The following is a 286,745-nucleotide window of genomic DNA, read 5'->3' as shown; positions in this document are numbered from 1 at the left end:
TTCTCGCTCCTAAATTTGGTTCGGAGGTTCGGGTGGAGCCGCGGGGTCTCCTCACTCACCAGGCCGCCGAAATCAGCGGGGGTACCCCCCTGGATCGCAGGTCCCCGCAGCTTCCTCCGAATCCGAGTCACGGCACCAAATCTGTTATAAATGCAAAGGCAAATTTCAGGTTAATAAATGACAATTTATTAATAACAGAATATCGAGCACCTGAAAAAGAGAAAAACCACAATAATAGGAAATTGTCAGCGCGCGCTGGGTGGATAGAGGTCTGCACCGATGTACCAGACGCCCTAGTCCACGCCAGTGCAGCTCTCAGTCCACCGTTTTATAGGAATTTTCTGCCCTTAGGCAGTCCAGGTGTCCAAGGTGGGTTGAATAGTCCGGATTTCTTTTCGATGGCCCTCCCGGACCTCATTAAGTCTAGTTGTCTCATTCCGGGAAGGCTCCTTTCTTATGTCAATTCCAAAAGTCCGTCTTATGTTGATTTCATTCCGCTTGTGGCACCAGAAGGTTGGTGAAATTGGCATCGTCGTCAGGAAGGAATTTCTCCTTGCCTTGGTGAGGAAGTGATTCTTATCAGGGTTGGCCAGTGTCTTTTGTCTAAGTTGATGACCTTCGTCCTGTCTTTTCAACTGAGATTAGCAGACTGAGAGAGAACAGTTACCCTTCTATTGGATTTTACAATTTTACTTTAGCTTTGTTTCATTATACATCGAATTATTATTTTATACACGAATTTTTACCCTATTTTTATCACACTAAATCATTTATCAACTCATTTTAAGAGTTATAGAAAACTGCGGTTAATTCACTTAACTATTAGATAACACAAGTGCGTGGAATCACATAAAGCAGTAACAGTGCCTTTGCAGAGCAAAACCATTCTGTAAGTAAATGCCATTCAAAAATAATTCAGCAGTTAAGAAAGTAAAGTTATTAAACTATGATTTCTGCCTGTCACTAAATAAAATTAGTATTCTATTCAAGAACAACCCAACAGATTGGGTCCCCCATTGGTAAGCTATCAATATGCTACTTCTTTAGTTATTAGAAGATGGAAAAAATCTTTAAAACTGAAAAATAGAAAATTTAAAAAAAAAAAAAAAAAAAAAAAAAAAAAAAAAGAAAGAAAACTGGAAGTATTCAGAGTCTTTATAAAGCCATCTTAATGTACCACTTATTCCCCGAAAAACAACCATAATGCTCATCTGAAAAAGGGCATTCTCCTACTAGAGTATGTGATCATTCACACACTACTTAAGCACTTCAGAGAGCAGCTCAGGAAACCTGCACGTCATTCACCAGTCCTCAAATCAGACAACTTCAGTATTCACTCCTTACACACCATTGTTTGTTCATATATGAGCTACTACCCTGCCCAGCATTCAGTGTAATGCACAACTGACCACAGGAAATTTATGTGATAATCTGTAAAGCTGCCTAAGTTTCAAGTAACAGTGGCTTTATTTTTACTTTAAAGCCCTTCTCTATTCTTTACATTACTTCAGCAGAAATTTATTGCATAAACTTTCCTCAAACATAAGTCACATCTGACTCAAGGCGAGCAAGGCAAAGAATGAAATTGTGGCCTGATCTGCAAACTTTTTCAAAGAAGAAATAAGGGCACTTTTCTTCCACTATAAAAAGCATAATGCCATCATTTCTTATAAGCAGGTTCCACACCAGTAAATCTCTCTTTTTAAGAACAGTCAGGCACAAGAAGTACATTGACTGTTTCTCAAGATGTAGAAGGACTTAAACTAACACTATAAAAGTGGCTAAGTCCTAACTCATCCAACAGAAAATGGTAAAGTAGGAGTAAGAGTCATTTTCCAAACTACTGTCTTCTTTCGCAAATTTTCCTACAGGCAGGAAAACATACCATGTCTAAATACCTTCAATATGGACATGACAAAGTCAAGGCACAGGTGAGAGTTTATTCTGTAGATTGTAGGGACAAAATTAAGGTAACTTCAGCACCAATTATCTAAACATCATGTTAGGAAAAGGCAATAAAATTTAATTATGAAGTAATATGAATTCAATTGCACTGAGTCAAAAATGAGTTTTGCTTCATGCCCATTCCCTGCAAATCTTTTACTGCGCCAATATGCAAATTAATGAGATTCTTAAGCAGCTGATAATTATCTAAACTAATATCTGTGGGATTATGCATCTATAATTGTTTTAATATTTTTACATGAAGATGGTTTACTACTACTATTCCATACAACTGATGTCAACAATGGTAAATTGATTAACCCAAAATTCTGCACAGATAGAACAGACCCAATTCATCACTATTTTAATTAAAATAATTAGACCTACATGATTTTGGTGTAACCATAAAAAAAACAAAACATAGGAATGATATAAAATTATGACCAAATTATATTAATCATAAAATGTAACAATACTGGCTCAAAATCCAACCATTACCTTGCTACCAGAAAAAAAAAATCTTCTCACTGTTTTTCGATTAACATTGTTTTAACTTTATTAAGACTAAACAATATATAGGAATATTGCTTAATAAGACTTGACTATTTCTACATTAATACCAGATTTATGCCTTAGAAACTGAACCAGAGGCACACTGGGTGATGAAGAAGAAAAGAACTCTCGACTAAAATACCACATCCAGTTCACTTGCTTCACTCCATTCCTATCTTTAACAATGGAAAACACACAACGTATTTATCAGAAGCTTCCAATCAGCAGTGACTTTCAACCAGCAAAAAAAAATTTCCATTACTTAGGGTTTACCAGCAAAATACAACATTTTAAATTACTTATGGAGACAAACTTTTAGAAGAGCATGTTGTTATAGGACAAAGGGTAAAGGTTTTAATAAAAAGGAGTTGATTTGGATTAGACATAAGGAGGTTGGTAAAACACTGGAACAGATTGTGCACTAAGGCAATGGATGCACCATCCCTGGAAATATTCAGGATCAGACTGGACAGGTCTCAAAGCAACTTGGTCTAGTTGATGATGTCACTGCTCAGTGCACAGACCCACTAGGTCAGGTTGCTCAAGGGGCCCATCCAAACTAGCCTTCAAAAATCCCAGGGATGGGACACCTCTCTTTTAGTATAAAACCATGTCTTATTGCTATCTGCCCTTGTAAAAAGTCACACTCCCTCTACTCTGTAAGCGCCTTTTAAATACTGTAAAACCCCAACAACGTCTCCCTAGAGCCTTTCCTCCAGCCTGAAAAATCCCAGTTGTCTCAGAGATATTTGAAGAAGAGATGTTCCATCCCTCTGATGTTTTTTGCGGACCTTCTCTGGACCTGTCCCAACAGTTCCATGTCTTTTCTGTGATGAGGACTCCAGAACTACAAGCAGCACTCAGGTGGGGTCTCACAAGGGAGACAATCACCATCCTCACCCTAATGGTCACGCTGCTTTTGATGCAGACAAGGACACACTTGACCTTCAAGTCTGTGAGTGCAAACTACTGCCTCACATCCAGGTTTTCATCCATGAGAACACCCAAGTTCTTCTCCATAGGGCTGTTCTCAATGAGTTCATCTCCCCATCAGTACTCATGTCTGGGATTGTCCAGACACAGGTGCAGCACCTTGCACTTGGACTTGCTGAACTTTGTCAGGTTCCCATGGGCCCACTTCTCAAGCTTGTCCAGGTGCCACTGGACAGCATCCCATCCTTCAGGTGCATCAACCACACCACACAGCTTGGTGTCATCTGCAAACTTGCTAAAGGTGCACTCATTCCCACTGTCCCCCTTGACAAAGACACCTAAGAGCACTGATAGCAAGACAGAGCCCCTAAGACACACCACTTGTCATCAGCCTCCCCCTGGAGATAGAGCCATTGACCACAACTCTCTTTCCGCATCCATCCAGCCAATTCCTTATCCACCAAATAGTCCATCCAGCAAATCCACATCTCTCCAGTTTGGAGTTAAGGATGCCACGTGGGCCCACATCAAACACCTTAGTGAAGCCTAGGTAGATGATATTCATTCATTGTCCTTTGTCGAACATTTGGAGCAGTAATTCCATCACAGAAAGCCACCAGATTGGTCAGATATGATTTGCCCTTAGTGAAGCCATGCCTTAACATTGCTTCCAGGATGATGTGCTCCATAATTTTCCCAGGAACAGAAGAAAGGCTCACTAGTCTGTAGTTCCCCAGATCTTCCTTTCTCCTCTTATTAAAAATAGGAAAGGTATTTCCCTTTTTCAAGTTACCAGGACTTTGCCTACTGCCATGACTTTTCAAATATAATGGAGAGTGGCTTTGCAACATCAGTCAGTTCCCACATCCACCCTGGGATGGATGTCATCAGGCCCCACAGACACTTGCGGCTATTCAGTTTCATCAAGTAGTCCCAAACGTGCTCTTTGCTTACAGCAGGAGGGACTTGGCCCTCTCAACTCCCACTCGATGTTCAGGGACTTGAGAGATGTAGGAAACTTGACTGTCATAGAAGACTGAAGCAAAAAATTCATTGAGTACCTCAGTCTTCTCTATATCTGTTGTTACTGGTTCTCTCTTGTCATTTACTAGGGAGTACATCCTCCTTGGCCTTTTTTTTTCTGGCATTGTATACTTAAAGAATAGCTTTGTGTTATTTTTCACATCCTTCACCAAGTCCTGTTCCATCAGTGCTTTGACTTTCTTGATCTCATCCCTACACATGTGAACAATACCCCTGTACTTTCCCCAGGTCACCTGCCTTCTGTTTCCACTGGTTGTGTATTCCTTTCTTACTTCTCAGTTTGAGGATGAGATGCTTGCTCACTTATGCCAGTGTCTGCCCTACCTTGCTTGATTTCTCACACATTGCAATGGAGAGCTTTGTGCTCTAAGAAAAGTGACAGCTCTGGTCCGCTACTTTGTCCCTAAGGACAGTTTTTCAGGGCATCTCATTCACCAACTCCTTAGGCATCTGGAAGTTCACTCTTCCAAAGCTGAGGGTCCTAACTTTGCTTCTTACCAAGACCATGCTCCTTGAGATCACAAATTCAACCAGGCCAGGGTTGCCACAGCCCAAGCTGCCTCCAAACTTAACCTCTCTAATGAGCTCATCATCTTAAGGTATGAGCTTGAGCCAAATACCAGGTCATTGGTATTTGACTCATAAAGACTTAGAACAAACTACAGATGTGAAAATAGAAAATATTTTCCAAGCCAATGTAAACTATAAGCAAACATCACTTCATCTAATGACAGTTGAATTCTTAGCACAGAAGTCTCTGGTGGAGTAATTGCATGATGCCATAATAGTACAACCTGACCTTATAAAACTTATGTGATGAATGGGTTTATAAAAAGTAAAATTTTTGTAAAGCTGAGTCCTCACCATAAGTAAGGATGCAACATAAATCATAAAGACACATGTATCTTCACCTTCATTTTCTTTAAAAAAAAAAAAAAGACAGCTTAAGGTAGAGTACCCTCAAGGTCTTTAAATTTTATATCTGAAGTAAACCATGAAGTTTACAATCTGTTCATTACTTAAGAGCTGTGACATTTTGTGGCTAGGCTAAGAGTTCACTTGGTTGAAAACCAGGGTTCAGCATAATTGACTCATGATTTTATCATGAGTCATCCTTTCTGAAATGACCCATATGCTAGAATTGGAGCACTGGAGCACAAACTCAACTTATAGCTCTAAGACCATGAGGAAGAGTTCAGAAAAATAAAAAGGAGACATGCATTCTAAACAATGAAGGTAGTGTTTTAAAGTTAAGTTCAACTTTTCAAAGTCTGGGCTAACAATACTGATTTTTTTTAATATAAAATCAATAGCTGATCTTTCTATGTATGACCCTTCTTGATAGTTTCTTGTTTTCATTTTAGCACCAGTGTTCAGAGGCAGGAACAAATGTGTAGCTAAAGCACAAAAGAAATTTAAATATCCACATTATAATCCTTTGCCACAGATTTTAAAGTTCTAAGTCACAACCAACTCTGCCTACACTGTGCTTGACTTCTATATTTTCATCTTTGTAGGTGTTTTCCATTTACTATTTTTAAACATTTCCATTAGCTTTGTTTAGAATTCTAGCAAAACTTACAAGGGAATTCATAGTTATTTCTCACACCCCTGGGTCTTTAACAGTTCTGCTGAAAGTAAGAGTCAATTTCATTTCACCCTTTTGCTAAAGTTCTACAACCAACAGAATACATTTTGTTTCGATCAATAAAAGACTTTTAGCTGTAGAGGTTTTCAGAAAGTGCTTTTGTACTTTCTATACCTCACTAAGTGTTGCAGTAAATACACCTGTAGAATCAGCTCAAGAATAAACGTAGCTCTAGAAATGCTGACCGGTAACTGTTGTAAGAGGACCATCTAGTGGTGACAACCACAATTCACACTCTGCTATTTTTATGAAAAATGTACACTGTTAATCTGTGCAAGACACTGGTCAGCTTCTCAGACTTTAGGGTTTTTATTCCACAGCTTTAGTAGTTTCTTTTATTTAGGTTTCAACCTTCTATGATGAGAATAAATTTTGTTTAAATCTGTTGTTTTTTCATCTGTTCCTCTTAGGAGAACATCTGTCTCAATTCTTCCACATGTGAAAATTGCTCATAGATCAAATCATTAATCTGAAGACAGTAGTAAGAATGAAATTTAGAAACTAGACTACAAAACAGGTTTCTTTACTTCACAATACTCCCCACAGAGAAATCACTAATAGCTTTTTTCTTAATACAAGAGATAAAAACAACAGTTGAGAAGTGACAGTTGTACACTGTATGTTTTACATCTCCATCAGATTTCAGCAAAAGAGATGTGCTGCCAAAATATTTCAACAGTGTAAGCTTGCCATAAACTAACATGGACAGAACATCAAAAACTTCAATTGAAGATGCTGAATGAGAACACAATACACATGGTGGTGTATGTTTCTGTTGTAAAACAATTCCAGAGACATTAAAATCATCCTGAGCTCTTGCATTCTGTGAAAGGTACCCTTGAAGATCTGCCATTTTCTGACTTCTGGTCCCTGAGGGCCATTTCATAAGGGGTCCAACTAACTCATTGAAGAGTGGGAAGTTTGCTTGCCCAAAGTTCGTGGTCCTGACTTTACTTTTCACCTGTCCCATACCCCTCAGGACTGCAAACTCTTTTTTTTTCTTTTTCTTTTGTCAGTGTTAAATAATATGGCTGAGTAGAATGCACTGCTTTACCACTGAAAGTATAGGATTAAGACCTCCATTAAAAAAAAAAAGGCATAACCTTCAGCAAGAGGAATCTGAGCAAGACTGAGCAACTTCATAGATCAAGCTCTCTATGTCAACTCCTACAGCATTCTTTGCTTACTCAGATGAAAACTCCTGTTCCTGGGGGACTGACATTCACCCTCCTCCCCAGCCCTCCCATGGTGTGCTTTCCCTGTGTGCACACTTTCCTCCTTCTGTTCAACTGCCATTCTCCTGCGTCTGCTTCAGTAGCTCTGTGAACATGACCTGTGAAGGGCCTCTTTAACCCTCACATTGTTTCAAACATGCTTGAGTATAACAGTAAGACACATATTAGTCATAGTAGTAACAGATGGCAATAAATGCAAAAACTCTCCCTGGTATTTTCTTATTCTACTTCCAGACTGTGATGCAGAAGACAGACTGTTAGCAGAGCAAGCTCATTGCTGCAGGCTTACAGCACCACCATGAACCTCTACTGAAGGTGAGAGACACACTTAGCAGAAGCCTGAAAAGAATTCCAGAGAAGCCTGTGGAAGGCTGATGGCAAAAAAAAAAAAAACCAAAAAAGTTTGTTTATTTATTTACAGACTCTCAATGGCACACCAGAACATCTGCCAAACACAGATATACACAGATAGCATGGCAGGCTAGATCAGGACAGGCATTTGTTTACTAAAATTAACAGCACTTGATAGACCTCCCTTTTGGTTCATTCCGGCTGGTCTTGCAAGATGGAAATAAAACCACAGTACCATCCTTCATAAGCCTCAAAGACAGAACAAGATATTAAAAACAGTACTTAAAAAAAACTGAAATAGATTCACTGCAAAAGGCTTGGAGGAAGATTAAAAGCATGTCCTTGATAAGAAATCTACTCAGATAGTCCAGGAAAGCCACATAAAAAGAACATTCAGTCCAGAAATTTACCAAAAAAAGAATATTCCTTCATTTCCCAAAAAGAACTTTCCCCAGTGACCTTTTTGCCAATTTCTCTGATGCTTCAACACATGCCTTACCTAGCCTCCTATCAAGTACCTGAACATTCACTATAATTTTCCTAGATTTAGGTCTTAAACAGAAAGCATCTTGATCTTACAACATGAACATCTATTATTCATTACATAACATAAATCCCTGTCTTCTTTGTTTATTTATGACTTGAGATCATTTTTTGTCCAACAGTAATAAACACACATATGTGAACTGGAACATGGTGAAGAAAAAAGGAAAAGGTAGTTAGCACAACATGCTAACACAGGAAACTCAGAAAAGTTTACAGAACTTACCAGAGTTCCTTCTACTGTTCTTGCTGCTTTGTCAGGATTGGCCCTCATTTTAACCATCCTAGGTGTTGAAAACTGTTTGGCTTGCTGAATAGGTTCTAGGGTAAACATTACCTCCTGTCTCCCTAGTTTGCAAAGACACACCTTCTTCATCAGATTACTTACATCCACTACAGCTCATGAGATCAGTCTGGCATCAAGACTGAGCTGGTAGCCAGAACTCCACAGTAAACAAACATGCATGTTAAAAATCCAGAGACTTTCTTCTGCAGAACTGCGTGGTGGTACATGTTTGTTTTATTCTTTCTGAACCATTCCAGACACTCAAAACACTTAGTTTACTATCCCCTATCCATTTGTTACTGCAACTCCACTGTAGAATGTCAGAGAACATTATTCCCTCTTCTCAGATTTAGGAACCTCTGTATTGTCTTTGTGTATTCTGCTTTTAACAGGAACATGCCCATACCACATACACTCACTCCTCAAGATGCTCATAGCCCTTATACCTTCTCACCCCACATGAGTTGCCCATTTTCCCCAAGGCAGCTGTAAGAAATTAGTAGGTGAAAAATCTCTTCAGTCAGTAAGGATTTTGGTCAGCTGAATTTAAGCCCAGGGACAAGCCTGAGTTTAGGGTAAGGCATTGTAGCATTATTACTGGAAGGTTATTACAGGCACAGAATTGAGGGACTGTCTGCATATATTTGCCATATTGATGGAGGAGACTTTCTGCCTTGGAAAGTGACTTATCACTCTGCCAACAGTTTAGTGACACTACTTTTGCTGATGACTGCCACCCCCCAAATATTTTTGGGCAATCTTTACTTCTGAAGAAAAAGAGATGTTATGCAAAACAAATCTAAATGATTCCACATCAGAACACAAAAACAAGTTCAAAAAAAGCCTGATATCTATTAAACTTGTTCAAATCTACAAATACACCATAAATATTATTGCCCACTGTTCTGTTTTCCCAATCTAAGTTAAAGTAGTTTTCTTAGAAGTCTGCATTACGTATGTTTCAAGACACTTGATACCTTAGGTTCAGCAAAAGATGTTAACTTTTTAACTTGTCCACAATAAGCAAGCGCAGAAAAGTAAGACAGAATTAAAGTACAGAAGAAAACATTTTTAGATGTTGAAATATTTTACAAGAGAAGAGCCAGGAATTTTGTCACATTTTTTTAAAATCAATATTATCCTTGTAAACTCATATCCAGTTCAAAATGTGAGAAAAAAAACTACTCTGCATTTAATATTCTTCACTTATTTTTAATATGCATCAGATAAAAAGTACCATCATGCATAGAATGATGTTTTGCTCTAGACAGCAGCATCATGCTGCCTTTCAAAATTCAGTTAAACAACTAATTATAAAGAATATACAATGAGCTTACCTTTTACACCACCAAATGGGCCATAAGTCATATTACAAGCAGTTCTCTGAAGATTGTGCTCATACATCAGTTTAATCTGATATTGGTTCCCATGCTCCACATTCCCCTGAGTTCCTACAAAAAAAAAAAACAAAGGGTAAATATTTATTAATTTGAACCACACAAGGAGTATCAGTGTAAACAATCTGAAAAAAATGTAACTTAATTTCTAGTGACTTTTAAGATATATAGGCTCACACTGCTGCTATCTGAGAAAAAAAATCACCAAGCTACAAAATTCCTAAATGCCAGAACCAGAAATAAGGTCTTATTATATTAAACATGGTATAAAGCCTCACAAAAGGCTGAGATTTTATTACTTAAATGTATTTTTCACATTGGGCACACCTCTAAGATCAGAAAAAAAGCTTTGACTCCCCCTGCTCAAAGGGGAATTCTTATGATTCTCTAGCTATTTGGTAAATATACTACATCTAACAGCCAGCTTCAGCTGCAATAGTCTTTGTCTCAAATTAAGATGTAGCTAGTCATTAGCTACAATTTGACAAAGCTGTGTTTAGGGCACACTCATCACCTGCCTTTACTTTGCCTGAAATTGAATGGACTGATCAGCAATGCAAAGATAAAGACAAACATATGGTAAAAACATAATTCTGTGATATACATCACATTCTCTGAAAAGGTCTGCATGAATTTTAACTTCCTGACTCCTTCAAGGAACTAGCACAAAATAGAAGTCTTTCTAAAGTTCCTCTTTCAAGATTCAAGTTTTTTCCTGAACCCCATGAAGAAAGTAATTCATTACATAAAGTTATGCTTAAGGACTAATATTAGCAAACAAAAAAAAGTAAACCAAAACCTTTGAGAACAATCACATCAGCTGGAAAAAAGGTGTTTTGCGCTAAATCCTACCACAGCTTTAATTATACAAAGATTATTCCAACAACAACTTCAACAACATCCTATGAAAGATTTGTAGCTTATGGTAACCTTTTAGGCAATTTCTCCAATCAAATCAAACAGTTTTAAACAATTAGCCCTAAAGCTTTTCCACATGAGAGAAAAAACTGGAATAGACATGAGGGGAAAAGCCCTGCTGAGTAGTAACTAGATAATAAGCAATATTTCAGGATAAACAAGTCAGAAAGTAGTCAGTCTCTGTACATTGACTGTAATACAATATGAAGGCCGTACTTTAGTCAGCCCTGAAGGATGCTTTCATTTGTCAAAAGAAGCAGCATAGTGTTTTTTTATTATGAATAACAGGTATGCTAACATGTATAAAGCAAGTAAAGATTCCACTTTATGAATGTGTAATTTGCCTTAAAAGCATAAAGAAGTAATGATAGTTATTTCTCAAAGGAGTTCGTTTGAGAGTACCCACTCAGATGACAGAAATTACCATTAAAGCATGAATGCTTACCGACTAGTATGAAAAGTCTATTAAAAGATAACAAAATTTTACTTTTATTATTACTTAATTGCTTAAGCCATGCAGACCAAACAGCAAATTATAACAACTAAAAAATTCTAGACCTACTATAATAGGCTCTCAATGCAAATTTTAAAATAAATTGTTTTAATAAAAATTGTACTGGTAGGCTACAATCCTAAGGCATAAACACTACTACAGCCAAGAGAAAGCAAGAAAACTGCAGTACATCTAAGAATCCCTCCTCAGCAAAAACCACTTTCACAGGTGTCTCCAGATAGGCAGAGAGCACATTTTTGTAACCTAACTACAAGGCTGTAAATAGGAAACAAGCTACAAGAAAACCATGCTCTTGTAATGAAAGGAATCACAGAGTGTGTCCCTGCATGGAGAAAATGAACACCATGTTGTCTATTGAATTTTGAAGATGGGTGTACCATTACTAAACCTCCTAAATCTGTGCTTTGCTCTGAGCATATAGAAGAAACAAAATCAAAGCTCAGAATACATATTTCATTACTAGACTCATCACATACATAACATAGAATTCATATATAGAATTTCCAGCCAAAGGCAGTAGAAGAAAGAGGATTTAATACAAAACACTGTGGTTTTACCTTCTTACTAGTATTAACCTCCTAACTTCTCATGGGCTACCTCACCAATGTTCTGGCTTTCTAAAAAATTATCTGGACTTCTGAGTTCAGAAAGAATAGTAATTGTTTATTTTTAAAGAGCTAAGTAGTTTGGCATTATACAGCCATTTGTTCATTAGCATGTCAAACAATAACACTGCTTCATAAAACCATAATGAGAACTACTTGCCCACAATCACTGCTAACCACAGACCATCACACACATCACAGCATCTCCAGGCATGGAGCAGATCAGCAAACCTCTGCTAAACCTAATTACTAATGTCTCCTCTTCATACATGGGCTTGAGTGAAAGAACATGACTGCAGATCTTCATTCAGTGATGATGAGCAAATACTGTATATACCAAGTTTAACATTAACCCAATCCAAATTTTAGAATACACTTAAAAATCACTGGAAAGCTTGGATCTGTAAACTAACCTGAAACAGCATACACACAGAGTTTTCGGCAATGCAACACAGCCAGATGAAGTCCTTCAGTACCACTGTAAAGAAGGGTATAAAGAACACATATTTTCAGATAAATGCAAATAGAATCCATACAGGATAAAATTCAAGTAACATTGAAATTGCTCTTATGCGTAAGCCAAATGCAAAGGTTTGGGTGTTAAACGCTAGCACAAAAACTCAGAAGTACCGATCTTCCTCAATTCCTGCTGAAGCATTTGGAGTTAATTCCAAAATCAAAATTAATCCTTTAAGAACATATTTTGAGATTCAAATATGAAGAGAAATCCAACTATTTTCCCAATTTAGTTTGAAATTCATTTGAGATAAGGTGCTGTTAATCCTTGATAGAGGGACTATAGGTGGATCATCCCTCCAAACAAGCATTATTCAGCAATATCAGACACTACTTTTTTTAAAGTTCACTTTTGAACTAGCTACATGGAACCTTCCAATCCTCATGTTCTTCTTCCTCCAAATACAAATAGTATTGCAAGGAATGTGTTTCTGCTGTAAATACAAAGAATGCTCTAGCTCATTTCACAGAGTAAAACATTATCATTTCTGCAAAGGGTCACTCTGTGAGTACTTGACCCTTTGGTCTCAGAGCATGAATCTTTCCCATGGTTAGTACAGGTTTTACTTTCTTTTTTTAAATTAAGTTCATGCTACAGCATTAGAAGTTCAAAATTAAAATGAAACCTTCAAGAACTAATTACTAAACTAAAGTTTTCCTAAGTAGATTCTCTTACAACCAATTAACGATAAGGTGTTTTCCTTAGAGTCACAGTATCTCTCCTCTACCTGGCCACTTGTTTCCACTAAATTCATTGGAATTAGGAATCTTCTATCCTCTAACAAACAGGAAACAATCGGCCAGTATTACATCCTAGACCATAACAAGTTAGTCAAATATTCTTAATGCTTTAAAAGAGAACCTTCAATGTTAAGTTTTTCCTGTTCTATATACTTCTAAAAAAATTGTATAACTATCTGGAAGAGTATCCTCTACATATACCTTAAGTAAAAATTCTCTCATATGATGATTCAAGAAGCAGATCAAATGCGTATTCTAGGATTCACAGATGTGATAATTGTGACAGAGGAGGTACAACTGACACCAAAGAAGGCTTCAAGCATCAGCACCTCGTTATCTAAAAGCTTCTCACACTTTTTCTATGTAGTCTCCTATGGGCATCTCCACACAGCTTGGCTCTTTCTCTCCTTCTCTCTCCCTTCTGCAGTTCCAGCTCACTCCTTCCTGTCCCTAGCACAGCCATTTAACCCTGTCTGTCCCTCATACAACATCTTACCATTTCCATCCCTTGCACAACCTCCTGTCCCTCTCTCCTCACAGCATGGCCAGCAGACTCCAACCGATTCCCCACCAGCTAACTCACTCTTCTATCACACCCATAGCTGTGAGGGCAAGGCTGTTCCCACCCTTTAGTAACTAACACAGCTGCAATATATCGGGGACAAGGCTGTTCCCACCCTTTAGTAACTAACACAGCTGCAATATATCCGGGACAAGATTGCCTTCACACTATCTCTGTCTTCCCACATAGTTTTCCATCTAGAAACTGAAAACTCACCCCCAAAGCAAAGGAAGAAAATCACATTTAAGACTTAAATAAACAGCACCATAGCCTGCCGTTTACTTACGAAACAAATTTTCCTACTTCCAACTGCAATATTGGTTCTCGCAACTGCACTTCCAAGAGCAAGTCTTCTGGTTGTACTTCATCTCCAGGTTTCACAGGATGTGGATTAAAGATTCGGAGATATCCGTTATAACTGCCCACAATAACTTTATCTAAAATACAAACAAACACACAAACAAAAACAAGACATAGGACACTACACAATACAATAGCATATGTGGAATTCAATTTGCTGCAGAGTGCTTCAAATAATACCCAAAAAAGACAGAATATTGACATGATTCAATTAATGTTCATTATGCTCTGTCTTCTAGTTTAACTTTAGCAATTACATTTTTTGCAGGTTTGTGACTATCTGTCAGCACCAGTGATGGCAGCAATAGGGTTGAGTGTTTATGGGTAAGAATCAGGGAAAAGGCCAGTGAGGCAGATGTTGCGGTGGGAGTCTGTAAAAGATCACCCAATGAGGACAAAAAGGCAATGAAATAGTCTTCAAGCAGCTTGAAGAAGACTCATAATCACTAGTATTCCTTACTCTTGTGGAAAACTTCAACTTACCAGATGTCTGTTGAAAATACAACACAGCAGAGGGGAACTGCAGGAGATTCCTGGAGTGTATGAAAGATAACTGCCTTACACAACTGGTAAAGGACCCAACTAGGGAAGGTGCCCCAATGGATTTGCTGTTTGTGAACAGAGAAGAATTTGTAGGTGATGTGATGGTTGGAGGCTGCAGTGGGCAAATCGATCACAAAATTTTGTTTTCAATTCTTAGAGAAGGAAGGAAGGAAAACAGCAAAAGGGCTGTCATGGACTTCTTGAGGGCAGACTTTCACCCATTTAGAAGACTGGTTGACAGAGTCCTTTGGAAGGCAGTCCTGAAGGGCAAAGGGGCCCAGGAAGGCTGAACATTTGTAACAAAAGAAGTCTTAAAGGGTACAGGGCCAGGCCGTCCCCTGTTTGCAGGGAAGAACACCATCTTGGCTGCACAGAGCTTTGGCTAGAACTCAGGAAAAAGAGAAGATATGACTTTTGGAAGAAGGGGCAGCTGAATCAGGGGGGCTGAATCAGCTGAATCGTAAGGTTATGCAGGAAGAAAATTACAAGGACCAAAACCCAACTAGAACTTAATCCAGCTACTCCCATAAAAGACAATAAAAATGTTTCTGTCAATACATTAGCAACTAAATGATGGCCAAGGAGAATCTCCATTTTTTTTTTTTTTATATGGGAGGAAACAGAGTGACAAAGGAAGAGGAAAAGACTGAGGTACTTAAGAGCTGCCTTCACCTCAGTCTTCAGCAGAGTAACAGTTGTTCTCTGGGTACCCAGCCCCTGAGCTGGAAGACAGGACCAGGGAGCAGAATGAGGCCCCCATAATGCAAGGGGAAATGGTCAGCACTCTGCATTGTGTCATTTAGACACAAACATAAGTCTATGGGAGCAGATGCGATCCACCCGGGAACACTCAGAGTGTGGAAGTGCTCACCAAGCCACTCTTCATCATTTATCATCAGTCCTGGCTGACCAGGGAGCTCCCAGTTGACTGGAAGTTAGCAAATGTGATGCCCATCTACAGGAAGGGTCAAAAGGAGTCCAGGGAACTACAGGCCAGTCAGCCTGACCTCAGTACCAGAGAAAGTCATGGAACATATATCATCTTTAGTGCCATCATGCAGCTTGTATGGGACAACCAGGGGATCAGACCCAGCCAGCAGGGGTTTGTGAAGGGCAAGTTCTGTTTGACCAACCTGATCTCCCTCTATGACAAGGTGACCAGCTTAACGGAAAAGAGACAGACTGTGGATGTTGTTTATCACAACTTAAGCATAGCTTTGACAGCATTTCCCACAGCATTCTCCTGGAGAAACTGGATAGTCACAGATAGAAACTGACTTAGGTGCATTGCTTGTTGGGTAGAAAAGTGGCTGGGTGGCTGAGCCCAGAGAATGGTGATGAATTGAGTTACATCCAGGTGGTGACCAGTCACAAGTGACATTTCCCAGGGCTCAGTACTGGGGCCAGTCCTGTTTAATATCTTTATCAATAACCTGGATGTGGGGATCAAGTGCACCCTCAGTAAGTTTGCTGATGACACCCAGCTGGGTGGGAGGGTTGATCTGCTGGAGGGTAGGATGGCTGTATAGCAAAATCTGGACAGGCTGGAACAATGGGTTGAGGCCAACCCTACGAGGTCCAACAAGGCCAAGTGCCAGGTCATTCACTTCAGTCACAACAACCCCATGCAACACAACAGGTTTGGGGAAGAGTGGCTGGAAAGCTGCCCAAGAGAAAAGTACTTAGGGTGAAGGTTGACAGCAGCTGGAACATGAGCCAGCATGTGCCCAGGTGGCCAAGAAGGCCACTTGCATCCTGGCTTGTATCCGTGTGGCCAGAGAAGTATTGCACCCCTGTATTCAGCACTGGTGAGGTTGCACCTCAAATACTGTATTTAGTTTTGGGCCCCTCACTACAAGAAAGTCATTGAGGTGGTGGAGCATGACCAGAGAACAGCAGCAAAGCCAGTGAAGGGCTTAGAGGTGCACCAGGGGCTGTAAAACCTAGATGGGCTATTAGGAAAAATTTCACCAAAAGGGTTGTGAAGCATTGGAAGAGACTGCCAAGGGAAATGTGAATCACCAACCTTGGTGGTATTTAAAAGATGTGTAGACATGGTGCTCAAGGACATGGTTTAGTAGCAAACACAGAGTGTTTGACTCAATGATCTTAAAGGTCTTTTCCAACCTAAATGACTAATGAATTTCTACTGAAAAAGTTTGTACACCAAATGATTAACATCTCAACTTTATTCAAATTGTCCTGAAAAGGGAAAATCTTACATTAAAATAATTTTAGAAGAGTATGGCAGCAAGGAATCAAACTCAAGGACCCCTACTGGGCAAAAATGAAGTACCAAGGTGAACATGATATCATAAAGACACCAAGAATTTATTAATTTTTTTTTAAATACACACACAAAAACTCTCCCTGACAGCAAAGATCATTTCACATTATTAATGACTACACAGAAACACAGGATTTACTCAAGCAGAGTCAGTTACTTCAACCATTTTCCAGATCAAAAGGTTTGTTTATTTGTTTTTCTAACTTCTTAACTTTTTAACTCTCACCTTCCTTCCTTTCTTCTCCCCTTGGGTTTTTACAAGTCACAATGTGTTTGCTTCCAAGACTAACTGAAAATTCATTATTGTAAAGATATCTACCAGTGGGGGAACAAGGCATGAGAGAAGTTACTAGTGAACACAAGCAAGAATTAACATATTTAGCAGCTTACAAATATAAAAAGACAGAGAGCACTGAATTTGTCTTCTTAAGCCTACAAGAACACAACAAAGACAGCACAACTAAAACTAACTAGCCAAATACCCTGGCTAACAAGCTTTCAGCATGCATTGGTCAAAGCAAACCTACAGCTGTGTGGCTTAAAAGCCAGCATTTTTAAGTCTGAATTTACCTTGTCCACTGCCACTATTATCAACATCAGCAACACACAGACAGCCTTGGTCAAATTCTTCCTTTTTTCCAAGTATGGTGGACCACCAGTCTCTAGCTTTAAACAAGGACATTCTTCTTTACTGAAAAGGAAACAAACCATTGTTAAAGTTTATACTAATACATGTAAATGTTTATTAAAAAAACTTTTTGTTTGTTAGCAACAGGTTTCCTTAATTATATTATACCTGTCATTTTCACATTGCACTACTGTGAGTTAAATAAATGTTAATTCCAGGTGTTTGGACTTTCTGGTTCAGAAAACAACCCCAGGAATCTTACAGTCACTAGTTAAATTAGTGGTGATAGACACTACCAGTTATAAGAAGAAAATGCAGCAAAATAAGAGGCTTCTGAGAACTATTAAACGCTAAATGCTAAATGCCTTCTGTTACAAGCACTAAGTAATAAAAAAGTTTTCAAAGTCACAAAACTGAGGTCTCTTCTCTTACCAAGGAGTACCAGTAAAAATAAATAAATAAACAAATTCTGATGCAAGTCTTCTGCAAGAGAAATTATTTTTAGACAAGTAAATGGAGACATAAACAGAAGACATCAAAACTTCCACCGCATAATCGCCTTGCAGATGCTCCAGTGACACGACTAAAGAACTCGGTCACACAGGGCACAAATCAGCTTTTCTGCTCCCTACCTGATGTTATTTTAAGAAGGGGGGAGGGAAGGAGCGAGGAGAGTAATCCCTGTGCGGGCAGCCTGACAATAACATTATCCCGGTTCAGAACTCCCACCCCTGTGGGTGCCTGTGGACCCGGGAGCCCAGGGGGGCCAGCCACCGGCTGCTCCAGCGGAAAAAGGGCAAAAGGTGGGGGTCCTCTTTCAAGGAAACCAAGTCAGGCAAACAAAACCACTTATTTTCCACCTTTTTTCCCGTCGCTATGTCCGCTAGGCAACCTGCTGCTGCCAGGCGTGGGCTGGCACAGCACAGCACAGCACAGCCCTCCACACACACACACCCTCACTCCCCCTCACAGAGCCCCTGAGCAGCGCACACAGCACTGCACCCAGCCCGGGACACGGAGGGACACACACACAGAGAGGCGGACACGCACAGAGATCCCCGTGCAGCGTGAGGAGGCAGCCGGAGCCCGGCGGTGGCTCACCTGGGCGGGAGGCGGCAGCTCCCTTGGCACGGCGCAGTCCCAGCCGCCCCCCCGGGCCGGCAGCCGCGCTTCCTCACAGGAGCTCCTCGCTCAGGCGCGGCCCGAGGCGAGGCACGGAGCAGCAGCAGGGCTGCAGGGCTACAGGCGCGTTCCCACCGCCGCCGCCATCTCCGGCACCCAGCCCTCCCCGCCGCCCGCACCAACCACTCACCGCCCCACGCCCCGCCCCGGGGGGAGCTTGGGAAATGTAGTTTGGGGAGCGCCGCCATGGGCCGTTGGGCTCTCTCACTTCGTCCTGGACTTGGGGGGGAAGAGCAAAGAAGAGAAACATTTCTTTTATATTTTCTGAGAGGAAAAAAAAAACCAAACAACCCTAAATACTCGACTACATGTGCTTTTTCTTCTTCAAACCTCTCACAGAACCCTCTTGCTCTCGAGGCGCCCGGCTCTACCCGCGCGTCCACCCTTTCCCTCCCCCTTTTCCCTGTGCCGTGGTAGGGCCGGCAGGGGGCCGGGCCGGCGGGGCGCGTGCGGCGCCGTCGTTGCGGACCGGGCGGTCGGTGAGGTCGGTGAGGGGGACCCGGCGGGATCCCGCTCCTCCGCCCGCTCCGAGCCACAGCCGCGCTTCCCCACAGCGGCTCCCGGCGCCCCGGGAACTGCTACTACCATGGACAGGACCGCCGTGGCCAAGATGGGAGCGGTGGCGAGCGCCAGCGTGTGCGCGCTGGTGGGCGGGGTGGTGCTGGCGCAGTACATCTTCACCATGAAGAAGAAGACGGGTAAGAAGACCAAGATCATCGAGATGGTACGTGGTAAAGAGGCCGAGAGTCCCTCGGGCCCCGCACGCACGGCCTTCTCCTTGTCCTTCTCCCTACGCCGCGCCCGTGGAGCCAGGCGGATATCCATGGGACAGCTCACAGAGGGGGGACCTTGAGCTGGGTTTGGGGTTTCTGTAGAGACAGGCGCTGCAGGCAGGAGCAGCTGCTCCCCCTCAGCCTGACCCACTAGCGCGGAAAAAAAGGGTCTGCGCCGTCCTGCCCTGTCCCGCCCGGCCCATACCGACCTGTAGGATACATATGTGCCCGTGGGTCTTGGTGGTGATTTACAAGCCTGCTCGCAATTTGATTAAAAGCAAAATGGACACGCGCACACACGTGTTCAGCCATCTGTTGAAATTGGGAAGCACAGTCTGTGCAGGGTTACTATAAAAGGAAGATGGAGCTCGCTCTCTCTTGCTGCCCTTTTGTACTTGTTGTTTAGAAAGTTGTCTAAATATCTGCTTATAAATAACTGGGTCTTAAAAGATCTTCGTTTGGACAACGTGCTGAATATGTGGAAGTCCTTCAAATTTTGTGATTTGGACACCACCCTACTGAAGAACTGAACTGAAATCATCAAGGCACTTGTTAGCCAGGGGGTGTTTTGTGATCTCCCCTGCTGAATTTTACTGAAAGCTCTGGTGTTTTTTTTATAATTGCACGTGGAAACAGATTTTAGTAAGAGCTGGGACTCTGTATGTAAAATGCGAGCTGCCTAAATGCTCCCTTGGCCACGCATTGCCAAATTCATGCAGTGCAGTTCGTGATAACCTGGGTCCAAAGAAGAATCCCACTTTGAGTTTTTGCTAATTGTGGAGATATCACTTACTTATGAAAAAATACTGTTTCTAGTTATCAGTCATGTCGTCTGACACTTTGGAGGGGGACACCTTGCTTTCTAGTTTCTCCAAGCCCTCTTCCAACAGCTTGTGGGAAAGCAGAAAGTTTGGATTGCCACTTTAGAGAGGTTTTAGATCTATTGCTGTGAAAAGGCTTTGGACTCTATAGTAGGATTTTACAAAACTCGTTTGAAAACTTACAGTGGCATAACACTGCTTAACCATAAATTTTATTTTATTTTTTTTTTTAGTTCTAGTACTATAATACCAGAACTTACTTATAAGTTATATGGACAATAAAATAACAGCATCTAAAAGCTTGATCATATGAGTGCTCAAAAGGCAAATGCAATAGTTTCACTAACTCATGTTTGTAATACCTGATTTGAGCTGTAGTTTGGAAAGCACCTAATAATTGCTAAAATATATTTATATTAACTTTATGCCCAATGTTTAAGTGGTGTTTTGTCTGGGAAGACTTGAATTTTGCCAAGATTTTCCATTTGGTAAGGGAAAAAAAACCCCATCATGCCAGTGCTAAATCAATTTATGGTAAGTGATTTTCTTAAGTATGTACTTCAGATAACATTTTCAGAGCTATGCCTTTGGATACAAACCTGTGATCCTAAGTAAATATTTCCAAAATTCCACTTCTAGAGTTAGGGCTTTTCTCAGCTTTAAATTGCAAGTGGAAAAGTAAGTTTGTTGAAAGCATGTCCGATTTCTCCTGCAGAAACATTTTATCAGTTGGATGCAACACATTCACACTCAGAGAGTGAACATTTCAACTGATATTCAGATTAGCAGCTTTCTCAGCTAGGGAACATCCTTAGTTCTAAAGATGCAAGTCTTCTTTCTTGAGTAGTATTTTCAGTGGACATGTATTCTGGCTTTTCTTTGAAATAAGTGAAGTGGTTGTGCTCAAGGAGTTGAGTTTGTCAAGTATGGGCAAAAATGTGTACGTGCATTTTACTTGAATATGCTGCATTCTGAAGAACTTTCTTTTATCCACCAATGCAGATTTGATTCAATGTTTGCCATTTACAAGACACTGTATCAGTTTTATTTTATGACAAGAGAGACCTTACTTTGAGCTGTGGAGGAGAAGATGCTGTTTTCCAGTCTGTACTTGGTGTAATTTAGGATGGTGGTAAGGAACAATACTGCCTTATTGAAATGTATTTTCTTCCAATACCAGACTAGTCTTCTGTATTAGATTAAAATTATGGGATCATTCTTGTATTTTCAGCAGACTTTTTTTCAGATTTTCAGCAGATTTTCAAATTTTCTTTGGGGAACATTACACTTTAGTTTTATATCCACATTAGACTCAGAATTACCTTGATGTGTAACTTCTATCAAAAACAGTAGGGAGCAGGCCTATTTATACCTTAGTTACGTGAATTAAATATTATTTCATTCTAATTAACTACAGCAAATTTTTAAGAGTCAAATTTTCTGAGTCAGGATAAAGGTAGATGAATATAACACTCAAGTGTAAGTTAAAAAAAATAAAGCTGTCTTTAAGTGCTAAAAAGACAGGGACTTTTACAAATCAAATAGAACATCTATAAGACAAGTTAATATCAAGGATTGTGATGCCAAGAATGTTTATCCTGAAGAAAAGTGAAAAGGATTCACAAGCACTGTAGGAAAGGGTAACCCTCTCTCCTTGCTGAATACTGAAATCAAGTAATTCTTAAATACCTAGCTCACGTTTCAGTAGATGAATTCCTAAGCACACCAATTAGCCTGGTACAGATATTCAAGCATAATGGAGACATCTGAAAATTACTTCATCTTATTTGAGAAAGAAGGTTGAAATTTATAAGTGAAATGTCAATATTGTGTCTTCATCCAAGGTGTGTAGCTTGCAAACAGGGAGTTTCCCTTCGGCACTCATGAATGTGGACAGAGTTACTTCAGCTCCACTTCTGAAGTAACAGAGGCATTAATAGTAATGGTCACATGGGCTCACTCTGTGTGGTAAGAAACAACCGTCTCTCCAAACCTTCTGTTATTTGTGCAACTGTATAAGTGTTTCCAAAGCCAGTGAAAGCAAAAGTTAGCCGCAAGGTTGCTAACTTTAATTTAAAGGAATGGTTAACTATTAATTAGCTTTTCAGAGTAACTTTTTAGAAAATGTTTTCCAGCTGTTTTAGAAAGAGATTAAACCTCACCGTGACATTAAATCTTTTGGATTTTTCAAGCCACAGACAAGTTTGCAATTAAGTTGTGGATTCCTATACAGCAAATAGTTGTACTGCCAATATACTTCAATTTTTGATTGCTCTTCACCGAGCCTTTTATCAGCTCAGCAGAAAACAGGTGTTCACAAACTAGAGCCAAAAATATTGCCTAAACCTTTCAAAAACATTCCCCTGTAAGCAGTAGTACAAATTAATTAAAATATGGAGGTAACATAAGAAAAAACACTTCTTAGAGGAGTGACAGTATTTCTTGTTGTCTGTTTCATAAACAAAGTTGTTAAAATCTTGGGGGTTTTTTCAGCAGCTTCTTCCTCATTCTTTGGTTTTGAAGCTTTTTATTTTATTTTTTTTTTAATTAGAATAAGAAACATAATAGAGCTTGTTGAAAACTAGAATAACAGAATACCTTAAATTGAAACTTCTTCTCTCAGGTTTGTTGTCCAAAAAACTGGGCAAATATGTAGTTACATTTGTCTATTTCTCCAATCTGTGCCTGAAGGGAGCAGCGTAATTACATTAAAAAGAGACTTTGTATCAAAGTTCAGCAACAACAAAATCAACTTCAAAGCAATTTCTCAGTTTACAGGAAACATTTCAACCCCTCAACTCTCTCTGGACAGTGCACTTTTTGTTTTAAAGAAGGAAAGAAAAGCAGAGATTTTTGCAGTGTTAGAGTTTACCTTGAGGGAAATAAGGAAATTAATAAGAAGCAAGGAATTAAAAAATAAACCAGTTATTTATAAGCAGATATTTAATTAATAACTGCTATTTATCTACTTGCCTAAGAAATAAAGGACCATTATCTGTCAGTATGACTGCTAGAGGGGTTGGGGGGAAGGGTTTTTTTTTTTTTTAATTATTATTCTTTTACCTGGCAGTCTCTGGTGAGACTGTGTTCTTGTTTCATAGGGCATAAGAGCATTTGTGCCACAGATGAAGATACAACTGGCAGCAATCACACAGCACTTCTTTTTTCTTGTCTTGTTGCTGGTAACTAGTTGTTATAGTAACTGTGACGTTACTCTGACAAGTTGACCTCCCAGTAGAGTAAAAAGCAGAAGAGTATGTAATGTGTAACATACATATTCAGGAATCCAAGTGGTTGGTATTTGCAACTCCCTCATGTGTATTTTATTTGTATACAGAGCTGAAGAAGGGTTTGAGTCTGAGTAAACTGGAATTGCTAAAAGGGGAATGGAAGGAAGATGGACTCCCTCTAATGATGCCTTTGCAGGCCATTGTCACTGTCTGGATTCACTTGAGAGCCATGCAGTGATATGATCCATTTGGGAATAATATTGTTCAAAAAGAACGGCGCTGTGATATGTGAAGCTAAGTAGTGAAAAGTGAAAGAACTGCTGAGGCCCAATACCACTGCTGCCTACTGACATGTGACTGAGAGCCCTTACATTACTAGAGTGTTAGAATTGTTTTTAGATTATTGCTAACATTTTAAAACCAAGTTAAATTTGACATGGGTACTGGAGATGCTATGTAACTATTTCTATAAACCTTGGGGTTTGTTTAGACTGTTCCTCAGTAGAGAAATCAATTGATGGTGGTGGACACCAATTACTAAAACAAGTTTGTTTTGCCCACATGCTGTTTGCAGGGATAATCATAACATGTGCCACCTAGATAATGCACGATATCAGGTTGCCTAATGTAAGCCACTGTGCATCATATAGGTCACCTAACATGTAGCTTGTAAAGCAAATTTTCACAGGGCATGAAAAACCCTAAGGACAATGCATGTTGATACCACTTGGATAGTAGTAACAGTTTTCCTTTCTCACTGTAAAATAATTATGTTGAAAATTTAAGAAATTTGTATTCCAGGAGAATAAAAATTGACTGAATTCCATTGTTTACTCTTCTCACTGTCAAAATTAAGTACATACTAATATTTTACTTAATTTAGTGTAGTAAGCTGATCCTGCAATGCAGCTATCTGTTTCAGAAGTAGGTTTTAATTTTCTGAAATTACTGCCTGTGTTGGGGTTTTTTTGTTGGTGGTGGTTTTTTTGGGTTTTTTTGGTTGGTTTTTTTTTTTGTTGTTGTTTTTTTGGGTTTTTTTGTTTGTTTTTAATTCAGTAGGTCTTGAAACCTACATTCTTACAAGGGATGGATATGGAAAGATTAATTAAATCTATATTTCTGCAATATTTTCTTTAGAACTCATTTAAGCAAGTTATAGCAGTTATCAAAAATGTAGTCATGATCTGTACCTGAAAGCCAAGTTCCAAGTAGTCAGTGTAGACATGTCAGAATACAAAATGGATTGTAGGTATAGGCTCAGAAGAACTTGTTTGCTGCTTTCTTTTATCGTTTGTATAGTCTTTCTCCGAGACAACAATCTTTCATTTACTCATTCTGCTCTGAAATATATTTACCTTTTAATAAATGCTTGGTACGTGTTAAGTCGGATTTTTAAGTGATTTTTCTCCTGTTTGTGATAATTTGTTTTTACCAGTTGAGCTATGATGGCATCTGTCCTGTTAAACTCTTTTTACAGCTTAAAATCAATAGCAAATACTGCAAGTTACCATGTTACCTTTAGCTGTCAAACAATTACCTTAAACATGTTACCTTTAACTGTCAAACAATATATGCAGTAATATGGGATTTTTTAGTTTTTAGTCTGAATACACATATCATTGTGAATCTGTTCATATTATGAATAAAAGTTGCATAGCATTCCAATCATACCTTTCAGTCTTGAGTTAACAAACTCAAGAACTACCAGCTTTTATAGAAAGTATCTAAACTGATCAATATAAGCATTGAAGAGACCCAGGGTATGGATCCATGTATTTATAAATAAGAGAACACTAGTGGCAAATTCAATAGCAATGTACCTGTAAACATAAAAACATCACAGTTTGTGTAAGTCTGGACTGGAAACTTGCAAAATGCCTGAACTTTTGAAGTTCTTTCTTTAAAAAAATACACCAAACAAACAAAAATCATACAAAGAACTCCACCACAGCTGCCTTTTACCTGTTATTTTCACTTGCATGAATTACATTATACATGCAAAGTACAAACTCTTCTCTCTGTTGGCCAGCTCCAATTTGCAGTAATAGCCTTCAAACCATCAGCCACCACTCCTCCCTCCCTGTGTTCATACACAAGTGGATTTTGTACAAGTGAACTACAGCGTACTCTTCACCTCCTACGAAGGGTTAATATTGGAGAGAGCTTAAGGAAAAAATCCTAGAAGAGAAGCAGACTGTTAGCTTTTATTACTGTGTTTTGGTGCGTTTGTCAGAGAGGAATTAACTTTCCCGCTGGAAGTCGGGGCTGGTTGAGCTGCAGCAGGCGGCTCCGGGCAGCAGGGGGCGCTGGCGCCAGCCGAACGCGTCCCTTGGGAATCCTGGCCCACGGCGATGGCTTTTCCCGGCCACTGCCCCACTGCGCTCAGACACGTCCAGCTGAACTGCTCCTGCTGCACCGGGCCCACTGCAGCAGCCCCGTCTCTGCTGCCTGCCAGGTGCTCAGCGCTGAAATCAGGCCAAGCACAGCTGAGAGACAGGAACACCTCACGGCTATACTTCCTGGCTTCCTTTCCTAACCGCTGTGCAGGGATAGAAGGCCAGATAAGACTTGGTGAGAGAGTCGATTATATTGTCATGAAGGGTGTGTAAAACAAAGGGTGTGAAGTCTGACCGGCGTTCTTGCGGTCACCGCACTGTGCAGCAGTTGATCTGCAGCCGCTGCCTCTTCCTGGGGCACAGGCTTCCTCCAGCTCTTATCTTGACCAGTTGCTGGATGTCAGTCTCTTTCTCCCGTCCAAAAGTCATCAATCACCAGGGGTCAGCTGCTGTAAAACATCAGAGAATTTATGATTGCAGTAGGCAAAATTTTAGTCCAATGTCTATCATGCAGCAGCTCGACAGGCAGTGTACCATTAAATTGGAATCTCTGGCTATTTTGTTACTCTTTCTTAGTTTTTTTTGTGTGGAGCTTCTGATGGTTCAAGAAAAATAAAATCAGTATCCATTAAAAGTCCACAGAATTGTTTTAATTTGGCTGATCATCAAGAGTGCTTTATATGAATGCTAAAAAAAAAGAGAAGGCATTTTTTTGTACAAGTGGACATATGTTTAAGTTTGCAGACACACAGGTCAAAGAAGACACCATGTTTAATAACTAAAAGTAACTATATTATTTTCATTCACTAATACCTCAAAAGAGTAGAGAATTGCACTGACTTACTTCAGAAAATAATTACAAAAATAAGTTTAAATAACATTTCTCTAAATTATAGCAGTAATACCTATTGCTAAAAGGAAATGGGGCTTCCACTTTCACATATCTCAATCTTTTAAAAAATAATTAATTTATTTAATTTGTTATTTTATTTTATTTTTAAAAGGCTGAGGCAAAGCTCAGGCTTGGACACTGAAGATTCATTAAGTGTCTGAATACAGACTTTCAGGCTTCCTGAGCTGTGTTTGCCACCAAGAAAATTCCTGTTCGAATGTGCTTGTTACTTGTTTCCCACTCGATAACTTGCCTCCTTTCTGCACATATAAAGATTTGTTTGTCTGCTCTACAAATGGGATCACTGAATAATCCAAGTTTATTTGTGGTTTAGTTTTTTTTACCTAGGAGTTGTTTTGCTCCACCTTAATCTAACAGAATGAATACCACTGAAATGTTCCATTAATCTTGTTCCCTTAAAGCTTTCCCTCTTTGTTAGAAACTTACTAGTTATGAGACCAAAATTGGGATTTTTTCACTCAGCAGCTATTATCGCAACACTTACTATTATCAGCTGCATCTGCCTTTGCAGTGATGGGTGAGCCTCAGTTTGGTCTGCACGTTGCCATGGAAAAATCGTACGTGAAACTGAAGGGTAGGAATTAGCACAAAGTAGTAGTAGTATTGCTACTTTAGCAGTAGTAAAATGCAAAGAATAGTAGTGGTAGTATTATTACCTGTTGGTTTTGAACACTGCCAGAAGACAAGTACACAGAGACGCAAGAAATAAGGCATCCAAGTGCATCTTTGAATGGATTCAGCAGTGAGAAACACTCATAAAACGAAACATGGAGTCAAAACAATCCTTCATGCCTCAAGTCATGATGCTTCTGCCTGTTACCATTAAAAGGAGTTTTTGGTAGCTGTATTTCATCTTTATATTTATGGATTTTTTTCCCAAGGACTTTAAAAAAGGGTTTGTAATCAAAGAGAATCTAACAGTTAAAAACTTTATTAGTCTCAATGTGTAATTTAATTGAAATATTATATTAGCACTACATTCTTACATGTAGTGTCTGGTAAGGTATTGTAGATTAAACTTTGTCCTGCTGACTTTGCTTTCAAACTGAGTCCCACAACTCCACTATTCAAGGGTCAGAGTTTATTTGGTCTAGATACAGCATTCTTAGGCTTAGTAAAAAATCTAAGCAGATTTTTTTTTTTCTTAGAAGCAGATAAGAGAATAAGAGAATCAGCAGCAACTGCTTCAGTCCAAGCCTTGGCCTTAATGCAAATTCCATTCTAGATAGTGTTACATGGGAAGCTTCTAAGGAAACAAGCATTTGTTTAAGTTCTTTCAATGCACGTCCATGTGGATATAGACAGGATATTTAATCATAGAAGGTATACATGCGAATGTACAGTTTGGGGGGAAAATAGTATAGCTCATCAAAATTACCTTATTCTGCAAGGTGAGCTTTTGCATATCTGGTAGCTAATTAAGCAATAAGAATTTGCAAATGTACCACAATGTATTTACATACTGCCAGTTCTTAGAATTCTACACTGTTTGCCTAGGTATTTTGAAGAACGATTATTTGTATCAGCAGCCTCACCTGTAAGCATTCTTTAAGAAAGCATTAGATTCTGTGTAATGTGAGAGGGAAATGGATCTTTCAGGCAGGCAGACTCTAACATACTCCACAGCAGTATTTAAAGAAAAGGAAAGTACCACTCAAATTTAAAAGAATCTTATTTGTCAAAAATGAAATTTCTATATCTGTGTTCTCAGAAAAAGAACTGGCAAGAAAAAGGAAGGATGGAGTTAAATCTAAGATACTTGTGATCAAACTGAAGCATTATCATGAAAAGCAAATTATTCTCCTTGTCATTGCATGTTACCACCAGAGAGTGCTGACTTGCCTTCCATGAAGTCTTATTTCATACTGATAGAATGATCTGTCTCATAATGGTCTGTAACAGAGGCCCAAAAAAAGCATAGGAAAGGGGTGATTTGTCATGAATGTTTTTTTCTAGTGATTTCTCTCCTCCAGCAGCTTGTATTTCAGAGACAGTGTCTGTAACTTAGGATGAGCTTTTTTTTGTGTTATTACCTATTACCATTTTAAGGCTGTGTAAATTCGCAGTATCAACAAAAAGGAATTTCACATTTTACTACTTTAGCTGATTGTGTGACTTGTAGCTGAGTTCTTTGTTTTGAGCCTGCCTCCTCTTAATTTTAGTTGATGACCTCTACCTCTTATACTGGAGGAAGTATTCACAGATAGTGAACAATCTTTCCCTATTAACCCTTTCTAAGCCACCCTGTAATTTCCAGGTTAAGGAATTCTAGCAATATTCAATTGTTCATTGCATGAATCTTTTCTCATGGCTCATACTTACTGTTCCTCTCAGTGCCTTTTCCAGTTCTAGTCTGTTCACTGTAAGGTAGAGAAACCAGAACTGGTTTTGGTATTTAAGCTCCTAGTTCATAATGGAGTTAAAAGATTTCATCCAGAAAGTCCTGGTCAGCACAGGCATCAGTGAAATATATGTATGAAGGCCAAGAAAAAAACCTCTATTTTCTTCTGCCAAGCAACGAAAGGGTGTCACAGCCTTGAGTTCTTCTTTCAATCCTGGTGCTTTAGAAGCTATTTTTAAAATTTAAGTGTAGTGTGATAAATTGTATTGATCTGAATTTGATTACATTTAAAATATTTTTATATTCCTTTTTTTTTTTTTTTTTTTTTAACAAGAGCAGGAGAGAAACAATGAAGATAAAAACCCCATCAGTTTAAATTTGGCTAGGTAGGTGTGGTATTTCCTAGATACTCATTAGAAATGAGTATCTATCCATATACTCAGTTTCCAGGTACTCACTGATAACTAAATAGTACATACCTTTTCTTTTTGCCTACCAGTTATAAAGGTTAATTCTCTCCACAGTGAGAGAATGGGAACTAAGCACAGAGACGAGGTGATTCCCCTAACACACAATCGGATTAAAAAATGCCTATTCTGAGCTGTGTTCATTCACCCCAGGATGTACAGAACTGTTCTGTATGTTTTGTACCTCCTATGTTCTCTCAGACTAAATTCTTGCCCGAACTAGTAATTGACAGGATCACATTAAATACTGGGAATGTAGACCCTAGTTACTATTAATTCTTCATTTTCTTCTAAGATTCAAAATGTCTGTTGATCTATCACCAGCAGAAATCTCTTCTTTTAGAATGATTTTGTAAGCACAAGAAGAAGCTGCCTAAGGGACAATTCTGCTGCAATATCTTTTCTTCTCTCATCTGAAAGATGTATTAAACATAAGAAGAAAAAATGCTTAAAGAGTTGTTTTAGTGTGTGTGTTGGCATTAAGCTTTATGTTCAGTACAGCCATGAATGATCAGACCATTAGATGATCACCAGTTTTCTCATGAACTGTAAAGAAAGCTGGATCTCTGATCAGATCAAGAAACTCTCTGTTAAAAAAGGTGTTGAATTTGTCTTGTGATACCATTCAGTTTAAGATCCTCACCTTCTTAGCATGTGTCATCTCTGGATTTATCACAATCTGTTGAATTCAGTCTTTGATATGTTCTTAGCACTTTTTCATTAAAAGTGCTGTTCAAGCTCTTTGTTTTTAAAATTGCTTACACTCCCCACAAGTGACCTCTGTAACCGACACACACATTCATATACAAATCATAGTTCTGTATCACATCATAGCAACTGTAAATATGGCCAGCATGGGTTTTTGCACCAAACCTGTACTGCAAAGATAAGTGGTATCCAGGATTCCTGCAAAGCAACCTTCTAAACCTTTATGTACCCTAGCTTCATCAAACTGACCATTGATCTTACTTTCCTTGTAATTGTCACAGATATAAAAAGCTATTCCTGGAACCATTATGCTGTTCATTAACTCAGTTCACTAGGGCATGAATAATAATCCTGTTTGAGTACAGTTGGGTTGTATTGATTCCTTTCTTCTGCTTGGTCTTGGTACTTGAGTCCCAAGGTTCAGGTACCTTTCCCTGTCTCATGAGGTTATATCAAGTAGGCTGTTTTGGAAAATATGTACAAAGTAAACTTATTACAGAAGCAAAATTAGACAACAAATACAGTTCTTTAAGATTGATCCCTACAGTAAAGCAAGTTATTGCTCAAGTAAAGTCAAGCAACATACTGAATACGTGGGGATATATTCAAAAGTTGTTCGGTTGTGGTAGGGTCACTAAACAGGAATAAAAGCTAGTAAGCTCATGAAAAGATACTAGCTAATGTTTACACTGCAGATAGGATTCAATCACCTCTAAATTTTGTAGGAAATAGTCTAAAATTTTAATGATCTTTAAAAGTTCTTTAAAAGAAAAAGTGCAGCTTACTTGCTTAGGCAATATACCTGTGCTAATTCTTTCCACAGATGGATTCAGCTCAGGTCACAGGTGAGGAAGGACTGGTAGAACCAGCTTTTATTTGCTTTAGACTTAAACTTGCAGTGCTTCATATTCAAGAGCATCCTCTAAAAACCAAGTTCACCTAATACGTGAGCATATAAAGTTGAACCTTTTCCCAGTCTTACATAAATTATAAATCATCTTGTGTTTTCAATATTGTTCTTTTTTTCTCTCTCTCTTTCTGTGTAGAATATTCTGTAGTCAAGATATGGCCCTCAGCCAAAGAGAAAGTGTTAAAATAGATTCTATGTGTTGAAATAAATACACCTCTCCAGTTTGTGGTTCTTAAAATATATTTAAATGACCTTCCATATTTCAAGAGTAGAAATGTCATGCTGGAGTTTATTTCTCTCTCTTTAGAAAAATCAGTGTTCATTTTAATTCCTCTTTTACCAGCCATTAAACACTGTAAACAAAATGCTCAACAGTCTCAAATCAGCAGTAATAGAATGTGGTTAGTAGGAGCTGTTGTAATTAAAATGTGTATACAAAGATTTCTTGGAGTTGCAAAGATAGTCTTGTTTTTTAGATGAGAAGTTTCATGTACAGCATTTTCATTAAAGTGAAAGTACACTGTTGATAAAGATAGGGTAGATGTTTTTCTAAGAATTAGGTGTTGGCTGTATTAATGTTTACAGAAACTTTGCTCACAACATTTTTTAGGGCTTTCACTAAGACTGTAATCATTCATTTAGAATGCTTTCCAATTAGTCTGGTGTACCAAAAAACAGTGTGTAAGAGTTGGACCTAATTTCTGTAATGTTTTTTTTTTTAATCTTAAAAAAAATTAATAAAATAATTTTTTTAAAATCTTGTTTTTGTTTCCCCAGCTTTCTAAAAGGGAAACTAACTTTCTTTAGATTCTTGACAGCACTGGAGTCAATTTTCTCACTGAATCGTAGCTGAGAAGTACCAGAATAGCAACAGGCCAGCTTGCTGACCCACCAAATCCCAGCCTCATCTGTGGGGTTCACAAGACTCATTTATGTATCAGTACCACTGTCATCTTTGAAATACATAAAAGCTCAAACGCAGGTTCTTTGCAAACTGAATGTATCAAGTGATGATTCATTTAGCAAGTGTATTTTAGTTCATTGTTCAGAAGATTTTTTTTAATATTGCAAATCTAGCAGGGACACAAGTTGCAGCTTTTTGTTGTGCAAATAATTCATATTTATTCAGGACACTGTGCTATACTTATGTTTTCCAAACATTATTATAAAAATATTAATGAAAAGCATGCTGCCTATATTAAAATACCATAAAAGGTAAAATTCTCTGAATGTTACCTTTTACAGCTCTAACAAGTATTTTAGTGGTAGCTATGAATCCTGGCAATACCAATGCCAGGTAAGTTCAATTTACTGTATACAGTCTTTGCAGGGATTATGTTATATTTTGAACATATCTTTCAAACTCTTGTTACTTCAGGATACAGCAGACCTTAACATACATTTAGGGGGATCTTGGTCAATTCTAAGAGGATAAGTGTTGATTAAAGTTGCATGATTTGTATTAGCTGAAGTGTTCACTTCAGTTGTTTTGTTGGCCCAAAACAGAGAACACCTCTGAAAACAAAATGAAAGTGCACATGTAGGTCAGATACACCAAGGAATCCTGATAGACTGCATGGTAGCCTACAGTTGGAATGTAGACACAAACATATGGATCTACTGGACCATTCAGAAAGTCTGTTGGGGGTCTTTCTGATGTAGAAAGCACACCCTCATTTGAAGGAAATTTTCAGAACTAATGAATTTCTAGAGTCCTCCTATTGTGGGGGGTTTTGTAGCGTTACAGATTTTCTGCATGCTACACTTGTAACCTGCCCTTGCTTCAGCTCTGAGGATTGCACTGGTCACATTGCTGGCCATGCATGAATTGGCCTGATGTTGGTGGGTAGTCCTGGCATCCTGAAACAGGGATCATAAACCTGAGGTTGAACATGAGTTATGGGATAGTATAGAGGAGCTTGCACTGCTGCTATAGCAATAGTCAGCTTTGCATGACACTTACAAGCATTTACACAACTTCAAAATGTAATATACGATTAGACAATAGTTCCTTCATCGCCTCACTCTAAAAAATATTTTTAATCCATCTTCTATGTCACCTAGTTATGGTCTTTGATCAGGCAGTATGCCTAATGACAAACTTCTAAAACTATGTGGGGTTGCTTCGTCTCTCAAAAATCCTGACAAACAAGACTCCTTCATTTCCTGTTTCAGTATCACACAGATAATTACAGCCAAAACAAAGATTAATTCATTTGCTCCTTCTACATGAATAAATGTGTGCTGCCTAGTAAACATTAATGAAACCATGTCAGTGAAGCTCTAAGAAATTTGTGGCACTATGCAACAGGAAATCCTAAAATATTTGGAAAGATTTTATAAAAAGGCTAAAAAATAACAAAGTAGTAAACCTCTACTTTGAAAAACAAGTGCCTTCCTTTGTTAGAGGAGCCCAAATTTGCCCGCTGCATCCATGAAAGCTGTTCATTCAGTGAAGGTCAAAGGTTTTGTTGTTGGTGAACCAGCTGATGATCTGCAAGCCTGTCGGGCTGTACTGCTGAGCATAACAAACTGCTGTGCATTGCTGACGTGCGTCACAGGACCCTGGGGTTTTGCACGGGGATTAGTCAGGCTGTATTTGGAAACGCCCTCAACTGCACCCTGTGCTGCTATATTAGTGTGTCTCAAGCAAGAGGAATTTTCTTTTGCTTCTGCAGCTGCTCCTGCAAAACCCTCTGGTAAGTGTGCGCAGCTTCTGTCAGCGCTATAGACTCTGTCTTCTTGCCTGTGTTTTTAGGCCAAGGTTATGAGATGAGGGCTCACTTAAAATTGTTAATTGTGACTGTGGAAAAACTTTAAAATGCATAATTTTTTCTTTTTAAAACCCTGTATTTTTAAATTAAAAATTTGACAGCATAGAATGAGTAACGGCATCAAAGGAATAAGTATATTTAGTGGTTTTCATTGGATAGGTTAATTCAACTTAAATGTTCCTCTACTTTTAAGACTATTCTGAAGTGTTGGTATTTTCACAGTGATGTCGCTATGTACCGTGCATGTTGGCTTTTATTTTATACAGCAGGAATAGAAAGATCACATAATATAGCAGACCAATTCTTAAAAGGATTTGGTTGGTTTTTGTTGGCAGCCTGCATGCAAGCCCTGCATCTCTGGACTCTGCTTGCCATCTATGCTGTTGCAGTAGGACAAAATCAAGGACAGAAGAATCAGGAGTGCCCTAAGCTCAACGCACAGGTACTCTCCTTTAAAAACACAAGAGGAAACGCTGTTGTCATGTTTTCTGTGAAAGCGCTCTCTCCAGATTTTTGTCAGGGTTTTTTTGGTTGTTTGTTTTTTTTTTTTTCCCCCAAGTATCAGAACCAAGCACATCAAGTATAAAAAGATGTAAATAAATACACAAAGTAAACCAGGAAAAATTATTTTTAGTGTGCATCCTAGTCCATGTCTTAAAATAGCTTAGACAGTGAACCCATTTTCAGTTATTTCATATAACCTGTGCTGGGTATCTAGTTTTACAGCATGTTATCAAGCTACTATGAAGATACTTAGTGTTCTGTTGTTTCATTCCTGTAATAACTGCTTTTTAGCTAAGTAGTCCTAGGGCTATTTCTTGGCAGAACTACTAAAATAGTAATTTGGTAATTACTAGTTACTAAGGATTTCTTACCATATTTGAGCTTGCATCATCTGAATATAAAATGTATTATCATTTGGGAATTATAAATTAGTGAGTCTCTGTCCTGAGCTCAGCTTATGCTAGCAGAGTGCCCAATAACTAGTGAAGTTCTCCTGACAACCTGCACATAATGGAGTGACTGATGGGATTACACTCATGTCCAGTACCTTTTGATGTTCCTGTCTAAAATATAAGCCTACTAACAGCTGGGGCAGCTAAGAGAAACCTCTGCTGCCCTCATGGGCCAGAATTCAAATTGTCTGAATTATAGGCAGTCTTGCTTTATACATATATGAACATAAACATGGAGGAAAAGATCCTGACAGTGTCTCTGGATTTTGTTATGACTTCCCCGCTTCTTGCAACTCAGATGTTACAAGTAGCAGAAGTTACATGGAGAAGCTTGTATGCTTTTCAAAAGCTTTTTGTAAGCCTTGTTTTCTAGAGCAAGTAATATTCTGTAATAATGGAAAAAAAATTGGAAAGTAACATGTAAATTAAGGAATGTGTCCGATTTTGTCCCATTTCTTTATATTTTCACCAAACTTTTACTTTCTTCCACCAAGAACACCAAAACCAGTTTTCTGTAGCTTCTGGATATTAACTTTCGCAGCTGTCACTGTTACCATGCCCTGCCTTTTTTGGTACATGTCCATAAGTGAATATATGTGATAGCTAGTCTAAGACCTTGAAATTGGGCATCTGCAGTTCCCAAAATAAATGTCATTTAGTCTTGGTTTGTACTCTCTTACCTGGAAGCTGTCACCATAGATTAGAATAAAATTTACAAATAATATGCCCCTATCCAATTTATTCACTTTGATTTCCATTTGCCTTGCTCAGAAGTAACATGGATAATGCTCTCTCCCTGCCAGCCCACCCTTATGTTTTCTCTCTATCAAAAGATAACAGGTTTGAAACCTAGTCTAATCTAAAGCAGGTTTACCAACAAAGTAGGAAAATAGAAAATGTGTTATACTTGAAATTCACATACCGTGAATAGCATTACAACTAGATCTTTATTTAGTTTTTATGTATTGCCCTATTCCTTTTATGACATGGTAATCTGACATTTTGTGGATTATTTTTAATACATTTACAAGTGTGAGAACAGTTATGTGATTCAGAATTGCTGACATTTAACAAATGTTAATCTGTCAATCATTGACATTTATAGAGAAACTCTTGTAAAATTTTGTCTGCCCATAATCCAGGGTGTTTTCTTAGCAATGATTTGGTTTTTGGGAGGCTTCCATGCTAGATGAGTCTTTATAAAATAAGAAAACTTGGTATTTGCCAAGTAGTGTAGGCTTACAGGGTATCAGTATAAAAATACTCTGCACCAGTTTTTTTATGTCCTTCATCAAAGCATTGCTTAGCAGACTTATGATGACAGCCTCCTACAGTTTGGGTTATTAGTAATATTTCAGGCTCTGTGTTTAGAGTTGATTGTGAAATAAGACATATCTCTTTGTAGTTAAGATAGCAAGTAATTCATCAACTCATCCTTCCCTACTTAAAATTACTGACAGTGAAAACAAAAGGTCACTCAGTTGTTCTTTATATGGAGTTTTTTATTTGACTTTTTTTTTAATTTTTGTGTTAATCATCAGGACTTGTTTTACTGTGCAGGGGGAGAAAAGTAACTGCTCTACCTCTAACACTTAGTAGATTGAAAAATTCAGTATAATCCTAGCTCCAGAACATGACATTACTCCTTGTAGACACAATCAGTTATTAATTTCCTGGGATACCTAATTGGAAATGCCTACAATGGCAGCTGTAAATTCACTTAGATCACTAAAATGAATGACAGGTTTTATCACTAGCTCCTGTTTTATAATCAAATTGACACAGCATGCACTTAGATACACGCTGCCTCACATACTAAGAAGACAACTTATGTATTAAGCAACACCTGGATACATAAAAGCAGTTCTGTTTGCACTTGTTATCCAGTGGTATATAAGAAACTCCATTTCAAAATTAGAATTCAGTACTGTCCTTATGGCAAATACTTCTCTTTATTTAACCCAGCTACACAGATGCATGTCTTATGTACTAAATAGATTTGTAATTTTCAGAACTATCCTTGTTGTAAATGACCCATTCTGTGGTTTGTAGGACTGGGGGATTTCCAAACCTGCGTGAATCCATTACTGTTCATTCCTCAAGGTATGACCATAACATTCTTAGTTACAAAATAATTTCCTACATCCTTATTCCGGGTACCTGCTATCACAAACAAGCAGATTTTTTTTTTTCCTTTTTATAAATCCAATTAAGCTCAGCCTTTAAAATAATCTTTTTCAGTTTTGTTCTTCCTTCTCTCAAAGGCTCCTTAAAAATGTCAGAGACTGCAAACTAAAATGTATTTGTGGCCAGTGTATATGCCAACCACAAATTACCTTTGGGAGTTGTCATAATGTTTTCAGACACACCAGCCTCTGAGCTATTCAGTAGCATATAGATACTCTTGGTAAGAAAGCAAAACTCTTCTCACACTTTTATAATATGACAGAATAAATAGGGGCATTTAAGTGATTTAACATTATGTGCTTTCAGATGTCACAATGAATTATGAGTTTCTTTTCCTGTGCTTATATAGTTTTAGTTCTGTATGTAGAAGCTCCTGGTTCTGAAAGGCTTTCTTGACTTGGTTAAGTGCTGTGGAGATTTTTGTTTGGCTGCTTCTCTATCTGTGCTCATCCCAGTCAACTGGTGGATCAGAATTTTGGGAGGTTTATGTGCACACTGAGTTGACTGCTAGAATTTTCTTAAACGGTAAATAGAAACATAAATTTTATCAAATTGCCTGAACTTTTAATCCTTTGCTCTCTCATCTGTCTTATCAGTTATTTCCAACTAGAATCTGCTTTTCTCTTCCAACTGTGAAGAATGACAAATATTCAACAATGAAACAACGGCTAAACTGGGCAGAAGTGTAAAGCATTAGAGATAGTTTCCCAGAAAATTGTTGGCTGCAGTTTCAGTTTCATTTACACATTACTTAGACAGTTTCATTTACTTCTACTATGATAATGATAAAGTCTAAATAAAAGAATTGCTACTTAATTTTCAGTTGCAAATATTGATACAAGGAACCCACCATGGGAAAAGTGGCTATTTTGTCTAACTGCATTTGTCTGAGGTTTTATCGGCTGTCACACCCATAATGTAGACTTGTTTTTTCCTCTGAAAGTGCCTGTGAGACTGAAAATGTTTGGGTTATACTTGCTGCAGAAGACTTTCCCCCACCTCTATATTAAAATACTCTTCAACCAATTCATGTGCAAAAATGAAAAGTGTGTTAGAAATAAATTAATCTTATAAACTGATCTTGAGTAGGAGTTTACAACATCAAAGCAGGAAGCTTTCATCATACTTAAAATCTTAAGCAATGTCTTGTTTAACATGATCTACTAAAGTGTTTACCAAGATCTATTCCTCAGGTTGTTTCAGAAACTTACGAAAGGGCTCAGTCTGAATTCAAACAGTACCAAACAATCCAGTTTTCCTCATCTACTCCCTTCCTCTAATCTCTCTATCTACCCCAAGATCTGTTTAAATTAGTTATATTAGGAAATCTGTTGCTTAGTATCTAAGTAAACCAAATAATGCTTGAACTACTTCTTAGAAAAGCATGCACTTAGATTTCACTGTTTAATTTTTGCATTCCTAATCTAAAAATACATATATAGTTTGCTGAATGTTAAAGGAATCAGATTAGTCAATTTACAGTAAAAAAAGCACCAAACCGAGTCAAAGTGCTTTGGTAAATGTCCAAAGTCAAAGTGCCTTGTGTTTCATTATAAAGACTATTGTATATGCAGAAAAAAGTGGCAAGCTTATTTTTCTTACTAGCATCATATAACATACAAAAGAAATATCATAAAGCCCCTTTAAAGAGTTACAGATCATTACTATTTTGTTTTGTTTAGCAGCTAGACGTGCTGCTAAATGTGAATAAAGAAATACTTTGTAAAGGTATATCTCAAAAGATTAGTGAATTCTTTAATGGATATTTTTCAGGAATTCTATTTCTTGTCAACACATTAGCTTTTTCAATGACTCCCAACCTGGGAATTAACTGAGAGCTGGAAGTCAATACTAATGTACTTTTTGTGACTTTGCTGTGCTAAAAGTAGTAGCAAGGCACTGCAACAACACAAGGAACTCAGGGATATTGGCTTAGGAGATACCACTTGTACAGAAAATGTCTTTGCCAAAGGATTGGAAAGGAAAACCGAAGTGAAATTAATACAGTTTGTTTCTTTATAAGGTCTATAAAGGAAAGAAGTAGTGAATACTCTGTTCAGGACAGAATTTTTGACAAGATACTGTGGTATAGGCGAAACTTTTGAATGGTTAGAAAATCTTGGAAATTTATCAGAGACTCATGATTAGGGTTCTAGAAGGATTTCTGTTTTCAGCAGTCTCTTTGAGAATATCAGCCAGAAAGTAACAGTAAGCACAGTGGGGATTAGAATTATTTGTTATACTGAAAGGTAGGAGCACTGACATGGAAGAAAAGATACAATCCAGAAGATTAAATGTAAAAATTAACACTTTGCACAAATACCTGTTTCTTTCTAGGAGTAATTTTGAAGAATATTTGGTCATTACCAACTGAATTTGAATCATTCTCACCATACTATTTCTAAGACAGGGCATGTATTTTAATGCACACACAAGATGCCACCTGAAGACAAGGGCCAAAGTGGCCCTTCAGCCAAGGCCTTGTCAGAGCAGAGCAGAGCAGAAAGGTTTTACCCACAGCCATGGATGCTGTGTTGGAACAACAATATGGTTCAAAGGGGTGGGCCAAGACAACATCAAGAATTATCAGAGATTTAGAAAATTGTGTTCTGCCAAAGAAGATTGAAGAACATTGGGGTTTTACATTCAGACAGAAGGGAAAAATTTATCCAGTGATCATCTGAGAAAAAGAGCGCTTTTCTCCAAGTTGAATGACTTAAAATTACAGTAAGGAAGATTAGACATTAGGCAAATCTTTCTAAACATGAAGGTAATTGAGGAAAATGAGAAATATGTGAGTGAGCATTTTGAAGAATGAGTTAGATGAGCCTCTGCTCATCTGATAAGGATGTACCTGCAATGTTTTGCTCCCACCTGAGAGCAGAGTGGACTAGAGCTGATATTTCACGGTATGTCTGGATCCTTCTTGTGTCAAGTGTCTTTTCCCTTACAAAAACATATTTTTGCAATACTTTGAAATACCACCTTTTTCTTATGTGATAAGCAAATTGCAATTTGACTGCAAGTTGGCTGTTACTAATGAAGAAAAGGCTTACTAGCACCAAGAGCTGGAAGAAAGAGTTCTGCATGACTTACTGACAATTGGTGATACAAGAACTCTGGATCCAGGATCCAGAAATATCCTGAAAAAGAAGCTCCTCCCCCACCTTTTTTTTTTTTTTTAATATATATATTATTATTATTAGCTCACTGCAGCAAAGATTACATGTGAGCTATAAGAAAAGGAAGGTTGAAGGATCAGAATGTTAAAAATGTAATTCCTAACACTTTATCATCTCTGAAGTTTTAAAAACAGAAAATAAAGCTTACTACTCATAAATGCCTGTTTAGACAGATAGCAAATGTCTGATGCCTTTTTAATAGAATGCTTCCATACATGATTATAAAGGAAATAAGTACATGCTACATTGCAAAATTCCTGTAAATAAATAGTTCTTTTACCATTCTGCAAGTTTGAAGATAAACTCTTAGAGTAAACAAAGGCTTGGGGAATTCTTTGGGGGGAAATGGGGTTTTGTGGGTTTGGGTTTGTTGGGGTTTTTTTCTTGTTTTACACTAAATTCAGCATTTATCATAACATTCAAGAAATATACTTTATCCAAGAGGAATCTATATTGTGAGATCATGTGTTATTTCAAAAGTGTGCAGTGAAATAGGTAATGGTAGCAATTGATGGACTGGCTGGGGAGGTGGGATTACTGCACAGCCTTGTATTGAAATACTCAGTTGATACTCATTCAGCATTCTCAAGGAAACAATGGATGACTTCTTTATCTCTGCTGATACTTTAAGGGCATATTAATTGCAAAGAGAGTTGATTTTAAGATTTACCATCTCCTAGTGACATATCTGAATCACAAGATGATCCCATATGTCCTGTTCCTACATATCACCCTTTATTCCTACAACATATAATGACCTACAAAATATAATGACAGTTGACATCTGTGAGTGTCAGCTTATTGACTAATATGATGTTAGGAAAGGAAATGAAAACAGATGTTGTAAGCAAACAGAACAGTATACAGTCATTAATTAATACATCCAGAGTATTTCTTCTTACTCTTGTCTTTCTGTCCTGACCATGTCCTGATGTCACATGAAACTGTAGATGCAGAGCTTCCAATCTGATGGATAGCAGCTATTGCCTAGTTAGTTTTCCTTTGCAAGTGTATTTATGTCTTTGTTCTTACTCTTCATAGATGCCAGAATTTCAGAAGAAGACTGTCCATATTAAGGACCCAGCAAGAGTAGAGGAGATTATTTGTGGCCTCATCAAAGGTGGAGCTGCCAAACTTCAGGTAAAGGTGTAACCAGTTTGGAATAAAAGCAACTGTGGGATTGTTACTCTATTCCAAAAGAAATTTAAGCAGATCTATATATATATGTAATAGAATTCAACCTTCAAGAAATCTCCAAAACTTAAGCATGTTAACTCTTTTAATTGTCCTTTTTGATTCAGCTGTAACTCACCCAGACACTAGTTAAGTCTGGCTGACATAAGCATAGAAGCTTAGTAATTCCAGGAAATATTCTCAGCAAAGGAATGAGAAAAACAGTTTTGTTAGAAAAAATATTACTCTTCTGGGATATGCTGGCTTCCATGACAATGGCTCAATAGAATAGGGAGGCTTCTGTGCCACACATGCTACTGAGCTGCAGCTATTGTTGATAGTTCAGAATTTCTAGCCATTCTTTATTTTGTTCCTCCATGTTGTAAGACAGTTTTGCTTTTTCTTTCCTTAAATAGATTATTACAGATTTTGATATGACATTAAGTAGATTTTCCTACAATGGAAAAAGATGTCCAACTTGTCATAGTGAGTACTTTTTTTTTTTTAATATAGATTAATTTGTTCGCTCCTTTTAGTTTTTCCTATACTTTAATTTGCTATTCAATTTATTTCCTAATGAGATTTTTATATTGACTTGTTACCTAATTAGTACATGCTACTGACAAAGTATTCTAGTGATTGTGTTTTTATGTGTGTGTATATATATATTAATCAAAATATGTGTGAATTAAAACAGATAAGTTGCCATTCACAATTAAAGCATTAAGATTTGAACTCTCAGATGTTAGTGGCTAGATATAGTATGACTGACTTTTGCTTTTCAAGAGCCCATCATAGTTCTGACACCTGCAAGAACCAGAGAGTAAACTCCTTAGAATTCTTGGCAATTTTATCCTTATGCTGTAGTCTTTTGGAACAAACAAGAAGTGGGAAATCTAAAACAAATAGAATGCCTGGGGATGATTTTGGAGACAATTAAATCTCAAAAAACAGATTCAAAAGCTTGTAACTGACCTTGTAGTTCAGAGATGAAGGGAAGACTTCACTTATGAAGAAAAATGTGCTTTTTGCTGGTTTGTGGTAAGAAAAGTTCTGAGGAAGCATATTGGTATTTCACCAGACATTGTCATCTGTGCCATTTACAGTGTTGTAGAGCAAAGTAAAGAAATGTACCATCTTGATTAACTCTCTTTTTTTCACCCCTTTCCTAGACATCATTGATAACTCTAAGATCATCACAGATGAATGTCGGAAAAAGGTAAACAAAAAACCTACAAGCATTTGGTTTGTTGTACAGGTGTCTGTCATTATTCCCTGATAAGAATGTTATTTTGATTGCTTAGACCAAATACCAGTGTATTTCATTAAATACATTAAACATCTGATGGGTTTTTTTCCCTTCAGTTATTGCAGCTGAAAGAAACCTATTACGCCATTGAAATTGATCCAGCTCTCACCATTGAAGAGAAATACCCATATATGGTAGAATGGTAAGAGACACCTCCTGTTTTCAGATTGTATTAAGGTTAGATTTAACAAGTTTTTAAAAGCAAATTAATGGCAGTACTTAGCTCTTAGCTATCACATTAACTGAATTAATCTCTTAAAGCTTTGTACAACTGGTTTTGTTTTGCTCTTAACCTGAATAAGCAAGATTAACCACAGAGGATGCTTTTCAACATTAAATTTAATGAAAGGTGAACCTTAGTAAGCAACATTCAACCCATTTTTTATGTTCTAGGTACCATAAATCTCATGCATTACTCATTGAACAAGGCTTACAGAAGGACAAGTTCGCGGAAATTGTAAGGGAATCTGATGTTATGCTGAAGTAAGTTCTTTTTGATTTGAATCATATCAATCTGTTTCAGAGTATTTTCTGTAGATTCTTCCTAAGTGTTGGGGGAAGGAGAAAAAAAGAAAAGGGAAATTTAAAAAACCCACACACATTCCTGAGAATGTAACACCTTATCCTTGGACCACAATGAGCTCTCCATGCTCCCACTTAACTGGTGTTGTATCTAAATGCAGACAATAATCTCCCTGTATAAATCAGAAATCTGGAACTATTTTTAGTCCCTTATCTACAAGCTTAATTTTCTCTAGACTTTCATGCTCTTTAAATTCAACTGGTGATCCTTTTTTTTTTTTTTTTTTAAGAGTAATGTAAAGTTTAACTTAATTCCTTTGAAAAACACTTGAACATGTTTCAAATGTATTAAATATTGTTCTTCCTCTGTGGCTGAAGGCAAGTTTAAAAGACAGCAAAATCCGTGTTCAAAATGTGCTGTGGCTTCCATCTCTTTGAAAGCCCTCTAAAACTGCCTCTAAATTTTGGAATACTGAAACAGAATATTAGAAGTTAAATTGTGGAAGTATTTGTTTATAACACTGACTGAATCTTTATTTTTTGTATAACAGACAAGCACCCAATCTCTGCCTGTCTGAAAACCTAAGTCCATGTTGATTGAATCTTCATCCACAAGCTAAAATTCTTTCCATAACTTTCACAATACATTTTTAAAATGTAAAACTCTACCAATCTATGTCTGTATGGAGAAAGCATATAGAGATAATATTATTTGTTCCTGGAATACTATGCATAGGGTACTGAATACTTTCAGGAGAGAGCAACAATAAATGTTTTCAAGATTTAAAAACAATTTTTTTTTATAGTAATGACCCTATAGAAAGTCACATATTTAAGTGAGGAAGATTGAAAGGAGATGTACAGCCTGATAGTAACTAGAGTGAGTTCTGCTAGCTCCTTGCTTGTTCTGGGGTACTTAGAGAGGGGAAAGTGTTTTTTAAATCTTTAAAATATAATTAGATGTTTGGAGGGAAGAATTATACAGATCAAGACTAAACAGCTTAATGCAGCAGTTTCTTGCAAACATGCCTTGTGTTAGGTTGATGGTTCTTGCTGACCTGAAAAGATGAAGTAAAAGAAATGCAGTAAAGTGCACAGAAAATATTAATTATTTTCCAAAGAGATTTGTCTCCTAAAAACTCAGACTTTTCTTGGCTTTCTTTATTTGAGATTTGATTTGTATTTGCATTCTGTGTTGCAGAGAAGGGTATGAGAACTTCTTTGATAAGCTCAGTGAACATAATATTCCTGTGTTCATATTTTCTGCTGGGATTGGCGACATTCTTGAGGAAGTAATCCACCAGGCTGGGGTCTACCATTCTAATGTCAAAGTGGTTTCCAACTTCATGGATTTTGATGAAAATGTACGTATGAGATAACACATTCTTATCAAATACGTTTGATAGATACCACACTGTTTGTGGTATTTAGTAGCTTTTTTTATACACTACAAGATAGGTGTATATAGATATATACACTCCTCCAAGCAGGGAGAATCACTGCCTGCCTGCTCTTATCTGTGCTGTCACAACCATGACATTACTCTAAACTAATTTATCTTGTGTATCATCACAGATTATGTAGTTCCATCTTGGCTCAACAGTAACATCACCTCTTTCATTCTAGATTCTGTCCTGCCTGAATGGTACTGGAAATAACTTCAGTGTTGCTTTTTCCAATAGGGAATATTAAAAGGATTTAAAGGAGAATTGATTCACGTTTACAACAAACATGATGGTGCCTTGAAAAATACAGAGTACTTCAAACAGCTAAAAGACAACAGCAATATCATACTGCTGGGTGATTCTCAAGGAGACTTGAGCATGGCAGACGGAGTAGCAAATGTTGAGCACATTCTTAAGATTGGCTATCTCAATGATAAAGTAAGTAGCCTTACATAACCTTGTAAGTTTTAAATGGGAGTTAGAACACTGGGAGTAAGGAAAAGATTCATTATAATATGGTTCAGATATCAAACCAAGTGTTTAGCCCTATATCTGGGTTGAAATTTTGAATATTTTTCATGGATTTTTTTCTAACCCATAAGCTCAGAGCCACAAGTATATATTGCCTTGGGTTTTGTACAGAACTACTTCCAAAAAGGTTTCTTCTAGAGAAGTAAAATTCAGGGGCTATAAAAATCAATTCTCTTAAAATACTGTGGCTCCTCCTCCTTTCAGTACTGAATTGATAATTGAGAAAAATTATAATCTCACAAATATCAAATCCAGGCAGTCTCTCCTCTTTTCTTTTTAGTTTTTGGGGTCTTTAAGTGACACTTAACTGATAATTTGTTAAGTTATAATGAACATCCATTTGAATTGAGGAGGGAGAAAACTACAGTTTTATATTTTTCTCTGCCCTTCCAGAAGTAGTTCTTCTTTCAGTATCTCTATGTGTGAGATCCTGGAATAAACATGAGGTATTACATCCTGGAATGCACTTTAGGTCAGGCCACTCCTACTGTGTCCTCTTGTGGAATTCACTTGTAGGAGTGATACATTATTTGCATGGCTTAATCCCAGAATTTGGTGGAAAGATTGGGCAATATTTTAATGACAAAAAATGCTTTCCATAATTAATTCTATAACTAAGAGGGTCTTTCTCTTCATCCCTTCTGCAATTAGGTAGATGAGCTTTTGGAAAAATACATGGACTCTTATGATATTGTCTTGGTGAAAGATGAATCCCTGGAAGTTGCCAACTCCATTCTACAGAAAATCCTGTAAATTGCAGTCTCAAGTCACTCCATTCCTTCCAGGAGGCAACTGGACAGAAGAGCACACATGTGCTATCTTAGATGTGTTTATTACTCATTTACAGAACTGTTTGATTTAATTTAAAACTTTTATCTTCATTTTGGTATTATGGAATATGTATGGTATCAGTTGTCAACTACAAGTTCCTTTTACTGCTGTTACACTGTTCTTTATTGTCTCACACTCCTGTTATAACGAGATCTAAATTGGATTTATAGATGTGATAAACTGCTGCTGATGGGATACTGTGGTTCAGTCCTTTTTAATCAGGCATTTCAGAGGAGCATTTTATAAAACGTGGCTATTTTGTAAAACTGAAGATGTAAATGCTCTGTAAAGAGAGTGTGCATTTGTTGCCTTTTCAAGGACATTTCAGTCTCAGCTGTACTTTGAAGGATTTTACTCATATGCTACATAGTTTCACACAATTTTTTCATACATATATTTTTCCTCAGTAAAAATGCTTTTATTCACCCAATTCAGGCAAAGTATTTCTTCTTCATATTTTTGCACCATTGCAAAACTATGCTTACTGTTTCTTTATCCTCTGTGAAATGGGAAGAATGTTTTAAGTTAGTGTGTCTGAGATAAAATTTCTCATCTTTGTAATAATAGATAGTTTCACAAGCTGATAGTCCACAGCCTGCCTACAATGAGCAGGGGCATCCTCAACTAGACCAGGCTGCTCAGAGCCCTGTTCAACTTGACCTTGGATGTTTCCAGGGATGGGGAATCTACCACCTCTCTGGGCAACCTGTGCCAGTTTCACCACCCTCACCACAAAAAAATTCTTCAGAAAATATTTCCCCTGTACTGAGCATGACAGCACCTCTTGAGCATTTTTTACAAAGTGATACAGCTTAATATAGCCACAATTTCAGAAGCTTGCTCAGATATGTTGCAGCATAAGTTAAAGATGATGTTTTGACCCTGCTCCTGTGAGGTCTCAGCTGTACTAAATCTAGCCATTAATAAAAGAGAGGAAATCATACAACTGCCCTAATGTGCAATATAATCATTGTTCCCCTTTGCTTTCTTTTATACAGAGCAGAAACTGTGCCATCTTCCATTCCCTGAGGAACTGTAATGAAAATGTAGGAGAGCTTAGATCTGCATTCTCTTCCACCAGAATTAACACACGTCTCAAGAAACAGCCTCTTTCCTTACAGCCTGTGGTCTGTTATTAAAATTGTGACTTGTGACCAGACACATTTTTTCCAAATCAGCAGTTTTACATCTGTTTTTACAACCTGCTAGAACTTTTCCAAGAAAGGAAGAGAGAAGATAGTTTCCATACCCCACCTCTGCATCTTCTGCAGTAAAATGAAATTTATCATCCCTGTATTTTGAATACAGGGCAGAGGCTCAACACACAATCTGAGGTAGTGTGGGCATCCTTTCACAAATCACATGGCACATGCTGTGCCATCAGGGAACTACTGAGCACAGGGACCTTTTAGAAATTCCAGCCTGCATCTGAACAGGCAGAGTGTTTGAGGGATGATGTTCTCCATGTACAGAACCTACAGGCAGGCAATTCCCTTGGCCTAACACAGGGGCAGCCAGGAGGTCAGAGGTGGGAGCCTTGAGAAGAAAACCAGTAGAACAACCAAGGTGAGGATCTTGAGGATAATGCCTTGGCTGCCTTCCATTCCAGAGGCATGACTCAGGCGGCAGCAGCAAACTGGAAGAGCTGAAAGCACCCTGGCAGTACCAGGGACAGGAGGAGATGGGAGCAACAGCTGCTAAGAGTCTGTCAGCCAAAGCCAAAAGATGGGAAGAGCTTGAAGGCAGCAGTGACAGCTGCTGAGTCAGCGGTCACAGGGACTGGGTGTGAAGTTTGGCCCAGTCCCTGTGGTCTCTCCCTGTCTCCTGCATTTTCCTGGGTCAGGAAGGAGGGCAGGATGGTCATGGCAAAACCAAGAGAGAGGGACCAGCCTTCCTACAGCCTCCCTTGCGCCTGCACTGCAGCTTCAGCACCGTGAGCAGGACAAGCAGGGCCGTGCTACATGTGACTCCTCATGGGCATCAATCAGCATGAGCTGCCCACCCAGTGACTTGGTCTGCACCACCCAGGCACAGGAAGGATTTGGGGAATGCTGCAGCATTTCCGGGGGAGATCAGCAGACACAATTTCTTTAACAGTTTACATTTGGGGTTTTAGGCACCTTCAGAACTTACATGTTACGGTTTTGGGAGAGGGGGAGTAGGGTTAGTGAATCTTGAGTTTAGATCTTTTTTAAACATGAAATCATGCTGGCTCTTTTGTCATAGTTGCAAAAAAAAGTCCAAAAGGCAAAGGCCTTCTGAAAAACATCAAGGTATTTGGATGCACTTCTTACTCAACCAGCCTCTAGTTGCAAGAGTCTAATTACCAGGCATTACTCCCAAAGTTTACACTGGGACAAAGTTTTCCAGTTGCAGGCAGTTTATCTTTGGAATATAGATAACAGCTTAAATTTAGAGAATGTGAAGTGTAGCTGATAGTCACAGCTTCACAGTATGAGATGTGTCAGCAACACTGGCATTCTGACTACTAGTGTAATGGATGTCCCTGATTATCCCAGCACTGGTGAAAAGGAGGGTTCTGGTCTTTCTGTGCAATGTTTCTGAGAAGGGAAGAGTGTCCCATGTTTTCATCAAACTTGCCTCAGGATGCACATAAACCATTGATCCTCTCTTCAGAAGTTTTCCTCAGCCTCACTCAGCAGGTGAGCAAGCCACCTGGTTTCATGGTTAAGATCTTGTTCAACCCACAATTAAAAAAAACCCAACAAATAAATAAACATATAGAAGAGCACATGCAGAGCAATATAGAAAGGACAAGGAAGCATCTTTAAAAACAGTTACCAAAACAGATCTCCAACTACATCTTAATCTGAGTTACAGAAATAATTATTCAGCCTCCCTAGAACCCACCCATATCAGAAGGAAACGAGATGGTTTTCCAACTACATGTACAGTAGAACTGGTAGAGGATTTCAGACGAAACCACCTTCTTTTAAGCACTATGTAAGGAAGGTTTTCCAATCTCACCTCCAAGCAGGTGAACAATGAATGTTCAGTCACTAAATGTTCAGTCCACAGTGACAATCATTTTAAAGAAAAGGATTCTTGCCCTTCCACAAAGATGCAGGTAAGTTAAGATGTCCAGCGCACTTTTCTCCCATCATTAAATCCTGTTAGTTTCAGAAGCTCTGTTAAGGATCTGGTAGAGCAGTAAACCCTTGCTAGGACTTGAAAGCAATTAAGCCACGTTGCAGTTACTTGATAGAACCCCATTGCTGTACAAGGGATATCTCCATGCCAAATAATTTACTTCTTGAAATGCCATTCATACAACTTTATAAACAAAACAGATACTTATGCAATCAACCTGAACCAGAAGGTCAGATTTTAAAAATCTGCACTGTGCTGTATAGATTATCATTGTCTGTTCATTGTCTCACATCCCACTGTCAACCATAACTCTTGCTTATATAATACTTAAAGGAAAACACAAGATGCATTTTTAAATATCCTCCTCCACTTTATCAAAATCTCATTGTTTTATCACTAGACTGTTGGCTAGAAAATAGAATTTGTATTATCAGTCGCCTCTCCAAAACCACGAACAAAATTAACTGCAAAGAAATTTAACTCTACAACTACAGGTTAAGTCATCCTTCTCCAGCAAGCCTAATTCCTACACCTGCTATTGAGATTCTTCTTTCAGTTTTAAGAAAGAAATACTGTAAGTAGTATGTCTTTCTAAAGAAAATTTCTAACCAGAAACATTTTGCAACCCTAAAATTTTATTTCATTTATGATTTAGTTTGGAAAGAGAGATATGCATTTCCCAGACCATGTTCCCATAGCCAAACGATTATATCTAAAGTTAAAAGAAAGGAATGAACAAAATTAAGTGAATTTGTTACTCTTTTTTTCTTCCTCTACTCACAAGATCTGTTCTGTCTGTGGTACACGTCCCAGGTCAAGTATTTGGAACCTTTATTTAGCTGAAAATGAATCCTCCTCTTAGCGGGTGTTACAGCCAGCTCAAATGTCCTCTCACTGTCAAACGAACACTGATAGTGCTGAGTGAAAAAACTTGCACCCTGTACTAGCTAAATATGTAATTTTTAAGCTTAAAGGAAAATCCAAATTTTTTTTCACAAAGAAAAATATAATATTCAAGTTCAACAACTGCAAGTCCTGATTTAAGTATAATGTCTGTTATACTTGGACCAGATGGAGTTACACAGCAGAAAGTATTTTTATCAAATTAAGACACAAAAATCACACAGAAAAGAAAATATTAATAAATACCTGGGTTTTTCTGGGTGCACACCCATGTTCCTTTTCTTTTCCACTGAGCCCCTGACACTTCAGTCACCAATTGCCAGCCTTGGCTGCCAGCAACTTCTTTTCCTAAGAGCAGTCAGCTGCCAGCTCTGAGAATAGCAGCTGCCTGTTTCATTAGAGGAGTAGAAACAGCCTGAGTTCTGGAGAGCCCCTCGTTAGCTGAGCCCAGTTACATTTGGTTCTTAATGACCCTTGAGAGTTATCATCTGTTTTTATAAAGTAATCTCAGTTAAGTATAGTAAAAAAGCTATCTAGATACTAATTCTATAAATAAATAAATCCAGAATAGGGAGATTTTATAGATAATTCTAAATATGTAATTTCTAAATACCAGGAGATAGTAGACACTAAGAGATAAATTCTACATTCTAAGAATATGTAGATTCTAAATACTAACAATAAAATGTTAATAATAGGTGAATTCTAAATAGATAGTTAGATTAATTCTAAATAGCTACTTTCTCCTTAAAAAATTATTTTACATTTTGACATAGAAAGTATCTCCCTTATATCCATATTCCTCACAGGCCACCTTCTCTAACAGGATGGTGACTTAAAAGTATTTATCACTCTGTTGCCTTTGTCTGGGCAATACCCCGTATGAACACCATTATTTTATAGCAAGTTTTTCCATATAGTCTCTGATTTTCCCCAAAGCTGCATTCTTATTTCCAAAATGGTAACCAGCAGGCTTGGAGGGATGAGGTGAGGGGGCAACAAAAACTTCCTCTTGAAGGAAAAACATCATTAGATGGATCACGAGCTGTGTTTGCCAAGTCCTAAGGAGCAATGGCATGAGAATTTCAGATGAATTTACCCTAGCCAGAAGCACTGGTAAAGTCATCCCTGCTATCCCATCGCTGACAAGCACTTCCAAAAAAATCCAGCACAGCAATTTTTGTGATCACCAACTGATAGCAGTTCAGTGCTGCTCTTTCTACTGCATCTGCCTTGGAGGACAACTCTGTTATCCTGGTTTACCAGGAACTCTTCAGCCCACCTCCTGGGATCCATCTGGAATGTTCCTCCATGCAGAAACATTGGGTTCCTTCACTAAGGTTTTCTCAGACAAAACAATTCAGGATATCACAGAATGATTTGGGTTGGAAGGGACCTTAAAGATCATTGAGTTCCATTCCCCCAAAAGGAGTGGGGATATCCAAAGACAGACTTGGGTTTTTGGGGATACGTATGAGAACAGAGTAAGGAGCTGTTTCCACATTGAATTCTGCTTCTGGCAGTACTCCAATCACAACTTGCTTCCCACTCCTCTCAGCTTTGTCAGCACACAGAAGGGACTGCATCTGAACCACAACAAAAAGTGAGCAACCTGCTTCCAAGTAAAGTAAAAGGGAAAAACAGTCTGCTGAGAGAGCTGCTTTCACAAGACGGTAAGGAGCCATTCTGGACCCAAACTTTGGAATCAAAGTGCCTGTCCCTGATATTCACAACTTCTACATCAGGTATAAACTTAACCATTATCATAGTTGAAATTTTTTTTCCTGGACATTAATGGCAGTATTGAACATATTCAGGGGTAAGCCTACTGTGTATAAGAGAAGAGAGCTGCAGGAAAGGTATTTGCTTCAACTCCACCAAAACTCCAGGAAAAAAAAAAATAAGAAACTTTAAAAGTAATAGTCAATCAACATTTTATTTAACAAAAAGATCAGTTATCCAACATTTAATGGTATCAAAAAAATATTTCACTGCACTTTTTGTAAGAACTGCATTAAAAACCAATACAAAATGTTTTCATCCAACTGAAATACCAATTTTTAGAAAGAGCATCTCAGGGAGCTTACATCCCACATGTACAAATCAAGGAAAGCAAGAAACTAGACACAAAGCATATAATGGAAGCACAACTCCCTTCCCACTCCTCTTTGACAGTGCCTCACTCTATGTGTTTGTGCTCTTTGCATGCTGGTACTGAGGGGGATCCCACGGCCTTCCAGAAGACGGGTCTGTTCCGTGTATTTAGCGCTGAGCAGCTCTGCTGCCTTTGTCAAGCTAACGGGTGACTGTCTCAAGTCACAGAATCTGAGCAGCACTCCCAGGGCTGACTGTGTTGAGGGCTGGGCCAGAACGTTAGCACACACAAACAGATGGGCCTGTTTCTTGATTCTATCACTGTCTGTCTGTTTGTTTGCCACTGCAGACTGCTCCACTGCTTAAACTCTAAGTACTTACTCCTTAATCTATCAATTCCCAAAATAGGAGACAGAAGCCAAACGCAAAATCAACTGTGTCCAGTATTTATGACAGCACTTGGACCCTCTATGTTAATATTTAATGTCGAATAAAACTATAAATAAGGTTGCAGCTAGAAAGATTTTGGAATGGCCAGCAAGAGTCAAGGTTACTAATTCAGCACAACACAGATGGTAGGAAACTTTTATTCCGTGAGGTAAAAACCCAGTACATACACAGCATCAATTCTAGGTCTGTTTAATTGAAGTCACAGCTTATGTAAATTTTGCAATGGCACAGCCATGTTCTGCAATTTGCAAATCATATTTTCTGCTGGCAAAAATCCATGTAAGTTTGTTCAGTTACTGGGAAGCGTGCTCATGCCTTCTGAAAGGAACTCGGATCAACAGTTGACAACTTTTACAGGTTATTGTTACAGGGAATATTCTGGTTCATTTTCCTATACAAATATTTCTGATAAAGAAAGGTTTGTTTAAAACTCTTTTAAAAGCACTTGGTAGGTCTTCTCTGCACCATCCACCCAATTGACCATGTATTGTTCAATTAGAACTTTGGATCTTTAGCATGAAAGCAGACCCTACATACACATGTGGTTCACGGCACCACATACAGCAGGACACTCCTTACCTGTCTATACATCCCACCTTGAGGCACTTAACACTTTTTTCAGATATATCTAACAATTCCAACTGAAAATCTCATCCTATTTTAACAGCCTACCCACACCCAGGCAGAGGCAGACACAGGCTATCCAAGGGCAATCCTTCCAGAACCATGCTTGCCAAAACTCTTTCTGGTACACGTGTTTGAACAGTAGGTCAGCTCAGGATTCTTGGGTTTCTTTCTTATCTTTACAGTTCATCGTGCTCCTCTTTGGCCTCCTGATCTTTCAACTTGAATTCTTCAGCAGTAACTTTACCATTTCCATCCCGGTCTTGATTGGTGAACATATTTTTAACAATCTTTTCAAAATCAAAGCCAGGAGCTAATTTTCCTTTGCCAGTATCAACTTGAGTTTGGATGTACTCTGAAAACTAAGAGGGGGGGAAAGGAGAAGGAAACAGCTCACAGTGAAAAGGACATTTGAAAATTAAGAGAATCCAGCATTTTACTACTTATTAAGTGTACATAGGACACTGTTACTACTCTATAAAGTTTACCACCCAAACTGGACTAATTAGAACAGACAGGTGAAGTTAAATCACTCTTTGTGGAGCTCAGCAGGGATTTCCTCACTCATTCCAGTGGGTTTTGGACCCATTACAAGAAAAATTTCTTTTCATCATTTAGGAGAAAGATGGGTTGGACAGCTGGACATAGAAACAGCTCTGTACAGATGGAGGGCAGTGATTTTGCATGGTGATACATGAACCTCACACTGTGAAATAGAAACCAACCTGCATCTTAGAGGGAGCCCACACAAGAATGATTGCTGATGTGGACAGCAACAGCCTCACCCTACTTCTTTCTCTAAACCAGTAAAAGCTTTTTCTTTTCTGCAAGGGCAGACGTGGAGGTAAACAAAAGAGAGAAGATGGAGATGGAAGGAAAACAAAGAGGTGGAGGAGAGTGCTAGGAAAAGGGCAAACAAGAATTTGATTTTACCGTATTAGATTTTTTAATCCCCAAAGGCATTTCAGGCTGTTCCACAAGGCCACAGCCTGCCCTGTGAGCACTGAAGGGAGCACCACTCCAGGGAGAAAAGAAGGGACAAAGAAGAAGGGACAAAACAGAAGGATAGAGAAAGGTGACAAAGAAGACTTCAGAAGAGAATAAAAAATAGAATTTGAGTTAAAAGAAAAGAGAGAGGAAAATCTCACAGAGGTTTATGTCATCAGAGATGGTGGCAAAAGCAAGTGGCTTTCGACTAGGGCACCCAACGACATTCTCACTATGCAAATTTTAAAAGCAAGCAAGGGAAGGACTTGACTGCACAGCACACTATTCATACGTGTAAGGAGTGACCACTAGCATTACCAGGCCCCAGAAGGGATTAGACAATTCCTGGATGCACTGCTGCAGGCTCAGCTTTGGCTCAAGAATTCACCACAAACTGCCAATTAACACTGAGACACACACCAAGAAGGCTGATGCAGCAAAGAATGTTGGATACCAGCTCTGCCTCTTACACTTAAGTCCTAAGGATTTGTTGCTGACCAAGGAAACCACAACAGTAAATGATCTTATGCAGTATGACCATTGTTACAGTCCTTTTTTCTTTTTTTTTTAAACTTTAAAGCTGAATAGCCATGTTTTAGCTGGCACCCTGCCTTCCTATTCCCTTGATGGAAAACACTATTCCAGAAGAAGAGAAGAAAATGAGGAAAGACTCTATCCTTTAACATTGGCATTGATGGTGGTAGAAGAAAACCACTGCAGGTGTTTTCATCATCTCAGCTTACCTCTTCCAAAAGAACTTCTCCATCATGATTCTGGTCTATTTCTTCAAAAAGGTTGGGAGAGACTTCCCCATTCCATACAAACATGTATCCTTCAGGCAAGCCGGACACCAATTCCAGCAGTTCGATGTCGAAAACTAATACAGCACTACCAGGCACTTCTCCTTCTGTCACAACAAATGGCCAAGAGGGGTATTAATCCTCACTTACACAGAGGGTTTATCCATCACTTACATTTATCCTCACTTACACTGAAGGGCATATTTCCTTTTAATTTCCTTTTTTAATAAAAATTATCTTCCTGCTCCCTAAGGCACTTCTCTAGTGTGATCTCTAGCCCATAAAATCTTCCTGATCACTTCACCAAGGGTGATCACAAAAGGAACCTTTCATAATAAAACTTGAGGGACTGGAACAGATTGCCCATAGAAGCTGTGGATGCCCCAGGGATGTTCAAGGCAAGGTTGGGATGGGGCCCGGAACAACCTGTTCTGGTGGAAGGTGTCTCTGCTCATGGAACTAGCTGATCTTTAATTCCCTTCTAATCCAAACCATTCTATAATTCTGTGATTCTAACTGTATCCATTTTTTTTACTTTTAAAAACTGAACTTGTAGGAATAATCCATTTTCTTTTATCTCACCAATACGCTGTGTATCAGCAGATTTCCATGAGACTCAACAGTGTTGCAACAGCTTGAGATATTACCTCAGGGAAACCATGGAAGGAGCTTAATTTAGTCTTGAAAAAGAAAAATCAAGTTCACCTCTAATCTGTTTGCAAGAGACTGCAAACAAGCAATTTCTCCAGATAGCTGGATATATACCAACACACTAACAAATCATGCAATGTTTCAGAATATGTATCAAATGTAACCTGAACAATGGTGAATACTTATGACAGTTATTTTAAACAGCAGACCTTTCATGTTACAAAGAAATTTTCAATTTATTACGTAGAGCTATGCTATTACCTATAATGTATAATAGAGAAAATGTTGTATAAAACAATGCATATATATAATAATCCTAATTTTTCACAGGAGACAAGTACAAGTGGAAATGCATTCTAATCTCTTAAGGCAAATTAATTCTCCATTAAGCTCTGCATATGATGCCTGACAGTCTTTATAAACTACAGACTGTTCTGGAGCTATTCAAAGAACACAGCAACTTATGCAACTGTTTCCATACACATCAGAATTTGGTGATCTTGGTGATCTCGTGATAGACTCCTTTCCCCTTAAATCTTTTAACCAGGAAGACCAGAAACAACATACCTGGAAAGTTCTTGTCACTTCTGTCTGTATCATTCTTTTTATTACTGCTATCCATGTCATTAAAAATTGATAAGCCTTAATGCCCTAAAGCTGCCTTAAAATGTATTTGTGTTGGAGTTTTAACAGCACCAAGACACTGTTTCACATCTTACACTCAGTTTATGTATCTTCTGAATTTCCTACTGTATTAGTGCTGACCAGTCCCCTACAGCTCTGTTTCCTGAATAACACATCCCATGTCCAAACACAAGCACCCAACTCTCTGTCATGGAAAAGAGTGTTTGCATCTCTCTGCAACACCAGACTGCCTGGAGCTTTCTGTTCTGACAAAGCAACATTACTGGGGGCATGTGTTCTCTTTTGTACTGTGATGGTCTTTCTATTGGCCACAGCAACAGGAGGACTTGAAATGCAACACAGACAGACAGACAGACAGACAGCATGTTCATTCCACTGGGGAACAGAGAGGAGGGGGAGTGCTGAAAGAATGACACAAAAAACCTCTAAAAAATACATTCAGGCATCTCATAAAATATGCACGCCTGTGTTTCAGTCACTCTAGAGATGCTAAGTGGATGTGCACTCACCAACTCCATGTTCTCCATAACCAAGGTGAGGTGGGATAACAACTGTCCGTCGTTCCCCAACACACATGTCCTGAAGACCCATGTCCATCCCCAACACCACCTGACCAGATCCCAGAACTATGTTGTAGGTCTTGCCAAGGCTGTGTCTGCAAAGGAAGGGGAAAATGGGAAAAAAAAAAATCAACATGAAATGGAAAATTCCTATTCTTCAAAATGACTACAGAAGTAGCAGTTTCTAGTACTGTCCTGTCATTGCCAGAAATTAACTTAATACCCAATACTTCATTCTACCAAACAGTTACCTGAAGTTTTTCTCAAGTTACAGCCAGCACTAAACAGAAAAGTCTCTGCTGCTGACATGTCCTCTGGCACTAAAATTATAGGCTTCTTGAATGAAATCCAATTAAAATCATTAATCATGCCAATTACAACCCCAAGGTATTTTATCTTGAAATACGGGCTTTTGCCTTCCACATTTTTTAAACTGTTGTAATTGGACTTTTAAGCACATGTAAAAATTCCAGCTGTCCATTCATCCCAGGACCATCAACTCTATATAGGGATCTGAGTGCATTCTCATGGATCAGCCACCTCTTTAATGAAATCAGTCACTATAATGTAGTAATTATTAACATGAACAGTTACTATTACTACTGCTATTTAACCAAATTAAATTTTGAATTATACCTTGCTGCCCATGGCTCATTTCTAAAATTAGAAAATATCACCAGCTAAAAGCCTAAAAGTCAAAGATATACTGTGATTCTAAAGGCAGAGTGTGCAGCATTAAGGCTCTTTATTCTATTGGTTGCCTTTCTTTGGTTATTTGGCTTGGCTGTGCCTCTGCAGGACATGCTTGTACAACAGAGTAGTATTTGGAAGGAAAACAATTAAGTGGCTAAGAGGTCAGCCTAAAAATTGGGAGCACATGATTCATGCTCTTTGATTCTCTAAAAACTGCTTTGATTAAGATGGTCTCGGCATCTCTTGGTTCCTGCTACAAAAATGGAAATTGAGCATTCCTGACATATAAACAGTGTTTTAAATCCAAACATATTACTTGTATACATCCTTGCCTACAGCATTGCAACACATGCTCCAAATTAAGGCAGCTTTTCAGCTCTGCAAGCTATTGTGTACACTGTGAAACCTATGAGCTGCTTCCTGTGTTCATTACAACCTAGTTAAAAATAGCTTTTCCCAACTTCCCTTCCAAAAAATAAAATATTGTTTGGATGACTTGCACTATTCAAAAGATTAAGGCCAAAAAAAGAGGAAGCAAACAGAAATACTCTTGTAGCTGTGTGCCAGGCTCATTTCAGTGTTACAGGAGACAGACTGGAGCAATCTTTTGCTTCCCTCATAAATCTACTGCCAAGAGAGAGGAGGAAGAGGCCTGTTATCCTCACAGTCACAATCAAGCCCTCTGATAGTTTCTCCATGCTGACACTTAAAGCCACACTACAATACAGGAGCAGCACTGTGTGCTACAGACATGACAGGTGACCATTTACTATAAACCTCACTCCAGGTACCTTTAACAAGACCACAAAGAGTAGCCCTACCAGACCTCTCTCAGGAGCACTGAATCAGCACAGAACACAAATCCTATCCAAGAAACTGAATAAACCTGAACAGTTCATTCATGATGAGACCTGTGTAGTCATGGCATGAACCAGCCCATTTAAACAGAATGCCATGCAACAAGTTTCATCACTCCACACATACTGTTTACGTTCTTCTCCAACACACTCCTACATCCTTTTTGTTCTTGGTTCTCTCATTATGCTATGACAGACTGTCTTTAAATTCTCCTCCTCCTATGTACCTTTGGCAGCCAGCCATAAAGAGAAAAATACATTCTACATAAACACTCAGTTAAAAAAAAATAAAAAATTCTTTATTTCCTGCCACCTTGCTTTACAGGGAATTCATTCTGCCTTCACTGCTGCTGGGAGTATTTTCCTTACCAGGTCATTCAAATACCTACGTGGAGTCTAGCAGGGTTCCATCCAGGAGTGAAGCATTGTAGTGGTATTTCAGGTAATCTCCCTTCTTGCTGAGCACAGTGCAGTTGGAAGGTTTGTAGTGAACAGTAATGCTGACTGAATCTGAGGGGTTGTGGAAATCCACCACGTGGATGTCAAAGACCAGCACTGCAGATCCTGGAATCTTTCCTAAATAGGAAGCAAATTAGATAAATAGAGAAAGAAATGATACCCAAACAGGCAGATGATGTCCAGGTAGGAATTCCCTGCAGGAATATGTATTCCTGCTGTGTCTGATACTGAGTCATTTTGCTCTTCTCATTCAGAATTAAAGGATGTGACAGATGGAAGCTGCATCCAACGTAGGAAAGACAGCCAGTGGGAAAGCACTAAGCACTCAGTTCAATGGTGAAGGAAAAACTTTTGTCATCCTGAATTTTAAAATTATGCAGAAATGAAGCAATAACCATGTATTTCCTGTGAGTATCCTAAATAACTCATTTGGTTTGTATCAATTCAGTGTTGAGCATCAAAATTCTCAAGAACTTCTCATGACTCAAGGAATGTCATTAAACATAAAAGGTTGCAGTTCCTTAAATTATCCTAAAAGCAGGCAACGTCTTCTCCCTCTTCCCAGGATTATGTGCATTACCAGGACTAACAAGACACATTCAGGCCTAGGGTTGGGGTTTGTCAGTAAAGGAGTCTAATTCCAAATTAACAGCACAGAACTTGCATTCCTGGAAGAAAGGCTTTCAGCCACAACGCTGTGATCAGCTAGAAGCATTATCATATTTAGCCTCCCATAGCAATCTGTTTAGATGGCAATGAGTCTTCCCAAAGAAATGTTAATTGTATGTAACACATACAGGGTTACTTCACTGTTACATGCATCGCCATTTACAGAGGTGGCTTAGAAGTCCACAAAACCTGTGGCTGTGGAAGGAATGGGGAAGAAAACTTTGCATGATGAACTCCTTCAAGATAGAGAATTTAAGACACACAGAAAGGAAGATCTCACACTGCAGAGCTCCTGGCATCCAAGTACCAGTCTGCCTGAAACACCATTTACCCAAATGAAGTCAGGCTACCAGTTACATGTGAGATTGCTCTGTATTATACTGTCCTACCTATTTAGCTAATCAAAACAATCCTGCAAATTCTGGATGTGGAATTGTCACTTTGATGTCCACAAAATAATTAAATAATTCATAAACCCTTCAAATGCCAGAAAAATGAAAATACACACAGATTAACTAAACAATAAAGGTTTAACTACAGAAGACTTGAATGCAAAGCCAAGCTCACCTCTCCCTTCTTCTCCATATCCAAGATGAGGGGGGATAATTATTCTTCTTTTTTCACCAGTGCATACACCCAGCAAACCTTCATCCATTCCAGCAATCACATAACCTTTCCCAACATAGGTGTCATACGTATGGTTTCGCGAATAACTACGGAAAACATTTGCATTTTAGCAGTGTCAGGTGTACTCAAGCAAACAGGGGCTCTTGCAATAGCTCTGCAACACAATTCTTAAACCAGTTAAGGTCAAACACACAGTCATTAACCAGCACCAGGGAGGCACATAGGAACTCTGTGCCTTGAATCCAGGCCACCAGGTTCCATCAGCCAGTGACACACGAGCCACTGATTACCCAGCAGTGAGACATTGGCTAGTGAACAGCCAGCAAATCTGCAAATTCATTTCTACTGTATCTTGAAATCACACTTATTTATGCATTTTAAACTAAACAGATAACAGGTTTTGACAAGTAACTGAAAAAAAAAATTGTTTACTCCTTTAAAATTTCCTCTTCCCTGACACCACTTTAATGAGCACTTATCAACCAGCTATAGTTGATAAGTGCTTCATTTCCATGAGACACCCTGAAGACTATCTCATTTTGCAACCACAGCTATGTAGTTCAACTACTAGAAGGAGCAGGTGAGATAAATGGGTTCTCCTGGGATGCACAATATGAAAATGAGTCATGACAACAAAGCAGTATCAACACCATCCTTCCCTTCCAAACCAAGCCAACCACTTAGACACAGGTTGAAGGACCTGCTCATGATAGAATAAAACAAGGCTACAACAACAAATGATGTTTCTTACATGAACATAACTGTCTTCTGCCTTTCTTCAAGGCATGTTACACAAAAGCACAGCCCAAGAAAGAGAAGGCAGAAAGGTTCTAATTCATCTTTACAAGGTACCTCTGGGAAAGAACTAAACCAGTACAAGACCCTGATGTAATTCAGAGGTTTATTCAACTGCACTAAGTCCAGACAGCCTTGGCTCAGCTGCCCAGGACAGCTCTGCAGCTGAATATTTCAGAGTAAAAAGGCAAAGGAAAATATTATTAGAGCTCTCAACCCCAGCCATTCGCAGAGCTTTTGGCATGCTTCCTCTACTAGTGAGAAACTGTCCTGGATAGCTCCAGGGTTTTCAATCCCTATTGTTAGCTGCTCTATTTCTTCACTTATGAATTCTGCAGGAGGTCAGGATACCATGTTTTAATGAACAACCCCTCTAACAACTCTCAGCACTTAAGAATGATGTAGAGGCTGCTGTCTACAAAGCGTTTATTACTATTTCTTGACAGCAACCCACATATAAATACTAGAGTTATTTTCAAAAGTTGATTAATTACTACAGAAAATACTTATATCTCAATAAAGAGAAATAGGTACACTGTGGATGAGCTTTGAGTTCTTAACTTATAAGCTTTCACAAATTGTAAATCAAGATCTACAGAAATGGCTGCTGCAGTAGTATTAACGTTTTTTTCTCTGAGCTTATTTCGTAAAACATTTTACATTGGCTCATTTTCACCTCCTTTTAGCTACTTCTGCCAGCTGTTCCAAAAGCTGGAGTGGGACAGTAAATCATTGCTCCACTAAAAGTAACCAAAGTCACAGAAAGCTACAAGGGTATTATTCACCTGATCCTGTACACAAGGCTCATGTTCTCACAGAGCCTTGAATTTACTGCACAGTAATCCCTCTTCCTTTATCACAGAAAACCCCTCTTACTGAATTCTGCAATTCCATAATTCAGTCTTGAAAGACATTAGCCTTCAAAACGCAAACAGTTTTCAAGTATAAACATGAGTAACCTCACACTAGCCTCACACTATTCTCAGGACATAAAATGGAATCACATATCTATTTTCTCTCTCTCCAGTGGTATTACCTATTTGGCAGGTAACTATGGGAGAAAGAATCTTCAGGCTCGTGTGCCTAAAGCACTTGGCTTCACTGGGTGGGTCACTACCCCTAGATGGCGTCTGTGACAAACCCAAGGTACAAAACAGCTCTTTTCCTTCCCATATAGAAAAGTTTGCTATGAGCCTTTTAAAAAGATGCCAAGTCCGCTCAAAATTTTCAAAAATGAAGAAAAAGCAAAGAACTGTGTTTGAGCATATTATGGACATGAGAGAGTAATCAAACCGGAAATGGAATCTGTAGAGTTGAATGGTTTGGTTACCTGGAATCAAATAATGTTCCATCCAAAAGCGTGCCATTGTAATGGTACCGGATAAAGTCTCCTGTCTGGCTTCTCCGCTCACAAGATTCAGGCACGACCTGGTTCTCAATAGCAATACCATCCTTGGGGTTATGTAGATCCAGCAAAACCACATCAAAGACAAGGGAAGCTTGGCCAGGGATCTCTTTACCTACAAAAGTGTTGGAGCAGAAAATTGGTAAGACACAGCAGGTGTTCTAGCAGAAGCTTAAACACGTTTGTTGAAGAAAACTAATGTACTTCCCCTCCCAAAACAAATTAGAATCATAGATTATTTGAGTTGGAAGGGATTCACTTATGATCATCAGTCCAACTCCTGGTCCTGCACAGGGCACCTCAAGAGTCACACCATGTGCCTGAGAGCATTGTTCAAACACTTCTTGAATTCTGTCAGGCTCAGTGCTGTGACCACTTCCCTAGGAAGCCTGTTCCAGTACCCATCCACCCTCTGAGTGAGGAACCTCTTCCTAATATCCAGTCTAAACCTCCTCTGACACAACTTCAGAAATCCTCTCACTTGTCACCAGAGAAGAGATCAGTGCCTACCCCTCCTCATCCCCTCATGGGGAAGCTGCAGACTGCAGTGAGGTCTCCCCCTCAGTCTTCTCCAGGCTGAACAGACCAACTGACCTCAGCTGCTTCTCACATGGCTTGCCCTCAAGGCCCTTCACCATCTTCACTGCCCTCCTTTGGACACTTTCTAATAGCTTTCTTATACTGGGTACCCAAATCTGCCCCCAGCACTTGAGGTGAGACTGCCCCAGTGCAGAACAGGACAATCCCCTCCCTTGCCCACTTGCCCAGCTGGCAATGCTGTCCCTGATGCCCTCCAGGACAGGGGGTGCCCTCCTGGCTGCCAGGGCACTGCTGACTCATGTTCAACTTGCCACTGACCAGGACCCCCAGAGCCCTCTCCACAGCTCTGCGCTCCAGTCCCTCATTCCCCAGTCTGTGCACACCACCAGGGAGGCCCCACCCCAGGTGCAGAATCGAGTTTGTTTAACTTCATAGGGCTGGTGATTGTCCAGCCCTCTAATTTATTCCAGGTCTCTCTGCAAATTTGCTTCTAGTCAGTAATTTTTTGGTTCAGGGTTTTTCACTGAATTCTCCAGCTCAATAATTTCCTTCTATTCTCACAGTGATGGCACTGCTTCACTGAAAAAGGCCTCTTCAGCCTCACAGGTAATGGTGATGAAGCCACAGAAGGGGTATGAAATCTTGTACCACCACAGACACATCCTTAAACATCAGAGCAGAGAAAGAACGTAAGGAAAAGTCACAAGCTACACCTAACTGCCCCATTATTTAACATCGGGACTTCTGTGTATGATCTGCAGGCTGCATAGTCTCCCAAAACAATCCATTTTGTAGTTACCACTACAGCATTTGTGAAAAAAACCCAACAAAACCCATCTGGAATTAAAAATACATTTAACACATTTTTTTCTTAAAAGTTTTCTGCTTTCTGTGGCAGTCTGAAAGAATTATGTATTTACCTGTCTTCAAGTTTTTGGTGCCACTAGACAATAATCACAGATTATATTCCTTGATTGAAATAAAATTTCAGTATATAAATACTACAACTGTATCAACAATATGCCTGTTAAGCAGTGGCTCTCTGAACAGGGTAATAACACTGCCCATAAATTTAAAACACAGAAAGTTTGTTTTAAAACATGTATGACTTGAGATTGAAAAAAAAAAGAGGAGCAACTAAAGGAATAACTTTTACCATCTCCATCTTCTCCATATGCCAGGAAAGGCGGTATTGTGATAATGCGCTTCTCTCCTACGCACATTCCCAAGAGACCCTGGTCCATACCAGGAATCAGCCATCCAATTCCCACGTAAGTGTCATAAGTTCGCATCCGATTATGGCTAAACATGAGAAAGGAAAATCACAACCAAATGTCAGACTGGCACAGGAAAGAACAGTATTAACCTTTAAATCCACATACTGTGCACAGCATAACTCACAACTTGCTAGGCCAAAAGTCTCAGTCCTTCATTTACCAAGGGCTGGCTGGGAAGTTTTCCAGAGAGCTTAGCTAGGTCAGGAGCCTCACAGAGGCTTTGAAAAGCAGCTCTCAGGCAGCTGTTACTAAAGCATCATTTTCCACTGGGCTCTAATGAAGCACACATGCTTGTACACTTAAAATCTCAGTAAGAGAGTGTTAGGGGCTCACTTTCCTTAGAAACCCTGCTAAGTTTCCAAAACTTGTATCTAATCTGAATGGCTGTACTGGTTACAGAGACTTTTAACTGACTGCAATAAATAGTACTATAAATACCAGAAATGAAATTTAAAATTTAAAAAAGCATCTGGATTGGTAATGCCCATGAAGAAATAATGCACAGTTTTATTGGTTTGAGTGAGTACTGCCATCCTGTAATCCCTGAATAAATTACTAACACACATCTGATGCCAGATTTCACTTCCTGTGTTTCTGGGCAATTAGCATTAAGTGTTACACAGGTCAAAGGGAAGCAAATGCTGGTGAGATACCTATTAAATTCCACAAAGACACACAGCCCAGCTGCATACCTTGAATCAAAGAGGGTCCCATCTAAGAATGTTCCATTGTAATGGTACCGTACGAAGTCGGACACCTCGACTGTCCGAGGACACTTCTCAGGTTTGAAGTAAGTCTGAACCTGCACTTCGTCCTCAGAGTTCCACAGATCTATCAGGAGCACATCGAAATGGAGCACAGCATTGGGGGGGATCACACCAGCTGCAAAAGCAAAGCCACACACAGAGTTTTCTTTCTCTTTTTATTCAAGGTATCAGCAAAAAAAAAACAATCCATGCCTACCCTAAAAAAACTGCATAATGCACACCTTATTTCCTGTTGTGCTTACAACTCCTTGGCCCCTTGCCATTGCTGCAGCTATTTATGGGGGGAAATCCAGCAAGATGAACTCTTATCACAACTGTCCATCAGGCAAACCATCTTGAGTTGGCATTTATAGCCTCTCTGAGGCTGTAGAACAAAGATACTTTTGGAACTGACAAGACCTTGTGCAGCACTGCAATGCCAAACCACAATTCTGGTTTCATTTAGTATTTAACAGGGAGGTAGATTGTAGTAAAGCATCTCTTACACCCCCAGCAGGTGCTTCCAAACAGGGAAAGAGGTTCAGCTTACCTTCAGACATATTAGGAAGTTTACCTAGATTATTCCATACCCCCCTGACAAGGACTGGCTCATTGCCAGCATAGGGGCATGGATTGGGCTCTGAGAATGGAACTCAAAAATCCCTCGGTGATCTTATCAGCTGCAAGCCAGGTTACCCCTCCTAAAGCATTCAGTATTTAAGAAAGAGCACAAAAGGAAGTAAAGGCTTTTTGGGGTGTCTGTAGCAGGGTGTCTGAGATTTCTCAGACACCTGTGTGTGGCTTTTCATTTGTTTTCTGTAACATTTTTTATTTTGATATTTTTACTTATTAAACCTTTTGATTTACAAAACACCTTCGAGGAGCAGTCTCGCTCAAATTAATTATAGCCACTTTTCTGCCAGGCTGGCCCTCAGAAGTATGGGTCAAACCCATAGTAGATATAAATAAATAATTAACTTTCATAGCAAGGCTCACTTCCTGAAGGTCTTCTGCAGCGAACTGCTCTTCCTCCAGCATGCAGAGGGAGTCTGGAGAGATTACTTTATGCTATAGGCTTAACAAACACCTCTGAGGAACAGGGGATGACCTCCCCAAAATTCACTACGTGCAGTTTCTACCCTTCTCTTCTGTGACTCCATTTCCTATCTGCTCTGTTGAATCCCTCACACAAGCAGCTGGCCCTGTGCTGTACTTACGGACTCCTTCACTTCCATAGGCAAGCTTAGGGGGAATCTTCACGAAGCGACGCTCGTTCACACACATGCCCACCAGGGCTTGGTCCATCCCAGCAATAAGCTGGCCTTTGCCCACAAACACGTTGAATGTGGATCCTCTGTCATAGCTGAAGGGGGAAAAGCAGGAAAAACTGTTAGTGGTTCATTTACACCCCCTTCCACTGTTTTTGTTTTTTTTTTTTTTTTTTTTTTGAATGAGAGTTAACTGCACCTTGCCTCCCTCTTCCCTGTCAGCACAACTTTATCACAAGACAGGTCCTAAAGGAAGGGGCAAATCCAAGATGTTCCTGAGACTTCAACACAGTTCTCCTTCTGTTCACTGCTCATGAACAGAAGTGCAGAGTGCAATGTGTACTACAGGCACCTGAAGGCCAGAACTACAAACAGCTAATTGACACACTAATATTAAAAGCAGCATTGGAAAATTAAGGAAGAGAAGGAAAAATTAAACACTGTTATGAGCTTTGAAAGGATAACTGCTCCCACAGTAAGATCCTGGCATATTGATTTCAGTCAGTAACATCACAAAAGTATTATACAAGACCTGTAAGCTTTACAATGTGAGACATCACACTTCCAATCTCTGTGGGAAAAGGGGAAAGGGAAAAAGATGCCTTTTTAAGTAGTAGCTGTGAGGTTTGCCAACAGGTTATTTTCTCCTCCACTTCCATGGCTCTCATTTAAAGCACAGAGGCATGTTCTAAACAGCAAGTTTGCCAAACCAAGAATCAAGAAACAAATGATCCTACTCTGTGATAATACATGAATATTCAAAAGGTAAAATAAATAATGCTTAAATTACTCAGTTTTCCAGAGAGAATGGAGAAGAGCTGTGTTACCACAGCAGAACACTATCTTACATGTTTTGTTTGACCACCTTAAATCTGCACAATGACCCCACTTTGATGTGCCTGAATTACTGCTATTGGACTTTTTGAAGCAACATATAAACACATGTCAAGAAGCATCTCAAAAGCTTTATGCCTATTTTTAAGTTTTTACTGCTTCCATTTTCCCAAATCCCTTTTATAATTTCAAGGATAATTTTTTTACATAGATAGATAGATAGATAGATAGATAGATAGATAGAAAGAAAGAAAGAAAAGTCAGACCTGGGAAAAAAAAAAAAAAAAAGGCTTGTGCCTTTTGCATGCTAACATTCTGGAAAGCAGCCAGTAGCTGGACATCCCTAGGGAAATGATGTCAAACTTTCCTTCCAAGACTGTACACATCACTTCCACAACATACTGAGCCTCCTAACAGTCCCACAGCCTTGAGTCTCCCAAATATTTTACTGAGTGATCTCTGTTTGTTCCACCTTTTTTATTTTTTTCTTTCTGGCAAGCATTTCTCTTAAAGTAGACAACCCTCTATTACTGAGCATTCACTTTTGGTTGCAGTAATATTCCCACTCCCAGGAAAGGATGGAAAATATTTAAATTAGGACTGACAAATACTATTATACACACAAACCCATAATTAAAATGTTAAAACTAGTAACATAGTAAGTTCTAAAAACCCTCCAAAATGGTATTTTGTAGCAATTGACAAAGCTTGGAAATTCATCTGGGATGAACTTACAAGAGCTTTCTTTTTAGTAAAATAAAGGTACAATTAAGAGAACACTGATGCAAAGCAGAGAACTGAACAAAGCACTGATCAGACCATGCAGCTTTGCAGGACTGACTGCAGATTCCTTAAAACCAAGCCAAATTTGTTTCTATTAGTGGAATTGACTAAATTAATAGTGGATGACTAGGCAATTAAATTCAGACTTTCAAATGGAAATCATTTTTATGGGCATTGAAATAAAAAATGCAAATGCTGATGCAAAAATAACCCAGCTAATAATAATATGCTAATTGATGTGACACAGTCATGATTACTAAGATTTTGTCAACAGACTGATAACATGAGGAGCAGTATTGTTACCCACTACTTGGAAATACAGAAAATTAATTTTTAAACTCAAGAGCATTTCCAAGAGCTGAAGGAGGAACAAAGCAAAACTGCCCTTAGCTCAACAACTGAAGTATTTTCTAGACTGATTTCATAGTAGTGTTCAATTAAACTGATGCTGGTAAGCATGCTCACAAACTTGGGAAAAAAAAAGCAAACAAAAACCAGGTAAGAAGACGAGCTTATTTTTGTATAAATTGACTGAATTTCTAACTTGTTGGCAGGGAATACCAAAGATTTTAGAGCAAGCACTCCAAAATATTAACCTACAGAAGACAAAATCCTCCTATTTTTCCATGTCTTAACATGATTAAACACTGTCTTTAAAAAGATCATAATGAATAACAAAAGTGTAAATAAACATGAGCTGCCATCTAGAACAAAAACCCAAGCTGAACAAACCTGACATTTTGCACCCTTTTGAAATGAAAGCAGCCACAAAAATATTCAAGTTGGACTCAACTATCACCATCACTACTTATTTACTAATATTTAGAGGATCCAGAGAGATAAATGCTGTACAGTTCTGCACAGTCTGTTCCTGCCCCAAACAATTCAGAATGAAATGACGAGGAACCTGGAGCTGAAATCAGAGGCAGCGCCTGGGCAGCCCCTCCAGCTCCAGGTGCCCTGTCTCAATGCACAAGCAGCAATCAGAAACACACTTCTGAATTGTAACATATTTATAAAATAAGCCACGAGGATGCTGCCTGTATGTGTCTTCACATCCACAGCTAACACTTATGTTCCAAGCCCGTCAGTTGCCAATGGATTCGCTGCCTGAGCTGTGCCTTTTCACTGAAACTGCACCAGCACCAGCTGAAGTGCCTATTCAGGGACGTGCTGGTGATATGGCACTCCTGGCATAATAACTACAGTCAGCTCCAGAGGGAGAGCTGAGCTTTGGAGGACAGTTATTGCCCTAAGGCTGGAGATTTTCCTTGAAGCACAAGGGAGATTACCAGCATTACTGAAAATACATTTCGCTTTATCTTTCTAAACAATACTTTGATCAATGGCAATGAATGAAGTAAGAAAAAACAAATCAGCTGGCAGCAGCAGCATCCTTCACAATCTCCTGATCCCACTGTTTAGGCTTCCTGATCCCAAAATAACAGCAGGAAACCGGCCGGGCACTTCACTGTGCATAGGTCACATTTATGCAAGGATAAAGTATCCAAAAAATTCTAGTAAGTACAGCCTGATAATCCCTATGTTTTTGGCAAGGATAATGGTTCAGAAACAATCTCATTCGAGTAGGTTTGAGCCTGGAGGAGCCATAGGAAATGAAACGGGCAGGAAATCACTACTGTGATACACTCCTGTTTATGGGGCTAAGGCTAGCTAAATAACCTTATGGTCCTGGAGCACAAAACTCCCATTCAGCGCCTGGGAGGGAGAAGCAGCTGCAAGGAGGTGGTGGGATCCATGAGGGCAGCAAACCAGGGCAGGCTGGACACAGAGCTCTTGCCTCGTGTCCCCGGCGGTCACAGCCCAGCTCTCTGCCCTTCCTATTTCAAAGACATCTTCCCTTTGGGGATCTCTATGTCCCGCATGAACGACACCGCTCATCCTGCCGCTGTTTCCAACTGCTCACCCCAAAAGGCACTGCTGGGAAAAGCAGGGGGACAGAACCCGCACCCAGCGCCACAATCTGTGCACATCCACCAAAAAATCACCCTGGTGGGGGGACGGCACCTGTGGCTCCCCTCCTCTCCCCCTGACAGCGCCCACCCCCGCCTGTGCCAGACCTGGAGTCGAAGCGGGTGCCGTCGGGGAAGGCGCCCAGGTAGTGGTACCGCACGAAGTCGCCGGGGCGCACGGCCCGCGGGCAGCTCTCGGGCACGAAGCGCCGCTCCACGCCGAGCTCCGTGCCGTCCGCAGGGATCCCGGCGGGCACCGGCGGCGCCTGGCAGGCGGCCCAGCTCTCCAGCAGCGCCGGCAGCAGCAGCAGCAGCGACCCGCAGCCCGGGCCCCGCCGCCCCGCCATGGAGCGCAGCGAGCGGGGAGGGGAGGATGGAGGGAAGGGAGGGAATGAAGGGGAGAAGGGAAGGGAGGGAAAAGAGGGAAGGGAGAAAAGCCGCCCGCCCCGGCCCGCCCGCTCCTCCTCCTCCTCCTCCTCCTCCTCCTCCCAGCGCTGCAAACTTGCAAACGTGGATGAAGCGCTCCCAGCCGGGACGGGGGAGGAGCAGCCCCGGCTCCGGCTCCCCCCGCCCGCAGCGGTGCCGCTCCCGCCCCGGGCCCGAGGTGCGACGTGGCGCTGCCCCCGCCGCCCTCCCGGCTCTCCTCCGCTCCCCAGGGTGGCACGGGAGACGGGCCGACCCCGAGAGCCGTAAACATGTAGACACAACCCCGCCATTTCCCGCAGCTCTCGGGAGGGGAGCCGCTGGACGCCCTGGGAGGGCCCGAAAACACGGCAACTGAGCCCTCGTTTAAGGGGGTTTGTCACTCCACCTGCACACCTACTCCGGGCACGACTGCGAGTATTTGCAAGCCTAAAGTCCGATCGCAAATGTTCGTTTTAAATCAAACCCCGAAGGATCCGAGGCTTTGATGCACACCAGTGCTGTCACAGGAATTTGCAACTCCTGGCAGGAGACCTTTCCAAAATAACACAGAGAAAAGACAGAGTGATTAGGGTTGGAAGGGACGTTAAAGATCATCTAGTTTCATCCCGCAGACATGGGAGGGACATATTTCACTAAACCAGGCTGCTTTGAGCCCCATCAAACCTGGCCTTGAACATTTTCAGGGATGAGGCATCCACAACTTCTCTGGGCATCCTGTTCCAGTGCCTCATCACCTTCACAGTAAAGAATTCCTTCCTAATATCTAATCTAAACCTACTCTCTTTCAGTTTTAATCCATTCCCCCGTGTAAATATTTCCTCTCCATCTTTCTTGCAGGTTCCCTTCAGGTACTGGAAGGCTGCAATTAGGTCACCCTGAAGCCTTCTCTTTTCCAGGATGAATGAACCAAATTCTCTCAGCCTTTCCTTATAGAAGAGCTGCTCCATCCCTCCAGTTGTCTTGGTGGCCTCCTCTGGACTCGCTCCAACAGGTCCATGTCCTTCCTGTGCTGGGACCCCAGAGCTGGATCCTGCAGGTGGGATCTCACCAGAGCAGAGCAGAGGGGCACAATCCCTTCCCTCACCCTGCTGCCCACACTGCTTTGGATGCAGCCCAGGACAAATTTGGCTCTCTGGGCTTCAAATGCACATTCCTGGCTCATGTCCAGCCTCTCATCCACCAGCACCCCCATGATGAACTTCTCTACCAGTTCATCCCCCAGCCTGTGTTGATACTGAGAGTTGCCCCAATCCAAGTGTAGCACCTTGCACTTGGTCTTGTTAAACCTTATGAGATTCTCATGGCCCCACTTCTCCAGCCTGTCTAGGTTCCTCTGGATGGCATCCTGTCCTTCGAGTGTGTCATCCACACTACTCGGCTTGGTGTCATCTGCAAATTTGCTGAAGGTGCACTGGATCCAATGTCCTTAATGAAGACAATAAACAGCACTTGGTCCCAGTACAGGCCTCAGAGGGACATCACTTGTCACTGGTGTCCATCGAGACTCTGAGCCATTGACCAGATGGGACCATCCAACTACTTACTAATCTGTCTAACAGTCCACACATCAAATCCATCTCTGTCCAACTTGGAGAGAATGATGTTGTGAGGGACCTTGTCAAAGACTTTACAGAAGTCCAAATAAGCAACAGCCATAGCCCTTCCCTTCCCCACTCTTGCAGTCATTCCATCACAGGAGGCCACTGGGTTGGTCAGGCAGGATTTGCACTTGGTGAAGCAGTGCTGGCTGTCCTGAACCACCTTCCTGTCTTCTACATGTCCTAGTGCAGCTTCTAGGAGGATCTGTTCCATGTTCTTCCTAGGCACTGAGGTGGCTGACAGGTCTGTAGTTCTCAGAGTCTTCTATTCCATCCTTTTTTAAAGATGTCACTTCAGACTTCATGGGCTGCCATGACTTTTCAAATATCCTGGAGAGGGGTTTTACAACTCCATCAGGCAATTCTCTTAGGACTCTGGGATGCATGTCATCAGGCCTCACAGACTGATGGACATTCAGGTTCTTCATGTGGTCATAAGCCTGACCTGACAAGCACCCAGTAAGACACAGCATCTGAAAGGAATCACCATCCCAGTGTGCCAGCGATCCTCTTCCCCTCTGTCTTTAATCTTGAACACACTAATGAGGAGGAACTTAGTTTTTTCCTCTGTTATTCTAAGCAGTTTCAGTGAACAAGGATGGGAAAGCTAAGCATCTGCATGTGAAGCACCAACCTCAAGCAAGGATAAGTAAAATGATACATTATTTTTGAAAAGCAGAGAAATTTATGATAGCAGGATTGGGGCAACCAGTTGGAAATGTAGGCACTCAAGGAATATCGTGTAAGAAACACCAATGATAAGATTTTGTTATTGACAAATTATTAAACAAGCACAGTGTACTCTTGGGTGGTTGCAAATCCATGAAAACCAGGGAAGAGAGGGTGCCTGAGTATTGCAGCTGGGGAAATGACAGCTCACAGGCCCAGTTCCTCACTGTGCATCTGCCACCCAGCTGTACCAACCCAGCAACAGAAGGGATCCAGTCTAATCAAAGGTTTTTTAAGTGCATTCAAAAATGCTCTTGTATAATATTGGTGCATTGCTAAGAAATGGGTGCTGCTCGATGATCTAACCAGTCTAAAAAGTTAGCAAATTGGACAGTTATTTAAAGATAACAAGATTTGAGGTTACAAATCACATCCTCCTTCCAAAAACAGTCACACTGCACATTCCAAATCCATCTTTTAAACAAGCAATGTAAATTGTCTGGCAGTTGCCTAGAATTAAATAGCTTATTTTGATGTTGGTTTATGTGGACACAATTTATTTTTTCAAGGAGAACTCATAGTTCACCATTGGAGTATGTTGATACAACCAACATAAAGATAAAGCTTACCCTGAATTAGGTATTTCTTATTGCCAGGCAGTGACACAATCTTTATTTTTGCATGTTTATTTAAGAAGGTCTATGTTTTCAAAATAATTCCTTGGACTCTTAATATTTATGCAGATTTGTACTCATTACTCTTCACCTGTGTCAATAACAGTTCTCCACTTCTGATGTAATTACCATTGCCTCAACACTGCTCTAAGTGTTTCCAGTTTTATTGACTCCTAAAAGAGCCAAATGTCCGTTCTCTGCTACCAAACCTGCTCACTCCGTGCCTCAGTTCCATTTACCCACATGCCTCTCCACAAGCACACGCAGAGCTGTCAGCCAGGAAGGTGCATGCCCTTTTGTCCCCCCAGTTTTGTTCACAGAGGTAGCAAATGTGCCAATGGTATTTTCCTTAGAAATGTCAGTTTAATCATTTCACTGTCTTTTCAAAGCACATACACAGGCAAGCACACACAAATTCTTATTTATATGTCAGTTTGTTTGAACAGTAACCCAGCTTCCCTGGAAGCATTTTGGGGATGCTGATCTCTATCAGACCTGTTCTTCAGTCAGCCTGACACACAGCAATGGCTAACACAGTGTGAGAAGGGTGAGAGAAAAACACAGACAGGCCTGAACCTCCTAGAGAAGCTGGTCCTGGAAGGAGGATCATTCTTTCCAAACTTTAAAACACAGTACAGCTGAGGTAACTTTTCAGTCTCCCTCTCAAAAGTTAGCTTTCAGGAATGTCACAGGTCAGATATCAAATGAAGATTAAGGAGCTGGGATTCATGCCTGTGGAGTACACAATGTGCCTCATGTAATGTCCAAGGGGCTGCAGCTCTCCTAAGTTTGAGCTATGTTTTATCAATCTAAAATAGATTTGATGCTGTTCCCAAATCTTTTGGAAGGGAAAGGAAGTAAAATGTCAGCTCTCATTGTTTCTCCTTGTATCACACCAGCATTACCATTAAGTGCATCACACAGAGGAGAAATCCAAAAGCTCAAATTCCAAGAAGGTAGATAAGAAAATTCCTTCATACACTAATTGATTCAAATCATGTCTCAGAAAGACTGAAGAAAGCTGAGGAGCATGTTGATGAGTCGCTTCAATTAAAGATTAATTTATGGTAACTTGGGAAAAAGAAATAAAGCCTCAGCTTGAGTCTGAGGTAGGCAAGATCCCACTGGTTTGTAACTTGAGATGCTGCCCTACTTCTTGGAATGTGCTTGAAGCCAAGCACCAGGCAGTCATGAGATGGTGGGTCTAATGTAAATGAAAATGTTTGCAACACATTTGGTCACATAAACACAGGAGGAGTTGTGACTAGTGAAACGTTCTGCTGAGTAGCTTTTGGATTTGCTCACTACTTAACCACTGACTGTTGTCAATTACCCCTCTCACAGCTAAGATTACAGGCCCAAAGGTTCAGTCCCTGGATGCCCTCAAGTATGTATGCATTGTGCTTTGATCCAGAGGTTTTCTAAAAAGCATACTGAGACAGAAAACCACAGAGGATTTGCAACGTTTTCTAAATACTCTATCACTTATAGATCAAGGAAAACAGAGGTAATCCTTTTTTTCTTAGAAAGAGTATGTTGAATGCTGCAGCTTGCAAATACCTTGAAATTATGGCAGGTAGAGATAATTAAGATACTAGAAGTAAAAAAAGTGAGAACAATGAAATCACAGCTTAAACTGATATGAAGTCCAGTTTTAAAAAACATCTATCTGCTTTTAATAGGTAGGTAATATTCATAAAGATCAAGATATACTGCTAGTTTTGGCTGTATAATCTACTGGGGGATTGTGACAAAGGACTCTAAATTAATTATTTTTATCTTTTGCAGTTTTCCACAGCTGCTCACTTTAGTATGTACTCTCTTTCAAAATCCTAAGGAGCTTCTTGGAGAATAGTTTTGGGTTACAACTAATGTGAAAAAAACATTGTGCTCTCACTGCTGAACTGTATTTGAAGAAAGGAAAAAATGCTAATTGTAATTTAAAAGCTTCTGCTTCTAAAGATCTGTAAAGGTTGTAGAGTTCTTCAGATATTTTGAAACAACAATAGAAACACTGGTTTTAATGATGAAATATGGCTAAACTATAACTACAAAACATTCTCAGTAAGTACTGGTTTTAGTAAACAGGATTTTGAAGAAATACTATTTCTATTTTATACAGCTACATGATTATTCCAGAGCATCTGGAACCTGAAATACCTCTGCACCCAAAATATTGTAATATAAATTCAGTCCCAAATTATTTAATTGCATGTAATTTATGTCAGTGGTGTGAGTCACAAGAGACTGACATGACCCTAAATGCCTTTGGTGACCAACGTGATCCAGGTGACTTGGGCTTCTTTCTTCCTTGGTGAGTCATGAGAAATACTGTGACATGGAGCTTTTCACTCTTCACAGAGAGTCATGCTGGACAGTTCAACCACTCCACAGTCTATTTAACACTCAGCTTTCATCCTGATTTAATACTGGTAGTGGTTTAGCAGTGAACTTTCAGAGAAATGGATATACTTTAAATTTCTGATACCAAGATACACGTCACTCTCTCCAACCCATCTTCAGTTTCTCTCTACTCCACCTACTATGGATGTTCTAAGGAAAGTCAGACAGAGGGTAGCTCTGTGAACCAGTGCTCTCCCGCAGCCCCTGCCCTGCCAGGAGGGTCTCACTTATCGTAGGTACTCAGCAATTCCTTTGCTGGACGTCGCAGCATAATGAGATAAACCAACAGAGCTGTCTTAATTAGTGCTTATGAATAGCCTGTCATTCCACATGTGCCAAGCTAAATTAGTATCCAAGTGATTTAGCAAGCCTGGCTCTCTTTGGCGGAAACCAGTTAGACAGCCCTTACAAAAGGCTGCTGCCACCAGAGATGAGGCAGTGGCTCCCAACAGCCAAACACGAGGATAAATTACACTTGACTGTTGTCTTCCACCAGCACTGCTATTGTTTGTAAGGCAAACGGCTGTCCAAAGCATAGGCCCGGATCGCACACTTCCGAGGCATCAGTCACGCCTTCTTTTGTGTTTGCACTGCAACTGTTGTAGTTTGCGCTCTACTAGAAACAAACAAATAACTGTAGCATGCCAACTCTGGGCAAAACTATTTCCTAATTACCCTAGAGCACTGGTGTTGGCCTCAGTGTGGACGTACCAGTGTAAAACTGCAGAAAAACTAACCTATGCATCCGGCTTTTCCTACCATTTCTCACAACTGTATATATTTTAACGTTACCGATTTCCATTCAATGCTCATGCATTTATCAGGCAAGATATATATATATATATATATATATATATATGTGTATTTCCAACAAAATGCCTTCACCCTCATCTCACAAAAAAGGAAAGGGTGTTCAGAACTAAATACCCTTGAAAGTAGAGACCACAGAGGTTAAAACCCACCCTTTCAAAGTAAGTATGAAAATCAGTAACCAGATTTTCAGAAAACTTAATCAATGGAGGGGCTAAAATTTAAAAAATCTGGTTAGAAGGGACATACCAAATGTAACATGAGTAGCTGATGACAAAATGAGAAATATGTTGGATAACAAATTATTAAAACTCACCTAAACTAAGCACATTCTAAATATATTGCAGGTACCCACAAAGTCAGAGAATGGTTTAGAAACAATAGACTGCTTCTACTAAACTGCAGAAAGACTTGAATTTTCCTAACGGATACAACAGACTGCTATTCCTAAAGGATACGTGTAGTTAAACAACAGGGTTTTGGTCTGTGGATTGCTACAGTGCAGAAGTGGCAAGGAAGCCTGCTGTCCACTGGCCTAAATTCCCAATGAATGAGGGTTTGCATCTGCAATGGAAAGGATCTAGGAAACTGCACCAAAAAAAAAAAAAAAAAAAAAAAAAAAAAAAAAAAAAAAAAAGGCTTAACTGCAGCCTTCTGCTATACAAAATGCAAAACAGTGAGTCTCACTGAACCTTCATGTGCAGCATGAACAATCTCAGAATTGTGTTGCTCAAACTGTGCAGAAAGAGGTGGTTCCTGCAACAAGGGTCACGCTGGTTTCCTTAAATGCATTAAAAACAATTAAACAATCACTGATAGTTTGCCTATTATAAAGGGTCTTCACTCAGTCAAAAGGGAAGGCAGAAGCATTATGTACTTATTTGAAGACTAAAACACTTCTCAAGAAGCATGACAGACACTAAGGTCTGAAAAGCAAACGGTCACAATTGGATAATTAACTTATCATGCATAAGTTTTACCATGCCTGATCTGTACTCTGTCTGCTAGAACTGCTGTGGCTCTATAATTAAAAAATAATAATGTTTTGTTCCGACATTCTTTTAAACAAAGCTGCCTTAATAAAGTCGGTTTGCAGATTAGGTGTGGACTATGACTCCTGCTCAGAAAGACAGAACTCTTTTACCAAGCTCCAGTCTAACCTCCACCCCACCCCCACATCCACCCATCCCCTTCCTATAGAATTTTCCATATAAAATGCCTTCTGAAAGCTGCATGTGTTGGGAGGAGAAGAGAAAATGGTTCATCTGCAAGCAGCCTGGCACAAAACAAACTATGCAAACTTTCCTGAAATGTAAAGCTATCTGTTCCACCAGGGGTACAGCCTGCTTGTATTTTGAAATGAGCACACCACAAGGCACACTTTGCATGTCTTGGGTAAAAGGATTATTTGCAGAAGTGATTGGTAAAGAGGCAAGTAAGGTCAGTCTCTGCATACCAGGGCTGTAGCTGCTAGAGGCCATTGCTTAAGCAAACTGGAAACAGAACACCTTGTTATTTTTCCCCTCCTTCATTAATATTCATATGTGAATCCCCTGGGAATTGCCTGAAGTTCCTAGGTTTTACAAAATAGCGCTCACTGGTTCTTATTAGTGTGTGTGTGTAAGCATTAAGGCAGGTGCTTACCAGAAGTCCAGTGCAAGAATATTGCAGCAATCTTCTCTCCTAATTAGTAAGCATTTTGTGACTCTTGTGTGAATTTTATTAATATTCTGCATCTCAAGAGGGAAAGAATCATGTATTCAAACATCGACTCCTAACACTTCACTTTTACTAGAAATGTCAGCATTCTTTTGGAAGCAGATTCACACAGATTTATTGGACATTTACTGCATCTGTGAGTTTTTAACAGAAGAGTCCATCTCTAGAGCAACTTCAGAGTGGCATTCCAATAACTTTTCTAGCCATCTGATCTGTGTACTAAAGAACAGTTTTAGGCCCAGGCTCACAAAATTGGGAACTTTTACATTATGCAATGATCCTTAGGTGTTTGCATAGAGCTGGTAAGATCATTCTGAGTGCTGGGCACGTTCTGAACCCATTCTTGGTTTGCTGGGTTGTTGCAGCACAGGTCACAGGCTTTGTTGCCTCCCTTCTCCACTAATTATTCCAGCCAAGTTTTATCTGTATGTCCTTATGGTTCAGACCAAACATCCCATGCAATCTAAGTGGATTAAAGAAACACTCCATAAACATAAAGCCAAGAATTAAAATCTTACCAAATAAAAGAGTTGTTATTATTAGTCTGACTACAGTTATGCTAAGATTTATTGTCCAAATCAGCTAATAATTGAGGCTAATTCAATAATGATAATTAGAACTACTATGCACATATTACCTATGCCTTTCTCTGGTCTCATGTTTCCCTTTCCACTGGGTTTAAAAGTCAATAAAATCAGGCTTTAGGAAAAGCAGGGGCTGGCTGTAGTAAGTTGTCAGCATCCTGTTCTTTGCCTTGATTACAGTGCTAATATTTATGATTTCTTCTTCCTCTTTGCTAGGAAAATGATGTGCATTTTCACCTCCTTGCTCAAGGTCTGCTTGGGGTCATTTTTCATGTTTGCTACGAGTCTGTCAATTTTGCTCCTTTCTTGTTGGCTCTTATTGTTCAGTGTTACATCACACTTTACTGCAGGTTATAGGCCTTACCTATATTACAGGCAAACCACAAAATCTATCGACTCAACTTCTGAGGCTTCATTTCTTTAGTGATCTGTGGTCGACAGTCTGTGGGTGTGTTGTGGTTCTGAGGCCTCTATTACCATCCTCTGTTTGAATTTTCTTATCTTGTACTTGCATTTGGGAGACCCAAAACACCCTGTTTTTTTAATCTACAGCCTCCAAGCTGTGGTTTCCAGATAGCTTAACTAATGTTTTATGAACACAGCCTAACCACCTGTAGCCAACATCTACATGTTTTGGCAAGAACACTGGTATTTTATTAAAATTACTTTATAACTGGGCAGAACACCTCTCATTTCTTAGTTTATTCAAGCATGACCAAAAAAAGCATCGTGAAAGGCTGGCAGGAGAAAGCCCTGTTAGAGGATGCTAAATTAGTTGTGGGGTTTTTTTGTTTTTTTATTTTGCACACTCCACAAATGACAAATAGAAGCGCAGGCCATGCTGAAATCTGCCTAGATACAGAGTGGAGTAGGAAAGAATGTGTTTTTCTCTATCTATAATGATATATTTATCTATCCATTTCTATATCTATATAACTACAGATGGCAATAGCTTTCAAGCAAAAGTAACTACGAGGGAGTGTTCCTGGATGTCATTCATAGCAAAACTAGCATAATGGAATAGAAACATAGAGATTCCTAGCCCACCATTGGAAAACATTATTTTTGTGTGTTTGGCATGAGTTTCAACTGTCCCGTAGGAGAATTCTTTTCTCATTCCTGTCAGAGACACTACTAGGTGAACTTGCTTAATTAATCCTTCCTTCATTGCTGTGCCAGTGCTACACTACTCTTTCAATATTACCCTTGGGATGTGCAGGAAAAGAAGGAGCTCTAGAACTGTGAGTTTCTATTCCTTTCACTTCAGTTACCTAGAAAGGTGTTGGTGAATGGACATATGGGAAGTATGTTAAGCTAAAGAGCTGTGAATTTTGGATAGTTTTGAAAAAAAACTACTGTTAAGTGGGAACAGCTGCTTTGCATGGAACGAACAGATCAGCTACTGTAACAAGAGAAAGTCATCTTCCCATTTAATAGAGGTGGCAAGCAGAACCAAGAATCTTTGCCTTCAACTTTTTTTTAGATTGTATTTTTCATCACTTTATTTCTGCAGTTTCTGTAACCCATTAGTAAGCACTGGAGCATTTTTAGGTTCCACTGGAAAGTTGGCAGCTCAGAGGGGACATACCAAGGACAGATGCTGGCACTGAAGATGCCTATTTTACTTGATACACTGGGCATCGTTTAAACGGGAACTGTTTTATCAGTCACTATATTATAGAGACAAAATTCAGGAAAGGAATCTGCTTTTGCAAGGAAAAAGCTCTTGTAAACCAATCACTGATTTGAAAATATAGCCAAAGCTCAGAAGGAGGAATTTCCTGCAGCTGTGAAAAAAACCCAAACCCCAACTGGCTACTGGGTGAAGAATCTAGCCTTGATTCTTACTTAGTCAGTAGCAAAACTCCTGCCAATTTTGATGACAGTAAGACTGTAATTATTAGGGGTTAAAAAGCAGTGTATATATATATAAAATTATATATGTGTATATACATATATTTAATAAAAGAGAAACATTCAATCTGGAATAATTATCATCCCCCTAATAAGGGGTTCAAATTACAGCAATCCTGACTCAAACTCTCATCTGTTAAAAAAAAACAGATAAAGAAAGAATTATGGATTTCATTGCATTTGGCTGTTCCTTGTAAAACCAAAGTCCTGGCCACTCAGCTTGGGCACAAGTGATCCCACAAAGGATGGTATGTTTTGTAAGAAGTTGGGAGACTGTCCAAGGGTTGTCAGCCAAAATCTCCCTTCCCTACTGTTATATAACGTGCCATTTAGCATCTGAGTGCTCTGACTGCTCACACAGTTCCCAAATGGAATCAGTCCTTACTCAGATAAAGTCCCTTGAAGGTAAATAAAACTTTGCTTCTGTAATGATGTGCTTGGGGCTCTCCATTAGCAGAAGAGACAACATGTTGCTCTCTACATGTACCTGAAAGAAGGTTGTAACAAGGTGGTGATTGGTCTCTTCTCCCAGGCAACAAGTGATAGAATGAGAGAACACAGCAACAAGCTGTGGCAGGGGAGTTTCCACATGGACATCAGGAAGAATTTCTTGACTGGAAGGGAGGTCAGGCATTGGAATGGGCTGCCCAGGGAGGTAGTGGAGTCACCATGCCAGGAGATGTACAAGAAACAAGTGGACATGGCACTTAGTCCTCTGGTCTAGCTGACAAGGCTGTGATCAGTCTAAGGTTGGACTCAATAATCCTGGAGGTCTTTCCAACAGTAATGATTCCATGATTCAATGTCAGTGTACACACAGAAGTACAATGCTTTATCATGAATGTACCACACAAATATACACTTGTCAAATATGACAATTCTTTTCTTCCTGAAAAAAAAAAATAAAAATAATAATAATAATAAAAAAAAAAAAAAAAAAAAAAAAAAAAAAAATAAAAAAATAAAAAAGCAAATGGCACAAAGCAAAATGTCGGGACTACATATAATTATTTGTATTTATTTATAAAGACCAGGGGGAAAAAGGAAGAAACTAATGAAAAATACAAGTTATTCAACGATTCCATGTCTTTCATTAAAATTCCATGTCTTGAATTAAAATTGTGAAGAAAGATTAAAGAAAGGTTATTTTCATTATGTGGTGGCTTCAAAAGATGGTATGCATTACACTTCTGGTGTGCATTACACTTCTGATGGAACTGGTGACTTTACAAACTCCAAGTGATAAATAAGATGGTATCTCCACAGAAGGAGTTCATTGATACAATCACCTACCAAAGCTTTGGCGGACAGAATTTACAAAAAGAAAGACAAACATTCCTCTTTTAAGTTTCAGCTTATCAGACTTTGGGATAGATCCAATAAAAATACTTGAGTGATTAAAATGGGATGTATCTGCTCAAGGGACTTCAAACTAAAACAGCCGTTCAAATCACTTTGCTCAACTAATTTCCAGAGATGATTCCTTGCTTAACTATAAAACTTCCCTGCAAGAGCACATTTTTGAATAAACTACATAGTAAGCTAGTCTTTATAGAAAAAAACAATTCAATTCTTAGTTCACACCTGTGCTTTGTTTGAATCCAGCTTTGGTGGAAGCTTGATGTTCTTCTGCCCAATTTTCCTAAAAGGCTTATTATCCTTGTGGACTTGTACAGATAATACCAAATACCAACAGGATCAGGACTGTACAAAATGCAGCTGTGGCCATCATGTTCTCTCAGACATTTGCTGCCTGTAAGAGGCTTTGAGATCACAATTGCCTGTCTCAAACACTGTCAAGGCCTCAGAAGGAACTTGCTACAAGATAAACCACCACATCAAGAACTCAAGATAAGCACAGAAGAGAAGAATTTACAGCAGGAAGGTGCTAATTCCAAGCCTAATGGAGGCAAGGCTGGTTCCTACATTCTGGTGAGGCATCTCTCAATAACTGGATCATACCACTCACTCATTCCTTTTATGTGATGACATATGGCAGCAAACACCACAGTAAAGGTTCGGATGTGCAGGAACACTTCACTGCTGAGCAGTATCATTGTAAATATGAGACTAATTTGAGAAACAGCAACTAGGAGCACAACACTGTCACTTGGTGCAATGGTGTTAAACAGGGAAGAACAGGGCTTTGGTCCTTGCTTAGGGTATTGATTTTCTATCTCACAGAAAGAAGTTTTCATTGTTGGATGGGCACTCCTCTTAGTGTACTCACAGCTAAATTCAAATACACTTGTCTTTCTGGCCCCATGGATCTCAAATGTTTTTCTCTACTGTTCCAAAGAGTGCAATATAAAAGGTGGATGGCCCCCACTGAGGTAGCTGTTAGCATGACACTTAGGGGGTATTTTATCCCAGTGACACAGAACCTCCCAGCACTGAATACCCCGACCAAGGAGGGAACCAAATTTTCTAATTGCTAAACTAGTATCAAAAGAAACTCCCAGCATTTCCATTTCAGACAAAACTTTTCTCTGCAAGGAAGGATGTCAGCACCTCTCCTAATAGCTGAGGTTCCCAAGTGGTTAAAGGGCCACTGCTGTTCTGAGGCTGCCTTCCCTGTGGTCAGAAGTAGCCCAGAGCTTAGAGTCGCTCTGTTCTGAATGTCTCCATCTAGCTCCAGGCAGCCATGGGCTGGCCATGCTGGATTCAGACTGTGCTCTGCTCAGCCTGCTCAGATCTGCTTCTTCTGGATCCCATTAGGAGGTGCTTAACTTCCCATGAAGCCTAACACGGGTTCTGGATTCCTCTCTCATGCGTAATATCTTACACATAATCAGAAACAGATCCTGGCCCAAAGCTCTAGCCAGCCAAAAATGGAGAAAAAACAGACTGGCTGGCTGACATTCTGCCAGGGCTACACTCTCTCAGGAATACTGATGCCCATGGGATGATATAGATGTAAATTAATTTGGTGCCAGTATTATTGCTTCTAGCTGAAACATTATAAAGTTGTAGTGGGTACCATGAAAAATAATGGCTTTTCGGATATTTCACATTGCAACAGCAATTAATGTTTCTGCTTAGATGTTTGGATGAAGCTGGAATTACAGTGCCATGACACCAGTTGTAGGACAGCATTTCCCCAAAAAATTAACTTCTTGAAATGGCTGAAGCACTACATTCATATAAAGGAAAAAAAACTCACCCCACAATTTCAAATAAATACCCTTCTAATACCAGATCCTCAGTTAATATAAACTCTTTAAATAGAATGGATTTAAGCAATTTACAGATACTGAGAAACTTCAGAATAAATAGAAATGAAAGTAACAATTTTTTTCTACTCCCTCCCTTTCACAATTAATTTTGTTTTGATCCTTTCTAAGGACTGATATGAAAACAATTGCTTTCTTGGGTAAGTGTGCAACACAGGAATCCAGGGTTTCTTCTCAGCAAAGGAGGAAAAAAAGAAACTTCAGAGCTACCTGCGGCTTTATATAATCTCCTCTCACTAAAAAAGCCTCACCTTGGTTCTTCTAAGGTGAGTAATAAAGTGATAAAGTTCATTTCCAAGACAGATGAGAAAATGCACTGAAAATTATTTGTATCAAACTGAAGATCACATTTAAACCACTGTGTCTGGATGGATTTATGTACCTATCGAATTTTACCACCAATGTGCCCCGTTAAGTTATCGCAGTAAAAATGACATCCAAATGTCCTGATCTGATAAGAATTTATAGCCTGGGAGTCCAAGCCACTGGGATACAAAGAAAATAGCCAAGATCCCATTGACTTAACAGTAAGAAGGGGATTATATATACTATGATCTGTCCTTCTGCCTCCATTGGAACCCCACACTTCTGTTGAGACCATGCACTTAGTTCCTGAATTTGTGCCAATTATTCTGTGAAGGCTGAAGTCATTGAATCTGAGGTCATCTAAGCCAGGCCCTTACCTTCTCCAAACTGGCAGAAGTCTCCTTACTTCAGCCAAGTCAGGCCAGTCAAGAGTGTATGAAAGCGAGACTGGCAGTGTTTCTGGAGAACTCCTGTCTCTTTTGCTATTGCACACACCTCTCCCACAGAATACCATTCATGAACTGGAAACACTCCATCTTGGAATCATATTCGGTTTTCTGTCACTGTCCTGTCACGCTGGAAGGCTGTTTCAGAGTCTGACTACTCTGTTGGTTTGAAAAAGTGAAGTAAAAAAGGTACTTGAAAATAACAACACTGGCCTTAAAGGGGGGGGGGGCAAAAAACTCTATTATATCACTTCAGTTTGCTTCCAACATAAAGTCTCTATTTAGTAGGCATCAGTCCAGCTTGTCCTTAAGTATTGGTAAGAGTTAGTAACTATTGCCATTTCTCTAAATAGAGTGAAAAATTGATAATGTCTCTCATCTAAGTTCTTTCAGACATTTTAAATGCAATTGCAACACCTAAAAATATTTCTCCTACCTCACTTGTTGCTTGAAAATACATGACCATGTAAGGGAGTGATTGCAATTTAACATGTTCCCACATGCTAGGAGTGTCACAGCAGCAAATCTCTTAGCCTCCAGCAAGCATCAAGTCATCTGCTTCACAGTGGATTACATTAAACCACATCACCTTGCATTTGCCTCATACACAGATATTTAACTCAGATTAGCAAATAAACTGATTTTGCCTCTAAGCCTTTAGACAAGAAGTCTTAATGGAGTTTTGCACCTCAAGTCAGCTGCTGTGATCTGTTACCTCACGCCTTTAGAGGGGCAACACGTTGTGACGTGGGAGCGGAGTTTCACAGAGGACAGCAGGCAGCAGCTTGGTTAAACATGGAATGCTCTTTTTTATCTGACTCTAATATGCTTATATACATTTTGTACAGAGGGCCAAGATTGGCCCAAAGAGGTTACAACCTCCTGACTCCATTGGTCAATATGACCATCAGTCAAGTTCTCTCTTAGAGAACAAGAATGCAAAACATAGAGATAATTTCTAAGAATACAATATTGTTTACATGAAGCAGCGTGAGAAGCTGCTGCAAAGACTTAAACACTTGAAAGCAAGAAATTCAGAGACGACAGTGATCTGCCTTTTCAAGACATGCCAGCAATTCAGCCTGTTCTGAGTTTAGGCCCAAGGAAAGGCTACTCTCCAAAGGCCCACTGCTAAGGAAAATACACAAGCTGTCTACAAACCCAAGGAATTAATGAAAACGGTTTACTCACAACTTATGCACCATCTCATGACATCTGAGCCAGATGGATAGGTTGGAATTAGTTTATGTAGAGCAGGAGTTGGGTTCTTTTGATAAGTGTATCTGCAAGGTTATGTTGCTTTGCTGCTGAGTGTTGTTCTGTGGAAGAATGACAGCTGCATTCTTTCCAGGGCCAGTAAACCTAATAAATTTGGTGCATGAAATAGAAATCTTCATCAGTAGTGTATATTAGTGTCACGACATGCAAAAGCTAGATTATTTTGTTTAAATATTAAAATAAGCACCTTTTGCCATGGAAAGGACTGTGACAATTAATTGGACAAAAATAGTTTCCTGGGATCTGAAGTTACAATGGCAGCACTTAGCTGAATGCAAGTGAGAAACATGACATGTGAATGTTCATCCCAGATGAGAATAAAATCTAAAGTAATATTAAAGTAGTGCTTGATTAATAATATCACATTGTTTAATAATGTGTAAGATTGTTTTTTACCTTGTAAACGATAGGCATTCTCAGGACCATGTTTGTCTTACTGCATTTCAAAATCATAGATGCTGTAATGGCAATTACCATCCTTTGATATGCACTTTTGAAGCACCACAATGATCACAGTTAAAACCACCTTAAATTCCTGGACCTTTAAGATACATTTTCCATGTTTCACTCAGCTTTTAAGCAATTCCCAAAATCTCATGTGCCCTTGAATTTCAGCATGAAACAAAAGTAGAAATTTAAACTTTGCCTTCCCCGTACTAATCTACTGCTACTGCTCATCCTCCAATAGAGAAATCACAGCCAAGGCAGGAAACTGCAAAGGCTGGGGGTAGATTTGCCTCTCCAGTGGTGCTCATATACTGAAGAGGAGGCTGCCCTGGCTTGTCAGCTAGGTCCCACCACAGCAGCATGGCCCTAGCCAGACCTTGCCGGGTTTGCTTCCAAAATAAAGTCTCTATTTACACACTTTTTGGCGCTAGAACCTTGCCTCATAACCAACATGTACCAAGGCAGCAACCCACCCATTAAAAAAAAAATAAAAGGAAGAAAGACCAAACTCAACTCTGGGTTTTGGTTTGAATGCTGACATCTCCTCCCTCCAGGCACAGGTATTTTGGTCACTGGCAAGCACAGAACCATAGAATGGTTTTGGTTGGACAGGACCTTTAAGATCATCTAGTTCCAACTCCCTTGCCACTGGCAGTGACACTTTTCACCAGACCAGGTTGCTCAGTGCTCCATCCAGCCTGGCTTTGGGCACTCCTAGGAATGTCGCATCCACAATTTCCCTGGGCAACCTGTTCCAGTACCTTGCCACCCTCACAGTAAAGAATGCCCAGTGGGCACTATGATGGGGCCCTCCCTGCATACCCAGCCCCTTTCCCCAACCTCAGAGGCCTCTCAGCTGCATCCTCAACTTGGGGAGGGAAGCAGCTCCTGCAGCCTTCCCTCCACCCTGGGGACACCGGCTCCCTGACACTTCATGGCCAACCCACTGCCCTATTCCCCCATGTGTATCCATACACCTCTCAGTCCTGGTCTGTGAATCACAGAAGGCTTTGAGTTGGGAGAGACCTTAAAGACCACCTCGATCCACCCTCCTCACATGGGCAGGGGCACCTTCCACTAGGCAAGATTGCTCTGAACCCCATCAAACCCGGCCTTGAACACTGTCAGGAATGGGGCAGACACAATTTCTCTGTGCAACCTGTGCAAATGCTTCAGCACCCTCACAGTACAGAATTTCTTCTCATCATCTAATCTAAACCTACTCTCCTTCAGTTTTAATCCACTCCCCTTTGTCCTGTCACTACACACCCTTGTGTAAAGTCCCTCTCTACCTTTCTTGTAGCTCCCTTCAAGTACTGAAGGCCACAGTCAGGTCATACCAGAGCCTTCTCCAGGCTGAGCAACCCAAATCCCCTCAGCCTTTCCTCAAAGGAGAAGCGCTCCATCCTTATGATCAACTTGGGGGGCTCTTCTGAATTTGCTCCAACACTTCCATGTCTTTCTTGTGCTGGGGAACCCATTGCTGGAGGGAACCCATTCTGCCAGGGAGGAATGACTGGGACATTGGGTTTTTGTTTTTGTGGGGGTTTTTTTGTTGGTTTTTTTTTTGTTTGTTTGTTTTGTTTTGTTTGTTTGTTTGGGGTTTTTTTGGGGTTTTTGGGGGGGGGGTCTTTTTTCGTTGTTTTTTGTTGGGTTTTTGGGTTTTTTGGGGTTTTCTTTGGGTTTTTTTCTTGGGTTTTTGGGGGGTTTTGGGGGGTTTTTTTGTTGGGTTTTTTTTGGTTTTTTTGTGGTTTTTTTTGGTTGTTTGTTGTTGTTGTTTTTGGGGGGTTTTTTTGGGGTTTTTTGTTGCGGTTTTTTTGTTGGGTTTTTTTTTGTCGTTGTTGGTTTTTGGGGGGGCGTTTGTTTTTTTGTTGTTGTTGTTGCTTTGGGATTTTTTGGTTTTGTTGTTGTTGTTGTTGTTGTTGTTTTTTATTTGGTTGGTTGGGGGGGGGTGTTTGTTGTTGTTTGTTTGTTTCTAATTTTAACTATCAGTGTTCTGAAGGCACAAGGCCCCAGAGGTTACTCCCAAGCCCCGGTGAGGCGCCGGGCGCGCTGAGGCGGCGCTGAGGGCAGCGGGAAGGCGGCGGGCCCTGAGGGGCGGGAGCGGGGCCGCCTCAGGAAGTCGGGGCTCGGCCGGAAGCGGGAGGCGGAGGGCGGGGCGGGCCGGGCCGGGGGTGTCACCGGGGCCCCGCCGTCCGGGCCGGCTCCGGGCGCCGCGCCCATGGCCCAGCGGGCGCGCAGGGGGCAGGGGCAGGACGGGGAGGAGGCGGCGGAGGAGGAGGAGGCGGCGAGGGGCAGCCAGGCGCGGGCCAGGAGCCATGCGGAGCCCGCGGGCAGCGGCGGCAGGACCCAGGAGCGGCACGAGAGGAAGCGGAAGAGGCAGGAGGCGCAGCAGCTCCAGAAGATCCAGCACCTGGAGTCTTTGTAAGGAGGGGAGGCCGCCCGCGGCTCCCGCGCCGGCTCTGCCCTCAGCACACTCCGCCGGCCTTTGGGGCTCGCTCCCAGGGCGGGGTTTGGGGGTTTTGGGGGGTGGTGGTTGTTTTTCCCCTGTTTCCTTAAGGGCGAGTCGGCAGAAGGGCTTGGGGGCCACCTGCAGAGTTGCTTGGTGACTTATGAAGGGCTTTTGGGGCACAGAAGGGGCTCCCCCGGGTTCCCCCAAATCTGAGAGATGCAGCAGAGGTTGTTCCACTAGAATGGACTAAAAAAAAAGAAAGAAAGAAAACAAATTGGGATTAAAAGGTGCTGTAAAAGGTTTATGCTATTTCACTGAAAAGGAAATATTGTTTTGATGGAATAAAAAGGTCAGAAGGTACACAAGAACATGATTTTGGTTTTTTTTCTTTTCCGCGTGGAAGTGAAAATCAGTTTGTTATTAAATGCGCCAAACAGCACTCCGAGGTTGTAAAGATGGCGTGAACATACTTTAGCCACCTTTCCCCTGCTGTTCTTATTGTATTAGTATGATCGTGCTAGAAATCCTATAGGTATGGGGGGGAGGGTGTGTGCACAGCTAAGCAAATGAAATATCGTCTGTGCCATCAAACTTATGGCCTAAAATGATGCACAACCAGTACAGATGTTTGGTGTCCTGCTGAGTTAATATGTGGACAGTGTCTGGAAAGTCCTGTTGAAAAGAGTCTTCCATACAGCAGAAGGTTTCGGGACTCTGGGCTTGCACAGTGCTGTTCTTGTGCCATTGATAAACAAAACCAAAAAAATTCCCATTCTGTTCTAAGATCACTTTACACTTTCACTAAAGCGGCAGTTTACAGGAAACAGTGTATCTGTTTAAATACAGATGAGATTTGAGTGGGGCAAAACCCAATACAAATTCAATTATACAGACCTTTCTAGGTTACGTGTGTTCTTTACCTCCAGGACCATTTTGTATTGCTTTGGCATTTAACTCCTTAGCACATGCATTTTCTCAGTGGCTTTGTGCTCTGTGTAGTACCTGTTTGCTACTTGCATTTTCACAAATGTTTTATCTACTGCTAACCCCAAATAAATGCTGCAGAAAATATGGTACTTTGGTCAGTAGGGCTCTGTCTTTAGGTTTAGTATACAGAGGATAATAAAATTATTATGTATTAGGTTTCGCTGGCAAAGCTAGGTGTAAGGAACAGTCTGACTTGACATTTTGAGCTGACTGTGTCTGTGATTCAGCAGTGCTGGAGTAAAGAAGTTTGGAGACCTTGGGGAGGGGTGCAGCAGAAAAAGAGGAGAGAATTATGAATGTGTGGTAACTGAAGCTAAATGAAATATACCACATATTCCCAGGACATAGTTGTGCTCCCACAAGAATATGAATCTGAAGGATGTTGGGAAGAGACATGTACTAATATGATCAATGCTGTCTCTCAGCTTGCTGTATCCATGTTCTGCTTATTAGTTATAGGGTAAAATTTAAGAGAAAATGTGAACTCAATGCCACTGAAAAACTGTATTTTTTCAATTTAGTTGTCTGTGCTAAGCTGCAGAGTAACAATATTTCTATTGCTTTTCAGCTATGAGAAACCTCCCCCTGGGCTAATTAAGGTTGGTAATAGCAGTAATTTTTTAGGATTATGAGGGATTTTCACAAAACATGTTCTTTAAGTGTCTGTGTTACTTACATAAATTACAGAGAGAAGTAAGTGCTTCCCAGGAAACACTCAGAGAATCATTACAAGCTGACCACGTTGTCTTGGTGATCCAGAGTGAAATGCCCAGAATCAGATAGAAGGAGATCAGGTCTTTCATCATCTCCCTGCACACTTTGTGCAGCATTTAATAGTGTAGATAGAGGGGAGCCATTTATGGAAAACAGATTTTCAGTTTGAATGACATCTTTTCAGGATTCTTCACTATTGCTTAGGCCAAAATAATTCTTTCATCTTGATCATTATTTTTGCCAAATTTATATAGCTAAGCCATAATGCAATGCTTTTAGCCTGAAAAGTAACTGCTCTGTGTTGTTAAGGCTTTCCTGTAATTGTTATGTCTTACTAGCAGGAAGAAGATAACAAAGTCTCTGCTTTGTGTTAAGTTTTCATTTCTGTTATTTATTTAAATAAATTACTAAAATGGATGGGAAGGAATGAAATTCCCGGGCAGCAAAGTTCTGGCTGCAAAATTCAAGGGTGAGAAAAAAACAAAAGGTCAAGTATTCTAGATCTTTTGTGTGTTACAAGGTTAAAAGGTAATGGGGGAAATTTGTTTCCTGTTAAGTAAAGGTCTCTACACTTGAAGTATTAATTCTTGAAAAGTTAAAAAAAAGGAAGTTATTTTATTTTCCTTATCTTTCCTCTTGTTTTTTTAGGAGAATGAAACAAAACCAGAAGACTGCATACCTGATGTACCAGGCAATGAAAGCGCACGAGAATTCCTGGCACATGCCCCAACAAAAGGGCTGTGGATGCCTTTGGGAAAAGAAGTTAAAGTTATGCAGTGTAAGGCTGAAAATATTCCAGATGTCATTGGACCCTCATATATCCATCCATTTACGCTGGGGGAGGGCAGAATGTCTGGTGGACAGATGATGAAGTCCAGGTAGATTGACATCATATTGATAAAAAAGCAACCAGTATCTTGAAGGCTGTAAAGCCTTGTATTTTATGGACATTACATTCAGCAACATACTAGTTGTATTTCTCTGTTTTTTCCAACAGATTGAAAATATTTTGTAGAAATGTGGTTTTGGCTTTTTATGCTTCTCTCTGTCTCAGAGGTGCAATTCACTGCTTTTTTTTTTTTTTTTTTTTTTTTTTTTTTTTTTTAAGGTTGGAGGTGTAAACGTTATGGACACAGAACAGGAGATAAGGAATGCCCATTCTTTATTAAAGGCAATCAGAAATTGGAACAATTTAGAGTAGTGAGTACCAATATTGTAGTATTACTGTTTGTATTTTTTAGTACTGATAATGTATAATCCTGCAACTGAAGATAAGCCTGTTAGATGATGCTTTATTAAGGACTTTTCCTCTGTCTCTAGTATAATACAGATGCTGAAAATCTCCTAATAAAGAAAAAGCTACAGATGTGGTTGGATGTTTGACTACTTTGCAGAAAATCTACTCTTCAAGAGGAAAATTACTAATTTTTACATATAAATTTGAAATCTTCAAGAACCTGTTTCAACCATTGTATTTTTTTTTTGTGATTAAAATGTCAACATAACAAAAAATGTTTAGTCAAGCTTGAGCTGCCCACATTGCAGCTGCCTCAAGCCTTCTGCTGTTGCTGTGAACAACCACATCATGAATGCTGTTGTGTAGGTCTGTAATCCAGTCATTGTCTCCAAGTCTGATCTCTTGCTACATGTAGCTACATTTCAGTTCTGCGGATTCTTCCTGTGTGATCTCTCTAACTATTTCTGTTGCTGTACATCATTAACCTATATTTCAAGCTGTCATCACTTCATGTCTTATGTCCTCATTTCTGTCCTTGAAAAATGTAATCTTGGCTTAGTCTGTCCACATTCTGATTTGTACTGATTGTATGCAACTGCAAAAAGTATTTTTAGCCCTTTCCCATGACCAGAGTGTCTCTATTCTTCATTTTCCCTTGGGCTGCTTTGTTGCATCAAACTCCTGTTGTACGCCCAAGGCCCTTCATGGTGCATTCCCAACATCTTTTCTTTGCTCCTGGTATTTCAATTCCTGCCTCTGGTCAGCATCTGCTGTCTCTCCTCTTTGTTGGACTTGTTTGTTTAATCTTCCAAGAGAAACTAACACCCCACCTTTTTTCTGCATTCTTGCATGGCATGAACCTACCTTAAATGTCTGAAAGTTTATTTGCTGTCTTCCTTCACAGCTATCTTTTGCTGCAATGCCCATTTGATTTGATTTAAGAACCAGTAATGGTAGTGCATAACATAATAAGACCACTCCAACTTCATTATCCATGTGTCTTACATTTCTTGCTCCTGTATTCCTGTTTGTTCATATCCAAATTTTTTAAATGTACCATAAGGGTACAGCTCATTATTTTGAACTTGAGCATTCCATCTGCGTCTTGCTATTCCCACAGATTGTGTATGGGATTCTCATAGTTGGCTGTGACTGGAGTGGTAGGGGACATAAGGAGAGTCCCCTTCTTTGGAGGTGTAGCTAGATAACCTTTCTCCAAAGCAAATACACGAGCTTAGGTGAACAGTGCTGAGTCTGACAGTGAATTAAGAGCTTGCTAAGCATATTCCATCTTTTGATAAAAGCCTCTTGCATTTGGTTGCTTTGGTTTATTTTTTTAGGAAATAAAACCATTGGTGATAACATTGTATTTCCTGTTTTCAATTTTAAAGGCACATGAAGATCCAATGTATGATATAATAAGGGAAAATAAGCGTCATGAAAAAGAAAAGAGGTGAGTGTGTCTGTAGTAAACTGCACTTCCAATTTAGTTTTTATTTTGGTAATACAGCACTAATGTATAGGTGACCTTTTTATAGAAGCTTACTTTTAGCTCAGAACATTTTTAATGGCATTTCTTTATGTTGACAGACTAATGCATAATACTTAGTGCCTGTTTGCCAGTAATCCTTGAAAGTTCAAAGGAAGAGTGCCTTTCAAAAATACTTCTCCATCCAGAGTAGAGCCTACTCTATCAGCTTTGCTGACATCCTCTCTAGATCAGCAGGGCAGTGAATGTCATAATATCCTAATCCTCTGTAGGGATAAGCATAGAATTTATCACCAGGTGGGCTGATGATAGCTGTTGCCTTATTATTTGCACAGATAAATAAGCCAATAAGCTGGTCTATCTTTCCTATCCAATGGGATGGGAAGTCCCTGAAAGCAGAACGTCTGCTTGTCTCAAAGGAGTTGCTTTTATTGTCTGTAACAAGAGTGTAATTAAGCAAAAGAGGAAGTGTTCCCCTGCCCTTTGCCTGCAGCTTCCATTCCTCAAGGCAGGAAGGAAAGATGAAAGCTTGGATAAATTACTAGAGGTAGAAAAGAGCCAGAAAGGATTCTCATTCACATATTTTAAACTCAGGATACAGCAACTGAAGCAGCTCCTGGAGGACTCTACCTCAGAATCTGATAGCAGTGATGACAGCGATGAGGATGATGAAGATGGCAGCAGCTCCACTTCCTCAGAACATAAACACAAGAAGAAAAAGAGAAAAAAGGAAAAGAAAAAGAAAGAAAAGAAGAAGAAGAAAAAGAGGAAGCATAAATCATCCAAATCTAATGACAAGTCAGAATCTGACTGACAGCAGTACCTGCTACATGGTCATTGACCTCTCTACTTTTGAACTGCAAGGAAAGATCCAAAGAAGGAGGAGGAAAACACCAGAAAGGGCTTTATTAAACTCGGAACATACATGTGTATGCATACTGCATCCTACACTGGCATCCTCTTCTAGCCCTCTGCAGTCAGAAAGAAGAAAGCTGCATTAAATCATATCTTTGTGCTATAAAACCCATGCTGAGAGTCCTCCAGCTTGGTCAGATGGGGCCTCTGCGTTGCTGCCCGTGACCAGCAGCAGAAAGTGGCGACCACCAAGGGATCACCAACAAACCTGCAGCATTAGCAGACTCTCTTGAAGTGTCTTTACTCCATGAAGTTATTTTATTACATACAAAGCCTCATTGTAACAGGACTGCAGTTTGCACCATGCAGAGCACTGAGAGTTCCCTTACAGTGCTTATAATGAGCAGGTTGTACTGTATTTTCTTCTCCTCATGCGTGCTGAAATTGTGTACTTATCCTAATATTGGCAGCTAGGGAAATAAAGATTGCTGCAGGGGAAAAAAGGTAATCAAGGGGATTTACTTTAAGACAAAATTGCAGCATCAGCAAGACTTGATTTTTTTTTGTGTGTGTGTGTAACAAAATCTCAATATCGTCACCATTAATACACAGTTCTGAAACATCTAAAGTGAAACACCTACAGTGTCTAAACCACAGAAGTGGGAGCCAAGTGTATGGATGTTAGATATTTGACTTAACTGTAAAGAGGTAGTGGGGTTAGTTATTTAAAAAGGGGGAGTTTTGCATAACAAAAAAAATTAATTTCTGCATATTCCTTAATCTCAGTTGTTCTGATACAAGTTGAGGAAGGTTTCTTTTTTAAAAGGCTTGGGGGTAATAAATTTCCACTTACTTTTTATGTTTACTAGATTTGTTGAGGTAACATTTTTTGTTGAATCATCCCTCAAGAACATAAATGTGTAAGGCTCTCAAAATAGTTTTCAACTATATGCCTGAAGCCACAGAGCAATAGTAAAGAGCAGGAAGAAGAGAAAGTTCTGTGTATTTAGTAGATCTTACGTACTGACCACACTTTTCTTTTAAATAATCTTGTAGACTCGAGCAGGGAGACAGAAATAGCTATAAACAGCATTACAGTAACCAACTCTCTTTGAAACCTCAAGGTACATTAGTACAGAGCTGTGACTAGAGGAACTAGATGATGGATATTGATACTGTGCAAAAGAAAAGAGAAAAGTAGATTTGCTTTGAAAGAACTTTTATAGAATTTCATCTGTGGGTATGCTAAGATTGAAAAAAAACCCTCACATGATAAAGCTGTAATACAGTAGACTGAACGTTAACAGTAAAGTCAAGGAACCATAGACTAAAATGCATATAAGATTTTTTTTTTCTTCAAAACTTTGGAAGAGAGGACAAGGGAAAGTATAAATTAAAATGTTTTTTCTCCCTCCTAAATGTCTAAGAGTGATTAAGTAAAAATAATCCCCCATTTCTTGCCAGTCATTCACAATATGTTCTGAGAAAAAACAAGATAAGCAAGGCCTACTTACGAAAATTTTGTGTATCACATTCCCAGAGCTTGAAGGTGGAGTTGTATTTTCGCTTGTGTTTAGCAAATCTCCCTGTGATGGGATTTACTGGTGACTCGTGGTAGTTCCCTGTATCAGCAGCATCATAAAATTCTAAGGTCCTTTCTCTTTCACCAGAAAAGGATTTAACAGCTGAAATAGCATGGGGAGATCTATAATGGACTGGTTCACTTGGCCAGGTTGGACAGGGCACTAAGTAACCTGGGCTAGTGGGGTGTGGCCCTGTGTGTGGCAGGGGCTTGAAACTAGATGATCTTTACAGCCCCTTCCAACCCAAACCATTCTAGGATTCTTGTATTGCCACACTTGGTGCTGAGATGAATGCATTTACAGATTACTGAACAGATGCTGGAAGCCTGATACTCACCTGATGCACTTGAAGAGAACTCTCACTTGGGCTTGTCTAGAGCAGAGCTAACTGAAGATCTCTTCAGTTTCTTCAGCTTTTGTCATTTAAGATTGCTCTGAAGCTTAGTTTAATTTAAAAAAAAATCAGTTTTTCCTTTGCAATCCCCTTCCTTGTTAATGGAACTCTCTCTTTGTATCTATCAGGGTTTATTATTTCAACAATTAAGAAAAATACATTAGGAGACCATGTCTACTTGTATCAAATCTAATTTAAATGTTTGGGATGCCAAATCATTTTTTTATGCCTGACTAAAGGTCTGTTATATCAGTATCTTTCCAATCATGGTTAGAAGATGCTCCACAGCAGAGCAGTGCAAGTTCTGATCTTATTTCTGTTACTTCACTTAAATGCTTTCTCAGCCTCTACTGGTGAGAGTACCTGTGGTGCAAATACTTAGAATCATGGGTTAAATCTTAGTATTTAGTGGCCTTGGATACATATTTCCTTTTATAGCCACTCAGTGTTTATAGACCTTGCCATTTTCCTCAGCAATTAATTCTTCTTCATTATTTATTCATTAGCAATTGGCTTTCACGCTGCTTTGTACTAGTTTAATTTCACACACCTTTAATCTTACACTGGAAGGTATGTGAATAACTAATTCCTGTTTGTTCTCCCTATATAGTTTCCAGTTCTATAAGTCTCTGTCATATTCCATGTAGGTCTTCACTGCAACTCATAAAAGTAGCATTTCAAAATTTAACAGTTTCAACAGACTAAGATTTATAGGAGCACTTTTAGCAGCCAGGGCTAGAGTGCTGAGAAGCATGATTCAAGTCAGCATTTGGCATTTAAACAGTGCCAAAGCTGTCACTTAAGATAAGTCTTTTAAAAATGTGTAGACTAGAGATAAATACCAACACCCCTTTAGATTAATGAAAAACAATTCCATGTAGAAGTAAACCCAGAAAGGCAGGATAGAAGGTTATAGTCTTGAAAGACTGACTAGCCTTATTTTTTAAATCAAAACCATTTAATGTTTTAGTTCAAAAAAACTTTTTTTCTGGCCTTTGTTGTAGACATGTATTTCCATTTGAATGTTCTGTTGAAGCCCAAGTGATAGTAATAACATAATTATATAGTCCCATGAAACTAAATAAGTGTAAAATGCAGCTAAAACAAACTTCAAAGGTAATACAGCATCCCAGGTCTTTTATCTTAATACTCTGCACCATTTTTGTCAAAAGGTATTTCAGGTAAAATACAGATGTTTTCCTTATTTCTTTGACCATTCAAATAGTTGGGGTTTATAGTCTTTTTGAGCGAGACAGGCAGTGGCAGCAAGTCAGGGAAAGCTACAGACTCTAAAAAAAGAATTAATTTGTTTTTCCTTGGTATGCCTTCAGTTAGCATGCCATGAGTGTTATGGGCTTTTGGGTTTTTTTTTTTGCCATTGGCTCTAATCTTCCTTTGTTTGATTTTAATAGAAAGACCTGTAGTTAATATTTTCCAGTATAAGGCAGAACTCCAGACATTGTAAAAGGGAAAAAAAAATTATGCCAGCCAGGTGCTACCAAACTGAAAATTAAAATACAGAATTAATACCTGGCAAGCCAGCAGAACCCACAGCTCCGCATCAGTAGTAACACCACACCCACTTTGCAACAGAGGTTTCATTTAGCTACAAATAATGATTTAGAAATCCTGAGCCACAGACAGTAAGTCTGTCCAAACAATGCTCTCAGTATGGCAGTCCCAGAGGCCTCTAAGGTTTGTGGCTGGTGTGCCAAGCAGCAAATAGATTCTTCAGCTGCCTTTCAGGAGATGGTGCAGGAAGCATGTGAAGACTTCCAAGGCAATGCAGTACTGCGACAGTTACAAGCCTGCAGCACTGCCAGCTCTGCAGTGAGTCACTGGGCAGTCGGTCTGGCTGCAGTGGGAACAAAAGCTGACACGTATGTGCATCTGCAAAACTAAATATCACTGTGCCTTAGTTACCTGGCTGAATAAAAAGAGCCTGGGCTTGAACTCACAGCCTTTTAATGCAGTTTGTACTTCACAGCCTTTGTGAAGCATGACCATTTTATCCACTGGAACATTAGATTCAGCTGTAAGCCAGTTAAGATGCAATCCACAAATTGCCCATGCTGCTGAGTGGGAAAATAGCCAAGTAGAAGATTTAGTGTTAAGGTCTGCTGTTAGAGTAGAATACACTGCATCTAACCTTACCAAAGAATTATTTCTTGAACACTGAAGCATTCATGCATACTACTTTAAGTATTGGGCATAGCATGGGTATAGTACAAGATACAACCATTTTAAAATAGCATTTGTTTTCAGACCAAGAGCTGTCTAAACTCTCCTAACTGCTACTCCCTCAAGCCCTCTCAGGAGCATTCACCAGGGCCTAAATTGCTTCTTGCATCTGAGTAGAAACCACACTGAGTAGTGCAAAACCTGTAAAAGGATGACCAGCATGATCATTTGGAGTCCCTGTCAAGTATTAGCCATTCCTAAAAGTAAGAAATGCCATCTGATTCTGAGATCATGAATATTCCTTTATCAGGTAAGCAGCAAAAGATACAACTAAGGCTATCAGCAGAAATGGGTGTTAAAAGCTCCATGCTTGAATTCCTCATTTTATTCCATGAGGTTCTGATGCAGAGATTTTGTACAGCACAGAAGCCAAATAAGTATTTTTATTGCATTTATTGTCTTTCATTGCTTGAGGTAAAAAGGAATTGAAACCTTGTCATGACAATGACTTCTTTCCCCTAACAGCTTGTGGTAAAGGCTGTTGCTATAGCAGAGCTTTAACTATTAAGCAGGTGGTATTAAAAATAATCATTACTCCTCACTAAGAGGGAAAACAGCATAACTTCAGCTACAGGTCAAACTAGTAATAGGCACAAAACCTTAACACAGTCACAGGGAAATACTGCTTTTATCCATGTAGGTTACTCTAGGGCACAGACAGAATAAACATGAGAGAGGAGGCAAAAGATAAGTTCTGTCTGTCCATTCACCCCACCCTTTTTTAAGGAAAACCAGATGTTTGTTTTGTTTTTTTGTTTCCCTATCTTCTTCAGAAACACTATCACTTTATCTGGGAATCATTCAAGGCTGGCAATAGCATATTTATTCTTCTCACACAGTGATAATAGCCTTCATAAACATGGGAAAAATATTACATATCTTTGAGCCATCCACCTCATCTAGATCAGTCTGTTACCATTATTCATAAGACAGCTCAGCTCAGACCTAGTTTTATCATCTTAGTTCTATAAAAAGACTTCCAGAGACAGTATCAACTGTAAGTCATAGAAGTCATCAGTAAGAAATCAGAAAACAGGGCACACCACTAAAAACTTCTGGTTTACCTTTCAGATCCACCTCTCCAGCTCAGGGTCTCCATAAAGGACTCAAACTCCAGAGAAAAAGGGGAGGAGAGGAAAGCATCACAACTCCATGCTTTAGTTTTAGTCCTCAATCATGAGAGTAAGAGCTGAGGAACTGCCTTAAAACTTTAAAACAGCATTTAACTTCCTACAGCAGTAAATATATTCCTTTACATTTTGACAAAAACAAATCCAGCTGATAGAAAAGAATCTTGTACTTATGTGCACATCATATGACTATGAGATAACATGGCTCCACAATCCTGCAGAGTTTAGGAGCAGGGCAGCAATAACTGTCATGCCATAATAGCAGTTGTGCACATACATACATGGCCATCTCAAGGTTTTTTGCTACTGTGTAAAGATGGAACACAAGAAGTCTCAAAGTGCAATTCTATGAAATTTATTATTTAAATAGTGCATGTGCTAGTTATAAAAAGGTGACTTCGGTGTTAAATACTTCATTCCATTTTAATTGTGTCCTCAGTCTTTATGGTGTCACTTCTTGCCCTTTTAGAGTGAACAGCAACTTACAAAATATACAAGAGAATAATGATCAAATCTTGGATTTTTACAAAACAAATCTTTGGTATTTGCCCCCCTTCTGCCCCAATATTTGCAATTATCTTTTCTTAGAGAGAGACTTCCTTGTTCCATGCCCTAAAAGTAAAAAAAGAAAAAAAAAATAAGTTAAGGTACATATATATTCCACTTCCAAACTATGGCAATTTGTCTCTAAGGAAAGACTAGATATCAGTGATTGCCTTTTCCTATTGCAGGCACCTATGGTTGATATTAGAAGTATGTACTCAACATCCCAGCAGGTATTTAAATGTTCACAAGTGGTGTTGGACTTCAGAATATCCTGGAGTTCCATATGAAGCTCATATCACACTCTCAAGTGTGCTCTTATAACTACATTGTTGAATGTATCCAAGAAATATCAACTATATCTGGGAAAAATATAAGAAGTATTTTGGGATTATGCAAGTTTCCTGGATGCTTTTACTAAAAGCTGATCAGAAATTAAAGGTTTAAGGCCAACGTTCAAACAATCTGGCTTCAGGACTGACACTGATTTTTACTAGTAAGACACTTCAGCCTAAGTTTCTTTCCAATCTTCCTTAAACTCCCAAGATGAAAGTCTAATCCATTGTCTAATATATGAGAGAGACTATCTTTGACTCATGTAATTCCTGATGGAATATTTGAGTTCTTTTCTGGAAAGAAATCTCATCTTTTAGATGGTTTCTTGTATCTACTGACTTTTCAATTTATAACCTTTTCAGACTCTTACACAAATGTACAAAAGCATATTTATTGCTGAATCTACTTCATTCTGATTTTTCCCTCCATTGTTTTTCCCTGTCTTCTTGCAAAATAGCCAGAAGTTCCTACTCCATGAAGTTGGAGATCTTAAGAATTATCTATATGTATTTGTGTTGTATCAAATTACAAATCATTTGGGCTGAGACAGATGAGCAGCTTAAATAAAAGCACATACTGCAAAGTGACACAGGACCCAGCACTTTAAAAAGACAGTACAGCAGTCTGAAGAGCAACTAGACTAAAACAGCAGGTTTTGGTGTGGATTTCCTCCACCATCCTTACATTAAGCAAATAAGGAACCTAACCTGGTGAAAGCTACACTGGCATTCATAGCAAGGTGATTAAGTGCTCAAAGTTTAGCTTGCTTGCCCCCCCCCCACCTTTTCTGCATTTGCTATTATTTCATAAACTATCCAACATCCCTGCAGTTCAAATCAAGAAAGATTAGTCCCCAAGATAGAAAAAATGCTTGTAACAGTCATTTTTGTAGCTTGCCACTGTATACCAACCTTTGTGTACACTGTGTTTAGGCAGCTCCCACATTTCTACTTCTTCCACCTCATGTCTCATGGCTCGACGTTTTGAAGGTGGCTTGCCCATTCTTTTCTTCTTTGGTTTAACCAAAGGTGGGCACACTAAATAAGAAGGTAAAAATTGTGTTATTTCTCCAGTGCATAGTCTCAAGGCAAATTTAACCCTGACTTTCACCAGCTGGTCTGTGATGTTCTTTCTCCCTCCCTTTTTTGTACCCATTTTAGTAGCAGATAAAATTGACACTACATGTATCAAGCAAGTCTTACACATTTACAATATTTACTCACTGTCTAATCATAATTCTGGATGTATTGCATTTTGGGTCATAATTTGGATAGGTGTTAATGTGGTAAAAAAGGAACCTAGTGCATTGGATAATTCTGCTCTAGCTCACTGTTCAAGTGCTCAAGACTAGTTGGTGCTGTCCAAGTGACCCAATTCACCCACTCTCTTTAATAAACTTCAGACCTGTGAAGTAATGCACTACAAGTACACTGCTCAAGAAGTCAAATCTAGCATATGACATTACTGCTAAAGCAGTAATATATACTTGCAGGGCACTTTAATTTGAAAAAGCAAATACTAATAACATAGCCAACATTTTAAAAGAGGATGTAATTTTAATGGCACTTCTGAGGCATCCATTGGCACAAACAGGGTTTGGAAACCACCAATTTCTGCTTCCTAACACTGAATGTGATGACTTCTTCAAACTACCTGGGCTGGTAAAAGAGGAAGAGCAAGCAAGGAATAGACCAAACATCCTCAGTTTGCTGCACCATCTATGAATTCAAAGATGTGGAAGAAGCATGCTGAAAGTTAAAGGTAACAGCTATTTTAGAACTATTACCATATTTTATACATTGTTGTAGAGGAGCCAAGAACAATGCTGCTAAAGTAAAACATTTTCAACTTTTATAGAGCATTCTAGCATTAAAAAACCAAAACCCTACAACACTGAAGTCTGCAGATAGAAAGCCTCCAATGCAAGAGGCAAGTAATCCCAAACCCCAGAATACTCAAGCAGGAAGGCAATGCAGAGAAAATTCTAAGGAATACACTCTGTCTAGTTGGCTGTTTATAGACGAAAACTGATATATATTATCAGTGAAATGAAGAGAAGCAAAACAATCTGTTCTGAAGAAACCCTCACGTCCCATAATTTGGTAGACTGATCCTGAGTTACTTGAAATACACGACCCAGGAGAGTGGCAATACCTACACTGCAGAAATTCTATACCTGTTCTGACAGCACCTACACTCAAACACCCTTGAAAAGCATCCAAACCAGATCTGAACTCCAAGTAAAACATTAAAGAAGAGAAAAACAAAACATTCTGCTTCATGAGCTAAGAAACTATCTAAGCTTTTACTTTGTTAAAATAACTGATTTCTTCATCTTTTCCTTAACTAGATAATGATTTGCACTCAATCATTCTTTAGCAGTGTCAGGGCAACTGTTGGTCCATGCTAGTTTTTCTAAGCATTGGCATATGAAGCTATCACATAGAACTCCCTATATGTTTTACTGATCAAAATTAGGGGCTACCACTGCATTTGCTATCAAGAGCATTATCTGGATAAAGAATTAATATTACAGTTTACGGCAGTAACAGCTTTGCACAAATAAAGGCTTTGCTTTGGCCACATCAAAGCATTTAATGCTTTGATTTTCTGTAATACCTTTTTAAAAATCCCCAGAAGTAGCTCTGATGCAGCCTTATTACCCTGTTTCAGTTTGAGAAGGCCATAAATATATCCAAGATAGACTAACTGACAAGCATTTCATCAATATCAAAGCAACAAAGATTAGTTTTATTATTTTCAAATCTTGTACAATTATCACATGCTTGCTATTGCTTCATATCATGCACTTTTGAATGTTCCTTAAGAACAAAAACACACAGGGAAAGTTGTACCTTGTTCTTTGCTCTTTGCTGGAGGTGAGAAACTACCACATATTTGGCTGGTAAATCTGGGTTTAGCACCACTTCTAATCCAGTACTCTTCAGGTGGTATCCCCATGTTCTCCCTTAACAGCCTTCCTAATTGAAAAACAAACAAACAAACAAAGGTCAGTATTTAGTCTTAGTAATTAAGGCTGGGGTACTGTTTGATCCACAAGCCAGAATGCAAAGTCAGCTACTGGATCTGATTGTAGGAGTCTGTTGAAATAGAAAGAGTTTTCTTGAGACCACACTTAAAATTTACAAGACATTACAGATTTTGAACAAAGAAAATAAAGTTTAAGAATACTAAACCTGCTATTAGAAGTAAATCACTCCGTTTTGGTTGTTTTTCACAATACAAGACTTGTACTGTTTTAAACCACAGCCACCTACTGAAGTGACCACATAACCAGTTGCAGACTGATAACTCTAACCCTCAGTTTAGATTAATCCAATTGCTAAGAGTATTTTTTGATTAAATAAATACCTTCGATTAAATAATTAATTAAATAAATATTTTCCAGGTCAAATTTAATACAATTTCACACCCATTTTCTGAAAATACAAAACTTTGTTTTGCTAAAGGAGAGCAGCAGCTACAATTAAAAAAAAAAATGACGCCTCTACTGCAGGAAAGTCACACAAGGTATGTCCACCAGATTATAATGAATTAATTAATATTAATTCTGTTTAATGCACCCAACATTAGTCTGTGATAGGAGAGTCAGACTGTATAAACTTAAATGCAGAGCTTCTAAGATATTAAGCAACAGTAAATACATAATCCAAATTATCTTAAGCTTTATGAATTAATAAATTGCTGCTAATGTCAGAGAGTTAAATATATCAAATCTAACACAAAGGAGAGTTTCTGCATTATTCTCTGCTGTTTGTGAAAATGCAAAGTCCTTATTCAATAGGTAAAAAAATTGCAGCCAACTTCCTCTGCTTCAGAAAAAGTATTCTGCAGGACTTCTGGCTCTTGGCCAAGTTTGAAGCTAGAACATGCTCTAATCTTCCCAACTAGTTTAAGCTACAATTTGAAACTGCAATTAGGTGTTCTTTGTGTATGTTACTAATCAGCACTTTGTCCTCAGCAATTAGCTCACCTCCCAAGAATTTCCGTAGCATTCTCTGGTGTTCAAGTCCTTCTCTTCTTGTCATAGGCCTCTTTCTTCCATAATACCCATAGTCACTGTATACAGCTTCATCTTGTTCTCTCTTCTTTGGCTTGTAAACTACACCAATGCTTTCAACAACCCCACGCCTAGTTTTTGTTTTCTCTTGAGCAGGCCAGCTAATTAATTCTGCTGGTACAGCATTTTTAGGTGGTTTCCAAAGCACTCTCCGGCCAACTTGGTAGAAATTTCCCTTACTTGGCCTCAAGATGCCATATGGGGGGGCTTCTTGAAAGAAATACTCAATTTCATCCATGTCATCATCCTCTTCCTCCTCATATTCATCCTCTCCATCGTCATCATCCTCTTCTCCCTTCACAGAATATTCTTCAGAGTCCTCAACTTCTGACAAACTCTTAGTTGCTTTTTTGTTGAGAGAATCAATTTCTTTCCTACTAGAGGACCTAGAAAGGGCTCCCAGCTTTCTACCTTTACTGGAAGCCTCTTTGATCTTTGTGTTTGAAGAGTTGACATCTTGGTCATTCAAGCTGTTTGCCTGCTCCTTCTCTGCCACTTCATCTACATTAAGGGATCCACCACTTGTGATTTGTTCTCTCTCTAACTCCTCTGTACTTTTCTGAAAGGTATACATGCTTTTCTGAAGCACATAGTCAGGCACAAAATAAGACACTGGGGCATTATCAATTGATGAACCTTCCTCTCTAGAGGACATGTCATCAGAAGATAGACTGATTACGCTTTGACGCTTCCTTTGTGGCAAACAAACCTCATAGTTTGTGTCCATGCTGTCCAAACAAGCCAGCCAGCTGCTAGAGGGGGCAAACTTCTCAATTGATTTGTCACACCAAATACCTTTTTCTGTCTGACTTTCATTGGTTGTATTGTGGCTTAAATTCAGCTTTTTCTGCTGAAAGTCACTCATTACCTCCATATTAGATGGAAGTAGTCCTGCTTGTTGAATAAAGCTGGGCTCTTCTTGAGAAGTTTTTGATCCTGCAGACCTTTTAGTGCTAGATTTCTTAGCTATAACCACTGGTTGATCTACACCAACAGATCTTGCCAACTCTGTGATTTGCACTGCCATGGTTTCACCTGAGGGGGATTTTGCCAGCTTTTCTCCATCCAGCTTTGCTTCACTATTTTGGACATCTTTCTCTTGCACAGTTTCAGCACCTTGTTTGGAGGTGACAACAGCTTTTCTCTCATCTAAGGAAGCTCCTGGCAGCATATTCTCCCCTTCACGAGGGCCATATATCATGCCTTCACATGGGCTAACAGAAAATAAGTCATGTGGCACTAAGTTCTCTGGAACTGGTTTACCACTTCCCACATCATACAATGGGATTGTTTCTTTAAAGGACTTCCACAGCTGAATAGCTGGAGAGCCATTTCCGTATTCTATCCTCACTTCTTCCTTCTCAAAGGCATAGCTTCCAGTAGGAAGACTTCTGTACTGTGTAGAGCTGGCAGGGTTCTTATTATGAAACTCTCTGTCTACCACAATAGAAGAGCCAAACGAATCTTGTTTCTCTGAAGTACTTTCAGTCTCTCTACCTATACCAGGAGAAACACAGGCTATATTTCCTGCATCGCAACCTTTCGTTTCTGTACGGATATCTTGATGCTTTTTTTGCTTGCTTTCAGGCTGTCTAGGATCAGTCTGTGTTTCTTTTGTCTCCATTTTCTTCCCAGGGCTATAATGTCTAAACCTTGTTGCATGATAAAACATAGGGGAAGGTGGGGCAGCATTAAAATAAGGCCTTCTGTTAATTCTTGCATGCACTGGATGCTGCGGAACAAAAAATCCAGGGTACTCATGGAGTGCAACAGAATAAAATGGAAAATATGGATTTCCACTTCGGAAGCCTAGACATTGGTGACAGAAAGAAAAGACATATATATCATCTTTCTGAAATAAGTCATCCTGAATCATATTTACTTGCACAGACAGGGCCAGCTACAAGATCCAACACATTAGTAAATAAAACAGGCCACCTTTCAATGCTTAGAAGCAAATCTGGTGCAAGAACTCAGAGGGAGTTTTTTGTTAGGAATAGCTTATCTCAACATCTACACTTTAACCAGGGCTTGATTTCATCCCTTGGAACATTCACCAAGTTATTTTCTGTACTTTTTTTTGGCAGTTTTACAGACTATTGCAATACCATTGTCTTTGAAAAAGACAGCTCCAGATAGAAGTTCACATAGGTATAGCACTTACAAGATGTATTTAACTATATTTTTCTTAAGGTTACATTTATTTACATACCTATCATGCATGTACATATGGAATTCATATCTACCCACATATTAATTGCTAAATATGTTCTAGAAGCTCTGTATCTGCAGGATGACCATTACTTAATATTTTGCTTAGCTTCCATTGTCCAGAAGCAGATGTTTTCCACTACGCAAGCTGCATATTTAAGGCAGAATTAACTTAGTGCTGCAGTTGTCAAAAATCTGATTTATTAAGTATTAGTTAAACTCTCAATAGGCTCATTAACACAGATACTGCAAGAGTGGAAGAAAGAAATATGTAACTAACTAAGCAAAGATCCCACCAAGAGCTGCTGTTTACCTTACCTGGAGCAGGAACACAGTATGGACTATATGCATGACTGAGGTACCATGGATTTAGATAAGGCTGTTGAGCTGATGGCTGCGCATAAAAAAAGGGTCTTGGGTGGTTTGTGGAATATGATCCACTTTCTGAAGTTGAGGAAGTGCTCATTTTTCTTCAAACACTGAAAGAAAGAAGTGATCAGTATCAATCACTTTAAAAAGTGCGTGACTTTAAAAACTGCATTATTTTTAAGCTCTGTCAGAATTTCACAGACATTCCTCTCCCTGCCTAAAGAAAACAAAGCTACTGTCTTCCAAACAGAAGGTAGAAAACTGACATTGCTATCAAGGTCAAATATTTCAGCTGGGCTTTGTTAAGCAAACTTTTGTACACAGCTCTCAATGTTAGTCCTTCAAGGCAGCCTCGTTGCATGCTCTAAAGCTACAGAACTTCAGTAGTCTTAGATACACACATCTCTATAAGTAGTATCCCAGCCAATTAAACAAAAAAGCCTTCGGTGATTTAGCCTTGAGCAAGAGGCCACACACACACACAAAAAAAAAAAAAAAAAAAGAAAAAAAAAAGAAAAAAAAAAAGAAAAAAGCTTCAGACATTTTATGCTTCACAAAGAAAACACTTCTTAATGCTAATGCATGTGTTGTTACACATTACAATAAGAACTCAATTTATTCAGAATTTGTACTTTGTATCTACTTAAGAACAACAGCTAACTAACATAGTAAACCAAGTACTTCAGTGATACCCTGCTTCCCACGCTTAAACCAAACGATAGGCAGCAAAAACAACCCCAACAAAATCCTTATGTGTAAGTTTGCATTCAGAGCCATATAAAATTCACAAGGCAGAACTTCCTCCCACACTTAGATGTCTCCTCAGTTAACTAATATTTACAAGTAATGCAACACCATCACACATAGCTTATGAACAAGCCTATTAAGAAATCAGAGAACACAGTAGCTCAACTCTTTAGAAGACTCAAGCACTTCAAAGTTACAAAAAAACCCAAAAATTATGTTGAGATTGCTTACAAACTAGCACACGGTTCAGTCTAGAGTTTCAGGATGCCTTAGGAACAGTGGAGCTCTCTTCAGCTTCCATCTAGGGTGGCCTACGCAGCTCTTGAAAGCACCAAAAATCCTACAGACTGCCTCAGGCCAAAGAATTACTTTGGCCTTTGAGAAAGAGAGTAGCAAAAAAACCCACAAAAACAAAACAAACCACCAAACAAAGCCCCCTACAAGAACTAAGCTAGTCCCACCCCCTTAAAGCCCCAAAACTAATATCAATGCTGCTGCTGCTGCTGCTGCCTTACAGCCCAGCAAAAAACTAACCAAGTCGTCTGCTTACCCCCTTTATGGCAGGCAGCTGCTACTTGTCCACTCCTCCTCCCACCTGAGGCTCATTTAACGGTGATGCAGGGAACGTTTTTCCATCATTGTGTGGGAGGAAAATCAAAACACAAGGATAGGAATAGCTGTAAAAGCCTTCAGCTGGCGTACAGAAAGCTGGCAGTCTCATCTTGCAGATGTTTAAGCTGCATCTCTAAGTAAATCTAGTATTTCCCTTTTATAATGTTGGAAATTACTTTTTTCTTTTTAATTTAGGAAAAAAAAATTACCAATCTTCTGATTCAGTTAAAAACACTCAGGAAAAAAAATCCTCAGAAAACACAAGGCCAAATTTACATTTATTTTCAGGGTTTACCAGTTGTTCAGTACTGAGTAAAGGGAGCAATGCTCTTCCATCCTGACATGGCTGAGGGGGCTGACAAATGTAATGTTATTTCCCTATGAACAGGAGAAACACTTCTTCCTGTACTCCACTGTGTGTCATGGGAATTTATGAGATGTGAAGCTGCAATTTGACCCTACCTTGCATCTTTACATGAGGTGAGAGTCTGAGTTGCTGCTCTGGAATTGCACATCTCCAAATAAGAGACCACTGGCAGGTGGAAGGAGAAGAAAGCACAATGCATGTGCTATGCAGGCTGGTGAGTGATTTGGGAAAAACAAGGGGATGTGGATGCTTAGGGACTCTTTGTATTCCTGTGTTAAGAAGTTCCCAAAATTTATGTGTTTTTTTTCTTTCTATAATGTTCAGATTAAACACGGCCTTTATACCAAATCACAAACTATAAAATATTTGGGAAGGGTTACTGATCCATTCCTTGCAGACCAAACCTCGTCCTTTCCACTGAGAGCAGCTTGTACAACTTGTAGTGACACGACAATGAGCAACGGGTACAAAGTGAGACAGGAAATTTAGGGTAGATATTAGTAAGAAATTCTCTGTTGTGATGGTGGTGAGGCACTGGAACAGGCTGCCCAAGGAGGCTGTTGGATGCCCTATACCTGGAAATGTTCAAGGCCAGGTTAGATGGGGCTTTGAGCAACCTGACCTAGTGGGACGTGTCCACACTTCTGTCAGAGGAGCTGGAATTCAATGGTCTTTAAGGTCCCTTCTAACCTTAACGTTCTATGACTCTGTGACTTGTCTGGTATGTTTTAAATCCCCAGATCTGCTCTGCATCCATCATACTTTCACCTCTCTGAAGTGAAACTCCCAGCCTTTCTCTTGCTGGATGGACCCAAAGAGAAATAAAGAAAATAAACAACACTGGATTTTTTTTTAAAAAGGTGTATGTTCTCAGTATTTTCCTTTCCCTCGTGCCTCCCTTCGGCCTCCTGTGCCCATCAATTCCTTCCATCCCGAAGTGAGCTCCATTAGGGCCGCAAACCTACAGTTGGCCAAAAGACATTCCAGGATTCCAGGAGGGCTGAAGGACCAAAGGCAGGTCCCAGGGGGAGGGGACCAGGGTGTTAACCCTGAAGCCCACAGGAAAGTCCCGTGAGGAGCTGGTGCTGTGAGGGCGGAGAGAAAAGGGGGCTCAGGGCGGACTTCACCCCTCTCTACAGGCCCCTGGAGGGAGAGTGTGCCCAGGCGGGGCTCGGCCTCTTCTCCCGGGCTACCAGCGACAGGATGAGAGGAAACGGCATCAAGTTTCACCAGGGGAGGTTTACGCTGGACATTGGGAGGAATTCCCCCACAGAAGGAGTGATTAGACACTGGAGTGTGCTGCCCAGGGAGGTGGTGGAGCCACCGCCCCTGGGGGTGCAAAGGAAGGCCGGATGTGTCACTCGGTGCCCGGGCCCGGCTGGCAGGGCGGTGTGCGGTCCCAGGCCGCGCCCGGTGATCCCGGAGGCCGTTCCCGAGGCGGCGGGCGGATCCTGTGGCAGTGCGGGCTGCTCCCGGCAGAGGGCGCTAGCCCCGCTCCGGCCCGCGGGGGGCGGCGCTGCCGGGGCGGGCGGGCAGGGGGCGCCCGCGGGCGGGAGGAGGGCAGGAAGCCGAGCGCCGGGCATGCGCACTCGGGGCGGGCGCGGCGCTCCGATCGGCGGGCGGGAGGAGGAGGAGGAGGGGGAGGAAGAGGAAAAGGCAAAGGCAAAGGCGGGGGGGCAGCAGCAGCAGCGCCTGCGCGCCCCGGGGCCGCCTCCGCAGCCCGGGAGAGAGACCGGAGCCGCCGCCGCATCCTCTGCTCCCCCACCGCTTCCCCGCGGCCGCCCGCGGCCGGGACGGCCAGGCGCCACAGGAAGCGGCGGTCGGAGGTTTGTCCGGAGCGGAGGGCTGGGGGGGGAGGGATGGCGGCGGTGGCGGCGCTCCCGCCTCGCGTCCCGCCCGCCGGGCCCTTTCCCGTCCCCGCGGGGGAGCGGCCGCCCTGAGGGGCCTCGGTCCCGGGGGGCCCGGGGGCTCTGCCGCAGCCGCTCCCCCCGCCCGGCACCGCCAGGGGAGGCAGCGGGGCCTCTCCCGCCCTCGGGAGACCCGGCAGGAGCGGGAGAGGCCATCGGGATCGCTCCTAAACCCGGAGTGCGGCGGTGCCGGAGGAGCGGAAAGGTGCTCCCTTCCTTCTGGGGGAAGCAGGGAAGGGATTAAGGCTGTGGAGGGACGGGACGGCGCACCTGAGCAGCGGGGAGGGGGAACAAACGCGTTTCCTCGCCCCTCGTTGGGCAGGGGGTCGGGGCCGAGCAGGTGGGGATGTGTGGACCCGGTGTGTGTGTGCTGGCAGGGACACGCACCGTGTGTTTGTCGGAGGGACACACCGCGGCGGCCTGGAGGGGAACAGCAGGGCACTGCCATTGCCATTGCCGTTCAGTCCCTTGTGCTGCCCCTGCCCTCCCTGCTGATCCCTTTAGTGGTGCATGTACACACTGTGGGTACCTGCAGCCACCCGGGGTGGGCCTCTCAGGTCATATCTGCCTTAAAAGAGTCATATAATTCTCAGTAAGCTTTTCTGGACTAAATCAACGCATCCTATAGCTTTGACGTTAGTATATCTGCATGCCTAACATTTTTCCGGTGTTTACCATTATTTCTGCTACGAAACGGGATGAATACCTGCTGCTTTTGAAATAACTGTAATTATGATTTAGAAATGGATTTGTACTGTACTTAGCATGTGCATTTTTAGAGGTTTTTATTGCAAAGCCCCAGCTTGGCTTTTCTACATGATGTACATCTACTTTGTGATCATAATGGGCCTGAAAGGCTGTGTGCTGGTGTGAGCTCACTTAGCCACATGAATTTTGTTCAGGTGATGTATTTAGGATATTATTAAAATGCATTCTGAGTATAGTTTAGTTTCTCAGAAATGTGTCTGGAGGAATAGGTAATGATTAGTATTTAATGTACTCCGGTGTAAACATCAAGTAGTTTCATGATTTGAGTATAGGTGTTACACCTTTTTCCTAATTGTTTTTCTGTGTCGAGTAGAAAGGGCCCTTTATACTCCAAGATGTCTTAGCAGCATCTTTGAGGAGCAGACCAAAGAGGAAGAAAAGATGTTGCTGCTTATTTAATATTTTTGACTACATTTCAGGCAGACAGTTGTTGTTGTTGTTGTTTTCTTTGCTGAAGCAGGCTTTTCTGTTTTGGTCATGTGATTATGAAACAGACCAGAATTGGTGCAGACCCTGAAATTTCTCAGTTTAGTGACTGTTGTGCTTTGAAAATAAATTTTATATGCATTATGAGACTTAACCTTTCAGGAATTAACTTGCAATTAATTAAGCTACATTAATGACTAATTAATTTCTTAATGTAGAAATGCTTGAATTTATATTCAAGTGTCATATAGTGAATATTAAAGAAAATGACCTGTACTTTTAAACTGGAATTTAAGTTGTTACATAAAACAGATTAGCTTTGTTAATGTACTGTAGTTCAGAGAAAAAAAAAAAATTATATATACAGGATACATGGCTGGATCCTACTTGAGACATCCATGGCCCACTTTTTTTCAAAGGTGAATTTTCCAAAACAGGTCAAAGTCTTCCGCAAAACAGAAACACCCTTGAGGATGGAAACTACCTGTGCTCAGCGTAGAAGTCCAGTTGCCAATTTAAGCTGTTGGTTTATCATGTCATAAATGCTAATTTTCTTTCTGAGCAGGTATTTCCTTTAGTGTATGACTTCCTTTAGGAGCAGAAATACAGGAGGGCATTGTGACCAAACGTGTTGTTAACGTGGAGTCTGACACTTCTAATCTCTGGTTTCTGTGTAGTTTCAGAAAACTCGCCTACCTCAAAGTTGTAACTCACCTCCCAAGCATAATATGTATGGAAAATAGTAGTAATTTCTAAAGGAACAGTCATTTTAGGAAAACATTGTAGACGGAACTTCTCCTTGTTTTTAGTGAAATTTCACGTTGTTGTCTTATTAGAATCTCCTTGATGTCCTCAGTTTTCTGGACTACTGTGCTATCAAAGACACCTTTGATGGCTTTGGAAGAGAGGAAAACTTCCAAGTCTGGAACTGCTTCATCAATTACCTTTCTTTTTCACTGCCAAGGATGCAAATTTGATATGTTACTCAAGAATCTAGAGCTTCCAACTCCTTTTTCTTCTTTCTTTCTTTCCTATCTTTGAGATCTGTTGGCTAGGTGTGTCGATTTACATAATTGATACTAATCAGTTTTAGTACTCACATTCCCCCTTGCTATTAGCTGGTATGTTAACTTCAAAACTGGTTGATTTGTAACTCAGAATACTCCTCATAGTAACCAAGTTTTGAAGTGCCTGAGCTGAGCACTGTGTTACTGACTGGGAGGATTGCTATCTCCACACACCAAGGCTTGTGTAGTTTGGCTTACAGTTGTTCAGGTCTAAATTCTGACCTTTTATTATGTTAAAAATAGTGAATGACTCACTTCTTTTGACGTGTTTTTACTTGTGATTTGTATGAATCTGCCCTTGGATGGAAATAGGAATTTGATGAAAAGTGCACAAAAGTAGTATTTAAAGTTTGGAGTTTTGGGGTTTTTTTTCTAATTAGTTAAAACTAGATTAAGTAAATTGAATGTCCAGGGAGATAAGTTTGGGTTGTTGTTTTTTTTTTAAAGTTTTCTTCCAGAAATAAGGAAGATAAAGTGTATTTTTTAAAGTGTGAATTGTAGTTAGTGAAGTTAGAATTCAAGAAGTATTTAGATGGCTGAAGATGCAGATGTAACCTGTGACACTTTCATAGATCTTCTACATGTTTCCCACCATTTTATGGGCAGTTAGGCATCTAATCTGACAGACTAATTAATGGCATTTTCAGAAGGACTTTTCTGAGTACCAGAATCTCTAAAAAACCCCCCAAACAAAAGATGCCTATATATATTTTGTCCTTGCTATAATTTGGGTGTGGGGGTGGGGGGGAATTGATTTTTTTAGTAAGTCCAGTTGAAGAATGTTTTATCTCTGTATCCTATATATTTCCCCACTAAACTGGAAATAGTCAATATAGCTATTCCATGTTACACACTGAAGTATAGTGCTAACACTGCCATGTATGTAATGCAATATATCTCTATCAATCTTTGCCTGACCTCAGAAAATAAACAGATTCAAGGAAGGTAATTAATAGCCTATCCCATAACTCATTAACATTTGATGACTAATTTTTTGAATGGTCTCATTCAGATTTGAAGTACACGAACAAGTGTTAACAAGCCACCTCATTAAAATTACTTAAGCAAAAAGGAATAACTACTTAAAAACAAACCCTCTTATCAACTTAATGTTACTCTCCAGCTTGATAGGGAGGTACTTTCTATCACTCAGTAATTACTTGGTCTCATTTGCAGTGTAGCACCCTGTGGCCTTCCAGCAGCTACCTGCCAGTCCTGTTTTGGATAGCTGGCTTCCAAGAAATTACCCAGAACAAAATGGTCACTCCAGTGACATCATTGAAGGGGAAAGTCTCATTCCTAGAACTTGTATTCACAGGGATTATTTTTATTCTACCAGAGTTTCAGTTCAGGATATTAAGCTGACTTCAGCCATAGATCTTTTCATCCATAAATGAGAAATGTGCACTGCTGCATAGTTATTGGGACTACAGCTGACAGTGGTGCATCTGTAGACATTTTCTCAAGTCCACAGTTTTTCATTTAGCTCAGATCCAATGACTGTATGCCAACCAGGCACAGTGCAATGAGAGAGATGTTGGGATAGGACTGGGAAGAGCTAAGCCTCCTTGCTTTCCTCCTTTGGAAGTACATGGCTTTGGACAAGCTGCTTTTTATTTCAATGCCTCAGTTTTTCAGCATCTTAAGTGATGAGTCTCTCCTTTAAAATTGTCTTGAACTCTCCAAAAAGGTGTGAGAGAGGTGGGTAATCCTGGATGATTTTCCTGGCACTAAATGATGCTCCTACTACTTATCCTAATGTTTTGAACAGATTCAATTCTCTTGGGCAAATGACAATGTAAATTATTGCAATTTTGCACCAGGAATTCAGAGATCCTTGATGTATTTATTTCCATTACAAGGCAATGGGATGTGAGTCCTGACTTTGTGACAAATACAAAACTCTGTTCTTTAGCAAATGGTTATTGTTGGCAGCAAAACACAGTGTGGATGTGGAAAACAGGAATCGTGTACGTAGCATGTTCCTACCATGTGCACTTCCCTGGAGTACACGACAGATGGTTTTCTGTAAACCAAAGACTCCAGCTTTGTAAATGTACGGTTCAAAGGTGATCCACAGCACATAAATGTTCTGCAACAGGATTCCTGTCATCTCCTCAATCTTTTCTGCTACCGAGGGTCGTACTCAACTGTTCCAGTTATTTATAGTAATTAATTTCACAGTTTCAAGTCGTCTTCTGCTGAACAGGTCTGCTTTTTCAGTTACTGACTGTCAGCAGCTAGCTGCCAAAAATGTCTTTAATCTTACTAGCAGGTGTATATCAATTTCTCCATGGCATCCTTGACTTGTTCTAGAACCTAATGACTGAACCGGTGCATATTAGTTTTCTTTTTTCTTGTTTCTGAAGAAATATTTATATTCTTTACAATTACATTGGAAGAGGAAGTTTGGTATCAATGAGTTCTTTGCTAAAGCTTAGTGTTACTGATGCTCTGTCCAAACAGAGCTTAATCCACCGGCTTGTATTGTTCTTGAAACTTTATTCCTAAGCCAGGAAAAACAATGCTGTAGAGAGACTCGGGATACCAGCAGAGCCACAAGCTATTTATTTCTGTGGGCCTAACACACTTAGGAAGTCTGTGTGTCTCTGCAGCCGTTTAAAGTTCAGTGCAAAATCTGTCAATGGATTGGGTTGCATGGTGAGCTGTTCCCAGAGTACCGGGAGGGTGGCGGTGGTGCAGAGAGGGGATGCACACCGTCTTGGTGGAAAGAAGCTGTGACCTGAGGCAGAAGGTCATTGCTTTAGATGGAGCAGGATTTCTATATCCTCGATGTATTTATGGTTTAGTGACTTCAGAGGTTCCCTGAAACTTGAAGGTCTTCAGTCAAGACTTGTGCTAGTGTCTGTTATTGCAGCACGCATTGGTATCTACGCCTTCCCCCAACTATCAAAGACTTTTCTGTTTTCTTTAATTAACTGCCTTCACCTCAACAGTGAGCATTGGGTTTGACTCGTTGGACTGTTTTCCATTTAAACAACCAGGGAAAACTAAGAGTTTGAGATTCCTGTTTGTGTATATTTATCACTGAAAAAGAAAAATATCAGGGACACTAAATTAGTACTAATTAAAGTGGCATTAATTAAGCATATCTGTTTCAAGTGAGGGAATGTTGAAAGACAGCTGTTTCTGAATTGTATTACAGGCAGGGCTGTGTTGAAATACTAGATCTTCAATGTGGCAGATATTTCTACAGCCTTCATCTTACACTAAATCTTGTGTTTTTGTGTGGAATTTAGGGAATGTCATTTCACGCAAGTTGTTTCTGCATTGTCTGTTCATCGTGAACTGTAGTGGTAGCGATATCTTAGACACGAGACAAACGTGTCTTGGTTATTCCTCAGCTTTGGAATGCAGAAGAACGTTGCAAGTTTAAATAAATCTGGAAGCATTTGATAGCTGTGGTACTCTGGTGGCCATTATGATGGTAATTTTACTGTCACAACTATCCCATTCTTAATTAGTTTTTTGTGTTCACGTGGAAGATGAAATAAAACCTGACCCAATTTTTAAGAGGAGAAATGTCCAAACAAGATTATAGACCTTGGAGCCACTGTAGGTGTTTTGAGCCCTGCTATTCCAGCATCTCTTTATTTTTATATTTATATATCCTGTTATTTCCTTGTTTTTCTTTTCTCCTGTCTGCAGCAGTGAAGCTTACCTGGCTGTATGGAAATTACTCAGAAAGAAAAACAAGGGAATGTGAAATATTAATAGGTGAAACCCTTCTGCATGGAGCAGATGAATTTAATATGCATTAGAACTATAGACCTTTAGGGTTTTTTTTTCTTTTTTTCGGGTTTGTTGGGGTTTTTTTTATCCTTAGCGCTAGTTGTGCTTCATCTCTACTAGAATGCCAAAGGTGGAATAAACAGGCTGCTGATGATGTTGAGAGTTTAGTTCGAAAGTGATGGAATGTTAAAATGACTGTATTTATATTTTTAGTGGCCTGGTATTGATAAGCTTTAAGTAGACTTAAGCAAAGAAGCTGAAAAACTTGCCGTTTAATGTAGAAATGGGGAAAAAAGGGTTGTCTTATCAATGGTTGAATGAAATTCACAAGTGTACTCAGTGGGAAATCTGGGTAATTCTTTGTGGAGGAATGAAGTCTTACTGAACTTTGTTTTAACTCTCAGGCCTTAGGAACTGTGTTGACAAAATAAACTATTTTAATTTGTGAGTCTAGGTCGTATGAGAATTAATGTATAAACTTCTCTGCTTTTCAGTTCTCTTTGATACCTTTGTTGTTTATTTTTTTCTTAGAAGGGTTTTATTGCAAACAATTAAGTACTAATATAGAAACGTTTATTAGACAATTACTTCTAAGGGGTAACTATGAAGTTTTTCAAAACATGCTAATATGTAAATTAATTTTGTTTTCCTGCTTTCAGTCAGTCAAGTGCAGCCACTGATCACGAGATGTTACCACAAAATCTACCTCAGACTTCACTTTTGTTCATTCATTTGCTGCGTCATAGATCTCAACGGGAGCTCTGCAGACACTCTTGAAAGTCTCTGAACAGATTGGGACATCAAGTCAAAGCATGATGACCTAATAGGAGGTCAAAGTCTCAAACATTGATTCTGCAGTTCAAGATAACACTGCCCTTTTTATCAGTATCACTTCTGAAGGCTACAGACCTCCTGCCATTTCTTTCCTGGCTACTTCAGAAACACTCAGCTGACCTTTCTTTGGTGAAGAGATCTTGACTTTTCTCTCTGGTCCTGGAAATATTAATGGAATACAGTCATGTCTACCCAGGAGGAGAGGCAGATAAATACAGAGTATGCTGTATCCTTGCTGGAGCAGTTAAAATTCTTTTATGAACAGCAGTTGCTAACTGACATAGTGTTGATTGTTGAGGGCACTGAATTTCCCTGCCATAAGATGGTTCTTGCAACGTGCAGCTCATATTTCAGGTAAGTATTCAAGTGCCATAAAATCTGCAGTACCTGGTTTTGAGTGTAATAGTAATTGATAATGTCTTTACAGAGACTTAAAGATCAGTAACTTAAGTACAAAACCTAAAATATCCTTACTTTCCAACAGAGTAAAATAAAATTTCTGCCATCTTGGGACTTATTTTACATATTTAATGTCATTTGTAAAACGAGTGTGTGGGGGGGGGGGGGGAATCACACTTGTGATGGCTCGCTTTCTTTAGGGAGTTAATTGAGTCTGAATAATTAGTAAATTTCTTATTCTTCACACTTAATCTTTAAAATACTTAATCTGTTTTTATTTCCCAAGGTAGGATAACAAGGGATTATTGGGACTTGGCTGCGGGAATTCCATTGTCATGTTTAACTGTAGTTTCTTAGTAGAAGCATCTGCTAAAAGCAGGGATTGCTGTGCAAGCTCATGGCTTTCTTTTCTGAATCATCTGGTTTTCTTTGCTCAGCAAAGCCAGAAGAAACTCTTCCCTTGCTTAAGTGTTGTGACAATGCAAGTGGAGTTTCTCTGTGTGTGGTTTGGGTTCTTTTGTTTTGTTTCATGGTCCCCCAAATATACTGTTGGAAATTTTTAGTTCAGTAGCTCTTGTTTTCCAAATGTCCTGGTTTTGATATTTTAAAACATTTTTATTAATAAGATATGTTAAGTGCTACCACTTCTTGCAAATGTCTTCATAGTAAGACCTGGATGATGAGGCACCATGAATTTTCTGCAGTGATTAATCATTTTTTGGTAGCAACATAGTGTAATTAATCTGCTTGTCTGGAAAGAATTTTGAAACCTGAAACTAGTCTGGGTGACATCCATGCATGTTTTACCTTCCTGATGCATTGTGGAGGGATTATAACTTTTCTTTCCTGTTTAATCACAGGAAAGGTTACAAATTTGCTTTCCCTGAGACAGGCTCACTATACAGAACACATCCAAGATGTTTTCTGTACTTTGTCTCATTTCTTGTAGAAAACCGTGTGAGGATTAATTTATTACTTTCACAGAAATTTTTGTCCCTGCTGGCTTTTCTGTTTATTTTTTCATCTCAGATGAATCTGGTCCAATTTTTAGTAATAAGTATTGTGTGATCACTAGATAATAATTATTACCATTGGCCCTGTGCAGATGACATAGTTCCAACAATTTGTAAAATAACAGCCACTGGAAATGTAGCCAGATTTAATGTGGGTGGTTAATCATAAGGTTGGAAAGCTGTCATGAGTCCACCCAGTGTGCTGCATCAGAATGTGCAGTCAAATCTCTTATTCATATGTGTTTGTTTATTATTTATGGAATGAGGTTTTGGCACTGGTTAAAAGAAGTATCAAACTTGTGGTTTTGTCATGTTCTGTTTTTCTTCTCTACTTTGGTTTACAAAAAGATGCTCAGCTTCCTAAATTTAGTTTTATTATGAAAAATTGATAGCCCTGAAGGAGGGGCAAGAAAAGCAAAGCATCTTTCTGTGTGATCCAGCCATTGTGTGTGATTGCAGCCAGCTTACCTTCCATCTTTGTGCCTGAACCATGTGCAGCCCTGCTCCAGCACAGGCTGCTCAGCAGTGTGTGAGCAAGAGCCAGAGCCTCCCCTTCCTTTCTAAGGAGTCTCTGTACTCTCTTGTACCTTCTTGCTTACCTTTCAATAGCTGCACAGCAAGTTGATACTCAGTCAGCGATCCCTGCTAAAATGCAAGTTGCCTTGAGTTAAGGAGCTTAGAAGAACACAGAGAAATGGGGATGGGGTACTGTCTTTGTATCAGATGCTTTCTGGCATGGCTTTGCTTAGGGAGTAAATCTCCATGTCCCCTTCACCTCTGCAGCCAGAAGCTGGACTAAAAGGTGCACCCAGTATCTCTTCTAACTTCTCTTGTACCTGGTTTCTTAAAAAAAACCCCAATTAAATATAAAGAGCCTTGAACTGAATTTTTAGTGCAACCATAAACACCAAACCTGAACCTGAATATAAAGCTTTTAAAACCAATGTTTTAAACCCTGTTTTAAGAAAATTGACAAGTACATGGCTTATTGTACCAGATTGCAGTTAGTTCTTAACTGTGTTACAATTAAAATACCAGAATGGGCAAGAGGTGTGTAAAGCATTAAGGAAACAATAACCATGTTTTAAATTGCCTTTCTAGTCTTTTTCAGGAAGATGCAATGGAAATACTCGCTCTTCTTTTTTTTCCCAGACTAGATCTGATAGGTTTTTTTGTTACTGATTTTTGCCTGCAAATTTGAAGTTTACTGCATGTTATGATGAATGGTATATAAGAAATAATTCATAGAGCGCTAGTCCTTGCTCCATTTCTTCTCCTCCCAGAGGAGCACCCTTTTTGATATGACTTAACTCAGTCCATTACTTAAATCTGCTGCTTTTGTTTTAGAATCTAAAATCTAGCTGTGTATGTTTCAACAGTATTTTCTGGAGGATGTTTCTTCCCTCTTATCACCTATCATAGAAAATATTTAAATTGTGTCATTAAAACTCCAAAATCATTAGAGCTTGTCCATTGATTAACACAGAACGGTTTGCATGAATATAAAGTATTTCTGCAGAAGACACTGATGTTATTCTTTTCATGTTCTGTCCAAATGTTTTATCTTAAATAGTAAATGTTAGCCTAAGGTAAATCCTAACACCTGTAAACAGGCCTGCAAAAGGACTGTTCACCTTTAGGAGTGTAATCACCAAAGGCTTACAGGTGACTGTTTAAGATGACTACTCAGTGCTGATCCTTGTCTTAATGTGTGTTTCTCCTCAGAGCGATGTTCATGAGCGGGCTGAGCGAGAGCAAACAGACACACGTTCACCTGAGGAATGTGGATGCAGCCACTCTGCAGATCATCATCACGTACGCGTACACGGGTAACCTGGCAATAAGCGACGGCACAGTAGAGCAGCTCTATGAAACTGCCTGCTTCTTACAGGTAGGAATGTTTAGAGCAGGAAATAACAGCTTCTAATCTCTGAAACGCTTTATTCTTTATCTTGTTAAAAGATCTTTCCTCTTTAGTCATTTCAAAACACTTTTGTTCTGTTTGCTCAGTATAGGCAGCATTTGCTTGCCAGATTTGCTTCATGTAGCCATCCCTCCTTGCATGACAGTCCCTTTGGAAGGCTGGAAGTAAACCAGTGCACTTCTAACATTTAGAAAATAAATTTTGCCAGCAGACATAATCACGTTGTGTACTTGATCTGTATGAAGCAGTTGAGTGAGTCACTGCTGTATTTTTGTGTATGTATAGTATTCTGTGCCTGATCTGTGTTGTTCAACACCAGATGCAGGTACTTCATGTCCTGGTTCTACGTGAAAGCATAGATTGTATGTGTAATACTTTGTGTGTTTCTTTGTTTTGCAGGTAGATGATGTGTTACAACGATGTAGAGAATACTTAATCAAAAAAATTAATGCAGAAAATTGTGTGCGTCTGTTAAGTTTTGCTGATCTCTTCAGCTGTGAAGAGTTAAAACAGAGTGCTAAAAGAATGGTGGAGCACAAGTTCACAGCTGTGTACCACCAGGAGGCTTTCATGCAGTTGTCACATGATCTACTGATAGATATTTTAAGCAGTGACAATTTAAATGTGGAAAAGGAGGAGACAGTGCGTGAGGCTGCTATGTTATGGCTGGAGTACAACACGGAATCACGCTCGCAGTATTTGTCCTCTGTTCTTAGCCAAATCCGGATCGATGCACTTTCAGAAGTAACACAGAGAGCCTGGTTTCAAGGCTTGCCACCTAATGATAAATCTGTGGTGGTGCAAGGACTGTACAAATCGATGCCCAAATTTTTCAAGCCCAGACTTGGTATGACAAAAGAGGAGATGATGATATTCATTGAAGCTGCTGCTGAAAACTCTGGTAGTCTTTACTCTTCTGTCTGTTACAGCCCACAGGCAGAGAAAGTTTACAAACTCTGCAACCCTCCCGCTGACTTGCATAAGGTCGGGACGCTGGTAACTCCTGACAATGACATCTATATAGCAGGTGGGCAAGTTCCTCTGAAGAACACAAAGACCAATCACAGTAAAAGCAGCAAACTCCAGGCTGCCTTCAGAACTGTGAATTGCTTTTACTGGTTTGACGCGCAGCAGAACACTTGGTTCCCCAAGACGCCGATGCTCTTTGTGCGCATCAAGCCGTCCCTGGTGTGCTGTGAAGGGTACATCTATGCCATCGGCGGGGACAGCGTGGGCGGGGAGCTCAACAGGAGGACTGTGGAGAGGTACGACACCGAGAAGGACGAGTGGACCATGGTCAGCCCCCTGCCCTGCGCCTGGCAGTGGAGCACGGCCGTGGCGGTGCACAATTGCATCTACGTCATGGCACACAACCTGATGTACTGCTACTTCCCCCGCTCGGACGCCTGGGTGGAGATGGCCATGCGACAAACAAGCAGATGTTTCGCCTCGGCCGCTGCTTTTGGCGATAAGATATTCTATATCGGAGGACTGCATATTGCCAGCAATTCCGGGATAAGGCTCCCCAGCAGTACTGTGGATGGGTCTTCTGTGACAGTGGAGATCTATGACGTGAATAAAAACGAGTGGAGGATGGCAGCCAACATCCCTGCCAAGCGCTATTCCGACCCGTGCGTCAGGGCCGTTGTCATCTCCAATTCCTTGTGTGTCTTTATACGGGAGACCCACATGAACGAGAGAGCCAAGTATGCCACCTATCAGTATGACCTGGAGCTCGACCGCTGGTTCCTGAGGCAGCACATATCGGAACGCGTGCTGTGGGACTTGGGGAAAGACTTCCGGTGCACTGTAGGAAAGCTGTATCCATCTTGCCTTGAAGAGTCCCCGTGGAAGCCTCCAACGTATCTCTTCTCACCAGACGGAGCTGATGAATTTGAGCTGGATGGGGAGATGGTTACTTTACCACCTGTATAGCTCCCAAATTAAACTGCACAACTGAGTCTGTGCTCAGTTACAAAATAATAAAAGAAATTAATGGCTGTGAAAGAACAGGTCTGGGGAGGGAAATCTCAGAGTTGTCTTTCATGAATTGTATTTTTATGCCCTACCTAACACTTGCCGCCATTCAGTATAAATTAGTGAAATGAGCAGATATGCTTCCATAATCTCAAATACTATTATCAGATAATTGAGAAAAATATATGTATGTCATGAGCTTGAGCATCTGACTTGTCTAAAGAATTAATTCCTAGTTCTATAAAGTCTCAGTTCAAGAAAATTAGCTTCAGAAAAAAGTAGTTATTGTTTCTAGGATGATGTCACAACTCTTTTGAAATGTATCTTCCAGTTACATTTGAACTACTTCTGGATATTCTACTTAAGTGCTAGTTATATAATTGTCAGTGTGGCCTAATTAAAGGACTGTGCTGCACTTACTAAATACTAATATCTATGTTGGTATAGTAATGCCATTAAAAGAAAAAGAAACAAATCCCATGGATCTACCTGTGGTAGGAAGGGTAGATCTTCCATTGTATGGTAACATGCTGGGCAAAATGACTGCAGGTTCAGTCAAGCTGTATGATGAGGTGCATGTATTCTATTTTCACTAACTTATACCTGTCTATTTAGAATACAGGTCTTCCAAGCAACTGGTAGATTACCAGGTGTGGACTTAAGTTGCTGGGCTTGCAATAGGAATTGCCGGCCCTCATAGTGCGGGTCTATGTGGGGCTTTAATCAGTAAATGCCTCCACATTCTGTATTACAGTAACATTGGCTCATGTATATTACTTCCTGCTGCTGATGTATTTTTCCATTGTAAAACAAAGTTTTAGTGTGGATTAACCAGGTCTTTATTTTCTGTTAATTTAATAACAAGCATTACTGTAGTGTGATTGTGTATAGATATCCCTTAGCTGTCAGGTTTTTTACTTTGGGGGGGGGAAGCAAACTTCAGGAATATCCTGTGCTGTGTGTGCAGGAGAGCAGATGCCTAGTGCTGCTCTGGCATTAATCCCAGGAACCACTAGCAGTAGCGGGGTGCCGCCAACCTAACATGAACACAGGTGCTTCATGACAAACCTTACTAGCATGTTCAGCTGCATCATGTTCTGGCACTGTATTTTGAATGACATTAATTTATTAAAAAAGACTGAATCCAGTTGCCTGAGTGTGCTTTTTGGCTGAAATAAATAGAGCTGTGCCACCCTCCCACCACATGCACACTTGTAGCGAGTAGCTTATTGAAGGCAGCTAGAAATAGTTAAGCTGCAAAAAGCCTGGAGATGAGTATGTTGACTCTGCTCACTACTACTCAGCAAAAGCTGGAAATTAGGTATTGAAGTCAAACTGAGGAGTCTCCTGCTATCATTTTTGTAAATCAGCAGTTCTCCAGTCATGGTACAAACTCTGCCCTGTGAAAGCAAAGAACAGCAGGCATTAAGGAGGAACACTTTCGGTAAGTTCAGAAGATGGCAGACTTATTTTCAGTCTTCAGTAATCAGGAGCAAATTTATTTACTCCATTGTCCAGACTGTCACTGTTTTTTTCCTATATTGTTTCTTACTGCAGTAAATACAACTGCAGCCTTCAATAAAGACAACACCTATATATTGTTTGGGCTAGGTCTCAAGGGGCTTGACAAAGTTTTGTCTTGTACAGTTATTAAAGGTTTTGACTGGAAAAGGAGCTTTAGATAAGAAAGCTGCCAGATATAAAACTCTCCCTGCTGCTTTGGCATTTTGTGCCATGTGAGGATTTATGGGACTCAGAGTAACAATGGCAAGCTACCAATTTTTTTTTTTTTTTTTAATGAAGGTGACATAACATGTTTGCATTTACCATTACATAAACTTTTTTTTTTTAACACCTACATTTTTTAGATAAGAGGTGTGAGGTGACTCAGGAGCTCCTGCTGATAGGTCTGTTTATATTGCTTTCATGTTGCAAGCCTGTGCAAGGGAGCACACATAAAAAGAAAGACAGAGATACTCCTTTATAATGCAATTTGGAGAATCACATACCTCAGGCAAAAACAGGAGCTGTATCTAAGTAACTCCAGCCTGGATGGGCTGCTCAGTTGTGTGGCTTGTTCTCACTTCGCCCTACTCTTACCAGGCTGCATTAGGCTTTAGGACAAGGTTTTGTAATTTTGTTATACTGTTATTTTTGTTTGTTATTTTAACTGCAGATGATCTATAGCTAGTGAAAGAGCAGACTGGGCTCATTCTGTTACTGAGAACTTTTCATCTTGAGTTTAAAATCTTATGTGTAGTTTCTTACTGAAGGAAAACAAAACAAAAGGGTGTATTTGAACAGGAAGTAAGAAATACTAAATTGTGGTGGCTCTAAGTCACAACTGCCTCAGAACCTGGAAGAACTTGATTTTATCCATTTAAGAACATCTTTTGAAATACAGTCAGTCTGCATGACTTCCTGCTTATCTGCATATTTTATATTTTTTCTGTACATTACCTGTATGTTTTGTTTTTTTAGTGGCCCAAGATTATAAAGTACCTTATGTAAAATTTATTTGCTATTAATAATATGGCATTTAAAGACTAGTCAAGTGGTGAACAGTTCTCTAGTGCCTGCTAAAGACATACTAGTAGCTCACTTAAACAACTAGTTGCTGAGCTAGTATTCATCCCCAAAGAAAAACAGCTGGCAAATGCTGTTCTGCAGTCTAAATTCTTGCCTTGCATAATTCCAGAAGGAAACTGTGCAGCCAAAGCATTGTCATCTGCCTGGAAGTGGTCACTAGTGGAAGAATTAGAGAAAGACTTTTGCAGGAACAAAGACAACAGCTGAAAAAATGAAGTTCTCATGTCATAGAGCAAATATGATTAAAGCCTCACAGAGATCTAACTAGTGTCTTACTACAAAGCTTCAGCCTAATCTTAGCCTATTGAACCTGTACTTGGCTTTGGAGTATATTTACATAAAAGTTTCAGCGAATCAGCTCATGTCCTCAAGCTCTGCTACATTTGCAAAGAAGTTTACCTCTTTTCTGGTGAAGCTAATTTAAGTCAGTCCTACATAGTTTCCGTTTCCCTTACCTAAAGTAATAAAAAAAGTAATTTAGCACTGCTAATTTATTTATTTATTTATTTTTATTTTTTCCAGTGGTTTAAACACATACATAATTGCAAGTTTAATTTTTGTCCTAAAGGATCAGTCAGATCAGGGAATTATGCTCAGGTTTGCAGAGAACAGGATCAGACAGACAGTTAAATTTAGGGGGGGAATAATTTGATAACATTTTAAAGATTATTTCAAGATTTAAAGCACTACTGTTTTTCACAGTATATCTCATTTCACCTGTCAATGTCTCTTAAGATGCACAAGCACCTGCCCCATTGCAGTACAGCTAAGGGACACCGGTGGACAGACCTGTAGACCACTAGCTAGCCAGGATGGTGTTTTTCCTCCTTTGATTCCCATTTTCAGCTACTTTCAAGTTGTTTTCTGTTTTTTGCTGTGGATTCCTACATGAAAGAAGCTATAAGTTAGGCAGACTCTAAACCAGGCTCACCTTTAAAGCCAGTTTCTTTCTACTTCATGCTTAACATTAGCCACACAAAGTTCTATTTAGTTCCACTTTCAGAAGTATTTAAAATACCTCCCTCCTACAACATTTCTCATGAGTACAGTTCAGCAAGGCAGAGTTCTTACAGAGCCTATAAACCCAGAGGAGGAGTGTGAAGAGAAAAAACACATGAAATCATTTCCAAAATTTAAGAGCTGACATATGTTTCAGCCAGCTCTTTGGCACATGGCAAAATCCATATACACAAATTTTTCACAGCAGCAGAGTCAGTAACCACGGGTCATATTAGGCAATATGTTAAGCTTAGTGGGGTTTTTTTGCCACTCCTGGTATACCTGGACTTTTAAATTCTCCACTGTGTTTCTGTGTACATTGCTTCAGATGTGAGATCAACTGAGTTCCCTTCTCCAGTATTTTCAATCTATTTCATACAGTATGCAAGTGATGTTATTTCCCTAATTGTTTTTAAGACAAGATGACAGCTGTCTTCACTTCAAATAACTGTTCTTCCTTCAGTCTAAACATTCTTGCTTCATTATGCTCACCTGATCCAGAAAGCAGTGCCACAATATTGGTGATCTGGATTCAGACAAAAAAAAAATAAAAATAAAAAAAGAGAAGGTTGTGTAGGTATTCTCTGCTACTGTTTAGGCAAACAGTAATTGGGCTTTCATCAATATTAGTCAATAAATTCAGGGGTGGAAGAAAAAACAAAACCAACAAAACACATTACTTGATCGGTTGATTTTGAAGTATTATTACAAGAGGAGCAATGTATGATTCAGCAATTTTGACTTAAGACAGCTAGAGTTTCAAGTTCCATCCCAACTGAGATCAAGGCACCTGTGTACAGATGTTATGATACGTGATGTCAAGTTACAGGGAATAAGGTAATTTGAGTAAGGGTCACTATTTAATTAACAGAAGTGATCCATTTCCCTATTTTTTTTATGAATCCAAACACTGCTTCGGATGTTTGTAAAAGAATGGGGTCAAGACCCAGAAACATCACAGAAGTAAAGCTCTGTGCCTGCTTTTTAAGTCAGTCCCTCTCTAATATAGCATTAAAGACTCAAAACACCAGGAAGCAATTTGTCATACATCTTTAATCATAATACAATAATGTAGTGTTTCTCCCTTTAATGAATACTCTCCATGTTGCCCTTTTTAATGAAAACCAAATACCTGCAAGAAAGTGAAATTGCAGTGCATAAAAAGCATGAAGTAAATTCATCTTTCAGTGGCTTTGCACAACTACTTGCACATGGTCAGAAAAACCTTAACAAATTTTAAGGAATTGCAACCATTCACTACACATAACCTTTGTCTAATTCATATCTAAATGTTACCCAACACAGTCAGTTTCCTCCTTCTGGAATACCCATTTACCAAATCATTCTCAGACAGGGACAGTGACAGCTGCAGTAGAAGTTCTGAAGTTTTAAAACATCTCACTGTGGCAGAGAATTGGATGTGCAGCAATTGATTTACACAGCATCTTGATTTTGACCAGATGTCACAATCCACAGAAACTACAAATTACTTTGAAGCTAAATTTACACCAAAATTTTAGTTGTACTTGAAATTTTTACTGATGTAAGAGAGGTCTGTGACCTCCTGAGAACTTTAATCAATTCACAACAAGCAGCAACAGGGAATAAAAAGTCACTCTAGAGGATCCCTTTGTCCTAAATTTGCAAAAAGCAGCATCCATAATCAATTTAAATGGAAGACAAATTTCAAAAAGGCTGCCAGTGAATTACAAGCAGCTACCAATATCAAAACCAGATGCCTACAAGTGTCTTCTGGTAGAATTAATTTATTAAAATAATACAGCTTTCTGAGCAGATGGAACTTTAAACAGGCTGGATGTATTTTATTTTTCAAGCAGCACAGGAAAAATCAAATACATTACTTGTATGTTCAATTATCAAGCAATAGTTCCTATGTTTAAAAATTGTATTCACACCTTCACTTTTACAACTAAATACTGCCACGTTAGTTTCTCTGCTTAGTAATAATTTGTATGGAAATCAGAAGCTTGTTTAGGCAAAATATTATATTTAATTACAAAGGTGCTTGAAACAGAAGTACAAAGTCAAACAAGTGCAACGTACCAGAACACTGACCTAAAAATTCTAATTAAATTGTGACATTTGAGGAAACTGGTGTGAGATGTGTACAGGAATTAAGGTTATGACATGAAAATGACCGATGAAAGATGATGAACACTGCAGTCAAATGAAATACAAGGTCAGCAATACTTAAGTCTTGTGGGGTTTTGGGGACTTACATCTCGTATCTACACTCAACAGGCAGTTCCTCAAATGCTGGCACATGCAAAAAGCTGAGGCTGATGCCTGTGATGAGAGCAAGTTGAGAGGTGTGCTATTGTGTTACCTGTAAGTTAGTGTGTGCTGCATGTTGACAGCCAGAAATACCTTTGCAACATCAAATCAGGACAGAGCTGTAATACCTTCACTGTTGATTGATTAGAGGCACTATCACCAATTCACTTGGGAACCATTGTTTCTTACAGTGCAGAAATAGATGTTAGGACTTTTGAAATGGAAGTTGACTGCCTAAATCTTTCTGAATAATTAATAATGCATGCACTGGAAATATTAAAGCAGGAGAGGAAAATAACTTGCATTTGCATTGGATTTAACTAAAGAGGTTACAAACAATAAGTTAAGAAGAGAGCTACATGAGCTTAGATGAACCTCAGTGGCTGCATGCCTTCCTACAGCCCAAAAGTAAGCTTAAGCAAATGTTGGAGAGCAAACGTAGATGTTAATGAAGAAAACTAATTATGAAGATCACTTCATCTCCACCCACTTGTAGAGTCTTAATCACTGCTTAAATCTGAGTTTAAATGAGTCCAACTTGCTAGCAGGGTGCCAGTTCTTAAAAAGACTGAAGAGTAACATAAGTTTTTTATTCTGTCATTTGTAACGAAAGGAAAACACTCCTAATCAGAGTGTATGTTTGGTTCCACAACAGAGGCAGCTGGGACAGTGAGAAAAAGGGTGCAGAGAAAGATCTGCCTGGTTTTCTTGCCCATAAGAGAAAAATTGTGAAATATCCCAACAGAATCACTGTACAAAGCAACAAACAGCCAATGAATGCACCTCCTTCTGTCTTTCCTCAGATTAATCCATGAGAAAACAAACAAACAAACAAAGCTCAGCTTTCTAATAGCCCTAGGCCAGTGATGGAATCTGTGGGAACAAGGGGAATGCAGAGAGCTAATGATTGGCCATATAAATTTGGAGCATTTGAGAATTCAACAGAGAAAACCCAAGTGAGGAGATGACAAAGACAAGGATATTGAAAAGGGATCCTTGAAGGTCCTGCTTCTACAGCTTGTACATGTAAATGCCAACCACTTGCCTGGCTTCTAGAACTCACCATTGTGAGCTCCTAAGCCTAAATCTACCTAGGTATGCCTTAAATTGCTGGAGTTAGTTTTATAGGTGCTTAAATCCTTTATGCATCTTTCTTCAGTCTTCATTACAACGTGGACTATGACCACTTAAATCCCAGAGCACAGATAATATGTTAGTCATTTCATAAAAACAAGTGATTATTTTGGTTTATTTTCTTATTTGCATGCTGATTCAGAAAGCTCTAGACTCACCATGAATAAACAGCTCTAGTCTTAATTCACTGCATATTAAGTAATACCTAGTCTTTAAAAAGATGTTAATGTCTATTACAGAGTTGTGGAATAAAACAGAAAAGAGCATCAAAAGTTTTGCCAGAGGTACAAAGACACACACAGACCAGGAGCAATGGCTGCAGTTTGATAGATACATCTTACTTGTGTGTCAGAAGCAATAAATTAGTAGAGTTTTAAGAGCCTTTTTTGCCCTTCTCAAATCAAACTACTCAAACTGGCTGTTTGCCTTTAGGATTTCCACAGGCATTCCATCTAGTCTGTCCTGGAAAAAAAAATTGAAGAAGGCTTTAAACCAGATCCCATGTTTTCAAATCACTGAAGCAAAAAAACTGACAACCAAGTTGCTGGACAGTGACAGTGTTATGCAAGTGTGGCTTTTCTATTAACTTTACAAATGCACATAAGGAATTAAAACTTAATTTCCTAAAAACATTTGAGCCTTCTTGTTTATCTCTTGTGCAGCTGCTGCATTTCATTTGAGGAATAGGAAATATAATCATGACTACAAATCTTGGCCCTAGAAAAGAACATGGCAAAATGCTGACAGATACTGATGAGGCAATAAACTAACAGCCTTTTGGTACAAAAAAGTTGGAACACTTGATAATGTAATGTAGAAAATGTTAAGGGCAACATGTGGGGATGTCAGAAGGCATCTAGAGGCACACACATTGCAAGAAAACAGGAAATAATCTCCCTTGGAATCAAGAAATGTAGAAAGTGCAATAGGCTTGTATACAGAAAACACCACATGCATGTTACATAGGAAATACAGCATTATGCCACATCTTTTCAAATAAACTATTATATTTCTTCACATAAGGATATGAACTGAGCTGTCCTAGTTACTCTCAATTCTAGTGTTACTTTCCTTACGAAAAAAAGCAGTTATCCAAACAGCACATTCCCTGAGTCAACACAGAAAATTCACATAGCTGATTTTCATTTGGAAGAGTCCTCAAAACTTTACTGGGGGGAGGAAAAAAAAAACCAAAAAAACCCACACAGAGTTTGCTACTGTGCTAGTTTTGGGTGGGTTTAGTACTTCATATTCACATGTATGCAACTACATTAATGTAATTACATCCTAACTTACAACACTGTCTATGATCCAGTCCCAGTTTGGGAGAAATGCTTTGTAATTCTTTCCCTGAAGAGATCTCTCCAACTGGAATCTCATTCATATCCCATTGGAAAAACTCAGCCAAAATATGCAAAGGTATGAAGGCTGACTGCATAACATGAAAAAACTACTGATTTTGCAACTGTCATACAGATTTGGAGACACAAAGAGATAGAGATAGATTCATTCAAACAACTACATGGATATAGAGGATACAGAGAAAAAAAAACCCTTGTCAGCCACAGTCTTACTCTGCACCTTGTTGACTTTAATTTGCAGGTAAAAGCATGAAAGTTCCACCCTTTAAGGGTTGCAGAGATTCTCTCAAGTCCAACCTAAAAGAGGAATTATTATTTATATTCTGCTTATTTCTAATAAGAATTCACAAACATTTGGCTATCTGGATTGAAAAATAGAACTACTTTACATAAATATCTTCGACATCCAAGAAAATGTACAAATCTGAAGTCAAACACATTTGGCTTGCAACAAGCCCTGTTTGCTAATGTCTTTATAAAGGCTCAGTTTTAAAGAGAAGTAGTCATTTTAAATATAACCAATACACTGCAAATGCCATCCCATTTTATGGTGACACTCACCATTCTTCTATACTTCTAGGGAAAGTGAATAGTAACATTCCACATCTGCTTGCAAGCAACATATACCTTATTTTGGTCCTGGGTAGGTAATCTCCACTCCTACATTTTGGAGTGGTCTTTACAGCTCAGAGAAAGATTGCACCTGAAATAGTCAGCAGCATTCTGCCAAACCAGCATTTAGTCCCCAAGGCTTTGGGTTGAATGTGTGAAAGTGGAAAACCATGATGACATTGCTGATTTTGCACTCGTGAAGGCTCCTCCAACAGACTGACCTGCAATACAAAACAAAGATAAATAGTGAAGTGTTATTTTTACTGAGCTGCCACAAAGAAATACTAAAAAAATTAAAATAAAATTACTCAATCAGGTGTCCAATTTGAGATTTAAAATCCAATTTTAGAGTCTGTGCCAGAAAATACTTGAAGAACACAGCAGCTCAGCAGAAGTGGCCTATGGTGTCCTTTGCCTGGGAAGGCTTGGTAGACTTTGGGCTGAAAGGCACTCCTGACCAGAGTGCACCACAGCAAAAAGAAAAGACAGACTCCAGTGGAATAAAAGAGAAAGTTAAACAGTTTTTGGCACAGCTATTCCAAACAACTATCAGACCCCTTAATGGATGAACTCCCATTAACTCACACTGCAAGATGACAACGTGATGATGCCCCTGTTCAAGTGCAACAAGTGCTTTTCCAGAAAGTTACAGACTGCTGCGAAATCTGCACAAACTGACAAAAGGACTTTTTCTGATCTCAACCAACTTTGGGTACTTTTAGTCAAAGTGATACCAAAGTGGAGAACAACTCAACACAGATGGTGTTCAAAGTATTTACCAGATTACATGGAATCTCTTACCTGAACATCTCTCTTCCCTTATTCACCTCCAGGCTACACTGAAAAAGGAATGCACACTAATTTCTTTATCTAGCTGCTTCTCTTTCTGCAATTACACAATATATGGGGCCTAAATCAGCAGCTTTACCCATCAAAATGTTGCTCTGATTTGTGCACGTTACAAAGTACACTTTGACTAAAATAAAATATAACTAAAAAATAGGGGATGCTTCCTTAAAAAAGATCTGGCATAGATTTAAACTGATTTTAAACAGATTTCTTACCTACAGCTTTTCCTGTTTGTACCACATTCCGGCTGGTAGAAACCATCGCATTTCCAATCCTCTTTCCACGTTCACTGTTTTGCACTGAGCTGAACAAGAGAGATACTGAAGACTGTTAGTTGACTGACTTATTACTCTCAGGTGTAAATAAACTAGGTAAAGGATGTATCATTACACACAGATTTACATAGCATACGTATATATATAGTTCACATATATGGTCAAACCCAACTCCTGCATTGATCTTATCCACAGAGATCAGTTAGGCAAGCTTCTCAGAAGATGAAAAGATGCTGCCAGCAGGACAGGAAATCAAAATACCCAATGGTTAATTCTTACAAAGCACACTTTAAACCCTTCACAGACTCCATCAGGTTGGAAAAGATGTTTGAGATCATGGAATCCAACACAGGACTGAATACCACCCTGTGAACCAGACCATGGCACTGAGTGCCACATCCAGTCTTTCCTTAAACACCTCCAGGGAGAGTGACTCCACTTCCTAAGCAGCACATTCCAATGCTCTGCCAATCTTTCCTAAATGTTTACCAAAATGCATTTATGATCAAAATTACAAAGTCAGATTTGCAGTAGGTTTGGGAATTCATAGCACTAATACATAATATTTAAACAGAACAGCAAGCGTAACTGATCAACTGATCAGTCCTTTTTTTCTAGACAGAACTTACTTTGTATCTTTGTCTAAGATTAAATTTTTGATCAAGGACAAGTTCACACTCACGCTTTTGTTAAAGAAATGCAAGAAAATTACAGACATAATCATCATTTGGACAGAAAAGCACAAAAGTGATCAGTTCTACTGCACAAGTACAATCACTTGAAAATAATCTCATTTAGTTTTAAATTATAACTTTCAAGTCCACATTTCAGGCTTTGCAAAGCCATTAATGTGAAACTTAACAACACATCATGCCACATTCTTTTCCCACTTTCAAAATCTTCAGTGTAGAGGGAAAAGACAGAAAAAACAGAATACACCAAAATCAAGTCTAGGTTCAGTTTGCAAAGGCAAGTAATTTTGATAAGGATCTGGTATCAAAGTCCCACCTACAGAATAAAAGCACTGGTGTAAAAATACTTATTGTTAGAAGCACACTAAGAAGTACTGGACCTTTTACACTGATGTCACACTACCCAGAAGAATTAGTAACTCCCCTTTCAAACAAGGGGACAAAACCAGGCCAACATTATAGACACCTCTAGAGCTTTCAAATTATGACTTTGTAGAAAGATCATGCATTAATAAAAGAGAGAGAGACTGTTGTTTTATGGTCAGCATGGCTAAATGAGAAAAGAATCCATTTTGCCCAGTGCTTAAACCCCAGGCTGAATTCTGGCTTCAATTAGAGCTGAACAACTATGGAAAAACAAGCACCACTGAGTTTGAGACTAGAATTTTAAAAGGCTGCAGTTGAGATCAACTTAAAGTTCCTCTGAGTCTGGTACAGTAAGACTGTGCAAAACTCATATGAAACTTGTAAATGGAAGGAATTGAACGACATCTCACTATGCATACAGTAAACTTTGAGTTTTAGAAAAATGCTCTATTAAAAACCATCTAATTAGAAAGAAAAAAAAAAAGCTGTTTTCTCCTAATAATGAGACCTAAAATCAAATCACTGATGGAAGTTTTAACAGCTTTAGTTGACAAATTTAACATAAACATACAAAAGCCTTATAATTGCAATGCAAAAAATCAAGGCTATATTATGTAAAGTGCAACACAAAATAGTGCATTTGCCTTTTTTTAAAAAAAATATTTATTTCAGGCAAATGTTTCATCTTTAGATGTGGTGCTGTTTTGCACGAGAACTTTGAGCATAGTTTCATGAAGATGGCCAATTTGAATCCTTATCTTGTTTAGTTCATGATAGCAACAATTACACAGTTACTGATATTTGACCACACTTCTAAAAAATACATATCAAAGTACCATGTACTTACTGTGACAACCGTAACTTAACATCTGATACAGAGTACTGTCCCTGGAATGGATGGCTAGAAGAGGAGGAAAAACCCAAGAAAACATTAATTTCTTTTTCATTATGAATCTGTATCAAGCAATTATTAGCTGTATTCCCCTCTGTAACTTACCAAAAAAAAAAAAAAAAGGTTAAAAAATATTTTTCAGATGACTACTCTATCACTCCACAGAAGTCTCAGTTGCAGTGACTATTCAATCACAGATTTCTTATGAACTACCTGAAAGGTGCCTTCTAATTACAGATGAGATATTAACAACCTTTTCATACTCAGTCAAAAGCACCTCCTTCCAGCAACACATGACAAATAGAAAATATCCCTTAAGCAGACCAAAAGAGCTTTGTAGGTCTAAGGAAAAACCTTTTTCAGACTACAGCAACTGACAAAGTAAAAGCAAACAACAAAAACACCCTGCAGCAGAGTAATAACCCACACTAAACAGAACATGTGCAGAGCCAACAGTGGTACCAAGCCTGGCATTGTCAAGCTTTCAGTGAAAATACACACAAAACAGCCATATCCCCTTCCATCCCACCACTGACAACCCTGGACACAGCTACTCTCTGCACACCTGGAAGCAATTCATAAAAAGCAGAACCATGTGAGGACAATTCCTGAGGAATGACAAATTTTCTGTAGCTGGAGACAGCTGACAATCAACTTGAGTAAGTTTCACTTCTCTTGACTCTGGATATGTTTTTCTTCATATAACTACTGCCCAGAATTAGAACAAATACTACAAAGTTTCCTTACCTAGAATTTACCTCTGCAAGAGCTGGATGCTTGTTGCTATTCCATACTCTGTAGTTGTGGGTATTTTTCCAGGCTGTTACAAATGCTGTTCCAAAGTCTGACAAAATCTTTTCATTGTCTGATAAATTAAAATAAAGATGAGAATTTGAAGAAATTCATTAGAGATGTAATAATTACAAGACAAATTACTTTTTTTCTTGTAAGAAAAATTTCATTTTTCCAGGCTTTTATCAAGTCAGTAACAATTAAAATTCCAGTACTAAAACCTGTGTACTTCAAAAATAGTTTATTTTATTTTGAAGTGTCAAAAATATACAGTATCAGGACAAGAGGGGAAAAAAGAGCTAAAAATTACTTTTCTTATTTTTAATTAATTTTTAAAGATCTAAGAGCTCAATTGTGAAAAAAAAAAAAAAAAAAAAAAAAAAGAAAAAAATCCAAATATGTCTGTTGACTTTTTCTCTGGGCAGTGACAGGAAAGGGAAAAGAATGGCCACATAGCAACCAAGAACAAAAACACAATTTGCACTGGCCTTGGTTAGATACATTGGGCTTTGCTGTACTGTTATTACTCATTCAAATTTAGTAACTCCCAAATCCATTCCAAAACTGCAGTAGGAAATACTGTGGAACAAACTTATCGTAACAACGACCCCTTTAAAACACTGGGGAGTACAGTAAGTAATTTAACAGCCAGCCAGTGAAGTAGCATGAGTTCCCAGAAAACCCTAATATTTCATATCAATCTGGTAATCCTCTTAAAATATTAATTTTGTCAGACCAACAACTTGGCATCTTCCAGATTTTAACATCAGGTTCTCAATCCCATGTTTTCTCACATATACCACAAAACGAAATCTGAATTTAATTTGTGTGAATAGAGAAAAATCATTATGAGAATGAAGCTAACAGGGTAAGTGCAGGGCAAATTAAACATTTTCTACAAATAAAAAAAACTGATTCTTTTATTTATATTCACACAAAAGGCTGGAACATAGAGAATTCCTTCTGAGGTAAAGCAAAAAATGTTGAGCTCCAGGAAACAAAAACTTACGAAGCCTGTAAATGACACTTTTCATGTATATGAATCCCTACTTTCCCATTCAGACCATAGCAAGAAGGGAAAAGAGCTGCAAGAGTCTAGTAAAACTTCCTGAAAGCAGATGCCTAACTTCATGTCTCCTTGAATCCGAGTAGTTTCCCAAAATTACCTTCAGGTTGCAACAGTCTAGAAGACACTCAATTTGTCTCCTGACATATAGGTTTCAGGTACTTCTACTTATGAGGAAAACTTAATGACATCAAGGACAAGAAGACATTCTAATAAGAAAGTGTGTGTAAGACTCTGAACTAAGGATTAATAACAAGCTTGTCAAGAAATAACAAGGATAGTCAAAGACAACTGAAAAAGCCGCCTAAAATGAAACTTTAGGCAGAGGGAGATCCACTGACAGACCACACACATTGACAGCAACAGAGCAAATGCTTGACATGTCCACCCTCATCTCCATCCCTAGACAAGGTATCTGTTCTACCTGGTTGCAGCACAGCAGCAAGCAGTGCATGAAGATAAGCACTGAACTGAGCCCTGATCCACTCATCTCCTCCTTCCCATCCAGTGCCATCAAGGAACACATCATCTCTGTTCTCAGTTACATGCTTCACCAAGTAATCTGAAAATCTTAGGTCAGCAGTTGTTGGGTTCAGGATCTTACGGAGCTCTGGATCGTGGATTTGCACATGAGCATCTTCTATCTGTTTGAAAATAATTCCAAAGGTAAACATTTATCTAAATAAAACTGCTTATACAAACTTAAACTACTACATATTGCTACCTAAATCTAAACACTCATTCCTCCAAAATACAAAGAAGAAACAAATGGCCAAAGAAACTGTTCTCAGAAAGTCATACTGCTCTGATCTATCCAGAATTCAGTCATTTCCCTGGCACACAGTAAAACTGCTTATTTGACAGGATTTAGCAGAAAGTTTGGCAGAGGAAGTATGGTGCTCTTTGATTATCACCTCTATTTATTAAGTTGATTACTTGTATGGAACATCTTAAGTTACCAGATTGTGATCATATAGTTGTGTCTATTTGCTAGAAGTGGGTGTTTTAGATACTGTGTTTTTACCCTCCTGATTAAATCAGATGGAAGTCAAATAAGTACCTGTATCTGATTCTCATCTGCAAGCACTTATTTTCGTGCTCACTGAGACCTCACTACAAAGCCATGAAAAAACCCATGATATGAAAAATTAAATTATATCACCAACACAAAAAAAAAATTAACAAGTACCCTGCAAATTCAAATATCAGGTACATATAAAAACATGGACAATAGTTTTGCACAGCTGATCTAATCTTGTCCTCTCAAGTCATAGAAATTTAACAATCTTCTGCCGCTGAGAATTTATTTCATATGGAAGGAATTCAAAATTCAGGCATGCATGTGAAATGTAAAGCTACATTTAAAACAGAACCTCAACTTCCCCCAGCTCCCCCCCCAGTTCAAATGCAAAGATCCATACTTCCACAATTGCATCACTCAGGTGTTTCTGCTGACGGAACAGGATGTTGGTAGCTCCTGCGACAAAGCCGCGCACTGTCACATCCGACAGGAGATGATGCTGCTGCAGCGCCATGTACGGCAAACAAAGGTACCCCTGGAGCAACAGAGACATTCACAGGAATAACATTAAAAAAAAGTGCCTGTATTCAGAGGTTTTCCCAATAAAAGCCAGCATATTTCACCCAGAATGAACCTTGGTTATTACAGTTTCAGCCACAATCATCTGTTGTTTTGCTACATGACATTTGCAAAACGAAGCCACCAGGTTCCACATGAATTAAATTTTTCAAGAGATTGTGTTGCCTTCCAGTCTCAGGATTGAAACTGAAATCCAAAGCAAAGGACGAGAATTAAATGTGTTTGTAAGGGAACAGAATAAGCAGTATAAGAGCAATAATAAGCAGCAGGAATGAGGCCTCAGGTCAGTTCAGAAACAAGAAGCCAGTGGAGATAAGGATTCATCTCTCCAGTTGTGCACATGATGTCTTCTGGTAGTTGTGAGGCACATAATGCAGGAAAGCTACAGACAGCTATCCATTTTGTGGGTGGAGATTTCCAGACACCAGGGGTAGCAATCAATTTTTGATTAGCATATGCAAGCCTGCTTTAAGAAGGAGCAGGACAGAAAACAACACACTGTGCTCTTTAGCTGCTTCAGTGTTGCAAGTTGATCTAGTATCCTACATTCCAATTAAAAAAAAAAAAAAAACAACCCAAAACATTTGGAAAAAAAGACTTTGAGTTAGTCACTGAGGGATTATGGAGAGGCAGATGTAGGTAAATTTCTTTTTAAACATAGGATCAACATATCCCTGACATCAAATTCAGCTGTTCCAAAGCTCTAAGAGCTCAACTGTGAGCTCAAAGCAATTTTTTTCACTGGGGCTAATGGCACATCGGACAGAAACAAAGAGCACATACACTTTATCACCCAGTACGTGGTAATTGGAAACATATGGAAGAAAGGAGCATAACTACTCCCTTTTGTTGTATTAGACACAGGGACGGCCTTAGAGATGACAAGCATTTATCAGCTAAAAACAAACAGCCTGTGTCAAAGGAACAACAGTGCTTTGAAATGAATCACAAACCTAAAATGGAAAGTTTTCAAAAATTACAGCTTAAAAAGCAGGAAAGGGAAGGTTTAATTACTGTATACTAAAGTAGCAAAGTCTGGGAAATCTTTCACTATTTAAAGTATCAAATGTCAGTTTACAAATGCACATTTGTAAGTACAACAACTTTTATTTCCATGAACATGTTCCATTCCTTTTTAAAAGAGTGCAAATGAAATTACTATTAGATCTTACAGAACTGGTACTAAAGAAACAAGTACCACAAGCTATTTTCCCTTATGTGTACCTGGATAATGTATTACGCCACCTGGCAAAACTTCCTCCCATTCAAATTTGTCAGATTTATTAGTCTTTCCATGGCATGGCATAAAACAATCCTGAGCTAAGAGCTCTAAATGAGATGTAAACTTTCCAGTAAGTGGTTAAAACTGTAACTTTGAATCAGATTTTTCTGCTAACTCAGACATGCAAAGCCTTTTCCGCTTTAATTACACTGGCTGAACTCAAGTGAAAAGTGCCTTTGTGGAACAGAAGGTAAACATGCAGAAAATGTCAGCTTCCTTAAAATCCTTTTCCATTTGATGAGCTTAGCAGCAAACAAAAGTTTGCACTCGGAGGTCCCCTTATCAATTATTTTATTCTTGCTTTCCATCTAGTATTTTCAAAGAACTAGACTAAATACAACTTACAGGTTATAGTGCACATTAGACAGATCATAAGGACAAACATCAAATGCAGATCTTTGTTGAAACAGCATTTCTAATGGTGACATAAGGCAATACAGGGCAATGACATTTGAGCTGCTCACTTGAGTCCACACAGTGTACTATTTCCAATGAAAGCTAGAGTGATAAGCTTAAACACAATCATAAAATACAATATTCTGCACGGAAATTCAAATAAACTCCTGCAAAGGAACAAAAAAACCTCCCCAACCACATTGAACATCCGCAGTTTGAGGAAATAAATCTGAATCTTCTATCTTCTACTATGGGCAAATGTTCATTTAAAAGTTTATTACATTAAAAACAAAACAATGAAATGTATTATATAACTTCTTTTATTGACAGCAGTAGCTCTAAAAAGGATTCATTTTACCTGCTTTTTATGGGAAACTAGCCCCATTAACCAGCCCCGCTTATCATTCCTATTGCTTGCTATCTGATTATGCCTACCAGAGTCAGAGATTCTGGAATACCTGGAGTTCAATTAGGTATCAGTGCAAGCTTAAAATTCAGCAGCTCAGCACCATGCACAGGGAAAGAGACACAGGAAACAGAAAGAATTATCACAGACAGGAGGGTGAAATTTCACCTTATCTATTTTTTATGTCATTTTATATGTATATATGCATTTATATACACATTTTGTGCATATATACACATATGCATTTAAAAATACATATATAGATATAAAACATATAAAGGCTTCTGAAGTACTCTGATCTTGCCCTACACAGGTTAGATCACCAGTTCCTCAGACAAAAGAAAACTGTAGTTTCTGCTACATACAATTTATTAACCACAGTGGGGCTGCAAGTTACCACCATGTAAAATTGCAAAAAATTTGCAAATAATATTCAAGTGTAGGTATGAAAGTGGAATGCAAATATGCACATGCACAACCCTCTCAGGTCTTTCCACCTGCCTAGGAGAGAGCATACTTACATGTTTTGAAGTACCCTACTGTCCACTTGGAGTTCAGTAACCACAATTATTAGCCACTTCTGGGAAAAAAGAAGTTTTTACAAGTTACCAGGTACCACAAAGAACATGCTTACCTTTGTAAAAATAGCCAGTGGCATCCCATACTGGTCCTCTTCCAACCCAGACACCAGTCCCTGAACAAGCACCGTGTGCCCTGTGTTTGCCTGGGGCTGCACGGTGATGGGGAGGCTCTCGGAGCTCACGCCTTTGCTCCGAAGGTTTTCCGCCTGTTCGGGTGCTGGAGCCTCACGTTCTCCTTCTTTCAAATTAGACTCCTCCAAAACGCTGGGATCCAGGGTCTCCCAGTCACTTTCTGAGGATGCTGGAGAAGCACGGGAAGGAACTTTCAAGCGCTGCACAGTACCATTGGAGGACTGAGCTCCATTGCAAGTTTTCTCAGGCTGGGAGAAAGGCACATTTGCTTTTTGACCTTCCAGTGAATTATTTCCTGCCATGTTCTTGTCTCCCTCTCCCATTCCTAAGTTCGCATTTGATGCATCAGCAGCAGACACAGAAACATAGTCATCTAACTGTGGTCTATTTTCCTGTAAGCCAGCATCCTCTGATATGCTCTTTCTTGGTCTGTACTGTGAGCAGTCACTAAGACCATGTTCAATCATACCTGGAAAGAACAGCACATATGAATATCAGAATCTCAATCAAAATTTAAGTGCCTTTTGTGGGGTGGGGGGAAAGAAGTGCTGCTGTGTATATAGAGGAAATCATGTATTTTAAAGCACTACTTTGGGGAGGGAGGGGTGTGTTAAAAAACCCAAACCCAAGCTCTACACTTTCTCTCCTAAAGGATCTGCCCTAACATTTTGCTTTAAGAAGATTGGTTAGAAGCTAAGGATTAGCAAGGTTAGGGGTTATGTTTGTTTGTTTATTTGTTTTTTAAGAGCACATGTGGAAGGAAAAGTTTGTATTTTGGGATTTTAAGGAACTCAACAGGAATGTGTTACTTATTCAGGGGCCCCATCTATGTTACCCACAGGAAATACAGAAAATCCAGTGGCTCCAATTAAGCACAAGAAATAACCCATAAAGTGCAAGTAGTAAATGTTAGGAGGTATGTGCACAGTACATGGACGTGCACACAAGTCACTCATTTTTCAGGCATATTAACCTAACTTAGTTATCACATAAGTTGATTTCCAAGTGACAGCACAGCCTGTCTCAGTTATCACCAGAAAGTATATAAAAAGAAGTTTAAACTTCTCTTCTTACCAGGAAAGAGTGACAAGACAGTCATCAGAGCTCCCACCAATCTATTTACAGGAGAAATATAAAACAGCACCTGGTGGCAGGAGAGAGGGCAATGGGAGGAAGAGAGAATGCAAGAGAGGAAAGGGGAATTAGGGAGGGGAGAATGAGAAAAATAACATTACACTGATGCATGACAAATGACCCATGCAAACTATTCAAGGCACTGCTTTTTGTGTTATATTACAAGGTCTGCTTACTGACAAAACTTCCTACAACAATTCAAAGTAAATATTTAAATATGTCTACAGAATCCTTATATAATATTTGTAATATATGTTTTATATGCATATATACACACACATGTTTGTAACATACAGTTATTCAGACTTTTCTACTAGTTTTTAAGATTTTTTTCCAAATTGATCCAGTTACTGAAGAACTGACAGAAAAAAGTTGTTCCTGGCATGCTGCATAAATTCTTGCTCATTTGTAGCACATTAAATTCTCTGTTATAAATCAAAGAGGCCAAATAATCTCCATTCCAGAACACTGACACAAACCTATGCAAAAACATTTCTTTTAAGGAGTTATATTAAGGATATGCAGATAAATGGGAAACAGGATAAATGCCTTTTATTACAGTAATATTCATATGTAACAAAAAAGATTTTTTGGAAACAAGACGTGACTGATGCTAACTTTGGTAAAGTACTTAAGGCATAACATGGGAAAACAGAATCTCCTTAACTAAATCAGAGAGACTGGAATTAGTAAATTAGTTAAGAACTCAAAAGGCGGTGTCAAAGGCTAGCAATGAGAGAAGAAACAGAAGCCAGACTGAATATTACTACTGGAATTTGTTCAAAATAGGCCTTCAGGAAAAAAGGGGGGAAAAGGAAAAAACAAACAAAACAAAACAAAAACAATTCAACCCCAAAAAATCCCCACAAAAGTAAACTTGTTTAAAAATGCCACTTTTACATACTTAATCAGCACAAAAACCATACATGAGCATTACGAGGAATCGAGAATGCAAAAAAATACAGAATGATCTAACTTTATGATTCTGCAGTCTAGTTTAATAGGCATATGATGTAATTAAAAGTGCAAGTTTGTGGACTTAGTCTTAATAAGAGACTCCTGCAGCAAGAAAGAAATACACTTTAGAAGAGACTGATGAGTAATACCTCATGTCCCACTAGTATTTGCCAGTCTACAAGCTAGTGAGCTGATGGAACAAAGAGAAAGTCCTACACAGCCTGAACGCAGGCCAAATGATATTTAATGGTACCTCAGCTGAAAACAGACTATGTATATTATCCTAAACATACTACAAAGAAAAATTGTACAAGATAAGTGAATTCAAATTGCAACAACCACTGAAAAAGCATGATGAGAAGAAGAAGCAGCTCATCTGTGGAAAGTTTTGGTTGATTCCAATGGGAATAAAAATGTCTAGCTTTAAAGATGCTGTTTTATAATATATGTATGAAAATGAATAGCAATGAATTACAACAGAAAGCCTATGATACTCCCACAGGTTTAGATTCTCAGACACCATGCATTCTTAGCCAAGCTTATTTTTAAGCTTACAGAAATAATTAAGCCCATAAAGAAGTACCTTATTTTAAAGAAATCTATTCCAGTCTAGATCTTTGTTTGCGTACACCACTTACTTAAGGCAAATACTTTTCTGTATTTGTTTCATCTGGTCCCTCTGCCTGTCTATAAGGATTCACAGTTCCTTGCCCCTCCCAACCCCACTACATGGGCCACAGCATTTACATCAGCAAACTGGGTGGTCCTGGCAGCAGAAAGTGAAATGATCACCATCTGGAAGTAGTCTTCCAGCCTAATAACAACTGAGAAGTGAAAAAAATTCTTTTAGCCTGTGGAAAAACATCAACCAAATTGCTACGGATTAAAGGAAATTAGTCTGTGGCATTTTTCAGATCAAGGAAAATTGGCATTACGAGTGGCTTCTTGCATATTATATTTAAAGTCTTTGAACATACAGATTCCCACAGTTATTCTGAAACCATAACATTTGCCAAAAAACAGGCAGGGCCTGAAAACCAAAACTTTCTTTTGAAATTGCAAATGTTGTCTTCCTGTCAGAGCTAAGGGAAAAACAGACACAAAGCAACCTGCAGGTTTGTTCCACAAGCATTCAGTTACTTTCAAAACAATTTTGTATGTTTGAGTAATGTGAACACACTTGGGAAACCCTCTCTCTCCTCTCTTCCTGTGCATTTGTGTCTTGTGGTTTCAGCGGTTTCAGAAAAGAACTGTAGCTCAGTGAAGTATTTTCTTTGTATATGTCCAAATGCTGAACTGATCTGGTGACCCCTACTGTGCCATAATTGTATTTTCTCAAGTGTACCTTCTGCCTAGCCTTTAATGTAGTCATCATCAGCACATATTCTCATCAACAAATACTGAGAGAACTGTCAAGGTATATCTGACTTACAGAATTAAGTGACAAGTGCAAAAGCTTCAGAGAAGCTGCTACATCTATTTTAAAATGGAGTAGCGTATTTACTGCCTCACGAAAAATATCTAGGTCTCAGATACAGACTTAAAAAAACACCTCCACAACTGTTTTTATAACTTATAGATTAAATCCTACTGACTTTCCAGCTATAGCTAACAGGAAATTCTAACATGCCTTCCCAGCACTCTGAAAAACTTAGATTTTAACACAGCAGGTTCACTGAAGAAAAAGGACATTTGGGAAACTGAAACAAAGGTTAAATAACATTTTTAAACCAAAACAAAATCCCTGCATAAATATGTCTGGCAGCTGATACACAGTCATTTCACTCAAAGTTCTTGCTCTAGGGCATCAATATGAATACAGAAGGAAACAAATGTCTCAATTTCACATCTGCTTTCACATTTTGCATATTGCACTTAAATTACTATAACAGCATTGCTTCTGAGGCAGTAAGATAGCCCAAAGCAAGCACTGAGCCTAGAATTCAGCAGTAATTACCAATTTATAATCTGAGTTCAGCCTGACCCAACAGATACAGCTCTCTTCATTGTCTCCTGCAGGTGTCCATGGAATTCAGGTCTGAAGGACATTCTAGCACTTGTTTCCTTTGGTCTGTCTATTTAAAGCTTGAACCAGAAGTTTTACTTACTGAATCTTTGTAAAGCTGTATGTGCCCTTTTAGGTACCCACATTTCCTATCAGTTGCTCCACACAGGTACCTATCTGCATGATGTTTATCCTGCCCTATATTTTACAGTAGGTTAAAGTTTCTCTGGATGCATTTCATCACATTTTATCTACTCTGGCTGGGACAGCAACTAAAGAAGCAACATGTGGACAGAACAGAAGTAGAGGCAAATTTATAGGTCAAAACACAGCAGTTTCTTTTAGCCTAATAAACCAACTTATATACTGAAGCACAGTTGTTGATATGACTTCAGATGCTTCTATTTTATAGATGAAAAATATTTAAGAGTTGTGTTTCTCTCTTTAAACTACCTGCCTCTGCTTACAAAACATTACCTTTTTCTCTAGAAGAATCAATTTAAAAAGGATCAAGACCTGAAAAAAACACAAAAAGAAAAAATATGGTGAGTGAACCACTGCCATTTTTCAAAAATAATGTGCAAGCATAATCTCTCATTCAAGGTTTTATATTAATCACTGCAGAACAATCAAATGCTTTTGACCAGTGAAAACCAGTGTTCCAAGACTCTTTCTCCACCTGAGCACCCATTTAAAAATAACATGAGATGAAAAAAAACCCCAAAAATAATCAAAATCTCCACAAACAAGAACTCTGCAATTTGAATCATATGTAGTTTAGCAGAAAGAGTATGTGCAATTCCAGAATTTTGAAAAACAGTAAACTGCATAAACATAAAAGAATTCTTCCACAGAATTACTGAAAAAAAAAAAAAATCCAGCAAAATACCAAGAATAGTATTCACCTCACCTAATCTGAGGCATCTACAGATGAGGCATCTATATCAGAAGTGGCTGTTCAGACTCTCTATACACTCAAGGAAAAACACAGATGCTTCTGGGTTATGATTGCCAGACATCTGAAGTTAAATAAAAATGAATTCTACTCCAAAAATCTACTAAGCAGGTGCAAATACACCACGAAATTCAGATTCTCAAAGTTGTTTCCTTGATGCATCTCAGTTAATAAAAAGTTCTAAATGCTATTTGTACTTTAGCTATAGGATACATCCGATTTGAACAGAAATTAAGAAAAAGGAGAGGTCCAAGTCCCCTCAGGTTCTATGATGGCAGAAGCTACCAAATTTACAAAACACAGGGAAAATGCTCCAAGTTGTGTCTGTACAAACTTTAGCAGTAGTCTTTTATCACATTCATTGAACAAGAAACAGAAACAAGATCACAAATGAGATAGCATTCACACTTTGGGACAGGACTACAAAATGTCACGCAAACCTAGAAACCTCTAAGATTCCCTCAGACTAAAAAAAGCTCCTTAGTCTGGAATGCACTTTCACTGAAGTTATGGAGGTGGAATGGGAGCGAAAAATCAGGTGGCTGTAACCAGCAGTACTTAGGAAACAATCTTCTTACTCCCTGCTCAGGTATGTCTACATAAGCTTATTTTTCTGTTCCTCACAAAGCATTTCACTCCCCAAAATAGTGCAGTCCTTTTTATATCCAGTAGAGAATGCCTACCTTGTGTCTAAAATGGAGAACAAGATCCCGAGGAGACAGACCTGAGGCACCAAAGAGAGAGCAATTATTACAGTTCAACAGCTGACAGGGATACTATTTACTTCTTGTCACCATTTTTCAGTGTGAGAGAGAAACACATTATGGATTCTGTGCGAACCTGGTTATTTCAATAGGATACAATTTTTTTTTTTTCCAGCAGGAGCAAGAATTCATCAGTAATAGAGACAATAATAACATGAATAGTTGTGCTCTGAGTTAACTCCTGTTGGCTGCCACACAGCATTAGGGAACACTGAGGTAAATACTACACTGCATTCAGAAAACACAAGGAAGAGTCAGAACTGGGTGCTGAGATATCCTAAATAAAAGAATAAAAGGTAGATGCAAGCTTGAACAATTTGATGGTGTGGGCTGCTCAATCTAAAAACTAGGAAGGTATTGTTTACCAAAAGCAGATAAACAGCTGCTAGTCAGACTTTTAGGTCAAGGAGTAATATGGCTTTCAGCCTGAAACCAAGTCCCATTATGAAAGCAACACTACATTTTACATTTATTTAAATCCATTAATAAAGAAATGCAGACTTCTGGTGCTTAATCTGTTAATGCACATAAACAAATTGGCTCAGGAGAGGCATGTGTTGTTTAGTGTAACATCATCTCTGCTGCCTTGAACAAAACAAGTCACTTACCAAGATAAACTTGTGACCCTTCTAACGAGGTATTGCCCAAGGAACTATTCATATGATCATAAAGTTCCTGTAAAAGTTAGAACAAAGGCCAAAAAAAACAAAAACAAAAACAAAAACAAAAACAAAACCAGAAGGCGTTAATGGCACATGGTCACACAAAATCCAAAATAAATAAAATTCACTTATTCAAGGATTTCAAAGGCTTATTCCAGAAAGAAAGAAAAATTTTACAAACGGAATCAACAAAGATACAGGCTGACAACCACTCGTATCTCATAACAAATCAGAAAGTTGATTCTCTGTCAGATTAGGGTAGTACATTTAGTTCATGTTAAAGTATTACAGGAGCTGAATAAATGAATGACTTATGCAAAAGAATATTTGAGCACTAAATTAAAATACTAAAGTTTGTGGCCATATACTAAAAGCTGTTCTGTGTGGATTTTACTGGAAAGTTACCTTTAGAATTGAAATTTGTGAGAAGTCTTTTTCTTCAAAATATGCATGTGTGATGAGTTGCAGTTTTGCCTGAAGTAACCCATACAAAGGCTTGGAAGAAAAACAAACAAAAAGCAAGTGAATAAAACTATTTAGTCACTCATTTTGAACTTTAATCTTCTTCCATGCTTATCTTGCAATACTGACACTTTATTATACAGGAGCTCATGGATGAGCAGTCCTCAGTGGCTAACTCCCAGCATCTTTCTCCTGTGTTCATTTTAAATGATGATAATTTAATTTTTTACCATTTGCATGTACCATACCCTCACTGAACATCTTTCTGGAAAAGTAGTTTCCTGCTTTAACACTATTCATAGTAGTAATAGCTACAGTGATAGTTCTTTCTTCAACTTTAAGCACAAAAAGAATTTGTATTCCCTGCCTGGTGACCTGTAGCTTTTGATGAATAGGTAGAAATAAAAGATACTTCTTCAAAATAAGAATATGCTGTCTGTTTGGCTATCAGAAAACTTCCCTCACAGCTGAAGGTAGTAGTGACTCTCTCCAGTGACTATGCTACATATCTTCAAGGCCCTTTCCAACCCTATCCATTCCATTACTAGCCAAACTCCTCAATCCTATCACATGAAATTGAGTTAGTAGCATTTAAGAAGGATCAGAAGTGCAAATAGGTATCCACCCATGACAACAGGCAGACACTTTGCCAGTTACAAGCAGATACCACAAATCAAGCCAGCTCACTGAAATGTCACAGTTTTACTCCAGTAATTTGTTACTCTCCAATGGCTAAGAGAGATGTTTGAAGCTAAATCTTCCAAATAAGAATATGGAAGAACAATTGTTAAGGTTACCTGAAGGTGTTTTGGGAGTTAAACAAACATTCTTACCAGCTGACTGAGAACACAGACGCTTTTCTGTACAGTTTCTCGGGTGATGTCTGCTTGCCGTACTTTTAACGCCTAAGAAATAGAAATATTGCAGAGTTTTTACCCAAACACAATTGCAAAATTAATTCTTTCCCAAGTCTAGTTCCCACTACCCCATTATTTAAACAAAATCCTAAAAATGGCTATCTTCAAGGGTGGAATATCCAAACCATGCAACAGTATGCTCTTACATTTTCACAAGGGATAGACTGGGAACGAGAGGCATGGGTATCATCCACTATGTTAAGGAATGGCTGGATTGTGAAGAGCTGCCTCTGAGAAACAGCCACAAACAGGCCAAGTTTGTGGGCAGAAATCAAGGACAGCACCAACAAAGGACACCTGGCTGGGGTCTGCTATGAGCAGCTTGATCAGGGAGAGCCTGTTGACAAGGCCTTGCTTCAACTACGGGAAGCATTGTGCCCACAAGCTCTCATCCTAATGGGGGAATTCAACCATTTGGATGTTGGCTAGGAAAGCAGTGAGTCCCTGGATGCCCCATCCCTGGCAGCTTTCAAGGCTAAGCTGGATGGGGCTTTGAGAAATCCCATTTGGTCTAGTGGGTAGCATCCTTGCCCATGGCAGGAAGCTGGAACTAGATGATCTTTAAGGTTTCTTCCAACCCAAACCATCGTATGACGATTCTTCTTACCTAGTAAGAAGAGTCATAACACTGATATGTCAGAGCTGTATTCTCATCTCATTGTGTTAGCAAAAATCCAAATACAGCTGCGATGATTGGCAAAGCACTGTTTAAAAGTCACCAGTGTGAGAAAAAGGCAACAGTCTGGAAATGGCATTTTAACTCAAGGGAATGTACAGGAGAGAAACAACAACACATCAGTTGCTCTTCTCTAACATCATCTGTGAAAATGGACCAGATTAAAATGTCTCTGCCTAGAAACCGTTTCACACTCAAGCATCTTTTTTGAGCCATCCACAAAATAAAAGCTTATCCACAAAATAAGCTCCATTCTCAGCCAGAATAAATGGTCCCAGCACTCAAGAGCAAACCTAGAAATGGTGAGGGCAGGACACACATAAATGATTCATTTAACTATACAAAACAGAAAGTATATGGACTGCAGCCTACACATCAAAAAGGACAGATGGAGAGAGTGCTAGAGCTGTCATATGAAACACATTGGGTTTTATTCTAGTTGTTCCAAAGAGCTCATTTTAAACATCTATTTATCTTCTTAATTGGTTACTAAAAAGCATAAACTGGAATCAAGAGCACAATAAAGCCAAGTTATTGCATAGTGAAATACAGCAAGACTCTAAATCACAGAATATAGTGAAGGCTGGTGCAAAAATGAGTGAATGAAAATCAACATGGAATTAAAAACTGCATGAGTAAAATTTCTCCTAGAGCAAGAACAGGCACTTGAAATATAATCAAGATGTAATTAACACAGAGTACATAAACGAGTCATATATTCAGAGGGTGTAAATTAAAACTCAAACCCACATGACATTTCAGATTCTTGGCAAAAAAAAAAGTAATTTTAAAAGAAATTTGTAATAACTTCTCAATTCTATGTGCACAGATCATACTACCACTACTATTTTTGAAACACGGGATGATTTGAGTGAATCAAGTACTTAATTTCCTCAGTGTGATCATGTGCACACTGTGGTTCTCCTCAATTATTCAGTTTTACTGCGAAAGTTTGGTATCACTAAGCAGTTACCATGAATAGGAAGACTCCAGTCTACTCTGTAGAGTGTACATCTGGCAAAGGAAGTAGGTGAAGAGAAACATCCCTACACCTCCATGGTCAGATCCCAGGAAATACTCAAATTCTCTATGGGGAGAAATTTCAACTTTTTCCACCCAAAAGGCCTACTGCCTGGAAATTTAACCTTGCCACGTGACAGACTGTCCATTCAGTTTTGCTCCTTGGCGCTGATGGCTGGATTGGCCCTCAAGAAACAAGATGTATTTTTCAATTGCCTTGAACATTTCAAAAGATCAAAATACACCTGCTGATGTATGGGAAAGAATACTTCTCAAGTTCTGGAGCTACATATTGTGAGCATTTACATATTGTGAGACTTTTAATGTAAGACAATCATGCAGTTTTTGCCTGTTGGTGTAATGCAAGCCACTAAATTTTAGGTTTGTTAATGCATCAAGCCTATTATTCATTAATATAATCAATTCACAACTTGGAAAGTTACCTTTGCTTCAATCTGCCGGTAGCAGGAGACGCCGTACACCGTGGTTCGATCCCCGCATCTTGGAGGCAGATGGAAAAACACGGTATCTAGGAAAAAAAAAAACATTATTTTGTAATTCACTAACAAGAGTTTGGTATATTTATTTTCAGCATCCCTTAAAGGTTTACTGCAGAAAGTACTGGCACATACTTATTTTCTAAAATTAAAGAAAGAAAAAAAAAGAAAGGAAAAGGAACAAGTCACCTATAAAGTTATGTCTGGACTCAAGTTAGTTTTCACATTGCAAGATAATTTGTGGAAGAATCTCCAGGTGTGCAGGACAGCTTCATGTTTAGCCAGACCAAGCCAATATTGCTTTTCAGAAACAGCTACTGACAGCAGAGAAGCACCACTGAATCCTACAGGAATATTGCTTTCCCAATTCAGGACAAAGGAACAAAGGCACTGTGAGTCAGTGTGTACAATTGGGAGTGTAATGCCATTAAGAAAGCAAACACAATCAAGATAGGAAAAAACCCAAAGAGCAAGGAGGACACACACAGTTCAAAGGTGAGAGTAGCTCCTACCACTGCCAAGGTAGGTATCTGCACCACCACCAGCACTATACTACCAAAAAGAATTTGTGAAACCTAGTCTGACAGAAAATAATTACTGTCTCTGTGCAAGTGCAAAATGAAAAAGAAAAGTATCTGTAAAATATGAGTAGGGAAAGACTTTTATGGCTTGAGATATACACACACACACACATATATACACACACCTGCTGCTACTGCAAAACAATTGCAAAATCCTAAGCAAAGAAAGACAGTTGTCCTCTCCTTTCAAAACATGAGTAAAATCTTTTTTTTAAAACCAAATATTAATTTTTTGTTTGCTTCACAGGAAGAAAATGAACAGGAGAGACAATCCCATATGCATTATGACCAACAGAGAGGGAGACTTTTTATAACAAAGTTTACTACCTTGATCAGGTTTATATTCTGGAGATCACCTAGGGTTTCAGGAAGCCTGTAAGACAACTTCCTGTACCAAGTCACCCTCTTTGCACAAATGCAACTATGCACGAGAATTAGTTTAAAACTCAAAACACAGATATCTAATAAAGTTACAGTAAATGAAATACAATTATTATCATAAAATCTATTTGCCTGGCTCAAGTTCATGTGTATTCTTGCCTACAAAACACAAGGATATATATTTCCCCTTTGCTGCCAACTCTTTTAACTCCTTACCAAAAATTTATACATCTATATTCTTCAAGTACAGCAATAAAAATGCTCAAAGTTGAGTATTACCTGGAATGATACTGACACAAGAGAAAGCAGATAAATGCAGCTGCATGTGATTTTCCTAGCTTTGAGTGTAGCCTACCTCTTGTAATGTATTTAACAATGCAGAAATTCGGCAAAAATCATGGCCCAGAGCAGTCAGACATTCTAACTGCTGCTAGAAAGGGATTATTTTGATAAGCTTCCTTTGTTTCCAAATAAGATCTCCAAAAGCTGGACAATAAGGAAGCTAAGTATATCAAATTAAACACAAAACAAATAAAAAGTAGTATTAAAGGGTTTCTGTGATTTTGCTGTTTAAAGTGACTTCTTTGTTGTCTGCCCTGCAGAGAGAAGAGATGAAACAACTGGACACAAATATAAATGTCAGGGATGAATAGAACTGCTAATAAATAAATAAATGCAATATTAAAAAAATAAAAAGTGCCACAAACTTGGTGGTGACTATATGGCAAATGGATACTTCTAACTTTATTCTACCAATACCCTTTTAAAGCTCATGCCATTATACTGACATGGTTTTCCATCACTTGGAGGTCATTTTAAGATTTTCTCAATTAGTGGACGAGAGTTTATTCACCCTTAAAAGAACTTCTGAGAAAGCCAGTAGCCTTGCTTTGTCCTAGAACTATGCAAAACTGATATGTAACACAAGTTTTTACTGACATCTGAATTCTGGATGTAGGAGGTACACTTTTACTTTCAACTTTAGGAACATATCATTGCCAATGTATTTTTCAACTTAAACAAAAAGTGCAGAAGTCTAATATTAAAAAGAATCGTTGGTTGCCTGTTCAGATATCAGGTTTTTTCTTTGGGTTACAGTAGAAATAGACACAACTTTTCTCTCTCATTGCTCACCTTCCTGATAGTTGTGAGCGCCATCTGGTAAGGCAAGAAATGGCAGGTACTTCCACTCCTCTGGTAAACTGTGGCTGTCATGTCCTTCTCCAGGTTTTAGGGGAGGATAGGAAAATTCAACCTGAAAAAACAAATGAAAACAAAGGGGAGAAAAAGAGAGAATACGTTACAGTTACCATACAAACAGGTCTCTATGATTCAGCCTAGCACTTTTTTCCTATGAATATTATGGGAAAAGAGTGATTTTCTTCCAACTAGCATTCCTTGTCTCTTCCTTCAGTGCATCCATAGACTGACTTGTGCAGTTTAACTGACAGGCCCTGGCCATATTTGGCTTCTAGAGCCTAATTCCTTTTTCTCAAGAGAAAGGAAAAAGATCTTCAGGCAGAAAACAGCACCCAAGAGCCGAATATCTTCTTCCCTGTGTGCACAGAGCCAGCAGCACATCAGCAGCATCAACAGGGGTCATTGCTGGGCACACATTTCCTGAAAGCAGATTTGACTTCTGAGCCCTTCAAGTACTCATGACTAGGTAATGCTAACACATGCAGGCCTCTCTATTACCCTGCAAGGTGTTGAATCATCTCAGAAACTATACTAACAGCAAAACACTGGCTTATAGATGGAATATAACATGTTCTACATAACGGCAAAAAGCATCTCCTTTTCCTTTCCCTAAGAAATCCTGCTTTTCAATTTTGCCTTTCATTTAATTGCCATTTACCTCTTTTCCTAGAAATAAAGACAATTTTTCCATTTCTTGCACTACACTACACATCTACCACAGATCCTCACAATTAGCATGTTTACAGTGCAATCTTCTTTTCCTATGGAGAGGAGGAAAAGAAACCCCTCCGGGTTTCCAGCCACTTCCACCAAGTCTTTTCCACATGACATTTCTTAATTCAGTGAACAAAATCTAAACACAAATTTCTCAGTAAAAGAAACTGTTTATTGATACTGCAACTTCTCTCCAAGGATATTTATTTAGTGAGCATAACTAGTGAGCTGTAAAAGAAATGTACACATGGAAAATAAAAAGCATGACAAAGCAATCATATAAATAATCTTAGCATTTGATGAATAATGAAATATATTATTATTATTATTATTACAACAACAAAAGAAAAAACCCGTGAAAGATGAGAGTACCAAGGAAAAGTGAAATTCTTCACCTTAACACATGATGTCACTGTCTACAACTGTTGCCAACTTGAGTAAAACTCGCAAAAGACAAGAAAACACCAGGAGAAATCAGCCTTGCTACTTGTATCAATTTGAAGTTTTCCTATTCCTTGTTATGGTGGGTTGACTCTGGCTGGACACCAGGAGCCAGCCAAGGCTGCTCTATCACTTCCCTCCTCTCCTGGGCAAGGGAGAGAAAATACAATGAAAGGCTCATGGGTCGAGATAAGGGCAGGGAGGGATCACTCACCAGTCACTGTCATGGGCAAAACAGACTTGGCTTGGGGAAATTAACTTTATACCAATAAAACAGACTAAGATAATAAGAGGTAAACCTAAATCTTAAAAACACCTTCTCCCTACCCTGGGATGGGTAAATTCCTTTCTGTACTTAACTTCATTCCTGATTCTCTACCTCCTCTCCGAGCAGTGCAGGGGGACAGGAATGGTTCATGGTCAGTTCATCATACCTTGTCTCTGCTGCTGCTTCCTCCTCAGAGGGAGGACTCCTTCCCCTGCTCCAGCATGGGGACCCTCCCCCAGCACACTGCTCCATGAATTCTGCAACGTGAGCTCTTCTCATAGGCTGCAGTTCTTCATGAACTGCTCCAGTGTGTGTCCCTTCCAGAGAGTGCAGTCCTTCAGGAACAGATTCCAGCGTGGGTCCCCCGTGGGGTCACAAGTGCTGCCAGGAGCCTGTTTGAGCCCAGGCTTCCCAGGGGGCCACAGCCTCCCTCAGGCTTCCACCTGCTCTGGCATGGAGGTGTCTACAAGTGGATCTCTGCTCCATCTCAAACTTCCATGGGCTGCAGGGGGACAGCCTTGCCTTACTGTGGTCTTCATGACAGGCCACAGGGGAATCTCTGCTCCAGCACCTGGAGCACCTCCAGCCCTTCCTTCTTTGCTGGCCTTGGTGTCTGCAGGGCTGTTTCTCTCACATACTCTCAATCCTCTCTTCTCTGGCTGCAATTTGCTTCTCTGCAATAACTTTCCTTCTCAAATACAGGATCCCAGAGGTGCCACCACCACCCCTGACAGGCACTGACCAGCCCTGGGTCTCTCCTTGGCTCTGTCAGAAATGGAGGAAGCTTCTGGCAGCCTCTTGGAGAAGCCACCCCTATAACCCCCTGTAACTATGTGGAATCCATAGACTCTTTTAAACAAAATAAGAAAAAAAAAGAGAATCTGACTTCTAAATGAGAGATAACCACTGCAATTAGCATCCATACAACAGAGAAACTGTCTGCCATTTAGTACACACGGACATCCTGAGAATTCCCTGCTATCCTTTTCACGTCACAGATAAGAAACTTAAAATGGTAGAAACTTCACATAAATGTCTGCCATATCATACCTTTTGCTGATATATACATACATACATACTGCTGATATTCAGATTCAAACTGGCTGACTAAAAACACCGTTTACAGAATTATTACTAGAATCTTGCAGGAGTAACTTTAGCAATAAATACAGCACAATTACTAAGTTTAAAACATAGACAGTCAAGGAGCATCTATACTTATATCCTGACTCGTACTTTATTTCACTGCATGGCCAAGAGAGAGAGATTCAGATTCACCCTCTGGAGGAGCCTCTTTCTAACAAATACAGAAGAAACCCTGAGTTCCTTAGATTCCAGCAAATACCTTTAAGGTATCATTCCTGACAGGGAAATACTGTAAGTGAGGAATTAAGACATCATTGCTTCCAAGCACCTTCAGAATTACCATTGCACTCCAGCCAAATAACGAATTAGGAGATTTAAATTTAAAGGAAAGAAGGGTAAGATGAGTCAAGCTACTTGAAAAACAAGTATTCACGAAGGAACACTTCTTTTTAAAGTCCCGAATAAAGCAAGAAATCTGGCTCCTGTGTTCTTTTCACAGTGTGAAATTTGCTGAAGAACTATTTTGTTCTAGCTCACAATATGCTATCAACACCTCAGCTGCTATCAGATAATCTCAGCAACAGGGATTTATGCAGGCTCTGTCAGTTCCAAATCCAATAAACTGTACAGGCATTAATAACACTGATGACAATCTTGTTTTCTATTAATCATCTTCTTTCAAAAACCAGTTTTAATATAAATTTCTGTATGCATGTGTGTATAAGTGAGAAGATCACGAAATTCAGGCAAATCAAAACTAAAACTGCTTAACTGGCCTTAAATAATCTATTTTACAAATATACTTTATGATAGATCTAATTTACATTATGACATACTATTATTTCTCCTTCTCTCCAAGAGGATCCATATAGGAAGTATCCTGGTCTCTAAGGAGGAATCACATTCATGTAGTTTAATAGAAATGCTGCTGGCCAAAGTACCAAAAGTATGGAAGTAACAAAGAAACAGGAAAAAGGACAATCCAACAGCAAGAAGAGCATGCAATGCCCTGGAGGACTTCCTTCCATCCCTCTCCAAACTTAACAGTTCCTAGTGATGAGAAAGTCTGACTTTTTGATATTAAATAAGCAGTCACTGCAGGTGGGACTCACATCAGCTGGCTGTATATCAAAAAGTAAGATCTCCGAGGCAGTTTTCCTAAGCGTTCTGCAAAGTCAGAGAAAACAGACACCTGCAGAGGGTGATTCATCTGATCTATTTCTTTTGACCATCTCTGAAGAGAGCTAGCTCTAAGTCTAACTTGCATATGACTGACTTAATGCAGATGAAACTCACCCTAACTGCTCCCCATGCTCCAGATGTTCTGCTTGATTTCTCCAGCTCAATTTACAGACTTGCATCAATTGCAGTCAGGAATTCTTTGCATGGAAAGAAACCATTATTTCAAAAAACCCCAAAGTATTATAAGAATATTGAGCAGCCTTTAAAAAATGGCTAAAACCTCACAGTTCCTGAAAATTATGAAACTGAGCAGTGCACATGTATAAAGGTGGTAATAATGGGGTACGCTCCTAGGGAAGGCAACTTAAAAAGTTATTTTCTACCTTAAACTCAAGACAAACCATGACAGGAAGAAGAGATGGAACTACTGAAGAGACCTGTGTCACACCTCTTTTTCACCATCTTCACAGAATGAAGAAAGAGGAGCTCATTTTTTATTTAAATATAATGGCTTGTTATGTAAATCCATCCATATATGCATGTGCATGCATAAACGTGCACTTTAATGTCCCTGTCATTAATATATGTCATTAATATATGTCATTAATATATGTATCACTACAAAAAACCCTGCAAGTGTGAGAAATAAAATCTTTTCATAAAGCTCAGTAGTCAATAGGAAAAAAGATATACACACAAGTTTTTAGAGTTGAATGCCAGAGAAAATTTTACAGGTTTTTGTCTCCTCAGTTGAATTAAAGAAGATTCTTCAACAAGATGAAATTCAAATTCAAAGCTGAACTCCTGAGAGACTTCAAAATAAACTACATAAAACATGAACTAGTATCTCCATGCATTTCTTACTCTTCCAAGTGTCAGGGATCTTCATTTCAGCTGGAGATATTGCTCATGCCTGTCAAGGGGTTTTGATGGCAATGCTTTTTGCCTGTTCAAACTGTCATGTTCTGTAAGCAGATAGGTCCTGATGGATTTCAGAACTAAAAACAACACAGAATATTGTCTTGAGGTTTAGGGGAGAAATAAATAATTATGGTCTTCACTACACAAAATATTTCAACTCTTGTGAATTATCAAGTCAAAGTAAAATCTTAAATGGAAGTACAACTCAATTTCTGGAACTAACATTTTTTATTTTTCTGAAATTCTGCAGCATTAAATAACCCTTAATATGCAGTTTGTATTGACTCTAACAGCTTGGATGCAAAGCACCAATGAACACACAATTCCAGTGGAAAAAAAATCCAGGCAGTCTGGTTTTGGTCCTTGTAAAGACACTTCCCAGCTAGAATAAATTCATTAAGTCACAGTAGGAAAACATGGAAGCAGGCAAGGAAAAATGCATTTCAGTTCCTACATCTAGGAATTAACACGAAAGTTCTTTTTTAAGAAAAATGCATTGATTGTGTCTTCTACTAAATTGCAAGTACACAATCAGAAGAGAGGTTAAAAAGGGACACCGATAAAAGAAGGATTTCCAAATATATAGGCCTGTCCAGCTAGATATTGCACTCAAATGTTTTATAAGCAGTTGGCATTAATTTTACACTCAGGTTAGGCTGTTCTCCTTATCTGTGAAAAGTGCTTAATTGTTAATCAATGTAGAATTGTCAGTGAGCACTAAACAGTGATAATCTAAAATGTGCTGGCAAGTCAGTACAACCTTCCCACCATGCCCAACTTCACCTACTACCACATTTGAATTACAGTCACAATATAAGCTCTCCTTTTTAGTATAACAGGTATTTTGGAAGCTTTCTCTTCAGGTAAGTTATGAAAAAAACATCTGGATCCAAGTAAGTTTTTGCACTGGTACAATGCAGAGATTGTTTAATCTCAGAAAAATCTGAAATTTTTAGAATGACAGTATTATGTTAAAGACCCAGGATGCTTCCAGTAAGTTACAGAATCTAATTTACAGGAAGCAAACCCATTCCATCCTCTAAACAATTGCTTTGATTTCTCCCATTGCTTCAACTGCAACAAACAGGTAGGATAATTGCTTGAAATGAAGAAAAGGAGATCAGCAAAACCCACTAATTATATTTCTATTTAGAAAATCTTTCCCCTTCATAAATCATTACAACACATTACATTTCAAGTACATCAACCCTTCCTCTCTAAAAAAGGAAGGCTAAATAGAGTACAACTCTAAGCAGCAGTAATCAAAAAAACCCAACAGAAAATTACACCTAAAAAACCCTTTATACCTCTTTATTAATAAGTCAGTATTTGTTCTTCACCCGAAGTGGGAATTTCTAAAATCAAGTTTCCCAATTTATTAGTCCTAGCACAGCCAGACCCAGAGAAGACCAGCACACCAATGACCTTATCTGAATCACCATAACAACTGCAGCACACAGCCAAATGAAAATCCAGGAGCATTGTTTGCCTTTCAGCACTAAGAACAATTTATTATTTAAACAACAATTGAATTTAAATAACAAACTTCCCCCAGTTTTGCAGGGCAGAACCAACAGATCAGGATCTGCAAGTTGAAGAGCCCATGCACTTAACAATAATGCCTATGCAGTAATATAATGACCACTAAGAACAGAGTTTTAAATATATGTTATACATTTAAATATGAATATTTGTAACAACTACGTATGATACATGTATATATGCATACAAATATATATATTATGAATAAACATAATACATACTTATATAAATATATTTTAAAATACACTATATACACAAATAGCAGCAGCAAAAGAAATCCCTGTATTACAAGAACACAGGGCAGGGTTGTTTCTATCCTTTCAGCTCCTGAAACTGGTACTTCCTCACATACATTTCCATATTGTTAAAGCCATCGAGTGGCCACTTACACAAGTTCTAATACACCATTTGTAGGCACAAAATCACCATGCAAGTTTGCTGCAAAAATTCTGACTAGGTTAGCAAAGTTCTGACTCTTACTGAGGCCCTGAAAAGACAACCTGAACCACCAAAACCTTTGTTTTCAACATCATGCTAGCATGCATTCTAGACACTCTTTCCAATTATTTAACACTTCATTTTTATAGTCATAGAGTTCAAGCCCTACATAAATACTGCGCTTTGGGAGTTTGGCTCTTATCAGTCTCTTCAAATAAAGAAAGAAAGAAAGAAACAAAAAAAACCCCCACACTCGTTCCAGAAAAGGAACTTAATACTATTGCAACCATTTCAGCCAAGGGGACTTGCTAGGGAATTCTGTGCCATCAAGAGAAGATTCGTACCACTACAGAAAGCAAGAATTCATAAAGGATGAACTCTGGAAAGAAAGAGCAGCTTCCCTGATGGAACAAGCGAGGGCACCTCAATCTCTCGCCCTAACAGAGATGTCTGTCCAACACAGCAGCCAGTGGAGACTGGGACCAGCAGCAGCCAATTGTTCACCCACAGACTGGCTCTTAATGCCCATCTTGGGCTCTGAATGAGCACACCCAGCTACAAGGACTGTGGCATTTCCCCTCTCCAGGGACAGCACCCAGACCTCAGTCTGAGACTCAGACACGCAGCCTTTCCTCAGCTCTGCTCCATGCCCTGGTTCCCAATAGCGAGGAGCTGGCAACAAGTTGACAAATGATACACTGAATCCACCTTCCCCTGGGAAAATGGGAGGACCAGGACAGCAGGCAGGCATCTAAGCACTTCTACTCATCAGTTTAGAAATAGCCATTGAGTGTCATTCATCCAGCATCTACTGCTGAACCAATGCAGTCCAAGCAGGCCATCACTTGGTCTATGAGCCAACGTGCATTCAGGCTCTTTGCCAGAGGACATCTGATGGGCCCAGAATTGCTTTTAGCTTTTTGTTTTTGCTTCTTCCTCACAAGTTTCAACATCAGAATTACTCCTGGAAGCCAGCAAATCTGGTTCACTAGCAGGTGTGAAGTTGAGAAGGTGCACAAACACAGCAGCATAGTGAAGCACAGAACACACTCTGCTCTGGGTGATCCCAAGGAAGCAGGCAGCCCTGTGTTCTGCTCCCCGGCAGGTTGGGGCAGCAAAGTGCTTGCTTCACAACTTGTACCCATAACTTTCTTTGCTTTTGTCTAGCTGTATTAACTCAGCACCTCATACAAGCTATGAGACGAATTATCAAAATTAGGCACAGATCATCAAGTCAGGCAATATTAGGACAGTGAACACAAAGTCGAGCCTGGCAAGTTCCAATTTACTCCTGCTGGAGTGACCTCTGTTCAGTGAATTTACAGCTTTGAACCTCCCTCTATTCTACATGTATGTAAATTACATTGCCACCTCAAGTCCCAAGAGCCCAAGTCACTATTTGAAAACATTCTGAAATAGGTAAATGAAGGTGCTGCAGAAGTACAGAAATACATGTTTTATTGACTTAGCATTCATTCATTTATTCAAGAGAAAGGCTGAGATTCCTGGCACAGGATATTTAAATAACTACTCAGATGTTATGACACATACAAAGAACAGACAATTCACAAGATGAAAGTTAAGTATGGTGACTATGGGAAGCATTACATAACTGCAAATGGGTATTTAGGAACCTTCTCTCAACTTGTGTATCAGGGCAACTATGGAAAAAATACCCAGTATGGAATTCTTCCTTCAGTATGGTCCCAGGCAGCACTTCCCAGAAGTGACTGCAACATTATCAAAGTACAGGGTCCTTTGAAAAACTAAACAAAGAAACAAAATAAACAAACAAACAAATCAGCCATACCTCCAAGTTCTTCTTGAACGCTGAACACTAAGTAATATGTAAATGGATTAAACGGATATGCAAAAAATGGAACTCATCATTAACTCTACACAAGAGATCAGGATCTGCAGTATTGTTTACAGAAGTACATGTGCACTCAGCAATTCACTGTGTTTTTAAAATTATTATCACCCCATGCCAATTAGAGTAGCCTTACAAATAAAAGCTAAAAGCCTCTTTAAAAGTTACAAACTGTTGAGCATAAAATCCACATATTTTAGACAAAAGACTAATCTTTGATACTTGATGTATGCTATGATTAACTTTATTAGAAGATTTCACACTCATAATGGCCCTTTAAAGTGCTTTAATATTATTAAAGCAGGGAACAACAAAACCAAAGGAATTGTGCTAATGTTTACAGGTTATCATCAATAGAAAATAGGAACAAAGCACTTCAGCTTGATTCCAGCCTAGTTCCCTTTCAACTTATTTTTCAACTGTTGTTCCATTAACAAGATCTTGTTTAATCACTAGACAAGATTACCTATTGCATAATACTTGCCTACTGTGCTCCCCCAAAACAAAGACACAAGGAATTTAAAGACAACAAAGCATACACTTCATTTGCACGTTTAAGAGCATCAAGCACATCTAAAAGAATCACAGCAACTACTGGAGTGACAAAAAACCAAGAAAGGAAAAAATAATTCTCCAGTCAAGTAGAAAGAAAGGCAGCAAAAAAACCAGGGATTAAGACAGGCTGGAAAGTGTTCCCCTGAAAACTTCCCACCCATGGAATCTATGGAAGAGAACAACTTCAATATTTCCCTCTTGAAAGAACGTGCTACTATCGAGAGCAGCAGACCTGGAAACGTAGGCAGCTCACAAGAGCTGATAAAAAGTGCAGACTGACCTTGCTCATCCCTTAGACATCTCCTAATTCTGCAAAGTCGAGCCTAAGTTGCTAACATTTCTGCTTAAAGACACCTGCTCCCTAGGCACCAGTGAAAAAGGCCATGTCCACAGATTGCTCAGGCCACCCCAGGTGCCAATTTCTGTAGATCACAACAAGCACGATCTTCCAGCGCTCAAGTATTTGAAGCTCTCAAATGATGAAGATCACATACACAATTCAAGAATTAAATCCTTCCCTCTCAAGGATTATATTCAGGCTCTTCTCTTAAGCTGGGTATCAGCTGTTTCATTCCAGATCTTAGGTTTCCTTTGCGTGCCAGGAATAAAACCTCTGGCCAGGCAAGAGAAGGGGATTGGTCTTCAGGCACAGTCCACACAAAAACAGTCTCACACAGACAAGCACTCAGACACTACTTTGGAGAAAGCAGGCATCACATTTACATTATAGAGTTCATCACATATCACATTATAAAGTTCACTACCTTGAAGATCCTTACAGCAAACTAGGATTCCATGGAAATATGGCTTTCGGTATTCACAGTAATCCATTCCCACATCTGTGGGAGTTTGAAATGTCATCCTCCACAGAAGTACAGAGAAATGGGTCAAGATACACTGCTGTTATTTCACAGATCAAAAATCCCAGGCAAACAAAATTGACCAGCAGCACAAGCATTCTAGGACACACTTCTTCACTTTCCCTACGACTCACAATTTAATTTTTTTCCACAACACAGTAAGAAATGCATATATGAAAGAGAGCCAAGAGTAAAGTGGAATAATTTTAAGCTCTTAAGAGGATACGTGAGACAATGGTCACCTGCTGCACAAGATGAGCAGTGATGTGCACAACTGCTCAGGACACCGAGTGCAGAAAAGCTGGGCCTTGCCCCAAATGAAGTGACATTCTGTGTGGCCTCACTGGTGGGTGACACAGGCCCCGAGTTCACTCAGATGTGATTAGCTTAGAAGCCTTGCAGCATCAGGAGAAGGTAGGGATTGTTGTGGCAGGTCAGGCACTGCAGCAGCAAAAGGACCATGCACTTCCTCAGCAACCAGCCAGGGAGTTTACGGGGATTTGTGCCTAGCTCTCCTACCCACAAGGTTTTCCAGCTTGGCTGACATGTTTCCATCCTCTCCTTTACAAATACATCAGTTCTCATTTTAACTCTGCCTTCAAAATGGATTATTTCTAGAGTACTTGTGATATTTTAAGACTTCCTACACCCTCAGACACTATTATCTCTCTGCTTCTCCATGTAAATAAAGCTTGAAGACAGTTCAAATGACAGCCACAGCACACGTCATCACAATTGGAGAACTGCATCTCAGGACTTTCAGTCTTCCACTATCACTATAAATCAAAGGTCTTTCCATGTATTTTCAACACAACTTGCATCTTCTACTTAAGGTCTGTTTGGGTTACATTTTTGCTAAAGATTTGTACTACAAGGTAGGTAAGGACCTTCCACACTAGTTAATGGTTTCAAAAATTAAAGTGTTGTAAGGCAAATTAGGTGCTTTATCAGTCGCTTGTACTGAGAGAAGGTGTTTCATGATTCTGAAGAAAACTTTTCCCTTTTTTGCTTTGAAATCACCACTCACTCACTACTACGGTTCCTCAAAACCACTAAAGAATTTGTTTTCAGCCGCTCCAGAAGAAAGGCACAAATAGTCCCAAAGTCCAAGTCCTACCACCCTACACTGAATCAGATCAACAGAACCTGCTGCAGCAGGTAGTGACTCGAGCAGCCACAGATACTCCAAAACACGAGATCATTTCTGTGGCAGATTTCCCTTACTGTCACTTTGTGCCCCAACGCTTTCGTGCCTTGAGTCCTACAGAGCCTGAGAAGTGTGCAGAACTTCTACTGCATCAAATCTGTGCTAATTAACTGTGTTAAAACTTACATTAATGGGCAAGAGTTTGAGCAACTACACACGATGAAATGCTGTGTTTGCTGTTACTTTTTCCTGAGGCCACTCCTCTTATCCATAGCAAAGACAGATCAAAAAAGGAATTTTTAACGTTTGTCATTTCATTTCAGATGCATGAAAACCATGACTGAATGCATACTGCCCGTGAGTTCTGGCTGCTCAGGACATTTACTATTTAATGACACACTGAGGAGGGTTCCCATAATAAGTCAGCAGCCAAAAAAACAGTCACCATTCCTGCTTCCTGCCAATTGCCATTCCTTTCCTTAATGGACCTGTTGAAAGTGTGTCAAATACTAGGTGGACCTAGTGGTTTGCAGTCAAGTTTCTCCTCCCATTCTCTCGACACTCTGCCATAACTAACCTCTCTAATCCTTAGCAAAAAGGGAAGGCAACCGGCACTATTTGCATATCCCCTTAGATTCACTGTTCAACTCAGTAACTGAGAGGCCCAAAGAAACAGGATGACAATCTGCTCATGTAGACAAACAAAAGCCTGCAGGTTCTCCAAAAGTCTACTCCCTACTTGCTAGAGAAAACTCCTCCCAATGTGTTCACAAATTTTACTGCTTTGGTTTTCAGACAACACAAAGCCTTTACGACAGTGAGAGGCAACTCCCAAGCTTTTAACAACTGCCTGGGTAACTGGATGTCCAGACTTAACAGTGTACATATGGCAAAACTTCACTTTGTCTCTTATACTCCAACAAAAAGACCCTCAGTTTAACAGTCAGCCCTTGAAAGGAGCACGAGGAACAATTGTGGTGCCCATATTCCCAATCCAAAGGCACACAGAAAGAGATACTGACTCTCCTTCTCTTTCAAAAGCGAATGCATACAGATTGTTTTTCAAGTCTGTGAAAGAAAAAGATATTCCTATAAATTTCCAAACTGCAGATCAAACCCTTTGCATGTTACACATTTCTTATCCTATAAGTTAACCAACAGGAAGAGCTGTACATTCCAACTGATGAAGCTTCAGAAGCAAAAGCAGCTAATGAAAGAACCTAGCACCAAGAAATCCACAGAAAACCTTAACTCCACATGCATTTCCTAGTGAGACTACAGAGAAAAGAGGTGTAAACAGAAACTGAAAGGAGCCTTGTCAGGAAAACCAGGTTGATTCCTGTTAAGACAGGCAGCATAGCTCTATGATCTTTCAATTTTAAGCTTTCCAAATTCACTCTGAGTGATGTTCATTTGAGCACTGCCATAGACCTTTGCTTTTCTGGACTTCACAGTTCCAGGTATGCAGTCTGCAGCACATGCTCAGTTCACATTCACTGGTTCTTGTGCCAACATTCATTTAGATTAAACAGCTGGGTTTAACCCCTCGTTTTTCCTTTCCAACAGTTTCTTGGAATGCAACTACAGTGTTTCAATGAATATTTCAAAGGCTACTATCAATACTGTGGAAAAGGATTTAGGGGTGATGGTTGACGAAAAACTCAACATGAGCTGGCAATAAGCACTTTACACATTGTAGCCCAGAAAGCCAACCACATCCTGGGTTGTATCAAAAGGAATGTGGCCAGCAGGTCAAGAGAGGTGACTCAGCCTCACTGCTCTTGTGCCCAGGTGTCTGCCCTGTGCAGCTGTCCACCTGGCAATCAGAACCTGTGAAACAGCTACCTCAGAAGCAACCCACCAAAACAAGGCTTGCTTTTTGGTCACCTCAGTTCCCCATTTCATCTTGCTACAACTGCCTCTGCTCCCCAGTTGTGAAGAGGCAGGAGAGGAAAAGGGAAGAATGTTCCTGTACCTACAGAATACAGCCTCCAAATCTACTTTGTTAGCCTAGCTAGGGAAGCTCTTCTACATTCTCCTTTAATACAGACTGCCCAGGGACTATCTCATGCAGTTCTGGAAGAGAGAATTCAAATCCCTTTCTCTAAAAAGTGGATCAGAATTTATATGCATCAATAAACATATAATCACACAACACATTGTCATTCTTGCCCTCAAATCACACTGCTTTGGTGACTTAGCCTCAATCACACGTGTCTCATTTCTCTTCCAGACATTTCCTCGTGTCAGTTCCCAAGCTTATACTGATATTATTGGTTCCAATTGCACAACTTCATAAGGCACCCCATTTTATCAATCCAGCATTTTTTATTGCCCAGCTCTTGCACGACTTTCCAGCTTTCCTTTGAGATTCCTCAAGTTTGCTTATCACAGTTCAATTTTATGGTGTAAACAATACCAGCACCACTTTCAATCTTGAGAAATACTTTTTGCAAGTACCTTTCCAACTAACAGTTCCTCTTCTGATTCAAATCTGTTTCTGCTTCCTCTCCTTCATACTACTCTTTACCCAAGTACCAGCTCTTGCCCTAATTCTCCTGTATGCCTACCTTAAAAATAAGTGTGATCCATTATCAAGTTCCCAGCAGATTAGAGCTACTCCATTTCTTTCACAGAGAAAGGAATTCAATCACTTATTCTTACAAAAGATGCAGGTCAGTCAGGCATGATCTACCTTTAGCAAATGCACATAGGACCCAGTTTCATGCTGTTAATTAATTCTTTCCTTTAAAAATTCTCTAGAGTCTTGCATACTACTGATGTCAAACTCATTAGGTTATAGCTGTGCTGCTCCTCACCTCCAGTTCTTTTTGGAAACATTCTCCATAGTTTGGTAAAAAAAACCTGCTAAGTCAGAGGCAGGATACATTTAAAATTAGATTTCTGTTTAGCTTTCCCTCAGGAAGCCTGGCTGGTTGTGGTTCTACTGAATGTCATTCTATTCCTGCAGTTCTCCCTGTGACTCAGCTACCCTGTATGCCTTTCTCTCCAGCTTCTCCAGGTCATTTCTTGAGATAAAGAAAACTTCACTTCAGAGGTATTCCAACCTAATTTTTGACAACACCTCAAAATGTACTTCTAGAAACATTTTACTGGCAACAAAATAAAAATCACCGCTACTAATTCATAGTTTTGGGGGGTTGTTTGGGTTTTTTGTTCTTTTTCTTGCATCAACACTGCTTAATGTGCAAGAAAATTAATACACACACCCCAGAGGAGCAGAAGACACAAAAGCAAAGGTCTTCTCCAAGAGGCCAACAACAGGGAGAGGGCAAAAATATGTTCTTTCTCCTACAGACATCCAACTAAGGCTCATCTTGTAACAGTGTTTGACAAGAAAGAGCCTGATAAATATCACACACCTCACAACCCAGATGATCTAATTACTTCACAGGAACTGATCCTGTGAACATCCATATGCACACAGCACCCAGACACCCTGAGGAGAAAGCGTGCATTCAAAAACCATGCACATCTTTCAGAAACTGAGTTACTGCACCTTAGCCTCTGAGGAACTGTGCTTGGATTTTTTGCTGAAGCAATAATTTAATTCTCAGCTACCTTGTATGGAATGTGTTTATGTCAGATCATAGCAATAACAATCACCTTGTATAACAATAACCATCACGTTCATTAGTGTCTTGGCAATTTTTATAAAGGCCAAGGACTCGTTATGAAGAAAGACTCACTGGAAATCCAACATTATGTCTATCTGCTCTTGTCATAGCAAAGCAACTGTGGGGGCAGCCCAGCTGGGCAACCGCATCTCCTGCTTCAAGGGTTAAAGAAAGAATTAAAACAATCAGAACATAAACCAGCTATGAAATACAGGACATAAAATCCTTCCACTCTACAGGCCACATGAAGCAGTCAAACATTTACGAGAGCGAGGAAGAGACAGGCAAAGAAAACTTGAATCCAGAGTGGGCTTATTACCCTGAAGCCGTTTGGTACAAGATGTGAGCACTCAGTGATGGGCCGGCAGGGATAAAGGAAGGCGGATTAAAACACCATTTGGGTGGGTTTTTTTTCCTCAGAATTCTCTGTCTGAAGGCATTAAGCAGGCACAACTGGAAACACGGTGTCAGGGCCCTGGCTCCGCCTGGCTCCCGGGAGGAGGGCGGGAATGGAGGCAGCTCCATGGCCACGGGCTGCCCGGGGGAGCCCAGTCACGGCCCAGCCGGCCATCCCCGGCCGGGGGAGGCCAAGCGGGGCCTGATGGCTCCCGGCCCGCCCTGTACCCCCCCTGAGAGGAGCAGAGCGCAGCCCCGGGCCCGCCGGACGCGCCCCCGCAGCCGGGCAGGCGCCGCTCGGGCGGGGGAGGGAACGGGGGAGCGCCGGGAGGAAGCGCAAGAGCCGAGGGACACCCGCGCCCCCTCACCTGGCAGCCCTTCTTGTGGTGGAAGCCCACCACCACGATGTGCAGCACCGGGCCCCGCTTCTCCATGGAGGAGCAGCCCGGCGATGGCCGCGCCGGAGGATGCCGCCCTGCCCGGGCTGTCGCTCCGCCCCGCGGGGTCCGGCGGGGACTCAGCCCCGGCCGCCTGCGCTTCCGCACCGCCCGGGCCGGCAGGGCGGGCACGGCCCTCAGCCCGCCCTCAGCACCGCCCCCGAGCTCGGGGTGAGCTGGGGAAGGCTCCCGGGAGCGGCTGGGGCGGGCCGGACACACCAGTGGGAGCCCAGAAATAAGCGTGGGGGTTGTCTCAGTACGGGTTAGTCAGGCTGAAGGTTAAAACTGAGGAAAAAGTCTAGGTAAGGCTTCTTCCCTCAAGGGGTCGAACCTCCGAGAAGAGGAGGCTCAGGAGGGAGCATCGCTCTCCACAAGCACCTAAAGGTGGCTGGCCGGGTCTCCTCTGGGGGCCTGCAGTGAGAGGGCGAGAGGAAACGGCCTTAAAATGAGACAGGGGAGAGTCAGATTACATATTTAAAAAAAAAAAAAAAAAATTAAAAATCAATCTTAGTGTGGTCAGGCACTGGAATAGGCTGCCCAGGGAGGCTGTGCAGTCGCCACCCCTGGGGTGTTTAGGAGGCCTCTGGCTCTGGATGCTGTGGGTGAGGTGTTACAGGGCCAGTGCTGGGTGGACACCTGGACTGGGTGATCCTAAAGGTCCCTTTCAACCTTGATAATGACTCCGTGATTCTATAAACATATCTTAGAAGAAGGCAGTTCAAAGACTTATCCAAGACCACAGGCAAATAAAGTGTGAGAGGAAAAAGAAATTTAAAAAATGTCTTTTACTGCACTCACACCATGCTCCCTCTTTAACACCTTTGTTGTGATTCAATTCTGACTGCTTGAATCAATAGCATTTGGTAGAGGCTGTACTCTTAATTGTATTCTTAATAATTAACATTCTCTGTGGAAATTGGAGGAAGATAATCTTTTTGAAAGAACTATCAAAGAATAGTGCTTAAAGAAAACCTCACCACTAACACAGTACCCAGGGGCTCAAATTATAACAATACAGCATGTAATCACATACTGTTTTTCAGCTTCAACAGAAGTGCTGTTATAGAAAATGTATACTGCAGGGAGCACAGAAAAAGCTACAAGGAACAATCCTTCTGGCAAAGGAATGGTTTCTTATTAGTATTAGCCTGTAGCTGACAGTTTGCTATACTTTCAAAAAAGAAAAATGCATGCAATATTGGCCATTATCTCCTGCAGTAATGAGATATCCCCCAATAGATGCATGTGAGTGTTTACGGTTCATTCTCATTTCATTCAGGAAAGTGCAGTCTGGCATCACTCTTACTGTTATGGATTATCCATTATAGAGGCCTCTCAGTGATACTACTGGATAATGGTGGCTTATGGCTTCTCTCAATAGTTTATTCGATTTTTTTTTTTCCCTGCTTGAAATTCTCTTTCCTGCTAAAGCAATAAAAATGTCAAACTGACAGCATCAGCCTAGTCTAGGAAAATGAACTAGTTGACATAATCTATGTTGTTTTCACAGTTCACACTGTGCATTTATGAGAAAGAAAGGCAGGTGAAAGCTGCTATGAGACAGCTCTTGGAAAAGTCTCAGAATTTTCCTAAGGGAATTTTCTTTCTCCATGCATAGCTAACAAGTAGCAATGAAAACTCAGCCCTACAGTTCTTCTGTTACTCAGAGACTTTGCTTAAGAACCACCAGCTATGATATCATTACCATAGTAATAGTAATTTGTTAGTCATTCTTTGAGTCATAGCAATAAAGCAGAGTTCTTGGTTTATGTGCAGTGAGACTTCTAGAGACAGAAAACCTTTCTGTGGGCAGTACAATAGTTTACATCTGGAAGTAACACCAGAGCTAAGCAGTGTCCATGGCAACTGATAGCTCTCCTCTGTTTGTTAGGTATAGCCCAGCTTCCTAAAGAACAAAGATCTGAATTTGTGGAGACAAGCACGTGAATAAAAAATAAACGTCCTTTGATTTCTGTTGAAGAAAAGCCTAATGAAACCCTGGCATGCATCTGAGGTTTGTATCTAATTTCTTCTGGATGGCAAGCTCACTTTGTGTTTGCAGTGTGTTTTCTTTGAAGCTCTTATCCAAAATGAATGCAGTAATTCCCCTAGAAAGTTAAAATCATCTCTTCTTTTTGCAGTGAACAAGACCAAATGTAATTTGAATTGTACATTTAGTTGCATTAGGGCATCATGATGTAGGAGGCAGTGTTCCAAACTGCCTTCCCCATGGAAAATACTGTATTTGATCCTGTGGGAATGATGGTGTCATTCTCATGAGATTGATAGGACTATCAAATGTGCAAGCAAAAAAGGGGAGTTTGGATTTTTAGGGAGGTTTGCACACACATATGCAATGTGTCTTCTCCTGCAACTTTAAAGAGGCTTTGATTTGGATGGCAGAAACACTGCTCTCAAATCCTGACTGTTCTCCCCACACAAATACTCTCTTGTCCTGACCACTCTTGAGATTTTTGCTGCCCTGGGGTCCCCACTCACTTTGGCTGGAAGGGTTTGCAGACCTCAAACTCCCGCTTCTTGAGGTTGGATGAGACATGTTTGAAGAAGATAACTGGTCAGAATTGTTTCCTTATAAAATATTGGTTGTGAGTAGTAAAGTAGAGATCTGTTCCTGTGGGCTGTGAGTTGAGCAGAGAGAAGCTTGAAACTCCAGGTGCAGCTGTTAATTATTTGTTAAGCAGATACTGCTCTTTGGGGCCCTTGATCCAAATGCTCTCCCTCCAAATACTAGCCGTGAAAGGTGATAATTCTGTTTGTAATTCTGTGCTATTTTCCTCAGAACCCCATTTCTGCCCTGGTGTCCTTTGTGGGAGGTCTGGAGGTTGGCAACAGCAAGCACAAAAATCCTTATCACAACCTAATGCACACTGCAGGTGTGGCATGGATGGTCTGTTATCTCCTTTTCTTCTTTTCAAGACTGACATAGCACTAAGTACAGGAGACAGCTGAAGCCAGACAACACTGACAGGAACGGATTGAAGGCTGAAACAAAGAGAAATAATGAGCATATGGTACATTCCCACAGTGGTTGTCAAGATAGACAACAAATATCTTTGAAGGTGGGCTAGAGAAATTGAAAGCAGACAGATTCCAGAATGGTGATCAGCTACTGCAGTTTGGGTTTGGCTGGCAGCTCAGAAAGTTGCCGATCCACTCAGTGGGGAGGGTAAATGGAAGTGAAGGCTAGAACTGTACAGGATACACATGTATCTCATTCTCTTCCTTTTCTTACTCCTGGTTATTGCCACAGCCAGAAAAGGAGGAAAAAAAAAAAAAAAAAAAAAAAAAAAAAAGCACTTTTTAGTCTGATTCTGTGTGACAGCTTTTTGGCACCTGTTATTGGTTTCATCTTTTCCCAGCATCTCATTTGCCCTTGGTCCCTGCATTGGCAGAAGCATAGGGGCAAAGGTATCAGTGAAAGGGAGGTTCATCTCTTCAGGGTTTTCACTGTTCTCTTGTTGCACCTTGGCCATTCAGGGGTTGCTCTCTTTGTGGCTGGTACTTGAAAACATGCACTTCTGTTCTTTTGTGCTTCATTTCAGTGGGGTCTCTTCACTAACAAGTGTGAAGAAGCAGCCAAGGTAAGCACTTCCAGGTGCAGGGATCTTTGCAGTACAGAGCAGGCAGATGAACCCAGATCAGCAGAAGCTGAGGCTCTTATTGCAGTTCAAGCCTTCTTGAACATTCAGTCATTCCAAGCTCTGTACCTAGGAACTATTGAAGAGGAGGAATGAGAGAAATCCATGGTCGAACATGTTTTGGCCCAACCAAATGCCAACACTGTTTCTGATGCCACGAGTACCTTAGATGAGCTATACAAAATCCCCATAAAACCTGCCAGTCAACATTGCTCGTGGCAATGTGTGTTGGTAACATTTTTTTATGCACAGCTTGCTGAAGAACCTGAAGAAGTGATGCTGTCAGCCTGTACCGTGTGGTGGAGCAGAGGACAGAGAGGTGCAAACTCATAACCAAGCACAGCTCCTGCCAGGTCTTTTAGGCCAGTTTCAACTACTGTAGAGCTGCTTATGCTCAGGAACAACCTTTGTGCATATGGTCTGTCTTTCTGCACTCCCTTGATTGCCACATGGATGTTGTTTTCAGTTCTGAGGACATGGATTGCCACATGGATGCCCTTCCCTGAGGACATGCTTCAGGGCCTCCTGTAAACATGTACTGAGTCTTCTGTGTTGAATGTAGACTCCACCTGTGATTTGTGTTTACTGAAACAGACTTGGAAGGATCAAGCTTTATCTGTCTCAAGAATTGATCCAGATGATGGAATTTTATCACTCGTTCCTGATTGTGACTGAAGTAAATAGAAATTAGGTGAAATTTGCCACCAGTACAACTGCCTACTCAGAATCACCCATTAATCCTAGGTTAGTCACTGCTGCTTTTAAGGCCATTAATAAATGAAAATGCACTGCAGGCTGTGGTCAGTAAGATAAATACAATGTTGAGGAATGCAAATTGCAAAGCATCCCATTTTTCCCTCTCAAACTGTGGAAGAAGGGAACTTTTCCCTCGGGGTCACTCTGCTCTGGAAAGTGCCTGGGATGGAACAGCTGCCCAAGTGCAGCAGCCCTCCTGCCTGTGTGTGTTCCAAACAGCCTTTTCCCAGCTTGCTGCTTCCTGGTCTGTTAGTCATTTAGCTGTGTCATTCCGGTGCTCTGCTTTCACAGCTTGTCTAGATATGGAAGGTGATATTGGCTTTTGAAGTGTCCACTGGTGTCATGGGAGAAGGCCACTACATCCTTTCTTCCCTTCTGTAACGGGACAGGGTCAATGATTAACATTTCCTCTGTCTGTGGCTCACTAATATTCCACTGTGACAGATCTGGTCTCCTTCTGCAGGCCTTGAGGACAATTCATGAACAAAATCCATAATTTCAGTTTTTACTTACTTTTACTCCTTTTAGTTACACTGTAAAATCCCCAGTTCTGTCAACCTTGCTTTCATCCTCTCCTTAGGTGCAATCAGGGTTCAACAACAGCTGGGCCACCTACAACGGGTTAGACTTTTCCATATGCTCAGCTGATGGATGCTAGGTTATTTTTCTGCATTCTATAAACTTTTTAATAAGCTTTTTGGGTGACCCAGGTGAAAGACTCTGGTGACAGTTACCCCACCTGGAGTACTGCATCCAGCTCTGTAGTCTCCAGCACAGGAAAGACATGGACCAGTTGGAGTGAGTTCAGAGGAGGCCACTGAGATGATTAGAGGGATGGAGCAGTTCTCCTATGAGGAAAGGCTGAGAGAATTTGGGTTCTCAGCCTGGAGAAGGCTTTGGGGTGCCCTAATTATGGCCTTCCAGTACCTGAAGGGAGCCTACGAGTGCTTGTAGTGACAGGACAAGGGAGAATGGGTTCTGACTGAAAGAGAGTAGGTTTAGATTAGTTATTAGGAAAATATTCTTCTCTGTGAGGGCGATGAGGCACTGGAACAGGTTGCCCAGAGAAGTTATGGATGCCCTAATCCTGGAGTGTTCAAAGCCAGGTTGGATTGAGTAACTTGGTCTAGTGAAAGGTGTCCCTACCCATGCCAAGGTGGTCGAACTAGATGATCTTTAAGGTTCCTGTCAACCCAAACAATTCTATGGCTCTGAATTGTCCTGCTTACATGCTAATGCTTTGCAAAACTCCGTGTTTAGTGAAAAAGCCTTTGGAAAAAAAAAAATCTTAGGTGCTGTAAACAAACGTGGGATATTTTCCATCGCGCCTAACTTCCCCTACAGCTTCAGCAGCTCACTGCTACACAGTAGAGTTTTCCAAATTGCACCTGACCACGTAGGAAACGCAAAGGTAAAGTTTGGGGGGGAAAAAAAAAATCCCAAACCAAAACATCACGTTTTTCTGGTTCCGCGGCGCGCGGGTCACGTGGGCGCGCCGCCGCCAATGGGGGCGCGCCGCGGGCGCTCGCGAGGCTTCGGTGTCCATGGCAACGCGGGGCCCGCAGCCGTCCGGGCGCCGGCGGAGCGGCCGCCATGGTGAGTAACGGGACGGGGCCGGCGCTCCCGCCTCATCCCGCCTGCCCGGGGCAGGGGGGCGGCCTGGCGGCGTGCGGGAGCCGCCACCTGCCCTCCTGGGCGTCCCTGCCATCCCTGCGGAGGCTCCCAGCGCTTGGGGTTGTTGCGGGATCCGGTGGCTTGTCTGCATATCAGCGTGTCTGACTCACGAGTGGCCTGTGCTTATGTGTTTATTTACTAGTATAATTGCCTTTCTGTCTGTAATGAATAGAAGCTTTTCAACTTAAAAAAAAAACTTTCCAGCAACAGCAAAGAGGACATGAAATTAGCTTTCCATATGATCCCTGATCTGCAATGTGGGACTTCGTGGGTGGCATCGGGCTTGCAGCCACACTATAAGAGCTGGTTTAGTTTAGTGCCAGTGCTGCTTCCTTGGCTGCGTTTAGTTTCCAGAGTTTTGGTTATTCATCCAGGTATGTCAGGATTGCATTGTTACTGGAGCTTCCCTAAGGACAAGGCGATCAGATGAACTGTTCTGTCTGAGTTACTACATTGCTGTCTCTCCCCAACATCAGCTGTGCCAACAAAGCACCTTGGAGTAAATGAAATGGACCTGCCTTTGCACCAGCTCTCCCGAGACTGTGGTGATAAAATACCACTCGTGCCCTTTTCTGCCTCCTTTTCACTCATGCTGCCTGCATGAGCAGTGATTCTGATCACATTCTGATGTGATTGCCCATGCCAATAATTCTTTGAAATAGAGGTGCACATAAAAGAGCTACTTAGCCAGGTTTAAAATTACTTCCCTTTTAATTTGCCCTGGCAATATTTGTTTCTGGGCTGTTGAGAAACAGATTCATATTATCACTTAAGATCTTCTTCATCAAAACCAGCATGACCACCAGGTCGAGGGAAGTGATTACCCCCTCTGCTCTCATGAGACCCCATCTGGAGTGCTGCATACAATTCTGGTGTTTCCAGCATAGGAAGAACATGGAAGTGTTGGAGCAAGTCCAGAGAAAGGATGTGAAGCTGACAAGAGCACTGGAGCATTTCCCCTATGAAAACAGACAAGTTGGGGGAGTTTAGCCTGGAGAAGAGAAGATTGTGGAGAGACCCCATAGCAACCTTCTAGTATCTGGAGGAGGCCTACAAGGAAGCCAGAGAGGGGACTCTTCATCAGGAACTGCAGCAATAGGACAAGGAATAATGGACACTGATTGAAAGAGAGTAGGTTGAGATTAGATACACAGAAAAATGTCTTTATTGTGAGGATGGTGAGGCACTGCAACAGGTTGCCCAGGGAAATTATGGATGCGCCATCCCTGGCAGTATTCAAAGCCAGGTTGGATGGAGCTCTCAGTAACCTGGTCTAGTGGGAGGTGTCCCTGCCCATGGCAGGGAGTTGGAACTAGATAATCTTTAAGGTCTCATGCAACACAAGCATTCAGTGATTCTGTGATTCTGTGAGAAGTCTCAGGAGTTTATATAAAAAGTAACAAACATAACATACTTTCCTCTGGGTTTTTTGTTAGTACCTCTATGGAAGATACATTATTCAGCTACATTATGAATGTGTAATGTAATTCCAAGATATATTTATCCAAGAGCTTCCTCTCCTGCACAGTCATTCTGGTTCTGATCCTCTGATTGCCTCTGTCTCTCTGTTTTTGTATGACTTTTGAGATTACTTGAGCCCTTGCTTCCAAATATTGGAGCTTTCTCACCCACTTATGAGAGGTGTATAAGGATTAGACATATGAAAATGTGACTGTTTTTCATTGTGCTAGTTAGCATGCTAACCCTGTGAAAACAATCACAGAAATGAGTCAGAAGGCAAGTATTCTCACTTTTCCTTATGTTTGTCTTTGTGCTTGTATCCTCCTCTGCAGGCAGAGCTGGGTGTTAATGAGCACCACCAGAACGAAGTGGTCAGCTACATGCGCTTTGCTCGTTTCAAGCGGGGCATGTGTCTCAAAACAGTGGATTCTTGTTTTCAGGACCTCAAGGACAGCAGGTACTGTATGAGGCAGTTCTGAGCAGGCATAAAGCAAAGTATGCTAGCAGCAGTGGCAGGTTTGAATAGTTTATGGAGTGACTTTTCTCCATTTAGGTTTGTATGCTCTTGTATTTTCCTGAAGTTACAAGTCAAATGCTTTTAAACCCAAGTTGCTCAAATTCTTAGGAATTAACAGAGATATTGACAGCATGACATTGCTTCATATCTTGCTTCTGATAGCTAAATTCAGTGCAAGCCTGTAGCTGAATTAATATTTGTTATTTTAGTGATTTAAAGAGAAAATTCAAATAAAATAACCAATTAGTAATGCTGTGGTCATCTGTCATAATAGTGATTGACAGTGGACGTTTTTAGAAAATATTGCATTATGTGAGTGGTACCTGTGTAGTGGGATCTCATAACAAGGCAGAATTGTTACATTTATGATACCTGACTCATCTTGACCTCTCTGTTTAGACTTGTTGAAGAGACCTTCACAGTTGATGAGGTGATAGATATGCTGGATGGACTGCAGAGTGTTGTGCACAGTGAAGTGGAGTCAGAGCTCATAAACACAACTTACACCAACGTTTTACTTCTGCGGCAGCTCTTTTCACAGGCTGAGAAATGGTACCTGAAGTTACAGACAGATGTCTCTGACTTGGAAAATCGGTAACAGCTATTGGACTATACTTGCAACAATGAGAAAACTTCAAAGTGTGGACTATTTGCATTCTTTTCCTAACCATATTGTATCTATGATAGGTTACCTTCAATGTTTCCATCTATGAAATAGCAAGATACAAAATAATTTCAAACTTGTGATCCAGATGTTTTATTAGTAGTATTCTTACTTGAATTAATCATTCAAGAGCAGGTGTCCAGACTCAATTAAAAACCTTGTCTGGCTAGATTATATTTTAATTAAGAATGCTAAATCTATTGTAATGCATATATCCTGCCATTGCATGACATGATCTGTTGTTTATGGTATTTGCATAGGACTTCATCCTGTACTTCTAGCAAGAATTTTACATGCAAGAAAAAGTATAGCACCAGCTAGTTAAAATATGTTTCATAGTGTAGCTCTTAGTAAAGAAATGCCTCCTTATATTTTTCTTTGGTAAATAAATGCCTCTTTATTTTTTTTTTCAAGAGAATTATTGCACCAGGTGGCTGAGTTTGAAAAGTCAGAATATACATCTTCAAATGAAAAGGTAGAATTTTATTTTAATCAAATCATAATCAAATGTTATGTGGAGTCATGACAGATGTTTAAAATGCTTAGTATTGACTCTTTCTTCTTAAGAGAAAACCAAAACCAAAACCCCATCCTTATTCGTCAAAACAGTCTTTGAAACTGTCCAAAAAGTAACATTTTGCATTTCGGCACCAAGGCTCACTCTGAATTGCCTTGGGTCTTTCCAGAGTGCCTATTCTGCACTTCTGGACTGTGCCTCACACATTTCATCCCAAGGTCAGCCAGCCCAGGGATGTGTTGTAGCATCTCCTTCTGGGTTCCCTTCCCCTGGCACCTGGGGTGAGACTAGGACATTCGATTGTCCCAGCATGAACTCAAGAGCTGAGAAGATTGCACAGTACAGTATCACTCTGGCTTGTCTTGCATAAATATGGTTACACTTCATTTGATTTGTAGCATAAAGGTGTATTTATATATATTACATTGTATTTATATCTATCTGCTTATAATATATGTTATTTTTAATACCTTAAATGAGAAAATTATTTGTAAATACTTTTTACTCTTAAAATCACTCAAATATTATCTTCTCCTTACTCTTTTGTTTTTTGGTTGCTGCAGGATTGTTAGTCTTCTGTAGAACCACGTTTGCAATACTTTTATGTCTCTTTGCAGTATTTTTGTTTAACTTAAGCTCAAGGTGAAGTCCATAACTTAGGGGCCAAGGAAGCACTAAAAAATGAACTTGAAATGAAAGTTTGTTAATTTGCTTTGCTAAAGAAAGCCAAATTGACTATCAGTAGTTATTTTACAGGCTAAAGGAGTACTTTTCTTCCCCCTGGAAATCTGTATAATTCAAAATTTTTACCTTTATTATTTCCTTAGTCCACTGCAGATCCCGTTAAACCAAAACTTGCTCCCTTGAATGAAGGTGGGTCAGAGTTGCTAAACAAGGTAAGAACTTGACTGTTCATGCAGTATGGTCAGTGATCATTCTGCTTATGCAAGTGAACTGAGTAACTGCACAGTAATATTTGTATAATGTGTCTGTCACTATACAGACATCGTGGTAATATATCTGAGAATGTAAAGTAAAATACTTGTATATTATTAAATATTGTAAAGCACCAGAAATGTATTATGCAGTTATGACCTCTAACATGTATTGCAATATTAACCCTTCTTTTTGCCTAGACATTTTGGTCTTTGTAGTAATTTATGTTTCCATTTAATGGAGGAAAATAGTAAATTAGTTCCATGCAGCTATCTGGTGCTTCAACAAAGAAGTAAATTAAAATATGTAGCTGACTGAAATTACTAGGTTATTGAACATTTTCTGTATCACTTGAAGTCAATCTTATTACCTCCATTCGGTTCTGTTTTGTAAGTTGATAAATTTCTCCTGAAGGAACAGACACTTAAAGAATTTGGAATTTACTGGTTTTGAAAACATCTGATTTATCACTTGCTAAACATTTTTAGAATTACAAAACACTTTTTAGTACTTAATATTATCAATAGTTTTATTAGGTATTGTACTAATTTCATTCAACTGAACTTTTTAAAAATGTCACACTTCTTACAATACCCTTTAAAGTTTTTGATAATCAAGATAATTAGCAAGGAGTTTTTCTGTTTTTCTGTCCTGCCTTCCCAAAATGTTATGCTGAGTACAATGTCTGTCTCAAATTGTTGTTACTCACTAAAATAATTAAAGCATTCAAGAATTTAGACTTGTATTTTGCTTATAGGTTAAGGTAGTTCTATTTCAAAAATAATTTCAAAATCATAACAGTTTTTCTTGAATATGTACATCTGTTGTCTTTTTTTTCCCCCCAAATCATTCAAAGTTCATGTTGTGAATTTACTTTGACTGATAAAATATAGATATTTCCTGTGACACAGAAGAGGATATGCAGTAACCTGGTGTTTGTCTCTTTTGAAAAGGAACTGCAGATAAATTCTTACTTGCCTGTTGATTGAAAATATGAATTACGAGCATCAATGAGTTTTGCATCCCTGAACATGCAATTTTTAATCATGAATCTTGATACTAACAAGATGCTGATCTCAGTAATCTCAATGCAGTAAAGCATGTGTTTGAGCCAACAGCCCTGTATGTTACAGCAGCATCAGAGACTTAAATTGCTTTCTCACTGAGGCAAAAACCACAATAAATTAATGGATTCTTGATTTCTTATGAAGGCCATTTTTATAAGCATTTAGGATCTCTTTTGCTTTCCTAAATTATGAAATGTATTTTCTTCTCTGAAATATTTGCAAAATCCAAAATGGCACAAGGGTGTTCACAAACACTTTCTTGTTCTTTAACCCAAAGACAGTTGCTCATCTCCAAGAAGAAAATGAAAAATTGAAGACCAGACTCAGGACCATAGAAACACAGGTAAATTCCCTTGTAATCTTGGATGCTTAATGTTGGTTACATATTTTAAAATATCTAAACAAGCATCCCATGGTTATTCTTATGTTTTCACTTAAAATACATTTCTGAGGTTTTAAATTTTCAATGTGTTGCAGGCAACAGCTGCTCTAGATGAGAAGTCCAAGCTGGAGAAGTCACTGAGGGATTTACAGATGATCCAAGGAGATCAGAAGGTAAATTTAATTATATCTCTCACTCCTGTTTAACACAACTGTTGCCAGTACATCCAAAATGTTGTTCTGTATGGTGTGTTTCTTTTCTGGCAAATGCAAGAGTTTGAGTTAATGTTCTTCCTGCTGACATTGTCTGTTCCCTCTGGTCTGTCAGTCAGCAGGTAATCTGTAATATTAGTTGATGTTATGACATGTATTCAGGAAATATCAGGAAGTAGTACTCCAGAATTCATATTCCCAGGACTGATATTTGTATTTACAGACACAAATCTATCTGTTTGTTTCTTCATGTTTACTAGTGAAAGAATGATACCTAACCTGGTTTTTAGAACAATAATGAAACACTAATTCTTTCACACATTTGTCACTTGATGTTGACATGAACAAGCCCGGCTTGCTTTTTTTGTAGTTCTTCCTATATCAGCATACTGTTAAAAATGTTTCACCATTTATTTTTATTACTTGAGGTTCTTAATCTGTTTTATAAATGGGGGCTCCAATATGGTGAGTTGCTGCTGGCAAAAAAAACATAATAAACCTCAAGTCATGTTGACACAAACAAATCTCTCAGGTCACCTTAGTATTTTTCTAAGTTTTTACCTTTATTTGTCAATAATTAGAATTTTCTAAAGTTTGTTCATGTGTAATTGTTTCTTAAATTCAAAGCATTTCATTTCAGGCTTTCAGCAAAATTAGAACACTTTAATCCCATTATTTTCAATAATTGATTTTTAAATTCCTGCAGTATTTACAGATTTGGAAGTGAGGTTCAAGATAATAAAACATTTTCATTTTAATTTTCATATTTTAATCCTTATTTCTTTTTATTTTGCTTTCTACCTGGTTTATGGTATGTACTTGGTTTTCTTAATATGTTAAAAGTTTACTTAGTAACTTTCAAAATTGTATTCAATAATATTTTTAATAGGGAACTTGGTTATCAGTCATGGCAAATATTTTCTTCCTGTGTTTTGTTAAACTTTAAATTATTAAAGGTTTAAAATATTAAAGAGGTGTATTAAATCCTGGATAATATTGTTTGTAGTGTTAAAAGATTGGAACCAAATCTCATCCTGCTTTTCTGGATAAACATGAATTGGCCTCAGTGTCAGGGCTGCTGAGTATCTTCAGCTTTCATGTCCTAATTTGCTCTCTGTAATCTGTCACTTTCTGCCAGTTGCTGGTAAAGCAGTAGATTTCAAACTCTTTCAACAAATAAATAACTGCCAAACCACAATTGGTTCAAAAGGACCGACTCATCAGATTGATTTTTTAAATTAATATTTAATACATGGTTCCACATAGAAAGTGTGAGTCAGAGTAACTGTAACTGGGAGTAACTCCCAGCAGTTACTGGGAGTAACTGCTCTGTTGGATCAGTTTAGAGGACTTAGAATTTCTGCATAATTGACTTTTGTCATGGTTAGAAAATAGCAACTCAAACATACAAAAATGTATGTAGTGCTTTTCAAGTGTTGCCTTGGACTCTGTCTCAGAATTCAAAATAAGCTTTTCTTCTGTACAGGTACTACTATCAAGTGGTTTCCTATTCTCAAGTCTTAAGTTCCACACAGAAAAAGGAACAGGGCTTTCTTAAGTTTTAGATTTTGTTGGTTTTAAGGTTCTTCTGGTTCAGCCTCATCCTGAGTCATTACACTCTTAAGTTTGAAATTGAGCTTTAAAACCTGAGAATGTTTTGTTTGGTTTTTTGGTTTTATTTAAATGAAAATCCATGGAACAGTTATACAACTATAATGTTTTATAACCCGGAACTGATGTTTAGAAAAGTTTGAGTTGTTTCTTCTCGTAAGGAAACAGGGAAGTTGCTTTGCAACTTGCAGCCTCTTTGTGTAAGACATCTGAGAAGGGCACAGTGTTGGTACCTGGCTGAGAGTGTGAGCATTAACACTTCCAGCCTTTTCTGCCCATAGTACATGAATCGCTTTGGAAATGTTTCAAAAGCACATTGTAGCATCAACATTCAGATCTTAAATGGTAATTTACTGTTGCTGGATGGTAAATAACGTCTTGTAATATGATTCATCTTCTGGCTCCAACTAATTCTTAAAGAATCAAAGTACAAGTACTTAAAAATCTCATCTTGGCTGAGAAGACATTCCAGCTATCTTTAAAAGGCATTTATTAATGAATTTTTAAGTTCTAAATCAGTCCCTGGTCTAACTTTTTTTTTTTAGTTGAAACACTTCTCATTTAGGCTTTACAGGAGTAACCTGTACATTGTTATTAGAAATGAAGACATACTACTTTGTGTGGAATTTTGCACTTAAAATTTTAATTATTTCTTCTCTTGAATTTGACATATTTTAAATATTTTTTTTCTGTTGAAGAATAATGCAAACCAGGATATCACTGAACTGGAGAATAAAGTGGCAGCTTTGAAATCCCAGTTTGAGAAGACTTTGAATGACACTACTGCAAATCAAAGATTTTTAGAAGAAGACTTGATGACAACAAAACATGACTTACTGAAGGTTCAGGATCAGCTATCCACAGCTGAAAAGGTTAGCATTTTATTGTAATGTGAAGATGAATTTCTTACTCCCATTTTAACTAATTAGTAATTTAACAAGGACAAGCTACAGGATGCAGAGGTTACCAGGCCACACTTTTGCCCTTGTATTTTTGTAATTTCAGTGGAAAAGGACATTATACATAAAATAGCAAACCCACAACTAACTGCATGGTTATAACTAGATGAATATTTAAAATTTGACTGTTTGTCTGGATAGGAATTTCTGAATGAAAAGTATATCCCCAGTCTTCTGAAGACTTTTAGCCTGATTTTGTTAGAAAATGAAGTTGGTGTTTCTATGGCTGCCCCAGTAATCTCATTTGAATCTACTAGATGACTTCATCTAAATTTGAGTAAGTTACAGAAATCTGGTATTGTCAAACTTGAGGAGGAAAAGCTAGTAGTTTGGGGTTTTTTTAAATATTTTTGTCTAGTCTTCATAATATGTAAATAATATGTTGATGTTACTATGTAGGAACTGGAGAAGAAATTTCAGCAAACAGCTGCCTATCGAAACATGAAAGAGATTCTCACCAGGAAGAATGAACAGATAAAGGACCTGCGTAGAAGACTTTCTAAGTAAGTGGTGCTGCCCTGTCTGTCTCAACAAGATCCTTGTTCTGGATCTATGTTCTGCTCCCAATTTGTCTCTAAAACAGTCTATACATTTTCCCTTAAAAAGAGCTTCTAATAGGCTATGCCCTGATTTTTGACAAACCAGTCCTTTGAATGAATGTTTGGTATGGTTAGGGCTGGTGTGTGCAACAGCAGCTGCCATGTAGCAAGTAATGAGAGAATTAATTATGGAGAGGATACAAGGATATTCATGGCTGTGCTAGATAAGGCCTCTGGTGCTACACACAGAGATACAGATGGGAGGTGTTCCAGGTGCTTTGGCAATTGTTTGGATTTGTGGGTAGGTCATTCTTTCATTCTACTACTTGGTAAACTGGCCAGTTTTGAAAGGAGAAGGTAGTCTAAAAAGTAAATGCCTTTGTCTGTGACTTAAGTCATATAGTAAGCCTTGACAGAAATGTGTTGCTCTTGGGTGTAATTTGTTGCTTTTGTTTCGTATTTTCTTTAGAGACAAAATGTCTTTGGGGTATTTTCTAGTCTGTTTTAATTACTTTTCTATTTATTCTTTTTTAATCCTCAGATATGAATCAGAGGACTGAAATACCAAAAAGCATCTGATCCATCAGAAGTTGTCATGGAAAGAAAATGTAGACTGGTATTATTTTTCAGTAATTTTTGTTTTGAATGGTGTATTCTTTGCTTCTAGTATTTAAAATAACTCTATTAATATTAATTTCACGCTGAAACTCTTTCCTTACTTCCTTGTAAACCTATAATTTATAGGTATTAGTTTCTGCAGTCATGTTTTTAATGGTTAACCATTGACATTCCTTGAGAAATAGCAAACAGGACCTTGTTGAAGAACTGAGAACATTCCCTACAAAAAAGGGAGTTTATTTTTGTTAAAAAAAGGGGGGGGAAAGACCAAAAATATATACATTAGAGTTTTTGATGTCTTCAGTGTGGAAATTCCAGTTGTTACTTTTGTGTAGTTAATGTAGTTATGAAGTAGCATTATATGTAAAAATTTCATCAGTGAAAGAGTAGAAGGAACAAAAAAGAAATGCTGATTCTGTAATGTTACTTCACACTAGACATGTCATAGCTCAGCAAAGTGTGGTCAGTAGCATTTTTCTAGACAGTGTTCATTAGATAATGAAATAAATTTGCTTTATAGCCAAAGTGCTGGACCCTTTCAAATAAAGTTGTGCTTTTTCACTTGAATTGATTTAAAGTGAATTTGGACTTCAGAAGACAGATTCTGATTTTGTCAGTATTCTTAATATTGAGATGATAATCTAAATACGCCTAGGAAAGTTAGTGGAGCAGCTTTTTTGGGAAATAAGTTATTTTAGATGTTTTCATCTCCTTTCTTAATGTAACCTCACCAAAAAACCAGCTTACTTCTCTCGAGTCTTCTACTTGAAATTCTCTGCCTTGCATTTGTTTGTCAGTTGCCTAATAGTGCATTCTACTTGTTCATCTGTCCCTGTTCATATGTATCTTGTATTTTACTTCAAATAAAATACTATGTTTTCAAACATTTAATCTTTAACGAGCTGAGTTTTTTTATAGCTATTTATAAAAGCTTTGTATAGCTATTTTTAATATCTGTAGGAATGGGCAGCAGATCAGTAAAGAATCTTGCTAGAAATGAGAACATGAACATTACAGATTTATGCTCAAAGCCATGTCACATCAAACAGTGTAAAAGGGAGTACTAGTGACAAAGCTGAGGAGAGACAGGGTGTTTGTGTTACAGAAATTGGCATTTAACAATGCTTTTCTCAGGAGCTGCTTGAACTGAAACGGATCTTTTTCTTCATTATTTCTTTAACAAACAAAGCTGTTAAAATTGCTTAACTCAAATCTGCCATACACTTACAGCCGAAGTTCTTTTTTCTCTAAGTTTAAGTTCTCATGTTTTCTGTAAGTTCTCCTGTCTTTTGCCTCCCACTGGTTAAGTGAGGTTGGTTTGAGATAAAGTCCCATGCCTGTGGAAGGATATTATTGCTGTAGCAATAATTTTAGTGTCTTCTGAGGTGGCATCCTCTCCTTGCAGTGACAGTTAAGATAATGAAAGGTGTTCTTTTGCCCCTTGTACAGTCACTAAAATGTTAAGTTCTTAATAGGTATGTACCAAAGAGCTTTTTGGCCTGTTTGTTCAGAACAACAAAAGTACTTGTCTGGATGAATGTTGTGGGTTTTTTCTTCATAATAACACTCACTTTAATGAGATCAATTACTATTTCTAAAATGGCAGGTAAAGGGTAAAAAAAGCCAGAGATTCTCATGACTCCTTCTGGACTTCTTTTCTCATCAATTTTTGACTCTAGAATATTGACTCTGTGATCTTTATTGTCTGCTTAGAAAGCATCTCAGCAAGAAAGTACACTGTATATACTTCAGTATATGGCTAGATCTCAATGAAATAGGTTGGCTGTAGACAAGCCACACACCTTGTTATCTCCTCAAATGAGTAAGGAAAGTCTTGTAAAGAACTGTGCAGTGCAAAATTGAAACTCAGACTTTGATTTCCTGCCTTGCAGATTGCCAGTTTAGCGAGTGTGAGATCACAGTGATGCTCGCTTTTTGTGCTGCAGAATGGCTAATTAGAAGTCTTGTGTGGAGCTCTTGATGAAAAACACATCATCTTTGACAGGTGATGTACCTGTCAAAGACTTGGAGCATTATACAGTAGTGGCTTTCTTTTCTTGAGATAAGTACAATATTTTGAAGCTGGAGATGATGTCTGAGTCTCTCCTGACTGTGCCCAATGTTTCTAAAACTTAACTTTTTTCCCTGAGTGTGAATTCTAATACTACTTTTAGCAGCCTTTGCTCTTTTTACTGCTCAAATAGACATCATCCATTTCTTCTACTTCAGTTGTTAATTCCTTAGTTATGCCTGAAGGGAATGTTTAAAAAGAAAATTTCTGTATGAGTGGCTGATCTGAAGAAATAAGATCTCTGTCAGGCTGGTTGGGGTTTGGTTTTTCGTTTTGTTTTTTTGCTTTTTCTTGCAAATTGAAGAATATGGGAATGAAATCTAGGCATCTCAACTTTGCTAGTACTGCCTCTGACAGCCAACAAACAACCCTCTGCTCCATCAGTGACTTCAGTAATTGTTAATAAATGAGCCAGCAGCCCTGCATGTTGCCATTTTAATGAGACCATATATTAACTAATGATCTTTAATTCTTCATAAAGTACTCATTAATCTATTTTTCTCTTGTGGCTAATAGCCATTTAAAAAATATTCTAAGGTGAATATTAATACATACATTGACACTTAACTTGCAAGTGCACCTTTTTGTTTGATAGACTAATATATAGAACAGCTGAAATCTGGACATTTCCCATATACCTTGCCTTTGGGAAACCCAGTCATCTGCCAAGAGCTTAGATTTCAGTCCAGTCAAAACATTTATAAGATTCCTTAGTTTGATTTCCCTTTTTTGGCATTATCAAGGACAGGTCTTTACTTCTCTGTGATATGAAATGCTGTGAAACCACAAAGAAATCTTTACTGCCTCAGGAAGCAAATGTGAATCATGTTGAGGTGTCAGGTGTCTGAATGGATCAAGCTTAAAAGGTTTGATCTGGTCTAGAAGGATGTGCCTTCTAAAGCGTTTTGAAGTAATTTGAAGGTAAGTTTGTATATGAGCAGGTAAGAATTGTTACTGTAATTGTTACCATAGTTATTTTTGTAACTGGCTTTGAGCAGAGAATGTGCTTAGGGAGTTTTTCTTATGATTGTTAATTTTGACAACATCCCAGGGAAAGGGCTGTCCCAGGACTCCTGCCCTGCTCTGGCTGCCCACAGAGTCTCCCTGAAGATGTCTAGATGTGCCCTCCTTAGCAGGGTCTCCTCTTGGACACATTAGGCAGCTTCTTTGGAGTCAGCTCTTCTCCAGACAAAGGTGGGTAAGTGTGGCAGTACAGGCCATTCTGTTTCAAGACGAACTTTTGTTTCTTAATTATTATTTTCAGGAACTTGTTGATGTAGTGCCTTCGAATGTGATCATGGTGATGCAGAGTGGTTGGTGCAGGACTGTGGCAGGGCAGCTCACGACTGACAGCTGCTGGTGAATAAGAGAGCTGACCGGAGACTGCAGGCAAGCTTTGACAGAGAAAGTGGGAACTCGCAGGTCATAAGCAGAAGAATTGACCGAGTAATCCAGCTGTCTTTTAGTGACATGCCAGTTTACGACTCTCATTTGACACAGGTCAGTTTTGAAGTCCGGGTGAATTAGATGCAATTCTGTGAATCCAAACTTCATTGAGTGCACCTTTATGGAGTGAGTACCCTAAAAAATCATGCAGTCAGAAGATGGATAGAGCTGTGATGCTAAGGAAAAGCAAGGAAAATAAAAAGAGAGACTGTTTTCAGGCATGCTTTTCTTGGGAGGTTGAGGTAAAGTGAAACAGTTTTAAGGGTGATTAAGAATCATAAACTGGAAATTATTTCAGAGTCATTAAAAGCATCATGTACAGGAACTAAGCAGCAAGTAGTAGTGATAAACTGGAAGGAATAACTGTAATCCTAGTAACTGCTTAAGAGGAGTAACTGTAATCTTCAATTACACTTAGAGCAATTGCCCAACAGTTGTCATGGCCTATGAGTTGTCAAAGATCTGGAAATCCAGATGGATTCCTTCTTTCTCCTAAGATAACGAAATAGACATCTTAGGGTAGCAACTGTGAACAGTGAATTCCAGCAGAAAACCCATATGTGGAAGCTGCTAATTCCTTGTGTATCTGCTTCCCTTGACAGCATCAGTAAATGCATGCAGAGGCTGTAGACACTCCATGGCTTTGCTTTGATAGGCATCTGGCACACCAGCAGATACACGCTAGCAGTGTTTGCATTTGGAAGTGAGTGCCTCCAGCAATGGAAGATACTAAACACCAGAGCTGCTGACACTTTGTCCCCTTCCTGCAGGTCTGGCTCATCAAGGAAAGCCCAGAAGTTTGTTTTTAAATCTAAGGGGTATGATAATACACATTGGAGGTAACGTAATAAAGGTCCAGGCTACCTGGTAAAATTTCTTCCTTTGTTTCCATAACTTTTGCAAATCAAACTATTAAGTTTCTCTCACACCCTGGAATCATGCTCCCCAACCTGTTACTAGGACCCCAAGTTCTCTTTTTGTCAGCATTTTAGGTAGCTGGGAGAGGCATTTGGCTTTTTACTGTACTGGCATAAAGGGACACAAGACCAGTGTTTTTAGTTGATACCTTTGCCTAAGCACTTGAGATTTTGCTTCAGTGAGAAATGGGATTATTTGCTTAATTTATCAGCTTCTGACTAGGTTTACATAGGGCAGTTCTCCTGGGCAGTCCCATCAGTCCATGGACTGCTGTGCAGATGAACCCCTGCCCTTCTCAACCACTCTGCCAAACCCCACATCTCTAACTTGTTAGGTACTGGGAGAAAAAATTCCTTCTAATCCTTCTTTAATATGAGCAGTGACATGATCGAAATTTCTTGGTATGTCTATTAGAGGCATGTCTTTGTCCCTAAAGATAAAGCCCTTCCCTAACCCAAATGACAGCAGTTCAAAGGAGATAAAATAATGAACAGTATAAGAAATAACATATTGATTATCTGAGGTGTTTATAGAAAGTCCCACAGCAATTGTGGGACAACAGTGTCATCTGTTTATATATTTTATATTTGTTTATATATTTTATATTTTACACGTCTGTTTATATATTTATATATATATATATAAATATATTTAAAGCGTGTCCCCCAAGGAGCCACTAGATGACAGGCACTTTGCTGGGTACCTATTTGCATGACCACCTTAAAAAAAACCCTCACAGTAGTCTGTGATCCAAGCTACTGGTGAGACTGACATTTGTGAGAGAGGCAAGGATTCATCTCATTCCACCTGAACTTCCTGATCTGGCCTGACCTGAGATGAGGACATCACATCTCTCTGCCTGCATGATCTCCTCCAGTCCATTAGTAAACTAGTTTGAAATGTAATGAGAAGGAGGTACAGAGCCAAGGAAATCTTTAACTTGATGATGCTCATCAGTAGGAGTAATCTATTCACACAGAAGCATCCCAAGTGATAGTAATGTGCTACTTTTAAGGCTGTCCTGTTAGCAGATTATTTAATACTCTGATCTATTTATACACATAATTTATAATAAATCCCACTGCCAGGGACAGGCATTTGACTTTTTAATAATTTGGAAAATGATTAAAAGGTCAAAAAATTTTCATGATGTGAAGCGACTCACATTCTTTGTGTGTGTCTTTCAGTTTAACAGCTTATGGATTTAAAATTACCTTGGATTATTCCTTCCAGCAGAATTCTGGGTTATACCCATGAGACATACTGTCAGGGCTGGCTGGCATATTGCAGTTCTGCAGGCAGGACAAGAACTGTACGGATACCACAAAAAAAATCACAAACTCCCTCAAAACTGTACTACACGCAGCTTTGGCAAACCCTGGTGTTTTCCAATGGCAATTTACATCTCTAGCACCAGTAAAACACACCCCGAAGAACGGATGCAGTTACAGGAAATGTGTAAAACTCTTACCATCACCTTTTTTAGCAGACAGAAAAGTGGTGTCCCACTTTGTGGCTTTGGTAATACAAGTGGCTGATCAGCAGGTCCACCAGAGTGCTGCTGCTGGGCTCAGCAGCACTGCTCAACCCACTCTGCGGTTTGGGCTCCTGTCCAAAGGCCCCGGGGTTGGGGTTCTCACCTGTACCCACAGCTGGAGGCCTTGACTTGGCCAGTGCCCAATGGGATGCTGGAGCAGCACACACAGAACTGGCAGGGAGCAAATTCCTGGCACTGGAGGAATGAGACTGACAGCAGCTGAGCAAGTCTTACTTGCAAAATGGTCCTGAAAGGTGTCCTGGAAAAATACCATTTAAACAGAGGAAGGAAGCTGCGTCTTTGGAGTTGCTCAGCTACTTTTTATTGCTACAGCCTCCTTTGCTGGGAGGTCTGTCCAAAGTGGTTGAGCTCAAAGTGTACCTTGGCAGGGGCCCAAACACACAGGGTTCATGTTTAGACCTGGCACCTCAGTGTGCCTTCAGAGGACCCAAAGGCCCCCTGATCCTTCTGCCTCCATGATGGTCACAGACAGCTTTTTCCACTGGCCTTTGTATTTGGGCCCTGCTGCTTGAAAGTATTTTAAAATGGCAACCTCTCAGAAAAGTTCACCTGCAGCAGTGGGGTTTGAGCATGAAGGTAAGTGAAAAGACACTGGCTGTTTCACACTGTCACACACATGCAGAGCATGTAGAGTGAAGGCTGTATTCTGGGAGGGTCAAACTTGGGTGTTGTCAAGTGTGCACCAGGTTGGGGACCTCCATGGCTGATAGGACTGTTTCAAGGCTGCTTTTGGAGCTGAGGAGTGTGCTGGGTTGGTTGAGGTGAGCACCATGGCAGTGATAGGATGTCTGAGGATTCTGTTTATTACCCTAAAAGCACTGACAGTCTCTAAACCCAGTCCTAATGGTGTGGGAACCCCTCTTCTGTGCAATCAAATTCAAGCTGGTGCCTCATGAACATGAATGCTGCTCGGTAGGAAGGGAGCACTGTGGGGAAGGAGTGTCCCATTTCCAAAACCAACCGGCAGCCCCTGTTATTTCCTCACAGCTTCAAGTTGGCATGTGAGTAGATAAAAATCCCTCAGCTCACATCCTTCCCAGAAATGCCAGTCAAAACCCAAGCAGCTATTCACCCTAAGTACCAATTTTATAGTTCTGTGTGTGTCTATAATCTATTTACCAGCATTCCTATTTCAGTGTGTGCCTGTTAATAAGATTAGTAATTAAAAAGCTTGATAGGAATTGGCAAGCATAGTTCCTCCTCCTTTCCCTCCCCTCCAAGCCAGACTGGCGTGGAGTGTGAGGCACGGTTGGCAGAGTACCTGAGGGAGTGAAGGCAGGAGGCTCTGCTGAAACCTCTGCCTGCAAGAAGGCAATGGAGAAATCCCGACCCTTATGGGACAATCCCCTACAGTTTGTTTTCGCCTGCATTTCCTATGCTGTGGGGCTGGGAAATGTGTGGAGGTTCCCATACTTATGTCAGATGTACGGAGGAGGTAAGTGTGGTTTACATTTTCTTGCTTCCCTCAAGGAGGAGTGGGGCAAGCTTTAAGTCCAAAAGTATGTTGTCCATGTTAATGCTCTGTACACCCAGCAAGGTCCAGAGCAGAGTAGGAGGTCTGGCTTTCTGTTGGTGTACAATCTGTTTTATTGTGGCTTTATTTTATGTATTCTTTAGCATTAGGCTTTTACCTGACAGCTGCCCCAATATAGTGGCATTTGTTTCCTGTAAGTGCAATGAAACAGTGGGAAGGCCCATGTTTTCTAAAAGAAACTAAAGTAGAGTGAGAAATATAGATCCACATAGTATTCATTTATTATATTTTTGCCCCACTGAATCACTCTGAAGGTGTCAGAAACTGGTTCATATCCTTGTACATTTACCTATGGGGACTTGGAAAATATTGAGAAGGGGAGAAGATTACACTGATTTAACTTAAAAATCAGCTGTATTATTTCAAGTACCTGTCATTAATATCTTGTCTTTTATACAAAGCCTTACTTTAGGAGATGATAACTTGGCTGCAAATCTGCTTGAAGTTGGCTGAAATGCCTTAATCATCAGGAGTTCCACAGCTAAAGCCTTCCAGGAACCTTTGAAAATAAGGAATAAATTGATTTGTCCTCCAAAAATAAATAAACCAACCAAAAAGACCCCCAAAACCCTCTTTTAAAATTTATCCTCCTCCTGGGTCCAAAGTGAAGGAAGATGATGTTTGTGGCATATAGGAGCCACAGCTGTTCTTCCTTAGGAATCAAAAGTCTGTTAATTAGATTAATTAAAGACCAGTATTAATAATCTCCTCTAGTATACAGCTACCACTATTTTGAAGAATCTTTAGAAACAGGCTCTCTATAAGACAACCAAGTTTTTTACTGCTTCTCATACTTCATCTGCTGTCATAGTTGGGGACCCATCTCAATCTTGCATTAAGAGACATGATGAGCAACTGCCTCATCTGCTTCTGGTCTCCTTCTGCCTTTTCTTCCTTTCAGGAAGAAACACTGAGGTGTTAAATGGCTTTTTGCTTTTATGCTTGTTTTGTTGGCTTGTAGCTTACTTCTGAAAGCAGTTGTGGTGGTAGGAGTTGGTTCATGCCGCTGTTTGAAAAGTCATCTCAGCACTGAGACTGCATCAGAGCTATCCTGTGGGATCAGGTCAAAAAATCCAGATAATATGGTGGGTGAAGTGTCAGTAGAAGATAGATGCTGCAATGGATGAAGTGTGTATTGCCCTACTGCAAAGACTGAAGTAAAGATTTCATATCTGACACTGAACTCTAGCACAAAGCTTAAAATATGTTTCTGTACACAGTCAAACTGCACATGATCAGTTTGCTAGCAGCCCGTCATGGCAGACATCCTGACAGACAGCAAAACTTAGACATTTTGAGGGCTTTGTGTTGTTCTTTTAACCAGCCATCTGTACTGTAGTAGGTAGTGAAAATTGTCTGCAATGTAACCAAAACTGGAACATTTGATTAACCTGAATGGAAGCTCTGCTGAGTGCAGAGGCTTTGGACTAGATGACCTTTAAAAGGTGCTTTCCAACTCAAACTATTCTATGATTCTACGATACACCCAAGTATTTTCTGAAAAGCATATTTTATGAGAATGTTTTTCCATTATTTTTCATTATATTTTCCATTCTTTTTCTCTCTAACACTTATATTTGTGTGGGGAAAGGCAGCTCTTTCTACTGTGAAATTAAAGCTCCTGTGGATGATAGGATGTTTTGCTTTTCTTAATTGTTTTATTCACTGCACTCCTAAAGAGGATTCTGTGGCTTTCCAGGGTTTCACAAAACCCACGCACACAGAACATCGTTTCAGGAACTTAAAAGCTGAATATGCCAGGCACTGGGATTAGGGGGATGGCAGCTTGTTTGGCATCTTCCTTGTAGTAAAGCACAGAGCCAGACCCTGTCCTGCCCAGCAGGGCAATAGCACCCTTATTACAGGTGATACTGAGTATTACCCTGAATATTTGCAGACTTTGTAACCTGTTATTCTGTTCATCAGCAGTTTGCCTCCTTCTCCTTGCTTTCCTACAGAGAGCATGACCTGAGCAGAGCAGGGTCAAACCTCGTAGGTGCAGCTCTTCTGTCCCTAAGCAGGCTGGGCCAGGCTCAGACGAGGCTGGGCTGGGTCTGCAGCGGGGCTGGTGCTCAGCCCTGGGCGAGGAACCCCTGAGCGCCAGGCAGGAGCCTGAGCAGGGATGAGGGTGCCCCTGGCCAAGCCCGGTGCCTTGAGCAGAGCCAGGGCACACTCCACACCTTTTGCCAACTACAGGGATCTGGCCTGCAGGCTGGTTTTTTTCCAGCAGACAGCTGGAACCGGAGGGAACAACGCCCGGTGTCGATGAGCAGGGAGTTAAGTAGAGTTATGTTGATTCACAGCTGATAAGGAGCTGGTTTATCGACTGCCCATACTCGCTCGTATGAGACATTTTGGTTCTACTCTTTGGGAAGAGATGCATTAGGAGCAAGATCTGTGTGCAAACAGGATGCAGAGCAAGGGGCAAGGGGCTTAGCCCTGGCACCCCCAGCTGCGGGGGGACATTGGGGTGAAGAACAAGCCTGAAGGCATTTCTCCTCCTTGCCAGGTGGCACAGTCAATGCCAAACATGTGGCAGCGCTGCTGAGAGGGTGGAAAACATTTGCAAGGCCTAATGCCGGTGCCCCTGAGGTCCATGGCAGAACTCCCTGAGTGGCTGCTGGGACAGCTCACACCCCACCGGCACACAGCGGCTGCAGGAGCTCTTAAACCTCCGACAGTTCCCTTGCGGCATAGGAAGTTATCTAACAGACTAACAAAGGGGTTGTTAATAACAAGAGAGCCGGGAGGTGGGAAATTAATTCCCAGAATAAACCGGATTATTGCTCTGTGTTTATTTCCAGGTCTTTGCCTCAGTCGCTGCATGGAGTTCATTCCTCCAGAGCACTGCACAGAGTCCATTGCAAGGAATGTTAATGCCACAGATTAAATCCTAAATAAGTGATATTTACGTAAATATTTTGGCTCGCTGTAAAAAGGGAAGCAGGGAAGCCTTCACAAAAATCCAGCTTTTGACTCAGTCAGCAGCTCTTTCTGAAGTGAGCCCCAGGTCGAATACAAGGATTTTATTTTTCTTTCCAGCAGAAATTTAAGCCAAAAGCACATCCTAGTTGCCAGGTGGGAAGGTCCTTTTCCTTTCCTCGCTGTCAGCCATTCCTGCTGTTCCTCTTCCACAGGAGCATCTCTGTGGCTCTCCATGTGGAGGGAAGCAGGAATGAGCAGCTCTAGGCAGGAGGAGACTCTATGCTTCTGTCCCAGGGTCTGCTCCCACAGGTGGGGCCCTGGGGGAAAAGCCTTCATTCATTTGCTGGCACTTGTGGGCTCAGCATATGGATTTGGGACCTTTATAGTTTGGTTTTTTGGTTGGTTGTTTTCTTATTTTTAAGCAAGGCTAGGCTTAATATGTAACTCAAAACTCTCTGTTTGACACAGACATTGCTGTTACCTTTTCTTTGAGCTCTTTGGTTGTGTGGCAGAACACCCTACACCGAAGTAAATCTTTCCCTCGTCCTCTTTGTCTCATTATCCTTTACAAGGTTTGGCGGGTGTTTGGTTACCCTTTAACAGCCCCAGCCCCCAACATTGCTCAAACCGCCCGGACGCATCTGGGCAGTGCTACCACACCACAGTGCTGCCCAGCACAGTTTAACAGCAGAAATCCCAGCCTTGCCAAGTCCCTGTGGAAAATTCCCTGTACCCAGGCAGACAGTGCCCACCAGCCTCTGGGATGCTGCTGAAACCTCTGTGAGATGTCCTTCAAGATTGGGCCGTGCCCTCAGTATTCAAGGTGCCTGGATAGGACCAGGACCCGGACCCAGCCAGCCTCTGGGACACTTGGCAGCATGACTTGAACACAAATAGTGCAATGTGGTGTTTATCTTGCTGAAGGCTGACTGTTGGGTTTGTTCTCACAGGTGGCTTTTTGATCCCATACCTTATCATGCTGATTGCTGAGGGGATGCCCCTGCTGTACTTGGAGCTGGCTGTGGGGCAGCGTATGCGGCAGGGCAGCATTGGCGCCTGGAAAATAATAAGCCCCTACCTCTGTGGTGTTGGTATGTTCTCAGTTTCCATCTTATATTCCAGCATTCAGGGAACGTGGGTGATCTTACATTGGAGAGCTTTATCTTTCAGAGAAGAAGCAGGTGGGAGCTCTGGTTTTGCTGGGTCTCACCAGGCTGAGCAAAACACCTCATGGCATGCATTTATCCTGTCCTTTGCTGGGCACTGGGGCCAGACCCCAGCTTGCAATGTTGGATCTGGACTCAGAGGCAGACTGGCAAAATCGTGGTGTCAAGGCCAGTGCTAAACTCAGTCCCTGGGGCTCCCTACACTGGGCTTTGACCCCAAGAGCACCTTCTCAATAAGCTCAGTATGACTGATAAAATGGTGCCTTTATTTCCTACTCCCAGTTTACCATTTACCGATGTCCACTCCTAGCCACATTTTTATGTTATTAAATTACCCTATCATTAATTTGCATAAGCACACATTTTATTTTTAATCATACATTGAATATTCACTCCCCAGGGCCTAGAGTATCAAATCCAGTTCGGGATAGTCCTGGTGGGAGGACAAGGGAGTGACTAGAGTGACAGGGACATGCCCTATGTACATGGCTGTGCAGGGACAAAGCTTCTCCTGTGTCAGCCATGGTGGTGCTGCTCCCACACCCCACAGATGTTATGGAGCCCTGGGCATTTTGAGGTTTTCTGCTGACCAAGTGTTTCCCTCCATGCCCACAGGAGTTGCCAGTGTTGTCGTCTCCTTCTTCCTCTCCATGTACTACAATGTGATAAATGCCTGGGCCTTCTGGTACCTCTTCCACTCCTTCCAGGTGTGTGGGCTCCCAACAGCCCAGTTTGGCCCCACTGTGGCTGTGGAGGGTCACGGTGGCTTTGTATTGGTGCTGGATGTTGCATGGCACCATTGTCAGCTGGGAGTGGGGAGGTGGAGGGGTGTCAAAAGCTTCAGAAACCCAGGGCTTTGCTGGAGGGAAAAATGAAGCAGTGATGTCCTCCTCCAAGGTCTTCCCAGAGGCATTGGCCATTGTCTTCTCCTCACCATGGAATTCAGGTGAAGGCCAGGCTTGTGATGCTTTGGTCATGTGTGCCTTGGTGCCGGGGTGTCCTGCATCCTGGGGTGGGCCTGTCTGATGGCAGGGGAGAGGTTTGGCCCCAAGGTAGAGAGGAGAGGGTCATCCCCAGGGGAACAGGTTAAAGAGGCTCAGTCCTTGGGGAAAGAATCAGTCTGGTCATCTCCAAGGAAGAGGGACAGAGTTATCTGTCCTTGGGTAGGGGGTTCAGAAAGGGGATCAGTCCTTGGGGAGAGGGTCATCCCCAAGGGAGATTGTCAAAGGAGATCCTCCCCAGGGGAGAGGGTCATCCCCAGCCCCGGGCAGCCCCATGCAGAGAGAAGCAAGCCCGGGCACAAAGCTGCCCTTGCCATCATCCTCCCCATTCCCCACTGGCACCTCGGCTCTCCCTGCCCTGCCGACAGCCCGCACTCATTCCATGCCCCTTCCTGCCAGGACCCCCTGCCATGGGCCACCTGCCCCCTCAACAGCAACCGCACGGGCTACGAGGAGGAGTGTGAGAAGACATCGTCCACGCAGTACTTCTGGTACCGCCAGACCCTGAACATCTCCCCGTCTCTGGAGGCCAGCGGGAGCGTGCAGTGGGAGCAGGCGCTGTGCCTGACGCTGGCCTGGCTCGTGGTTTACCTCTGCATCCTCCGTGGTACGGCCTCCACCGGCAAGGTGAGAGCGGGGCACAGCCGGGACGTGGGCAGGGGAAACAGCGCTGGCAGGCAGTGAGGAGTGGCTGCTGTGCCTTGGGGTCATGGCATCTCCCCGGAGCACCCAGCTCTGCTGCCTCTGCTGCCCGGCCAAGCTGCAGCTGAAGCAGGATCAATCAAAACACTGAGTGATACTGAAAAAATAATCCAGAGAAGTCCTTTGAAGCCATCCAGCTCGCTGCAAAAGCAGTTGTCAGGCTGCTGGCCATGAGGAAAGCTGCCTGCTCCAGCAGAGCTGTGTCCGGAGATGTCTGTCTATTCTTTGGTTTTGCAGGAAAAACAAGACATCTACTGGACATTTTTTGCTTGCTTTTTATTCACAGCAACAGTTATGAGGAAGTGGGGAGAAAAAACCCCAATGTCCTGGCTGAGCCTGGACTAAGCAGCAAGCTGAGGTCTGTAATCCCCAAATCGTCTTAGCCAAATACAGAAAGCCAAGAGATGGTAAACTAGGAATAACCTCTTAAACTTGTTGCAACTGATTCAATTGAATTTTGATTCAACTTGATTCAATTTGAATTTGATTTTGACCTTTTATGAGCTCTGCCTGCTTTCCTTGCAGAGCAAACGATGAATGACCTTTGCCTATTGAGTTCTTGATAGTTATGAACTGGTGTTACGCCACCAAATGATGCAGAACTGAGTTTGTGAATGCTGCAGATATTTTAGATTTTTGTTTGATTTCCAGTCAAAGAGAAGATGCTTGGAACAATAGTGCAGGTCTTCAGTACTATTAAAAATTTCTCTCCCTAAAATGTAAATCTAAAATTAGATTTGTCTGATAATATTTCTTACAAGATTAATACAGGATAACAAACACAATAATGGAAATAATTTATGTGAAGTGAGACTGACATAGCAGATTAGCTTTGTCTTACATATTCTTTAGACCAAGATCTTTACCCTCTTTTCACAGGTCGTCTATGTGACAGCCTCTTTGCCATACTGTGTTCTCATCATATACCTCATCAGAGGATTAACACTTCATGGAGCTGTGAATGGGCTCATCTACATGTTCACACCAAAGGTACAGAAAAACTGCATTGAATTTTTCAATAGACAGTATCAGTTACTGAGCATGTAAGTTTTTAAAAGCTCTTGGTCCTCCTTTTTTTATACTGAATTTTGAAGCAGTAGCATAGGTCTGGCAGCTGGAAACCTCAGCTGGGACTGGCTGGAGGCTGCCATGGTGCCCAAAAGCTGCTTGCTTTTTCCTGCAGAAAAAGACCTTCCCATTGGCATAACCTGTTACTTTCAGTCAGAGCAGTAACCCTGCCCAAAACCACCCCTGACCTGTAATGGATGCACAAAGGGTCCCACCCTTGCCCTTGTCCCCATCCCTGCAGGCTGGGAGGGGCAGTGCTGGGCACTTTGGGGAACTTCATGGTCTTGCTCTCTCGTCTGTCTTTTGCAGCTGGAGCAGCTGTTGAACCCCAAGACCTGGATCAGCGCTGCCACACAGATCTTCTTCTCGCTGGGCCTTGGCTTTGGCAGCCTCATCGCCTTTGCCAGCTACAACGAGCCCAGCAACAACTGCCAGAGACACGCCATCATCGTGTCCCTCATCAACAGCACCACCTCCATATTTGCCAGCATTGTCACTTTCTCCATCTATGGCTTCAAGGCCACCTTTAACTATGAGAGCTGTATCAACAAGTAAGAGCCTGGTGTTTCACTGGTTTTCCACTGCAAGCTGTTCTGGGGCAGGTAAAGGGGGAGGTAAATAAATAACAGCTCACAGCACTGCCAGCACTGCCCCAAGAGCAGAGCTGATAATGCTTTAATAAAGCTAAAGGGGCTATTCAAAGCGATGAAGCCTGAGATGAAAGGTCAGAGCGCTTTGCCTTTTGACACTTGGGTGCTGCTTCCAGGCACAGGCCTGGTCAAGAGGATGAGTTTGCCTGGTCACGTCACAGAGGCACTTCCTCTGTGTTCCTGTCCTGGCCCGTGCTCCAGAGAGTATGGGGGAGCTGATTAAGAAACGCAGTGATGCTCAGATCCCCCTTTTTAAGGCTAAGCCCTTAAGTTCCAGAAGCTCAGCCTCCTTGATTGTGATGCTCTCCAAGTGCCCAGCAGCCTGCAGGATTGTGTCCTGTAGCTGCAAGCTTGCGTGCAGTCCCTGGCACAGGGCCCATGGCAGTTACACATTTACTCATATTTTTAGAGCTTTCAATCTATCTGCTGATCAGAGAGGAAACCAAGCTGATAGTCCTTGCTTGTTGCCAAAAGACTTTAAAGTTGGTGGGGTGTGGATGTGAAACCACAGGGCAAAGGGGAAGAGACACCAGCCAGCACTGGCCAGCACCCAAAATACCTTCCCGGGAGCAGTGTGGGCACAGGAGCTGCTCCCTCCAAGAAACAAATCAACACAAGGTTGCCAGTGTCCCAACACTGTGCTGGAAGTGCTGCTCTAACCCAGGGAGACTGAAGCCTCAGGGCCAGCAAAGCATCCCCATGGGGCTGATGGAGAACAGGGATGAGGTGTCCTGGGCCTGAAAGCTATTAAATTCATGTAATCTTTCCCAGGATGATCTTGCTGCTGCTGAATGCTTTTGACCTGGAGGAAGGCTCTTTAACAGCAGACAACCTCAGTGAGATGAAAGACTATCTCATGGCCACCTACCCACAGGAATATGCCCAATTAGTGCCACAGATTAAAAACTGCAGTTTGGAAGCTGAGCTGGACACGGTGAGTTGCCACTTTGTGGTGTTTCCTTTGCTCCCACTGAGCCCAGGCACCCCATGTGAGCCCAGGAGCTGCCTGACCAGGGCTGGGGATCACTTCTACACCTCAGGATGGGGCAGGGGCTCACTTGGGTCATTAGCATCCAATGTCCCTGCAGTTGGGATAAACTGGTGAAGACCTCACCCACCTTTGCTGTGCACATCCACATCTCAGGTGTACTTTGTCATGACACAGAGTCACTCTCTTTTATGTCCTTTATCAAGCTGAAGAGCTGCCTGCAACTCAGTTTTCTCCCCTTGTCTCCATCAGGCTGTCCAGGGGACAGGACTGGCATTCATAGTCTATTCAGAAGCAATCAAAAACATGGAGGTGCCCCAGCTGTACTCTGTGCTCTACTTCTTCATGCTGCTGATGCTGGGCATTGGCAGCATGCTGGGGAACACGGCTGCCATCCTGACCCCACTGACCGACAGCAGGGTCATTGCCTCCCGCTTTCCCAAGGAGGTGATCTCAGGTGAGCCCCTGACAGGCTGCAGCACAGGCCACACGGCCAGCGCCTGTGTGTGTGTCTGTGTGTGTGTCTGTGTGTCTGCATGTGCAGAAGCTGTGGTGCCCCACTGCTGAGTGGAGTGACACTCCACTCTCTCACCTCGAGTGGAGCAGGGAATAGCAAATGTGCTCCTGGAAGAGTTTGCCTGCCCTTGTGAAATCCAGCCCTTTCCCTTGGGAGCTCCCAAAGCACCAGGGCATCCTGGCTGTGTATTTCCAAGCTTCCCGACATACCCCAGCTCCTTTAGACTCGCATCTCTGGACTGGTGAACGTCAAAGGGAGGGTACAAATGGCAACATAGTTGCAGCAAGTTTAGTCACATGGCCAGTATCCCAACTATGAACCAGTCCTTGGTCAAAAGAAATAGATGCTCCTGTCTGGGCATGGAAGTCAGTCCTCCTACCTTAAAACCTGTTTTAGCTGGATGCCCAGCGGCCACAGCAGATGCTGCACACACACGTGTGACAAAGCTGTAGCTAAGACTTGGTTGTCTCAACCATGTCTGGGGTGATGTGCTGTGACTGTGCAGGTCTAAGGAGCAGCAGTTTAACGACAGTCACACATGCAAAGGGGCAGGTCTTTTCCTGGGAAAAGAAAATCCTTCTCCTCAGAGAAAACTGCTCAGCAGAAATCCCACCAGCTTTTTAGTCACAAGAAATGTGACATTTTCCCTACACAAACTTCCAGATGTAATGGCACAATCTCTGTTTTATCCACACAGGTGTTGTATGTTTCATTAATTGTGTAATTGGCCTGATCTTCACTCTGGAGGCTGGAAATTACTGGTTTGACATCTTCAATGACTATGCAGCCACCCTCTCACTGCTGCTCATCGTGCTGGTGGAAACCATTGCTGTGTGTTACATCTATGGGATAAGGAGGTAAGAGCTGGAGCCCTGCTTCCTTCCTAGTGGGACAGCTGGGGGAGAGGCCACAGGCCAAGAATAAAAATACTGCCTTGGGATAAACGTTTCACCTGTGCTATAGGGGTTGGGGGTCTCTCCTGCCCTGCCCTTCCAGGGCCTTCCATTTATCACAGAGCTGTGAGGGGCCAGGCTGGGCTGGCACTGTCTCTGCTGGCAGGGGAGTTCTAAGGAGCTGTACACACAGCTTCCTGCTCTTGTCTTTGGTCTTAGGAGCAACTTCTGCCAAAACTCTGCTCCTCCCAAGACAGGAATTCAGCACGAGTGCAAGAGTGCCAGTAAGTCTGGTTTCAAAGGTGGTCACCTCACACATTGTTTGTCTCCCGTGTCAATCCTTGTGGGTAAAAGGAAGCTCTGGAATCAGGAGAAGTTATATCAGGAAAAGTGTTTGAAAATAGCTGAAAGGAAAGGCTTCAGCATTTGGTTTGTTAGTCTGCCTGGGTGGCCAGGCACACACATGGGTATTTCCTCCCTGATGAGATCAAAACCTCTGAGCCAGATGAGATTCTAGGTGCCATTCCCAGTGTCAGTACTTCCTCAAAGACAGTCAGGTAACAGCACTGAGAACACTCAGCTCCACAAACCCAGCTGTTTTCTCCACAACACTCCAGCATCATTGCTTCTCTCTGTCAGCTGACACCAGTTCAAGTTTACACTTCTGGCAGAACTTTCTTACTGTACCTATTTCTTACTGTACCTACTCTCTGCAACTTGGGATTCTCTTGGAAGCCTCACTGTCTTTGTTTGATTTCCCCCTCACTGTGATTCTGGTGACCCAGCTTTTCAGACAGTAATTCTCTGCTCATTTGTGGTCACCTGTACTCCCCTTTCTCATCTGCCACACTCGATTCTGTAGGTGGTTTTTGAAGAAACTCAGAACAAGGTATTGATCTGTAGCCAGTCTCAAAAACGTGCGTATGGTTTTCTTCACAAAAATGTTTGGTTTTCTTTTGAACAGATTTGAGAAAGATCTTTACACCATGATTGGACAGAAGCCAAACTGGTATTGGAAAATTATGTGGGCTTTTGTTAGTCCACTGCTAATTATAAGCCTATTTATTTTTTACCTCACCGACTATATCCTCACAGGAACATTGCAATACCAAGCATGGGATGCCACACAGGTAAAAGAGTTTTGGGTTTGGGCTTTTTTTCTGTTTTAAACTTTCCTTAGTTCCTGCAAGGATACAAGCTTCCTTCCTAAATACACAAAATGGCCTTCTCAAAGTGAGTAGCTGGAGATGGCCCTAACTCCTAACTTAATTTTGTAGAAAGGAAAAACAGGGAAAAGTATACTTAATTATGATGCAATGATTCCGTAAAATCAACTGTTTCCCCTCTGTGATTCTTAATCAACCCTTCACAGAATTAAATTTTATTCATGTTGAAAAGCCAAATATCATCTTTAAAAATACACTTAAACTCCTCTACTTTCAAAGAGTATTTACTTTGAACAAAATTAGTGGTATTTTGACAGAACTGAGCTGCTGCTGGAAAAAAGTTTTCATCAATTTCCATATACATTCTTTTCATGGCCAGAACACTTTCCTAAGAACACTCTGCGCATTTATCACAGAGCAATTACTACTGGATAAGTAGTTACTGGTTTCATAACCTTTTGTGGAAATGTTTCTATCATGCAGAAACGAAGCACATAATTGTTTTCATGTCATGGCCAATTTGGGACTCATGGCGGGCCTGGCCTGTTGACTGGGAGTCAGCATGAGGCCACAGGCTCCAGGAGAGGAACACAGACTTTACAGGGGTCAGGGCCCAGCCACCTCATTAAGAAACACAAATCAAGCCAAAATCTGCCCTTTACCAAAGCCTGCAGAGATTTCCTGCACTCCTGTTGTCAGCAGCTCTGTTCTTGTCAGTTTTCAGTGTGTACAGTTGGACAGAGAACACCGAGGGCAGCTGTGGGCTGCTGCCAGACTGAAAATGCTTCTCAAAGGTCCTGCTTAGATCCATACACACAGCTCTGCTCCTGGCCTGACTCTGGGACTGATCCCACAGAGCCAACACTGCTTTTCTCCCTTGCAGGGGCAGCTGGTGACCAAGGATTACCCGGGCTATGCCCTGGCAGTGATTGGGCTGCTGGTGGCGGCATCCATCACGTGCATACCCCTGGGAGCACTAGTGACTTTTATAAGGAAGAGACTGAAGAGGGAACGAGTTTCAACTGTTGCATGAAAGCTGACAGCTGGATTTGGGAAGACCCTCACCAGTGACTGGGCACTTCTGGAAGACAGCAGCAACCATTATTTGTAGCAGCTATTTATAGAGTTGAGAATGGTGGGTGCTATAATGACCAAAAAGTGCTCTTGGGAGGTTCCACAATGGTTTGGGGGAAATAAGCTCTTCTGTAACAAGATGAAGCTTTAAAGTGGCCTCTGTAAAAGAGGTGAGAAGGAGAAGAGCAGCTCACAAAATGCCAGCTAGCATAAATTAACCAGCACATCAGCCCATTAAACAACATTAGGTGATTCTTTTCCACTGATGTAGCACTGCCTGTGTGTGGAAACATGACCAACCAAGCATGTTCTGCACCAACGTACCAGCAAATACCCCCAAACCATTCAAGACACAAACTTACTCATTGTTCGAAATGACATCTGTATTTCACCACCAGGTGAAACTGTTGAAGTCTGGCAATGAGAATGTGACAATTGCTTTCCTACATGGGAGTACTCAGCAGGATGGCATCGGGAGATAAACGTGGCCAACATGGCTTCTTTTATACTTGTATCCAGCAAAGCAGTGAATATATATATTTATATATGCATATATCTATATATATGCACACGTATGTGTGAGCTGCACAAGTTCTCCCACCTCCAGAAGTAAGCTTCCAATTCCAGTATGCAACTGTGCACTGTGCTGTCCTTTGTATTTTCTAGGGATGTATTTTAAGTACACTAGAAGGTATCTGTGATAAAGCTGCTTTACGAGCCCCACCCAAACAAAGTATGCCATATAATTAGCTTTGACAAAGTTCATATCCAGGTATTCTTTAATCATCAGATGTAACAATCCAGCAGTTCCATGGACCTGGTTAATTTCCCTGTGTAAACGTTTTATAAAGAAAGAAACATGTTTAAATTGCAAGCTTCATGTAATAGAAAACATTAAAATTATATCTATGAACGTTAGAAAAGGCTGCTCTGAAGAACAATATTAGAGACACACTCATGGGACGGGGGTTCTTAATACAATGTCTTAACTATGGAACCATTAGAAGATGGCAAGTGCCTTAGAAAAGAGGGAATAATTTCAAACATTGTTAAAGCACAACAGAAGTCTCTCATTCTGAACAGGAATTGTACAGTCTCCAGGGGTGGGTGACAGTGACAACCAAGATCTGTGTAGTCTGCAACAGCCCTAGAAACAGGACACCTCTGCCTCCCTCGCCAGGCTTTGCTAACAAAGGAAAGACACCTTTTCACATTTCAGTTTATTAGAAATGCATACAACAAACAAGACCTGTACAAAAAATAGCTGAAATTACTCAGAACTTGGTAAGAGTTGCATGATGAGAAGTTATCGTCTTGGGCCTCCTCTTCCTCTTCCACGACCTCGGCCTCTGCCGCGGCCTCTGCCACGGCCTCTTCCAGCAACTTGGCAGGTGAAAGAAAAAGGATAAATCAAATGAGAGCCAGGAATGTTTTCATTTTGATTAAAACATTCTATTGAGCAGAATCACCACACTGCTTCCTTGTGATAAGACATTAAGTTAGGTATTATGTCTGTTAACGCTCAGTAGGTTTCAGGGAATATTTTCATCTTTTCTGTTAGTTCCTCCAGTATACAACTTCCGCAGACTACTGTCTGTCCTTGGCTTCACTGCAGAAAACAAGGGCATAAAACAGTTGGCTGCTCCCAAATGACTGGATAATCTGACAGGAAACCAGGATTCCTCTCTTTTCTATATATACAGTCTAGGTTTTTAGAGAGAAATGCAAATTTTGACATGCTGTGAGATGTCTCAGGCACTATGTGGAAAGGCAGCATTTTGAAAAGATTCTGGCATCCAACAGCTCCTACTGGTTTCAGTGATGCCTCTGCCAATTGCAGATGTAATTCCAAGGCAAAGACCTTGACTGTGTGCTCCTAGTTCTAATTACTGCTATTTAATTGTAAAGGGCAGACAGAATTATAGGACAGTGCAGGCCACAAGCAACTGCTGAATGTTGTATGATCCAGAAGGTGATAATGTGCCTTTGCATCTCTCTCTCCCAAAGAAATGTGAACCAGGTTGCAAGGACACTCTGAAACTTTAGATAATTGGTTCACTTCAAACACATTTGTGAGTGCAGGGCTGAAAGACATACTGAAAATTCTGCAGAAGCTGGTGGCTCTCTAAGAGACAGCCACTGGCACCCACATTCAAGGAGCAGGCTGTGACAATTATTGCGGGGCATAGGTTAGAAATGCAGAAAAGGCCGAAGGAGCAGAGACACAGGACAAATTTGGCATAAGCAAGGTGTCATAATACTGCTGGTAATACACTCAACCCTGTAAAATCTATGGCAGCATCAACCCCAGCTGGAGGATGACAGCATCAGCAGCTGTGCTCACCAAGTGCCAGCACGCCTGGACCCCCGGCACACGTGGCACACACATCCCAGCCAGCATCCTGCCCTTTCCTGACCACTTGCCAAGGACAGATGAAGGGTTTCACACTTGTGAAGGCCAAGGGCATTTGTGGATTAAGGCAGAGCACAGCACAGCTTTGGTCTGAGAGCGCTTCACACACTGTGGATGCAGGGAGCACCAAACTGAGGTAACTGAGCCATCACAGCTGCTTTCCCCAGAGCTGACACCAAGGAGGGATGTTCTTGTTCACACCACATCAGGAGGTTCAGGAAAAAAGCAATCCAACCACACTCATTTCTCTGTGTGGACAGACTGTTTCTAATGAACTGAGAGAGGAGCAAAGGCACTTTTGGGAGCTTTATCCTTATTCCCTATCAAGGCAGCAGCCACAGTGCTTGCAGTTGGAGCTGCACACCCGAGGTTCTTCACCAGTGCAGAACACCCTGCACACCCACACACTTCTACACTAATTACAGGAGAAACAGTACAACATGATTTTAGAGCACAATTAGCATTCACTCAGAGCTGTTTTAAAACACACAGATTAACTGGTGGGCAAAATATATAATATTTCCTAGGGTTTACCGGAGAGTCATTTTTTAATAGCATGGATTAAACTTTAGTTACTGCCTATACTGTTAGGCTTCTAAGGAAAAGGATTTTTATTCAGCAGTACTTTTTTAAAAAGTTCCAGGAAGAGCAGAGACTGGAACACTGCTGGGAGCCAAAGCTGGACACACTCACTGGAATCCAGCCTCGATTCTCTCAGGTTCTCAAGTCCCTCAAATTCAGAGATACCACTTTTATCCCCCACCGAATTCCAGTGAACCATTCAGCATCATTTGAGATACTGTCCTGTACTTACTATCTGTGTGAAGCTCCCCCATACACACTGGGGAAACACAGACATCTGGAGAAGAGGAAGTGTAAATCTCTTTGGGTGCCAACTGTGACACTCAGAGAGGTGAAGACTTACTCAAGCTGATAAACATATGTTTAAAAATAGATGCATGAAAAGCCATAACACAACTTCATGTGAATGAAGCTCTGCAGATGCCAAGGTGGACAAGGCAGACTGAGCCAGTGCCGTGTCAAACCCTCAGCCATGAAGGAATTTGATGCCGAATGCAGACGTTCAGACACTCAAATCAGACATCTTCAGACTCACAGCACTAAAATGCACACAAGGCAGAACAAACACAGACTAGGAAAGCACAAACTCACCTGCTTCTCTTTTCTTGGATTTGACTTTTGGTTCAACATCCACTAGCAAAGTATCCAGAGGCAAACTGTCGGGCAGAATGAAGTAGCGGATGTTGTTCCCTCGGATACTCAGTGTCTCCAGCTGAACGGGCTCTCTGTTCTTCAGGGTCATTTTCACTGCCTTGAGATGTGTGTTCATACTGACATCCACCCCTGAAACAACACAAGCCTCACTTCAGGGATGAGGTCTCTTGTTACCTGTTTTTAAGTATGCACGTGAAATAAGATTCATCCTGTTCATCAAGACCTACTTCTACCACTCATGAATTACTCCAGCCTATCACAGAATGGAACTACATCTTTTTTCTCTTGAATTATGCCAGGTGCCTTTCACTCCTCATGGTTAGAGATCTTTATCCAGGTCTGGAAATAGCTGCTTTGTAAATGGTTAAAATAACTCCTCTGAACAACAAATAAACCACTGCTTATTACAGAAGGCTTTAGTCCTTTAAAAAGAAATAAAACAAGCCTCGGAGAAGGAAAAATAACCTTTTTTCATTTCCTTTTCCTGGAAATCCAACCACAAAAGCAACATTTACCTTCTGATAAAATACATTCAACAGCAGAGTGAATTTTCTACGAAAGTACATAAAATACTCCACTGCAAGGAACAACCACTGTGGTTACAATCTCTGAGAACAGCCAGTACATAAGAACTGTATGGATCAGTACTGTGCACACTATGCAGTGTTATGCACAGTCCCAAACTAGAAACAGCATCTAGTTGGATGTCTGTACTGTGTAACACCTGGGAGAAGCAAAAAAAAAAAACCCAGAAGTTTTTATTTTGCATATCCAGAGCTTTAGGTGGGATTTGATCTCCAGCTGTGGAGATCAAAATGACAGTGATTTTGTTTCTCTGTCCTCTCCCCCTCCAGATTTTACACACCTCCACCTGACCCAGACCCTTGGTTGGTGTGAGGGGCATTATACAAAACCTGCCCTTTCATCCCTGCTCCTGCCCTGGCACCAGGAGGAAGAAGAGACTGTGCAATGATTTTACAGATTCTTAGCAGAAAACCAGAGAGGCTTTGCTCAATTAAGGCTGAAGGAGCAGGGAGGTGAGGAGCCAAGCAGTGTTTGCTCCCCACCTGGCTGGGCTCAGCAGAGCGTGCTGCAATTGGGCACCGAGGTGCCTCACTCAGCTCTAACCAGAGCTGATGGACCTGACAGCAAAATAATGCCAGTTCTGAACTCTGCCAAATCCCACAGATTGCTGCTGGCCAAAAAAGCACCTCAGCAATCCTCTGGAATAAAATTCAAACTTATCAAGAGTTGTATCTTTTTTTTTTTTTTTTTTTTCCCAAGAGTGCCTGGGTAGAAAAAGTTCTGAAAGCTGCCTGGGGCTGAGTTTAGGAAGGGAGATGCAGCAGCTTCCTCAGCTCAGCCTCATTAAACACAACGTGCCCCACCTACAATCGCATCTGCTGTCTCTAAGGGCAGCTCACAGAACACTCTGAGAGCAACCTCCTTCCTTCTCTGAGGTTGTTAAAGCAAACAAAATAGCTCACACGTGTTTTAAACTGAGAAGCACTTAAGGAACCCCACAGAATTCCCTGCAACTTTCAGCTCAGTGATCCAAAGAAGCACCGGGTAATCAGGAACACCCAGGAACCGCCAGGACAGACCTGTGGCAGCTGCAGGGGAGCAGATTCTCTCGGCCACGATTTCTCTTTGCCCTTTAACCCACACCCAGCTCTGCGTTTTCAAACCCGCCTCTCATGAAATCAAACATATGCAAATATGCATTTCCATCTAGATTTGCCTTAGCAAAAAACAAGCTCAACCGAAATAATTATTTTATAGAGTAGAACCACCTACATGCAAAATTTAACCAAATTTAAGACCACATCAGCTGGAAGAGGTTGCTCAGAGAAGCTGTGGATGCTCCCATCCCTGGCAGTGTTCCAGGTCAGGTGGGATGGGGCTTTGAACAGCCTGGAATAATGGAAGGTGCCCCTATGCATGGTGGAGGGGTAGAACTGGATGATCTTCAATGTCCCTTCCAACCCAACCCCAACTCTGTGACGGTGCTACTAAAGTTTTAAGAGACTACCAAGCAAGGTTTGGAAGAGTTTGCTTCCTTCCCCCCACTCGAGCCTGTCTGCAAGGCCAAGCTGCAGTTGGGCTCAGAGCTCCCAGTGCTACAGCGAATTTACAGCTCCCAGCAGAACTTTTAAAACAAAGAAACTCTGACCACGGATGGGCTCACCCACTGCTACACATCAAAGACAACCCGTGACCCACTGAAATTCCCATATACTTTAGTGGTTGCCTATGGACAGCTGGCACGTTACAGCTCCCCACCGTTCCCAGCAACTCCCGACAACATCCAGACACTTTTAAAACACAAACACACCTCGTGCTTGCACACAAAGATGAATTACAAAGCCCATCTCCCGCGTTTTCCTGTGCCGGTCCCCACAAGAGGGAGCACAGGACAAAAAACTCATTCAAGCGGCGGCTACCAATTGTCTGCCGAAAAGCAACGGGGAATATTTTTCTGCATCCTCCCATTCTGTACCTGTGATCGTCCCATGCACCTGCGTCCCATTCTTCAGCTCAATGGTCACCGTCTCATGGCTCAGCTTCATCAGAAACCTGGGGATTAAAAATGCGTTTGAAAAACCCCAAACCCGTTCAGTTCCACAGACAGCACCGAGCAGTTCCGCACCCCGAGCTCCCAAAGGCGGCGTTCAGGGATTCTGCCGGGGATGGGCAGTGTCACCCTCCACGGCCGCCGGCAGCCGGGATGCTTGAGCTACACACTGCCGGATCCAGCAGATACTTCCAGGCGAAACGGCCATTGTTGTACAAAGAAGGAACCATTTTAAAAATCCTCACAACCGCGGGAAGGCAAGGCTAGCCCACCCCGGCGGGTTTCCCTCCAAAAAGGAGGAAGAGGAGGCCTTTGCCGGGCGACCCGCGCAGGCCCCGGGGCGGGAGCGCGGCCTGGCCCGGCGAGACCCCCGCCCGGTGCGGCCCGACCCGGTCCAGCCCAGCCTGTGCCCATCCCGGGCCGCTCCCGCCGGGCCCATCCGGGGCCGCTCCCGCCCGCGGTTCGGGGAGAGCGCGGGCCCGCCCGCCGCGGGCAATCCGCCTGCATCCGCCCCCATCCGCGCCTCCCCGCTCACCTGACGAGCTTCATGGCGGCGGGCGGGCGGCCCCGGCCCCGGGCGCGGAGCGGCGGCGGGCGGGGAGCCCCGGGCGAGCGGAGAGAGCCCCGGGCGAGCGGAGCCCCGAGCGCGGTGCGGCGGAGGCGCCTCTCGGACAGGCCGCGCCGGGCCGCGCGCGCTAGGAGGCGACAGCGCCCCCTAGCGGCCCGGCGGACCCGCCCGAGGGGGGACAGGACGAGGAAAAGGGAATTTGGGAAAGGTGAGAACGGGGGAGGGAAAAGAGGGATAGAGGGAAAAGAAGGATGGGCGTAGTGGGAAGGAGATGTGGATAGAAATGAGGGGGCTTGGTCTGTGAAAGCCTGGCTTTGTGTAAGGTTTTACACCTACCAGCTTGCCTTCCTTAATTTAAAATAAACTTTAGGAAAAAAAAATACTACTTCATTTTAAAACTGCTTTGAGCTTCACAAAAGAAAAATCCAAGGCCTTAAAGCTGTAAAGCACTAATTTATTGTGAAAATAGTTACAGCAACAATTTTCTCTGTGCGTGTCAGTCTCTTCACCTAGTGAAGGTAAAAGGGAAAGGAAGAAGACACCTTAAATTTTCACCTATTGGTATGGTCAATAATACACTGAAGTGCTCCTGTGAGGAAAGAGGCAAAGAGTCACTGGCCCTGAGCAGAGGTGACAGTGGGCTTGCAGCACTGCAGCCAGAGCAGCTCCAGCCGTGTCTGAGAGGAGCAGAACAGGACACAGGTGCACACTGGCACCAGGCACTGCCTGAGACCAGCACTGTCTGAGTGGTGACCCACCTGCAATGAGCACACACTAAACTGAACCATCATTCAGGTGTGAAACAGCTCCTAAGGAACAATCTGAGAACAGTCTGCTCCAAAGCACAAAATGCACTGCAGACAGTACATCTAGAAAAGTCAAACATTTTATTGTCATTTAGGAGTAGTACACCATTTGTGATTTTAGAAATACAGACTCTTTGCAAAGCACTGAAACACAGGTGCCTTCCAACCTCTAAAACCTACATTATTCTATGTCTTACAAACCTTTTATATTAGCAGTTCAAGTTTGGTCTTTGCTGCAACAAGTTCTTCTCCAAAGATGCAAAATCTTAGTTCTAGACTGCAAAACAACTGAGCCAAGTTTCAAAAACTCCACCTGCCAGTGAGCCACCAGAACCACTGCTTTCAAATATTGAGTCTATGATGTTCTTGTACTTTGTGCCCATGAGGGAGTTTACCTTTGAAAATTTTAAGTTAGGAGGATTTCCCAGTTAGCCACCAACTGGTATTTTCCATTACAGCATCTAGAAGCAAACGGATACTTTGCAGGTACTAGTGCTCATGAACAGGTTATGCTTACACAAAACCCAGAGAGGCCTCCAGAAACATTCAAGGTTAAAATGAACAGTTGCAAAAGGAAAAAAAAAAAAAAGAAAAAAGAAAAAAAGAAGAATCATCTGTACATATTTTCAGTCATAACACAAGGGAACACTGGAGTATCAGTGTTTTGTGTTCTAGCTTCAATAGTGACACCTGTGCTAGTCCTAGTAGTATTCTACATGTTTGTCCCTTCCCCCCATTTGAATTTTATACTTGCAATCTGAATATACAGCTGTACTTACAGGAAATATTAAACAATGCACAGCGCCTTAAGCAAGTTCCATCTCTGGTTTTGAACAAACCATATAAAATAAGTGACAAAATAGTTTAAAATTGGTCCTTATTTTTATACAGCTTGGAAGCACTAAATTTAAAGACACACAGTAACCAGCACAAATTAGTCTGCAGCTTTTTTTTTCTTTTTTTTTTTCTTAAAAGAGTGTGTTACAGTATCATGCATGAAAAGCAAGCTGCTGCTCCCAAGTAGAAATACAGAGTTTAGACTTACTGCTTTCTCCTCAAGGTGATATTCCTTCTTCCATAAATTATTTCAACATAACCAAGGATAGAAGCAGCTGACTAGCAAAACAATATGAAGTTCACCTCTTATGTTGTTACCCATTCTTAAAGTAATGAAGTACTTTGGAACTTTAGCATAAGGAAGATTGAATAAACACTGCAAAGGACTTTTACATTCTTTGATTTTGTTTACATCTTCAGAAAGAAAATTCTACATTTTAACTTGCTAACTACTGGATTTTCATATGGAGACTGTAGTATTGAAACAGTGCAAGACATTTGCAATTTCAGGAACATCCAATTACACTGCCCTTTCACCCAAACAATGATTAGCAGAATATTGCATCAGTTCTAGATAAATAAGACAGGACAAAAACCTTGTTTTAGAACAGCATTAAGATTGAAAAATCTTTCATATTTAGTGAAAAGAATCCACACATGAATATGCACGAAGGACTCCTTAACACAGACTTTATCACAACAAATGTAATCCAGCTGTAAGTCTGGACCTGGACTTCTTATTGGTATGAAGCCATATTTGTTCAGAGACCATTATCAGATGTTCCATTATTAATGCTTCAACATTTGGGTATTTTGAGACACGAACAGCAGAGCTCTATCCTGTCAAGACCAAAATACCAGCTGAAACAACCCAGGCAGAGCACGAGCTTAAGCAATCCACTTAAGCTCCAAAACATTCCAGACACCAAAAAAGCTGGCTTTTGTCTTTGCATTACCCCAGTAAGAATGGAGCCCTGTCCACTAATGCAATATTCCAAAGACCATTGCAACTAAGACTGTCAAGTCAGGTCTCAGTTGAAAGCTACCACCACCACAGGACACCGTTTCCTTACCCCTGACCCCCCTTGCCAAGGAAGAATGTTCGTAAGAGCGTTTTTTGGTGTGGAAAGCAGGTCAGTAGAGACTCCAAGTGTGGCTTGAAGAATCCTCAGTACCAAGCCGCTTTCCACACACACAAATTCAGTCCATCTTCTCCTTCTGGACCAGCTTGGGTGCATCTACAAAATCCTTGCCGTTGTAAAGGATGATAGCAAAAGTTCCAAAGCTGGCACTTCCCCAGAAAAGCACATAGGCCAGTGTCTCAGTCCATGTATCACCTGAGAAGAAGAGTCAGATAAACATTTTAGCTCATTATCTCCAATTAACAGACAGTTTTACTTTAGGACAAATGCAAATATTTCAAGCTCTCCCTCAAAGATCTGTTGTCAAATGAAATCAGAAGTCTTTCACAGATCTTTTTCCCTTTCCTTACCCTGGAGAATTTGTATTTGCCACATAGTTTTTGGAACACACTAAACAGAGATCTATGGAAGTCAGTCAAGAACTCTACTGGCAATAATGTTAGAAAATTCAAGGCAAAAACAGAAGGCAAAAACCTTCATTATTTCCAACACAGATTTAGATGAAAGGAAAATCCATCAGAACCAGGCTTATGCCTGTATCTGACAGTTCTGAACGATCTTTCTGCCCAAAATTAGACAGGTTTTCCTCTAGGGCTTCATCCAGCCTACAATAAATCTACAGCTCTACCAAGGAGCATCTAAATCTGGGGATAATTAACTATCCCTTAATTGACTTCTACATGAGTTTTAATAATTGTTTTCTATAGCATCTCATTTTTTTCCACACTAATGATACAGTGTTAAACCTCAATCTCCAGAGCCACATTCAAGCACCTTTTAGAATGACTGAGAAGCAATTCTATACTGAACAGTTACTGGTAACCATTTACACAAAGTTCACAGAAAAACAAGCCAGTTTTATAAAATTAAACTCAGTTACTTACCAGCCATTAGCAAACAAATAATGCACATGGAGAAAGCAACCACCATAATAATAGGCAACTGAGGAAAGAGAAACAGAATAATCACTTGATGCAGCAGTACATATGTTCCTTCATTTCCTTTAAGATGGGTTGTAATATAAAGCTATTGCTTTACTTCTCAAGTCACCTGCATTCAGGTACAAATAAAAGTTTGGATAGTTCCAAAATTTGGAAGACTGTGTTCGAAAATTATGTTTAGAATTGAAATACACCTCCTGTGCATTAAAACAGAGGTTGAGGTTTATGCTTTGTTTAAAAAAAAATAAATACACCAGTTAAACCCATTATGTTCCCAAATCACATTTCAAAATAGAAAGGGAAGGGTGAAAAAAATAAAAAAGTGGGGGTTTTGTGTTACAGCCTGTGCTTCTGCATGAAGTGTGAGAAAATCCACAAGATTCTTCTGCAGAAGGAAACAGTTACTGATAGTGACTAGTAGAATTTTTCCCCTTCCACCTGGTGGAGTGTGTTTTTAAAAAAGCAAGCAGCAGTTTTTCCAATACCTCAAGGACATTCCATTTTCTGTCAAGGGAACAAGTCTGGGTTTAATCCTATAAGCAGGTACCATAGAAACATTATCAGATTACAGGGATGCTTCATGACTAACAGACAAGTCCTACTCAAGCATAATGAAGCCAGTGACTGAATGGCTGTGTTTCTCTCATCACAAATAAAGTCTCCATACTCACAGCTAAGAACTTCCAATCTTTCTTGACATGTAAAGGACTAGCAGGTTCTACTTCATCCACTGAATAATTTCCGAGAAAAAGATCAATTGCATCCTGGAAGAGAAAGGGAGGGCAAGAGTTAGAGTGCACAGCAATGTTTATCAAATACACTCTCCCATGGTTAAAAGCTTAACTTACTTGTCTAAATCCATCAGAAAAGTTGTTTTTGTAGTAACGTATTAATGAGTTCCAGCCATCCATTATTAAACCCCACTGAGTTCTCTTCCCAGTTCTGCAAAAAGAAATTGTGAAAAAATATTTAAAATAAATGTATACATCAGGACTAGGATTTCAGGTTTACATTCTGTCATCATCCAGACGTGTACTGCATTAAATGAACACCTGCACAGGAATACATTTATCTGGTGCTGCCTCTGCGTTATTACCGCAAATACTTGTAACAAAACTGGAAAATAAAATGACACTTTTTTCCATCAGACAATATAAGTGTGCACCTTCTTCACGGCACACTGCCTTGATTTTCATTTTCAGATAGCCTTTACTTTCATGTAAACACAGCAAAGAATCTGGAGATTTTAGTCCAACTTTTCACCCACTGACCCGTTGCAAAAAACTCAGCCCCAGATTAATAACCTTCTCAGATATGAGGACTTGAAAATCTCAAACATGCTCAAAACCCCAGAAGGCCCTTACAAGAAAGGCTCACTTGCCTTGTGTAATCGGTCTTTAAGGCACCAGTTCCAGCATATTGTTTGGCACAAGCATTAGCATTATCAGCCCATGCTGTGAATAGGAAAACAATAAGAAATATTAAGGAAGTTATACACTCTTCAGAGAAAAAGTCATTGTTTAAATTCTATAAACAGCCTACCATTTTTGTAGATTTTCTCAAAGTCTGCCTGCTCTTCAATTCTCTGTCCCACATGCAGAACACCTAGTCTCTGGAATAAAAAGCATATTGAGGCTTGCCAGGAGTTTGATAGAAAAAAATCAGGATTTGCTTTCAGAAAAAGCTGTATTTATCAAACATGAGTCTACTCAATGCAGCTCAAGTAAGTAGCACAGTAACTCCACTATGCAAGCTCTCACTGGAGCATTCAAGTTACACTTCCATTCCAAATGGAAAACCTCTCTCCTCTTCCAGCTTGCCAAAGAAGAGTAAAACATTTACCTGAAGCTGAGCCTGGAGAGACCTGCGTGCTAACAAGCTCTGGATCACGTTAGTGCGATCCAGGCAGTCCATGCAGTTACTGCGGAACGTTCCCTCCTGCTGGGTCACAGTTTTACCGTCTGAGTCAACTAGGAAGTAACTGACACACACAATACATCCACTTAGAGATAACAGTCCATATAAACCACGTGTTTTCACAAGTAAATATCTTAGCAACCAAAACACAATTGTCCTGAGCAGTTGATGAGCACTCAGCCACGTCTTTGAACTTTGATGCCTCCCTGAATTCTTGCCATGTTGAAAAAGAGCATCAATGGATGAACATTTAGCAATCTCAGGGCAGTATTCACTCTTACCATTCAGAAAGTCAATCAGCAATACTGAGTTATATGCCACTGCGAAGAGCAGCTTCTGGTGCAAAATCAGGGACTTGTGGGTTTTTTTTTCCAGTTATTTTAGTGTCCCAACTCCACAGATATGAAGAACATTAGCAGAGCCTAACAGCAGAAGTAACCAGATTTGTTTATAAGTGGTCACAGTTCAGTCCAGTCACAAATACATAAAAAGTCATCTAAGTTGTCAGGCACTTCTTCCAGGAAGGTTTTTTAAGGGTGCTTGCACAATATGGAAAAATCTGCTACTGTCACATGCTGTTCTCTCCATTATGTGAACATGCGGGGGAACCAGATATTCCCCCTTACATATGCTAATTATTACCTCAATCTTTTAAATCCATTAAGCCAGGTGTTTCCAGTAGCTGATAACAAACAGCTCCTTTTAAATACTGAATTGCACACATGCATTCCAATGCTGAGCTGGTAGAACAAATATTCCGATCTGCTTATCAGCCATATGTGTGAATAGGACAGAACTATGCCAGTCCTACTACAGCATGAAATTTCCAGTTGTCTACAGGTTTGCAGATTACAATCTATAGATTAAGTTACTCCAATATGTAATTATGAACTCTGGACTAGCATATAATCCACTGTTACTATAAAGCATTTTTATCAAGTCTAGAGCAGTGCAGTATTGTGATCAGGAGCCTTAAAAGCACATGATGATAAATACTTGGATTAACCTTGTGTTTTCTTTTTAAGAGCCATTTTCATCATTCTTGAACTAGAGTTTTGTTAAACCTTGTTGAAGACTAAAGCAGACCTGTGAAATCTTCCTTTTCCCTACAATTGATATTAGGATAAGATAGTTTGTTATTATCCTAATTAACTAGAAATGTCTATTCTTAAATAGCTTCTGCATCTCCTATAGCTGCTCTAAAAAAATTAAAAACTAACAAAAAACACCTCCACAAACCCAGGTCTCCTTTCTGACAGATCTTCCACAACTGGATTTAGCCTGTAGAAAACAAGAATGTTTACCTCCCTAGGGATTGCAAAACTATTTCCTATGAAGATCAGAACTCAGACTTTTCTGTTCTATGAATAGAAAATGACTATTTTCTGTAAATGTCAATATGTAATGACTATTTAGGCAATAGTTATTACAGATGAAATAAAACAAAGAGTCAGCCTAATCTTGAACAAGAGTCTTCAATTTTGTATCTTGTTTTAGAGATGGCTTTTTTTTTTCTTCATTTCAAGGAAATATGGTTAATTTCTATGCCTCCAATGGCACCTGACAGTAAACAAGTTAAGGGATTCAGTATTAATTCTAAGAATAAAGGATCCTTGCTGTAGGAAAAGCCTACAATCTTATTTCTCCTTATTTGAGGTGCTCAAAGTCAATGTATTCATTAGGTCTTTATGAGTTTTTAAGGCTGGTTTTTTTTGTTTTGTTTTTGTTTTTTTGTGGTGGATAGAGAATATTAACTATTATATGATTAATTTATTTCATTCCCATAGCCATCACTCCAGGCAAGAGACTTTATTAACAGGACTCTTATTCTAGTCCACACCTTACCTCATTTTGTTTTGTCAGGACAGACTATACCACTGCTAGTTCTGTAATGTTTTAGCTGATCTAAGCCTTAGTCACAAGGCTTCAGGAACAGGAAGGAAGCAATCAGAAAAGCAGAACAAAGCAATCTACAGGTCTACAAGTAGCTACAACCAAAAAACACACTTGTAGGACTAAAGATTTTAATTGATTTGGACAGTTTGTGTATATTTACATGACTAAAGAAAATGAGAATTTGTTTTCCTGTGGGTTACTTATATTAGCAAGGGCTAACAACCAATGCCAGTGCACATTCTGGAGCCACAACAATGTGTGTTAGAGAACACACTTTTACAAATGCCTGTGGAAGGAACACTCAGTGTTTTACACTACGTGGCAGAACAGTTTGCTGTCAACACCACCTGGAATTACTATGGATAAAAAAATATCTAAGGAGACTTTTCTTATAAATAGCTCCAGTTGTATGCACATTCATTTCTTTGCCTAACTTTTCACCCAACCTTACAAAGGCAGCTCTTGTCACAACTCAGGGTTCCTGCAATTCTCAGACCCACTTTATTTAGAGGTAACATGGGCTCTACATCTTAACCCCACCAGGTCTTCAACCTTGCACATGGTGTCATCAAGACACCAGAGATATGGACACCCTAATGCACACAAATGCATTATCTTATCTTCTTCAGATAAGATTACAGGTCTGTATTACTGTGCCTTAATGCAAGACAATAGAAACTATGAAGAAGTGGTCTCATTTTAACAGCACAGAGGGGAAAGAACTGCAGAGCCTTACCTGAACTCATCTTGCTGGTCTGCCAGCTGATCCAGCAAAATCTGAAGCCGATCCCACCTCATCCGACTGCACTCTTTATGGAAGTCAAATGCCACGTATCTGTTGAGAGAGAGAAGCATTTTTTCATATTACATATGCACTGCAATGAAGGTTACAGAAAACATTACAGCAAAAGGCTTATCTATAAAACAGGCAGTGACAGGATTTGTTCTTAGAGATGACTTTCAGCACAACTGCAGATTTTGTCAGTGCTCTGTAATCTTCCTGATGCTGCACCCTTAGTGTGAATGGTGACATCATTTAAAATTCTTTACAAAATGCCACTGGTATGGGGAAGTACACATTAAGTTTCAAGTTCTATGTATGTTCCATTCTATGTTCTGGCTAATATTTTTCCTCCAGAAAGTACAGAAGGGATACAGATCTTATTTAATGGTTTTTCCCCCCGCCCCCACCAGGATTCTTTTGTTCTCTGTTCACTTTGAACTAGACATATGTGTTGAAATCCAACATTATTTGCTGGCATAATTCCCTCAATAACTCTAGAAACTCAAGACAAGTTCTGTTTAAGCAGCTAACCTAACTGTCATAAGAAAATTAAGCAGCTACTGACTTGGAACAAAATTTTAACAGCCAGTTTCTGGCAAGAAGTGTTCTAAATGACTGGTGCTTGATTAATTAAACATTTGTATGTGTATGATTCCTGCGAATTACAGGGCATTACATTCCTCCACTCGAGCATTCATAACCCAAAAGTTATTTGACAAGATTTCAGGACTATGCATGAAGAAAAATGATTAAACACACTGAAACAAGGAACTGAAGTCTCGAGTTTGGCTCCGGCAGGTAAACGCCATCAAAAACAATTAACCAAGAAAGTGGATTTTGATAGCAACAGCAAAATGGGCTGCCAAACATCACTTTGGAACATATACAGAACATCACCAAAATGCACCTTTACATAATCTCACATCTTGGTTTCCACCAGATGGCTTTATAGCAAATCTGGACAGAATAAGAGAACATGGCACAGTAATTTCAAGGATAAGGTAGAGGGGCAAATACCTGCGTGAGCTGGATGCAAGCCCTCCCTCCACAAGTTAAAGAAAACAAGCACAGACAGGTTGTAAAATTGTGTACTGCACTCTGTACTCCCACAAAGAGATGGAATTTCTCATAACCCAAGGGCATTCTCCACACTTGGCCTATTGTTAACACTGAACTCCAAGCATTTAAGTTACTTCTTCCCCTTACTGTTCCATCCTGTTCTGCTCAGGCTCAGCACTCCCTCACTCAGTTAGCAATGTAACCAAGCCCTTTTGCCAGAAGCTAGTTCTACAGGGCATGATTTTCTTTTTCCTAAAATGCAGACAACCTCCACTGCATACTATGACTCCAATACTGGCATCACCATTGCCTCTGAATCTCCTTCTTTATTCTGCCTGTATCCTCTCTTAGCAAGTTATTTCATAAACATAAAATGCAAACAAATCACAGGGTTGGTAAAGGCCCCCAAAGAGCTGAGCAATCTGTGGGTCTCAGAGGCAATGCTTCACTTGTAACACAAAATGTATTACTTCATGTCACTGTACCTGACCATTCCATTTGCCATGCTGTTCACCATTTTTGAAAAGGTTTGCTCAAGAGGCTTCTCTGAGCCTTTTTGGTTAACCTGGGAAAAGAGAAATCAGAGACAGAATTACTCAAAAGCCTGCTTGAAAGAACAACAACTTTTTCAGGAAGAACAAGTGAAAGCATACCAAGTTGACAATCATTTGCTTTCCATAGCTAATTATTTGTGAATCAAAATGTCTTTGGAAGCCATCCATCTGGAAGAGAAAGGAAATGTGTTGACAGATGGACTCCACTATTAAGATCTGTGCTTTACAAGAAGCCTATAACTAAGTGTTTGATGCTCTTTATTGTGCCAATACAATTCCACTTTCCTCCTCCCAGTCCATTCAGTTCTCCTCATTAAACATGCTACAGATATGGAGTATTGTACAGCTCCTAAAACTGCTGCAAACTAGATTCAAAGAGAAACTACCCCCACTGGTATCTGCATTTTTTATGGCCTTTGAATTCATTATAAGAAGTACAAGGTTTCTTGCTATTACTTTTAAAAAATAATGCTCAATCCAGTATTGCTGATTTTTATTCTGATTAGAGTTTTCAACCCTATCACACAAACATGAGCCCAGTAACATGTTAAAACCCCAAGACACAAACACTCACATACATGATTTACTGACTTGCTGATCTGTGGCTTTGGTTTATACTTGAGGTTTGGTCTTTGAGACCAGAAAAAAGGGATAGATCCACGGGTCTGCAAAAGAGTGGAAATGGTTTTAAAGAGGAAAATTTAGAAAATCCACTTGATATTTAAAAATAAAGCAGACAGGTCTGTTTTGTTAAATTAACTCAGTCTGTTTAGTTTTATTTGCATATCTTATATACAATCTATATTTAAAAGTATAGACAGAGTTAGCTATGTATCTGTTCCTTACAGTGACTTTACCTGAACAAATGATGCTTTGCTCCCCTTATAATGCACAATTTGTTCTGTCTCAACAAAGTTAGCAGCGTGCCCTTCTGAATCAATACCTGTGCAGGAAAAAGACTGTGTTAGCCAGCTCAGCCTGCCTGCAGAACAGTGATAGTGCCTCAGCAAAGGCTTCCTTCCCCTCCCTTTTAAGCCCTCACAGGAAGCACAGAGCTGCCTGACAACGCAAAAGTAAATGCACCTTGGGTAAAAGTTTAACATGATCTGCACCAAATTTAAGCAGAACTGTACTTCTTTAAGTTAACTCATTTTGATATTTCTAGCACTAGAAAGTGTAATTTAATATGAAATAAAATACCAGCGCTCTGACACCAAAATATTCACAATTCTATAATAATGGTACTGCAAAAACGGACTAATTTCTTCAAAAGCATGTATGTTGGGACTAAGAACAGAGAAAGCAATTTAAATTCATTTTGAAACAATTAGAGAACACCACTCAGGGCTCCCCTGCCAGCACCAGTGATGCTCTTAGCTGGATTTACTGCTAGACCAAAAGGGCCATTACACACTTGCATTTAGCACCAATGAGAAGAGCTATGTGTTAAAAATCACTACAAAACTTTTGCAGTTATGTCTTAAAGACATGACGAAGAGTCAGTTTTAATAAATACCAAAAAATTCAGTTTTCTTCAGTTCCTAATATTTTCTATGGAGGCAGAACCTCAAGGCAAACTAAACAATGTTTTTTTTGCAAGCTATTATCTTAATGGTAACTCACAGATGGAATACATATTATTTTTGAAATAAATCAGTTTTTTACTTTACCTCTTACATAGTAGCGTACGCCAGCCCTGAAACAGCTTCTTCTGGAAATAAGCAGCCAGTCAAAACACTTGCCATTAATAGAACAAGAGTGCATAGTGATGACTGATGAACAACACTCAGGAAAAAAAACAATGTTTCATTAGGATATTTTTAGATATCAACAGGTAGGAAACAGCAAGGAACCAACAGACTACAGTCAAATAAATCTGTAAACATTTGTCACCCCAACAACAGTTGAACATTAAACTTGAGATACAGTAACAATATTAGCATCAATATGCACACTGCAAAACAACATTCTATGGTGATGTCACTGATGAAGAAACATTAAAACTGTAGCAATTTTGAGAAAATGTGATTCTAAATAAGTTAATTTTTAATTATGACCGTAAGACCCAGAATAAAGAATCCATCTAATCCATAATTTTATTAGACTACCTTAACAGTTTCTTGTCCCTCTTGCTTTTAAAAATTAACTACTTCAAAAAATACCTCTTCAATTTTTTTTCTAGGCTTTTACCAGAGTAAATACTTTGTTGTACCAGTAAGTGCAACATACATCACATCTACAAATGCCAGAACTAGCAGTAAAATAGACTGGCTTTCAAATTCATGTGAAGAAGGAGACAATGAACACACCACACCAAGAGTCCAGTGTGAACTTCTCACACAAGAATGGTTTCCTGCCTGGGCTACATAACCGAAGTGCCAAATGCACCTGGGACTAACCAACAAACGGGGCAATGACAACAATTTCAGCTTTAGTCTTGTTTTGTGCTACTTATAGTGGCACTTATTTAGACTGCAGTAAGCTATAGGGTCTAATAGAGACCAGCTCTCATGGAAAATTTCTCCAGGTAGATTCACCAGCTTGCATGCTTTGCCCCTAAAAACTGAAACCTATCACTTTAAAGCAAGCAGAAGATCAAAATGGCCAATTTTTAAATTAGCGTACTGCAGTCTTCTCCTCTTTGAGGAATCTAGATACTCCATCACGAGTAAAATTTAGGCTCAGTATCTATGATTCCAGTGGGACATAAAGCAGCTGTGTCACTCATGAGCACCTCAGCTATGTTAAAGAACACACTGATTTCATATATGAGTCATCTTGATTTCTGTCTGTATTTATGCTGGTTTGTAAACAACCCCCAAAAATATAATACAAATTGGCCCCATCCAGAATGTTCTCACAATTCATGAATTAAGGCTGATAAATAACATTCCTCTGTTTTCCTGGAAAATTACTGCCAGATCTTTTAATTCAACACTTTTACAGCCAACCGTATTCTGCAAGAAAGATTACCTCTAACCTTAGCTGCTCAGCAGCTGTCAGCTTATTTTCTGCTGGTAATCCGTCCTCACTTAAAATGACAACTTGCTATTAGCAACTTCCACATATACAGGAAAGGACAAGACAGAATTTACTGTTCCTCAGAAGAGCTTTGGTTTGGAGCAGCAAGGGAAATATTAAACATAGTTTAGGGCTTCAGGTGCTCAAAATCTCAACTATCCAAGTCCACTATTTATCATCACTGCAAGACTAGAAGCCCAGTACACACAGCTGAAAAACTATATTTGGGTTTATACTGAGGGTGAGTGAACCTTTGGTATTACTGAAATATCTACTAGTGGCACTGTAACAGTTCTGCTGAGAGGTCTTCCTAGCATTTTTACCAGTAGAAATCCCCTTTCTTCAAATTCCTGAGTTGTCCAAGGTTTTCCTGTCATTTTAATTTAGCCAAACATTACTTATGCTAATTATTTATACAAATATTAAAAAAACGGATTAAGGAAGGCGTTAATTGCAGTCTGTCAGTTGTTAATTGCAATTTACTCAGAACCAGCAGGATAAAGATTAGAGTATTTCATGGTTCCCTTTTGCTATCTTTCCTTTGTCTCTCTGCCTACTCCCACAACACTTTCCATTAAATGAAGTCACTGGAAAGGACTGGAGATCTGCCAGCTGCTGACAGCCCTACCAGATCAACTGATTCCATCTGGAAGCCATTCCCTGCACACACCTGAGAGGCCTTTGCAATGGAGGAACAAAGCAGAATATGGCATTACTTGCTCCACCCGATCTTGACAGTCCTTTTCATGCTGTCAGTTCAGGAGCAACACATTGCCTCCAGAAAGCATTCAGCTTCCTTGCGGCATTCATCCCTTCTCAAAAGAAAACTAATGACTGCTTTGCTAAAGGCTGTTTCCCAAAGCATTGGTTCAGGAAAAGCAGCTGCTCAGGGAAAGCATTCCAGGAGCCGTCAGCAAAACTTATCGTTTTATTCATCAACATCCATAAGCACTCCTTCAAGTCAAAACTGTTCTCCCTTACTTTGTATCTAAAGCAAATGCATCCTTATAGCAAGATAAAAAAGTACTAAAGCTGGTGGAAGAGCATTTGCTGTATTAATCTTAACCTTCCCACTGAAAGACAGTTATGCAAACCATGACTGTAAAATTAAATCCATTAAGCCTTCAAAGCAGAATATTCAAGGGAGCTAACACACAAGTGGGCTATCAAACAATATGTAACACCCATATACGAGCAGACTGTAACTTATTTCTGACAAGGTGCTCTATGTTATAATTGCCAGTGCAACAACAGAGCAGCCTCATCAGCAGCCGTTTTGCTACTGGACTACCCATACCCAGCAGTCAGTTTTACAATACAAAAGGATACATCCATGCATCACTGGTGTAGCAAACCTATGGATCTGAAACACACAAATACATGTTAAGAATATTAAACACTAGTACCAAGAAAGGTGAGCGACTATGCTTTGCCTAAGGATTTTGCAATGGTTTTATATACTTTATATAATTTACTTTTTGTTTTAAGGTGAAACATTCCTTTCTGAGGAAAGAAGTTGAGGGAAAACAGCAACATATGTAATCCTTATCAGCAGGAGGAAAGAAGTGAAAGTCTAATCCTAATTAAGCAGCCTGGACAAAAAGCAATCTGCTTTGTCCTCCCTATACGTAGCATTTACTCTCCTACAAACATGCCAGATACAAAGCAATACTTGCTGAAAATATTTTGACATGGTGTGTTTGCTTTACCTCCACAGTAGGACATATGCAGAGAGAGTAGTTACAGAAGCCTTCAGTAAGATGTATTTCTATGTGATTAATACTCAAAACGCCTGTTCCAGGGTTTTTCCTATCCTGTCATTCCTGAGTAACTTAATCTTTCAAGAAAACTTTAAAGTTCAATACTAGAAGTCAGAAATCCCACACTTCATTACCTAAAACTGTTCCTGCACCAAGCCACCTGTAATCAATGTGAGGGAAAGTATAGCCTAAAAAATATCAGTTATCTCCCTTTTCAGCTTCTGTGTTTTGTCCCCTAGGTCTGTTTTCACTCGCCAGCCACACTTGGCTTTCCTTTGCTGTTCCCACCACAGCTTCTCTCTCATTTCCCAAGCTTTATTTGCATAGCACTATGCAAACTTTACACCCAGTCATATGCCCCTGGAATATGCACAACAGCCCTTCTCTAATTCATATCTTCACATTCCAGAAGCACTGCACAATCCAGCCTTTTGGAACAGTGCTGTCTAATGTAACAGCACATCTCCACAGGTTACCGAGGCAGAAATAGAAGCAGTGCGTCACTTCTTTGATAAATGCAAAGTACTGATGGAGAGAGGAGGCTGCTGTAGTGCAGCAATCCAAGGAGTTTAACAGACACAAGGTGTCTCTGGTAGAAGGAGCACAGACAGTCTGGCCATTAAGGTGTCACAGCTGTGGCTCATGGTCCTGCACTGGTATTTGCTGGACTAAGTGAATTCAAAGGTTACACTGTGTTAGTCTTCATTTGAAATAAACTTGAAGAATCAAAACTGTCAGTCTTACTCTTAATTACCAGCTTTATGATTGATTCAACGGGAAAATGGAGTTTAAACTGCAGTCATGGAGAACGATGTGAGACAGTCTTAGGAAAAAAGTGATGAACTGGACCTTGCCTATACCCAAAGATAACTAACTAAATTCCAAAATGCTTGAGAAGCACACAGCATAACTTGCCCTTTGGTTTGTGTGAGCAGCTATCTTCACAGCACAGTATCTTCAAGTAGACACTTCCAAAAAATTAGCTTTCTAGAAGTACTACTGAGGACACTGACAAAGTTGGAAGTTTGAAAGCAGAAGACTCACTGTGCTAAACTAGATGATGACTAGCCACGTTATACTAGATTCTGGCTGTCTGAAAGAGACAGAATCACAAAAAGCTGTTGCATACTTATAGCAAAAGTATATTTGTTCTCTGTTAACCTAATCATTACTAAGTGTTTACCTCTGGTTGAGCAACAAATTCTCTCAGAAGGTGTCCATTCCACACAAACCGCGGATCTGCCTGCAGCAAGAAAAAGGCCAACATGCTTTTAGAGACAGTCAGTTCTGTTTAATTCGACATAAGGGCAGTATCACAGCACCCATGTGTCACATTAGTTACGGGAACAGGTACAAAATGGAGACAAAGTTCCCTTCTTTCATCAGTAGCCTTCATATCCTCAACTAGAAATCTAAATAAAGATTACAGAGAGCTATTCTTTTAACTACTCTTAAGGGTAGTTAGCTACTCTTAAGGGTAGTTAATTACTCTTAAGGGTTGCCTGACACTTCTAAACTATTAACAACTGAGCCAAAGAACATAACACATTAGTGGCCCTAAGCTGGGGTTGTTTCCTTCTACCAGTGTACTGTTAAAAAATAACAAACACAAACATCAAACAAAAACACCCACACTCCAAACACTGATCAGGCTTCTCTTGCAGAGGCAAACTGGAGATGTTCAAAATTGCCATCATCCTTTTGATAAGCCATTATACTGCAGCCATGGGCATATGAAATAACACTGCAATAATTGTAACCACCTAAGATCTGAATTTACTTTTTTACTGTACTTTGCCTTTCAAACAACCTTCTTAAGTGACACAATTTTAATGTAAACCAATCCTTTTATGTTCCTGCTCTCCCTGGCAAGAGGACTGCCAGAGCAGCATTTGATGATGCAAAACAATCCCCAAATGTAAACAGTTTTTCCAATATTAAAAAACCAAACCAAAACAAAACTCCATCAATATAGACACAAGAGAATTTCAAGTTCGAATTATATTCGGCTGTTGTCTTTAAGACAAAAGCAGCATACTAAATTAATGCTTCACACAAAGAATTGGAATACTTTAGACAGAATACAACATCCCAAAATTGACAGCCATAAAACCGGCAGTTCTATATTCCAAGTTATCCTGGAAAAGAATATGAACACAAGTACAATTTATTCCACTTTGGAACTCCTTCCCCCCATACCAGGTCAAAGGAATTACTTGCTTTCTCTCAATTTATCGGCTTAGCTCCTTATTCGTGTAATTAGAAGTGTTCAATATTACAGGCAAAATTTAATTTATTTTAGATCTCTCAAAATCCATTTAAAATATACTTTAGGAAGTACTTCTAACTGCCAACCTGGAAGTGTGACATCAGATCAGAACAGATCCCTAGAACGCCCTGCTGCTCACAAGCCATGAGACTTGCATGGAGCAGCATGCTCAGACACAGCCCCTAACAGCTTGGATAAAACACCACATCATTTAAACATCATCTGTATCACACTGACTGACAACTTGCAAGACACAGACATGAAGCAAACTGAAATCCTCACCCTCTCTAGAAGGCTCATCTCCTGGAACTCTGGGCTCGTGTTGGCCAGCCGTTGCAGGGTGTGTGTTAGGTCGTAGGTTGTTGAGAAGTAAAACCCGTCCACGCTCAAGACATGGTTAAGCATTGATAAAAATACTTTATTGTCCTGCAACTGTTGAGATGAGGAAAGAACAGAAGAGCTGTTATACACTACTATCAAGATATTTTACTCTTGAAAGCTATCACTACTTTTTGAAGTGATGAGATGAATTTTGCTAGTGCTCTAGCAATACATGACCTCATCCAGAGATTACCATACAAGAAGGAAAGCATGAGAGTGCAATTCTGATACCAGTTCACTGGTAACTTGCAGCTAGCACACTGCAACCAAATTCTGCAACAACAGTGGAGAGCAGAGAACAGTATTCCTGTGAGGTAAATAGCTATCGATATTAAATAAATTCTAGCAACTTCCAAGCAAAAGGGAAGCTGTTAGTTTCCCTGAAAACTATTCAGTAAAAAACCCCCAAAACGACAAGATGGAAAGACAAAAGAATAGTTATAATCTGTGTTCTGGTTCAAGTTCTGATTAACCTCATTCCTTTCCTGAAAAAGCATCAGATTCTTTTCCAGCTCCATTGATTAGACACCCTGATCTGCTCTTTATCAACCCGCTACACATCTGTCTTAAAATCTTCCACCTATCCCTCCCTCAAAAAAATAAAAGTCAATTCTTCCCTGCTAGGTAACTACATAATTGAACAATTCCCTAAAGAAAGCAAGACAGGTAAGGTGACAGCAATGCAGTGGGGGCTGTCAGAAGAGTAAACCTGTGAGAAAGACTTAACAGAAGCATTAGGAAGGGTGTACCATCTTATTAGAAGCAAAAATGCACATTCATAAACCGCAGATGATATTCTAATATGCACTATGTGGGTTTATCATCTTGACTGCCATGATTTGATATACATCTATACACAAATATTACAGCCACTCTAGTAACAAATCAGAAAAAAGGTATTGTTCAAAGAGCTTCTTAAAAAAATCATGGCTTCAACAAATAAGGTCCTGAGGCAACAAACATTAACATACAGTAACATTCCTCCACACTCCCCTAATCAATGTACCTACCTGAATATCAGTTAAGTGCAGCATGGTCTTTTTGTAGGAGAGGATGTCAAAGTCTGTTGCTTTCCAGATTGCATGACTGAAAATCTCACCTACTTTTTTCTTTTTTGTTATTACAATAAGATATGTGCCTGTAAATCAGAAAAAACAAAGTTAGGAGAAAAAAAAAAAAAAAAGCTGCCTGTATTAAGAAAAGCAGCCTATACCCATATCAGAAAACTGAAACCAACAGGACTTTATATTCTTAAGTGTTGCAAAAACACACAGGGCTGGAGCAAAAGCAAAATGTACTTGCTAAGCTATCCACTTTTCTATGCTCAGAGATCTTGAGCTACTCATTAAGTTTAAGGAATTTTAAAGAAAGTGGACAAGATAAAGCACTACCTACTCTCACTTCTGATCAGAGACAGTCTGAAAGTCTTCTGAAAGGTTTGCAAACCCAGAAAGAGGCCAATGCTCTTGAATGTGGTTTGAAAAGCACAGAGCAAGTCCAAAACACATGAAAGGAAGCATGATTCAAAAGCCAAGAAGATTATTCAACTTATCATGAAAAAATATTCCTCGTAACAGAATCAAAACAGAACAGATTTGGGGTTCTTTTAGCAATTTAAGACAGGAAGTTTGCTGCTTCCCTGGTTGCATAAGTAATGGAGCAAAATCCCTGCCCCATAATCATGGACAGTTCACTCAGAGCAATTAATTTACACTTGCTGGTGAACACAACACAACTGTATTTGTAAGCATAGTGTATTTCAGTGTCATCTTGTTTTTGAAGAAGAAGTTTACTCTTAATACTGCAATAGGCAAAGAATATTTGTATTTGTTAAAGATGCCACATTGCCAGACACAGGGCCAGTTTTAGAGTTAACAGCAGTGAACTACCTAATAGCACTTAGCTAAACACTTAATTTAACTGATAACATCTTTACTTTTACAGTTGTATACTAACACTCAGTGCAAAGCTCTGGAGGATAGAATGCAAAAACCCTAAGCTTTTAAGAGACTTAACATAGTCTATATTTTATTTAATATTCAGGTAGATGAATAGTAGTCATTACCAAGCCTGTAAGTGGTGAAAATTCCCCTTTGGGGCAGTTCAGTTTTAAAACACTCAGTGAGTGTTAAACACTCATTGAGTCCCTAAGACACACGTATCCATTACATTGCCCTTACTCTGCAAGACCCACAATTCTTTAGAATATGGACATAGAAAGTTCAGCAGTTTTAAGATCCTGCAGAAGTCACTGCATTCAACACAATCACCCTTTGCCTCAGTTGGGAATACTCCAGTGAGTGATCTTTAATCCTTTCTACATATGGTGATTTTATTCAGTATGTATGCTGCTTATTACATCATTTTTCAGAGTACTTCAGTCTCGAACTCTACCAAATTCTACAAAAAGGACTGTTGGAGCAGCAATACTTACTTTCCCAAAAGCTTACACTTTATGCATCAGGTGTATTAATGACAATGGCTGCTTAAACCAGACTACTGAGACACTTAAAAAAACCACTTGGATGATTTATTCTTACATTATCCTAAAACTCTCTAAACTTAGAGTTGTTCCAGTCTGCCCGTTTCCTTTCCATGCTGGATTTCCTTTGTATTTGCAAGGCAGTTCCAACAAAATCATTACTTGAACAGCTGCATCTACTTGTCTATCATCCAGCCACTCCCAGCTATTTGTGTACCATGATTATTGATCAAGCTTCACAAAGCAATGCTTGACTGTTGCATCAAATCCTGCAGCTAAGATTAAAATAGTTACAAAGAATAAGTAGATGAGGTCCTTTCTCTTTGAGGTTCTTTTCACTCATTTGAAATGCATTCCTTATAACTCGAACAACTGCCAGCTAACCCTACCTTTAGAGTACCTCTGGGTTTAAGAGTTACACAAACATTCATGATAGATTTGGAGGCCTCCATCCTCTTGAAGCCACAAGGAAAGCCTATCATACTGATGAAAATGCAACCTCAGATACTTGCAAATACTATTCTTGCCTTTAAAGCTTCTTTAGCAATCTATTTTGTTGAAGTATTTTTAAAGAGCACAGTTCTGTTCTCCTTACCTGCCACCAATCGGATTGTTCCCAAAATACCAAATATAGGCCTTGTAACAGCTGAAGGGGGAACATCTTTTTTAACTGAAAAGCAGAAGAAAAGAACATCAGAATTTCAAAGGAGATTTGGGAAGAGGATCTAGTATTCTAACCCACTTTCTAACCAATTTCTCATGTTTTATCAGAGTAGTCATTCAACTGAATAAATTCAAGCTTATTTACATTATAGCAAGTAGACTCCTCAATAATATATTGTCCAGCCAGCTTCAAGAAGCTTTGTTTTGAAGCCATCAAGACATAAGGACAACAAAACCATAAGTGCTTGTGGCCTGCCAGGTCTGTTTGCTTCTTCTGAGCCTTGGTCTATTTCTGTCTCAGAAGACCTAGGCTATCTCTGCAAAACTACCAACAACAGCACAGATGTGGCAAGGGACACAGTATTCAAAACAACATACCAAGAGACCCCAAAAGTACCCAAATAGCAATTAGAAGTCTTAGCGTGTGTAAATTTCATTTGTCTACACTTCTAAAGCAACAGAAGGGATTTTAGAGAATCTCAAACTCAAAACATCCCCTAGAATGAAGTATTTTCTCAGAACTCAGAAAACTGAGAAAGGTAACCCTTGAATCTTCCTTTTCTTTAAATACCTTGCAGGTTCATCTGATAAAAGAGCAGCAGTGAGAGAGATGTAGACAGACAAACGATTTGGGATAACTATCTTGACAGCTTTGAAGGGACAGTTTTGAAGGAGAAATTGAAACAATACACTATGATACTGAAAGTATCAGTGGGATGGGCACACTGCTCTTATGTGAGGTATACAAGAGAGACAATGACTGCTTTTCTATTACTATTACTGTAGCATTTCAGTCTGTTTGGAGATTAGTAATACTGTGCTGCCAAACTCCTGAAGTATCAAAAGGGAAGTCTCCCACCACCTTCCTTTTATTGTTATTTAATCCAAGTTCTTTGTTTCACATTCTTTAAAAAATGAAACTAAAATTTTCAAGATAGCAACAGGCTTAAAACTATTCTCACTGACATTTGAATCCAGACTTGCAACGCTGAACAAAAATGGATTTTTTATTGTTGTTATTTCTAGAGACCTTATGAAAAGTCAGGTTTCAGTTTTACATAAAAGACAGCACTGGGGCAATTTGGAAAAGCTGCAGAACCCCAGTGTTCAATCTTTCCCCTGTTTGATCTTGAACTTCTAGCACCAAGCCCAGCTAGCCTGATGAGTCAGCTTCCCCTGTTGTGATGGACAGTCTTATCAAAAACCAGACAAGCACTATCACCCTGGTAATCCACAGCATAAAACCCACAGCCAAAAAGCATTTGAAACAAAGCTCTGCAGAACAGAACACAAAGCACTGTTTTAAACTTAGCTTAAAAAAAAGGCAATTATATCAGTATCATCTCAGTAAGGTTCTGAAGATCTTGGATTCTTAGAGCAAAACAGACAAAAAGGACAGAGCAGACTGTATTGAGAAAAACTGGTGAGGAGAGTCACCTGTAAGAGTCACTTCTGTGGAGACTCTGTCAATAGCAAGCACATCATCTGCCCCATCATCACAGGCTTCCACATAGAACTTCTCTGGTGTTATATGCCTTTAAGGGAATAGAGAGGAAAAAGGAATTAGTTTAGCAAAACTTACTTTGGGTTTGTTTATTTTTCACCACCTGAAGACAGAGCAATCAATTTCACACCTTATTTCAGCTGCAAAATAACAAAATCCTCATTGGATTGCTTCCCAACAGCCACTGATGTTGACAGTGTGCAAAAAAAAAAAAAAAAAAAAAGGAAAAAAAAAAGAAAAAGAAGGCAGCAAGTCCAGCTCATCAGTTATTGCAAAATTCATGGCCTGTTTAATAACCTTAATCCTTTTTTTATTACTGTAAAGATATGAAAGTGAGTTTGTGTACACAGTGCTCCACTCTAATTCCTGTAAGCTTGAACCATATCTGGTAAACCAAAACCCAATGCAAAATCCGAAGTTTTTAAACTGAAAACATCCTAACATCAGACCACATCCCTAATATAAGTCTAATAAACGTAATGTATGAAATTATAAACACACCTGTTTCACATTAGTGTTGTACGTATTGCAAGAATCCACTGGAAACAACACAGTAGAAATGGAGAAGTTCAAGTAGCACACAAAAGCACAGTAATTTATTGAAGCAGTGTCTCAACACCACCATTTCCCAAACATGTCAGGCAGGTCTACATAACACACAGGGCATTAACGTGTATCCCCCCAGCAGACAGACAAGTCACACACTGACTTCCTGTTCAGACTTCATTGCCATCTTTCCCTTCCTTCCCCTCAAAACCAGCACAAAACCCAACGCTAGTCATGAAGAGTTTTTACAAGTGTTCTTTAAAAACACACCCATGGTGGTATTTCCAAGTAGCCAGACACATTACACTGGCATTGACAGGAGGATTATGCAGACGTGACTTGTAGCCATCACACAGGAAACCCTGAGCAAACAAACAAAGCACCTCAAACACCCTTAAACTATTGTTCTTGACTCTTACAGTGATTTTTCTTAGTTTAAGGCTTGAGAAGACATGGGGTCAGAGTTTTAAAATTCTTGTTCTGGTAATAGGGTAGGTATTTTTAGGCTCCTTCTCCCTAAATAGATCTTGCATTTCTACACATCTTTTAGTTTTTTTTAATACTTCAGAAAGCTGAATTAGAATCCTGATTTAGATCAGAGGAGTCTGATGGCCAGGTTTTGGTAGCAGAGGGGCTACAAAACTGGCTCCTGTGAGAAGCTGCTGGAAGTTTCCTGTGTCTGACAGAGCCAATGCCAGCCAGCTCCAAGACAGACCCACTGCTGGCCAAGGCCCAGCCCATCAGTGATGGTGGCAGCACCTCCAGGGTAACATTTAAAAAGGGGGAAACACTTCTGTGCAACAGCAGCAAAGGAGAGGAGCGAGGACGTGTGACAGAAACAGCCCTGCAGACACCAAGGTCGGTGCAGAATGAGGGACAGCAGGTGATCCCCCTGCAGCCCCTGACAAAGAGCAGTGAGGCAAAGCTGTCCCTCAGCAGCCCATGGAGGTCCACGGCAGAGCAGAGATCCACCTGCAGCCCTGGGAGGGCCACAACAGAGCAGGATAATGCTGGTTAGAACACGGTGCTAATAACACCAGTGTTGTGGGTTTGATCCTCATATGGGCCATTTACTTAACAGCTGAACTTGATGATCCTTGTGGGTCCCTTCTAACTCAGAATATTCTGTGAGGCTGTGAACCCATGAGAAATCTGTGCTGGAACAAGCTGCTGGCAGGACTTATGAACCTGCTGGGAAACCATGCCAGAACAACCTGTTCCTGAAGGACTGCACCCTGTGGAAGGGACCTATGCTAGAACAGCTCATGAAGAACTGCAATCTATGAGAAGGACTCACTGTGGACAGAATGGTGGAGAATTATCTCTGGGAGAGGGACCCCATGCTGGAGCAGGGGAAGAAGTCCTTCCACTGGGGAAGCAGCAACAGAGAAAGTGTGATGAACTGACCACAAACCCCATTCCCAGTCTCCCTGTGCTGCTGGGGGGAAAAAAAGGAAGTGGATAAAATTAGTAGTGAAGTTGAGATGGGGAAGAAGGGAGGGATGAGGGGAAGGTGTTAAGATTTGTCTTGATTTCTCATTATCCTATACTGATTTGATTGTTTGTTACTAAATTAAACTAATTTCCCCAAGTTGACTCTGTTTTGCCAGTGACTGTAATTGCTGAGTGATCTCTCCCTGCCCTTATCTTGACCCAAGAGTTGTTCCTTTTGTATTCTCTCCCCTATCCAGATGAGGAGGGAAGTGACAGAGCCACTCCAGTGTGCACCCAGCATCAACTCACCAAAGTCCTTAAAAAGAGGTCTTGAATACCCCACTTTCCACCCACTTAAAGCAGGACCAACTTCAAAGTTTATTCAACTTTTAAGTTAAACCCTGTTTCTTAGGGTGCATTTTGACTCTCCCAAAGGATGGTGATTTCACAACCTAACTATGAAATTAGAGGAAAGCCAGGGGAGAGCAAATACTGAACTGAAAAAAACCCACCAAACAACATAATACAACAAACTGTAAAGCAATTAATAGTTAAGTGTTCATCAGATAATTTAACTTCATTATAGTCTATGGGTCCTAAAACAGGAAACACATCTACAAGTACTTCCTTTGTAAATCAGCATCCTTAAATCTTTCATGTACACATATTAAATGCTCAATCTTTGAAAATAAAAATATCAGAGTAAGAAACACAAATATGCAGTTTGCTGAACACTGAAGCCTTAAAACACCTACTTTGTTTCCACTGCTTTTGTTTTTGATGACGTGCACCTGTGCACCCCACGGTCTTTATAGGGGGTTCCACAGCAAAAATGGGAGCTGTTTTCACAGCAAAAAGTAAACAAGTGTACACAGAGAACAGGGGCAAGACAAGCTTAAAGATATCTACAAACCCTCACTTTGTTAAAGAATCTAACAAGAAAAGAGGATATACTATTTAAGATGCAGTCAGAAATCTATTGCTAACTGGCAGGAGGCATTTTTTCCACAAGAGAAAGCTGCAGCTTATCCTCTACTGGTTTAGTTGAACACTCATCTTCCCCTGGGATGTCAGTTAACACACAAGATTCCAGTTAAAACAACAACTGGAAAGAGACTCTAAGAAGTTTAATATTGGACCTGCTGTGCCATTAACACAGATGCTGATGGGCTCTTACTCATCTGAGCATCTCAAGCAAAGTAAGTTGAAAAAATATATTAACTTATCAGGTCATAAACAGAGTGCTGAGAACTACAGTTTCAGTTTTTGAATTCTCTATATGAAGAGCACAACATGGACAACACATCTACACTGATTGTACAGAGCACAAAAAGCATTTACACGTAATATGAATATTTTTAAAAGCTGCTCCTTACGTTATAAAGTGCAACATGGCCATGACACTACTACAGTCTCAGAACAGAGATTCACATACATACTGGTTAAAGCCTGTTTTTAATCAACTGAGAAGAAGCTTACAAATCTCAAATAATTGTCATATAAACAAATGCTTTTTTTTACCACATGCAAGAACAACAATTTCTCCCCCAAGAACAAGAAGCCCTTTATCTCAATATCCCCAAACTGAAAAGAAAATAGAGAATCAGGGCTGCCACTGCAAATGATGCTTGGTCTCTCAGTGTGTGTCACATGCCCCACTCTGCTAGATCAGATCCCAGCATTTCTCTCTCTCAAATCCTAGACCACAATATTTCCTGCCACTACCATTGCCCTTTTAACAATTTTATCATCTTCATTTCCTCTTACACAGTATCTACAGTTTAAGCAAAACTAGAAATTAATGTTTCGTATTTATTCAAAGTCCTCCTTCCCATGGTCCTCTCCAGGACTAAATTTGGTGACAAAAGCATCATGTAAGGCAAGTCATCCTTGTTTTCAGTTGAATGGATGAAAAAGGCTTCAGCAGCTTGCAGCAGTCTGAAACAGAAATGTTGTTTACTCTTGAGAGAGGAGGGAAACAGGGGTAAGAGGAAATGAAGTTACCAATCTACAAAGCTGACAAAACTTGAACAATTACTACACTGCTGGGATCACCTTTGAAAACTGCCTTAAATACAGCTGTGCAACACAAACTGGAAAGCCTAAGGCCCTGCGAGATATTAAATTCGTGCTTCAGAAGAAGTGGGATAATTAGTGCTCTATGAAATTTTCAACAGAAAGATGATTCATTCAGTCCTTCCTTCATTTGTGCAAGAACTTCAACATTTCCTAAAATAAATGTAGTTGTGGAAGAGGCCAAGATACAAAGCAGTTCCAGCCCAAGTGCTGATATACACTTTACCAATTACCAGAACTAGGCTAGCAGTCTCATTCACACTTAGATGACCCTCGCTATCGTAAAATTGCAATAGTCAAGATGATTCCTCTCACTTGTCTTTCAGAAAGGAAGCTGATGAACACTGCATGCAAGAACAGCTTCATCTCCAAACTGTACTCACCAGCAAGCCTAGGTGTCTATCAAGCTTAGACAGATAGCACACATGCTTATTTTACTCATCTTACAGGGAGATATTAAATGGTGAAGAAATGATCATTCACAAACAGAAATTGTAGATTCATTCTATTCTTTTTAATGCAATAAGGACAGGTGAAAGTCCAAGTGCCAGTATTATGTCATAAATAACAATCAGGAGAGCAGTATTTTATAGGAGCCCATAGAGTCTGTAGTTATGTTTAGAACAGCCACATTCTGTTTTTGTATAAACTTCCTACCTGGCAGTGGAGCCTGCCTTCTCCTCAGCTACACTGTCACTGCTGTCTAGAACCACACAAGACATCAAGAGCTCTCACCACCTTGCTTCATATCATGGTAAACATGCTTACAACTTAACAGCATGTCAAATCTTCCCAAAATTGGAGTCCTTCTATTTCCTTTTTTTTTAACTAAAGGAAAAGTGACCACCATTATAATGAGCTATTCCTCAGTATTGCTGAAGAACAAAGGAAGTGACAAGCACAAATATTTTACATTTCCAGTATAACTCACATTACTCAAGAGAAGTATAGAAGTACTGCAATCACCAAATTCCCATTTCAAATATTACTAAAGGTGATTTGGATTTCATTTTGATAATCTTCTCCAGCTGAAACTGGATTGATGCCAAGAGATAAAACAACTCAGTAGATTTCATTCCTACAATTCAAAGTTGCAGGGGAAAAGTATTAATTCCCAACATAACAGAAAGATTTTAAAAAAACCAAACAAAAAACCAAATCAGTGCTTGCTTACACCAAGTGTAAAGTCAGACTCATTTACAGTTGAGATAGTATTTATTTTGTTTGTGTATTTGTTGTGAAGTTTCACTTCCTCAGTTATGTTATAAAGCAGCATTGTGTACCATACAGATGATGTACAGTTGCATCCCACATTTTAATTAGGCTGATCTTAGAGATAGGAATGAATATTCCCGTGCTCAGATACGTCATGAAAGAGGACCCAGCATGCTCTAATGGCCACTAAAGATAGTACTTCACTCAATATCACTCAGGCCTTCTAGGCCTCAACAGCCAAACTCTTACTTCAGTAATTGATTATTTCACCATAAATACTTAACATTGCCCTAATGCAGGAAACTCTTTGATGTCAGCCTCTGAATACTGTAATAAAGCAAGCCAAAAGCACACTCTGTGATGCACAGAGATGCATTTGGGATCTTGAGCACAGCAAACTGCTCTGCAGTGAGATACAGGAAAGATGTTAGTTTATGCAGAGTCCCAACAGTATCTTAAGTAACACAGTTAACACTGGTGGTTTCAGCACTCCAGAGATTCCAGATTTTCTAGGTGAGCAGGTGTGCTAATTATATGTCTCCCATAAATATTACTCCTCAAGCAGAAACAGCTCAAGGAATTGGAACATCTCCCATACAGCAGTAGTCGTTGCAGGGAGAAAACCCCCAGTATTTAGAAAACTAATGGAAATACCATTTAAAAACAACACAGAAAAGCATCTATTAAAGGCCTAGCTACATCATGTCTATTTCCAGTGAAGTTTCACTCTTCACAAGTTAATGTCCTGCTCAACCAACATCCCTGAGCTGTACCATGACAGCCAACTGGATGGAGCAGGAAGAAAGGGATTTGTAGCTGTTCTTTCTGAAAGTGTTATTCAAATCAAAATGCCCTTTTAGACCTCCCCCCAAACACATACGAGTGGAAGGCACTGTGTTCAAGTGTAGTAGCTACCAAAGACTGACTTTAGTCAGTTTTTGAAGTCTTTGTGAAGTACTTTCACAAAGCATGTGAGGCAACATAACCATGGGCAGGAGTTAAATCTGAGTGTCATGGACCCACAGGATACTGAGAAGGCTATCAGCAAGATAAGTCTTCATCCAAACACACAAAAAAAGTGATTTTAACTGAGCCAAAACAACAGCCGGAATTTTATCTATTCTGCAGACACCCTTAACAATCACTCTTTACCTATTAACTGGACTGGCAACTCCAATGCCAGTTGTGGATGCAATAGCTGTTTGAATTTTACCATCTATTCTTGAGGCTATCAGAAGTTAATTAAATATAACAATGACTGAGGTGACAACTATGGAGTTTCCAGGCCCACAGTTTTCCCAGTAACTGTTGGTGTAACTCAGTAAGCTCCATAAGCAGCACACAGCAGCACTTTCACTGTTACCACCTGAACTTGACTGATGACACTGGTCAAAGCACAAAGGGTGTGAACCATGACTTTTGATAAGGTGGAGAACACCAGAGGTTTGTGCTGACAGCCAGAACCTGTGGCTGGGTGTACAGAATGGAGCCCTGCAATCAGAGAAGCTCCATACAGGGCCAGCAGACTACCCAGAAAAGGTACAGTTGCAGAATCTGACCTTATTTATCATCTTGAGAGTGAGTAATCAGTTAAAAATCTAAACCCAAACACTGCCATCCCTAATTCCCCAAACTGAAGTCCAGCCTGGATTTTTCATACAAACGTTCTCCTTTGACCTTGACAATCTGGTAGGTTTGACTCATCATCCAAGTTATGGCCCTGTATCTTCAAATACTTGAAATGAATGCTGCAGCCATTATCACAACTTGGTGTAATGACAAGAGAAGAAAACAGGCTCATTTTTCAGAACACAAAACAATTCTGTTTTCATGTTTATGAAAAAAAACCCCATGTTAAACTACATCTGAGACAGCCTTGTTCTAAAAAGATCAAAGCTTACTTTTAGCCAAGATTAAACTTTGAATGAGAGAATTCTTTACTAGCCTGTGTCCAGAAAACTGCTTTTACTTGAAAAAGTCCTCAGTAAGAACAACTGTGCACTACAAGTCACACAACTGCTACACAGACAACTCACCTTTGCTCCTCTGCAGCCAAAAAGATCAGAAGATCAGCTTAAAGAAAGACAAATACTGCTAAGGTGACACGAGGGAAAAAAAAAAAAAAAAAGGAAAGAAAGAAAGGAAAAAAAGCTTTCTGTCAAGTAAAGTCTTTCAGCCATCACTGATGAGCTTACTCTTCAGCAATACTCAATTATCTCCAGGGTTGGTGTACCCTCACATAACCAAAAAGAAGCCTGGTGACTTTGAAACACATAACAGCATTATGGCAAACTGCTCATACAAGTCTCCAAAAGATCTGTTTGCTCTGAATCCAAAAGATGACTGTCAAATGAAATTTAACAGAGCATAAAGAACAGTTAAATCAGGCTTAAGAGTCACTTTCAGATACTGCTGCCCGAAAATGGCATCGGTAACTCAATTATGGAGTTTCCAGCTACTGCTTAGAGGTCAAAAGCCTGGGAACGCCTTTAGGACACAGAAAGACACTTCACTTTTGGCTTCAGACAGTCACGAAGTCTCATGCTCAGAGCAATATCCTCGGGAGTCTGAACTGGTCATCGGTGTGAGGGTTTATAATGGAGATGCCTCTTGCAGCGTTAACTTTGCACTGCTTTTGGTTATGCAACTTCTGCTGCTGTATGAAAGGCAGCAAACAAACATGTGGCACACACAGATGTTCAAAGGGTTACAGTCTCCCGTAAAAAAAAAAATAAAATTGTTTTAATAAAAAAATACGCCGGGTAGTTAAAATAATTTATTTGGAAAAGTCACAGCAGGCACTGCACAGGAGAGTCCTGAAAGTTCAAAGCCCTCAAAGTTCAGTCATCAGCTGGCATCAAAACCATCAGACACCACAAAAAAAAAAGCCCATCTGTGTCACGAGAGACCGACGGAGAAGCACGGCCAGGGAATCTCCTGCTGGCCAGCGGCGCTGCCCGCACACAGCCCTAGAGCAGCGCCCCAGCCCCGAGGGCAGCCACCACCCAGCCACCCACCGGCACCAGGGCAGGGCCAGGGAATTGTCAGGGCCGGGAGGGATCCCCGGGGATCACCCGCTCCAAGCCTCGCAAAGGCAGGCAGGGTCACCCAGCGCAGGTGGGTCTGGAATGGCTCCAGAGAGGCAGCCCCGACTCCTCAGGCCGGGGGAAGCCCCTGAGGCGCTGATCTCCGGGACAGGCGGGAGCAGCGGGACAGACCCGGAGCCGCCCGCCCGCAGCCTGTGCCATGGACGGCGACAGGGGAGCCGTGTCCTCGGCCAAAGTCCTCCCTCCTCCTGCTCCTCCCGCACGCAGCCACCACCTCAGGCCGAGCCCTTCGCGGTGACCCGGGCGAGCGAGGGAGCCGGGACGGGCAGAGGGGGCGGAGGACAGGCCGGGGGAGGGCAGGGGACGGCAAGGGACGGGCGACCGTGGCTCCACCGGCGGCTCCTCCCTTCCCTCTCCCTCCCCTTTGGCAGGTGCCAGAGCCGCGTCACCCCGGTCCCAGCGGGTCACTCACAGCTTCAGGCTGGCGTAGGCCGCCGCTGCCGTGGTTCCCGCCGGTGCCGCCGTCGCCATCCGTCCCCTCGGGCTGTCCCGGCCGCCGGCTCCGCTCCGACCCGGCCGCTCCCTCCCTGCCCGACTGACGCGTCCCCGGGCCGGAGCGACGGCGCCCCGCTCGGGACAAACCTCCGCGGGCGCGCTAGCCAGCCCAGGGCGGGGCGCCGCCTATGGCAGGAGGAGGCAGGGCCGGGCGGACCGGGCAGCGCCGCTATTGGCTGAGACAGCGCAAGGGGATTATGGTGAAGTGCGCGGGGGCAGCAGCGGGTACTCGAGCAGGGCCAGTGGCGCAATGGATAACGCGTCTGACTACGGATCAGAAGATTCTAGGTTCGACTCCTGGCTGGCTCGGCTGCTCCTTTTTCACCCGTAGTCACATTTTTTTTTTTTTTTCCGTTGTACTTGGAGCCGAAGGTGCTGCCTACAGCCCCCGCACTTCTGTACAGCCCCACCGGTGCCACCTTCTTGCCCCCAATGGGGGGCTCTCAAGCCTCCCAGGGCTGGGTGGTGTTATAGGGCCTCCTGCCCTTGGCAGCCCCCCAGCTCAGGGACAGCTGCCGTCCATCCGGCCACCCTTTCTGACCCTGCAGGCCATGGGGTTTGGCAAGGAGCAAACCTGGGCCACCTCCTGACCAGTTTCCCACAGGACCCAGCTCACTGGGTGCCATGCCCCAGGTTTGGGCAGATTCTTGCCCCAAGGAGGGAGAACTACAATTAGTTATTCCTATTTATTTGCTTTATTTTAGCTGATAGCTTCAAGCTGCTGTGGTGCTGCTTGGCCAACATCCAGTCTCCAGGCGTGAGGCATCTGGTAGCTCACAGCAGGGGCACCATGTGGCTGCCTGACTCCCAGACCCATGGGAACACTACCCAAAACCTTCCATGGAACCCATCCCCAGCAGTCCTGTAAAGGAGACTCCCATGCTGGGGTCAGAGCCTGCTCCCACATGCAGCACATCCCTCCCCAGCCCCTCAGCCTGGGACCTGGGCCTCCCTAGAAGGATGCCAGAGCAGGACAGCCTCTGGTGGAGCTGCAGCAAATACCAGCTGCCTGCAAAGGACTGGTATTTTCCCAGTCGACCCCACTGAGGTGGGGGGACAGGAGTAAGGAAGAGGTTGGGAAACCACCATTTCACAGCATAACTCCCCCCACTACGGACTCTGGGCAATGACAGTCATTGCAAGGTTAGGAAAGACCGGACTCTGAGTGTTGCTTAAGATACTGTCTTTAATCACCGAAATCACAACAGGCCAGTGGCTTTGTTCTGCTACCAGTCTTCATTCTTTATAAATACTTAACAGCACAAAAGAAATGGACTGTGTGTTCACAGGAGGCTAAGGTTAGTTACACCAGCACAAATCCAAAAATACTCTCTCCTGGAGCCGAGTTTTGAAGGAAACATAAAATAACTAGTACCATTCAGTATCGTTAGCCAGGCTCTGGATTTGCTTTCCAGATGCAGAAAGCCAGAGCCCGGGGGTGTGTGCCTGGGTCCCTGCCTGGCCATGCCCCGCAGACCTGCTGCGTGGGGAGGAGGGTTGGTGCAGGCAGGGCAAGGAACTGCCTTTCCAGGACTCTTTGCCATGTATTTGCACGTGGGGACAGTTTCTCCTGTCGTGTCTGAGTGGGTTGCAGACGCATATTGCCACACGAACTTCTGGCTGCCCTGGAAGAAAGCAGGCTAAGGCTTCTTATTGCTCAGGAAAGCTTTGCTTCTCCTCAGGAAGCAGTTCCAAGCTCTCTCTGGGCTCGTGACAGGAAGATGTCTGCCCAGTCAGCTTCAGCAAGTGCAGCTAGGGCTACTGCAGCCAGCGAGCAGCAGGACAGAAATGGAAAAGAAAAATGAATGCACAAATGGTGTGTGATGATGAGAGATGCAAACCCCTTCCCAGCTTCTCCCAGTGGCACAGGCACTCAGAGGATGGGGGAAAGGGATGTGGATCTGGTCATAGCCCTTCCCTGCCTGCAGGTACTGACTCCAGGGGTATTTCCCAGTGATGAAGCCTGGGTCACCTTGTCCTTACATTCATGCACAGAAAGTTGATTAAAAGGCACCTAGAAGCACCTGGCATAGGCACAGGGGTGTGAAAGGCAGGGGTGTCACAGGCAGCACAAGCCCCACATCCACGTGCACAGACACAGCTGCACACACCACCCCAAAAGTGAGCACACAGCAAGTGGTCAAGGCCCACATGGGATTCTTTTTCCAAAAAAAAGATAATCTTTTTATTGGAATGGCCAGCCAGACCCATGCCAGCTCTTGGAAGCTCAGTTTCTCCCTTTCAAGGCTGCCACATCACACCTGACTGCTGATAAAACTCCATCATTTCCAGACTAAGCAGCTATTCACTTTGTAGTAAAAAGATCTTAAAAAACAAACAAACAAAAAAACCCAACCTTTGAAAGACTGGGAAAACGTTTTAAAAGCCCCCAAATGAAATTCAGAAACTGAAGAGCCACAGATCTTTTCAAATGCTCTTTACCAGAGTGTTAGAAACTGCTGTTCCCTGTGTTTTAACATCAGGGCAGTTTCACAAATTGCTTTGATCACAGGTGCTTCTTACACTTTAAATTACACAAAAATGTCTGCTGCTTCTGTACCCGGGGCCTTCCCCCCCCCCCCCCCCCCCCAGCTCTTATGCAAAAATCCCTATTTAAATGAGTTTCTGTATTCTAAGCAATAGAAATTTAACAGCATGATCTGAATGAAAAAATCTTTTAAGCTCCGATTCCTGAAAGCAAGCTTCAGGGAATTCACTTGAATAACTATTTGCATGAGAGTTACTCATTAACAGCACAATGGGACTTCCAGGGGTCCCTTACTTTAAAACCAGTCAGAAGAACTTGCTGGGGGAGGAATCAGGACTAACTTTTCATAGCACATTTTCATAGCTTCTTAATAAATTAAAAGGCAATAAGGTTCATGTGAACAGCAAAACCCGATGCGTATCATCCAGAGATAGGTGGAATTTAACATGTGTTTTGAATTTCTCCTGCAGAGGACACAAAGTCTCACACCTCCAGCTCCAGAGATATTTTTCCCTTCGGGGGAGCTGCCTGAAGGCAGGGCAGGCAGTGAGAGCTTGCAGCTCCACAGATGCCTGGTGGAGAGTCAGGAGGAGGAGAAGGTTCCCCTGTCCAGGATGCCCCTGCTCCCCCTGTGCCAGACCCACTGTCAGGCAGCTGCAGAGCTGGGGACCAGCTGGGTAAAATCAACAGCAACTCAGACACTCACAGCCTGGGAGAAATAATACTGAGCTTAAATGAATTCAAACTCCCAGAGACAGAAGCAGTGCAAGTTAGCACACATAGGGGTGCAGGGCAGTGCAGTAGATGCTTTAGCTTCAAAACCACAAGCTCACAGGCTCCTTTTTCAAGAGCTTCACACTGTCACTTTCCAGCTCTTTGCAAATAGAGGAAAGGAGAGTGTTAGCGTTTAATAATTTATAGGGGACCTCAAAACTGGAAGTAGGACAGCCTTCATTTCCCCAGTGCTGAGGGATACAGGATGGCTGACAGGAGTAAGAAGACACTATGTGGGAGCAGAGGCCAAACTCTCTGGTGATGCAAAGAGGGCTCTTGCAAAACACCTTGCCACAAACTGCCCGCTTGAGGCTTTCCATGAAGGAAAATTGTCCTTCTTCCCATCTCCTTTCTCCTGCTTATTCTGAGGTTGTGGGGAAGGCTGCAAGGGTGAGGCAGAAGTTGAAGCTGCAGTTTAAAAAGAAAATACCAGTCTCACTAGTGTTTTCAGATCTTTACAAAATGAAGGCCAAAAAATGTGCACAAGGGATTGATCTAAAAAATCAAGAGGTAGCAAAAGCATGAACTACACAGCAGCTGGTCTTTCAGAGACAGCAACAGATGACCAAGGCTGGTGTTCCCAGCTCACTTCAAAACACTGCTTTGCGATCTCATTGCCTTTGCTGCCAAAAGCAGCCCAGGGTGCAGAACCACCTGTCCAGGACTATGTGAATTATTTACTAGGGATTGTGAGCTGGTGTTATTTTCCACCTCAGTCCCTTCAGACAGTCCTAACATCACAGTCACACCTTCAACACCCCCTCCCTGTTACAGCTAGCTGTGCTGCAGGACACAAGCAGATGGGGTGCACTGGGGTGAAAGCACTATGAGATTTGCCCTGGCAGTTGTTGCCCTCGATCCATCCTGCTTGGATGCAGCAGTGCTTACATTTTGTGTCAGCTCTCATCCCTTTCCTAACCAGCATTTGGAGGCTAAATTTAAGATTCTAGGAGGGCTCACATATTTGGGGTCAATTCTACCTCCTCTAAAATCACAGATAAAACTCTCAGAAGATATATTTCACAGTGGTAAAGTTTCTTCCCTTGAGCTTTCAGTCACACTGAAGGGATGCATGTCCCCAGGAAAAATGGTGCCGCAGAGCCAAGCTACACAAAAGCTCTGGATGGCTTCCAGGCAGAACCAGCCTCCAGCCCCGAGCTGCCATCCCCATCCTGAAGAGCAGTGGGAACAGATGGAGACACTTGCAGCTGAATGGGGCAGAGGGCTGGATGGTCAGTTGGCACCGTGGATCTCCATGCCAAGCCCACCAAGCTCCTGAGGCTGGGGCACTTTCACGTTTCAGCCATGGCAAGATGACTTGTTAGCACAGGCAGAGACAGGCAACTTGCTGCTACCTGACACCTGTGCTGCTCCAGATGGGTACACGTTGCTGTCTGACTACATCAAGTGAAGTTCAAGCTACATCCATGCTATTGGAAAACAGGTTTGGTTGAACTGTAATGGGTTTTCAGCATGGGCACGTTTTGGGAATCCCAGTGCCACAGCTCAGCTCATTTATTGTCCTTTCCATATTGAAAAGAATCTTCAAGAATGTCACCCCATCCTTTACCAGTCAGAATCAAATTTACATCTTCAGCATAGATACACGAGGATTTAACTAATTTTCCACACAAAGAAAGAGTAGTTAAGATCCCCAACTGCATCTGAGGCTTTAAATTAAAAACATTTTGTTAAATGAAAGTACCAGTACATGAGGGGCTGCACAGCTTTGGTAGGTACAGAACATGCACTGCAGGCACACCTATCACACATGTTACACATATGAGGGGAACAGGTTTGACTATAAAGTGGGGGTGGGCGGAGTCAAGAAACAATTTGCCTTCCTGCTTTCTCAGCAGAATGGAAAGTAAGGGCCAAACTCTCTAACCCCTTGCTCAGATAAGCTGTTATTATTCATAGGAGCAAATCTGTTTATGCCAACATACTCATCTGAGTTCAGGTTGTGGAGCTGGGCTCCAAATCCCTGCATAACAATCTCAAGTATGCTCCCCGAGCTCTAAATAAGCACCACTATGAAATGGCTTTGTGCTAGGTAAACACCATGAAAAGGAATAGCCAGGCTGAGGGCTGAGCTGTGAGGACAAACTGGAAAACTCAGGCAACTGTCTGTGTATGGACAGCTTTTTTCCAAAGCAAGCTCTGCAAGCAAGAATGAGGGTGGATTTCCCCCATGTCCACACTTTCGGCATCCCGACCTTTCCTTTCCAAATATGATGCACTGTTCAGACTCTGACACAGCAGACTGGCCCCTGTGTGTCATGCTGACACACAAGCCCGGGCCCCAAGTCATTGCAGTAGCTTAGCCTAGCTTGTTCCAGGTTTTTGTTCTGTTTGAAATGGGATGTAGGCCTCCAGTTGCCAGACAGCATTGCCTGGTTTGAGCTTGGAGAGTTGGGGCTTTTACAGCCAGACTTGATATTTGAGTTCAGGAAATTAACTGAAAGGTCCAAGTGTGCCACTTTGCACAGACCCCTTTCTTTTCTTTTCCTAAAGAAGTAATAAAAAGAGGGAGTGTCTAAAAAGCTGGTACTAAGAGGTTGGTGTCCTTCAGGGAACCTGATGAAATGTGCTTTCAGGAAACAGTAGAACTGACGGGATGTCTGTGGCAGGCAGGCAGGCAGGCCAGCCAGCCTCTGGCTTTTTATTGTGCATGGCATGATCTGAGTTCATAGGCACGAGAGCAAATTGTGCTTTCACTGAAGAATCTTCCGAAATGAGCCCAGAGGAATCTTCAGGCATCAGAAAAAGGCACGTAAAAGTAAACTGATTGGTTTAGATAACATGCCACATTCTTAGTCAAGTAGACGTGGTTTGATGCAGCTGAAACCCACAAACATACAAATCTGGTGAATCCAGCAAAAACCTCTCATATCCTTTGACAGGAACATTGCTGACTGGCAAAAAACATGCACAAGAAATCAGCTGAAGGTTGAAGGGAGAGGGAGATCATGTAACAAGTCTTCTGTCTCGGCTTTCCAACGCTGGCCGTGCTGACTAGTAGTGGTGCTGGTAGGCAGCTGCTGGGGTTGTGCCATTCTCTATGTGTTTCAGGTGACAGGAGTGACAAAGCAAATGTTCATCCAGTGGGTAGCAGCGATGTCCGTCTTCGTCATTCAGTTCCATCCCACAGTCCTGCAAAGAGAGATCATGCAAGTTATTAGAGCTTGTGTTCATCTTCCAGTGTCAACTGGGGTCTGGCTTCCAGCAAAGTGATTTTGTGACAAATTTTGAGCCAAAAGCCCCTTCCTAATAGGTCCAGCAAGTACCACAAGAAGAAAAACATCTGACACAGGCATTTTTTTGGGCAGCCTTGTACAAATTTGTTTAAAGCAGTTTTATTGAATAAGCTTTATCTTCTTGTAAGGTGTAACCCTCTGTATTTTAAACACGCTTCTGTCTCCTTACACTGTCAGGTAAGATTTATCTCTTCACATTACGGTTGGACTGATGTGAAATCAGCTTGTGGAGTCAGGGCCTCTTTTCACTTCATTATAAGCACAGTGAGAAAAGACAACTATTTATTTTAATTCTCAATGCAGAAGTATGGTGACTTTCTGAGAAGCCCTGCACAGAGACTAAATGGTTTTTAAGAGTTAGCATCTCCTGGAATTTTTTCTTGTGCAGCCATATCCTCTCTCCAGCCTCAAAGACACATTCATTTCCCATGAGAATGAAGGTAACCTACACCCCACAGGATCAGTCACCACCTTAGCATTTTTCAACAATCTCACTTGGAAATCAGATACACTGATGTGATCTGGAGCTTGAGGCTTCTGAAAGGCAGCAGTAGACCTTACTAAGTCACCTTATGTTAATGATTCCTGCATTAACAAATAAACTGCCAAGTTTGAAAAGCAGTAATTAACTGGTTGCTTGTAACTTTACGGATAGCAAATGAAATTAGAAACACACTGCTGTGAAAACTTTCATCTTCAATCTGGAAATTTCTCAGTCATTGACAGAAAGGGTCTCACTCTGCAAGGTTTGAATTACTCAGCCACTGCTGCTGTAAGGCAGGAGATTTATTTCCATTTTAAAAATAACAGCAGTTATGACTGTTAAGTGCCCACTCCCTGAGAAAGCTGCTGACCTACCTCACAGTGATAACATTCCACGTGGTAATCCTTGTCCATGGACACAACCCGAATGGTCTCATCAGACCCCTGTGAGCATTTGAGCAAAGCAGAAATTACAAAGGATTACAGCAGGATCAGACACATGCACTCTGTAGATTGCTTCCTGCAGCAAAATGAATGTTGAGGAAATGCATTTGGGCAGCTGGTTGGAAACTACAAATAAATCCTGCCACTTGCAGTTATTTTTACAGTAAAGCTTCATCACTGACTGACTGCAGATATCCTCTAAAATGTGACACCAGAAATGTAAAAATGTTCTCTGTTTAACAGTAACATCTATCAGAAATCACGAATTAATGACTTTGTAATTTCAACAGATCACATTTTTTATAATTTTAAATTAGTTTTGCCCATGATTCATCTCCTCCAAGAATTAAAATGAGTTAGTCCCAGAATGGTCACACAGAGGACATTCATATGAGTGCCACTAGCATGTACTGACATAAAGGAAAATTCTCCTGAACGTAAAACTAGCAGCAGCATAATCCTGCAGGAGATGAAAAAAGCCTCCTGGCCAAGGAAGAATAAGCTTCATCGTTGAACTAAGGAAGGGTCACATCTCAAGAACAGCGCACGAGCTTAGACCAAAGGGTTGCACTCCAGAGGAAGCGACTGTCTCTCCCCATCCATAAAGACACTTGTCTTGACACATGGGTCAAGTGTGAAAGGGAGCAAGGCCTGCCACTCCTGCCCCCAGGGGATATGGAATAAAAGGCTCTCACCTCAGAAGGCAAAATGGGAAGTCCACACGCTGCACATTTTGGAGCTAAAACTCTGGAAGAGGAACGAGAAATTGAAGGCAAGTTATGGATCAACATAAAAAGAAATGCCTGTATGTTCTCAGTGATAACATGAAAAGCTGCAGCTGTAAATCACTTACCCACAGGAAAGCTTTGCATCTTGAGATCGTAAATTCATTTTACCATTTATTTTAAGTAATGCTTGGCACACTTTACTCAATCAGCAAAAAGAGACCTTATATTTTACACTTAGTGTCAGAAAAGATACAAAATTCTTGGCTGCTACTGAGAGATTTGGAAAAGAAAATGAGGAGGAACTGAGCAGGACTGTCCCCAGAAAAATACATTAAAAGAAGTGGAAGCCTCTGGACAGCTAACTTCTGAGAAAATACCACATGACTAAACAGCTTCTTAAGGCCTTATATCACAATAAATAATTTAATTAAATTGCAAGGAAATATGAATTATTTCAGAATAATGATGGCATATAAGGGCACTAATCTTGGCAACAGGACTGTAACAACTCTAGTCTTGGCACAAAACAGAGTTCCAAGGGCTGCCTGAGCAACACTTAATACTCTCCCTGCTCAGAAAATGGAGCAAGGACCAAAGCAAGCCAGAAGGACACACAAAATGTGTGCAGCTCTAATACCATAACTACCAGCCAAGAGCACAGCCGTTTTATTTTACTGTCTAAGTAAGTGATTTATGAAGTGGATTTATCAGTTGTTTAATTTAGAACAGAGTGAAAGTTTTGCTTTGCAGGTTCAGTGGCAATTCTTTAAAAGTCAAATTCAGCCCTTCAACTAGTCAAAAAGTAAATTACATTGATTTCCACAGGCATTCACAGGCTTACCTTAAAGCAGACTAATTTTGTACATCACTGAACACTACAGGAGCACTATTTCTCACTCTCTCTGCTTTGCAGAAGGGGCAGCTGAAGCCCAGAGGTTATTTGACTTCATCAGTTACAGATGAGTCAACGGCTGGATAAGAAGAGAGAGGAGGAATTTCTAGGGTCTAGCCCCATCCTCAAGCTTCTAACCCTGTCCCTATTTTACTAATCTGCGCTCCTAACTAGCTGAAAAGCTTGCTTAGAGGCTTGCTGCTTGGAAAATCTCTGCTGTTTATTTTGCCCTTACTTGTGATAATCTCTGACACAGTAGATTTTGTTTTCAGAGTCTACAGTGAATGGCACACCATCCAGACACTCGTTGCAGATGACACATCGGAAGCAGCCCGGATGATAAGATTTCCCTAGAGCCTGCAGGATCTGAAACAGAGCAAGAGAAAGGAAAAATGCACATGAAGAGCCAATAAAGGTGAAAATAGTAAACACACAGCTTTACACCAGATAATGCTGCATATTCATCATCAGGCTGTGTCTTTTCTCCCTCATCTCATCTGAAAAATCAGGTAACAAGGATGGAAAGGGCAGCTGGAATTTATATAGCACCTGGCTCTAGAGATATTAATTATTAGTATGAGTAAGAAAACAATTTAGAGACTCAGTCAAGGTATTTAGCATGACCAAGGATAGAAGTGACAGAATTTAAAGGAAAGAAAATAATTTCTGAAGTCAAGAAGTAGAGAACACTTAGCAAGATCACAAGGCAAGATGTACCAGCTGAACAAAGGAAATACACTTTTATATTCTTCATGAGAAGTTGAAACCAGTATTATTACTAGGTTTTCATAATTCCTTACATATTGAAGGGCTTTGTACTCGCTCTCCTGGCTTTCTAATTAGCACAGACTATGGAAACTGTTGAACTCAACAGCTGCAATTCACTACCTGGAATACCATGGTCCGTCAGTGGAAGGATCAGACTTCTGAGTAGGAAACAGCTTCCAATTGTAATGCTTTCCAGTGTAAGCAGGCAAACAAAGATAATTCATGATAAGCATTAGAAAAGGCTGGGAGGCATGCTGTGAACCAGAAATTCCTACTTTCTTTGCCTCAGCTGTAGTCTTACACCACCAGCTGTATCTGTCTCACTCTGAACATCCTCCAACTGAATGCTGACCCCCTGAGCATCCCCCACCACACGCATATCTGGAATGGAAGGTACCTGCTGTAGGCTAATCCTGCTTCCCAGATCTGAATTGAGGTCTGGATCATACTCTCTGGGTCAAACCTGCTCCCCAGAGTATCAGTACCCACAAAAAAAAGACAAGGAAGTGACTTAATCCAGAAGACACATGGGAAGCCACAGGTGACAGCAGGAAAGAGAGGCTGAGAGAGCCGCACTGATGCCTCACAGCAAGGGAGCACTGCAGAGCCACGGCACTGCTGAGCAGGAAGCATCAATAGGACTAAAATACACTGTCCAGAGAAGTCCAAAAAGGGATGAAAGAATGAAAGACCTGGAGGCTCTACACCTACTGAAAATGGGCAGTAACGTCTCTGCACCATGTACAGTAGGGTGCCAGCTTCACTTCCTTGAAAAAATCAACAAAAGGCTCAGTGGATTTTCCTTCTGATACCAGTCTCACACTAGGCAAAGTACTAGATGATAACAGACAGCATTGGATATGAAAATATTTTGGTTTTGATGCATTCTTCTAAAAAGCTGTGGGAGTTTTTTCTCCTAAAGCAATTATCACTTACCATGTCCATTATCAAATGACCACAAATGAAACACCTGTCAGCCGACTGCTGGAAACCAGAATACTGCAAGGACAAAAAAGAAATTAACTTAAAATTTCACAAGGCCACTCAAGCATAAACAACAGTGTACTGTGGAGTGTTATTTGCATATTTGTTATTGGTGCTTTTTTGGTGTTCCTTACACAGAAAACCTAAACTTCCTAATGTTTTTTTCATTATGTAAAGGTGTGGACAGATGATATTCTATCTGATATTCTATCTATACTTCTGACTGCCCAGTTTCAGAAAGAGAACAAGTTCCTGTAACTTCCAAGTGTAAAACTTAACTTTAATTTAAAGTATAAAGAGAAATACCATAAATGCACATGCAAATAAGGCAGTTATTAATAAGACTTATTTACATGCCTGTTTGACCACGTGATACTACAAGACAAGAACCTACTTGTGTTTATCACATATTTAAGTCACAATATCTGTATATATAGGCCTGGAAAGCCAAATTTTTCTTTGGTTAAATGGTCATAATTCTGTTAGAGCTTCTCTGAGGTCAGTAGTATTGTTCCAGTTCCCTGTTAAGATTGCAATCAAGTCTGGCCCAGAGCAACTTTTTTTTCTGTTTTTGCTGAGATCTATTGGTAAGGAGCTCTCTGTCATGTCCATGCACCATGGTCACAGCATATTATCTGTCAGAATGAAGGAAATGCAAACATGCAAAATGAAATACTTTAGGTGCATTTAAACTTTTTATTTTCATCCTATGTAGAATATACCAAGGAAAACAAATAAGATGAACTTACCTCTCTCTGACAGAAATCATAGGATTCACCAATAAGTAACCAAATACAACTTTTTCAAGTCTCAAGGAAGGCTTAATCTACCAGGACTCAGGGACAGAAGAGTGTATGGATTTTTATCTGCACCAGCCAAGGACAGGATTGTGGGGTTACTTCATGCTTAGGTATACTCCCACAAAATCCATTAAGGGCAACAGAAAGATATGCATTAAGTGAAAAAGGAAATTCACCCATTCATTCTTCTGTAGCCATTTATCTCACTCCTGCCTCCTCAGTATGGCCAGGGAGACGATGCTTTGAAGGAGCCATCACAACAGGTTATGGCTTCAGCTAGGGGTCTGTGCCACAAAACCAGGACCTCTCACTCAACCACCTCCAGCACCACACGTGGGCAGCCACCATGGCTGGGGCTGGCCCTGGGAAAATGTTGGAGCAGAAGGGCCAGGCAGGATGCTGGACCAGAAGCGTGTGAAACAGGCAAAGCTGACTGGCTGTGAGTCTGCTGGTGACACTGGGATGTCTCATTACAAGAGTCAACCGGGTGCTTACCAGGAAGTCTTCTTCACAGAACACCTTTCCATTGACAAAATAAAAGGCTTTTCCTCTCAGCTTTCGACCTAAGGAAAAAATCACAGAGATAAGAAAAAGATCAGCAGAGAGCAAGGAGAAAATGTGATCAAAACCTAGCTGCTGAGAAGCAAACAACAATGAGGATATCTAAGGACAGACATCACACAGCTGGAAAAGAGCACCTAACCCTGGCATGGGTCTTCCCAGACTCCGGCCTGCCAAATCCTCTTCCACTGGTGGCTGCTGATGAATGTTGGTGGATCTGGACAAAAGTCCCACTTCTGGTAAGAGGCAGTAGCTCTGCAGGCCTGGACCACCTCCTGACAGATCACCACATGTAGTAACTCTGGGAAGAGTGAGGGAGGATACACTGACTCATGCTGGAAAACACCCCAGGACAGGAGCAAGGAGAAAAGAAGAAAGGGCATGCAGAAAGTGACCCACACTTGACTTAATTCCTCAAAATGTCACGACCTTGCTGTTTTGCTATGGGCAGCAGTTGCCAGACAAGGCACTGCTGAGCACTCACTCTCCCCCAGCAGAGTGGAACACCAGAGCACTCAACAGGCTTCTCTGCTACCTACCAGCACATTTGTTACTGCAGCTGCCAACAAAATGCTTTGAAACTATTAAATTTATTTTTTTATAAAATCCAAATGTCATAATCAAAACAAGATGACAAAGTTTTTCCAAGAAAAGACTACATATGGAGATGATTTGTATTTACTGCAGCTTTTGTGTTTATGCCTCTCATTCACCGTCTGTTTTCAGTTGCACGTAATCATGGTAATGTTTGCTCACGCTGCCACCACTCCTAAACACCCTGCCTTCCCCCAAGAAAAAAGAGCTAGGTTTTGTTTGTTTGTAAAAAGCTGCTCCTACCTCTTAGCAGCCTGGTTTCCCTATTGAGCCCAGGGTTTGAAATGCCAGCCTGGCACTGGAATTGTTCTGCACTGGAGCCCCAAGTGTGTGCCAGGAGACAGTGCCCAGGGCAGGGGGAGCAGCACTGCCTGGGCACAGCTGGAGGCTGGTTTTGGACACATACCAGGCACTGCTGGACGGAAACTGGGTCTGAGACACTGGGCCCAGAAGCCTCCTGTTTGACATGCTCCTGTGGCCAGTATCATTAAAGAAGTGATTGTCAGCTGCTGGGTGTATAAATGTGAACAACACACGGGACTGCTCTGGGGGTCAGCTCACAGTATGCACCTACCCGGCAGCCTTCAGCAAAGAACCACGCTGGCTGCAAGGCTTTAGGGAAAGGAGGAAACCAAGTAAACCCCTTCAAGAAACAAGTGTTACAGTCTCCTGCGTACGCCAGAGGGCACCCTCAGGCTGGGAAACAACTCCTGCTGCCCATTTCTTCCTCTCCTGCTCTCAGCTTCTCCCTGCCCACTTTTGGGATGGACTGCTCCCAGCGTCTCTTCGAGGTGAGGAAGCACTTTCTCATCATACAGTTGGGAAGGCAAGATGCAGGAAAAGCTCACTGCACTGGGAACTGTTCCGGTGGAACACCTAGCAAAATAGAGATGCTCCAGGGAAGCTCCAAAGTTTTGCCAGTGAATTGAGCCAGACCTTAGTGCCCTGTCCAGGTTTCAGGCAGCAGGGAGGTGGAGGTCAGGGCAGTGTGTTTTCTCAAGGAACAAGCCCTGGTTTGTCAGAAGATATTTCATCCTTCATGGTTAAACCGTAGGCATTGCTCAGCTCCGTGTTTACTGGACCAGTGCAGGAGCCAAAAGCACACAGCCCTGTCACAGTCACTGTCCCCCATTCTCTTCTAATCCCTGCTAGGGACAACCACATAACCTGAAGGTCAGAGATGACTCAGAGCACCAGCCCATCCTTGCCCCAGTGCAGACATTGGATAGGACATGGAAGAGAACCTGACAATACTGAGAGCATTCCACTTGGATTTCTCTCATCCACCTTGATTTTGCCAAGGTTGCTGAAACTGAAACAAGACCCGGAGTTCAAAACAGAAAGTATCTAATCTGGGACACGTAATCTTTGTGGTTTATAACCCAGGGTGTGTATTTGTGTGATAACCCCACCTGTGTGCCTGCCTGTTCACAGGTAAGCCTGGCATGCTCACCTGCAGCTCTAGAGTCACAGTTTCTGAGGAGGGACAGGAAAGGCACAGGAATACCTGAGATTTGCATCACCTTTGTCAAGGGTGGTCCTAAGTAAGTTAACAACAAGCCTAAGGCAGCAAGAAGTACTCTTGAAAATCTCCCACTGATGAAATGCAACACTGGGACTTGGCACTCCCAATAATGAAAAGCAAACAAAACCATTTAACTTTGGTTTTAAATTACACGGTAGTGAAGGCTCCAGTTTAGTGCAACAGGCAGGTGCCCAAGTGACTTTCCACCTGCCCACAATGTGTCTCCTTAAAGACAAGCTGACAGTGGTGAGGAAAAACATACACATGGGGCCATGCAACAAGAAATACTTCTTTGGATGAAGGCCTGGTGCATGAGCAGCAGACATTCCAACAGAAAGGATGAGGTTTGGATCACTGCCACAATGTCATTCTTCCATGGTGACAAAAAAAGCATTTACCAGCCATTCTGCACCCAGTGTATTTTTAACATGATGACATTAGCAGGTTAAGATTGATGGCAACAGACCTTCAGTGAAGGTGCCACGGCCAGCATGCTGTGTCTGGGCTTCTGCTGTAAGCTCATTCAGCAGAGGGATAAACCCTTTATAAAGGATTTATAATTTGGCAGTTGGCATTACGTGAGTGCCTGAAGAAGAGTTGCTGACACCAAGAGCACTTTGAGGCAGGACAGGGATGATTTAATTACTTTAGTTAGGGAAGAGGTAAGTATTTTAACTATTTTTAGCTCTCCATTACTCTTTAGGCTCCTGGCAGGAGTGTAAAAGGAAATTAGCAAAAACAATGAGTAACCAGGTGCTCCTGCAGCCACTGTGGGAGTGGTTCACACGAACACAGCCCATTTCTTCCCTGCTGCTCTTCGCTTCTTCCTGTGCAGTTCTGGGACAGACTTCTCCCAGTGTCTCTGAGATGAGGAAGCACTTTCTCATCATACAATTGGGAAGGCAAGATGCAGGAAAAACTCACTTCCCAGGCTGTGCTGGGGACTGTCCTGGTGGAGCTGGGAAATGCACGTTCTTGCTGCAGCCACACCAGTAAAAGAAACAAACACTGTGACTGCCCCAGTGCAGAGCAGGGTGGCAATGATCTCTGTCCCTGCACTGGGCTCCCTGCCATGGGATAGTGCCTTAAACTAAACCAGTCCCTCTCCAAAGTGATACTTCTGACTGTTCCTGCAGAAGCTGGCACAGGTTTCACTTGAGCATGGAGATGCTGTTTTATTTTCACCAAAAGGAACGATTGAGAAGTTAAATATAAGGAATCACATATTGATAACTGCCTACTTTTAATATGTATCATGATGAAAAACCCTTTGACAAACCCAGGAATATTTAATGCTTGGCTTGCTGCTTTCAGGATCAATTGTTCTATTGCATCTTTTATGCTGCTGGCTCCTGACTGTATTTCAGTTCACCCTGAATTTAGCTAATCTCACACCTGAAAAGATTCAGACAATTAAAATTCTTTGGCATTTCAACCTTACTGTCTTCACTTGTTTTTACAAGGTATCTTGTTCGTCTCTCTGACAGGAAGTTTGAGCCCTGAGCTTTTATGTGCTGCTCATCCCTCACACGTCTGTCTAATCAGTTTAACTGTGGGACCTTCAGGATGACCTCGAGGCCATTTCAGCACCAATTTCAAAATATTTCAAGCTTAGTCACTAGTGCTTTTGTGCTAAAATAAACACACTTTGCTTTGCAGCTGATAACAGGCATACCATCAGGCTGCACTCCCAGGATGCCAATGCTTTTGTCCAGTTTTCTCAAATGATGGCTCTCTCCTTTGGAAGACCACGCAGAGGGAGTTTAACTAGGGACTTGCAATGTTCCTGGCAAGGAGAACCCTGGGAGATACATCATTTGCTTGATGGGGATTTGGACTTAACTTTCTCTTTTGAAGTTGCTTTTCCATTATTTATTAAAAACAATGGGGTCACAAACCCATGTTCAAAGACAAGAGATAGCTTGTCAATGCATACAATGGAACAGAGCCATGTCTGGGTCCCAGGGCTCTAAGGAGATGCACAACTAGGATTGCTGCATTGCTGGAAAGGCAGTGTGTGGGCTTCACTTATCAATCATCTAAGCACCACGGAACTCCCTGTGGTATCTGCACAGCAGATGGGCAAAAATCACTGCTGACTGGCAGCTTCTCCTGGGTCCCTTCCACACTGATAGCCCTGGGCCTCTGCCATTACAAAAACCAGTGCTTTTTCAAGTACCACAGCTGTAAAAGAAATTTGAATATGTGATTACTGACGGCATGTTGAATTTAGCCAGCATGTGTGTTTTGGGAGCCCTCTGTGGACACTCTCCTGACAGGCAGTATGATGATGTCCTACCATGTGCAGCAGACCAGGTCAGGCATCAGACAGCTCTGCCTAATTTCTGCCATCTGTCCCACTTCTCTTGGCCATTAAAGCTGGGTGCAGCACTGAGGCTGACACAGAAGCAGCAATATTTCCAATCTGCTCTAGAACTGAGCCTGCATGAAAGGGTCACTTTCATGTGTAGGCCTGTACATTCTACACATCAGGTAAATGGCAGATAGCCCAAGACTGACCAAAGTCTTGCTGAAACCATGGGCAGGAGGATAGGATATCTCTGAAAAGAAACTGCTACTATACAGTAACTCCACTACCACTTAGGATGTTCAGACTTTCTGCACTACAGTGGCTGTAAGGTAAGATTGCAAAACACACCCTCTATGCTCTCACCAATAATTTGAGGCACTAGGAAAAAAACCAAACAAACCCAACCAAAAAAACCCTTAAAACTCAGAAAATGATCTGATGCTGAAAGTCAAAAACATGCTCTGGAGCATGTAAGAGAGGTCAGCAAGAAATGCCAGCTGCCTCTAATAGCAACACAGCCACAGGTGAGGGCAGAAATGGATCCCCAGACAGAAACACTGCAAAACCACAGCACACCACACAACTGAGCAACATCTCTCCTTTGACATCAGGCAAACCACTGCAAGAAGATACTCCAGAGTTCTTCTTTTTAGGGAAAACCACTAGAAGTGTCAAAATTCAGAGGTAAAATACAGTCATCCTGGGACAAAGCAGTGCTTTTGATCCAGACAGTCCCTGCTCAGTAACTGGTTTTCATCCCAGTGCTCGGCCACTCTGCATCACCCTGGAGACTGCTGCTCTGTTCCCCAAAATGCATCAAAACCAGGTGGCTGTCAAGAGCTGGCCTCCCACCCTATCATCCAGTGACTCATCGAAACACAGAGAGCCTCAGAGGAGGAAGGAGGGGGAGGCAATCTCTGTGACCTCAGTGACTATAACTGTATGTGGAAACGACATGAGAGAGTAATTTTTAAATTTCTCTGGTTATGGAAAGGGGCTCAGTGCTTACTGAGACACTACTCAGAATTTCTAACTACTCACAGGTATCATTAAAACGTTGTAAGAAACCCACTAAAATCTTTACAGCACAAATTAATCCTATGTCTGTTCAGAAAGCAGTACTTTGAAGATGATATTATAAAATAGAAAGACTAGAAGGACTGGAAATCCATTCCACTAAAGATTTCAACCTTTTTTTTCTCCTCATGTTGTCCAAATGATTTCAGACTTCCAGCCAGCATTGCAACACATGCAATTCACTGAAACCACTATTACACTGATCAATCCCTGACTGCATCCATCCCCTTGTGGAGCTGAACATCTGCACCTTTCCATCAAGGATATCTACTGAGGACACCTGATTCATGCCAAAGCCCCTTCAGCTCAGGGCTCATAGCTCTACTGCCCTGAAATCTGGCCAGGAGAAGAACAAGTACTGTCACCTTACTGTAAAAGCTGCCCTGGCTTTTCTCATCTATAGAAAGCACTTCTTGTGACAAACAACAGGATTTTTCATCAGTGAGCTGAGACTGAAGACAAAAAGTCAGCAAGAACATAACAGCAATTTAGACTGATGCAGAAAAATGTACTGGTGAACTGCCCGCCCCCTAAACTGTAAATCCAAGCACACCTGAATCTTTTCTGACATGATTTTTGCTAGAGAATTATTTTGTTTACTTAGCAGGCTCTGGCATGATAATTTTACTGAGGGGATGCTGAGGATGGATTACTGGCAATGCTCTGCACTCTCCACTCTGAAGATCTGCACATTTCTCAAGCGAGTTGATTGGTGTGGTGGGTTTTTATCCAATTATAGGCACTAAGTTCTGCCTCCACTAGAAGAGATGGCAGTTTCTGCATCTGAAGATAACCATACACATACATGTGGAGAAATTCACTTGGCAAGGCTGGCTACCCTGCTGTCTGGGATTAAGTCACACGGGCAGAAAAATATGCCTTTCTACTTGTAAAGTTATTTAATGGTACCAATAAAAACCATGGCCTTCTTTTTCTAGGAGTTACATACCAACACAGGACATGTTTATTCAACATAATTAGCCCAAAGACATCAAGAGCTGCATTGCTCTAAGCAGCCATGCTTTATAATCACTGCAGCAAGACTAATTAGCCCAAGCAGAGGGCAGTGCAGAAAGCACTGCTTTGATAGCTTAGCTACCTAGTTTAGTAAATGACCCTTGATACCTCTAAGGACAACTATGTTGTGAAATATAATATGTATATATATCCAGAGGGTGGCAAGAGGCAGCCAGATTGCGTGATTTCAAAGCCTGTCACTGGAACAGCAGCCTGTTAAGCCCTACATTGACATCAACATTAATCTGAGTTTGCAAAAATAGAAAAGAAAAATAAAATAATGCAGTGATGCTGACATGTCCAAGATTGAATTCTGTAACCTAGCAAACATACAAGGTTTCCAACTCTTTGCAGTACAGAGTCACAACCTGGTCCTTGTGTTGTAGTTCAACATCATGCACTCCCTTCAAATCACCTTGCAATCAGTTCTTTCTTCCTGACTTCCTTCCTCGCCTACTGATTTCCTTCCCAGCCATCTTCAACATTTCCCTTGCACTTTTTTAGCTTTCAGATTTCCTCTTGAGCACCAAGTGGCTCAAATGCAAGACCCTTATGCTCTAAACTACACTGCTAGCAGAGCAAAAAGGTCTGTTATCCAGGCAACCTGTAGCATTTGGATATATGCCTGGCTGAATCCAAGAGAAAGCACTACAACTAACAGAACAGGTTAGAGTGATACAGTCTAGTTGAAAGTATAAAATTTATAAAGTCTCCTTACTACCTAAATGGTAAATATCAACCTCTGGAGACACAAGTATATTTTTTTCATGTTCTGAGGAGGTGTAAAATAGTGATTTAATTTAAATGGTTAATGTGTCACAAACCATTTGATAGCTACAACTGTTTGTCCAACAAGCTGCAAAAAACCCTTCAAACCCCAAGGCAGAAACAGAAACCTTGAGATTGCAGGAAATAGCTCAACTTGTTTGGAGGCCTTTTTTTTTAACCTACTTTTGTGGCCCTCCTGTAAAGCAAATACCATTTATTACTAATCCTGCAGAAAGAGCCTGAAGTTTTTTCCTCTCCCTCTCTGCAAAAGGCTGCCTTGTTTGTGCCTCTGCCCTGTAACAAACAAGAAGATAAATGAGACATTTACGCCAAAGTAGTAATTCTAAATCTGTTGTTTTGACCTCTAAGCCAAATTTTCTGCATTACATGCCATTGGCTCAGATAAGGCAGTACATTTTTTTCCTGCCAACTGAACTCTGCAGTGTATGCATAGCCCTGTTCAACAAACTGCTCTATCATTTATCTCTGAACATATGTGTATTGGGAAGCAAAGGGTGAAGGAAATTTGACGTATCAACCCCCCCCATATAACCCTTTGCCTCTTAGATCCTCTCGATTTTCTGTGTCAGGGAAACCAATACGCATTTGGACACAAATCCAGCTAGGAGCAAAATTAGAAATCCTTCCTAAAAAGAAAACAGCAGGACAGTGGTTATAAATAATCTGGGGGACAATATGCTTTACCTTAATAGGTAATTTTGTATATTTTATTTATTGGAGTGGGAGATATTCAGTGTTCCACCAGAGAAGAAATTTTAGGATCGAAATCAGGAGCAACCTTGACTTCTCAAAGTCAAGTTTGTACTGGCTGGTGTCCAAGATGAACTCCACTTGACCTTAAAACCACTACTTACTTTTCAACTAGAAACCAGAGTTTCCACATAGGCTGCTCAAGATGTGCTTTTGCAGCTAGAAAGACAACACCAAATAAATATTTATTTTTCTGGCAGACAAAAAATGGTCTCATCACATTTACTGCAGGGACACAAGTGACAGGAAGCCTGCAGAGGGACACAAGTGACAGGAAGCCTGCAGAGGGGCACGTGTCCTCTCTGAGTGAACAACGAGTGTGCGCCCTTTATCCCCACAGCAACTGATGGTCTGTGGGGCTGGCAAATTACTTTGGGGCTGCAAAAGGGGGGATTCCCCTTGAGTAGGTTTCCTCCCTGAGTGCAGGGCAGGACATCTTGTACCTCCCCAGGCAGCACCAGGCAGGCAGCCACAGTGCAGAGGTTTGATGAATCAGCCCAGCCCAGGGCAGGCCACAAACCCCAGAGCAAGCGTCCGGTGCACGAAGGCCCCGCAGATCAAGGGCAGTGCAGGAAACCACCTCCTGCACCAAAGGGTTTCTTGCAAACCTTGCTGCTTGTAGAGGTCTGTGCACGTGAGGGAAAACACGTCTACTGTGGGGGCCTCTCTCTGGCACTGCTCTTCTTGGAGTGCTGGGAATCCCATGCCACCACACACCTTCCCCTCCATCCATCCATTCTATCCTGCCAGCTGCCACTGCCTTCAGTTTCCATTTTAGTATGGCCACTACCACAATGGGAAGGACTTCAGCTTTCGTGACTACTCTCCTAAATATAACAAGCTGAATTAGGCTCTCACTTATATGCCCATGACTTGCATTCCCCTTTTTTTAATCTTGTTTTGAAATACAGTCTTTTCTACTGACGGAAATATCATTATTGCTCCCACACCCCTTTCTTTCCCTCCCTCCCCATCATTTTCACTAGTCTTGTTTTTTGATTTTAGTTTCAGTTTGAAGCCCTTTGCCCCAGCACATTTACTCAGCACATTTCTCAGTTACAGCCTGGGTAAGAGAGAAAATGGGCATCACTTTGCTAAACTTGGCTTCTTTCCATCTTCCTAAATCTCACCTGAACATCCACACCTTTTTATCTTGCACTGGAAATGTTTGGAAAGGGTTGACTTTTAGAATAAGCAGCAAACAGCTATTCTTTCAACCCTCACCAAGCCACCTCATTAGGAATGGGATTAAGCTAATTTTTAACCAAACACAGACAAACAAACAGATGTAACCACGGATACCTCTGCAACCACAACTCCTTTTCTAGGGCTGGTCTCCAAATAAAGATTGTAAAATTCATTTTAAAAGGAGGATCAAAAGTGTTTCTTTCTAAAGCACCAGTTGCACGGTAGTCATTTTAGAAATTTAAGACAGCTCAAACCTGCTGCTAGATTATTTTTAACAGGAGCTTTGGGTGCAAGGGCAGTTCAGAGACTGCCCAGCCCTAGAGGGCGAGACGGAACTGAAGCAAAGCCCTGGCTGCAGCCAGGAATCCTCTCTATAGGAGAAGATTAATTAATTTCAAATTAATTTATAAGAAAGGATAGAAGAGTAAGCAGCTGACTTCTAAGCATCTAGGAAACTGCCACAACACACAGAAACCACTTTCGCTTTTCAGTTTTCCTATTTTTGGTTAGATGATGGTGAAATGTTCTACTAAAAACATAGGTGAGGCAGGGCAGCTGGTGTAGGACAGCTGGGAAACGGGCATAGTTCAAGGCTCAGCTATTATTAAAAAGCATACACATCTTTCTATATTTATTCCAACTTTACAGCTCCAAATAAAACACATGCAGTGCTGATGAGTTTATAACTCTAAATACAACTCAGGAGGAAAAACCCTCCGTCTTATCTGGGAAAACCAAATTCATATATACAAAAGCAGCAGAAGATTATTATTTTTTCTGCCACCACATATACAGCTACACTTCTAAAAATACGCTACTACTGCTGGAGTTAAACATAACAAAACAGAAAAAACACTGTATTACAAACACAGCCATGGTTTAAAATCAAATGGTCAGTTCTTCACTCCAGCTCCATCACAGATCTCCTCAAAGAGATGTTTAGGAGGATCCATACATTGCTGTACATCCCAGCAAGCTCCAGATCTGGGTCTGACAAGTGACCCACAGGGAGCTCAGCAGAGCCAGCTGAACTATTTACTCTGCTTCTTGGGGAGATTTCACAGGGCTCATCATTGCTGCTCCCAGCCTGATACCTCTGGCACAGTAACTAGTTCCCTCCCAGCAAAAAATCATAAACCAAGCTGACAGAGACATGTCCCTTATCTCAGGGCACGGCTGCATTTCTCTGGAGAAAGAGCGAGCAAGACGTGTAATCTAGGTCATTCATGCACTTCCATTTCAGAGGTACAAAACGATTTTAGCAAGCAAAAGATAATGCATGCAGCAAAAACACTGTCACTGGATTTACCCTGCAGCAGCTCCATCTGAAAAGTAAAGCCTGCTGAGACAAAAAACATGCCAGCTAAGGCATATTCACTGCCACTTTGAAAAAATACTCTTGTAAGAAAATGTGGCTATAACTGAGAGGCAGAGGAATGAAAACAACCACCCCCCATACCAGAAGGCAGATGCCTGGCACAGTCCAAGATCTTTTCTACATGCCTTGCAACAATCCATTCAAAAACAAACAGCAAGCACCACCACCACCAAGACATAGCTGCAGCAGACTCCAGCTGGGAGATAGTTTAATAACTGCTTTACTTTCTTCCCCCTTTACACCAGAAAAATGTTAAGCCCAAAGAGTTTGCTGCAGAGTTTGCTGCAGCATCAGCCCAGGCCAGGGATACTCACTGCAGGCTCCACAGGTGAAGCAGCTGTCATGGTAGAGGTTGCCCATGGCCTGGCAAGCCTGGTTTGCTCCATACACGCCCTTGTTGCACTTCACGCAGGTACCTGGGAGAGAGAACAGAGGTCACAAGTGGGACCTGACGGGTGGCCGGGGACATTGGTTGGGTGATAACACATGTAGCTTGTCATGGTGGCTGAACAGCTTAGCACCGTGTGGTTCACTGAAGCCATAAGACGTAGGTGACATCACTGTCACCTGCCCTGAGAGATGCTGTTAGCAGTGGTCATGACAGTCATCAAACCTCCACAGTGAAAGACTTTTGCAAGAAGTAAACTGCACAAGAACAGTCCTGTCCAGGTGCAGTGACATCTCCTTCCTTGCCCCATCCTTCCCAACAACCTTTATATACATCTAAACCCGCTTAAGGACCCTCACAAAAGCAGTGAGTATCAGTAAGTGGTGCTCAGAGCTCTTCACAGACCAATAGCTTCTGTCACTTATTGTATAAGACAAGCTTGTTGGTTGCAACTGATGTGAGGAAAACACAGCTCTTCATTTAGTTCCTTTAAATCATCCATTTCAGACTCCAGTTGTGCCTGCTAAAGGCCCTAATGATTTCCCAACAAAACAGAGCTAGGCTACCTGACCTCTACCTCTCTTAACAAGGCAATGGCACATCAAGCCAGTTTACTTACTTCAGGCACTACCCTGTGATTGTGACAGGCTCTTTTTAAAGTAATATCACCCTTCAACTACCTCTAACTGAGAAACTTGAATCTCTGTTCAAGCAAATTAATGAATAAGGGGCAGTCTGAAGTAAAAATAGATTATGTCTTTCTGTCTCTGGTTTGTGGTGACTCTGATGTGACTCCACCTCCAAGTCTCTCCTTGCACCACTACCCAGCCCTATTAATCCCAGCTCTTAAAATCTCTGGGCAAGGGACTGTGAGTCACACATCTATCCCTACTGCCCCAGGAGGAGGAACAGCAACATCTTGCTGGAGATCCTTAGTTAAGGGTGGTAAACAAAATTTCACTTCTTTTGGGGCACTGCAACCTCCAGAGTAATTGAAAAAGTCTGGAGAAAGTTAGGAAGAAGTCCATTGTGCTTACAACAGTGCTGAAAAGTAACTCAACTCTGGCAGCACCAGGCTTGCACTGCCAGGGTGAGTAACAATTTCCTCCTGCTGCCAAGAGCTATGGCCGTCAGTTTTCACACTACAGGGATAAAACCACGCTGGAGTTCTTTGCAGTAGCACACACATGGCTGCTGAAAAGCAGACACTTGAGTTTCCCAGGTTTAGGCAGAGCAGACCTGGCTCTCTGTGCTGCAGCTGCCTGTGTGCATTCAACCCGCACGTTGAAAGCTGTCCTAGTACTGTGCCAAGCCCCACTGCACCCAGAGCCAGAGTCCACACTGACACAAATCTGGAGAAAAGACTGCAAAGAATAATTAGTTACTTTGTTTTGTCCAAATCCTACATGAACTGAAATGCTCACTTGGCTGTGGGCCCACCCCAGCACTCAGGCTGGCACCAAGCACGCAAAACTTTCTGGTTCTTTTTGAACTAAGCAGGTTTATCTCATTTATTGAAAGAAACATTTTAAGAAAGATAAATTGTACAGGCATTAGAAAAAGGATTTAAAAGAAAGAAGGTCAAGGCAAAGATAAGAAAAAATTGGCTTTTCAAATGGATGTGTTATCCCAGAAATGCGCACATTCAGCGGCAGCCTGAGTTTCTGTGCAATGATCTGACACAAGAGCTAACGACTCAAAATTCCCTCCTGAGTACAGCAATGCACAGCAGAAAGTTTTGAGAGCAGAAAACCTGCCAATTTTCCATGACACCCACCAGGCTTTCCACAGAGCCAACGTATTTATTGCACTGCAAGTGCTGCATTTTCCCCTTCTCTGTGCCAATGAGTGGCTGCTCCAGAAAATTTCACCAGCATGCTCCAATTTCCTCCTTTCCACAAAGCAGCCAGGTGACACTGACTGTGGATGAGCAGCAAGAAGGAGCAGGAGGCAGAAGGCACAGCAGCTGAGTGCAGGCACAGCGCCCAGTAAAGATGCTGGCAGGCAGAAGCCACTATTAAGTAGACTAAGGCAAACCCCATGGAGGGCAGAAATTGCCTCTGCCACCTCCTGTCTATCCCATTACACTCCAGAGCACAGGCATTGCCCCTCTGGGTTCCCAACAGGACAGATCCTGCTGGACCTGTCAAAGCTCTCACATTTGTACCAAAACCTTCCTCCACCTCCCACCCCTCAACCTCCCCAACCACCCTTCCACCTTCCTTTCAGTCCATGCTCCATTTCACCCTCTGATTAACCCTTTCACCCACTTCTTTCAATATTTAGGCCCCTAAAACATGGAAAATACAGTCACAGAATGAAAGGGCTTTTAAAATAAATTGTTAATGCTTTCTGTAAAAACTGTAATGTGCTAAATTACTCACCTATGTAATAACCAGACATGCTATAAATATTCATACATATCCTGTGCCAAGGCTGACAATTGAAAAACAGCATTATGGCACATCTGAATCTAGTTTATGTTCTTACATGTATCTGCTAAATCTTACTTGAAAGCCTATTAAATCTCAGTAGCAAGTGAAATTACTCTCTAAATAAGTCTTTGCTCTTTCCAGATATAATATTCTGAAGTATTTTAACCAACATACTTGAGCCTTCATCTCTGACACTCAGCACACCTGGCCTGAAAAGAGAGGGAAAGAAAAAAAGTGTTTATATTAATTTTTCCTTTCCACGTTTCTTTTTTTCCCATTCACTCCCTGCTGCCACAATGATCCTGATCTTTTGGCTTAGGCTAAGCAAGGAAAAAGCAAGAAAAAAACCTGCTGCTGACAGCAGCACGTGTGCAAAGCCAGCTCAACCGGGGCCACCTCCAACCCCATCCCGCTGCAAAGCTCCATGCCGGCTCCGACGGCTATTTCCCGAAACAGTGCTGACTGTGCTTTCTGCTGGTGTTAAAATGTCAGCAGCATCACTCCAGCCCCACATGCCACTGACACTAGTCAGCAGTTCTGGGTAATTTTCTTGGCATGGAGTGGCTTTTAGTAAAAAACTTCTGTCCTCAGCGTGAAGCAGAGGGATCCTGAGTAGCCACAGTTCAGCAAGATCTCTGATTCCTGCGCTTGGTAACTTTGCAGCTCGTGACAAGTGTTTATGCAAGCACTAATCCCAGCAGACATCCCCTCTGAAATCACATTTTTTAACCTTAGACAACGTTATTAAGAAGAAATGACAGGTTTCTCTTTTACCACCAGGATGACAAACCCAAACCACCCAACATGCACAGCACCACTGAGTGCACAGTACACAGGCAGAATGGCATCCAGATTTGGGAAGGGAAAGGGATGGAAATTGCTGATTTGGGTTCAATTTCTGCCGGCAGGGCAGCCGTCCCCGGACAACAAAGAAATCTCTGTTCCCTTTCGCATCATGCAGCAAGCAACCGCCCGCGCTGCAGCTGAGAGTCTGAACAAAGGGACCTTTGGAACAGAGCTGGGACCAAAAACATGCCCTGTAAGGCACTTCCCAGCACTTGCCACACTCCATCTCAGCACTGCAGACCAGGAGGGCTGTCACCAGGAACAGCCTTGGCTCACGTGATCCAACAGGTTGTGTGCAGACCTCAAGGGCTGTGAGAAATGAAATGAACCCGGTGCTCGGTCTGAAATGTCAGTCCCACCCTCAAAACTCAACAAGCGCATTTCCATTTAGCACCAGACTCAAAGCCCCTGGAGACATTTTTTCCTCCAAGTGTTGCTATTTCACACTCACCAGGAGTTTAGTTACTTACTGTATCCCACTCACTAAAATTCATCACAAGCCATGCTGAACGGCAGCATTTTCTGGGACTAGGACTTATTTCCACATTTCAGACAAAATCAATCTACAGACCAAGACCACAGTTCTTCTGACAGCACCCTCTTCTCTTCAGCAGCACCTCCCTTCTCAGCAACACACAACACAGCCAAGCTTTCCTACACATGCTCCTGGTGGGGTTTACTAACATTGTCACTTCATTTTGAACAGCCAAATGTGACAGTGCTTCAGTGGTGAGATTTCTTTGCCACACCAATTTGGTCCCAGGTAAGAAGAATGCAGAGACAGGATGATTCTGGTGGTGTGGGTCTGCTTATCTGGCTAATCCAGAAAACAGCAAGTCTGTCCTACTCCTTCCACATACTCTGTGCAAGCCACAATTCCACAATCAGATTGACTCTTCTCCATCAGATGTAACTGGGTTTTGCCCCCTCCTTACAGGAGGCTGGATTTATGCTGAAGAATCCCCCAGGTGAATGTAGAAGAACCCCCTCAGAGTCTCTGCACCTCCTGTATGATCATTCCCATCTGTCCACACATGCACACAGATAATCCAGAAGTAGATCCTGATGCCTCTTGGCAGAAGCTGTACCTTCACAAGGGTCCTCCCCATCAGAATTCTGCTTGACACTCACTCTGACAGGGAGGACCCTGTGCAGGTACAGCTGCTCTGTCTCCAACCCATCAATTTATCCCAGGAGAACCAAGCCCTTCACTTGTACATACATGTTTCAAAGACTGTCTGCTGAGAAAACCCTTCACCCTGTCACAGACTATGGGATGCTCAGTTCTCCTGGTTTTACTTTCGGATTTCTCTGGAACTTGAACCCACCTACCTTCCCATGGCTCACCTTAATTCCTACATCAAACTCTAAATTACACACATTGCATGCCTTGCTATGCTGCTTATCCACTACTGAGCAGTAACTCTTGTTGGAGAGGTGATTTCAAGGAGATCTGGAGGCCCAGGTGAGATCAAGTGCCTGGAATACCCGGCAGATTGGTTCCAGTCATCACAGAGTGACTGGGGTGTCTATATAAAGATGGACAGGTACTCCCTGCCCAAAGAACCATAGAGCTGGTAAACACAAGTTTTCTGTTCCCTTTTTCATGCCATGCTCTTGACCCCTGACCTTGCTGCAGACCTCTGTGTACACACTGCCAGTGAAGGACAAAAATGCCATCAAACTCACGTCAGTGACATTTTAAGTACCTTACAGCAACGTCAGAGATAATGATAACTCCCATGCCACATGAATGAGGCTCCTTATTTCTTTCAGTCCCACTCCTACTGTATCCTGGCTGAAAGACTGATTGCTCCTCTGCCTCAACTCCTTGCTTTTTCTTTCCTTTTGGTAGATTTTTCCTTAGCTTGCAATCCCAGCTGAGCTCCCAAGAGGAAGGGAGGAGAAGCACATACTGCTGTAATCTTCAAGAGCCATATTCCAGGCCAATACTTATTTGCTTGGTTTCTTGCAGTGAGATAAGCTTTGCAATCTGTACACACCCACTACTACAAGTGCCCTGACCCTTCCAGCTTTCCTTGTTCCACCAGGACCTGTCTGTCCCTGCCTCCTCCTCCTCTCCGCTGCAGACAGGTGTCTCCTTTCAGCTTTGGTACTCTCCCAGGCAAAGGCGGTAAAGGATGCCTCTGCTCATTCCCAGTGGAAATGACATTGTCATCATCACCCACAGACAAAACAGACTCACGGAAACTTTCATTTTAATCAGAAATTAAAATTTCATTTTAATCTCCACTTGTCAGTCCTGAGATTACCTTTGCCGCACACAAAGTGTCCTGGTGCCCCACCATCAGCAGAGTTCAGTAAAGTCCCTGGATGTGTACAGCCCCAAAGTTAAACGAATTGTGGTTTCAGCAGTGGTGAAACACTGACTTCACTGTGCACTGCACCTACAAAGAGCACTGCTGGCCTTTGAGCTGCTCACACCCATTCAAAGGTGTTGGGCTTCCAGGTCTCCACAGGGCTCAGTGATTCAGCTACTGCTCTGAAGGGGAAAAAACCTGCAGACTTTGCTATGAGATATTCTCTGCCTCACTGCTGGGAAGCATCCCAGCTTTTCACTGCAAAACAAGATGCCCAGGGCCCTCCTAAAACACCTGCAGCTTATCAGCTCTGCTGTACATAACAAGGAAGCCAGACTACAACAGCTAACAAATATTTATAATATGAAAACCATTCATAAAAATGATTTTACAAAAAAGCTCTTGTAAGGGTGTAGATAATCCTCATCAGGTGGAGATTTCCATCTAGCTGTATGAAAAAAGCACTGGTAAAAACATGATCCTACATGTTACATCTCTCAAAGCACCCATCTGTGCCTGCAGACAAAGGCACTGCATGCTAAAACAAGTAGTCAAAGCTCCCTGCAGACCCCAGCACACCTCAGCCAGGGCCCTCCTCTACCTGGGAGTCACTCCCAGGCAGTGCAGGCAGATGTTTGGTTGTGCATCTGTCTCACCTGGAAACTCATCAGGCACCTCCAGTCTTTGGGATGGTGTCACTTCACCTAACCCTAAACACCTGGGTGGTGCTAGCAAAGGATTTGCAACTCCCCTGATCACTTCTGTTTAATCTTCTGTCACCAAGAGGAGATGAAGGCTGATGCACCCAAAAGAATGCTATGGGAAATCGGTGGGATTTGGGCACCTCACTCCTGAATATTCCCTGGAAATAATACACCAAAACCTAAATACTTCCTAAGCTGGCTTCCAGCTACATCTCCCAGGGACACGGGGGCCCTTCTCTGCTGCATGGAAACCAGTCTCTCTAGAGAGCAACTTCAGCTTTTCCTTCCCCAAACAAAAGACCTGGGTGATACCTGAAACTCCCTATGTCCTCCTTGACAGCCTACATAAATCAAACCAGCACTTCAAATGCCCTCTTGGAGAACTGAAATTCCTCCAGAGACGTGTGCAGCCCATGCAGCTCACACATAGGTCACTACTTACAAAAAAAAAAAAAAAAAAAAAAAAAGGAAAAAACCCAGAGAGAATTCTTGGCTTTGTATGTCTTTCCTGTCACTTACGATACCTACTCTGAGCAGACAACAGCATTCTGCACAGCAAGTTGGTGCTGACAGATAACCAGACTAATGCTCCTCAGCACAGCATCCTACCTGTATTTTGCCTAGTCCCTGGCTTATCCTTCCTAGGCTTTCACTTACAAGCACACATTTTCACACAGTGAAGGAGAAAGCAGCTCCTCTACTCTGATCAGAATTGTTTTTTATAAACATCTAGTCCTGACTGAGACAGACTGAAGGACAGTATGTTAACCTGACAGATAGACCCATCTTCGAAAACATCCCCTTGTTACAAAAGCAGCACACAAAATTAGGAGAACTGAAAATATTTTTCATAAAATACTTTAGTCATTTGTACTTTAGTCTTGGTTTCATTTCCTGGCTCTGATGAACTTCAAACTTGCTGCAACAGACTTCCCTTCACTGGGGAAAATGTCTGCAACAAAACAAACAATTGATCTTTTTTATCACTATTGCATAAAAGTGTTTATTTTACATCCTAAAGTTTGGTAGCTTGAGAGTAGGGCATAGCAAAAAATAATTGAGAAGGCCACCTGTGTCCTTTATTCCTTCCAAGAAAGTAAGGTGAAAAGTAAAAAGTGAAAATAAAAGTGAGAAAGAGAGGGGGAGGAGGAGGCCCAGAATTAAAATACCTCGATACTTGCTCCTTCCTGTCCTTTGGTCCTTGGCAGGGCAGACCTGCTGAACCTTCACCTGCTGAGCTGAGGCTCCACAAAACTTTACTTTTCTCTCTGCCAAGACTGCAAAATTTCTTTTTTTTCTTCTCAATCTCCTCCTTCCCAAATTTCTCAGACATCACATCCTGGTACGAAATCTCCTGGCAGGAGGATGTCAGAACACCTCACTGGGGATCAGGCAGCCTCCGTGTCTCCTCCCTCCCTGGGGCTCACTCAGCCACCTGGCCAGCCAGGCTCTCCGTGCTGCCAAAACCACTCCTGCTTCACTGTAAATCTCCCACAGGACAAAAGCCTCCTCCTGCCTTGCATCCTTATTTTGTGACAAAAATGTAGAAGTAATCAAACCATCAGCTGGGCTCTCTGCCTCCTGAGCCCATCCCCAGGCACATTTTGGATGAGGTTTACATGGACCGCGAGGAGAAAACACAGCAGGGTCTGTTGGAGGGACCCCTGACACCTCTCCAGTGGAGCTGAATGTCACCTCCAGACAAACATTCCCATTTTGGAGCACCACAAGCCTGCTGTCCCAATGCCATTGCCATTACCAGCTCCTGGTGACAGCATTCAGCCCCCCAGCGAGGCTCCCTGCGCTCATTCAAACCGCGCGCTTCCTGCACCGGATGGAAAGCACCAAAACTTGTTTCGAGGCCAAAACACCGTGAGTAGAGCAGCTCAACACATCACTTTCCTGCGACAGGATAAAAAATGCCCCTGCCCTGCCACAGGGCTTAATCCAGTCTCGGATACCAAGATAAACAACCCCGGCACAGCCCTCTGCGGGCAAGGCCCCCTGCCTGCTGCCAAGAAACACATTTTGTTAAGCAATCTGCAGCTGAGCCCTCGGTGGTCCCTGGAGCTACATCCCCAAAGCTCGGCGTGAAGCTCTTGTGTGGCTCAGACCACCACTGAGCCACCACTGGCCCCACCAGACAGGACCCTGTGCAACAGCACCTGTGCAGGCTGAGATGCAAACCCTTCCTCAGCACCAGGCTGAAGAGTTTAATCTGTCCCTCCTCTACTTCTGCAACTGTGAGTCTAAAATCATGAGGAAAATCCACAGACCTGGCCTGCTCCTGTCATTTCTTAAGTTAACCATGGAGTTTCCAGCCTTCCCAGCAACTCTGGATTTCCCTCTCCCAAAAACTGAGCTATCTTCTCTGCTGTTAAATTGTGAAGTGGCACAGCAGGGAAAGGAAACACACAATTTGCCCCTGACCTCCCGCCATCCTGGGGTAGCAAATCAATTTAATCCAGAAGGATATTTAATATTCTCATTGGGAGATCCTCGCATGTAACTGGTTCCTTTTCACTGTCGAGTGCCAGTGATAACCTCTGGTGGTAGTCTGGACGCCTCACAGACCCCAGATCTAGGGAAGAATATGCCTACTGCCTGTTCTGCCATCTTCAGGACACACCAATCGAGGATGCTGATGAGAACCAGCACCTGGGGGCAGAGGGAAATCCTGGCAACTTTGGGAAACCACCGCCCTCCCCATCCCCAAGCTACTTCTGTCTCCCCTGAGCTCCGTGCCCTTCTCCATGACGGCAGCCTAGGCGGGCACGGCTCCTCCGCAGGCTGGCTGGCTGCCCTCCCACCCACACGTGGTCAGGACACATCCTTGTGAGACATAGAACCAGGAGTATTCAAGAAAAGTCAAGAAAAGTTAAGTGCCTCCCTGCTGGCAATTCAAAATATGCTGTTCCAGCTTCTTCCCAGCACCGCTCCCCCGCAAAGCTGCTGAACTACCTTTGCTTTAAAATTAGAGAGGTAGGATTAAAGAAAAAGGTGTCACTGGAGGAAGAGCTTCTAATCCCTGTGGTAAATAAAAGTTAAATTAAAAAACCCTGCTCTGGGCAACTGACAAAGTACAAGCACACAGATGCACAGGCAAATGCAATTCTGCAGGTCCGAACCCTGCCTCGACACTTTGCAGTGAGCCCTCCTCGTGTCCTTACCGAAGTAATCGGCCTTTGGCCGAGCATCCATTTCCTGCTCCAGGCGCTGGGTCAGTGCCTCCAGCTTCAGCTCGGCCGCCGACGGCCCCTGCTCCGGCTGCGGGAGGAGGGTCTGGCAGGGCAGCTTCACCTTGGCCGTGCCGGAGCCATCCATGTGCCCCGAGTCTGCCCGCGGGCCGCTCACGCCCTCGGGGAAAAGCACCTGCGGGGCGCCGGGAGCCGCCATCCCCCGCGAGGCCAGGCGTGAGGAGCCGGGCTCGGGGCTGCCGCCGCTGCCGGCGGGCCTGTGGCTCTGCCCGTGGGCCACCAAGGGCCCGGCGGGGCTGGGGTAGGCAGCGGCGGGCTGGTATTCCAGGCCGGGAGCGGCGGGCGCGGGGCCGGGCGGGAAGGACAGCGAGACGCCCTGGTACCACGGCTGGCCGCCGCCTGCCCCGGCTGCGGGGCCGCAGGGCTCGGCCGAGCCCGAGAACCCCCGGGCGGGCTGCGCTGAGGGCGCCGAGCACGCTGAGGGCCTCTGCTGTGCCGGGGGCTCCACCGAGGGTGCCGGGGGGCTCCCGGCACTTGAGGAGGAGGAGGAGGAGGGCCTGTGTCCGGCCGGCAGCGGGTCGCGGCCCCCCACAGCCCGGCTGCCCTGGGCGCCGTTCTCCTGCCCGCCGCGGCAGGGCCGGGGCTGGCCGGGGCTCCCGGGCTGCGGGCCCCCCGCCCGGGCCGTCCCGCCGGGCTCCTCCTCCCAGCCCCGGCGCCCGGCCCGGCTCCCCGGGGCCTCGGCACGTGTGCCGCTCCCTCCGAAGCCGCGCTGCTCCGCGCCCTCGGCGGGCCTGGCCCGCGGGCCCTCGGCGGCGGGGGGCGGCTTCGAGCCCCGGGCCCCCGGCGGGCTGCCCCGGGCGGGGGGGAAGGCGGCCCCCCCTCCGTTCACCGCGGCCAGCAGCATCTCCTCCTGCTGCTGCTGCTGCTGCTGCTGCTGGAGGTGGATCTTGGCCATCTTGGTGGCGAACACCCGCCTGGTCTCCTCGAACTCGGGGTTGTTGCCGGCAGCTTTGTCCACCCGAAAGAGACCGTCCTTGGAGGCCTCGTACATGTTGAGGTCCTCGATGAACTTGCTGGCTTCCAGACCCAGATCGTCGTACTTGTCCATCCTGCCCGGCTTAGCGGGAAGACCCCCGCCTTCTTCTTCTTCTTCTTCCCCTTCTCCTGCTGCTGTGCTCTTTCCCGCCGGGATCGAGGCACCGCCGGCAGCGGCAGCGGCTCGTCCTGTCCCGCCGCGCCCGTCCCGGGGGCGTGGCCGTGTCTGTGGGCGGGGGAGGGGGCGTGGCCACACGGCACCACGCCCCAATCCCGGCCTTGACCCGCCCCAAGCCACGCCCACTCCCCCAGCGCGCGCTGCTCGTCCCCGCTCGGTGGCGGGAGCGCGCGCGGTCTGTCCCCGAGCGCCGCGTGCGGTTCCAAGGATGTCCCTTGGTGCCCCATCAGGATCGGGAGGGGCTCGGGTCAGGCAGCACAGCTGGGAAGGGTGGCTAAAGTCACCCGGGTGATGCACGGAAGGTGCTCCTGCCTCATATCCCCGCTGGATAATATTCCTCTTTTTCACCCTGCAGCCCAGAAACCTGCCTGAAGAAGCCTTGTGAAAAGTCGCAGACGCCCGTCGGGGGAAAAAAAAAATGCACAAAAAAACCCCAACAAAACCCACAAAAAACCAAACCAACAACAACAAAAAACAAAAACAAAAAACCCCAAACCAAACAAAAAACACAAAAACAAACCAAAAAAACACCAAAAAATACCAAAAACAAAACAAACAAAACAAAAAACCCAAAAAACCAAACCAAAACAACAAAAAACCCCACCCGAACGCCCCCCCAAAAAAACAAAAAACAAAACCAAAACAAAAACAAAACAAAACAAAACAAAAAAAACCAAAACCAAAACCAAAACAAAACCAAAACAAAACCAACCAAAAAAAAAAAAAAAAAAATAAAACCCAACCAAAACCACCCAACAAAATAGTTCTACTCTCTCATGAAAAACTGAGAGGAAAATCTCATCCCATAACTACTGGAGCAATTAGTCTGTATAGTAGGAAATTGTATTAATTTTCTCGGTGTAGATAGATATTCTATGCTGGATAGTCAGGCTTAAGTAAGCATGGCTAAAGGACTCTGGATCATTATAAGAAGACAACCCCTAGCCTGGAGAACAAAAGATACCCCTGGATTCCCAAGGTAACATCAGCATCCCAGCCTTCCTGACACCTTCAGGACCCCCCCGCACCATTATCCAGTGTCAAACACAAAATGCAGCTAGACCAACTCCAGAGACATTTAGATCAGGAAAGAAGCAGATGGATCATGACATAAAATTACTGTTGCTTTGGAATTTGGTGGCATATGTGTGATACATAGGGCTTTGGAGAATCATATTGTTCCCAAAAGCTTGGAAGGTGTAGGAACTGTGTATAAAACTGCACTTGGGGTGCCCCAGTATGGCTGGGACAATTCATGCCCACAATTAAAGACTTACCCATGTGAATCTACACTTTACATCCCATCTTGCCTCCTTTGTCAGCCAGGGTCAGTTGCAAAATTTCCATGTCAAAACACAGCTGGGGGTGCTCGGGGGTTGGGGGCTGCAGCAGGAGCTCTGCTGGGCTTGTGGGACAGGCTGGTTGGTAGGGAGCTGTGGCACCTCTAAGTAAACTCACTGGTGCAGCTGATCCTACGGGCCCAGGCACATGTCCTGCATTCCCATAACTTGTTATTGTAATTCTCCCCCAGGCTCCAGGAGGGAGGGCCAAATGTTAAGGAATGTGGAAATTCACTGCCTTTAATAACGGTGAATTGGGCTGTGACCAAAACATGTCAGAAATAATAATAAAAAAAATTCCCCTCCCCTCTTTGACCCATTCCTTTACAAAAACACTCCTGAGTAACTGAGGCCAGACCTAAAATATCCTGCCTCTTCCTGTGAGATTTGGCCCAATGTGCTTAAAAATGATGGCACTGTGAGCCCCTGGAAAAGGTGCCTTGTCTTCTTCAAAGGCAACCTCAGAACTGCTGTGGTGTCTCCAAAGAGGCTCTGAGCAGGACTGAGGGGCTGTAGGCTCATCCCTGCAGCAAAAGCCTTAGACTGGAGCTTGAGCTCATAAACTGATGAACTTTGGACTCACAGAGGTTAGCCCAGCCATAGCACAGCTTTAGATAAGGGGGTTTATGGTTTCTGGGGAAGACAGGCGGATGGGAATCCCAGCACAGGGTGAAGCACAGCAGTGGAGCTCCCCCAGTCCTCAGGACCCAGAGAAGGGGGACCCCAGCACATACTGCTACTAACCATGGCCAGCCACTTTTTAAAGAGATTGATAATGCTGGAGCTTTTCACAATATCAGGGAAACATCCCAACTATCAAGCAATCCCATCTATCAAACCTTTCCAAGGCTTCCTCTGCTGTGGGGATGAAGGAAGGAGGGGTATCACAGCTCCCTCAGGCTGACCCCCACAAGCCCTGTTTCACTTTAGGAGAAGCTGGGTGCCTGGGGGCTAAACCTTGATTTGCACAAGCCCCACCAGTTCAGGAGGAGGGTTTTGCCTCCATCTGGATGTCCATCATGCAAAGATAACAAAACCCTGCCTGTCCCAGGGGTCTTTTGGCTGGAGTGGAAAGGGTTTGCCTCCCATTTTTGTGGCTGGGAGAGGCCACGGTGGCCCCCATCAGCTGCTTTGTGCTGGGCAGGTGCAGGCTCAGGCCACCAGTTACCAAGAGCAAGAGTGACTACCTCTTTTGTGGGTCTTGACAAAAACTGTCAAGTTTGAGGTAAAGCTCAGCTGGGGCAATGAAAGCCAAAACAGTTTCAGTGTCTAAACAGCATCCTCAGAAAGGGCTCCTGGAAGTCTGTTTTTGACAACATCCTGGGCTGAGGAGGAGAACCACAGCAAGTGACTGAGGCATGGGATGGCTCCTCCTCATCACTGGCTTCAGGAAGCTTTTGGAGATGGGCTTAGCTGAAATGTTTAGCTTTCAGTATGACCAGTTTTGTCTAAAATGGGCAAGCTTCAATGTTAAAACAATAAGTAACAACAAAGTTGGTACTGAACAACATCTTGAGTTCATATTTGTATGGAGAAGGACAGAAAGGAAACAGAGCATCAGGTAGATAAGGATGGGAGCGTGAGCCCCAGCACTGCTTTACTCACTTGGAGGAATATGCAACGTGGACAAAGAGCAGTTGGAAAGGAAATTACACGCTGTGCACCTTCTTGCCTCCTTCTCCCCAAAGGATGTAAAGTTAATCAGGGGAAGCCATGCTCCCATCCAGCACATCAGAGACTCAGACTTGTGTCTATCGGAGTTTTTTTCTTCCAACACACTGAGATGAGGCTCTTCCATCCCTCTAAAAAACAAACCATTTGGTGGAGCAGAAGGATTTGGGAATGGATGTCTCTATTTTCAGCTTTCAACACAAAAACCAAGGAAGAATCTAACTTCCATCAGATCATTTTTTTTTCCTTTCTTTCTTTTTTAGGGTCATGCATATATTTTCTGCCATTACTTTTTATCTAACATCTGTAAGTCCTTTTACAGTCTGACCTGCAGGAGCTCACCGCTTTGCGGAGGGAAGGAGGGGGGGAAGCAGTCTTCTTGCCAAATGACTGCTCTGGATGCTGCTGACCTTCACCAGCTATGTAAAGTACATTTCCTTCCTATGCCAAAGGATCAAATCAGCTGTCTAGAGAACAATGCTTATGGAAAAGGCTGCTGAAGCCTTTTGGATAGGGAACCCCTCTCGCTGGGCTTGGCCTCCTTCCAGGCTCTGCATGCATGAGCAGACACTTTGATGGCAAGCGCCTTCGAGGGGGGATCACAGCCAAGCAATTCAAAGGCATTTTGGAGTTGAATTTGCAATGCTTTCAGTGAACGTCAGGCAGCAAAATACCTTTGAAGTTTCCTGCTTGGATTTATTCTTTCTGCGAGATTTGGGCGAGGGGTACGATCAAGTGAGCAGATGATTAACTTGAACTTTCTACTAGACTGGAGATGTAATACTACACTGACTTGCAGACCCTTCTGCTGTGATTAGATATGGTCCCACATATTCACAGTTCCTGTGACTTTTACAGCCCATGCCTATTAAGAAATAGGGGTCCACGATTGCTGTTGTAGCACAGAACCAAAATCTATGTGCCAGTTTGAATTAACTTATTCCAAACCCTACCCCTTGAAGAGAAAAAAAAAAAAAAAAAAGAAACATTGCTCATTTAATTTTTTTTTTTTCCCTGTGGGCAAGGCTTACACACTGCATTTATTCATGCAAAATAATGCCGAGAGCTTGTAACTCAGCCCTGCTCCACGTGGCAATCTCAGCTGCCCGTGGGGTGGAGGGAGGCAGTGTTTGGGTAGCAGTAGCCCCGAGTGGTGTTCCCAGCTTTTGGCTCACATTGCAGGGAGATGGAGAAAATGTGAAGAAATTCTCCACCACAAGTTTCTTCCCGCCTCCCCCCCCCGCCCCCCCCCCGATCATTTTTCTGTCTGGGAGAAAACGCCCTCATATTTTAAAGCATGACAACAGCCCAAGGCTGCATAGTTTATAGAAAAACATGACTGGGAGGAGTCTGGGTGCCAATTTATAGCCAGATCTCTTTCCAAAAGCAACTATTGCATACCCACACTGCCTGTTTGCAAACAAACCAGTGTGAGGAACCAGCAGCTGGCAGCACACCAGGTTGTTTGTGGACATGTCCAGGGCTGGTCCCCAGTACCTGTGTCTCTCCAGGGCCGTAGCTGTCCCAGGCAGGTCATTTCCCACAGGACTATGCACATCCCTCTGCAGTGCCTGAGATATGTGCTCTGGTGTGTTTTAGCAAGAAAGTAAGAAAGGCTTCAGTGCTAGGGTATAAACAGAGCAAGCAATTTATAAGGCAGGAGTATTTCCAGGATAGAGCCTGGCTTGGTTCTTGCAGGAGCAAATGTGTTTCTCAGCTTCTTGCAAGGTAGTGCCACAGCAGCTCTGAACTCTTGATGGAATAGCAGAGGGAAATGATGGACTAAGAGAGGTTTTCATTAAATGTCCCATTTACCTGCACCCGCCAGATGCTTTATACTAGGAAGTTGATGCACAGCACTGTAGGGCAAACAAGAGGGTGGAGGAGGAGTGAGGGATAAAGCAAGGTGACTGCAGAGATGAGCCCGGGGGCTGCTGTGTGTGGGAAGGCTGGGCTCAAGCCGGGGACCAGACTGCTGGATGGGACACTGCAGAGGTGGGGAGCCAAACCTCAGCCTCCGCCTTCCAGAGGGTTTTCAGGAAGGCGGCAGGGCAGGGCTGGGCCATGTTGTTCCTCCTCATGGCTGCCCCAGGGGCCCCTGCATTCCTTCAGGAGGCCTGCTCTGCCTGCAGCTGGCTCTGCCAGCCCTGCCTGCTGCCTGCACAGCCCAGATGCCCACCATGCAGCCTGGTTCATGCACCCCATGCCCTTGGGATCAGGGCAGAAATGGATCCAGACTTGGATGTTTTGCTCCTGCTATGGTACAAGTGTCTACCACAGGGCATTATCTCTGCAGGGAATTATGCTAAGAGTATTAATTAATACTAGTTTAATTAACACTAATGGCAGAGAAAGGCCAGGGCAGTATGGGGACACCTTTCTACACTGCCTTTCAGGAGAGGTACAGATGCTTCACAGAAGAGGTTTCAGGATCCTGTTCCTTCTTAAATAGCTGCACCTGCAGCATCGGTTCAGTGGGGATGCTGTGGGCCCTGCCTGCGGGGGGGGAGGGGGGTAAACTGAGGCAGGGAGGGTTATCTGGCAGGCCACACCTTGGGAAGGTTAGAGGACGCATGGGGAACCACCGAGATCCCAAACAGGAACCCAGGAAGCAACAGAGAGAGAAGCTGCAGATCCCAGAGCTGCAGCAGCTCGGTCTCTGTGAGGAAGGCCAGAGCTGGGTGCCAGATGCTTGGCTGCTGCTCGGGGGTAGACAAGAGCCTTTACCTTCCCCTCCTCAGTTTCTCCAGGTGCCATCGGTGGTGTTGGAGTCACTAGTCTCCCTCTGCTGTTACTCCATGGGCCAGAACACTTCCTTTCATTGGCTGCGGATTTGCACCAGACTGATGCAGACAGCATCAGTTGGTGTTGGTTTTCCTATCCCTGCTCAAAATAATGTGGAATAGTTTGTTTTCTCCATTTTCTACTGAAAAGAGCCTTTTATCAGAACAAGAGCTCGCCTGGAGAATTTTCCAGCTCTGTTTCCCTGCCTCTTTATCAGTGCATTAACACAAACAGTACGGTGACCTTTTTAACTAACATACGTGGCCTCCAGTAAAGCTGGGCTGGAAGCACTCCACAGGTCAGACGACATCCTGCCATCAGTCATCGGCCTCACGTGGCGTGGTGGACTTCGAGTGCATTTGCCAGATGCAGTCAGTGCATCCACTCTGTTCTTCCGTGCATGTCCTAGGAGAAGCTCTCTGACTAACAGATGTTTTTAAATGCTCTTTCACATGGGAAAATTGGGAATTATATGTTTTTGTTGCACCCTTGCTATTTCATCCAGCCACGTGGCTCTCCAGAGATGGAAACGTACTTAAGGAAAATATTCACTTCCAAAAGCTTCTACAGCTCGTTTTCACAACACTTCCTTTAACCAGCCCAGCAACGTACACTTGTACTTCTGTTTTGCAGCAATTATTAAGATTTGCTAATTACACCGCTATGTGCTTAAAGACAATTGATTTCCCTTTGTAGCAGAAAACAATTTCCTGTTATGCCAGTTCTCTTAATCTTCATCAGAAACAAACCCAGGCTGCCATTGCCAATAATGTGTCACGTTCCTTTATTAAATCACTCTCTTTTCTGCCCCAGTTCTGTGTCCTGTGTTTATTATTCCTGATCAGTGGACTGGATCACCTACAGCTGTTATGACTTGTGTGTATTTTACTTCACGTATTGTTGGCACCAAGCAGAGTTATTGAAAAGCAACTCCCTTTGCTCAGCAGCTTGCGTGTCTCCTTTGGCAGTGGGATGTGGGTGTAGGGACAACCCTGGACCTTTTACGCTTGGTTTTGGCACGTGTAAAAAAACACTGGCAGATGAGGAAGTTCAGAGCCTTATACGTGAGTGTGGGCCATCCCCTTGCAGCCAGCCTGGAGAGCAGGCACAAGGCACATTTCTGCTCACGTAAATGCATAGGTTCTGTTTAGAGTTATATTGAAGAACACCAGGCTCCTCACATAAAAGAATTTCTTATGCCCAGGCTGAGCACCACTAGTGCAAGCAGAGCGTGAATATTCAATTCATTGTACTTAAGCCTGTCTCATTTACATATTCCTTTGCTTAGTGAGAAACTCAGCAGCTCAGAAGAGAGAGCAAATTGGTGTGGCCCAGGTAGATGAGCATGCAAGGAAATGTACTAGATAACTTTGTATGGAAGATAGTGCTGAATGGCAACTCCCCAGGCTTAAAACCAGACCTGAAGTTTTCCAATCCAAAGCTTACCTGAGTGAGAGAAGTGGCACGAGTCACAAAGGCTGTGTGTGACTTGGGGCCTCCTGGGACAGACAGGGTTAGTGCACTGAAGACTGCTTTGTGATACCGGAAAGTCACATTATTCAGGAAAGGGAAAGAAATTCCCACCTTTCCTCCACATGTCAGGCAAGATCTCTTTTATCATCTGGGCTGCAGATGAGAGCTCTGATCCTCTCCCCTCCTGCACAGAGATAATGCTCCAGTTCAGTTCTCCTGCTAGGGCTGGGAGATGCTTAAGACTCCCTCTGATCTACCGTGATCAGCTTCATCCTTCTTCTTTGAGACATAAACCCCATTTCCATGAAAAAAACCCCAAACTAATCACAGTGTAGTTCCAGCAAGATTTTTTAAGGTCAAAAGCAGACTGATAATATGCATATTCACCACTCAGGTTCTATGGTGATAGACCTTGTTTAACATTGAATGCTGGTTCAGCTCCGTCCTTTGATACAAAATCAGCTCAGATCATTGAAGGAGAGGACTGATGAACCATGGAAGCAGAAAAAGCATCCAGCAAAGCCAGTATATGTACTCTTCAAGTGGGTAAATATACATGAATAAAACCAATCCCATCTCTGTCAACTGTAGTAAGTATTGCAAAACTACAAAAAAAAACCCCAAACCCCCCCCCAAAAAAAACAACCCACCAACAAAAAACACACAAAACAACCAACCAACCAACCAACCAAACAAAAACAAACCCCAAAAACACAAAACAAAACCAACAACCAGCCAGCCCCAAATACTTCTTCATTTATAGCAAGTTTTTGAAAAATCTCCCACACTGCAAAGGAACAACCAGCAATGCACTAGTTAACATTCTTTCTAGTGCATGTTGATTGTGAAAGGTTTAGAGAATAGGAATAGCTTTCTGTGAGGCTTTACACAGGAGGAGGGACAAAGAGGGGAGACTGTATGACCTGCCTTATCTGTGGAAATTCTCCCTCCAAAAGAAACAAGCAAGTTTTACAAAGTCAGATCAGAAAATGCCATTATTAACCCAATGCCAGTTCTGGGGCATTACTTTAGTCTGGTAAGAGAGCACACCGATTTTATTTTGCAACAAATCTCCATGTTTAAATTCTGATAAAGGTCATGGAAATATACATGCTTGTCCAGCAATGCCCCTGTACAGGATATTTTTCAAAGAACAGGCGGAACAAGCTGGATAGAGATCTATCTTAGCTAGTGACCTAACCTGTACCAGTGTCCTTTAATGTGATATAAAAAGCCCTCTTGCCTTGCTGCAAAGCAGCATGGGTGTGAACGTATCACCTCAGTTGCCACCCACACCAAATAACATTTTTCTACACAGTGGTGTCTTCCAGCACATTTCAGTGCCCCCATCACCCCAGAATCTGAGAACCTTTCTCATGAAATCAATGGCATTGGAAAAGTACTTGGTGATCTTTAATGACTTTGCCAGTTTTTATTTTCCTGAAATCAGTGTTTGAGGGCTGGATTTTTTTTAAGTTTCGTCACATGAACATTTTTGGGTAGAAAGTGTGGCAATAATTATTCCTTAAATTTGACATTACTTAAAATAGAAATTCAATATAGATTGGATCAGTGCCACAACCAGTCTTCTATCCCCTAAAGGGACAGGATGCTGAAAATGCCCCCTTCTGTGTCATGGATCCATTTCTTGTAGCAGCTTGTCCTGGGTCTACCCCACTGAGTTTAGCAAACCTCCCACATCATCTTTGGATCATCACTTTATGGAATAAGGACAGTGGCACCACATTCTTTCTAAGTGTGTGAATGCAGTGCAATTTGACTGCTCACCCATCAGCAACCTTCCTTCTCACTTCTCAAGTGTCCCCCACCCAGATTTAGAACTCCAGCACTATTTACCCACTGAGCTCTCCAAGGGGGCACAATCGATATATGCCACCTTCAGCATAAAGATGCCTCTCTAGTGTGACACATACAACAACTGCCAAATAAATGAGACTTCTGTGGTGAGTTATTTTACAAAGCTTAGTAACAGGCTGTAGCCTGTATATCATTAACAGTCCCATCTAGGCACAGACTGAACCTGTGAGTCACAATTACTGTAAGACAAACGATAATTGTGCTTCAGAGCAGGTCAACCTTGTAAGAAATGTCAGCGGCTGCCAGCACAACAGCAAAGCTCAGCAGCTGGCACCTCTGCCATCCTTCAAACATACACTTAGTGGGGGATTAGGCTCTGTCACACTGTCTGCATCATCTCTCTCACTCACTCTTTCACCACCTTTTTTGTATCCTCCAGACCACACTGAATTACAACTTACTGTAAACACACTGGCGGGACTTCTGACTTTACACTTTTTGTGAGTCTGCTGTTCACTACCTTTCCTTTTTTAGCCTGTAGAAATCCATTCCCTATTTTGATTTTTGCCTGAATCACCAAGTGACATCTACAATTCACTTCCTCAGGCAAGAGCAAATACCCTCAAGTGCTAACAGCAATAAACACTGTGGGCTGTTGCCTGCCCCTGCAGTGACTGCAGCTTTTGTTTGAAGGCACCACAGGATTGCTGGGCTTACATCTTTCTTCATCCTTGTAAATTTAAAAAGTTTTTATTTACATCAAACATGTCACCTTTCCCCAAAAGAAAAACTCTGCTAAAATGGTTCCAGAGGGTGTGTTAAATTTTTTACAGAAATAAAAAAAAAAAAGGCAAAAAAAAAAAAGGCGAAAAAAAAAAAAGGCAAAAAAAAAAAAAAAAGGCAGGAGGACAGGGCTGTGCCACAGATTTTACTTGAAAGGATCTCTTTCACAGTCCTTTCAGGAGCTTCTGAACAGGAGTTTTATGAATTTATAACAACATATATGTCAGGCAGACACTGGAATTCAAATTATTTTAACTCCAACTAAAGGCCTGTGTTTGAATGTCTGAATGCATTCCTTTGTGGCTCAGATTTCTGGAGTCTTAAAACTGCAAAGACCATATCTTCATTATAAATATTCAATTTTTCAGTCATTCTGGTGTCAAAGGACTGTTGGAGAGATAATCTGCACAAGTGTGGCCCAGCAGGAAGAAGAAATCAGAAGAGTTTTGTTGCAGAGGTAGGGATGTGTGGAGCCAAACATGCTCGCGAAGCCTGGCATCTCTGTTATGCATCTGGATATTTGGTACCAAAAATGCATAAACCCCAAATGAATATTGGCATTGCTTAGCTAGTGCCCACATGGCAATGTGATCTTGTCTTGGGCCACTGTTATGTGGGATATTTTTCTTGTTTTTCTTTCAATTCAGTACAGAGTCTAGATGCCTGCTGGGCTGGAAGGTTACTGCAGACCTCTGTATTTGCCTCGCTGGTTGTTACTGCTGATTCCTTAACTGTCAGAATGGCTCACAAATGGCTGGCTTATTGGACTAGTTAGTTGAATGACTGTTAAAAAACATTCTTTCGCAATGAACCCTGCAATTATTCCCTTGGAAACTCTTTTTCAAGCATTTACTGAACACAATAAATATTTCCATGTGGATATATCAGCAATGCAGTGTGCAAACAACCTGGTTGGAATCAGGCAAGCGAATGGCTTTATGTTTTATGAATGTTTGATTGATTTTTAGAAACATGATGGATATTTTCATTTAATGAACACTTTGGGGAAAAAAAAAGAAATAATTTCATTCAAGTTTTAAATCTAGGCACTACAAGATCCAATAGAGCTAAAAGGCACCTTATCTGCCCTCCCAACTGCTGCACTTCTAGCAGCTGACTGATCCCTTTCTTGACTGC

At 41.2% G+C, this 286,745-nt stretch overlaps 12 protein-coding genes and 1 long non-coding RNA gene across 30 annotated transcripts in view; 5 read left to right on the top strand and 8 right to left on the bottom strand.

Moving 5' to 3' along the window:
* BBS9 (Bardet-Biedl syndrome 9) overlaps window positions 1-18,921 on the bottom strand; it is a 292,981-nt gene extending 274,060 nt beyond the window's left edge. For 4 of the 8 annotated variants that reach the window (XM_083855192.1, XM_083855190.1, XM_083855193.1 and 1 more), the window contains exons 1-5: window positions 18,709-18,921; window positions 17,550-17,670; window positions 14,076-14,226; window positions 12,384-12,448; window positions 9,874-9,987 (exon numbers count right to left, since the gene is read on the bottom strand). In XM_083855192.1, coding sequence (XP_083711318.1) covers window positions 9,874-9,987; window positions 12,384-12,448; window positions 14,076-14,226; window positions 17,550-17,661 — 442 coding nt within the window. In that variant the 5' untranslated portion in view covers window positions 17,662-17,670; window positions 18,709-18,921. The remainder of the gene's footprint in view (window positions 1-9,873; window positions 9,988-12,383; window positions 12,449-14,075; window positions 14,227-17,549; window positions 17,671-18,708) is intronic. The other 4 variants (XM_083855196.1, XM_083855195.1, XM_083855189.1 and 1 more) reach the window with 3 other exon arrangements.
* Window positions 18,922-19,260: 339 nt separating this feature from the next.
* Window positions 19,261-47,350, top strand: NT5C3A (5'-nucleotidase, cytosolic IIIA). Of its 8 annotated transcripts, none has more exons than XM_083855470.1 (11): window positions 19,383-19,513; window positions 34,398-34,504; window positions 41,429-41,527; window positions 41,977-42,046; window positions 42,733-42,779; window positions 42,926-43,011; window positions 43,263-43,352; window positions 44,593-44,755; window positions 45,074-45,274; window positions 46,019-46,116; window positions 47,197-47,349. In XM_083855470.1, the coding sequence occupies exons 2-11, from the start codon at window positions 34,403-34,405 to the stop codon at window positions 47,225-47,227; spliced, it is 987 nt and encodes a 328-aa protein (XP_083711596.1). In that variant the 5' UTR covers window positions 19,383-19,513; window positions 34,398-34,402; the 3' UTR covers window positions 47,228-47,349. The 8 variants fall into 8 exon arrangements, with proteins under 8 accessions (XP_083711593.1, XP_083711599.1, XP_083711594.1 ...); XM_083855469.1 differs by lacking the exon at window positions 19,383-19,513 and adding an exon at window positions 33,861-33,987; XM_083855471.1 differs by lacking the exon at window positions 19,383-19,513 and adding an exon at window positions 37,071-37,121 and having other exon boundaries at window positions 34,417-34,504.
* Window positions 26,119-50,516, bottom strand: LOC310906342. The gene is made up of 3 exons (XR_014589388.1): window positions 50,459-50,516; window positions 26,245-26,398; window positions 26,119-26,152 (listed from the first exon to the last, which is right to left on the bottom strand). It is a non-coding gene; the product is annotated as an uncharacterized lncRNA (long non-coding RNA).
* Window positions 50,517-52,129: 1,613 nt separating this feature from the next.
* FKBP9 (FKBP prolyl isomerase 9) lies at window positions 52,130-70,353 on the bottom strand. Its single transcript, XM_083867151.1, has 10 exons — window positions 70,058-70,353; window positions 66,309-66,454; window positions 65,038-65,227; window positions 64,225-64,370; window positions 62,454-62,643; window positions 60,269-60,414; window positions 58,963-59,149; window positions 56,973-57,118; window positions 55,111-55,274; window positions 52,130-53,742 (listed from the first exon to the last, which is right to left on the bottom strand). Exons 1-10 carry the CDS (start codon window positions 70,294-70,296, stop codon window positions 53,560-53,562), a joined length of 1,737 nt encoding a protein of 578 aa, XP_083723277.1. The 5' UTR covers window positions 70,297-70,353; the 3' UTR covers window positions 52,130-53,559.
* An 18,149-nt stretch (window positions 70,354-88,502) lies between these two features.
* Window positions 88,503-94,746, top strand: RP9 (RP9 pre-mRNA splicing factor). Its single transcript, XM_083863477.1, has 6 exons — window positions 88,503-88,880; window positions 90,464-90,494; window positions 91,258-91,387; window positions 91,718-91,809; window positions 93,238-93,299; window positions 93,930-94,746. Exons 1-6 carry the CDS (start codon window positions 88,678-88,680, stop codon window positions 94,147-94,149), a joined length of 738 nt encoding a protein of 245 aa, XP_083719603.1. The 5' UTR covers window positions 88,503-88,677; the 3' UTR covers window positions 94,150-94,746.
* Window positions 94,747-99,318: 4,572 nt separating this feature from the next.
* On the bottom strand, window positions 99,319-108,420 carry LOC310918226 (uncharacterized protein). 3 transcript variants are annotated; one of them, XM_083877038.1, is made up of 6 exons: window positions 108,376-108,420; window positions 107,028-107,188; window positions 104,412-106,307; window positions 103,273-103,398; window positions 101,329-101,454; window positions 99,319-100,150 (listed from the first exon to the last, which is right to left on the bottom strand). In XM_083877038.1, exons 2-6 carry the CDS (start codon window positions 107,173-107,175, stop codon window positions 100,113-100,115), a joined length of 2,334 nt encoding a protein of 777 aa, XP_083733164.1. In that variant the 5' UTR covers window positions 107,176-107,188; window positions 108,376-108,420; the 3' UTR covers window positions 99,319-100,112. The 3 variants fall into 3 exon arrangements, with proteins under 3 accessions (XP_083733164.1, XP_083733165.1, XP_083733163.1); XM_083877039.1 differs by lacking the exon at window positions 108,376-108,420 and adding an exon at window positions 108,057-108,284; XM_083877037.1 differs by lacking the exon at window positions 108,376-108,420 and adding an exon at window positions 107,480-107,805.
* A 1,996-nt stretch (window positions 108,421-110,416) lies between these two features.
* Window positions 110,417-124,019, top strand: KBTBD2 (kelch repeat and BTB domain containing 2). Of its 2 annotated transcripts, none has more exons than XM_083866939.1 (4): window positions 110,417-110,630; window positions 117,385-117,913; window positions 120,697-120,862; window positions 121,295-124,019. In XM_083866939.1, exons 2-4 carry the CDS (start codon window positions 117,744-117,746, stop codon window positions 122,828-122,830), a joined length of 1,872 nt encoding a protein of 623 aa, XP_083723065.1. In that variant the 5' UTR covers window positions 110,417-110,630; window positions 117,385-117,743; the 3' UTR covers window positions 122,831-124,019. The 2 variants fall into 2 exon arrangements, with proteins under 2 accessions (XP_083723065.1, XP_083723066.1); XM_083866940.1 differs by lacking the exon at window positions 110,417-110,630 and adding an exon at window positions 110,876-110,916.
* Window positions 124,020-127,495: 3,476 nt separating this feature from the next.
* AVL9 (AVL9 cell migration associated) lies at window positions 127,496-168,946 on the bottom strand. Its single transcript, XM_083857168.1, has 16 exons — window positions 168,829-168,946; window positions 153,337-153,457; window positions 151,187-151,272; window positions 148,964-149,035; window positions 148,074-148,163; window positions 147,615-147,681; window positions 146,926-146,966; window positions 145,765-145,803; window positions 142,266-142,335; window positions 141,113-141,660; window positions 138,216-138,350; window positions 137,219-137,438; window positions 135,684-135,801; window positions 134,892-134,945; window positions 132,927-133,015; window positions 127,496-132,083 (listed from the first exon to the last, which is right to left on the bottom strand). The coding sequence occupies exons 1-16, from the start codon at window positions 168,892-168,894 to the stop codon at window positions 131,989-131,991; spliced, it is 1,911 nt and encodes a 636-aa protein (XP_083713294.1). The 5' UTR covers window positions 168,895-168,946; the 3' UTR covers window positions 127,496-131,988.
* A 5,898-nt stretch (window positions 168,947-174,844) lies between these two features.
* LZTFL1 (leucine zipper transcription factor like 1) lies at window positions 174,845-185,358 on the top strand. Its single transcript, XM_083866280.1, has 10 exons — window positions 174,845-174,908; window positions 176,780-176,904; window positions 177,364-177,558; window positions 178,043-178,103; window positions 178,973-179,041; window positions 180,426-180,491; window positions 180,626-180,703; window positions 183,052-183,225; window positions 183,712-183,815; window positions 184,393-185,358. The coding sequence occupies exons 1-10, from the start codon at window positions 174,906-174,908 to the stop codon at window positions 184,409-184,411; spliced, it is 894 nt and encodes a 297-aa protein (XP_083722406.1). The 5' UTR covers window positions 174,845-174,905; the 3' UTR covers window positions 184,412-185,358.
* Window positions 185,359-191,677: 6,319 nt separating this feature from the next.
* On the top strand, window positions 191,678-205,069 carry SLC6A20 (solute carrier family 6 member 20). Its single transcript, XM_083859001.1, has 11 exons — window positions 191,678-191,897; window positions 195,872-196,012; window positions 196,703-196,794; window positions 197,488-197,715; window positions 198,670-198,780; window positions 199,168-199,409; window positions 200,280-200,442; window positions 200,749-200,953; window positions 201,711-201,870; window positions 202,871-203,036; window positions 203,956-205,069. The coding sequence occupies exons 1-11, from the start codon at window positions 191,777-191,779 to the stop codon at window positions 204,103-204,105; spliced, it is 1,779 nt and encodes a 592-aa protein (XP_083715127.1). The 5' UTR covers window positions 191,678-191,776; the 3' UTR covers window positions 204,106-205,069.
* Window positions 205,070-205,349: 280 nt separating this feature from the next.
* SNRPD1 (small nuclear ribonucleoprotein D1 polypeptide) lies at window positions 205,350-211,029 on the bottom strand. The gene is made up of 4 exons (XM_083859012.1): window positions 210,906-211,029; window positions 210,296-210,372; window positions 207,733-207,924; window positions 205,350-205,529 (listed from the first exon to the last, which is right to left on the bottom strand). The coding sequence occupies exons 1-4, from the start codon at window positions 210,917-210,919 to the stop codon at window positions 205,453-205,455; spliced, it is 360 nt and encodes a 119-aa protein (XP_083715138.1). The 5' UTR covers window positions 210,920-211,029; the 3' UTR covers window positions 205,350-205,452.
* Window positions 211,030-211,806: 777 nt separating this feature from the next.
* On the bottom strand, window positions 211,807-241,875 carry SACM1L (SAC1 like phosphatidylinositide phosphatase). The gene is made up of 20 exons (XM_083860513.1): window positions 241,745-241,875; window positions 232,888-232,985; window positions 231,383-231,457; window positions 229,316-229,443; window positions 228,207-228,356; window positions 226,839-226,898; window positions 225,225-225,258; window positions 222,545-222,646; window positions 221,732-221,817; window positions 221,453-221,539; window positions 220,974-221,042; window positions 220,806-220,885; window positions 219,214-219,312; window positions 216,507-216,645; window positions 216,207-216,276; window positions 216,046-216,118; window positions 215,513-215,606; window positions 215,336-215,428; window positions 214,608-214,665; window positions 211,807-213,918 (listed from the first exon to the last, which is right to left on the bottom strand). The coding sequence occupies exons 1-20, from the start codon at window positions 241,801-241,803 to the stop codon at window positions 213,782-213,784; spliced, it is 1,791 nt and encodes a 596-aa protein (XP_083716639.1). The 5' UTR covers window positions 241,804-241,875; the 3' UTR covers window positions 211,807-213,781.
* A 1,104-nt stretch (window positions 241,876-242,979) lies between these two features.
* On the bottom strand, window positions 242,980-275,765 carry LIMD1 (LIM domain containing 1). Its single transcript, XM_083870079.1, has 8 exons — window positions 274,500-275,765; window positions 264,950-265,051; window positions 253,941-254,008; window positions 252,598-252,660; window positions 251,129-251,259; window positions 249,969-250,020; window positions 249,205-249,273; window positions 242,980-248,242 (listed from the first exon to the last, which is right to left on the bottom strand). The coding sequence occupies exons 1-8, from the start codon at window positions 275,632-275,634 to the stop codon at window positions 248,105-248,107; spliced, it is 1,758 nt and encodes a 585-aa protein (XP_083726205.1). The 5' UTR covers window positions 275,635-275,765; the 3' UTR covers window positions 242,980-248,104.
* Between the last annotated feature and the right edge of the window lie 10,980 nt (window positions 275,766-286,745).

The sequence above is a fragment of the Zosterops lateralis genome, assembly GCF_965231275.1.
Source record: "Zosterops lateralis genome assembly, chromosome: 1".
NCBI lineage: Eukaryota > Metazoa > Chordata > Aves > Passeriformes > Zosteropidae > Zosterops > Zosterops lateralis.
The sequence above is the reverse complement of the archived record's forward strand: the minus strand, read 5'-3'. Positions and strand labels throughout refer to the sequence as shown.

What these genes read in the sequence shown, in the direction of transcription:
- SACM1L (XM_083860513.1), bottom strand. Translation starts at nt 241,803, where the DNA reads ATGGCGACGGCGGCACCGGCGGGAACCACGGCAGCGGCGGCCTACGCC. An exon ending in TGCACTTAACTGATATTCAG is followed by an intron (nt 228,357 to 229,315) that starts GTAGGTACATTG and finishes TCATCTCAACAG; the next exon opens with TTGCAGGACAATAAAGTATT. An exon ending in CGTACGCTACTATGTAAGAG is followed by an intron (nt 221,818 to 222,544) that starts GTAAAGTAAAAA and finishes TTTCCTGCACAG; the next exon opens with GTATTGATTCAGAAGGGCAC.
- NT5C3A (XM_083855473.1), top strand. Translation starts at nt 19,376, where the DNA reads ATGGACAGGACCGCCGTGGCCAAGATGGGAGCGGTGGCGAGCGCCAGC. An exon ending in GTGGAGCTGCCAAACTTCAG is followed by an intron (nt 41,528 to 41,976) that starts GTAAAGGTGTAA and finishes TTCCTTAAATAG; the next exon opens with ATTATTACAGATTTTGATAT. An exon ending in TTGGCTATCTCAATGATAAA is followed by an intron (nt 45,275 to 46,018) that starts GTAAGTAGCCTT and finishes TTCTGCAATTAG; the next exon opens with GTAGATGAGCTTTTGGAAAA.
- AVL9 (XM_083857168.1), bottom strand. Translation starts at nt 168,894, where the DNA reads ATGGAGAAGCGGGGCCCGGTGCTGCACATCGTGGTGGTGGGCTTCCAC. An exon ending in CGCTCACAACTATCAGGAAG is followed by an intron (nt 151,273 to 153,336) that starts GTGAGCAATGAG and finishes TTTTTTTCCTAG; the next exon opens with ATACCGTGTTTTTCCATCTG. An exon ending in AGGGTCACAAGTTTATCTTG is followed by an intron (nt 146,967 to 147,614) that starts GTAAGTGACTTG and finishes TTGGTGCCTCAG; the next exon opens with GTCTGTCTCCTCGGGATCTT.
- LIMD1 (XM_083870079.1), bottom strand. Translation starts at nt 275,634, where the DNA reads ATGGACAAGTACGACGATCTGGGTCTGGAAGCCAGCAAGTTCATCGAG. An exon ending in TCTGTGAAGAAGACTTCCTG is followed by an intron (nt 252,661 to 253,940) that starts GTAAGCACCCGG and finishes TTGTCCTTGCAG; the next exon opens with TATTCTGGTTTCCAGCAGTC. An exon ending in TGGAATGTTATCACTGTGAG is followed by an intron (nt 248,243 to 249,204) that starts GTAGGTCAGCAG and finishes CTCTCTTTGCAG; the next exon opens with GACTGTGGGATGGAACTGAA.
- SNRPD1 (XM_083859012.1), bottom strand. An exon ending in GGTGCATGGGACGATCACAG is followed by an intron (nt 207,925 to 210,295) that starts GTACAGAATGGG and finishes GTGTTGTTTCAG; the next exon opens with GGGTGGATGTCAGTATGAAC. An exon ending in ATCCAAGAAAAGAGAAGCAG is followed by an intron (nt 205,530 to 207,732) that starts GTGAGTTTGTGC and finishes TCACCTGCCAAG; the next exon opens with TTGCTGGAAGAGGCCGTGGC.
- RP9 (XM_083863477.1), top strand. Translation starts at nt 88,678, where the DNA reads ATGGCCCAGCGGGCGCGCAGGGGGCAGGGGCAGGACGGGGAGGAGGCG. An exon ending in ATCCAGCACCTGGAGTCTTT is followed by an intron (nt 88,881 to 90,463) that starts GTAAGGAGGGGA and finishes ATTGCTTTTCAG; the next exon opens with CTATGAGAAACCTCCCCCTG. An exon ending in AATTGGAACAATTTAGAGTA is followed by an intron (nt 91,810 to 93,237) that starts GTGAGTACCAAT and finishes TCAATTTTAAAG; the next exon opens with GCACATGAAGATCCAATGTA.
- KBTBD2 (XM_083866939.1), top strand. Translation starts at nt 117,744, where the DNA reads ATGTCTACCCAGGAGGAGAGGCAGATAAATACAGAGTATGCTGTATCC. An exon ending in ACGTGCAGCTCATATTTCAG is followed by an intron (nt 117,914 to 120,696) that starts GTAAGTATTCAA and finishes GTTTCTCCTCAG; the next exon opens with AGCGATGTTCATGAGCGGGC. An exon ending in AAACTGCCTGCTTCTTACAG is followed by an intron (nt 120,863 to 121,294) that starts GTAGGAATGTTT and finishes TTTGTTTTGCAG; the next exon opens with GTAGATGATGTGTTACAACG.
- FKBP9 (XM_083867151.1), bottom strand. Translation starts at nt 70,296, where the DNA reads ATGGCGGGGCGGCGGGGCCCGGGCTGCGGGTCGCTGCTGCTGCTGCTG. An exon ending in ATATGGAGAAGATGGAGATG is followed by an intron (nt 62,644 to 64,224) that starts GTAAAAGTTATT and finishes ACACTTTTGTAG; the next exon opens with GTAAAGAGATCCCTGGCCAA. An exon ending in GGAACCCTGCTAGACTCCAC is followed by an intron (nt 57,119 to 58,962) that starts GTAGGTATTTGA and finishes CTTCCTTTGCAG; the next exon opens with ACACAGCCTTGGCAAGACCT.
- LZTFL1 (XM_083866280.1), top strand. An exon ending in TCAGGACCATAGAAACACAG is followed by an intron (nt 180,492 to 180,625) that starts GTAAATTCCCTT and finishes AATGTGTTGCAG; the next exon opens with GCAACAGCTGCTCTAGATGA. An exon ending in TGATCCAAGGAGATCAGAAG is followed by an intron (nt 180,704 to 183,051) that starts GTAAATTTAATT and finishes TTTCTGTTGAAG; the next exon opens with AATAATGCAAACCAGGATAT.
- SLC6A20 (XM_083859001.1), top strand. Translation starts at nt 191,777, where the DNA reads ATGGAGAAATCCCGACCCTTATGGGACAATCCCCTACAGTTTGTTTTC. An exon ending in CCCCTACCTCTGTGGTGTTG is followed by an intron (nt 196,013 to 196,702) that starts GTATGTTCTCAG and finishes CCATGCCCACAG; the next exon opens with GAGTTGCCAGTGTTGTCGTC. An exon ending in AAGCATGGGATGCCACACAG is followed by an intron (nt 203,037 to 203,955) that starts GTAAAAGAGTTT and finishes TCTCCCTTGCAG; the next exon opens with GGGCAGCTGGTGACCAAGGA.
- LOC310918226 (XM_083877038.1), bottom strand. Translation starts at nt 107,175, where the DNA reads ATGAGCACTTCCTCAACTTCAGAAAGTGGATCATATTCCACAAACCAC. An exon ending in ATACTGTGTTCCTGCTCCAG is followed by an intron (nt 106,308 to 107,027) that starts GTAAGGTAAACA and finishes ACCAATGTCTAG; the next exon opens with GCTTCCGAAGTGGAAATCCA. An exon ending in GCTACGGAAATTCTTGGGAG is followed by an intron (nt 103,399 to 104,411) that starts GTGAGCTAATTG and finishes TTTTTCAATTAG; the next exon opens with GAAGGCTGTTAAGGGAGAAC.